This window comes from Parasteatoda tepidariorum, chromosome 5 (assembly GCF_982258835.1).
Source record: "Parasteatoda tepidariorum strain Cologne lab strain chromosome 5, Ptep-v5.0, whole genome shotgun sequence".
Taxonomy (NCBI): Eukaryota; Metazoa; Arthropoda; class Arachnida; order Araneae; family Theridiidae; genus Parasteatoda; species Parasteatoda tepidariorum.
The window spans coordinates 42881461-43169818 of NC_141759.1; the positions used below are offsets into that span (position 1 = coordinate 42881461).

At 29.8% G+C, this 288358-nt stretch overlaps 4 protein-coding genes across 9 annotated transcripts in view; 3 read left to right on the forward strand and 1 right to left on the reverse strand.

Moving 5' to 3' along the window:
- Nucleotides 1-21293: 21293 nt before the first annotated feature.
- LOC107441899 (acetylcholine receptor subunit alpha-like 1) lies at nt 21294-139602 on the forward strand. Its single transcript, XM_071184889.1, has 9 exons — nt 21294-21670; nt 66528-66572; nt 92532-92641; nt 95720-95900; nt 116042-116326; nt 117545-117641; nt 127039-127263; nt 131712-131893; nt 138438-139602. Exons 1-9 carry the CDS (start codon nt 21482-21484, stop codon nt 138630-138632), a joined length of 1509 nt encoding a protein of 502 aa, XP_071040990.1. The 5' UTR covers nt 21294-21481; the 3' UTR covers nt 138633-139602.
- A 29698-nt stretch (nt 139603-169300) lies between these two features.
- LOC107441891 (uncharacterized) lies at nt 169301-187936 on the forward strand. Its single transcript, XM_071185617.2, has 7 exons — nt 169301-169454; nt 169805-169895; nt 172636-174053; nt 178371-178440; nt 178522-178566; nt 182387-182514; nt 186657-187936. The coding sequence occupies exons 1-7, from the start codon at nt 169438-169440 to the stop codon at nt 186913-186915; spliced, it is 2028 nt and encodes a 675-aa protein (XP_071041718.2). The 5' UTR covers nt 169301-169437; the 3' UTR covers nt 186916-187936.
- Nucleotides 187937-188777: 841 nt separating this feature from the next.
- DNAlig4 (DNA ligase 4) lies at nt 188778-224268 on the reverse strand. 6 transcript variants are annotated; one of them, XM_087163785.1, is made up of 20 exons: nt 224135-224268; nt 222097-222267; nt 219801-219878; nt 218221-218322; nt 217134-217266; nt 215938-216113; nt 214270-214374; nt 212407-212513; nt 210657-210802; nt 207382-207586; nt 205175-205425; nt 203489-203691; nt 202549-202686; nt 202322-202468; nt 200482-200596; nt 197321-197453; nt 196108-196246; nt 195420-195517; nt 193846-193989; nt 188778-189010 (listed from the first exon to the last, which is right to left on the reverse strand). In XM_087163785.1, the coding sequence occupies exons 2-20, from the start codon at nt 222253-222255 to the stop codon at nt 188854-188856; spliced, it is 2736 nt and encodes a 911-aa protein (XP_087019911.1). In that variant the 5' UTR covers nt 222256-222267; nt 224135-224268; the 3' UTR covers nt 188778-188853. The 6 variants fall into 6 exon arrangements, with proteins under 6 accessions (XP_087019911.1, XP_087019908.1, XP_087019909.1 ...); XM_087163782.1 differs by having other exon boundaries at nt 223789-224192; XM_087163783.1 differs by having other exon boundaries at nt 223785-224155.
- Nucleotides 224269-229282: 5014 nt separating this feature from the next.
- The window catches only part of LOC107441357 (cubilin), a 208698-nt gene continuing 149622 nt past the window's right edge, over nt 229283-288358 (forward strand). The window contains exons 1-13 of the mRNA XM_087163788.1: nt 229283-229477; nt 233822-233951; nt 236803-236838; nt 239239-239340; nt 241178-241246; nt 242194-242232; nt 243505-243606; nt 244218-244321; nt 247316-247445; nt 272699-272867; nt 279319-279450; nt 281185-281280; nt 283541-283671. Of these exons, the coding sequence (XP_087019914.1) occupies nt 229374-229477; nt 233822-233951; nt 236803-236838; nt 239239-239340; nt 241178-241246; nt 242194-242232; nt 243505-243606; nt 244218-244321; nt 247316-247445; nt 272699-272867; nt 279319-279450; nt 281185-281280; nt 283541-283671 (1344 nt within the window). The 5' untranslated portion in view covers nt 229283-229373. The remainder of the gene's footprint in view (nt 229478-233821; nt 233952-236802; nt 236839-239238; nt 239341-241177; nt 241247-242193; nt 242233-243504; nt 243607-244217; nt 244322-247315; nt 247446-272698; nt 272868-279318; nt 279451-281184; nt 281281-283540; nt 283672-288358) is intronic.

The following is a 288358-nucleotide window of genomic DNA, read 5'->3' on the forward strand; positions in this document are numbered from 1 at the left end:
ATTTATAGTTTAATGTATATTCATAGGTTAGTAAATTGAAAGAATCAACACTAACTTTTAGACAAAATCTTAATGGTTACTGATAACTAGGTTTTCGAAAAAATTTCACTGCAAATCTTTGAAATTTTTTGAATCGAATTTGGATGTTAATTGGATTCTCGTTTTATTTTAAAGTATAATTTTTCTAAACCAGCAGTTTCGGCTTTCGAGCCCTAAATGATCGATCTACTTTTTACAGAACTCCGACTTACTACTTCAGTTTCTTTTAATATATTGATTAAGAAAAAGCCAATTTCACACTCCATCGCCACGCAGTATAGTTCAACGGGGATCTGAAATGGACTGTTCAGCAATGCAAAAACAATTTTCTTCACATCTTCAGTGAATAAACAGCCAGCTATTGTCATACAACTTTTAATCAGATTTTCTGCAATGGCGACAATTCCAAATCGCCCAACTCCAGATCGACCTATCCTGCAATTTGGCAAGAATATGGTTCCTGGCATGTTTTCTTCATAGGTTTTTCCATATCTGTGCCTAGCAAAACGCAAGCATGTCCTAACTGACGGAACAACAGCGTTCTTTCCACTCACCCTATTACACCGCGGAACATCTTTTGGGAACCACTGAACTAGAAGTTCTTTTTTCCTAATGTCCACCTGGAGAATGACCTTTCGTCATCTGATTCTGATGGGTAGATTTGCTGTCAACTCTTTCAGGGACACCATATTAAGTAAGTCAACGGTGCCTCCACAGTAAAGACAGATAGTACAGAGAACGAAGGTACATCCTTGCCATGTCCGGGATTCGAACCCAGAACCTTTCTGATGCAAGGCCAGTTCCCTGACTCCCGCACAAGCCGGTCGAATGAGCTGGAAGATAGTTTTATGAGATTCCTGGTGGAAGGGTAATGATAGAATATGGCATGACTTAAGAAGCCTAGATTTTCTTAAGCTTATTTGGCACTAATTTAATTTTTTCATCACGAAGGACGCAATAATTCGCCTTTAACGAACATTTAGTGTGCATTAGAGACGAGATAACTCGTCCTTTTCAAAAAGCTTTTTAATGTTATAGCAGCATTTCCAGCGACTTATTTACCGACATTTAGTATAGGTTATTATTTTCCTTTTGTTATTTTTATGCCTGTAAACTCTAAGTGAAAAATGCTGTTAATTTCAATTGATTACTAATTTTTAAAGTTAAATGAACAAATTTTAAAGAAATTTTCTTTTTGTTTCAATATTAGCGCAGAAGGTGAGTCAAAGGTACGCTTTTGTCGTGTTGAAAGTGTTAACCCTTTAATGGGCACTTTATTCCTCTAGTAAAGGTAAATTACAGTATTTTTGGAATTGAAATTGTTTTAGGAATAGTAACTGATACATAAAAAAAAACTCATTTAGTTTATAAAAATGCCATTTTTTTTGGTAGTAAATATATATAACATGACATATTAGGAACTTACTGACTTTTATTTTTCTTTATTTATTAAATAAATTCCTTAAATGCTACAAACTTCAAAAGGAATTACATATTTTATAACTTTTATACGTTTTTTAAAAGTGACAAATGGTTACCAATTTTATTCAAACTCACTTCAAGAAACCTGAAGTTATTGAAAAATGGAAGCCTAAATTAAAAGTGGTAAAACGTGGTGGTAAGTATACTTACCACGGCCTTAAAAAGGGTTTAGGAGAAAAAGAGGGAATATTTGGCAAGTAAATGTTGTTGATTGATAGTCTAACATTCTGATAAGTGTTCAAGCAAAGTTTCGAAATAATCAACATCAATAATCAATACTTAAATAATCAAATGTAGCAACTAATTTGGGAAAGAAGGGGTAATTTGAAATCAAATTTATAAATTGAAGAACATTAACTCATGACTGCCAGCCAACTGCTAAGCTTTTTGCAAGTGATTTTATAGAGTGGTAGACAACTAAAAACTAAAGCTTTCAGAATTTCTGGATATTTTAAATACCTCACCACGAAAGAGCTGGAACTGAACTGAAATGAATGAAATATATGGGGGGTCCCTTTACCAATTCATAGGGATCTTGATCTATGTGGTGGTTCTATGAGGTAGTGGGAATGCAAATAAATCAAAAGGAGTATTCTTGATTACAGATGAACGATAAATTATGAGTATGTAGATTAGTTCAATGTGGTTATAACAAAAGATCTGGAACAAAGTGGCGTTTCAGGTGAAATTTTGAATCATTTTTATGCAGACGTAGTGGGGAAAATAACTTTAAATCACTTTTATAAAGCAAGGAATTATACATACGAGCATTGACATAGCTACCACTAAGCGAAATTTTCTCCAAAGGCGTAAAAAGTTGTCAGCCCTCTATCTTGGCATTCAACGATAACAGTAGATGCAGGCATAGCTCTGTATATTACGACTTTTATATATTCTCTAAAACGATCATCCATTTTAGTAAAACGTACTTTACAGCTGAAGTTATTAGTAAGTGGCTGCCCAAAGTAAAAGTGGTAAAATAAATAATATCGACGTTTAAAAATGGTGGCAAACATACTAAATGCGGTTTTAGAAAGTGTTAATCCAGAAATTTATTGACAAAACTCTAAAAATAGCGATGCTTATTCATTACCGAAAGACAAATATTTCTGTACAACAATATTTCAGTACGAGACAAATATTTCAATACGAGAACAAAAAAGAAGACAAATATACATCACAGCAATTTTGGGACACTTTTTCTTTGGTATGACATCACAAAAACTTTAAAATTATGTTTTAAAATCAACCATTACTAAATTAACTAAAACATTACCTATTGGTGCTTTTCCATTTTCTAATTTTATGTAAGTTATGTCATTGACCATTTTTGGGGTTGAGGTATTAATGTGATAAGTTTGGGCAAGATTTAAAAGTATCTCAGAATGAATAAACGTTTATATTAATGTTGTTACGTCTAACCCTCGTTCGTAAACATCAGGTATGCCAAATACTGTGCTTTCTGGAAACAATTTTAATAAATTGGTTGGGAATTAAATATTCAAACTTGCAAAGAAAGGATAATTATGACTCCTCTTGAAAAGAGTTCCCACGAAATAGCTGCAATAAAGTTGCATTGCATTCGAAACATTGAATTTTCGTTATATAGTAGTGGAAAAATTATTTTAACAGAATTATACTAACTAAAAAAATCTTAAATTATAATACCACTAGAAAATATTTTTTTACCAAGCAGAGCAAGTGGGCATTTCCGGTAAACACTTGCAGATTTCAATGACGTAAGTGCAGGACCGTTGTTGACAAAAAATCATTTTGGACCTACTTAGTAAAAACCTATATAAGAATTACCTCATTACTTTTCATCAATTTTTAATTTAATTTCATTTTTCTGCACTTTCTACTTTAATTTATTATTACTTTACTTCTTTACTTTAATTTTTATTTTACTTTGCTTTATTCACTAACTTTGACAGAAAAAATCTTTTATGTGTAACTTGTATGACATTTTATCCATGACATTTTATGACATTGACATTTTATGTCTAACACCTAAAACAGGGTTCCCACGGTCCTTGAAAATTTTAAAAAGAGGTAACAAAAGTAAAACAAATTTTAATATTTTGATTTCCGTGCAGCTATCACTAAAAATTGTTTTCTAAAAAAAATATATACGTATGAAAATTCCAGCACTTATCGATAAAAAGGTATATTAGAAAAAAAATATATTGTTTTTTTTCTTTCTTTCTTTTTTAAATTACGCCCGTCATCGTCTTCTCAGACATAATGCGTCTTGCAGTCCAATACAACACTGAAGTAGCTCCAGGAGGTGAGAGGGCACAAAAGTCATCACAGGAACGAATGTCAAGAAGAGAGGGGAAATCAAATAGATGCTCCCCAATCATAGGCGAAGTGCTGCAGAGCACACAAAGAGGTGAATTGACCAGGTTATTTTCAAATAAATGGGCCTGCAAGTAGTCATGTCCAGTAATTATATAAGGCAAGCAACTCCCTCGGCTCTGGGAAGGAGGGAAAGGTGAGAGCGCCGCTGGTCATCAAGAAGAGTAGCCCAGGATTTCCCATCAGCTAAGTCCCTAAGAGCAGATATTGCTCTGTGCATGATTTTGCTCTTAAGAAGCCGCCTTGCATTTCTAAGGAGAACTGGATGAGAAGATGGATGCAATTCTGAAGCCTCTCTAGCCAACATGTCAGCTCGTTCATTTTCGTAAATGCCACAATGGCTAGGGATCCACTGGAGGACTACCTCTCTTCCAGAACAAAGAAGAGAGTCGATGCGGTGTTTACACTTAAATTCAAGTTCAGAGGGGAATAAATTATATTCAGAAATGGTCTGAATAGCAGCCTGAGAATCGACAAAGATAACAATGTTTTGTTCAGATGGGTCACCAATAGCTGTAATAGCCATAAGGATAGCAAACATTTCTCCATCAAAATTATCTGCCAAAGTGTCAAGAGGTTCTCTAAGGCTGAAATATTTGAAGTAAGCACCGGCTCCAGCTCTACCAGTTGAAAAAGAGGCGGATCCATCAGTAAAAACCTGCAGCCATTGCTGGCAAGGGTATCTCTCGTGTATAGTGGCGAGAGCGATAGGATACAACTCGGTCTGGTGGAAGTCCGATTTCCGAACAGGCAGTACCAAGTCGAATCTGGCAGTGGCATATCTCAGAAGGCCCGTAAAAACAGGCGGCCTATAAATGCAAAGTTTGGAGTTGGAGACCTCAAAGATCTCTGCAAGTCTCCGGTACTCAAAAAGAAAAGAATGTTGAGATTTAAGTCTAGTTTGAGGAAGATTGTAGTACGGTCAAAAGTGCTCCTTTCTCAACTATCTTTCACCAAGAGAAAGGGCAGCATAAGTTCGTTTGTCAGATAAATTATAAATTTCTGTCTGTAGCTGCATGGCAGAAATAGGGGTTGAGATCGCAGAACCAGTGATGAGTCTTAGTGCTTTGTTTTGAACCAAATCGAGTTTTGATAATGCACTGTCTGAGGCAGTAACAAGGATTTCTGAACCATAGTCAAATACTGGTTTAATGAAAGAAGTAAAAGTGGAAGCAAGGACACTTTGGGATGAAACCTACTTTATTCCAGCGAGACGTTTCAATAAACCAAGGCAATTTGTCACGCTATCTGCCACTTGGTTTATATATTTAGTCCAGCTCAGTCTGTTATCAAGAGTTATGCCCAAGTAGGTAGCACAATCGGTCAGACCCAGAGTACTATTTTTGTATACCAAGTTAACATTAAACTGTTTGATACTAAGGGTAAAAAGTTCATAATTTGTCTTTTCCGGGTTAACCTTGAATTCGTTGTCCAGTGTCCAGGTTGCCAGAGCCTCTAAAGCCAAATTGAGTGTTTTCTCCAGCATAGAGATATCAGAGCCAGTAGACCAAATAACAAGGTCATCAGCGTACAACAATGATTCAGTCTCTGGAACAGCATTTTTAATGAAGCTCAAGAGGTCATTTACCGTAACATTAAAGAGTACAGGAATTATAACAGAGCCCTGTGGAAGGCCCTGCCTGGTTTGCCCATACCCTGATTGAGAATTGCCGTATTTAATGCTCAAGAATCTTTGTGAAAGAAAATCACTAATCCACTTAAAAAGATTTCCATACACTTTCTTATGAAGCAACTTCCACAGAAGCAATTTTCTCCAAACTCTGTCAAACGCCGATTTAAAATCAACAAAGACAGCAAGTGCTTCATAAGTGCACTTTGCTTCCTCTGGAAGCTGTCCTTAATATGCTGTGAAAGTCTGACGATTTGTTCGGTTGTGTTGCATCCACGTCAGAAACCAGCCTGTCTCTGAGAGATATGGCCACCATAGTCCAAAAAGAACTGATGCTGATCAACGACCATTCTTTCAGTTGGCTTACTTAGGATACAGATCAAGGAAATTGGCCTAAAATTCTGGATGTCTGTCGGGTCTCTTCCATGTTTCAAAATAGGTATAACATCAGCCTTTCTCCAGAGGCTCGGGAAAGTGCCACCCCAAGTTTTGTTTATAAAATTAAGGATTGTTTGTTTAGCTTTAACGCCAATCTCCAAAATAAATTCAGGGAGGATGCCATCAGGACCAGCACTCTTTCCTCTCTTCAAGCAACGGAGTCCTCTCTGAAATTCCTTAACAGTGAAAGGTGAAGAGAAAAGGCCATTCCATTCTGGGTTATCACCAGAGGGAGTTATTTCACCCCTCTTAATCCTAGTCATCGGGTAAAAATTACTGATCTTGCGATGAAGTTTCAAAAAAGCTTTGGCAATATCTTGGTTTGAGGATAAAGTTCTATTGCCAACCTTCAAAGGTTATTTGCAAGGGTGTGCGCGCTTTCTTTTAAATCAGATAGAAATCTAAAAGCTTTTGGTCCATCCTTTCGATAGTTCATATTTTCCAGAAACTTGCTAAAAGAAGAGCGCTTTGCATTTAAAATCTCTTTCTTTAAAATGGCTTGGATTTTTCTTAAGGAGACACAATCCTCTAGGAAGCCAGTGGATTCTGCCGTAACTCTTGCATGGTCTTTTTCTTTTTCTTGTGCTCTTGAAGTTTATCATTCCAGAAAGCTTTGCATTTTTAATGTGACCCCTAGGGACACAAGCATTGGCACATTTCAAGATTGTGATCACGATTCGATCAAGGGCCGTGTCATAATTTTCATGTAAAGGACAGTTTCCCAAAAGTGAATCTGTTAATTCTGCATACTTCTTCCAGTTAGGCTTGCTCAAGTTCCATCGAGAGATTCGGGGTTCTTCAGTCAGTCTTGGCTCTGAGATAATCACAGAAAGGATCTTATGACCAGCACCACCTGGAGCTATGATAAGGTCGTGTTTTATCAAAGGTGTTAATCGTGGGTGAGAGAGCAATAAGTCAGGATGAGAAGAACTGCCCCCATATGAAAGAAAAGTAGGTGAGGCCTTTGAGTTTTCAATAAAATCAATCTGGATAGTATCAATAAAATCTTCTACGAAATTGCCAATAGGGCAGTTTTGGTCGTAACCCCATCTGGTGGAGTGAGCGTTAAAATCACCTAAAATAATTAATAGTTAATTCCAATTCACAATGAGAGAAATTAGATCAGGTTTATTTCAAAGTGGATTATAAATGAATGAAATACGAAAGCCAATGTTGTTTTTCCACGCTCTCAATTCAATTGCTCCCAAAAAGTCAGAGGATGTCATGGTATGTTTATTCAGTGGTTCTGAAATGAGAGTGTCTTTAACGAATATAACAATCCCAGATGCTATTTGGCGAGAACGTCTAAGAGAATATGATTTATAGTTCTTCATTGGGAAAAATTCAAGCTTGTCAGCAGAAGAACCGCTTTCAGCAATACCAATTGCATCAGGTTTTTCATGAGAAATAATATATTTAAGTTCAGTAAACTTGTCAATAGTAAGGCCACCGGCATTCCAGAAAAGAACCTTAAGGCCAGGGTTGTCCGTACCCTTGAAAGAACAGTTTTTTTAAACATTTTTAAAAACCTTCATATAGTCTTCAAAGTCAGTACAGGACAGCAAGAGATTGGCGAAGGCTGTAGCAGATTTAGCGTTACCCAGGGTGCACCACAAGAAGGCCTGCCACACTACCCCCCCCCAAAAAAAAAAAAATTTTGTTGCCAGTAAACTCTCTACTAACTGTAAAAAACTAACTGTAAAAAATATATTGTAGCATCAATCTAAATTTACTACCACTTCAAGGACCGTGGGAACCCTGAAAAACATTTTAATTGCAACAGTTTTAATTACAGTGTCTTCTTGAAATATTTAGAAAAAAAATTTATAGTACATTTTTTGACATTCGCATGCTTACCAACTAGTACGGTCGTTGAAAAAGAGTTTTCAAAGTAATTGTAAAACAACAATTAAATTCTGAAGAATTTTTTTAAAAATTAAACTTAATTAAATATTTAGGAACATAATAAGCCAACAAGTAGATCTTATATACATATATTTTAATTAATGATTTGTGATCGCAGTTCAAAAAGAATTTTCTTTTTAAACTGTGAAATTTAAAATTTATTACATTGTTGCAACCACTAAGAAAATAATTTTTCATCAGTCATAGAAATTGGCAGTTATCCACTCAACAAATGATGACACACTGGCACAATATATTAACTCATACAGCTAAATTTTCCACCCGGCATAATCAAACTCCTATCCTGCTATCTTTCTAATAGAACATTTCAAGTCACCATCAAAAACAAAAAATCTACAAAGAGAAACATCACAGCAGGAATACCGCAGGGTGGCATTCTGGGACCGATTTTATACATATTAATCACTTATGATTTTCCTATAAACAAAGCCGATTATAACAGCCAATTACGCAGATGACACCGGTATTATTATTAAATCCAGAAACCCAAATCACGCTCTTCAAGAACTACAGGACCATATATACGAAATAGAAGATTGGTGCTTAAAATGGAAAACTGCAGTAAACGCTGGAAAATCACAAATATTAATTATACAAAAAAGAAGAATTGAAATACTTCAACCAATACAACTTCAACCAAAAATGTTCAATATACCAATACCAATAGTTAAAAAAGCAAATTATCTCGGCCTTATAATCAATAGCAAACTCACCTGGAATGATCATATCAAAAGCACAATAGATAAAGCAAATGCAGGAATAATAGCCATGCAACCATTAATATATAATAAGAATATGTCACTTAAACTAAAGAAGCTACTGTATACAGCAATGATCCGCCCAATACTAACTTATGCCTCACCTGTCTGGACAACGGTACCTCAACATCTACTGAAGAAATTAAACCAATGCCAAAACAAGATCCATAGAAAAATAACCTGTGCAAGATGGTTCATCCGGAATGCCAATATACATACAGACCTCAAAATACCAACTCTATCACAGCATATATACAAGCTAAACGCAGATTTTTTTCGATAAAGCCATAGAATGTAAAACAGCAAATTTTAATGAAATCTTTAAATTTGAAAATTATATCAAAGATAAAAACTACAGACCAATAGCTGCACATTTCACCTCCGACCCCTCATATCATAACTATCAAAACAAATAATTTCATCAACCTTTCTGAAAATAACATTTCCTTATGCTGATACAATTCTGAACAACTTCAAAACTAAACAAACACAGTTTAGAGCAAGCTGCTCATTTCATTTTTTGATTCCTTTTTAGTTATTCAAGCAAAGTGTTTTAAAAATTCATAAAAGCAACTCCACTGCCTGCTTACCTCAATGCTCAACCATAACAGTATTGAAATTCCAGGTGAATGGGATAGAGTGCCCAATAAAATCAAAACACTAGGACTAGATCTGAGAAAAAGTATATATTGTTGATTAATTTAACCTTTTAGATCCGGATTATTTAAATTCCAAACTAAGAGGAAACAACCAAATTAAAAACGTGGTAGTGAGTGTTTGATTAATTAATTTTATTTATTTTTATTCTTCTGTTAAATAGTTACCAAATATAACCTGGCATCTTCACTAAATGCTTTGTGATTTATAAGATTTGGAAATTATCAATGCATTGTTTCTTTCTTAGATAGACTGACAGCAATATATTTTAGTCACAACTTTTATTTAATGACAATAAATTCATGGCGAATCACACTCGTCAAATGTACCCAAAGGGTGGTTCCTACCCAGGGGTGAAAGCGAGACGGAAAAGAGGAAAGGCTGGTAGTAAAACCATTTCAGTTATAGCTAGTTTTGGGAGGAGTTTACTTATTCTTTTTTAAAATTTTTCAACAATATGTACTTTATCTTGGAAAAGAAGCAGTTTTATATATCTGCCAGAATTATAAAAGAAATCTTGATAGTTACAGATATTTCATTTTTTTCGAAAAAAATGCTGGAATGAAATGTTTTACGTACCAGGTTTTTCTCTTTTCCGTCTTGCTATATAAGGGCTTTCACCCATGTTCCTACCTGCCAGTTCGAAAGGCCACCTACCTAGGCGTCACTCTTACTAGTTCTTTAAACTGGAATACCCATATTGAAAATATTATTAGCAAAGCGCAAGGAGCCTATAGATCTCTGAAACCAATATTAAACTATAATTCAAAACTATCTCTCAAAACAAAACGAACCCTATACCTCCAATGTATTCGACCGATCATCAGCTACGCGGCCCTGCATGGAGCACAACCACTGTTAGTCAAAAAAAGAAACTGGAGATCACTCAAAATAAATTCCTCAGATATATCACAGGAGCCCCCAGATCCATGAGAATGAAAGATCTAAGACGAGAGTTAAAAATCAACAAAATAGATGAGCACATAGCTGAACTATGTGCAAGTTTCTTCAGAGATGCACTCTCTTGTCATACGTGCAATTACTTCAAAAATTTTGATTTTGAGCTCATCAAAGACAACATAAAATATAGCCCGGCAACCGCCTTTTTCCTATCCGACGGAGTTTTGTCCCGTAAATTTTGTAAATACTTGTAAATAATTTTGCGCATTTATTATGTATTTCCCCTTTTCCCTGGGCTATGTGGCTACTGTGCACCTGTGAAGCTCGGGGTAATACCTCGAAGGGAGGCGAGGCAGTCTGCCACAAAACCTCTTCTCTCTCTCTCAAACTTGTTTGTTCAATCTCACTACTTCATTTTAATTTTCTCTCAGTAAAAGATACTGAACCCCAACTTTCACCTCTCAGTTGCGCTTCGGCGATTTATTATTTATTTCCACTCAGATGAATTAGTTAGAGCTCCTAGAGGGGCTGATGCTAAGATAACCAACACATATGAGTATGAGTCCTACCTGCCAACATTCACTCTTTTCGAGAATGGATTTTCCAAGTGGTAGTAAAACAATTACCGAAAAACTATCTTCCTCAAAAATATATTTATACTATAATCAGGTTGAAATTCGCTATCGTAAGTAATAATATGCTTTTATATATTTGTTGCAATTATTTATATGTAGCGGTGGTCAAACTGATTTAAAATTATTATTATAATTCAAAAAGTTTAGTGAAATAACACTTTAAATATGAAAATAAAATCTTCCGGGAAAACCGGAAGAGTTGGCAGTTATGGTGGTTTGTCAGCGAAAGTACGCACTTCATTTTACAATAATGAATATGGTCCATAGGCCACCATTAACACCACTGTCTAAGCTTCCAACAGACTCGTAGAAAGGTAGAAATCACGTAAATCTCGGTGCGCTGCCGCGAAGCGGCATTAACCGATTCTTCTGTAGTAATAAATCGATGATGAGGAGTAGTGAGGAGAAATAGAGATGAAAGATTCCAACAGATTGAACTACGTCTGCGTATAAGTCCCGATAGCTTTTATATTTTTACTGGTGAATAAACTTCCTATTATTTTCTCATTTGCCTTCCCCATCCGTACTCGGAAAAAAGAATCACATTTATGCATTAATATAACCTTTAACCCTTTAGATCAGATTTATCTAAATTCCGGAATGAGAAATTAAAAACCTGGTAGTAAGTTTTTTAATTAAAAAATTTTTTTTTGTGAAATAGTTACCAAATACAACCTGACACTTTAAATAAATGCTTTGTCATTCATAAGATGTGGTATCAATGTATTATTTCTTTCTGAAATAGACTGACAGAAAAATATTTCATTCGCCTCTTTTCTTTTTTTTTTATTGGTAATAAACGGATGATGAGTCTCAATCGACAAATGTACCCAGACAGTTAATCTGGAGACAGATTTATTTCGTAACGCGTTTGATAGTTTAACTATATAACAAAGCTAAAAATATTTCTAGAGGTTTTAAGCAAGATACAAAATTTTATAATAAAGGAAATATATAAAGGTGCAAAAAGTACCTCAGGAAAATATTTTGTAATTCTCAAATGAAATCTAAATGCTTTATTTTAAGTTTCGAAAAATCTTAGCTACCACTAATTTATTTTTCCCAGATCGTGGACACACTGTAAATCTAATAGTCCAAATTTTGCTCAACCTTAATAAGATATAGCTACCAAATATTTCAAATGGTTGCTATTCAATTTATTGAATCGACATGTCAAGATTTAGAGCACAAGAACTGCTTAAAATTTTAATATTATATAAATAAAATAAAACTGGTGCGAAAAATAGTATTTTAAAACATAAGACAATTTATTTTTTTTAATTGCTTAATTGAACATTAGTATAAACTTGAGTGCCGAAACGTTCTTGTACTATATTCAATAGGATAAATAATCGTTTTCCTTTACATTTTGAAATTAATTGCCTATAAATAAAAGATTCGTGATCCCGAAAAATAACAACGGGATTTTAATATTAAATTCATTTCAATTAAGCAAATACATTTGCGTCTACCACAATATATTTGTAATAAAAAGTTGAAATGAATCGGATCTTTTACTTTTCGCGGGGCCTCATCATCGATTTATTATTACAGATGAATTGGTTAATGCTGCTTCGCAGCAGCGCACCGAGATTTATATGATTTCTACCATTCTACTTTTCGCGGGGAATCCAGCGAAAACATAATTTTTCACCGGGCGAGCTCAATGAAAATAAGTTTTATCATCAGACCGGGTATTCGAGCATTCATACGGAACAAAATAGAATTGCGTAATTTTTTATTGAACAAATAGTTAACAAAATTTGATTTTATGCGCACGTTTCACGAGCATACATAAATTCGAACCCGTTTTTCTTTAAACATTTCAACAGATTTAACCCCTTTCTTCTCGCTCCAGTGAAAATGACGGGGTGAGGTTAAAACTATAATTTAAAAAAGTTTTTTTTAAGGATTTCGTCACCGATCACGCGATATAGCAGGTTGATATTCTTTCTGAGAGTTTGCGTAAATTAAACAAATCCATCGGTTACCAAAATGCATATTATCTTTTTTATGCAAAACTTATAGCTTTTAGGTACCGTCAAATTTTATGTATAAGGAATGCCTCAACATTATGTAAATAGGAATTTTCAATAAATTAGAGGTATTTTAAAAGAGATTTATATCGAAAATTTTCAATTAATCTGAAAAATGAGTTGAAAATAAAACTATTTTTGCAAGGAGACGTTGGAAATGTTTTGCCTTTGCGAAGTGGGCGATGACCCAATAAAGTTTGGTAAACTATGCTCTAAATGATAGTTGGGTTTTGATACCTTAACACGTTGAATGCCATGGACATCATCGGTGACCGGCGAAGGTAATAAGTTCTTTTGGACAAACGTTATTATTTACGACATGCCACGATTTTTTTATTTAAAAGAATATGTGCAAGGCTTATAGGAAATCTCAAATTTCTAGGAAGTAATGAATTACGATACAATTGGATGGATAATAATTAAGAGTTAAGAATTGTATTCTTAATTTTTTTTCATATTTATATGACAGGCCAGCTAATCATTTCTTCTTGTGGTAGCTAAAATTATGTTTCAAAATATTATTCTTTGTTTCATACATTTTATTTAAACATTCAATTAAAATTATTGATTAGATTTTCATTCTGTAAATTATTATATCAATATTACGAACAAATTTCTTAAATTGTAAATGAGAGTTAACTGTACCTATGATGAAATATGCTTGACGAAGAAAACGCTTTTACTAGAGAAAAAATTTTTTTTTTCCTCAACAAATTTAGATTTATCTCTTCAAAATAAGAGGTTTGTCGAATCTTTTAAAGACTAACTTATATTGTACTTGTATAACCGCTTTAACGGCTTTTAGTTTTCTTGCTCTAATGTTATTTCAATTTGTTATATTTCTCTTGATGTAGTTTGATTATTTCGTTTAGTTGTGATTCTTCCACGTTATAATTCTTTCTCAAAAAGTTATATTCCCTTGGCCCAGAAAAAGATTGGCAACTATATACTTTTTTTGTATGAAATAAATACTGTTCTATTAAGTACAATATTCGATCCAATGTAAATATGTTTCATAAATTCCTCATTATCATAATTGGCGTGACATCCCAGGGTGGACTCTGGTATTATAGAAGATTTTCTTCCATCTTGACATGTTATCAGCAATGGTTCTCCAATTTTTACAGTTCAGTATGACGAGCCCTTATCCAAATCCAAAATTCCTAGCTCCCTGAAATAGTTAAAGTTGTACCGAGATAACAAGTAAATTAATATTAATATGTTTAATTTTGCCAGCCCTTAATAACTTTACGCCATTATTATCTGGTCTTGAATATGAAATCTGGTCTTGAATATGAAATGAATAAACATGAAAATTACTAACAATGTAAATAACTGATAAAAATCCCCCATCAAAACCAAATTAACAAAGAATTAATGCTGAAAAAAAATTAGTTTACGTACCACATTTTAATTAAAATTAAACTTAATAAATATTTTATTAATGATTAATAAAAGTGGCTTCAAAGTTGACATCCTTTTGTATGCACAATGCCTATTTCACTTACTGGATGGTCAGGAGAAATGGGCAGATGTTATGTTGAATCGGGTACCCAGTTCCATTTGACAAACGCGTTTATTTACGGAATACGTTACTTTTTTAATTTACATACCCTCCAACTGCTACGAAATTTCCGTAGTTTCAGGAATCTTCTTTTCTGACGGTAGCAAAATTAATGTCTTAATAGTTAAAAAAAATTAATTTTAGCGTAACTTGTCCACTATTACTTATAAAAGTGCAGGCCATATGGCTAGATTCCTAAGTTCTGATAAAAGTTTTATGAGAGATCCATTTGCTTTAAAAATTTCTACTTTGGTTCGCTACCACTAGAAAGAATTATTTTCAAAATCCACATAAGTTGGAGGGTATGTAATTATAAGAATACAGTGGAACCAGGGCTGAAAGCCCTTATATATCAAGACGGAAAAAAAGTAAAGACTGGTATCAAATAATTTTTAATTTTTTTTCGGGAATAATAAAAATCTATTCCTACCAATTGTTTTTAAGGGATACAATTTTTATATCGAATTTCTTCTTCGCGAGAAAAAATTAATTACAGTGAATTGTTTATTGTTGAGAATAGATTAACTCCTCCCAAATATTATCAAACATTAAAATAGTTCTCCTACCAGTATTTTCTCTTTTCCGTCTCGCTTTCAGACCTGAGTGGAACCTGTAAAAGTGACCACCTGGGTAAAGTGAGCACCTGAGTAAGGTGAACATTTTCTACAAGTTTTATTTAAAGAGTCATTTTTAAACAGTCTTCATAAAGTGACCACCCCTATATAGTGGCCATTTGACTTGGTCCCGAGGGTGGTCAATTTAGACAGGTTCCACTCATGAATTGAAGTTAATCCCAGTTTTCTTAAAAGTAATGAATTACAATACGAATGGGAAATTAACTATTAAGAGTTAATTTCTTACTTTTATTTCATATGTATGTAACAGGCCTGCTAACTTTCTACGCACTTTGAAAAAATTCTTTTAGTGGTAGCTATGTGTATATCTTAAAGTATTATTCTTTGTTTCATATATTTTATTTAAACTTATTTTCCACACCACCACATCTAAATGATGCATAAGTGTTAACAAAGCAAACTTTTCTTCTTTCCAAGACTGTCACTAATTTACAAAAAAAAAATTTTTTTTTTTTTTTCGTTGTGTGATCCTTTACTTATGAATAGGATTTGAGCGGAGTTTAACACGTTGAATGCCACGGTAAATAACTACAAACTAAATTTGCAATTATTAGACGGATTTTGCTATTTTTTTTAAAAGGCTCATCTGACAAAAGTGGTGAATTATATAAGCCTGCGAATTATGTAGAAATAGTGGTGGATAAAAATCTACTAAATTGAATTTATGAAACCAAGAATCACAATTGATAAACTACCACTTTAAAATATATATTTGCTGTCCAGAGCAAGTTGGCATCTCTGAATATATATGGCACCCCCAATCTATAACAGAACTCTTAATCGATAAAATAACTTCTTTAAGTAAATGTTGAATAAATCTTCTGCAATTCCGTAAAAGAGTGTAAATTTTATTGTTCTATATCACGTTATACGCTGTCAGCCAGCTGTTTTTCGCGGCCTATGTGAAAGGTCAGTGTCAGCCACCGATGGCTGACGCGGTGCTCAACGTGTTAACCTTCAGATTGAACAAATAAATAAAACATAGAAGTAATCTAATAATTATATGCTTCTTTTTATAAATGATGGCAAAAATAAATAAATCGATACTGTATATCGAATTTGTTACGCAAACACAGCAGAAAAAATATGTTCCGCGAGTGTGATAAGATAGGCAGCTAAGTGCTTTCTTTGAATGAAATAAATGCTGTTGTATTAAGTACAATATTTCCTCCAATATCAATATGTTCTATTCTTTCATCATTATCATTATTGATGCAACAGCCCAGGGTAGGCCCTGATCTTCCGGAGGATTCCTCGTCCATCCTGGCCTATTCTTAAAAACGGTTCTTCAGCTTTTACAGTTCAGTATAAGGAATCCCTTATCTACAGAATCGGATTGATCTGAGTTACCCTTGATGGGCCCATTTCATCCCTTAAATTTGTATATATTTAGTAATGTCATGTTAAGGTAGATTAAATGTTGCTATGGCTTAAAAAATGCATTTCAAGTACAGTGCAAGAGGCACTTATGATAATACTTGAAAACTTTTAAAATAAATGTTTTCAGTGTCCCAAAGTACTACCTTGGGTAAGGCTACTTTATTTCACCTAATTTATCGCCTTGAAATCCACTAAAACATTATTCCAGCTCATAATAAAACCTTGTTAATGTCGAATATTTTTATTTTATTTCCAATGGCAGGGAATACAAACCATAACACAACAATAAAAATAGAAAACAATAAAAATAGGAACAATAGAAATTGAAAATAACAAAAAACCGAAGTCTTCTTCCCAAAAGCTGTCTCGCACGCCAATATCTTGCGGTCTCCGAGTCAAGTCCGTAGACCCTCCTACAGCAATGGAGTTGCTCTCTATTCATTGGTGCTCCAGAACCACACAGTTGACACTGAGGGTGCTCATAAATACCTATTCGATGCAGGTGTTCTCCTAGAGTCTAGGAGAACACCTGCATCTAGTCATGATAGTCTAGGACCTAGACTATCATGACCTGTTAGGAGTCTAAAAGTGGCTACTGCATCTCGGCGATGCTTATCTGGTAGTGCCTTAATATCTGTCTCACTTCAGTTCTTATTCCTTATGCTTTCTCGTAGGTCAGCAAAGGCATTCATTTTCATTATGTTTTTTATGTGTAGTTATTTAATGTCGAATATAGAAGGAAAGCTTTAAATAACGAATTTTGAATATCAAATATTATTAATTTTTTTTCGAGGGACATAGAAACAAGTTCAAAATAAAAATATTATTTCTTTAGTAAAGAGTAATTATAGTTATGAGTAATTATATTATTATTAATTTTACTACTGTTATTAATTATATTATTATTAATTTTACTACTGTTATTAATTATATTAATGTTAATATTTCTATCATTGTTATTGTTTATAATTTAATTCGATTACAAATCATTAGAAATTTTACTTGGAAGTAGGATATTCTTTTCTTTGATACGTCTTGTATTAGACAACACCATGTAACATTCGACGATGTTCTCTGGCCTTTACATAAACTAGTGTAAGCGTCCTCCTAAAATACAGCTTGTTTAAATACTAATCAACTATTTCATTTATCATAAATTAGTCTTGGGGTGTCAGAACAAACATTTCCCAAACCATTTTTCTCAAAACCAGAGATGCCAACTGCTCCGGACGAGTCGTAATAAATTAAAAAACGGTAAACAACTACAAACTTAAGTGTGCAAATATTTGACTAATTTTGTTTACGTTTTAGACTGTGTAGCATGAATTAGATGTTACAAAATGGCGAATTATATAAGCCTTAAAATTATTTGGAAATAATGGTTGAAGAAAATCTAATAAATTTAATTTATTAAACCAAGAATCATACATTAATGAACTACCACTCGAAAATATTTATTTTATGTCCAGAGCAAGTCGGCATCTCTGCAAAACTTGTGATTATTGCGCTCAACAATGATCAACGCATTATTAAAAATTGCTTTAATGACAATGTATTGTGTCTACCACTACAAAAATAAAATTTCAATTATAAAGTATATGAAACATGTTTATTATTATATGTTTCTTCCACCTCCCAAGACATAAACACGAAGAAACAGCCAATGAAGACGACTACAGATTTTCATCCGTGAAAATTTTACTATATCTAAAGTCATTTAGTCACAGTTACCTTAGCGCAAAAATTCAGATGAAGAAGTGAGATGACCGCTTCACGGGCAGGTACTTCATGGGTGAAAGCCCTTATATAGCAAGACGGAAAAGAGAAAAGCCTGGTACGTAAAACATTTCATTCCAGCATTTTTTTCGAAAAAAATGAAATATCTGTAACCATCAAGATTTCTTTTATAATTCTGGCATATATATAAAACTGCTTCTTTTCCAAGATAAAGTAGATATTGTTGAAAAATTTAAAAAAATAATAAGTAAACTCCTCCCCAAAACTAGCTATAACTGAAATGGTTTTACTACCAGCCTTTCCTCTTTTCCGTCTCGCTTTCACCCCTGAGGTACTTTGTTCAACATCATGTCAAGTCAAAACTGAGAAATTTTCGGGTTTCCCTTTCATAAATGCAAGTTGACATTTGCGCACAGCATTTGAATAAGTTCATTTCAGTCAGTAAGAGAAACAGATCCAAATAATAACTTTTGTTGAACAACAAATTAACACAGAAATGACAGCTGATTCATAACCTAATGCTGTCCCTGAAACTGCCAAAAATTCTTGAGCAATTATCTTTATTTTTTGTTTCGTTATTTAATTCCAGAAAATTGTAGTATTCCAAAGTCGCCTAGACTGTCATAAAGTTAACCTCCCATTTTTCGGTACAACCTCTTGTCTTGTATCATCTTTTCTTCTGCGGCTATTAAATTTCAGTTTTGAAAATGTTACAATTATCTTCTGTTTGTTATCAGTAGAAGCCGTTTCCCATCATATCATTTTAGGGTCCCTAAGTAATCTCGACTGCCACATAGTAACTCACTTTACGATATGATACGATACGATATGAAAATCTGTAATATCTGGTATAATATCTTACAATATGTTATTAGTAGCTTAGTAAAATTTTATGAAATGAAACTCGTTTCTATATAATTTTAGACTTGTACTTTATATTATGCTTAACACGCTGAATGCCATGGAGGTCACCGGTGACCGCACTGAGTTTGTTGATAGTGTCATTGGGATCACCGGTGACCGACGAAGCCAAGATTATTAGAAACGCATAATTCTAGTAATTTTTTTTTTTAATATTATTATAGTTACTAAGATGGTTTGAAGAAATTAATGCAATATAGAATGCACACAGAATACAAACAGAGATGCCAACTTGCTTCGGACAACGAATAAATATTTACCGTTGTGGCCAGACGGGTAAGCCATGTAAAATTAGCGTGCCATTCAGCGTGTTCATAATCAAAAAAGTGCTACAGGAATTATATTTTATATTTTTATACAGTCGGGTAATTAAAGAGCTTATTGAAAAGACTTGCTGATGGAAATTTTAGTAAATTAAAAAAAGTTTTGAAATGTGTAAGAAAGTTAGAATTCAGTTTACAAAACAAGTTTTGCCATTTAAAAATATCGCAGATTAAACTAATGTATAATAATTAACAGGATTACACAGAATAAAATCAGCAGTCACCCATAACAATCAAAATATGTTTTTTAAACACTATTTAACATCTTTAATAAGAAATAAATAATTTATTATGCCAAGAGGAGAAATGTACTAGGATAGACCATCTTTTTTACACATAGCGGTTGGACAAAATTATGGAAACACTTCTGTGCTAACTCTATATAAACAATCTTTCTTTTAGCATCAAATGTTTGGAAACACTTAACATAGCAAAATTGTTGACACCATTTCAAAGATCATAATTGAAACTTTTAGAAATGATGTCACTTTATCCATGCGAAATTCTAATCGTTCAAAATAATTAGAATTAAATTCTTTCTTGCTTTACTACTAGCATTTTTGAAATCATTCTATAGGATTGAACTGTTTATATATGAATGTTTTTTTTTAATTATCGCAGCATTGAAAAAGGAATGAAGACTTTGAAAATTTCTCCGAATTTTGCATGGGTAAAAGGTTCATCATTTCTAAAAGCTTCCAGCATTATTTTTCAGTTTGTGCTAGCAATTTTACCACGAAAAATTTTCCGAAATGTTTTCTGCTGAAAGAAAGATTGATTAAATAGAATTTGTATCAAAGTGCTTCCTTAATTTTGTCAAAATCCTGTATTTTTAGAGTCCTTGGCTAAAATGGAGACTAAAATTAGCGGTGAAAAGAATTAAAACGCTATCAAAATCTAACGATTTAAAACTAGAAGGAAAGCTAAACTTAAAACATCAAAACCTGGTTGATTGCTTTAGAATATTAAAAAAAAGAAAGAAAAAAAAAGTTTCAGTGACAATCAAGCCGGTTTCGATGTTTTTCGCTCCATCAAACATAATATTAATTTCGTCAAATTTAAATAACAATTTTTCTATTTCTGCCGACCGGCCTGTGTAGGGATCAGGGAACTGGCCTTGCATCAGAAAGGTTCTGGGTTCGAATCTCGGGCAAGGCATGGATGTTCTTTCCTTCTCTGTATTATCTGTCATGGTGGGAGCAACACTGGCCCACCTAATATGGTGCCCTCGAAAAAGTGACCAACAAATATCTGAAAGAAAGTGGCCTTCAGATGCCTGTATGATGTAGGTCGTTTCCCCAGGCGGGCATTAGGAAAAAATTGCTATTTCTTCACAAGGATTTGTGTCCATATTAGGATTCATAGTTTGATATTGCATGTCATTTTTTGACTTTTAATAGATTTGTTTTGTTCTTTTTTGCAAGAATTCTAAGATATACATTAACGCGGTATAATTACAGAACACCTTGCATATATATTTATTAAATAATTTATAAAGAATGCATATAGTTTATAAAAATTTGCCAAATAATGCTTGACTCCGTATTATTTGAGATTGTATGATGAAAACATCATAGCCATACAATGTAACAGGTTTTCGGTTTATTTTGACTTGTTATTCATAGTATCTTTCTAAGAGCTCATTAATGCATACTTTTGCCGCACCAGACAGTTCTCTTTTTTTTCTCCAAAATAATTCCTCACTACGTTTTTTTTCCTTCTCTAAGCTTGTTTTGATTTGCAATTTTTTTAAAGCATCCTCATCTTGGCGCCTCCCTAGTCAGCTCAGCAATCGAAAGGTTAAAAACGAAAGAAAGAGGAAGCGGGAATGCTCAAGCAGCTTCCAACCACCCACATTCCCATCATCCCCTGCTGCTGCCGGTGACGTCAAACCGTAAGGGGGCGGGGTTATCAGAGGGATTCAGAAACTGGGGATTCCAAAGGCAGTTCTTGTCAGCCGGTGTTTTCTCTAAGAAATATTCTTAGCGATGAAGCACGAGATGGAAAACAAAATCTATTTGGAGGTCTTTTTGGTGATAAAATCACGCGGCTGACGACCACTATGATGTGGTGGACTCAGGCATTTGTTGTAGTGTGTTGGTTCGTTGGCCTAGGCGCGGGAAATCCAGACGCCAAACGGCTATATGACGACCTTATGAGCAGCTATAATCGTCTAATTCGACCTGTTAGCAATAATAGTGATACTTTGACTGTCAAGATGGGCCTCAAACTATCACAGCTCATTGATGTTGTGAGTAAACAAGCTCTTTTTTTTAAAAAAAAATCTTTATCCTACTACTTTAAAGTCTGCAATTATAGAGAGTATGCTAACCTGAGATTACCACGCGCTAAGACCTAAACACATTGTGTTGCAAAGTATAAAGATATTTTGAATAATTATAATCTATAAATATTGAAACCTATAAGTTATAAAGTCTGCAATTATAGAGAGTACGCTAACCTGAGATTACCACGCGTTAAGACCTAAACACATTGTGTTGCAAAGTATAAAGATATTTTGAATAATTATAATCTATAAATATTGAAACCTATAAGTTATAAAGTCTGCAATTATAGAGCGCTAACCTGAGATTACCACGCGTTAAGACCTAAACACATTGTGTTGCAAAGTATAAAGATATTTTGAATAATTATAATCTAGAAAAATATTGAAACCTATAATTTATAAAGTCTGCAATTATAGAGAGTACGCTAACCTGAGATTACCACGCGTTAAGACCTAAACACATTGTGTTGCAAAGTATAAAGATATTTTGAATAATTATAATCTATAAATATTGAAACCTATAAGTTATAAAGTCTGCAATTATAGAGAGTACGCTAACCTGAGATTACCACGCGTTAAGACCTAAACACATTGTGTTGCAAAGTATAAAGATATTTTGAATAATTATAATCTATAAATATTGAAACCTATAAGTTTTTTCTTAATGCATTGAGTCGAACTACATAAAAAACTAAAACTTGTATTAATGCAAGATACATCTTTTAATTACCAATTCAATTCTTTTTTTCACAATCAGTCTCGAAAATAAGCTCTCATTATTATTAGTTATGAACTATCCATCACTATTTACTTTCTCCCGGGGAAAAAACTCGTCCAATATATATATATTATAACTGTTAGAAAATCTTAGTTGTCATGCATAACATTCTCTTTCTCGAAAACAGACAAGAAAAAATGATTTTCTAACCAGTTTTTGCTCTATTTTTCTTGATATGTAATCTATACCTTTAAAGTCCTTTTCATTAGACAAACTCATCCTAGATGTGAATAAAAAGTTTGAAAATTTAATATAATGGTGGAATGTTACTTGATTTTTATAAGATTGCGACAAAAAACAGATACACTGTTTTTTGAATCAGACTTCAGTTATTTTCTAGCCGGAAACAATTTTAATTTCCGAATTATCCTCTAGTAAAAAAACTGAAACATTTTAAAACTCTAAATCAAAAGCTTTTTAACTCATATCATGTATTATTTAATGTTTACATGATATGTCACCCAGGTTAATTATAGGAAGTTTAGGTGCATTGATTATGAAACATTTAATCATTTAGATCCCTTACAATGGCGTGGATATTGCTAGGAATGAAACAAACATTCTAAAATGGCTATAGTTAAATTAGTATCTATTACCTTACAATCAAAGCATGCAATTTTTTTAGACAGCTTTCACTTTATTTTTTTTTTTAATTTAAGAAGTTGTACTTAATTTCTTTTTCGGTCTGGTATCTTTTTGCCACCAATCCCTATTGATTACTATCAAAACTGAGAACGAAGACCCAAAAGTGATAGGGGGGATTAGCTTGAACAAAATTAATATTTTTGTCGTGAGAAAAAAAATTCATTCGAAAAATTCAATTTTATAAATTCTGAATTAATTGAAGATTATTTAAATAAATGAGAGTTTTTGATTTCATGTAAAAAGCATTCAATGAAATAAGTTTTCAAGTACTTTATAATTCTTTCTTATTAAAAGTCTTACAATCAACAATTGCTTGTCCTGGGTATGATTATTTCGTCTCATTCTGTTTATGAGAAAATAATTTATTCTTTACTATAATAATGAGAAACAACCAAAAGATCTATATAATTCCTTAAACCTGCCAACTTTTACGGGTATGTGAAATAAGAATTTAAAAAGTTAAATTAAAATCAAAAATATTTTTTCTGAAATTAAAGCCACTTATTTCTTCTGAACCTAAAACCATGAGGAAGCCATTCATTACTATTATAAACTTATAAACATAAATTATCCATTGGATTTATATTTAAATTTGCCCTACAAAAACATATCACCCAATTTTTGTAGGTATGCAACATGAGAATGAAATTGAACTAAAACACACCATTATACGATTATAATGTTTTTATATAAAAATTTATTTTCTCCAAAATTATTCTAAGTAGATATATTTAAAGTTAATTTTTTTAAAAATAAAGCATGAAACGGAAAAACATAAGTCATACTATCACTTAAAATCTAAAAATAAAATTTTCCTAAAAATTTGGAGAAGTTAGCAGCTATACAAAAATTTGAAAATATGAAACAATTTTTGTTTTTCATTTTCCTCATGTAATTGCAGAAGAAACTCACAAAAATTGATTTAACTGTGTGTAGATTAGCTGCGTAATCGATTAAACTCGTAAACATAGGACTTAATATAATAGTTGTTATTATAACAAGCGTCGCTGTTCATCAATACTTAAATTAAGTGGTTATTTTTTATTACATAAACTACAGCTTATGCTTTTAAAAAATTATAATTACATGAATGTAGATTAAAATATTTTATTTTATATTACAAATTCTTTATATTACTAATTCATTATATGCTACAACATACGTTTTTAATAAATGATTATTACGTGAATATAAATTGAAGTATGATGCTTTATGTTACTAAATCATTATATTGCTAATTTATTATATTACTAATATTTAATAAACTTCAACATACGTTTTTAATAAACGAAAATTACATGAATGTATATTAAAATATGACGCTTTATATTATTAATTCATTATAAACTACAGCATACGTTTTTAGTAAATGATCATTACATGAATATAGATTAAAGTACAATACTTTATATTTATATTTCATTATATTACTTAGGCATTTAAAACTACAACATACGTTTTTAATAAATGATAATTACATGAATATGATACTTACATGAATATAGATTAAAGTGCAATACTTTTTATTTCTAATTCATTATATTACTTGGTCGCTAAAAACTACAACATACGTTTTTAATAAATGAAATTACACGAATATGGATTAAAGTATGATGCTTTATATTACTAACTCATTATATTACTAATTCTTTATATGACTAATTTATTATAAATTACAACATAATTTTTATATAAATGATAATTACATGAATTTAGATTAAAATATGATACTTTATATTACTAATTCCTTATATTACTCATTATAAACTACAACTTATGTTTTTAAGAAATAATAATTTCATGAATATATTTAGATTAAAGTATGATACTTTATGTTACTAATTCGTTCTAAACTACAGTTTGCGTATTTAAAAAATGATAACTACGTGAATATAGACTAAAGTATGATGATTTATATAACTAAATACTATTTACGTCAGGTTTACGTATTTTTTTTTCCAAGATAAAAACTAAGAATGAAATATTTGTGTCACTAATTTTTATGTTTTTAGAAAAAAGAATGTTTTTCTATCAAGCGGTGAAGCGATAGAAATATTAATGTGAAAACGCATGATGATTTTATATCTTAGAAGTTTTCTGTTAAAGTATCTTTTCCTTTACAAAAGAATGTTGGCAGAGAAGTTGCACACGAAGAGAAGAGGGAAATTCCCCAAATGCGGAAGAATTCAGCTAGAACGAATGCTGTAGTAAATGTTAGGATTTTATTAATGCTTCTTTCCTGAAAGCTTTTCTCTCCAAGAAAACTGATATGTAGGGAGAATGTTATTGAATTAACATACCGATAATGAAAATCTTGCCATGTAATGAAAATGAAGCTCGATTTCTTATTTTAATACTTTTAGTGATTTTCCAAGTTTTAGTTGTTCTTTTGCTTATTTTTATATCTGTTACGTAATAGAATTCAAGAAAAAAGCATGCACTTTAATGTACAGTCGGACGTCTACATAGCGAACTTCCATTTTGCGAATTTTTCTATTTTCCGGTTCTTTTCGGGGAACTAAGGACATTTTGAAAATTTCTTCGTAAAATAACTTCCAAATAGCGAAGTGGATCTTCAATTTAACGAACTTTTCTTTAAGATCCATTTTCCCTATTTCCCAAAATATTTCGGAGCAGTTCAAACTTGTTATCGCATTTTATGGGGGAAATGACCTTGAATTGTTTTTCATAGCCGCATAACTTTTAGACAAAGCAGTAATGTCCTAAACTCAGACAAAGTAAACGGATTTTATTAGTAGCAATTAAACTTAGCTCACGTGGTAGTGTATGTTTAAAATTACTTTTATAATAAATGCAGCTATAATTTTATACATAAATTCATCTTTTTTTAGTTGAAAATGTATGTGGCATGATAGTGTAACAATGGAAAATCTTTTGCTCTATTCTTTCTTTCTATGCTGATTTCTTTTATGGTTAAGATTTATAAAATAAATAGTATATACTAGTTTACAAGATAAAGGTGTATCGATTGCTGTTTTAATTTTGTCTAGTGTTTATGAATTTAAAACCTGTTTTGTGTTGTTTAAGTTTTTCTAAAGGTGGTTTTTCATTTAACGAATTTAACAAATAACGAAATTATAATCAGGATTTAGCGAGTTCATTAAATAGAGGTCCGACTGCAATTTATTGCATAAAAATATTCTAATTTCTTTTTCATTGGGGTGAGAAGTTATATAATTTACTTTTCCGTTTCATTAGGAGTTAAAATATAATAAAAAATGGTATTAAAATTACGTTACTTTCTATCAGGATTTCGGTTTTGGTATCAGGACGTGCCAATAATTCGAGTGAATACATTCAATTCTAAAACTGCTATTGATATTGTTTTCAAAATAAAGTAAAATATAATAAAAGAAATTTAATTTTTTAACTTAAATTGGCTGCAACTTCGTAGTTTTTGTTTGTCACTGTTCAAATTATCATTTCTAGGTAACAAGGTATGAGTGATTATAGTTTAACTAAATTGTGCTTAGCAAGGCTTCCAACATTTTACGCTTTTTGTAAAAAATTGCTCTAGTGTGGTAGCTATGTTGATGTTTTTACTGTATTATTTTTTACTCATTTAAACTTATTTCCATTAAAAAATAGTAGCTTTTTCTAGAATATTTCTTTTAGTTTACTATTGAAGGTGATTGCAAAAGACTTTTACGGTTTAAACAAGAATAAATTTGATTGGTGATAGCTATGATTGAACAATTAGATAAATAAAAATGAATCAAACTTATACCACTTCTTTCATTTTAAGTCACGTGCCAACTGACGTTAGCACATTTTTTAAGTGGTGTTTTTTGAATAAATATCTTCTCTGGAAAATTTCAGGAAAATATTAGTACTTATTAAATTTTTAATAAAAGTGGTGAAGAATTTAATATTTTTTAAATTCGTTTCATTTGCAATCATAAGATCCAATCTTTTCATAGGTTCGAGACTGAAATCCTAACTCCCTGCAATATTCAATGTGGTAGTTTAATAGCAATTAAGGAAATAACTGATTAGCTTAATTTTGCGTTAGTTATACTTCGTAAAACAGAAAATTTAATTCTAAATTTTAAAAAAATCTGCCGTTAAAAACGGAAGAAATTTACATATGACTCAAAATTTCAGTGAACAGAAAAAAAATGGAAGATAGTAATTCTTTTTGAAACTAAATAAGCTTTTGTGCGTTTATTCACCTGTAAAAAATTTTCAAATTAATTGTAAGCTATTGAGTAGGATAAAAATTTCACATCTTACGAGAAACATTGCGTGCTTTTTAAATAAAATTTGAGGAGTAAAATAATTAGTAAAATTTAAGTAAATACACACAATTCTCGTATAGTTTGATTCAATTTTAAATGATACTGAAGCTAAAATTATATTTTCCTAGCATTTGTCAACTTAATTGTAACATATCTAACTCTAAATAGAACTCTTTTTGGAAAATGTATGTGTGGCAGATATGTTAGCTTATAACTTTTAGAAAATGCCTTTCATATTTTTTTTTATCATCAGATATTTAACAAAAATCATTAAAAACTTAAATTAATAGCTTCTTGATACGTACGAAAAACAAGCATTCTGGAACTGGAACTATATTAATTTTGTGGGGCACCTACACAATTGTGTTTATCCCCAGTAGAAAACTTGTTGTACCTGATAGGATTAGATTTCTTAAGGTGGAAATATTTTACATGAAGTGAATAAGAATTCTGAGTAAACTTTGGGAGAACTTTGAAACAAGCATTCATAATCACAGAATATTGCGAATTGTCCGTATTTTAGGAAAATATTTTTCCTAGTGATAGCAATGGTAATTATATTTTACTAAATTTGAATTAAAAAAGTTTTGTTCACCACTAAGCACAAATAATTGAAACACATACATAAAATAATATATAGTTAAATTTTTAACTTCTTAAGTTTTTAAAACAAATCGTGTTTGTTTCAAAGAATTTTGATTACCACTTTAAATTCAATTCCAAACAGCCTCGCATATTTCAAGTTCCTGCTAATCTCTTTCGCCCAAAATTTTTATTTAGCATATTTATCATACTTTTTATTACTTTCTTTTAATTAATTTAGGTTAAAATATTGTGCTTAACAATTTAATAATTCATGATTATAAAATACAGTATTTAACACTGGTAATTTTTTCAGTGTTTAAGGTAAAATCTTCGTAATACGACTCACTTCTAAACAACAATTTTTCATATTTGCTCTTATTTCCAGTTATGAAGATCGAAACAAAACATTTATTTGACCTTGAAATTTTTCTAATTTTCAAAATTAATTATTAATAAATTTTTGAATATGAATGAAAAAAAAACTATTTTCCAAAATATTTGTTTTCGGATTTTATATTTTAGTACAAAAGTAATTTTGATAATATAGCAATTTTTTAGTAACTTTTCGGTTTTATAATTAAAAAGTACCAAAATATATATGTACTCTAAATTAGATCATCAGAATTCAATAAAAGCGGGCCGCAGTGACCTATCTCCATCAAAAGGTTAATGCAAATTAACTAGCTCTCTAATTCAAAGAAAATTAACTTAGGAAATTCAAAGATATTTTATTAACTTTTTTTTTGGTAACGCTTCTATTTATTATTGACTAATATATTTGCATACCTGCCAACTTTTAATCCTTTCGAGGATAATTTTCCCCAGTGGTAGTAAAATGTAATTTAAATTGCAATTTTATGGAGAAACATAAGCGGTATTTCAAAGAGGCTTCAGCGGACTGCCACAACAGTATTACATATTTATAAATATATTTAATTTTTTTAAAAATAGTGGTGGTTAATTAAATTCTAAATTAAGTTTATAAATGCTAGGAATATATGGAAAACATAAATTTTAATACCACTTTAAATATAGAAATAAGATTTTACGCCAAATGCGTTAAAGTTGGCAGGTATGCATTTGAAATAAACAATTAATGCCTTTATAATTGAAAGAAAATCAACATTGCAAATTAAAGTATTTTAGCTAATATTTTTCTATACATTTCTAATTATTACCAGCAAATTTCAAATTACTTTCTCTACAAATTAAAACATTTAACCAAACCAACAACATTCAACAATAAATCAGAATGAAGGAAAACAAGTTTAATCTTAGTTTTTTAAAATTTCTTCTTTATTTATTTTTGAAGCATATTCATCTGCAACATTAGAAGCGAAATTTCTTTCAGAATAAATTTGAGGCAAGGAATCGAAATTGAACTTTTCGTATTTTTTGCTTCAAAATTTCTCAAGAGTTTCCATCACGAAGTCTTATTTATTGAAGGAGTTTTATTTTCTCCTCTCTCTGTTGCAATCGAGAGAAATAAAACTCAATTTCATTAAAAGGCAAACACCTACATGTTCGAAGTTGACTGCGCTGTTTTATTTTGCACCGTGTAATTGAGTTAAAAGTTCTAAGACAGGAGTTTCGAATTACGATTTTTCTTCGTTTTCAACGAAGGTTTAAAAAGTGTTGTTTAACTTTTATAGTTTAGGGTTACGAATTATTTGGTCCTTTGCAAGCTGTCTTATTCGATTATTCTAGAAAAAGGAAATTTTAATTTGACATTATTTGTTTAAAATGTATTTAAACTTATTTTCCACGTTTATACTAAAATATTTTATAAACTATAAACTAGAAATAATTCGAATTTTTTAACGTATATAAGAATTATTATGAGAATAATTATGGAAAAATAAAAAATTATTTCTATTTAGTTGGAGTAATGAATTAAAAATTACTACATTAATTTAATGGAAGTATTTTCAATTTTTTTTTATATAAATTAAATTTATACAGCGTGTTCAACCGGATATTTGAAATGAAGAAAATGACAAATGTAACCCTTAGACAAATAAATGAAGAAATTTTTTTATTTTTTTAAAATTTTTCTTAGCCCACTGACAGTTCTGCACGCAAAAAGTCGTATTTAAACAGTCTTCTCCGCATAGCAAAACCGGTTTTTCCATATTATTAAATAGGGAAATAATGTATTGGGGAGAAACATTCTTGCACTTTTCGCATTTACCCATTTGATAAGCAAAAATTATTATATAAAATTGATTTTGATGTTTGAAACACCTAATTAAAATGTTATATGTTTTATCAAATATATAGTTTATATATTTTAAAAACTTGATTAATAATTGATTTGGATATTTGAAATGGTAAAAAAAAATGACAAAATATAACTTTCAATATATTTACCCATTTGATTTCAATATAGTTACGCATGTTTTTTTTTTTATTTACCCATTCCATATTTTTTTATTTACTATATTTTTTTATTTTTCATTTACCCATTTATATGTTTCAAGCATCAAAATCAATATATTTACGCATTTACCCATTTTTTTTTTATTTACCCATTCCATATTTTTTTATTTTTCATTTACCCATTTATATGTTTCAAGCATCAAAATCAATATATTTACGCATTTACCCATTTGCAAAAATTATTATATAAAATTGATTTTGATGTTTGAAACACCTAATTAAAATGTTATATGGTTTATCAAATATATAGTTTATATATTTTAAAAATTTGATTAATAATTGATTTGGATATTTGAAATGGTAAAAAACAAAATTAAAAATAAAACTTTCAATATAAAAAAAACTGAAAAGATTTGTTATTTTTTCATTTCGTATGAAACAAAAACTGAATAGAAGAATTCTTGATGTATTTTTAATAATTTAAAAAAAACTAAAGTATGTGTTTGTTATATCCCTATTAAAAAATAGTTAAAACACGTTTTTAAAATTTTATTAATCCATACAAAAGTTTGGAGAGTGGTAGCAAAACTACGTCGTTCCCTCTCTGTTTGTGAAAGAAAATATCCATTCGTGGATACCATAAACATAAATGATTCAGTATACATGTAATCAGTACTACAATCAGTTGTCGTAAATTTTTTTTTCTTTTTAAATTCAAGTTGTAGCTTTAGTGACAAGTTTGCTCCAACTTTTATGAAATCTTGCCCACCACTTTTTAAAATTTTAATTTCTGACGTTTACGTTATTCTTTGAGAAAGAAGCGTGCATGTAATGTGTTACTATGAGTTTACTTACGGAAAAACCAGGCTCGTCAACTTTCTGAACGATTCGGGAAAATTTCTTCGAGTGTTACCTAAGCCAGACGTGCCAACTTTTAATCCCTTCCATTATCATTTTTCCCAGTGGTATTAAAATGGAATTAAAACTTCAATTTTTAGCAAACAAATACGTTGTATTTGAAAAAAACATAAGTTGACTACCATGATAGTAACGCATATTAATATATGTGCTTAATTTTTGTAAGAATAGTGGTGATCAAAATCATTTAAAAATTAAATTTATAAAAGAAAAAATAGTATATATTTACTACCACTTTAAATATGAAAATAAAATCTCCCGCAAAATGCGGGAGAGTTGGCAGGTATGCCTAAGCTTATGTTTTAACACTAGGTTTACGGGACGCGTCATTTTGACGCATTTCGAATTTTATAAGGAAAATTACAAATCCCGTTTTCATTTTTATTTAAACTCTTGTAATGACTTTGATCCATTGATCGAAGGAAATATATATTGAAGTCTATTTTCTTCAAAAGCGTTGAAATATAGAAATTCTCTTCGTGGTATACCTATCTCTACCGATATGCGTCAATTTAACTCGATCGTAATTTGGAGAAAATTTTGAGTAAACATGCAAACATCACATCAATAATAAATAGGAATGTTCCGGCACTACTTCGATCCGTTATCCGATATCGTTATCTGAAATGAAACAAGCAATCAACAATTGTTGCCGATAAGCAATAATAGAAAGAACAAAAGCAGAATGTCAATTGTTGTCAGATTTTGAAGGTTTCAGTTGCTTAGTTCGAGTATTCAAAAATAAAATACTAGAATATTTCATAAATATATATCTCATCTTTTCATATTTTTTCTTATAGTATATAATTACATTGCTAAGTGCAGATATGCCAACTGCTGCCCTGTTTTTATGTTTTAAAAAATCGTAGAATAAAAAAGAAAAAGCATTAAAAACTTAGAATTTCTATGTAATTATTTTTTTAATTTCTTTATTTAGTTATCGGATATTTTTTGTTAAACAAACCAATATATATATATATATATATATATATATATATATATATATATATATATATACTGCTAAATAATTAAAAAAAATGGTAACTAACTAGTAAGTAAATTTTGCAAATATAAAGTTGCGAGATATATAAGCCTACGAATTATTTAGAAATAGTGGTGGATAAAAATCTATTAAATTGAATTTATTAGACCAAGAATCACAATTGATAAACTACCACTTTAAAATATATATTTGCTGTCCGGAGCAAGTTGGAGCTTTTGTTTTTAATTGTTCTCTACTCCCTGAAATATTTTACAAAAAGCGTAGTAGTAGCAAACCCTATTAAGAAAATGTTAAACTCGATGTTAATTGTAATAATTTTTTGAAAAAAAAATTGTAATGTGAATAAAATATATCGCTGTGTAAAGTGTAAAATTGGTAAATGTTACAAAATAACAGATGATATGAAATTAATTGCAAATAGTATTAACTCTATTGTTGACAATGCAAACTAAAAAGTCTGTATTTCTTAAATGAAATTGTACATTTTCTCAATATAAAAATTTAATAACCGTTCACACGAGTCGTGGCAATATTTTTAATTTCAAGCATTCTTTGATATATTGATGTAATTCATAAACAATTTAAAAAGAAACCAAATTAACCTCAGCTTAATAATTCCTTTACGTTATCCATTCATAGAACAAAGTGAACAAAACAGAACCATTTCTAAGAAGAAATTATTAATTTTTCCTTTGGAAAGTTCATAATAAACATATGGTCATAAAAAAGTTAAATTACTCGCAACGCTTCTTCTTTTAAAGAAATACATTCTCTAATTTAATTTTTTGTACACAACCGTAACTGGGAAACCAAAACTGTTCTTCGTTCTTTCACTTTTTTCGGTGTTTCTCATTAATGGTTCGCTTTGTCCGTTTCTCTTCCAATTTTTCGTCATTTCAGGTATAAAAGAGTAAGGTGTGTTTTCATCATTTTCATGCTTCGCGTTCGAAATTCTCAAGAATAGAGAGAGAAAAGGAGCTTTTAGTTTAAAAAGTCATAAACAATGTTACTTAATGGGTACAAGATGAAATTCCGCAACGAGTCCCACACACATTTAACGTTTGAGTAATTTAATATTATTTCTTTTTTAATGGGTGTTTATGAAGTGTTTTACTGTGCTTCGTCATTAATCTATTTCATTGTTTTCTGTATGCGAGTTTATAACTTTGGTTTGATGGAAATTGCTCTTTTTTTGCCCTGTTTTTATGTTTTAAAAAATCGTAGAATAAAAAATAAAAAGCAATGAAAACTTAGAATTTCTATGTAATTATTTTTTTAATTTCTTTATTTAGTTATCGGATATTTTTTGTTAAACAAACCAATATATATATATATATATATATATATATATATATATATATATATATATATATATATATAATATATATATGCTTTTAAAAAATATTTATCCCATTCTAGGTTTCCTTTAAAAATTTTCCGGAATAGAAAATTTCATATTAAAATTTTAGTCAGACTGAAATTTAGCAAGTGCTCCCTTTCAAAGTACTCATACTCATACTCATATGATTTGGTTATCTTAGCATCAGCCCCGCTAGAGGCTCCAACTAATTCATCTGAGTGGAAATAAATAATAAATCGCCGAAGCGCAACTTTCAAAGTACATTCTATGTTAAACAGCATACATTAGCTTTTTGTTATTTAAATAATATTGGTTGATAAACGTTTAAAACAATAAGTTTAACAGGCCCTTCAGCCAGGGTCTCTCAGGGGATGAAGTGCTCACCTCCCAATGAAGTGACCCGGATTTGTTATAGCTGGTCGATACTAATTCTTCCCCCGGCTCGCACCAACCCACAGTGCTGGCGTAAAATATCCTGAGTGGTAGACGAATCATCTGTTAGAATTCACTTGCTGTCAAGCTAAACGTGGGTAATAACATTTGATTAATTAGAGTTTCAAGATAGGCTACAAGGTGCTGAAAAGGGTTAACAAAAACAACGTTAAAGTGATATAGTCTGAGAGAAAAAAATTCTATCTACATGTGGTTACCAACATTTACTTATGAAACAAAGATTAGCAAGCAACTAGCAAGGCTATACAAACACTTAGAGCAACACACATAATTATGAAATAATGTTTGCTCAGTATTAAAATAAAAGACTAAAAAAATAATAATGCGAATAGGAAAATAGACTAAACTTTCAAATACATAGGAGAAAATTGAACTAATAAGTTGACCCTGAGTAGGCCACACAGCTCGAAAAAAAAAACTGACAATCGTATCCAAGGCCGTAGACAGGATTTTTTTTCGGGGGGGGGGGGAGAATTCGGTAAGAAGCAGGGACGGTTTCAGAGATGCAAAGTAGGGGCAAAACATTGTAACAAATATTGTTTATTCTGTTGTTTGCAAAAGTTAAACTAGTAATTAAAAAATATTACATAATAATTATTTTTCAATTAATATTACATAATAATTATAATCAATTTGTAAGCAAAGTTTACAAAGGCATGCGACGGGGATTTGAAGAAAATTTTTCGATTACTGTTTTAGGACAAACCTGAATATTTCGAAATATGCTTAATAAAGTTAGTTAATAAAAGGTTTGAGTCGTCAGTTTTTGTTTTTCTTTTTACTGAGAGGCTCAAAGAAAGACTAAAGAGTTTGAATCCCAGAATTTCGGGGGGGGGGGGATTTGTCCCGACGGTCCCCCTCCCTAGCTACGGGCCTGATCGTATCATAACGATACGTTTTGTAAAACGTGTAAAAGACGAGAAGATTTACAAAAGCTACATGTTGAATACCGCCTTAGATCAAAAATATTAAAAACTTTCAAGAAATGGTTTTAAAGAGGATAACAAACGTCAGATGGTTCGTTAGAAAGGATACAATACACCATTAACCTCTTGGGGACGGGTGATTCAGATAAAGCATTCGTGCAAGATCAGAATCAAGTTGTAATTAAATAAAAAACGGTAACTTTAATGTAGTCGTTGCAAATTTGACAGACTTACTTTGCTTTTACTTTAATTATTGTTAGTTTAATCATACGTATAATCAATGTTAATTCAAAGTATAATTAAATAACTTTATTTTGAACAAAGTGATATGGGGAATTAAATAAATCAAACAATTATAACTCCGCCCACAAATAAACTGCTAAAAAAATACTTTGATTACCAGTTTTATCTTTTCACCCTGATTGATACGGTTTTATGCTGGCACGTATTCAAACAGGCCAACTTTCTCCGAACAGCAAATAAATATTTTTGAGTTGTAGTTTATTAATGCATGATTCTTGGTCAAATAAATTTCATTCATTAGTTTTTATCTACCACTATTTCTAAATAATTCGAACGTTTACATGATTTGCCACTTTAATCCAGTCAAGTCATGATACACCATTTAAAAAGTTAGCAAAATTATTACAATATTTGCAAATTTTAGTTTGTAGTTGTTTACCGTTTTTTAAATTATTACGGCGCGTCCGGAGCAGTTGGCATCTCTGCGTATTTGTGACAGTCGGCGCGAAAGGGTTAAATAACAAATTCTACGAAAATTCCACCTCTTGCTCTACAGCAAATTTCAATGAAATATTCCGATATGAAAACTTAACTGAACATCAGATCAATAGTAGCATACTATTGCAGTGATGCATCATATTCCCGACATCAATCGCATATATATAACCTCATTTTCCTCATATCAGCTTAGCTAAAGTTCATACTTTTACAATATAGTCTTATCACCTATCAGCTTAGCTAAAGTTGGTTCTTAGCTCCGTCAGAACCAACCTCAATGATCCACATAAAATTCTCCTTTACCTCATTTGCATTCCACAACCTCATCGAAGCACCACAAAGATCAAGTCTTAAATGAATAGGAAAAGGACCGCAAGCGGCTTCGGGTGCCCAGATGTTTTATACAATTTAAGTGTTACGAAATGGGGTTTATGCTTCATAAATTCAGCTAAGACGTTAACTGACTCATAGTTTGCCCTTTTTGTTTAACAAAATCAAACAAATAAGCAGCAACTATTTGCCTTTATATTAAGACTTACTTACTTTACTTTATTTACAAAAATTGGGCACCTGGGCCACTTAGCGGCCCCTATCCCATACATCTAGAAATTTACAGAAAATTTATAGTAATAACATTTTGAATTTAGCAGTCGATGTGGTAGCTAATAGAAAAACAAGCACTTTGCTTGAGTAAATATAACATTTGAATATCTGATTCATCGAATCTTAGTTGATATATATAAATATAAACATAATTTGACATATATATACATAAGTTGACATAAATAAATAATAACATAAATTGATACATATTTCACTAATTAAATTTCTATATTTTAACTAGCACATATTTAATTGTGACATATTTTGAAGTTCATTCGAATACATTGTGGTAACCATAAAAAAATTAAGCCGTTTGCTTGTGAAATAATAAAACAATGAAATTTAATATGACAAATTGACTTAACACTAGAAATATTGATTGTAGACTTAAATTAAAAATAAAGATAACACATGATTTGATATGTACAGTAATTGATTTTTGAAAAATGAAAGGCATAATTGATGATATTAAGACTTGAAGAGACGGACAATTTATTTATTTTTATTTTTAAAAACACGCACTGGTAGTAAGCGCATTTCAATTCTAGCCAGTTTTCGGGAGAAACAAAATAAAGTCTTACTATTCCTAATTATAACCTATTCGTCACTATTTACTTTTTATTCTTTATAAAAACAGTCCTATAAAAAATTTTATAGTTGTTAAAATGTTACTTATTATAGGATAAATCAAGCTGAAATGAAATGGTTATTTTACCAATTTTTGTTCTTTTCTGTCTTGATAAGTATAAAAATTTTCAATCTTTGCGTGAGCCTTGTTTAGAATGATGGTTATAACTTATCAACATTGAAGATAAACGTTAACGTTTATTGAGTACTTTCCACTTGAGAGTTACGTACCTTAGTTTTGTTATTCTTTTTTGCATCCATTTGAATTTTCTTTCAATTGAACTCGTATGTTTGGTCGATTGGAATAAATTTAAACAGCAATATCTTTCTCCTATTTTTGGAACCATTTTAAAACATTTTTTTGATCGTAGCAACCCTCATAACCAGTTCAGGTCCTATTGTATCAGTTTGTTCTATTGGTAGAGAAATGTCTGTTTGGGGCACTTATATGGTAGATCCGGGCTCTCTGAGCCCCGGGCCGTGGAACGATATTTTTTCTGTGTAACATTTGATACCGGACTGTCCAAGGAACTTTAAATTATTTCCCTTTTATTCAGTGTGGTGTATTTCTTTCGTATTTGTATAACTCTCCATGGACGAGAAGTTAGCCGATTGATACCACCTAAAGCAGCATAATTGTATTTTATTTTGAAGGCATATTTGAAAAAAATTAAATTAAAACTATTAAATCAAATCTATCTAAAATGTAGGCAATCAACGTTTCTCTCCGTAATAGGTCGCGGAAAAATCATCAAACATTGACCGTCCGCTGCTACAAGAATGTTGGGCAGCACTGTATTAAACAAAGAGATCGGAAGGTGCGTTCATTTGTTAGTTGCATTATAGCCTTCTGTTATGTACTAAATAATATTAAAATATATCGATATCTCTTGCTTAAAAAAAATTTAAATTTTAGTATGTTCTAAAAATTAAGTTTTAACGTGTTTAAATCCAATCACTTTTCAAAAATATAATATCCTATAATAATTTACTCTAAAAAAATTATACTAGTAAATTAAAATTACTACCAGTTTCTATTAAAAATTAAAGTTATTTAAAATTTTACTTCCGATATCGAGTTGAGTTTGACTGTTCTCTCTTCGGCATTAATTAAAAGGATGGCTACGCAGTCCTTGATTTTGATGAACATAAATTTATGAGGTTGTTTGAACAAATAATTATACTCGTATCAGAAATACTTTTTCTAAGACTGTGCACCAAAAAAAAGTTTTTTTTTGTTTAATGGCAGGTACTGAACATATGTTCTTCACATCGGAAGATGCCGGGAGTGTTGCTCATTTAACGTTACCCACCTGTGAACTTATGTCACGGAGGTGAGCAACGTTACCCACACCACACTGTCACAGATACCCGTATTTAGGGTGGGCTACATTCACACACAACAGAGGACAACACAAAGAGAGAAACATCCATGCCAAGAGCGAGATTCGAACCCTCAGCCATTGGCTTCGCAGTCAGGCCCGCTAACCACTTATTCACCTGGCCGGCCACCAATAAATAAATTTTCATATCTATTAATCTTATTTTTTAATTCATTTAAAAAAAGTTTTTTTAATTAGTAACTACTTATATTTTTTCATATATTAAAAAAGCATTACTTCCATATTTTGATCAAAACATTCATTCATCTAATCCGCAGTCTCTTATTTATTCATTACAATAGTTCTTCTTCAGAAAAGAAAAAAAAAAGAAATGTGTTCATTCATTCATTGATCACATTTATTTACGTAAAATTTTAAAATCTGGGAAGCACTAAACAGAAAAAATCTTGTAAAAGAGATTAAAACTTGGATAGAAACATGAACTGTAATATTGTGTGTGTAACATAAAAATAAAAGATCTTATCGGAAAACTTAAAGTAACTAAGTTTTTGAAATTAAGCACTTTAAAGGAAAAATCCTTTAAATAAATACCGAGGAAAAAATCGAAAAAAAAAACAAAAACGGAATGAAATTTTTAAAAACACTCATACAGAACCGAAAGAAATCTGAAAATTAAAAAAAAGCATTTTTTATACTGAACAGATTGAGCCCTTAATTTACCTAAATGTTATTGCTACTTTTTCTACTTAACTTCATTTCGAGACTCATTTTCCTGATAGTGATTCGCATTAGATTACGAAAAAAAAGAAATCAGGAAAAGTTTGACAAAATGGGTTTTCTTTTTGGATGAACTGATATTTAATTTTGGTAAATAATATGCATCCATAAATGAAATTAAATCATAACTTTTAAGATTTCGTTTTTCTTTTCACTTTTTATTTGTTATATCTGTTCCGATTTATACCAGTACGTTTGTTGTGGAAAAATTTTGTTTTTAGAAATCTGGATGGTTAAGGTTTCTTTAAAATGTGAGATAAATTGCATTGCCCCGCTTTGGTTTAATTGCAACCCCATTTGTGCCTATTGCCGTTTAACTAATTTGTGTGTTTTTAAAATTCTTTTTCTTTCAAAAAAGAGAAGTGTTTCATCAATAAGATATAGATATATGCAGCTCCTTTGTTTACCATAATATAATATTTATGTTGATATTTGGATTAAGTCCGTGCACGCTGTTTATACTATGACTCAATCTTAATGATTCGAAGGGGTGACCTCTTACGAATGTATTTTTCAACCGTAATACCGTTAAACGTTAACCCTAATATTGGTTTCTCGAACCGTAATATCTGCTAATCTTTGAACCCTAATATTAGTTTTTTGAACTGTAGTATCGGTTAAACATTGAACCGTAATATCGGTTTTTTAAACCGTATTATCGGTTGAACGTTTAATCCTTATATCGGTTTCTTGACCCGTAATATTGGTTAAACGTTGAACCCTGAAATCGGTTTCTCGTACTGTAATATTGGTTAAACGTTGAACCCTGAAATCGGTTTCTCGTACTGTAATATTGGTTAAACGTTGAACCCTGAAATCGGTTTAGTGAACCGTAATATCGGTTAAGCGTTGAACCCTAATATCAGTTTCATGAACTGTAATATTGGTTAAATCTTGAACCCTAATATCGATTCCTTGAACCGTAATATCGGTTGAACGTTAAACCTTAATATCGGTTTTAATACGGTGCAAATTTATGCAAAACTTAACAAGGAGAAAAATTGAGCCAGTCAAGTTGAACCATGATATAAGGTTATCAATAGTAAAAAGTTCAATTGTATGGTTAATCTTAGCACCATATTGCGGTAACAGCAAATTTATACGATAGTGTCGTACAGCACTCTCCAATGTTATAAACCAGTAAGCATAGTAGTCGTTTGAATATAAACCACAAAAATAACTTTGAATTTATGAACTAATAAATTTAATTTTAAAACTTATTTTTTATTGTATAATATAAATCTCCTCGAATCGCTCTCTTTGTAATAGTCTGATTTTGGACAAAAACGGTCTGAAGATAGACCGTTTTTAAAATATCCAATGGGAGCTATTCTGTCGAATAATTGAATACCGATAGTTATCCAGGTCAGAATTTTCATCATCATCATTTGCTGTGCCCGCTCACGACCTCGTGGAATATTGGAAAACAATTCCTCAAATGGTATCCAGAAGAAAATGTGGGAGACGTCTTCAAATTTTTTTCTATCGTCTACCAATTGTAGTAAAAGGTTTTCTGAAAATTAGTAATACTATAGTAGCACGGTAACTGCAGAGTTTAAGTCACTTTATTACCTTCTCTTACTAACTGTTTTGAAAAATACAGACTGACAAAATTATTTATTAAATGAATTAAACAACAGAAAACAAAACATAACTTATAATTTTGAATTTTTTCTCCGTCTTGTGGTTAGTCTTTAACCATTTTTTTCGAAAATACAACAAACTACAAAAAGTAAATAAATAATCTCAAGAAAATGAAGAGTTAAGATAATACCTAATTAAAATCGTCATTCGCTTAAAAAATACATAAAAAGTAAGACACAAAAACGGAAATATTTTTGAAGCAGTCGACATGTTTCAAGCGCTTCAAAAATAGGCTCCCTGTTTCAAGACTTTCCAGACGTGAATGGGAAGAAGCAAAAGTGATTTAAAATATAAAACGTTTAACTAGGTTAACGTTATTTAACGTATTGTAATATTAATTTTTGAAATATCAATATTTTATATTGTTATACGTGAATGAGAAGAAACATAAGTGACTTGAACTATTAAACGTTTAACTGACTTAACGTTAACGTTATTTAACATATTTTAACGTTTGAAATATAAAGTTTTATATTTCAAATCACTTCCCATTCACGTCTGGCAAATCTTCAAAATGAGCGTCTATTTTTGAAGCGGTTGAAATATGTCAACTGTTATTTACATTTTATGTATTTTTGAAACAAATGAAGCTTATAATCAGATTAACTACAAAAATATATTTTCTTCGTTACATCCCAACACTTTTTAGCAGTTACAATTCTTTATGGCGTTGTATATTTTTTAGTATAGTATATTCTTAGTATAGTATAGTATAGTATAGTATATTCTTAGTATAGTATAGTATAGTATAGTATATTCTTATGAGAGTATTCTTATTATTACTTTTAGTATAGTATATTTTTAATATAGTATATTTCTAGGAAGTATATTTCTTAGTTAAGATTGTGTAGACTGGGATAATACTTTCGGATGTGTTGTTTAACTAAAATCACTTCAAAACAAATGTCCAGTCCTGCCATTTACAGACAAAAGATTTACCAAAACTGGAGAAACTTTCAAACAAAGAATTATCTTTTCTTTTCCTTCGTAAAAACAAAACAAATCATATTGGTATCAGGTGACTGTTTAGAAGAGATTTGGGTCCGTTATTGGACCCTTCACAAAATATCTTTTCATAAAAACGGACCCTTCACAAAATATTTTAACTTAAAAACGAACCCTTCACAAAATAATTTATCTCTTAATCGGACCCTTCACAAATTTGTTTATCTTCATTATTGTTATGTTAATTGAATAAACCATTCCTAGAAAGGGGGGGGAGATAAATGTAAACGAACTAAATTTTGTCTTCGGCAGACGCTTCTTCCATTATTTGTCGGAAATGAATATTCTGCGTTCAGCAGTATAGGCTAAATACCAAATATTTGTATGTTGCATCTCTAATTTAGTAGCAGCAATTGCAGTTTATTTTTTTAAATTAAATTTTTTTTAATTATAATTTTACAGTGTTTAGCATAATCTTGTACGTCTTTACAATTTAAAAATTCCTCTAAAAATTTTTTTTACAATAACAGGATCCTATTTGCACAAATCCACAAAAGCAGGATCCTGGTTGAAAGAATGTGACTTAACGTTTATTTTATATTCACAAATTCAGAGGAATTTTTTCATAATTTTACAAAGACGGACCTTTCACAAGATGTCTGGACAGACCCCTGGGTATATTTTTTGTTACACTAGGAATCATTTTTTTTATGAACATAGGTTTTTTGAACGGATCTTAGATAATTTTGCGTTGCAGATTCCTTATATGTAATAGATTTCTCTCTACAAGCGACAGTTATGCACTTCCTTAATTTATCCCTAACAATCATTTTTTGACATTCACTGGGGTAATTACTTTGCGTCCCCACTTTTCTGTTACGTAAGACGTGGTGGGAAGAAGGCGATAATACCTTTAAGTTTATCATACGATACCTTAAGGTCATATGTTTTTGTTTTCTTTCTTAAGTCTTATTTTCAAAGGAGCAGACAAATGTATATCTATGTATGTATAACTATGATTTCTTTATAAGGTGTGCATTCTGACAAAAAATGAACAAAACTCTAAATACCATTTTGAAAAAAAAAACTGTAGCTTTCCAAACAAAACTAATATCAGATTTGAAATCCCCTTACAAGAATTAGGAAAGATCAATTCCTTGTATAAATGCAACAACAAATCTAAATAAATTATTCTTTTTCACATCGCTGTAAAAGCTATTTTATTTTATTTAGTTGTTTATCAATTAATCTTTTTGTTGGATTAACAATGTTTCGTGAGAAGTCTTTCGAAACATTTTTTTCCTCCTTTTTATACTTAATGGATTGCATTCATTAAACTAGTCGTTAAAAGTTTCCTTAATGCAAAGATTTAAAATTTTGAGACACCACTGGGACTCAATACAATAAATTGAATCATCTTTATTGTTTATGGTGGTTAATTGTAATGAACTAAATTACGGTTAAGTATTTCTGGTTTAAAACTAATAAAATAAAAGAAATAATTTGATTCTATTGTGATCGGAACACGCACTTCTCAATGAAAACTGCCATGGAGGAAATCTCCCCCAATCGAATTTGCATATAGATTGAAGATTTTCCAACAAAATTTATTTATTTTCTTTGCCGATGGTAGTGAATTCGGGTACCATATTTTATTTCTTTCCCGCGAGCCCAGATTTAAGATTTCTTTTTCTCCATGGCAGATATTGTGCTCTGTTTTGTATTCAACACACGTGTTACAAGATAAAAGGCCGGTATTTTCTGAGATAGTCAGGATTTATATGCAAAGCGAGCAATCCCTAGGATTGCTTTTACACATAGTATTTCTTTAAAATAGGTCTTACGGTGTGCTTTGAAATTTTTGTTCGTCAAATGACAGATGGGTTGAAATTTTGGATTACAACAAATGTAGCCTAAAGCACTGAAAATATATTTTACGACTTGCAATAATAGTTTTCTAGATGTATGCCATTTTTTTTAGATGCTTAAGACATTTTATACAGTGAAATTTTTAAAATATGCCTTAAGGTATCAAAAACTTTTAAATTGTCTCTCATGTTTTTCTCATGTCGTTATTATACGTATCTTTGTGTAAAATAAAAATAAATGCAATAAAAACGTTTAAATAGAAGGATTGCTTTAGTGCTTTTCGAGTTTTCTGTTTGTCAAAGAACAGGCGAAATTCAATTTTAAACTGTCAAAAAATGTAGCCTGCAACCCAGAAAATTTATAATAATTATTTTCTTGTAGTTTTTTTTTCTAGAAAAGCTAAAGAGATTTGATACTTTATAATTTTTTATCAGTTTCAGCTATCAGCTTCCTTTAAATTTATTATAAAGTTTCACCGTATTGTTTACCATTTGTCTTCTATAGTGTAGTAATCGCAAATTTTATGATTTATAGAATCTTCAATTACAATTTTTTGTTAACTTTTGAAAATGGCCTCATATCTGTAAACTAGATGACTTAAATATAACTTTATAACGAACATAATAATACCACGATCCTTGAAAAATTTTAGATGTGGTAGTAAATTTAAGTTAATGCTAAAAGTTATTTTTTATTTTAGTATACCACTTTGTCGTTAAGTAGTTTAGAAGCTGGAATTTTAATGCATATATACTTTCTTTGCAAAACAATTTTTACTCAGAAATTAAATTATCGACATTTGTATAAATTTGATTACCACTTTTTAAAATTTAAAAGGCCGCGGGAACGCTGTATACCGTTGCCAACTTTTTTAAGTTATTTGTGAAATTTAAACAACCAATTATATGTAAGTAATAATATATAAAAAAATTATCTTATTTAATAAAAAGTGGTGATGAAAATATTTAGCTATCTGTCCATTTAACTGATAGACAAACTGGGACTCCCGAGAAACTTGTGATATTTTACCAGTTTCCTAGCGAGGAGTCGGAGCAGAGTTCAATATTCAGCTCTTGAAGAAAACTTAGAGTTTTAACAGATATCAATTAATAAACATTATAATAAATTCATCAAGAAACGGTATTTAATTATGATGATACCCAGTTCTATTTCCATTTTTTAGGCTAAAGATATGAAAAAATTCCCGAAAGCTCTAGCTGAGATTCCAACTACTACGGATTCTCCGTAGTTTCGAATTTTTCTTTTCAGTGGTAGTGAACTAAATCAGAATGTTTTTAAACAAACAGATATTTTTTAATAATTTATTTGAAATTAAAAACATTCGTCTATACGATTTTATATTTTTCTGCTTAAACTACTTGTGTTTAGGGGTTGACAAAATTCTTTTTTAAATTCTAATTTATTAAAACATAAATAGATTACCTTCGCTATCACTAGGAAAAATTTCTCTCTGAAACTACGGAGAATCCGTAGTAGTTAGAGTCTATTCTCTTGTGCCATTTGGATGGCGAAAACGGGTTCGAAAACTAGCACTAACTGCAAGATTTAAATTTCGTTTATTCTTGAAAACTCAAAAAAATTGAAATAATTTTTAAAAAATTAAATTAGTTTAGCGTAGATATTAATTTTTTTTGTAGCTAGACCACTCGACTTCGTATTCGTAACCCAAGTTCAAACCCCCGCGATGGCTGATCAATATAAATTCCGCAACCGGCTCGCACGGACCATAGTGCTGACGTAAAATATCCTCAGTAGTAGACGGATCATGGGTTAGAATTTCCTTGCTTTCAGGCTATCCGTGGAAGGTTTTCGGGGTCAGACTAACCATGGGAGTTTTTCGTGTTTTTTTCTCCACTTCATGTAATGCAAATGTGGGTTAGTTCCGTCAAAAAGTCCTCCTTGAAGGCAAATTTCTCCCAGTACTGCGTCCAGGAGTTCTCCTTTTTTCTGGATTGGGTTCAAAATTACAAAGCTACGGAGTTGAACGTTGGTGGTTGTTAACTCAAAATTAGATGTTCAGCAACGGTTATAATATGAAACAAAAAATTTAAAGTTAAATTTTTTTTATTATTCTCATTTTTCGAATAAAGAATGAGTGGATAAAATAAAGGGTTGCAAAAAAACTTCGATTAATAACCATTCTGACCAAATGCATTAAGTAACAGTATTTAATAGTGATGATAACCCCGATTCTCCGACTATCTTAGCCAGTTTTATGTTGAAGACATGAAAGAAAGAGGTCAAAGTAATAACTGCCGATAGCTTTTGTTAGTGTCATTTGGAAAGAGAAAAACGTCTTGGAAGACTGGCGCTAACTCCAACTTCCAAATCACGTATATCTTCGAAAAGCTCATTTTCTGTGCCTTACAGACTTCATAAGTGCGCTCTCTAGGAGCGAAAAAGCAACAGCAATTCCATTCGAAATGGTTATACAGAAACGTCTTCTTTGGAGGAAAGCCAAAGCCTTCTCTTACATTCTTTGCAAACATAATGACGTAACTTCTAACTGCAGAAATTTTTCCAGCTGCCTCTTCTTTATTAGCCTCTTTTTCTTAAGTTTAGCTCGTGTTTGGAGTAATAAATATGTAAATAGTACAACGTTGCAACCAGTGTGATAATCATTTGGAAAATGAGAGTTTTTTTTTGATGCAGCAAGAAATTTTAATTTAAAAAGTAGCGTGTGAAGTTTTTATTTGGATATCGTGAATACATTTTTATAAACGAAACTACTGTTATGGCGTCTGTATTTTAAAGGAATAGACTAGGAAATTGAAATTCATGAAACACATATAAAGTAATTTTCATATAAATCTACATTAAAGACCTATAACTGTTTTATGGCATTTTTTCGTGAGCAAGATTTTAATAAAATCAATTGTAAATAATGTTTATTTTAAGTGCTAAAATAAAGATTCCCAATTTTCAAGTTGATTTGATACGCCCCTTTCCTTAAGATAAATATGGATGTTAAAAATGTGGATGAATTGTTAGCATTAAAAGAGCATTTTATCCAATGTCTGAATTTTTTAACGCTAACTCTTTCTATTTTTATATAATAAGCGTTATTTTTAAATAAGTATATTTTTAAAAGAGGCTTTCAAGCTATGTCTATTTTCATAAATATGTATTTTGATATTTCGAATGATTGATTTTTTTTATTGATTTTTCGTCTTAATGTACAAATATAAAAATCTTTTAGGTTTATATGCATACATGTATACCTCTCTGCTCCTTTAAAAACAACACTTATAACAAAAATTATTTGACCTTAACGCATCGCATCATAAACTGAAATTTATTGCCTTCTTTCTACCTCTTCTTACGTGGCAAGGAAGTGGGGACCATTAGCATTCCTTCCCTTGGCTGAATTTAAAAAAATACTGGTCATGAAAAGAGTATTAAACTGCATAACAATGTTAGGTAAAATTCTGGTCAGAAATAAATTATTTAATTATATAAAAACTGCAGCTTGCAAGGAGAAACTGATTGCAGAAAATTATTAAATTGTATAAAAACTGCAGCTTGTAAGAAGGAACAGATTGCAGAAAATTATTAAATTGTATGAAAACTAGAGCTTGTAAGAAGGAACCGATTGTAGAAAATTATTAAATTGTATAAAAGCTGCAGCTTGTAAGGAGAAACCGATAGCAGACTTATAATCAGCTACGCGAAAATATCTAGGACCCGTTCAAAAATCCCATGTAATAATAGAATATAAATAGGATATAATATAATATAGAAAATAGATAGAATATAAAATATCCTATTATATATATATAGAATACTATACATATATATAGAATATCCTATAGAATATAGGATATAGAATATCGATAGGATAGAATATAAATAGAGAAATCCCATATAATAATAGAATATAAATAATAGAAAATAAAGGAATAAAATGTTCATCAATGGTGCAAAATAAAAATGATGGATTTACTAAAGAAAGGAACTAACTGCATCATTTAAACATAAGTGAATTGCCACTTTTTTCAGAAAGGAGATTTTTTTTATTACTGCAAAATATGGATATCATTTGGCTGAATTGAACACTAAATATGATTTCAATTTTTATCAAAAGAAAGTTATGAAGTGATAATGAAGTATTTCATTTAAAAGATAATATTTAATAAGTTCAAGTTCGTGAAAGTTTAAATAAGTTATTTCCTGCCACAACGTTTCTATCGAACTGCTCAACACGTGAAAATTATTGGCGACTTTCTAAAACTGGATCATGCCGCAGGTAATATTTGGACCTAAGTTCATGCAAGAATTTGTAGTTTAAGTAAGCAAAAGGATGAGAATAAATGAGAAGTAAAATCGTGTCTAGACGAAATATTCCAGGAAAGTACGAGAGTCTTATTGATTGCCAAATATAGCCCGCCAAGTACCAAGAGGAAAGTAGGAAAATGTGCAAATTATCTTCGTAGTACGTTGCTTGTTCGTTTGGAAGTCATTTTGAGGCAAATGGAGATTAAGCTTTTCTCAAGACAGTTTAATGGATTTGTTTGCTTTGAGTTTGTGTTGTAACAAGGGAGGAATAATCGATTGCGTTAAATAATACGTGCATTTAAAATAATAGCTTTTAACAGGTTGTTCTAGAACTATGCTAGAGCGGATATTTAATACGATTTATGATTGTTTAATGAGTTTAATATGTTTATATATTGCAAAATCTTAAATGAGAGTTATTTTTGCTGGTATTTTTTTTCTGATCTCTTTACTAGTTTTGATTTTGATAGAAAAATGTTCAAATTGAACACTTGTTTTTTTTTCCTCACTTCGTTTTTAAAACATTCTAAATATGTAATGAAACACATTTAAAATAAATACACTCAACCAATTTGCATCCTATACTTTATATAGAACAGGAGTATGGAAAGTATCCCTATTTACAAAATGCTACTGCGTTTACATTTTGCATAAAAGAATATTTTCGACTGTTGGCTACTATTCTAGTTACCTAAAAATTTTATTATGTTAACAATTGTGTTATAAACTCACAACGAGATACGAGAGTCATGTTAAAAGTGAGAATTGATTGCTCATCGTATCAAGAGACGCCGGTTCAAAGTCAGCTACTCTTGGTAAGTCTCTCACCATGCCGTCATTACGTTTCGCGTCTCTGCCGCTGTTGATTGCATGGTTATACTGTTTTGTTTTTAACCATGTCAGTCTATAATCCTGCCGATCGTGAAGTAGGTTCAGTTAATCGGTTTTTAAATGCAAAAATTTAAGTTCGTCCAGAAGAAATTCACCGGCAGCTAATGGTAAAGGTGTAATGAAAGACGGAAACGTGCATAAATGATGTAGGTTTCTTAATGAAGGAAGAAAAACCGTTCGTGATAAAGAAGGATCTGAACTGCCTACTGTCATAAATGGGGAGTATTGGATCATCCACTTTACAGCTCTGACTTAGCACCATCAAACTTTCATCTGTTTCCAAAGCTTAAGGTATTTTTTGATGGAAAGCGCTTGGAAAATGATGACATGTTAACCCTTTCCTTCTTGCTCTCGTGAAAATGACGGGGTGAGGTTTCGCCCTCTATTTCTCGCTCTCGCGATATTGACCCGTGTTCAGTAGTAACGCACCAATAAGAATAAAACTAATTCATTTCTTCTGCCCGGAAAACATTTTATTTGTAATTTTACACACCAGATGGCAGTACCAGAATATTTTCAATATAATTGTAGATAGTTTATTTTAAACTAGATGTCACTAGTAATCAAATACGTAATACAAATACAAAAGCCGAGAAAAAAGGCACTTTTATGACCGTTTTCTTGAAAATTAACCAATCGTTAAAGGGTTAAAATAAACTATTACTTACTTAGGGTTAGACTTAAGGGTCAGAGGACTCTTTGATGATGGGATCCAGAAAATACCACGCAGGACGTAACAAATGTTTCAATGTTAATACTATGTTGAAAAGTGAATAAATGTTTGTTTTTGATACAATTTACTCTCATAAATATTCACCTACTCCAATAGAAAACGGCTCTTACTAAAAAGATTTATATACAAACAAATGTCACTATCTCTATCTATCTTTTTAAACAGAAGACCTGCCATCAAAAGTCATGCTCTACTTTATTTTTCCTCTACTATAATCTAAACGATAGTATGACTATATATATATATACTAAAAAAATGCAATAACATTTAAAATTAATTGAAACAGTCTGCTAGTAAAATTCAATATATAAAGGTAATTTTTTTTTGCTCAAAAGAATATTGATGCGTCTATATTGATCTACTTAAAAAACGCTGAGTTGCGAAAAATGTTTCTTAGAGTTAAATTTTTTTAGGCACTAAAGATAGAGTAAAATATATCAAAAGCAAAATTTATAACGCGAAACTATTTAAACTTTTATGTGTGTAAACGATATTTTATGCCGGAACTTAAGTGATTCTCAAACAGCGGGAAGTAAATGAATTACTTTTCCTAAATATTTTTTTCTTCATACCGAAAAAGTATTTTGTTCTAAATGAGTACCGTACTGATATCACTTTCAAAAATGATCGCTGGTCTCAAGCCGTTAAGCATTTATCTCTGAAACCACTAGAGTGAAAAATCTTACTGTAATAGAGATGATTTTGATAGATAGTTTATGTGTGTGCCTCTCACAAAGTATGTTCCTCAAAAATCGTTCTAAAGTGTTTTATTTTTACTGAACCTTTGCCACTACCCATATCCTTTAATCTATGCCTAGTGAAAGAAAAACGTCCCAATCACTCCCAGATGAACGGTTTTGGAAGATACTTTCTTTTTTAACTTGTTGCCAAACGAGAAAAAAAGGTTATCGAGTTTTACTTTATTTAATGTTAGGCCTAATTCTAAATGATATTAAGTTACTATAAAGAATGTTTCCGCGAAAAATTGGGTTGTTCGGAAAGTAATTTCGTGTTTTTTTTCTTACTGAAAATTAAGGACGATTATGTTATAGAGAACGAATATTTTTGTTCATACCGCTCCAATACATTTTGCTGTCTTTCTGTTAGTAACAAAATTCCTCTATAATATAACTTTTGTTATTTGCTGGCAAAATTCTAATTTTTGACCTCCTAATTTGAAATAAAGGCTTTAACATTCTGGAAAATTTTGTAGAAACGGGAACAAATATGGTAGACAACCCTGCCCCTAATGATGATGCACTTTCTTTTATTTCAAATCGATTATTTGCTCCATTCTCGAAAAAAATGGGTGGCACGCATGATCTGAATCACCCTGCGTATTACAACAATATTATTACTACATATGCATACCTGCCAACTTTCACTCTTTCCGAGAATGGATTTTCAGAATGGTTGTAAAACAATAAACGAATAACAATCTTACTCAAAAATATATTTATATTTTGATTCCGTTGAAGTTCGCCTGCGCAAGGATTATTATGCTTTTATATATTTATTTATATGTAGTGGTGGTCAAATTCATTTATAATTATCATTATAATTCAAAAAATTAATTGGAATATTCTGAGTATTGCTACCACTTTAAATATGAAAATAAAATCTTCCGGAAAATCCGGAAGAGTTAGCAGTAATCTATATGTCATATATAATTTATTTAACATTATTATTTGCGCAATGTTATTTGAAATTTATGCAATGCGTAAAAAACTTTTTTGCGCTGCTGGCTCGGCCCTCAGGCCAGACCGGCCCACCGAGCAATTGCCCGGTCAGACTATTGGCTAATAGTCTTTTCCGATCCAAATCTCTTTCGGAATTGAAAGAGACAGTATTGAGGCAAGTCCATCATCAGTGGCGATAAGCTCGCTCCTAAGAACGGAACAGTAGTTGGGATTCCTTTTCTGGATCTTAATTTCGTTCATCTGAGTTTTGATGAAGATGTGATTGTCTTCCTCCTTGCTCTCATCCGTATATAATTGAACGGTCTCCGTTGGGATAGTGTATCATTTTTTTCCAGAAGCATTATATTTCTGTAACTATCGAGATTTTTTTACAATTGTAGCATATATATCAAACTGCTTCATTACTGCGAAAAAGTAGATAATGTCGGAAAGTTTAAAAAAGAGAAAAGATTTACTCTTTCCTAAAGCAAGTTAAAACTGAAATTGTTTTACTACCACCTTTTCCGATTTGCATTCACCCATGATACGAACGTAAACAGGTTTACATACCTGCCAACTTTTAATCCCTTCCATTATCATTTTCCCCAGTGGTATTTAAATGAAATTAAAACTTCAATTTTAACCAAACAAATACGTTGCATTTGAAAAAACTTAAGTTGACAACCATGATAGTAACGCATGTTGATATATGTGCTTAATTTTTGTAAGAATAGTGGTGATCAAAATCATTTAAAAATTAAGTTTATAAAAGAAAAAATAGTATATATTTACTACCACTTTAAATATGAATATAAAATCTTCCGGAAAATAGGGAAGAGTTGGCAGGTATGGGTGTATGAAAGAAGCATTTAATACAAAATTTAGTGAAAATAAGATAGTAATAGCAAATATATGTCTAAAATTTTTTTAAATTTTTGAAAATGATTGGTTTGTCTTATTTACTTGTCAACCACTACAGATTCAATTCTCGAATAAATTTGATAAATTTCTTTCAATTAATTTGAAAAAAGAATTTGGATTCGCGCGCACAACTGGTTCACTTTTTGAATAGTCTGCGCAGACTACGTATAAAAAACCGTGTGGAGGCTTTCTGATGCATAAGGTAATGCCTGAAACCGCTTCAAGAGATCAATAACTCAGTCATTCATTTTCAAAGTAGTAACAAAATATATACATTATTTTTTGATATATTTTTTTCAAATTGATTTGTAAAAATTTTGACCATTCTACATAAAAATAAAAGCATATGTAATGTTCTAACAATCTTCTTTTAAAATGTGAAGTATTTTGCGTAATTAAAATATTTCATGCTTACACAGAGATGCCAACTTGCCTCCGGACAGAAAATATATATTTTAAAGTGGTAGTTTATCAATTGCGATTCTTGGTTTAATAAACTCAATTTAGTAGATTTTTATCCACCACTGATTCTAAATAATTCGTAGTGTGGCGTTCTTACTAAATTAAATAAAGAATTAATATAAGTCTTGCTTTTAAACGAGTAACAATTTATTATTTAAAAAATTTAAGAAATAACATAACTAGTTTAAGCCAATTTAGCATTACATAACTATTTTAGAATTAGAATATACAATTAATTCAACATATCATTTTAGTATTAATTCTTACGTGCTTTTAGAATAGATGGAGAGAGAGACTTACCAAGTTTTGTCATGGTTTCGGTTTCAGCCTTTTACTCACTTTGGCTGATTGCTTTTAAAACCCTTTCCTTCGGCTGCTTTTATATCGTATTTTTTTGCGTGATAAAAAGTTGCAAATCTGAGGAAAGGTCAAGTCCAAAAGTTATTATTGTTTTCGAGTTTGTCCCATGATGGGTTTAATCCCATGATGGGGGTGACATTGTAAGATTTAAACCTAATTGTTTATTTGAATTACTTGATCCGTATATAAGTTACTATTTGCCGATGGAGATTTCCTACAGTAGTTTTATTTAATCGAAGACTTTGAAACGTTCTAGAAATCTAGTTTTAGCCCTTTCTCTTGATTTTAATTTTGAGTGACGATAGGCTTATATAATTCACCACTTTATAGTACTCATGTCCTGCTGCAACTTTTTAAAAGTAAGCAAAAATAGTCAAATGTTTACAAAATTTACTTAATAGTTATTTACCGTTTTTTTTTAAATTTTGGCGTGTCCGGAGCAGTTGGCATCTCTGCTTACAAAAGGAAATCAATTGTTACATGTCTACCACAACAAATAATGCATACCAGAAAGTGTAAATGCAGCACCAGCAGAACATTTCTTGCAATTCCTAATTAAAAAAAAAATTATTGTTTCGCAGAGTAACTTTCAAATGCAAAAAGAGAATTTTTATCAAAGTAAATCGAAATATTTTTTACCACCGTGAAAAAAAATCAATTTTCACATATAAGTAGAAAATCTGTGATATTATGTCGGATAAAGTAATAATATAGCCATATTATATTGTTCTCAAGATATGTGACTTCTTAACCTATTGCAGGCAAAGACGATATTTTAGTACAATTATTTACAAGAGAACAAACGCTATAACGCCATCTAACTTCAGCCAAAAAAGTAGTTCGGTTAACACCTTGAGCACCGCTTCAGCCATCGGTGGCTGACCCTGGACTTTCTATTTAGGTCGCGTCAGTCACCAGTGGCTGACACTGAAATTACATTTAGGCCGCATCAACCACCGGTGGCTGACACTGACCTTTCACATAGGCCGCGAAAAACAGCTGGCTGACAGCGTATAACATAATATAGAACGATAAAATGTATACTCTTTTATGGAATTGCAGAAAATTTATTCAAAATTTACTTAATTATTGTGATTCTTGGTTTAATAAATTCAATTTATTGGGTTTTTATCCACCACTATTTCTAAACAATTCGTTGGCTTAGATAATTCACCACTTTTTTTTTAGATAAGTCGTGCTAAACCTTTTAAAAACTAGTAAAATCTGCCTAATATATGCAAATTTAGTTTGTAGTTATTTACCGTTGTGGCCTGACGGGCGAGACATGTTAATAAAGTATACAAATGTAATATTTTTAGTCCGCTGAAACATAAGATATTTTGCTGAAAAATCAATTCTGTAACATTCGTAGAAAAACAATAACGAACTATGAATCTTTTACTGCATTTCTGAAAAGGCGTTACATCTTTTTCAGATTTTATCTCCTCCGTATTTTCGGTTTTAGCGAGAAAGTCCTGACAAAAGTAATTGAAACAAGATATGCACTTCGAATAATCTCATTCTCTTGAACAAGAGAAACTGCTGCCCTTGTTCCATACGACACGAATAGATAGAATTCTTCAGACAAAAAGCATTCAAGAAAGTGTCTCATGTTTTCCCTCGCAGAAAATAAAAGGGAAAAATTCGTTATTTTCCCTCTTTTTCTTCCCTAACAACTACCACTTTCTGCGAAAGAGCTTGTTTTAAGACTCTTTTTACAGCCCCGTAAATGGAAGGGGGAAAAAAAGAGAGAAAAATACATAACAAAAGACTTCTATAAATAATAGGGTATTTCTGTGATGAACTGAATAAAAGAAAACGACTCATCAAGTTTGTGAAAAGTCGTTTGCTGTTAAGTGCTTTTATCCGATAATGTCGGTGAAATAACTGTTAATTGCAAAGTTGTACCAAAGTTTTTTTGCATTTACTTATATGAAGTTACGTAGAATACCAGAATCGCAAAACTAATGAGAAACATAATGTTTTAATTTTTTCCATCAAAAATGTCATTAAAAGAAAAAATATTTAGGGAATGTGATTATTTGAATGACGCGCTATCAACCATCGAATCGCATAAATGTTTTTTTTCTGCAAAACAATCATTTTAATTAGATTTCATAAATTCTGAAGTCACATTACTAAATTTATTTTTTGGTGAGCGGGTTGAATATTTAGATGGCGGATATTTGTTTACAAATGAGCAACAATTCTGATTGTTAACACAGGACACATGAATGTTAATGTATAAACTAAGGGATATTATTGTAGACTGAAAACTTATTGATTAAAATATGCAGCATCGCTTTGAATTGCAAAGCGATCGTAATTAAGCAGGGAAGAAATTTTAAAAATTGAACGAGTTCACCAGCACCTAAAAACATAACTGTCTAACTAATAAATCTTATGTAAAATGTTTGAATTATTAATTTTTCATGATACATTAAACAAATTTTTTAAAACTATAAAATAAATTCTAACTTAATTATAACTTTAAAATAAATTCCTTAATGACTGTACAAGATGGCAGCGCGAAAGGTTGGTATATACAAAAACGAAACTGAACATTCTTTGCTATCACTATCAAATAACAATTTTAATGTTTACATTAACGTAATATTACTATCTTTGTTTAAAAAAAACATATGGCCACATTTTAATTAAGGGTGTTTTTACGACACCGCAAAAGACATTAAATTGGTAAATAAAGATCGAAGTACAATATTTTTGATCTGTAGAAATATGCCGGGATTCGACAAATATTATGGAAACACTTCTTTACTAGCTCTAGTCAACGCCGCACTAGTCATTTTGGACCTTTTTGTGAAAACCTTGAAAGTTCCCTGTGGAATTCCTTCCACGAAAGCTAAGGAAATTACGGACCAACTTTTACGCATCGAAATTACGGCAGATGAGATTATTCAGTTTAAGAAGAGAGTGGTGGGGCTTTTAAGCTCCACCCTCGTTTTCTTGTTGTTCTTCCCGACAGGTAGAATAACAAAATGATCTACCGGAAGACTCATTTCAAAGACCACTAGGTTCGAGCAGAAAGATTTCGAGGAGGGAGACTCCAAACACAGTGCCTGGGCTTCGGCCATACTCAACGTGCCTGCAACAAACAGAGGAGTTGCGTAAAGCGCGTCGGTGGCCACTCATCATACGAATGCGACAAACTTAAAGATTCACTACTCAAGTGCTGTAACAACCGCTGAACAAAAGAAAATGCCCTCCTAATTTCAATGTCATCTCTTCGTCATGACACTGCAAAATGAAAACATACTTACTATATGGGTGTAGAAGAAAAAGAATGCCATAATTCTGAATAGTATTCATGTGAATGTGTTTTCAGACAATTTTTCAAATTCTGCCCACTTTTTGCCTTGTAAAATCTTCCAAAACACTTGCTTCTAAAAAAAGATTGTTTACATAGAGTTAGTATAGAAGTGCTTCCATATTTTTATGTAATCCCAGCATGTTTATTGCAAAATCAATACTGAAACATTCTTAGAAAGTTCTGAATCCATTTCTGAATTCATTTACATTTTATCCAGATTTTACATGTTCCATACTTTTGGTCTTAGAGGAAAAGTTCTTACAAAAGTAATTGAAACGAGATATGCTCTTCATATAATCTTATTCTCTTCTACAAGAGAAACAAGAGATGCCTTTGTTCTTTGAGACACGAACAGAATTCTCTTAACAAAAAGCATTCTTGAATGTTTCTCAAGTTTTTCCTCCTGAAAATAAAAGGGAAAACTAGTTACTTTCCGTCTTTTTCTTTTCTAACAACTACCACCTTCTGAGGAAAATCTTGTTTTAAGACTCGTTTTACAGCCCCTTAAATGAGAGGGAAAAAAGCGAAAAACACCTAAGAAAAGATCTTTCTATAAATAGTGGAATATTTCTGTGATAAACTAAATAAAAGCAAACCACTCATCACATTCCTGAAATGTCGTTTACTGTTAAGTGCTTTTATTTGAATACGTCAGTGTCGTATGAGCTAATTGCAAAGTCGTGCTCGAGTTATGGCAATTACTTGTCAGGAGTGATGCTAAGCTCCTGAATCACAAAACAAATGACAAACATAATGTTTAAGTGTGTTTTTTTCCATCAAGAATGCCATTAAAAGAAAACTTATAAACGTAACCTACCATCTGACAGCTTGCATGCCTTTTTATGGAAAATAATTATTTGAACAAGAGTTCATAAACTCTAAAACCACTCTGGTAAATGGATTTTTTAATGAGCTGCTTGAACATCTAGGTAATCGATATTTATTAATGAACGATACATCAATCATGGAACATTTTTCCGCTTGACTTTGACATGGAATACGCATGCAGAACACAATAAAGTCTTCTCCAAATTAGACAGACACTGAAGAGTATTGCTAAAAATAAAAACAATCTTATATTTACGTTCATTATTTTCTGTTCAATTATTATAGCTTTTCTTTTGTTCTTGCGAATCTTAAAAATGTTTAAGAAAAGGCATAACATACTTTTTGACCTTTGGGAACAACAGTGTATGATAATTTCTAAATAAAATGTATCTGTATAAAAATTCTCCTCTCTGCCCATGCATGTAATCAGTACTACAATCAGTTGTCGTACATTTTTTTAACACGTTTACGCCGGGGTGACCCACCTGTGGGTCACGCTAGATTGTCTCATCTTGGCAGCGCACCGGAGTAAAAACTGGTAACAATAAATTTCATTCTTCAGTTTTTTTCTGGGAATAATAAAAATCCATAACTACCAATTGTTCTTAACGGATGCAATTTTTATATTGAATTGCTTCTTCGCCGTGATAAATTTCCTTACAGTAAATTGTTATTGTTGAGAATAGATTAACTCCTCCCAAATATTATCTAATGTTGAAATAGTTCTTCTACCAGTATTTTCTCTTTTCCCCTACCAGTATTTTCACTTTTCCCGGCGTGAACGTGTTAATTGAAGTTGTAGTTATAGTCGACTTTTATGAAATCTTGTCTGCCACTTTTAAAAAATGTTAATCTTTAATAGCTGTGGGGTATTTTTGGAAGAGTTGCCTGCAAACGATGTGTTACGATTATCGTTACCCAAAGACACAAGATTTGTAACAAATATAAGAGCGTTCCGGCTGTTAAAAATAAATTTATCTACCCATTAATATTACCATTATATCTAAATTTTACGCATTTCGGGTTAAAGTCTATTTTTAAATTTAAAAAGGCAGTGAGAATTACACATCCTATTTATTTCTCGAAATTTTAAATTTAGTTTAAAATGATTTTGATCAAAACTACTTATAAATTTCAGATTCATAAAGTGTACGTAAAATGTAACCGGCTCTTATATGTCACACTCCAAGCATGGCCTGGAAATTGTTTTAAAGTGGTAGCTAAAAATTTGAAAGATATTTATATTTTAGGCATATTTTTGTATCGTTTATTGTGGTGGGAAAACTTCAAAATTGATTTTATAAAACTGGATTGGATGTTTACTTTTTGCAATTTTAAGCAGTCTTGAGAAAAGATCATCACCACTCTTTAATTTTTCGAAGTTTTTCGATACCCTGTATTTGCTGATGTCTTCAAATAGATGACTTAGGTCTGAAGTGGTTAGTTAAGTGATTTAGAATTTTAAGTTGCTATTTTCGAACTCTTTACAAAATAATAAAGATATTTCTGCTTGTCGTTGTAATTCACTTTTCATTTTACTACCACTGGAGAAATTTTGGGAATTCTGATTTTCTCCTGGATTTCTGGAATTCTGAAATTTTGGGAATTCTGAGGAGAAATTTTGGATTCTGAGAATTTCCTTTCGCTTACCTGAAACTTGCACGGTCATTGAAAAAGATTTTACAAAGTGGTAGTAAAACAACAATTAACTTTGACAAAATCTTCTAAAGACAAAACAGTTAAGTCATCTATAAGCAAAATTGGGTCCGGGATAGCATGGTCAGTAGGGCGCTGGGCCCATGTTCGAGAGTTCATGGGTTCGAACCCCATCGACCGAAGACTGGAAGTAGTAAATGGTGACTGATGCACGTTAAATCTGTCGAGTCTCAAAGTCCTCCATGTTGCCATAACAAATCAAAACCTCTGGGGGTACTGGTTTGGAGATTGATCGTTCTATGACTCAGGTTAGAATTACGATCTGTGGATGAATGAATAGATGTATGAATGGGTCTGCCCTATAAAACGGGCTGTTACGTGTGTGTGGCTGAAGACGAATTCTTGGCCATAGGATGGCGCCACTGAAAAAACAAGAAAAGCACAATATGCCTTAAATTTACTCGGTTTCACCAAGCAGGCTTGACCGTGTGGCAAGTGCCATCAGAAACAACAACAATAATCAAAATTAGCCGACAAATAGATCTTATCTACACATTTTTCTAAAATTATTGATTCGTCATGGTAGTTTAAAAATGTTCGGCAAATCGATTTTTTAAAGCAATATTTTAATACAAACCCTTTAAAATTTAATGCATTAACATTGGAAGTTTACAAAAACTAAATGGAATATAGTGTATGGAAAAAAACGTAAATCCCACTCCAAAAAACATTCTTCATTGCAAGAAAGCAGGTGCAGATATTCAGCCAACCAAAACCTTTCCAAGAATTCTTTCACCTCTTTCTTCGGTCCACATATCTTTTTGATCAGAAAAACCCTGATGCTTTACTTATTCTTTTCTTATTCCAGAAAAAAAAATAACAAAAACATTTTTCTTATCTTTCCATCGATCACTGTTGGGTAAACTCGCCGTGCCAAAAGAAAAGTGAAAATGTCTGGACAATAAAACTAAGTTCCTTCTTTTGTAATCCTTTGGAATTGAGAGACACTTAATTAATCGAATGTTTTATTCCGAAAAAAGATCTTAGAAAGCCATTGAGCTTTGTTTCGAGTACCGTGATTCTAATACAAGAGATAAACTTAACGTAATTAATTGCCGATTTGGAATTTTCGCAATACCGGTTTAACCTTCTTTATTTTGTTAACTATCTATGCAATGAATTTACATTTCTTTAATTTTACCTTACATTTCTTTAATTGGATTCTAAAAGCATTGAACTGCAATTCTAATTTTACAATGAATTTAAAACTTCATAGGAAAGTTTGATAATTGTCTTCTAATTTATATTTTCCTAATTTTACAATTAATTTATTATTTTCTTTCCATTACAACTCTAACTTTACATTAAATTCATAACATCATAGTAAAGTCTGTTATTTATTTTCTTCTCCTTTTCTTCTAATTTAATAGAAAGATTTTCTTTCATTTTATTTTGAATCTATTTGTAACAAATAAGTTCTTTTTCTAATTTTTGTTATTGTAAAATATCAGAAAGTCATTGAACTAAATTTTGAGAACCTTGATTCTTATACAAAAGATAAACTTAATGTAATTTACAGTCGATTTGAAATTTTTGTATTATCGATTTAACGTTCTTTATTTTCTTCCTATTTTTGCTATCAATTTACGTTTCTTTGATTTTGCATTGATTCTTAATGCATCGAATCGCAATTCTAATTTTACAATGAATTTAGAAAACCATAAGAAAATCTGATAATTGTTTTCCAATTTGATTTTTTTCCTAATTTCATATTGAATTCAATATTTGTAACATTGAGTTTAATTGCAATTATAAGTTTACATTAAATTCAAAACATCGTAGTGAGATCTGTTATTAATTTTCTAATCGATTTTTTTAAATTTAATAGAACAATTTTATTTTATTTTATTTTGAATATAATTTCACTAAATGTAATTTTTTTTTCTAATTTTACATTGCTATTCTAATTTTGCATTTTCTAATTTTAAATTACATTACATTTTACATTTACATACAAATCATCATGACTGAAAAATTTCAGGATAATAAGATCATACTTTGAAAAATAGTAGAATTATTAAAGATTTATACTGTTCTGGGGACAAAATGCTATCAGTATATTTTTACATTGATATGCACAGTTTTCAAGAAATATACGTACGCATTAATCTGTTATAACTAAAATTTTCATTCCACTGATTTGGATATGGAGCTCTTTAAAAAAAAAAGGGGGGTAGCTTATATAGCCAAGCCACCCTGCCAACTACTATGCTTTTTCCGAAATATTTTATAGAACGGTAGACATTTTAAAACCAAAGCTTTCTGAATATTTGGTAATTTTGACAACATCAGAGATGCCAACTTGCTCCGGACAGCAAATATATACTTTAAAATGGTAATTTATCAATTGTGATTCTAGGTTTAATAAATTCAATTTAGTAGATTTTTATCCACCACTATTACTAAGTAATTCACAGGCTTATATAACTCACCACTTTATTGCACATACGACATGTTATACCTTTTAAAAAGCAGGTAAAAATAGTTAAATATTTTCAAAATTTACTTTGTCGTTATTTACCGGTTTTTTTTGTTATTTTGGCGCGTCCGGAGCAGTTGGCAACTCTGCAACATTTTAAAACCCTTACCACGAGACAGATGCAGAGATGCCAACTTGCTCCGGATAACAAATATATATTTTAAAGTAGTAGTTTATCAATCATGATTCTTGGCTTACTAAATTCGATTTAGTAGATTTTTATCCACCACTATTTCTAAATAATTCGTAGGCTTATTTAATTCACCACTTTATAGATCTTACCTCATTCCATCAATTATGTCTTTCATTTTTCAAAAATCAATTATTTTACATATCAAATCATGTTTTATCTTTATTTTTAATTTAAGTCTAGAATCAACATTTCGAATGTTATGTAAAAAGGCCAATTTGTCATATTGAAAATTTCATTGTTTTATTATTACACAAGCAAACGACTTGATTTTTTTATGGCTACCACAATGTAAATATGTTCCTTTCAAATTATGTTTATATTTATATGTGTCAATTTAGATTCGATATTCAAATGTTATATCTACTATATTTATCTAGGTCAACCTATGTATATATATTTCACATTATGTTTTTATTTATATGTGTAAATTTAGTTTCGATATTCAAATGTTATATTTACTCAAGCAAAGTGCTTATAATTTTGTATTAGCTACCACATCGACTGCTAAATTCAAAACGTTATCACTTTAAACTTATGTAAATTTCTAGATGTATGGGATAGGGGCCGTTGCGCGGCCTAGGTGCCCAATTTTTTATAAATAAAGTAATCATTCTCACCTCATTCTATACCTTTACCTTTTATAAAGCAAGCAAAAATCGTCAAATATTTTCAAAATTTACTTTGCAGTTATTTACCGTTTTTTTTTTAATTATTTAGGCATGTCCGGAGCAGTTGGCATCTCTGCAGATGGTACAATGTGACGTTGCATATAAACTTTTAAATCATTTACATGTAGAAGCGTGGAAAATAAGTTAAAATGAATAAAAAAATAATACATTAAAGCATAAACTTAGCTACCACTAGAATAATTTTTTACAAATTTGAAAAAGTTGGCGGCATTGATCATAATTTGGACTAGAGTGTTGTTAACATGTAGCATGTGAGCAACTTTTTTAGAAACTGTATAACATCTATTATAGATTAAAGTTTTAAAACAAGTGGTAGGCAAGATTTCATAAAAACTGGAGCAAATTTGTCTCGATAATTACATTTTTAATTTGAAAAAAAATTACAACGAGTGATTGTTGTTCTGATTGCATATATACTAAATCATTTATGTTTGTGGTGATCAAGAATGGATAGTGTCTTTAACCCTTTCAATACGGCGAAAAATCAGCAGGGGTGAAAGCGAGACGGAAAATAGGAAAGGCTGGTAGTAAAACCATTTCAGTTATAGCTAGTTTTGGGGAGGAGTTTACTTATTCTTTTTTAAAATTCTTCAACAATATCTACTTTATCTTGGAAAAGAAGCAGTTTTAATATATATGCCAGAATTATAAAAAAAATCTTGATAGTTACAGATATTTCATTTTTTTTTTCGAAAAAAATGCTGGAATGAAATGTTTTACGTACCAGGTTTTTCTCTTTTACGTCTTGCTATATAAGGGATTTCACCCATGGACGGGGACAGCGCATGCCCCGCGCGGTTCGAAAGGGTTAAGCAGACCTGCCAACTTTTAATCCCTTCCGTTATCATTTTTCCCAGTGGTATTAAAATGGAATTTTAAAACTTCAATTTTAAGCAAACAAATACGTTGTATTTGAAAAAAGTTTAGTTGAAAACATAACGCATATTAATATATGTGCTTAATTTTTGTAAGAATAGTGGTGATCAAAATTATTTAAAAATTAAATTTATAAAAGAAAAAAATAGTATATATTTACTACCACTTTAAATATGAAAATAAAATGTCCCGCAAAATCCGGGAGAGTTGGCAGGTATGGTTAAGAAACAGAGAGGGAACGAAATAGATTAGCTACCACTATTTAAACTTTTGTATGGATTGCAAAAATTTATAAAACGTATTTTTACATGACCTGCTTGCAATATGTTAAACTCTAAATTTGCATACTGCGAATGTATTTTAGTTTTTAAATTAAATTTGGTTTTACCACAATAATGCACTTAAATGTCACGTTTAAGAAGTAATTCTGAACAAAAATACAAGTACTTCATTAAAGTAGCAATGCTTGAGACAAAAATATGGACCTTAAAAAATCATCCCTAGTAACAGTTTTACCTTAGTCCCAGTTGGGCTATAAGAACATGGACCGAGGTACTAATATTGGGATGCCTAGATATTTTAATATTTGTCCTAGAATAACCTATATAGGACCAATATATGGCTTATATTGGCTAAATAATGAATAAAAAATATTGGGTGAATCAGACATTTCCATAATGGGTTGATATTGGTTGTGATGTGTCTGTAAAATATCGGATTATTCGGACAATTTTATACAGGGTCAATATTGGTTGTAAAGTGTCTGTAAAATATCGGGTGAATCTAACAATTCTATATAGGGTTGATAATGATTGTAAAGTGTCTGTAAAATATCGAGTGAATCGCACAATTCTATGTAGGGTCGATATTGATTTTAAAGTGTCTGTAAAATATCGGGTGAATCGGACAATTCTATACAGGGTCAATATTGGTTGTAAAGTGTCTGTAAAATATCGGGTGAATCTAACAATTCTATATAAGGTTGATAATGATTGTAAAGTGTCTGTAAAATATCGAGTGAATCGCACAATTCTATGTAGGGTCGATATTGATTTTAAAGTGTCTGTAAAATATCGGGTGAATCGGACAATTCTATACAGGGTCAATATTGGTTGTAAAGTGTCTGTAAAATATCGGGTGAATCTAACAATTATATATAGGGTCGATATTGGTTGTACAGTGTTTGTAAAATATCGGGTAAATCAGAAAATTCTATATAGTACAAATATCGGAAAAATAACGACCCTTTAAACTCTTATTGAGCCAAGATCCGTGAATATTGGTCCGATGAGTTCCCAAGTAATTTTGCTAAGGATGTTTTAAAAATACAAGTAAGCGTACGACTACAAACCAGTAAATATAAATGTTTTAAGTATATACAGGTATACAAAACTAAAAATGCATTGGTATTTCATGAGAATGGTTCATATTTTCGAAATAAATATAAAATTCCTATATCGAAATAAATTCTAAAAGGAAAAAAAAATTGACCCTTCTATTGTTCAATCTTTGGAAACAATCGATCATAAAACTAAAAGATAAAAACTAAACTAAAAATAACTGATGGTTATTTTAATGGTTAAGGGTTTATATGAAGTTCTTGCTCCAAAGGATTCTTATTCGCCTGAAATAGTAAAGAAAATGAAGCAATGATTCAAAAGAATTGATAATTGCTAAGAGGAGATCCAAAAATGAAAATCCAATAGCCAGGTCTGTTATTCGTCTGGGAAATGGAATACTTTGGTATTAAAACTATTTCATTTTTACGTTTTTCTTGAAGAAAAGACAATTATCCATGAAAAGCACTTTTTTACGTTGTTATATTTTCTCATGAAGCTTTTAATAATGAATATACGTTATAACGATTCAGATTCTGTAGTTGCACGAATCTCCCTAAAATAGGAATTCAACTAATGACTAAAACTGTAAAAAGTAGTGAATATTAAATCGCAAAAATTTATTAAAATAGATACACGATAAAATGGTATAGCACGATTGGAAAAATTTAGTATCTTCATCTTGTACTTATTATATACATATTGTGCACAGGGATTCCTAGATATAGGGTTGACACTGACGACTTAACTTTCAAAAAGTGGTGACAATTAAAAAACAAAATCTTACTAATATGTATTACAATGAGTAGTTTATGCTAGCATATTTTTAAATTTGCGATTTAAAATCAAATCAAATCCTAATGTTCTGATTTAATTGGGCACCTGGGCTGTGAAGCGACCCCTATCCCATTCATCTGGAATTTTAACACTGTTTTTGTTGAGCATTGAGGTAAGCAGGCAGTGGAGTTGCTTTTATGAATGTTTCAAGCACTTTGCTTGAATAACTAAAAAGGAAATATCAAATCAATTAATAAAAGTTTTAAGATATGAATAATATAACTTGTAAGTAATAGTGGTTGTTACAATTGATTAGAAAGATTTATAAAAGAATGAAATTAAATTGAGTTCCTACCACTTTTTACATTTTTAGTCGCCCGTGGCATCCGTGCGATATCAGATGTGCCGAACTTTTCAGGAGAATTGGCTCCGAATTTTTCTTCAAATACTATTTTACTATTTAAAATGGTTAAAAACGTATGCTTTAACACGTTGAATGTCATGGGGGTCACCAGTGACCGGCGAAGCCAAAATTATTAGAAACACATAATTCTAGTAAATTTTTAATATCTTCATATTATTATTGTAACTAAAATGGCTTGAAGAATTTAATGTAATATAGAAAACTTTCTTTTCTTTCTTTATTTAAACAAAACTGGGTGCCTAGGCCGCGCAGCGGTCCAATAATATAGAACACACAAAACTAGTTTTATTTATATACACAGAGATGCCAACTTGCTCCGGACAGCGAATAAATATTTTCAAGTGGTAGTTTATTAATTGTGATTCTTGATTTAATAAACTCAATTTAGTAGTTTTTTATCCACCACTATTTCTAAACAACTTGTAGGCTTATATAATTCACCAATTTTCAAAGTTGTCAAGCTAAACGCTCCAAAAAACTAGCAAAATATGTCAAATTTGCAATTTTAGTTAATCAATTAATACATGCATGGATATTTTATACTTTAAAATAATTTAAAGAAATCACATAAAGTATTTCCTTAATAAATTTGTCTTATAATAGTTTTAACTTTCACTACATGCAAATAAACTAATATGCACATCAATGCATAATACGTGAAAAAAAGTGTGGAAATTAAGTTGAAGTGAATAAAAAATAATACATTAACATAGCTACCATTAGAATAAATTTTTACGAAACGGATTTTACGTATTATTGAAATAATTTGTGCTCGCAATGGTCAATTCAACTGCTAGTTACCTGACCTCAAGAAAACCCTAGTCAGAAAATTAAGATGTTGGCAGGTATTTCATAATTATTTTTATATGACAAGTAATACGTTCACTACTTTTTCTAGCAAAACAATTGTTTTATTTTATTTTAAAAAAAAATTATTTTATTTTTCTACAGCATGTCTTATCTCTATTTTGCAGAACTTGAAGAACCAGATTATGACTACCAATGTCTGGGTCAACCAGGTAGGATTCTTTAGTCTATATGTGTTTACTTTTTCATTCATTTTACTTTTACTTGACAATTTTTTAATTGAGCTCTTCAAGAAGAGAAAAATCCTCGTATGTGACCTGTGTGCCAGATGATCCTTTATAAGCAAAATCGCTTATTAAAAATTAGTTAATTTTTTTTTTCATTGCGAGTCATGCTTCAATTGCGAGTCGAAATGTCAAGCCATCGCTGGGATTCGGACCTGGGCATCTCATTGGAAGATGAGCGATGTATCCCTTGTGTTACCATTGCCCGTATTGTTGTATCTTACACCACTTGCCTATACCAGAAAATCTGCTATGGGAATTCAATCAAATTTAAAGTAGAAGGGAGCGTTTTCTTGTTTTTCAGTAGCGCAATCTATGGCCAAAAATATGATTTCGACCACACACTCGACACTGACCGTTTTACAGGGAGGATCCATTCATTAATTCATCCCCAGATCATAAATTTGTTTTGAACCAGACAACATTCTATCTCCAATACAGTACACCCAGAGGTAATTATTCGTTATTGGAACTTGGGGAACTTAGTGACCCCACAGATTTAACGCTCTCCAGTCACCATTTAATACACGGAGATTCTTCGACTTGCTGGTTTCGAACTCATGATGCAAGCCCTAAGCAAGAAACTGATGAATCATAAACCATTCTAAACTTGAAACAAAAGTGGCTGAATTTTTGCAGTAGTGTTTTTATACTTAGTTTTTGATGTTGATGACATGATCAATCTAAGTTAACTCATTATCCTAGTTCTAGTAATGGTTGCAATTTGGGTACCTGGGCCACAAAGCGGCCCTTATCCCATCCACCATAAACTTTTGTTAAAATTTGAGGTAACCCATTGAGGTCAGCTGACCTTTTGGTTGCTGATATTAAAAGCTTGAGCACCTTATTCGAAGAACTAATGTAAATTGAAAATTAAAAGAAGCAACTTTCTTTGAAAAAATTTACAATTAGTGACTGAAAATGAAGGTAAAATGTCAAAGTGAGAGAACACCAGGATTGTTTTAATTTTTATTGAGAAAAAAAATCCGATACATTACTTTTGTTAACTCCAAGAAAAGTATTTTCTTAAAACAAAAATTCCGTAGATGTTGGTAGGGAATAATTTAGTTTTAAGCATTTATCCTGCTGCTCAGAAACTTAAAAGCTAATTCAGAATTAACATTTTTATTTATAAATTATGTTATATAAATAAATTGTGTATTAAAATTGTTGTTTATTTTACATTTTGGACTTCAATATTTCATAATAAAATGAATTTACTCTAACAAATATTTTTTTAAAGTAACAATAGTTCAATAAACAGATTTTTTCCAAGCGTATTCTTTGATGTTTTTCAAGCATCAAAGATTTAATGGAAACAAATAGCTTCCTAAGAAATGTCCTATAAATAACAAAAAAACTAGAAATCAAAAAACAATCATGAAAACAAATATATACAAACTAATTACTTCTGCCCAAACTATTATTTCCTACATTACTAAATAAACATTTTTTTTGGCAAATGGACAATGCAATGGAAAATTGACATTCGACCAAAAATACTTTCCGCCTTCTGATATCGCAAGACACATCAGAAAAGTTCTGTGACAAAAACCAGAAGCAGCAGTAAGCAAGATTTGTTCCCTATTTTGTTACTCGCTTTTCTATGTCGACCCAGATACGTCGAGTAATAATTCTCCGAGCTGGTCCAACATTACGCTTCAGTACTGTATCAAAATACTTTCGCGCAGTATTCGATATCGGAAAATGAGGCCATAAAGCGGGCTCTCTCGCTCTTGTTAATAAAGCCATCACAAATTGACTGCCTGACTTATTTTTTTCCTGCTTTTTTTTTTCTTTCCCTAGCTATTTACCTATCGTTCTTGAAAGAGAGTGCTAAGAGTTTAAATGCAAAAGAAAAACTGCGATAAAAAAGAGAACTCTTTTTCGTAATTCAATTTTGATTTTCGTTTGCTTTTTTTTTTTCGAGTTGCCAGATCTCGTTTTTTTTTTTTTTTTTTTAATTAAAACTTTTTCTTCACGAAGCTAATGCATTAAAAAGTGGAATTATGGAGATAAAGGTGATCCGGTGTTTCTTGAAATTTCGCTAACTTTTTTAATTTGAGACTGTTATGTATCTTGTGATTTTACATTTCCGACATTATGAGGAATTTTCTTAGGGTTTTTGTTTCATGTTTTAACTAATTTAAATATTTTATGAATATTCTTAGGTTCTAACTAAGGGATCAATATAAAAAATATACAATTAAAAAATATTAATAAATAATTAAAAAATGCAAATTTACAATCGTAAGTTTATTTTTCATGATGACAGCTATAGTATCTAAAATCCACTGAAATTTAACAATTTATGTTATTTTAAGAAATTTAATTTATTTTAAGTAATTTGATTTATTTTAAGTAATACGGATCTTATTTTTTTTAAAATATATATTACCGAAACCTACTTTGCAAGTCGTTAAATAGTTGTAACAGAGGTCACAAATTCACTCTTTTTTAAAATTAAATTGAAAACTGTTTAGATTTTCAAGAATCATCCTAAATTTTCCTTTACTGGCCAATAATGCAAATCTTTTTTTTTTAAGAAATCATAAATAAAATCTATATATATATATTTTTCTTACACGGCGACAAAAAATAAGCCTCATGGCAACAAATAGGCCTCCCCGAATGGCAACGCTAGAAAATCGACCAATGATTGCCGCTAAAAATGTCACATGCCAAATCTAGCTGAGATGGCTCAACATATAGCGCTTTCAAAACGGAAACTGAAATAACCAGAGAGAGCATAAGCTAGGCAGAAGTGAGTAGTCTTTGTCGATAGATCTCTATTTTAGTATTTTGTAGAAAGCACTTTTTTTCACGAATTTATATATTACGAATTTATTTGACGATTTTTGATTTATATCACGATTTAAAAATTTTGATTTATTTATATATTTGTTTTACTAGAATTTATTTGTTTATGCAGGTTTTTCCATTGCAATTCACTTATTTCAATTTTTAATAGACTTAATTATAGCCAAAATTTTAACCTTTTTAAAGAGATATCAGTTTTAGAAATTTTATCTTAAGATTTTATACTATAGCACATTTCTAATAGGTTTAACGAATTACGTGTTATTTATTTGAATTCAAATTTATTTTAATGACTTAGTATTTACTAAAAGGATGTAATTTTTTTTAAAAAAAAGTTATTATATGGATTTGAATGATTGTTTTGAATTCTTAGAATTTTGTGCATTGTGCATTTGCAATGTACCTAAGTTAGTAGCGAGCGAAGCGAGATTGGCTTGCGAAGCAAACCATATAAGATTGCTTAGCAATTTTCGGGGGCTGGCGAGCGTTAGACGTTCAGGGGACCCTGCTCATTAGTACAAATTATTGTTCTCAAGATTGAAAAAATAAAATAACAGTAAGTAACTTATATATGAGCTGTTACATTTAGATCTCATATATGTATGAAAAAAACTTTACTATTACCAGTTGTCTATGGAATTCAGCCAAAGATTAAGTTGAAAACTGAAAATGTGCAAATTTGTTAATAGGAATTTGGTTTTTATGTACATTCTCTGAGACAAAAGCATTACACCTCATATTTAATTTCTTTACTGTTACTTTTTTGAATCAGAAACTTAATATAGTTTTATATTTATGTTTTTTAAAAATAAAATTCAAAATTTATGTTTTTGATCCCCCTAAGAAAAACTTTAGTTCTATTCTGAGAGACCTAGATGTACTTCAGTTTGACTAAAGTCGACTAATTATTCCACTTATTTCAAGATGTGTCATTATTGTAATGTAAGAAAACTTTTGAATTTTTTACGAATTTATAATGCTGAAAGTGAAGCATTTGGCATCGTTGTGATATCAATCACAAAACTGAACTAAAATATTTTTGCTCTGATCAGAAGCAATTAAAATTCTTTCAATATTAGTTCGTTTTATTTCATTAATTAAACCGGTAATATAGTAGAGAAACCATTTCAAAATGTAGGAAAATTTTTAACCACGTATCTAAATTGTAAATTTCCTTTTGTAAAAGATTGCTTTAATACCTGTCCCAAACAAAACATTTTTGATTTTAAAAAACATAACAATTGCAAGAATAAGAAATTAAAATCAAATATGCTCTCTTAAACCACCACTCTCTCTTATTAAAATATTTCATCTGGAGTTAAATAAATAAATAAATAAAAGTTTAGTTAAATAAATGAAAGTCTAATGCAATTCAATGTTGTACTGTTAAAAAATACTCCATGCACAATGTAAAAGAAAATCTTTTAAATTTACAGAAAACTATATATATATATATACTAGTGTGACAGTATAAAACCATAAATTTCACACAAATAAATACTGTTATTTAAAAACAGGTGCCTGTTTTTTATGCAAATAAGTGCTTTTCTTTTAATTAACAAGCTCTGCTATTTTTACAAGCATATTTTGTTATTTTAACAGAAACTCTGTTATTTTAACAAAAAAACTTTATTAAAAAAAACTATGCTAGCATTGTGGTCAGTGCTAGCCGAGAACAGTATTCACATTGCCAATTAACGCCGGAATCCGAAACCGAGTCATTTCTTTGGAGGCGAGTGCACTGTCCCCTGATCCACGTTAGCTCTAACGTTTGGTCATGAAGAAAAATAGTAAAAAAATAGTAGATAAAATGGAGACTTGTATAAACTGCTTTCATATTAAGTCTTAATAATGATTGAAATCATATTTAAGTGTATATATATATATATATATATTATAAATATATGTGTGTATATATATATATATATATATATATATATATATATATATATATATATATATATATATATATATATATATGCATATATATATAAAATTGGTATTCATATAAATAGAGCCTTACATACACTTTTTGTATTATTACATTGTAAAAAATAATTGTAAATTCTGCAGAAAGAAACTGTTTAAAGTCAAATACAGATTTCTTCTGTTTTTAATCGTTACCCCCTCTACGCTGCGAAAAATACCCGTTTTTTACAGACTTTCTCTGAATCACTAAATAAAAAAAAAATTGTCTGTTTAAATCTTGTTTAAAGAAAAAAACAGTTTCTCCTGTTTTTCACCTTAATCATAAGCGGATTACAACTGTCAGCTCAAATTCCAATTTTTGCCATGCAGTTTTGCTTATCTTAAGATAACCATCTTTTCTCACATCATTTTACATTTATTTTCTATATTTTCTCACACGTTTTAGAAATTGTTTTGTAGTTTTGAATATTGTGTTAATAAAATTGCAATTCAACTTCATTGTGGAAATGATACTCTGCCTGATTATTATCTATCTTTGGATATAAGCTTTGGGTAAACTGAATTGTCAGACATTGTTTATAAAGGTGGGCCAATGTAGTTTTAACCCTTTCGCGCCGACTGTCACAAATACGTGACAGCAAAAAACCGTATCAATCAGGGTAAGAAGATAAAACTGGTAATCAAAGTATTTCTTTAGCAGTTTATTTGTGGGCGGAGTTATAATTTTTTGATTTATTTAATTCACCATTACTTTGTTCAAAATAAAACTATTTAGTTATACTTTGAATTATCATTGATTGTATATATGATAAAACTAACAATAATTAAAATAAAAGCAAAGTAAGTCTGTAAAATTAGTAACGACTACATTTAAGTTACCGTTTTTTATTTAATTGCAACTTGATTCTGATTTTGTACGAATGCTTTTCTGAATCACCCGTCCCCAAGGGGTTAAATGTGTTTACACTTAAATATGATTTCAATCATTATTAAGACTTAATATAAAAGCAGTTTATACAAGTCTCCATTTTATCTACTATTTTTTTACTATTTTTCTTCATGACCAAACGTTAGAGCTAACGTGGATCAGGGGACAGAGCACTCGCCTCCAATGAAATGACTCGGTTTCGGATTCCGGCGTTAATTGGCAATGTAAATACTGCTCTCGGCTAGCACTGACCACAATGCTAGCATAGTTTTTTTTAATAAAGTTTTTTTGTTAAAATAACAGAGTTTCTGTTAAAATAACAAAATATGTTTGTAAAAATAGCAGAGTTTGTTAATTAAAAGAAAAGCACTTATTTGCATAAAAAACAGGCACCTGTTTTTAAATAACAGTATTTATTTGTGTGAAATTTATGGTTTTATACTGTCACACTAGTATATATATATATATAGTTTTCTGTAAATTTAAAAGATTTTCTTTTACATTGTGCATGGAGTATTTTTTAACAGTACAACATTGAATTGCATTAGACTTTCATTTATTTAACTAAACTTTTATTTATTTATTTATTTAACTCCAGATGAAATATTTTAATAAGAGAGAGTGGTGGTTTAAGAGAGCATATTTGATTTTAATTTCTTATTCTTGCAATTGTTATGTTTTTTAAAATCAAAAATGTTTTGTTTGGGACAGGTATTAAAGCAATCTTTTACAAAAGGAAATTTACAATTTAGATACGTGGTTAAAAATTTTCCTACATTTTGAAATGGTTTCTCTACTATATTACCGGTTTAATTAATGAAATAAAATGAACTAATATTGAAAGAATTTTAAATTTATTTCCATTGTTTCTGATCAGAGCAAAAATATTTTAGTTCAGTTTTGTGATTGATATCACAACGATGCCAAATGCTTCACTTTCAGCATTATAAATTCGTAAAAAATTCAAAAGTTTTCTTGCATTTTCCAATGCATAATGACACATCTTGAAATAACTGGAATAATTAGTCGACTTTAGTCAACTAAGTACATCTAGGACTCTCAGAATAGAACTAAAGTTTTTTTTAGGGGGATCAAAAACATAAATTTTGAATTTTATTTTTAAAAACATAAATATAAAACTATATTAAGTTTCTGATTCAAAAAAGTAACAGTAAAAAAATTAAATATGAGGTGTAATGCTTTTGTCTCAGAGAATGTACATAAAAACCAAATTCCTATTAACAAATTTGCACATTTTCAGTTTTCAACTTAATCTTTGGCTGAATTCCATAGACAACTGGTAATAAAGTTTTTTTTAATCCATATATGAGATCTAAATGTTACAGCTCAAATATAAGTTACTTACTGTTATTTTATTTTTTCAATCTTGAGAACAATAATTTGTACTAGTGGGCAGGATCCCATATATATATATATATATATATATATATATATATATATATATATATATATATATATATATATATATATATATATATATATATATATATATATATATATATATATATATATATATATATATATATACAGTTAACGTATTGATACCTAACAACTTCCACTAATTCCGAAAATGGATTTTTCAAGTGGTAGTAAAATTGTACTCAAAAATGTATTTATATTTTGACCATGTTGAAATTCGCTATTGTGAAAACTATTATGCTTTTATATATTTCTAGTAATTATTTAGTGCAGTAATGGACAAACTCATTTATAATTATTATTATAACTCGAAAAGTTTAATAGAGTAACATGAGTTTCGATACCACTTTGAATATGAAAATAAAATCTTCGAGAAAACCAGAAGAGTTGTTAGCTATGCGATTTTATAACTCATTTCATTCGCGATACGAAGTTCTTATGACTCGGATTGTATAAGCAAAACCGACTTGAATAACATGCGAAGAAAGAAAACCAATTAAAATAAGGATTTTAAAACTGTAAAATTGTGAATCCATTTCACGAATTGTACGATACAATTCCACGAAAGTTTTAATTCTTAAACGAAATATAAATGTTTCGAAAATTGTCGTTTCTAATTAAGAGCGTTTCGGATTAAACGTCCGCAATTATAAATGACCATTATTGTTAACTCGTTTTGCAGTATGAAATTAAGGCAAAGCAATTTACAAACGCAAGTTTATTGTTAACAATAAATTGAAGGAGAAGATTGTTGAAGGAAGTGTGTTCCAAAATTAAATCTAGGGAGATGATTATCTTTAAAGTCCTTAATATCTTCATATTTTGATTCATTTTAATAACATGATTGTTATTTAAACTATATCAACGAAGGTGTTGGGCGGTAAAGATAGAGTTTGCTAACAGCTAATTAATCAATTAGTTTCATAACTCAATTAATTTCTCAAATCACTAATTTTTAATTGTTGTTATGTGTCTCCTTCATCCACTTATCTCTTCACATAACACATCCACTTAACACTAAGGAACAATTTTTTTTGTTGCATGAGATTATTTAAACGGATCTTAGATTTTTTCGATCGCTGATTTAAAATAGGCAAGTGGTTTCTCTGTTTAAAATATAAACTGAACTATAATTATTATTTCAAGAAATATCTGTAAGTTCTTCGAACAAATAAATAATTTCAGATTTCAATTCCCCACAACAGAATCCGGTTCTCCTTCAAACACTTATCTCTCCACTTAACACTAAGGAACATTTTTTTTTTTTTTTGTTGCATGAGATTATTTGAACGGATCTAAGTTATTTTCGCATCGCTGATTTCAAACATGCTGGCGGTTTTTCTCTCTAAAATATAAATTGAACTATAATTATTATTTCAAAAAATATCTGTAAGTTTTCAGAACAAAACTAATTTGATTTACCCATTACAAAATTCCGTACTCCTTCAACCACTTATCTCTCCACTTAACACCAAGGAACAATTTTTTTTTTTGTTGCATGAGATTATTTGAGCGGATCTTAGATATTTTCGCATCACTGATTTCAAATAACCTAGTGGTTTCTCTCTTTTATTATTTAAAAAAATATCTTTAGTTTTTGGAGCTAAACTAACTTCAGATTTGAATTCCACACAATCGAATTCGGGAAGACCAAGTATTTTTTCCCCAGTATGAGTGCTTCTAATAATACAATTAATAATAGCATTAGAAAAAAAAATTGCATTTCGTTCGGAAAGCTGCAGATTTCTTCAAAATAATATTTTTTATTTTTTTGTCTGAGAATACAAGTTTAGAAAGTATGAATGGGTTTGTATACATACAAATACACTTGTCTGCTACTTTGAAAGTAACACTTAAAACAAGAAAGCATTTTATGACCTTTAACATACCGCTTGATAAACTGCAATGTATTATCGCCTTCTTACTACCACTCTTTACGTAGCAGAGAAGTAGAGGACACTTAGCATTTACTTAGTAACTTTTGAAAAATTCTGATTAGGAATATATTATTGAATTGCAGATATAAAATCAGAAACGCCAAAATATCTAAAATTCGTGATTAAAAAAAAAATTGTTCCCTTGTATAACTAATTAAATGACTTCACTCTTCTCAAGTTATAATATAATTCTCTATGTATTTTTTGAGAGCTATCAAAAGTTTAAAGTGTTGCTCCCGTTATTCCCGTTATTATATTAGCATATCCGTTTTAAATTTTCTGGTAAACTATCACCTCTTAGTTGTTGAAATGAATTTTTTTTAACTTAACTAAATGTTACATCTACCATTTTCAGAATCGAATGTAAATTAGGAGACAGCCCCTAATGTTAAACTTGAATTAAGTCTCATAAAGGAGATTTTCCCCTAAGGCTTCTCCTACCATTTCTCCCAAGCTCCTAACTTTCTTATCCACGTAGGATGAAAAATCGTCTTACGATTCGTTGGCCAGCATCTAAACACAAAAAAAGAAATTATGTAGAAAAAGAAATTCTAAGTGAAAAAGAAACTGGACACAAAAAAGAAGATAGTAAACGATCATAAAAAAAATGGATATATAAAAAAAGAAGGAAAAAAAAATTTTTTTTCTGTCTTTATTCCAACTTTATCATTTTCTTTTTCTAAAGTTCTATGCCGAAGACAATTTTAAAAAAATCTTAAAGGGAATTTCCGTTCGCTACTATATATTTCACTGATTTTTATAGAAACCTTTACTGAATTGATGATTTGGAGTTTGAAGATTTAAAAACCCTTAACCTCTTCTGATATATTTTAGAATTCAAGATTATCCCTCTCTTGCTTCTTAAGATTACAGTTAGTCTATTTAGCTAATCTGAGAGCTTCGGTAAGAAATATTGTTCTCAAATATAAAGGGTTATAAAATTTATGGCTGAGTTTTAGTGTGATTTAAAGTATTACATTTTTTTAAAAATTTTTCAGTGAAAGTCTATCTATGTACAGCGTGTAAAATGAAAAAGCGAACGCTATACATAACTTTTGATTTAATGCTTGGATTTTCAGATAATAGGATTCAATCTTAATGATTCCAGAGCTTAATTTTAAATATGTTAATTGTCACTGCAGGCAATGATTTAAGTAATGAAATTAGCCACAAAAACGTACTTATTCTGAATGAATAAGATAATGTTCTAATAGGCAAGAAAGTTGTCCAAAGTTTGGTCAGTTTAATGTTAATTTTACATTCTGAGTATATATCTCGAAAAGTTTTCAAGCAGCCCCCCAGAAAAACTATTTCATATAATTATAAAATTTACTTATCCAAAGATAATTCGATGTATTTTTTTTTTTTGATAAATATTTATTATTTTGTTTAATAGTGGTCGAAAAAGGTACACAAATACTATTTTATTTTAAAGTCATTAATATAAAATGAGAAATTGCAAAATTTAAATAAAATATCTGGAATAGTTTTTGTGTAACAATATTTTTAATAAAAACGTACTTTTGAATTTTTGTTTTTTGAGAACTTTTCGGCTGATTCACCTCTGAATTTTTGATTTGTCAATTAAATTTACGTAGAAGAAATTGGAGTAAAAATTAGTGTGTTTTACCGTTATCATATGAAAAACAGACATTCAGTAGTTTTATATCTAATTTGAAACAATAACAAGATGTAAATAATGATAAATAAATGATTTTTTTTTTTCTAACCATATGGAAAAAATAATTTATTTGTCTAGTAACATTTTGAAATAATAACTATAGCCGCGAAAAAAATATGATTTAAAATTTTGGTAAAACCGAAAAATGATGCTGCCAATTTTTTCTTTGAACAATTTCCTAACACTTCAAAGAAACTATTTCTTAACAGGCTATTTTATTTTATAATCGTCCTTGAAATGCCGACCCGAATTTGAGTTTACGACTACCGAAGTTAAACTCCGTAGTCCTGTAATTTTGAACCCATTCCAGAAGACAAGGGAAATCCTGGATCAGTACTCCCAGGGGAATTGATTTAATCTGGGAACTTGGAGGACTTTGTGAACCCGACAGATTTACCATTTAATACACGGGGATTCTTCACCTAGATTCGAACTCCCGTTCTCACGGACGCCATTCTAACGCCCTGCTAATCAAGCTACCCTGGCCCCTAACACGCCTATTAAAAAGAGCGATTTCTTAATATTATTGAACTGTTTCTTAACATTTTTGAACTTTAGCCGTAGTGGCTCAGGGGATAGAGCGCTCGCCGATGTCCCTGGTTCGAATCTCACGATGGCCCGTCTTAGCGAATTCCGCACTTAGCTCGCACGGACCACAGTATTGACATAAAATATGCTCTTCCGACTTGCACCGACCACAGTGCTGACGTGAAATATCCTCAGTGGTAGACGGATCATGAGTTAGAGTCCCCTTGCCGTCAGGCTAACCGTGGGAGGTTCTCGTGGTCTACCTCTCCATGCAACACAAATGCGGGTTAATTCCATTGAAAAAGTTCTCCATGAAGGCAAATTTCGCCTATAACTCGATCCAGGAGTTCCCTTGTCTTCTGGATTGGGTTCAAAATTACAAGGTACAAAACTACATTAGTAGTCATAAACCCATAAAATTGGATTGGCTGTTCAACGAAGCTAATGAAATAAAATATCCTCAATGGTGGACGGTTCATGTGTTAGAGTACCCTTGCCGTCAGTCTAACTGTGTGAGGTTTTCGTAGTTTTCCTCTTCGTGTAAAATTTGTAGGTTTGTTCCATCAAAATGTCCTCCATGAAGGCAAATTTCTCCGAATACTTGATCCAGGAGTTCCCTTGTCTTCTAGAGAGGGTTGAAAATTATAAGGCTACGAAGTTGAACATTGGCAAGGAGAAGAAGTTGAACATAAACTGTTCAAAGACAGCTATAAAATAAAAAAGAGATTATTGAACTATTTCTCGACATACAAAAAAAACTATTTATCAACATATACAAAGAACTATTTATCAACATATAAAAAGAACTATTTATCAACATATAAAAAGAACTATTTATCAACATATAAAAAGAACTATTTATCAACATATAAAAAGAACTATTTATCAACATATAAAAAGAACTATTTCTCGACACATAAAAAGAAATATTTATCAACATTTAAGAAAAACTATTTATCGACATTTATAAATATCTTTTCCTTAACAACCTGTCTATTAAAAAGAACTATTTCTTAACATTATCGAACTATTTCTTTACATTTAAAAAGTGCAATTTCTTTGAATTATTGAACTATTTCTTAACATATGAAAAGAACCATTTCTAAACATATAAAAAGAACTATTTCTTAACATTTAAAAATGTTTTTTTTAGCATGTCCATTAAAAAAAATATTTAGGAACATGTTTAGCTTTTTTTAATTTATTCCGAATTTTTGCGAAAATCCTATTTGTGCGTGTATTGAATCTTTATGCTTACCAAAACAGATTGAAATTGGGAATATCAAACCAGCATTTTTTTAATCTCTGTACTAGATTTCACTTTTTATTTAAAAAATTTAACTATCTCAAAGTCTTTAAATATATCCTTTTTTAACTGCTAACTCTAATAGCTACAGTAGATTACGTAAACAATAAAAATATTTAAGGTATATTTTTTTATTGAAATTATATATTTTAATGAACATTTTCCATCCCCAGATCAGAATAAAGATAATATGACAAAAACTTTAATCCTATTTTATATTATATATATACAGTGAAACCTCCTGTTATGGACACTCCTGCAAAACGGACGCCTCTCAATACGGACACATTTTTAATTCCCCGGAAACCTTCAATGAATAAACCATTACGTACATTCTCCGCAAAGCGGACACTCCTGTAACCGGACGCGGACAGTCATTATGGTCCTGAAACGTTGTTTTTTATCTCTACAAACCGGACACTACTTTTTCTAAATAAATTGCAAGCTAAAAAAATTCAACTTTTCACCATTTTTAAAGCATGTAAATAAAGCTTTTTGCCTTATCCTTAACTAAATATATTGTTAAGCTATTTCACCACCGATAAATCAATTCTCCTGTCACCTTGCCTTATCTTTGTAAAGAAAGGAGAGAAAATGGTACTGCACTCCTGAAATAATTCTGACATCAGCATCTTTTGATCTTTTCATCTGGACCACACAGGTTATGAGACCCCTCAAGTTAAAATGACTTCTCTCAATGCTTCTTCCCCATTGAAAATTTCTTTAATTTTCTTATCAATTTGAAGACTGGATTTAACACAACTGGGGTAAAAAAGGAGAACAGAAGTATAATCTTTGAGGTGTTTATATCAAGGAAACATTTATTCAGACACTTGATAGCTGATCAATTGCGAATAATCATCTCCATAGGTCCTCATGACTTACAGGTATGTATTACTTTTTTTTCTGGGAATCATGGGAGGTTTATTTTCCAAGAAGGTATTAACCATGTTCCCTATCAAATGATAAGTAGGTGTAAGGGGATGTGAACCTAATGATTGAAACGGACTGAGGACAGTACGCTCCTATTTGGTATTATATGTCTAACTTGAGTATCTCTGCTAATAGGAAAATTATATTTATTTATTTATCTGTAGCTACATCCAGAATTATGTATTTATATCAAACTTCTTTATATATTCATTTTTATCTTTCTTATTGTTTAAATAAATATTCATGTAGATATTTACAGTATCCTTGTAGATATTATTTAACTATTCTACAGAAGCATATCTTTGAGAATATTCTAAAAACAATTTACGGTGTTAAATTTCGTTATTAGGGTACCCTTCCCGTAAACGGACAACTCTCATAAACGGACAAATTTTTTGGTCCCATGAATGTCCGCTTAACGGAGGTTTCACTGTATATATTTGATTAAATCATTTCATACTAGTCTAAATCATGTGGAAGATTGTTTCATTAACGAAGAAAAAAAATTAAGGAAATAAAACGGCTCAGTTTTCAAGCTTTTCAAACACATAAAAAGTATTAAAAAATTCTTAAAAAGTAGAAAGATTATTTTTACGGAAATGCCTTGAACAAAAGCTTTTCTCGCCACTTTATTAGCGAATGAAATTTAAAAAAAACTTTTTTCATTCATTCATTTTTTTATTTATTTAAAAGATTAGTTTTTTTTACGAAATTTTATCACAACCCTTACTGTAATGAATCTTTCTCGATTAAAATTCAATCTCTTTTTTTTTAATGATTTTTTTTCCCTCTTAGCAACGAGCTTGATATTCTTCGAGTACGCTGAAAAAAAGTTACTTTTACTTTTAAGCTTATAATTGTTCATTAATCTTTAATATTCCATATGCTGTTTAAAATTAAAAAATGTTTTTGATTTATGAAACAAATCATAGCGGCAAGTAATTTTACTCCAATGCAAAAAGTATATTAAAGCTCCAAATGTTGAAGTGGTGCAACGTAAAGATAAAATTTAAAAAAAAAAATCTTTTTCTGTTATAACAATTATTAAGTAAATCTAAGAACCACATAGGAACCAATTAGCAACTACAAGAATCAACCTTTTTGAAAATAAAATTATTATAGAAAATCCGAATGCGTTGGCAGGGTTTTACATACTGGCCGACATATCCGAATTTCCCCGTGATTCTTAAAAGGTGGAAACAACGATAATGTTATCTTCAACTAATTTGAATACTTTTGAAAATAAAATTGTTATAAAAATTCCGAATGCGTTAGCAGGGTTTTATATACTGGCCGACATATCCGAATTTCCCATTGATTCTTAAAAGGTGGAAACAACGATAATGTTATCCTCAACTAATTTAAATACTTTTAAAAATAAAGTTATTATAGAAAATTCGAATACGTTGGCAGGGTTTTACATACTGGCCGACATATCCGAATTTCCCAGTGATTCTTAAAAGGTGGAAACAACGATAATGTTATCTTCAACTAATTTGAATACTTTTGAAAATAAAATTATAGAAAATCCAAATGCGTTAGCAGGGTTTTACATACTGGCCGACATATCCGAATTTCCCCGTGATTCTTAAAAGGTGGAAACAACGATAATGTTATCTTCAACTAATTTGAATACTTTTGAAAATAAAATTATTATAGAAATTCCGAATGCGTTAGCATGGTTTTACATACTGGACGACATATCCGAATTTCCCAGTGATTCTGAAAAGGTGGAAACAACGATAATGGTATCTTCAAATAATTTGAATACTTTTGAAAATAAAATTATTATAGAAAATCCGAATGCGTTGGCAGAGTTTTACATTCTGGCCGACATATCCGAATTTCCCAGTGATTCTTAAAAGATGGAAACAACGATAATGTTATCTTCAACTAATTTGAATACTTTTAAAAATAAAATTATACTTTTAATACTTTTAAACTTTTGCTGATTAATATAAGTATATTTCAATCAATTACTATAAAATATTAAAAAGTATTTTATGGCTTAGTTGAAATATTATGGAATAAATTATAGCAAAAAATTAAAAAAATATATATATTTTTAGACTCTGCATACTAACATAAATATAATTAAAAAAAATTTAATATTTAAAAAAAAGAAAGAAAAAATAGAATTGGAAATTACTTGAGTTTTAGTTATGAAATCGGATTACAAAAATTTTCAATCTGAGTTGCAGTTTTTTTTCTGTCTTTTCGTAGTAATTTTTTTTTAAAAAAAGCTACATTTTTTGAGTGGTGTGAAAAAAAATATTTTTGACACCCGTAAATAAAAAAAAGAACTTAATGCTCATTCTTTCGAAAGACGTAAGAGGTGAAAAAAGTTAATTACGTTCTGTGATTTTCGTTTCATCTGTGACATAACAGAACTGTTATGTCTCAGAACATGACATAAACAGAATTATTTTCATCATTTCAGCCCACTTTATAAAAATAATTTTTTTGTTTTAAATTAATATATTCTTTTTGGTTTGTTAAAGTCAGAAAGTTATCAATATTTTAATTGACAATAACATGAAGATAACTTTTGTCATAACATTTAGAAAATTAGTTTTATTTTGATCTGTGGTGGAACTCCGGTAGAAATTTGAGCACTCTGGGTAGTCAGAAAGAAGCTATAATTAAGAGTGACGATACATTCTTTTTGGGAGTAAATTCTGCTAGACGTATCTTTCAGAAACAGATCGATGAATTGATTGATGTAATTTAAGACAGAGCACAAATTGAAATTTAAGTGCCCTAGATTGTTGTAAAGTTTACGATAATTCCTATGGGGATTATGTCACTAAGAATTCTGCTACTGGAGGTGAGTAAGGATTTAAAATTGAATTAAAATCAAGAACAGCGTTCCAATTAAATTTTGACGGCATTTCCTCGGAATTTCGAATAACAATGCAGTTTTTTTGGATAAAATATGGCCATAAATTCCCCTAGTAACGATCGGACAGGTCTATAATTCGATTAAAACTTGTATATTTTTTGGGGGTCAAAGCTCTTATGGAAATTTGAATACCTTAGCTACTTAGAAAGAGATCGACACTTTGATTGCGAAAGTTAGTTTAAGTAGGTGATGAAAATCCTTTTTGGTATAAAACAAAATTTGTCCATTTACTGTGTCTATATTCTTAAACATGCATTTCAGGCTATGTCCATTCGCGCAATTTTATCTGTGTCCATTTTCTTAAACACTCATTTTGAGCTATGTCCGGAATTAAAAGCCCATCGACGGTGTGTTAATTATCCGATTAAAATGTGAAATTGATCGAAAGAATATCTTATTTTAACCTTTTATTTCAAAGAAGTAAACTATTTATGACTACCTATATTAGTTTTAGCACTATTTGTGACTACAACATCAGTATTACTTGTTAGTAGTTAGAAAGTATATTTCCTTGAATTTATGTATAGTGCTTCAAAAAACCCTGAATATCTTTTCCGGACCACCCTGAATATTTTTTGATTTTCACGTCCTAGAACTCTAGAGAGGACTTCCTAGGACTCACGAAATCAGTCCCAAAAAACGTACTTTTTCTGAATAAACATTCCTCTGTTTCTCGGGATTAGGATTTTTGATCCCTATTATATAGGGGGTAGCTGCAGCTTGGAAAATATGGTCCCTATAAATAGGTTAGGAGAGCGATCCAAAGTTGGAACCCCTTAATGCTAGTTTTACTTTTTGAATATTTCGCCAGATCTTGAGAATTTTTTAAGCAAATTTAAAAAATTTTTGCACACAATTATAAAATTCGTTAATCCAAAGATAATTCCATGTAAAAAATAAATTTTAGTAAATATTTATCATTTTTCATTAATTTATTAAATAACGGTCGAAAAAATTTTGAATTGTAAGATAGATAATTTTTACGTCATTTTAATGTATGCGGTTGAATAATTCATGAAAGTTCGAATTTCAAATATAAAACTTCTTTATAATTCAATTTCATAGGAACTATTAAACCTATTTCACTAAAATTCTGTATTTTGCCATTTAGAATTGCAAACTTTAATATAACGTAAAAAGTTACTATTATTTAATGCAGTAATAAAATATAATAAATATTTACTAAAACTTATTTTTTGTACAAAATTGTCTTTGGATAAACGATTTTATAATTATGTGATTTGGATTTTATAATCGTCTGCAAAAGTAATTAATTTATCGCTTTAACAGTTCTCGAGATATTGTGAAACACGAAAGAAGTAAAGTTTACATTAACGGGTACAAACTTTGCATCGCCCTCCTGACCAAACTATGGGGACCATATTTCCCAGATTGCATTTAGGGGGTCAGAAATCCAAATCCGTTGGAAAAAAGGTATGTTTATTTAGAGAAATTCCATTTTTGTGCATGATTTCCTAACTTAAAATATCGTCTGTCCCATTATTAGCATATTTGATATTCGAACCATTAAGATTCAGTCGTAGATTTTAGTCATAGATCCGATCATTAGATCAAAATTTATTCAGGGTGGACAGCTTTTTTTTAATTTTTTGGCTCACTGTGCATAATTAGAAATCGTATGCACCTTGAAAATATTAATCAAGCTGGCATCAATTTTGTAATCAAGAACTGAAAAGTTTTTCATATTAGTTTCCACTCTCGAAATAAATTTCATCTATGCCCCCTTCTGATCAATATTTTTTTACTTAGAGACAGTAAAATATCCTGGTAGCTTACAAGCATATTAATATAATAAAATTTAAATAAATATTACTACCCTTTTTAGTTTTTTTTAGGTGCGTATGAGCCCTATATTAGAATTTTTTCGAAAAACTTACTACGAAGATTTCTTTGAGAATAATAACACACATATAGGCTGTCTTTTTACCCAAGATAAAAAAAAAATAGTGAGGCACAATTTATAATTTAAAACAGTTGGTTTCGAGCCGCAAAACCCACAACACCCCACAATAAAACAATGTTTAGCAGTCCTTTTAGTAATGTTAAAGAAACATACCATCAAATAATATTCTTATAGAATTTTATTGGAATTTCGAGTTTTGATAATTAATGGTACTTTTCATTTTATTTTACAAGACGTGTATACGCGTCATACGTACTGCAATAGGGTTATAGTCTGAAGTGTATATACACGTCAAACGCATTTAACTTGGTAATTGTAAAATTTGGTTAAATGAAAGTCTTAATTGACATTTTAGTTCTGGTTAAGCGATAGATATTTTTAAAAACATCGGCTTTATAAATTATATCAATAACATGGCTTTTTTTTAATTAACTGGTTATCGTAACTCATTCAATAACAATCTGTATGAATCGTTTGAGACGCTTTTTATCTCAGTGGTTTTAGAAGTAAAGTTAAGCGTAAATCGCATTTTCCATATTTCATAAAAGGGAAAACAGATCCTTAGACAAAAACGAATATTTTTAATCCTTTGTTGCTGATTTTTATTAAACATATTTTTTTATTATTTTGAATCAGTTTAGATCAAAATAAGTAAAAAATATTATAATTAGCATTTTAAAAATTTATGGTAATGAAATACCGGTGTCATCTTCAGGGTTAAAGACGAAATCTTCCAGATGCGGTGCACTTCTAAACAATGATTTTTCAAACATGCATTTATTTGCAGTTCTTCAGATCTTAGCGAAACAGTTATTCATCATTGAAATTTCTTTAACACGTTCACGCCGGGGTGACCCACCGGTGGGTCACGCTAGATTGTCTCATCTTGGCAGCGCACCGGAGTAAAAACTGGTAACAATAAATTTCATTTTTTAGTTTTTTTCCGGGAATAATAAAAATCCATAACTGCCAATTGTTTTTAACGGATGCAATTTTTGTATTGAATTGCTTCTTCGCCGTGATAAATTTCCTTACTGTGAATTGTTATTGTTGAGAATAGATTAACTCCTCCCGAATGTTATCTAATATTGAAATAGTACTTCTACCAGTATTTTCTCTTTACCCGTACCAGTATTTTCTCTTTACCCGTACCAGTATTTTCACTTTTCCCGGCGTGAACGTGTTAATTTACGAAATTAATTACTGAATATGAATGAACAAAAAAAATTTCAATCTTTTTTTTATTTATTTATATTTTAGTACAAAAATAATTCTGATAATCTGACGGATTTTCTTCAGTAACTATTAGACTGCATTTTTATAGTTAAAAAAGGCCAAAGATATATTTTTTTCTTCTAATTAGAGCTTCAGAAAAAAATATACAAAAGGTACACAGGCATTTCATCGGCGTCAAAAAGTAAATCTTTCTATAAACTATTGAATTATATAATACCTAATATATTGAGGAGAAATATATCTCAGAAGATCAATCTCTTTACGTAATCACCGATGATAATTTTATTCAAGTGCATGCCCGTTTTACAAATTAAAGCTATTGATCGTTGATGGATAAAATTGCAACCTCCTAATTCGCTCTTGCCATCTTCAATTCAGCATGATGCAGATAATGACGCAGCGCATCCCATCAAAAGAAGGTATTAAAAGCAACAGTTGTTATTTTCTACCCTGCCGTCTCACCTGTTGAGCCTCCTCACCTGTTTGGCTGTTACCACAGCAACACCTCGTCCCATTTATCCTTCTTCAAAAACAGTGGCGATAACAGCGATACAAAAGCGCCTCCTCATCGCTCTTCTAACTCCTCCTGTTATTCTAAAGAATTCGGAATGATTTCTTCCCCATCCCCCTCTTCTCGGAATGCACTTTTGGTGAATGGGGCTGAAGGGTGGACGAGAATCAAAACGGCTGTGTGAGACTATATTATGAAGCGTCGCTTTAACCCGCAGTGCTGAAATGCGCCGTTCCGGATCGATTCGGAGTTGGGAAACACCCACGGCTATCTCAAAAATGATGATAATCTACTCAGAAAAATCTTTCTGTACTTCGAACTAGCGCGACATCTTCTGAAAAATACAATAGCCTTCGAGGGAAACAAATAGAAATAACTTTAAATGGCACCTCTCTGGCATTGGTGCAATGAAATATTTGGTTGCTCTCACCCACCAACGAATTCCGTGTCTGCATTAGCCTTCAATATATATATATATATATATATATATATATATATATATATATATATATATATATATATATATATATATATATATATATATATATATATATATATATATATAGATAGATAGATAGATATTTACATATGTATGAAACATTCCTGGATCTCGTCAATAAGAAGAGAAATCTGTACTTGGAATTCTAATGTTTCTAAAAACATCTACATAAATACCATTTTTAATCAAATGAATAGAATTAAAAGAATATGTAGCAATGTTTATTTATCCAAAAAAACAAAAAGACAAACTCTTTCAAAATTTGATTAAAAAAAATAATGCATACCCAACTGAAGTAGTTAAATTCTATATAAAAGTATTGGGTTAATTGTATATTATTGCAAATGAATTTACTAAAAAACTCTTTTTTAATTTATATAATTTTTACCATGTGCAAATCCATTTTGGGCAAACCCGTGGCTAAAAATGTGTGCAAAACAGGCAATTCATGTTTTTTTCTTCTCTGTCTCTCTCTTTTTCTTAAATAAAAGTTTATTTTCCAAAATCATTAAAATTGTATAATTAAATATCAACCTTATTAATTATAAGCTTCTTTAAATTATCCAGTATAATATTACCTTGCACACATACATTTTCGGGCATAGTAACTACCAAATCAAAAGCGCTTCAGTATTGCAATAAGAACACGCTATAAAACAAAATACCTCTATTTTAGCTCTTACCTCAATTTGCGCTTCTGTTTTCATATTTTGTAATCTGGCAATCACATTACGAAAATATTTTAAATCATTCTTGAAAATTTTCCCGTTCATGTAAGTTCATTTGAATTCGCTACTGGCTTTAGAGATTTCGTTTTATGTTTTATTCTGTTTTTTCTTTACACTTTAATTTCTGTTTTTTACGGGACATTTATTACTTAATACGTCCTATTCTATTTTGTTTCAAAAAAATTTAGAGTGATTCTCACACCATTTTATTGATTCATTCACTCCATTATATATATCAATGCAACCTCAGTTTTAAGTAGTGCGTTTCGTACGTTATCTTGCTTTATACGTTTTTCTAACGGATCAAAATAAATTTTTCTCTACAAAGTTCGCACAATTTTTTTTCCTTCTCGTTATTAACTCTTTGTCACTTTTCTTACATTCTTTTCTATTTTATCTTATTGTCCTTCTCTCTGAGAGAGAGAACTTCCCACTCGAGCCAAAATCAAAAGGGTCGTGTAATGGACAAAGCATTGGAAGTGTGGTAAAAGGAAGGTATGGGAGATTAAATTGTAAAATTTGGGAGTGAAATTTTTCTCAGCAAGCTTTAACCATTTTATCTTGGGGATCATTTAAAGAACGTTACAATAAATTACTGGTTTGATAATCACTTCTTTCTCTCGATTTTGGTGACCTGCGTGATACTTCTGAAACAAAAACAACCGTTCTGGAAGCTCGGAATTTGATTTCCACTGCTTCAGACAGTGTCGAGTTAAGTGCATTGCAAATAGATTTAATAAAGCGTTATTTGCTTTTCGGTATCCAACGGGAACATTGATCCTTCTTAATAAAATTGCAGGTCTGTAGATCTCCAAAAGCAGATGGCGTATCCCTTTACTTTTCAACTCCTTCATTGTCTGCTACCGATAATAGTGCTGAAAACGATGATTTGTTGTTGTTGTTGTTCATTTATGTCGCACTGGAGCAGCACAATGGGCTATTGGCGACGGTCTGGGAAACATCCCTGAGGATGATCCGAAGACATGCCATCACAATTTTGATCCTCTGCAGAGGGGATGGCACCCCCGCTTCGGTAGCCCGACGACCTGCACGCGAAGTCGAGCACTTCACGGTAGCACAGATTAACGAGGACCAATACCGCACACCCTCGGTCCCTACGCAGACTGATACAAGTGGTCACCCACCCGCACACTGACCGCAGCCAGTGATGCTTGACTTCGGTGATCTGATGGGAACCGTGTCTTAACGATCAGTCCACTGCGGGACCTGAAAACGATGAAGATGAGCAAAAATGAGCAAGAGTTTGAAAGTAAAAATTACAAAAAAATGGAAACATTTGCAAATGTAAGCCATAAGGCAAATTTGCTACATGGAGAGTAAGGAGACAACTTTTCAAAAATATACTTTTATTTTTTTTACCCCAATTTTACGTTATCAATCTTCATGCGTTTTTTAGAGCTAGTCCGGTGACGGAAAACGTAGAACTGGTCTCACCACTGTATACATATATATATATATATATATATATATATATATATATATATATATATATATATATATATATATATATATATATATATATATATATATATATATATATATATATATATATATATATATATATAATACGAAAATTATAAATACTTTTGTATTAATAAAAGCAGTAAAACTATTTTCATAAATTGTCTTTGGTAAAGAATTGGTGCAGAGATATTCTTTTTTGGGACTTCAAGCCTGAAAACATACCAATTAATAATAATTAGATTTATATTTCAAAACAGTTATTTTTAACTCTTTCACTTCCATATTAGGAAGCATTAAAAGATTTTCCTTAATTCGTAAGGATACAAGGAATGCAAAGGCTGAGCCTTTTTACCTCGTTTTGTGTTAGTATTTAATGCTGGAGCAATTGTTTTCGCATGTCTCTTGCTGTATGATGTGTTCTATGTAAGATCTGACGGAACCATCTGGAGTTTTGTCCACCCCCCTCCCTTGTGGAGAGGGGATGTGAAATGTTATAGCCACCAGTCTACCCGTAAATAAAACTTATGAAGGAATAATTGGTTCAGGACTGAATTAATTAAGCTAATTGTAACCAATGATAACAGGGATGTAGCCCTGTTATAACATATATACATACCATCCAACTGCTACGGAATTTCCGTAGTTTCAGAAATCTTCTTTTCAGACGGTAGCAAAATTAATGTTTTAATATTTAAAAAAAAATTATTTTAGCGTAACTTGTCCACTATTACTTATAAAAGTGCAGGCCATATGGCTAGATTCTTAAGTTCTGATAAAAGTTTTATGACAGATCCATTTGCTTTAAAAATTTCTACTTTGGTTCGCTACCACTAGAAAGAATTATTTTCAAAATCCTCATAAGTTGGAGGGTATGCATATATATATATATATATATATATATATATATATATATATATATATATACAATTTAAGGTACATAAAGCAACAAGAATGAAAATTGAGGAGAAAAAATGCAAATTATATACAATTCCAAGTCTCAACAGTGCCAAGCTGCTAATGTTATAACCGGAAGAATAATTAGCGAAAATAAATTATTACCTAACATGAAACCGATACGAACGTTATAACAGGAAAAATACGAAAAGCAGAAAAAAGAAATAGTAAATAATCTAAGCAGCATCTATAACTTCACAAAAGAAAATACCCACAAAAGAAATAGCGCGAAATGGAAATTGAAGTAGAGGCACTGACAGAAATGACAACGTCATCATTTCTGCCGTTAGCGGTAAAATACCGCAAACAATCATACCTCCAAATGCTCCATGAGAGATAAGATAGAAGCCAAAAGCAAGTCAGATGAAAATTACATACTGAGATCTCCAAAATCGAAGTAGAAATATATAAATTTAACAGAAGAGAAATTCGATTTTTCGGATGAGAGTCAAGAGCCGCAGGTTTGAATTTAAAATTAGTTTGTTGCAAAATAGAGAACAAAAGATCTACGAATGAAATCTAGTTTTGAATAATATATATATATATATATATATTACTTACTTTTATAACTAATAACTCATTTAATGCCCTCCAACATGAGTCGGTCAGTTGGAACAGATATATTTAATTTACAACATTTTTCGTCTATAATAATTAGTTTACTACTGTATATATAAATAATTTAAACAAATATAAATTAAAGCCAAAGCTATAGTGGTTATGTTCTCCAAATAAATACTTTAGAAAATTCTTTTGCGGTTGGGAAAATATTTCGCAGAATCATTCATAATAATGTTTGATTTAACGACTATTTTTTTAAAAAAAAATATTAAATTTAAACATCAGAAGTATCATCTTTGCCCTGTTCGCCATAGGTTTATAAATATCGGAACAAATAGGAAAAGATGCAAATTATAAAAAATGCCTGGAATGCCTTATAAAAATATATATGGCTAGAAGAAGCTCATTAATATTGGGGGAAATAACTTCTGGGAAGAATAGAAAAAATAAATAGAAATTTTTCCCATATACCTACTTATCGTAAGTTCTTTTGAAGATTCTTTTCAACTCCTAAAAAACTTCAAGTATGCAAACAAAAATGGTCTGAGAGTAAACAGGAAAGAGAAAAAATAATAAGAAGATTGCAAAAAACCAAGGGTTTTTATTTTTATTCAAACTATACTAAACTGCATTATTTGCATATTCAGAAATAGCAACTTTTTCTAGGCTTATCAGAATTTATGTTTTATTCCTAAAAAATGATCTAATTATTTGATTCCTAAAATCTGCTTGTCGCTTCGCGGCCCAGGTACCCAATAAAATCGAAACACTAGTACTAGGACTAAAATCTGTAACTTGGCAAGTGTTGGTTTTTTATTATATTACCATCTTATATGCTATTTTGCAGAAAACGGAATAATTGGTATAGTTGCATGATTTTTAATTAATTATTTCGAATTTTGACTCAATTTAATTATTTAAGTGAAGAAATCCCTCCTTTATAGACCGTTCTTTTTTATCCCCTTAAAACGATAAAAACTTTTTATTATTTTTTACTTGAAAAAAATAAATCGTGATTAATAAATATTAATTTTGCGAAATAATTTGAATTTGTATTAGTTCAATTGTATGTATTTTGAAAATTCTTGATAGCTAACATTGGTGTCCCCTCCAATATTAGATATAAGAAAGAAATATATTTATCAGTAGTAGCGAACTAGAGCTGAGTTTGTTACAACAAATAGACTTCCAATAAAACCTTTATCAATAATTATGAGCAGCGTCCCTTTTTCCAGTAAAGGCAGAACTTTCCGGTAATCCTAATAATTTTTTTCGGTAGATACTTATATTTTCATTTTTAAAATAAAGTATTTTGTCATGCCCAACTATTTAAAAGATTTCTCACTAATCTGTTATATTTCGTCGTGGAATATTAGATTCAAATAATTGAAATACTTAAATAGAATACTTAAATTTCTTAGAATACTTAAATTTCTTAGAATACTTAAATTTCCTAGAATACTTAAATACTTAAATTTCTTAGAATACTTAAATTTCTTAGAATACTTAAATACTTAAATTTCTGTTTAACAGAAAAAGATTAAGGTTTTATTTATGAACTAATAACTTTTTTTTTCAAATTTAGGAATGGTCGGATCACAAATTAAAATGGGATCCTGACGAATACGGTGGTGTAACTCATCTTTATGTTCCAGCTGAACAAATATGGCTACCAGATATAGTTCTTTATAACAAGTAAGATACAATTATGTTATTCTCTAATTAGAATATGAAATAGTTTACATAATGTATTTTCTTTAACTCATTCTTATCGAACAAGGATAATGAAAACAAATAGTAACTACAACTTAAAGAACACCGCAGTTTTTAATTTTTAATCTGCATTTACGTACTATTACATTTTTGGTCGCCGCAAAAATCCATCACCACAGTATCTAGATTAGTATATTAGGAATCTACTATACCACAATATCTATAGTACCTAATACCATAATTAATTGAGAAACAGTGGAGTCAATAATATTTTGCTAATAGTAGCTGAAAAAAGTAGCTATATTTTTAACGTATAATTTATGCGAGTCAAAAATTAAGAATATGAATGGACAAAAAAGCTTTAAAAGGAAAATTGTGATTTAAACTTGACAATAATTAAAGCTATGTCAGACTACCTAAATGGCATAAAGTGAAGTATTCAAGACTTAAATCTGCAACGTTAACACAACGCAACCACGTGATTAGACAGAACCATGTGATTAGTTGCCAGTACCCAATAACCATTGGCAGTGAAACTAAGTATACTGAAAATTATAAAAATGAAAAGTGTCCAAAAACTTAAAAAGTGATCTAATTTTATTGATAGTGAATGAGTGATAGACAATTTTATTTTACTTTTTCGATTTAAATAACATGTTCTAACTAGCGAAATGAATTTAAAATCGTCCAGAATATATATCCAGATATGCCAACATGCTCCGCTTTGCAAAAAAGTATTTTTTAGTGGTAACCAAATTTAGGTTATTTTCTCTTTAGTATTTATCCTTATAAATAATTTTTACATCACAACACACCAACACAGCTCAAATTATTGTATGAAATGCAAATTTATGGTATATCTTTTAAAGAGTAGGCGTAATTATCCCTATACTTCTACCATACCTGCCAACCTTCATTCTTTCCGAGAATGGATTTTCGGAGTAGTTGTAAAACAATAAACGAAAAACAATCTGACTCAAAAATATATTTATACTAGGAGGCTTCGCCCCCTGCTCGCTGGCGCTCACCAACCCTCGGAACTGCTTTCGCAGTTCATTTCGGATTGCTTCGCAATCCAATGCTCGCTTTGCTCGCTCATTGGATACGTTCCTAACGTCTAGTTTTTGTATACTTTTTTGAATACTGAAGTTCCGAAAACTTTTCACTGTAGAAAATTCTAAACCTGTACATTTCAATATTAATTTGAAATTGCAAACAGTTCACATATTTTTCTTAATTACACTATTCTAAATTTCAGTTGTTGAGAAAAGTAACTGTTGTAAGTTTTGTTTTAAAGTATTTCCCACCGGAGGGCTAAAGCCATGTGTTGTAAAACAATATGAAATAGTAGTCTGCCACTGAACACCGGATGTAAAGCATCGACTTTGATGAAGATAATTTTGTATTTTTAATTCTCAGAAGGGCGCTACCTTAATAATATGGAATTTGTAAAATAAATGTATATATTTTTGATGGTTGATGAAACCCATCATTTTGTGTTTTCATCAGTGTTCAGAAGCAGAACAACTATAAGTTTTTTATTTTATCACAAAAATATAAAATGTATGAAAAACAAAGAAAAGAGTAAGAAAATTAGTATAGTCATAGAAAAAGTTAAAATTATAATATAGTATTTGTCAGTTAAAATAAAACTTTTTTTTAAGTCATTGCTAACAATTAAAATTTTTCTGAGACAACTCTTAACCTCTAAATATTATTTTTTTTATGTACACATTTCTAAATGTCAGTATTCAACCACAAAACAACTTAAAGTCCTCAAATTTAGCATGAAGTTGTAAAATGTAATGAAAGAGGGTCATAGCAATAATGAAAGTAGAAGTAAAGTCAGTACTGTAAAATTAAAACAATATTTTTAATCAATGTGCCAAGTTCTTCAAGAAGCAGTTGTAGAAGTAGGTTGTCTATTTAAAACTCTTTATAGAATTTCTTTAAGAACAAAATTGTTAATTTGGGCATTTGTCGATACAACACTTTTAGAATTGAAGGATTTGTTACGTCAAGCGCTCAGGTATCATAATTTTGATCTAGTTGCGCTTCTATGTCATTTTGATTTATGTTGCTAAGTTAACTTTCAAAAAATTCTATGGCTGGCAACAGCATTTTTATTTTTTAAGTTGTTCATTTTTATTTCTTTTAGAATTCGTTATTTTTTTAGCGAAATGTTTTTTAACCTAACAGAATTCTTTGCCGACTGTTTTCTCTATGAATGAAGAAAATAAAGTAAATATTTAACTGTTGTGAAAAGAATCCTATTTAGTTGTACAAAGTACTTCAGCCAAAATTTGGGAGCCACGTAAGAGAATTATATATATTAGATCAGAAGCACAACATTAAAAGGCAGAATGCTCTGATGTTTTCAAACCAAAGCAAACGTTGCCACCGACGGAAAAGAAATACAGCTAAAATTTGGGAGCCACGTAAGAGAATTATATATAATAGATTTTGATCTTGTTGAAATTCGCTTGCGCTTAGATTATTATGCTTTTATATATTTATTATAATTATTTATATGTAGTGGTGGTCAAGCTCATTTATAATTATCATTTTAATTCAAGAAGTTAATTGGAATAACCTGTGTATTGCTACCACTTTAAATATGAAAATAAAATCTTCGGGAAAATCCGGAAGAGTTGGCAGGTATGCTTCTACTATTCAATTTAATTCTCTGCCAATTCTTTGAAACTATTGCAGAAAGCGGAGCAGTTAGCATCTCTGCATTTGAACTCTATATCCAGTCATCTAAGGAAAAGTTAACTAAAATTTTATTTTTCATCTTATTCCACCGTAAAACAATGTTCTTTTTTTTGGCCCTGCTTGCATCCTTGTAAATCCCATAAGTTTCAATGTATTTTAACAGAACTTCATGGATGAATATTTAGTGCATTTCTAGTACTACTTAATAATATTAAGTAGATATATTTATTGTCATATTATATGTATATTGCGATAGAATCGTAAATATAAAAAGTGATTTTCTATCCTAAAACTTTTCCAAAATTAAATTACGGTACAATTATTTTTGTTTTGTTTTTTCCAAAGTGCTGATGGAAATTACGAAGTCACGATCATGACGAAAGCCATCATTCACAATGACGGAAAGGTGGTTTGGAATCCTCCAGCCATCTACAAGAGCTCCTGCCAGATTGACGTCCAGTACTTCCCCTTCGATAAGCAAGACTGCTTCATGAAATTTGGCTCTTGGACCTATGACGGTTACCAAGTAAGTTTATCCAACTACCTATAAAATTTTATTCGGTAGTGAAATGCTGACTTAGTCCTTTTTCAGCCATAATAACTTTCTTCATAGTTTTGATACTAGTCGAAATTATTTTTTGTAATTCCGATGCAATATGCAGGATAAAGAAAAAAATGTATTTTTTCGAGAGATAAAAAAATTATTACTCTTAATCAAAATTTGAAAGATGTTATATGCCTCCAGGGCCTATTAACTTAAGCAATCAGTCTGGCTTATTATACGTATTGCTGTGTATCATTCTTTACTGTGTAGCTGAGAGAGTAATCGTGCTACCCCAGAGGGTTAAAGTATGCAAATATTATATTGATTTATCTTCATGCAGGACAAGGGCAAAAATTACTTATTATAAAATAAAAAAGTTTTTACACTTAAATACAATTTGAAAAATTATATATGTCTCCAGAACCTATAGACTTAAGCAATCAGTCTGCCAACTTTCTACATTTTGTGTAAAAATATATTCCAGTGGTACCTATGTCTAGGTTTCAGTGTATTATTTTTTATACATTTAAACTTATTTTCTATACCACTATAAATTCATCATACCACTATAAATTTCTATAACACATAAAAGATATAAAAGTTTACATGCAACGCCACTTTGTACTAGATCTTTCGTAGTGACACTATCAAAACATTAAAAAATTTACTGAAAATTTTGGTTTTTAAACGTTTACCACAATATAAAACATTTTACCAAACGCGTAGTAGTTGGCAGGTCTGGTGGACGTAAAACCCCAGACGGTTGAAGTATACAAATTTTTATTATGACTTAATTTTTGATTCCAATGTAATATGCTGGATAAGGAAAAAATTCTTTTTTTTAATGAACTAAATAAGTTATTACACTTAAACACAGTTTAAAAAATGTTATGCGTCTTCAAAGTCAATCAACTTTAGTAATCAGTCTTGTTCATTATTCTTATTGCTGTGTATTGTTTTTTGCTATGTACTATGTATTGTTTTATAAAGTACGCGTGCGGCACTTAACAACTTAGTATTAATAACTTAGTATCCCATATTTCTACACATTACATACACAGTATAACACAACAATTTACTCGGACCGCGGTATGCGAGTAACCACAAGGGGTCGCTGCCAAAGAACTAGTATTTCGCTAATATATAGTGAGTAGGGCAACCCAGAAACGAGCAGTATTACCGGAACGCTTGGGTCGTCTCTATAACAGAGAATTACACTTTTATTTAATCAATTTACTGATTAATTACAAGCAAATCAATTTTGTATATACATTCCTAACTATTATTTCTTATCCTCATATTTTTTCACTTTTACATATTTCATTTAACGCATACTTACTCACGTATTTTAATCTCGTTTTATTATTATTCTTGTATCTGTATATTTTATTACCTTATTGATTATTTAATAATACCGACTATTTTCGACATATGATTAGATCTTACGCTATGACCAATACGCAATCGTGACCACTAATTACTTTGGTGTAAAACCATCACCTCTTACATCAGAAAGCCTCCTCACGGTTTCTAACAAGTAGTCTGCGCAGACTATTTAAAAAGTGAACAGGTTGTGCGTATGAACCCAAATTCTATTTTTAAAGTCTGGTCTCCTGAGGCCAATAACGGCCCTCTTGCCATTCAAAAAAAGGCAAGAGACAGATTTCATAAAATGCTACAAATAATGGCACATGTTAATTTTAAAAGAGACTGAGAGAAATTTTTCATATATATTTAACCCTTTAACGGGCCCTTTATTTCTAGTAAAGGTAAATTAAAGTATTTTTGGAATTGAAATTGTTTTAAGAACAGTAATTGATATATATGAAAAAAAACTCATTTAGTTTATAAAAATGCCATTTTTTTGGTGATAAATATATTTAACATGACCTATTAGGAACTTACTGACTTATATTTTTCTTTATTTATAAAATAAACTCCTTAAGTGCTACAAACTTCAAAAGGAATTATGTATTTATAACTTTTATACGTTTTTTTAAAAGTGACAAATGGTTACCAATTTTATTCAAACTCACTTCAAGAAAGCTGAAGTTATTGAAAAATGGAAACCTAAATTAAAAGTGGTAAAACGTGGTGGTAAGTATACTTACCACGGCCTTGAAAAGGGTTAAGAATTGATTATGACTCGCCCGTCCCGAAAAGGATAAGTAACACTTTCAAATTGCATCAAGTCTTAAAACCTTAACGATTGGCTAATTTTCAAGAAAACGATCATAAAAGTGCCTATTTTTTTCAACTTTTGTATTTGTATGACGTATTTGATTAGTGGTGACATCTAGTTTAAAATAAGCTAACTATCTACAATTACCTTAAAAATATCCTGTTACTGCCATCTGGTGGGTAAAATTAGAAATAAAATGTTTTCCGGACAAAAGAAATGAATTAGTTTTATTCTTATTGGCGCGTCAGTATCACGGAAGCGAGAAATAGAGGGCGAAACCTCACCCCGTCATTTTCACGGGAGCGAGAAGATGGTAGACATTTTTTATTTATTTCCGGTATTACTGCAGAAATCAAAAATTGAATATTGTTTAATTCTTACAATTGCATACCTGCCAACTACTACGCTTTTTTTTTTGGTAAAATTTTTTACAGAGTGGTGGACATTTAAAAACCAAAGCTTTCAGAATTTTTTATAATTTCGCTAATATTTTAGAAGCCTCAGCACGAGAAATCTTGAATAAAGTGGCGTTGCATATTGACTTCAAAATTATTTATGTGCAGTGGTGTGAAAAATAAGTTTAAACTAATAAAAAGTAATACACTAAAACATTTAGTTTGCTATTACTAGTATAATTTTTTGCAAAAAGCCTGGAAAGTTGACAGGCCTGAAATTGTCACCCCTTAATTTTTTTAAAGTAATGTATGGGTGACCACCGGCTAAGTTCTCTTTATCCAAACAGTAAAAAATTTATTCCTTTATTTTTATGAATCCTTCTCTCACTTTAAAAGAATGTATGTGTTGTTCCTCCACATCTTTTATGACTCATTATTTCCTTTCTTGACCACTCATTATTAAAATCAGCATTCACCTTTATCAATAACATCTAATCATATAGCACTTGTTTTCATTTTCTTATTGTAAAAATTTATTACAATTTAGAAATTTGTTATTCAAACATATGGTGCTCATACACACAAGACGTCGGGTGGATCCCGGCTAAATAGGGCTCTAAATTAGGAACTAAACACTTCTTAGCAAAGTTCAAATTACCACAATATCAAGGTGCTTACGCGACTTAATTCTGTATGAGTATATACAACGATGCTCCACTGCATATACTTTGCTCCGCATTGTTAAAAAAAGTATTTTTTAGTGGTAGCGAAGTTTAACCCTTTTGAAGGCCGTGGTAAGTATACTTAACACAGCGTTTTACCACTTTTAATTTAGGTTTCCATTTTTCAATAACTTCCGCTTTCTTGATGTGAGTTTGAATAAAATTGGTAACCATTTGTCACTTTTAAAAAAACGTATAAAATTTATAAAATACATAATTCTTTTTGAAGTTTGTAGCATTTAAGGGATTTATTTTATAAATAAAGAAAAATAAATGTCAGTAAGTGCCTAATAGGTCATGTTAAATATATTTACCACGAAAAAAATGGCATTTTTATAAACTAAATGAGTTTTTTTTTATTATATCAATTACTGTTCTTAAAACAATTTCAATTCCAAAAATACTTTAATTTACCTTTAGTAGAAATAAAGGGCCCGTTAAAGGGTTAAGCTATTTTCCACCTCTACTCATCGAAAATTTAAAGCCTCATACATAATACAACTTTGCTGCAATTATCTTGTGGTGAGACATCTGGAAGTTTAACATTTTAATTCGATATACTTTCAAAGAAAGTGAATATATATATATATATATATATCATACCTGCCAACTCTTCCGGATTTTCCGGAAGATTTCATTTTCATATTTAAAGTGGTAGCAATACTCATGTTATTCCAATTAACTTTTTGAATTATAATGATAATTATAAATGAGTTTGACCACCACAGCATATAAATAATTACAATAAATATATAAAAGCATAATAATCCTTGCGCAAGCGAATTTTAACGGGATCAAAATATAAATATATTTTTGAGTCAGATTGTTTTTCGTTAATTGTATTACAACCACTCAGAAAATCCATTCTCGGAAAGAGTGAAAGTTGGCAGGTATGATATATACTAAAGCATGAATGCTTATTTTTGGATCTGAAATTTAGAACTCAGTGCTTTTCTAATGTTAAAGTGATATAGAATAAAGGGATATACTCTTTTGGTATAAATATGTACTACAATTTTCATTACACAACTATTCATCATGTAAAGAACATTTCTGATTGCTGTGCTTTAAAAGGCAAAATAAATAAAAATGATATCGAATTTTTAGTGAAGGAAATTTAATAACTCTTGTTAGTTAACAAAATAAAAAAACTAGTTCTTCTCAAATTATTATAATTTTCAAATAAAAAAAACATAATTTTTATTATTCAATCGTAAGACCGCAAATTTGATTATAAAATCGTAAAATTTACGGATAACTATTAATAGTCGGCACCTCTGCTATTGTACCAGGCTTTTTAATTACATTGCATTAAAAGTTTTGCTATGAGCCGACCAGACTGCTTAGTTTGAATCCCGGACAACGCATGGATGTTCTTTCATTCTCTGTACTATCTGTCTTTACTATGGAACTAACCTTGGTCCATTAAATGTGGTGCCCCAGAAGGAGTAGCCAACAAATCTGCCTGAATGACGAGTGTCAAGCGGGTTGGTATTGGCAAAAAATATACACGTTATGGATGACAAATTAATATTGAAGAGCGATGAAAAATGTTATCATAATCTATCATGTCCTTACTGAGAAAGGTTAGGTTGAAAACATGAAAATCTGCTTGGTTGTCGTAAGAAACAGCAAAAAGAGTTGAAATGTGATTGTTAGAAATACCTCCAGGGAAAAAAAAGTTTTGCTATGTTGGCAGATAATTTTAACTATTTGAGGATATTACGAATTTTTTTTCAGTGGTAACGAGCTAAAGTAGAACTTATAAAATGCTGGATGCTGGATATTGGGGTTATCTCGGCGTTTGGCGCGAAGCGCCACTAACCGATTCTGTTTTGTCGTATTCTAGGCGGTCCTAAATATCTTTGAAGTTGTAGTATGTTGTAACGACAAATCAAAATCCTTAAGGAAGTAAATCTTTAGTTTTGAAGTGAAAATCCTCCTTGGAATGGGGAGATCCCCTTGAGTAGAGTTGTATGATGACGTTAATAGTATTTTGATAGTATGCAGTCTGAGCATAAAAAGGCGGTAATTGGGCTGAAATTCGAATTATCACGGATTATATCAGTATCGAATAACTTATTGAATTCTGATGTGGTGCATGTTTTTGCGTCGCTATAAAATTTTGTGGTCAATTTAGCTATAAAGCAATTGATATCATCAATGTTTAAGTCTTTTCTGAGTAATCTATTGTTAATCGCCCTTGGGGCGCCAGTCATTGTGCGTAAAAGTTTACCTTCAGTTGTAGATAGCTTCTTTTTTAGGTTGTTGCTTATAGTAGTGAGGGCTGGGTAAGCATACGTAAGAATTGGAGAACTTATAAAAAGGAAAATAATTGAAGAAAAGAACAGATTTTTTTAAAAAAAATTGGTGCATCTTAAGATCTCAAGCATCCGTCTATATGACAGTATATGCTCCTGTTTAAATTACTTGTGTATAGTGGTGAATAAAATCTTTCAATTATCCTTGCTACCTCTAGCAAAAATATCTACTGAAACTATAGAGAATCCGTAATAGTATGATGAATGCTAACTACTACGCTTTTTGAAACTATTTTATCGAATAGAAAGCAATAAAAAACCACACATTCAGAATTTTAGGCAATTTTTCCATCCTCTTAAAAGCCTCAAAACGAGAAAGCTGAAACAATGCAGAGTTTCACATAAAATTTCAAATCATTTATATGCAATAATATAAAAAATAACTTTTAATCAAATAAACCAACAAAGAATAATACACTTAAACATAACATACACATAAACATACCTCGAGGATTATTTAATTGGAGATTGATCGTTCTTTGGCTCAGGTTAAAATTATGATCTGTGAATGAATGGATGGATGGATGAAAGGGTCAGCTCTATAAACGGATTGTGAGGCGTGAGCGGCTGAAGTCGCATTCTTGGCCATAGGTGGCGCCAGTGAAAAACAAGAAATGTATTATTTGCCTTAAACTTGCTCGGTTTCACCTAACAGGCTATCGATAAAAGAAATTGAATTGAATTGAATTGAAAAAAGAATTAACCATAATTTTATAAGAAATTATGGTTAGCTTGCCTTCCATACGTCTTAGTTCGTACCCATCTGGAAAAACTGCAAAGTATTATTAAGATTGTCTTCAGATTGCTTTTATTTAGCTGTAAATAAATGTGTAAACTATCAGAATGTTTATAATTAGCTGAAAGTATGATCCTACGACTCTGGCTTTGTATTTTTTTACTTTTTTAAGTGAATGCTAAAACTAAGAAAATTTACAGCTCTTTCAGAACAAAATCAATATCAATTTTCTGTACCACTTCTATTATTAAAGAATAGTTTTATAATATAATCATTATATCATTATTTCCCATTTGGGAAAGTTTAAAAATCCATAAGTCGAATGAAATAGCTACCGACAGCTAAAAGCGGTAGCTATGGTTTTATAAGATTGTGATTAGGGAATTGTGGCAATAGGTTTCGCGTATTAATTTCTAAAAATAAATTCATAGATACCAGTTATTGGTCAACTTCCTTTTAACTTTTACATAGTACCTCATTTAGTATCAGCAAACATTCTGTGTTGCTAATTCGTTTGCTGTGTTTTTTCTTAACAATTTATTTTATATATATTTATATATAAAATATATATATACATATATATATATATACAGAGAGAGAGAGTATACTACAGTGGTGAAAAATTTCTTTTCCTTTAAAAAAATTTATATATATATATATTATTTGCATTTAAACGTAACTGCTGTTGGATATTTTTTTATTACATCGAGATATCAAGAATCATCATCACCTATGATTTGTGAAAAGTTATAACGATATTTGTAAGCATATATTTATAAATCTATCAATTTAATAGACTTAAATTCATAAACGAGGAATTCTAAAAGAATAATATCAGATAATATCTATTACTGACTGTTCTAATTTAAAATCATACAAGCATACTCAAAATTATTTGAAATGAAGTTAAAATTAATTAAAATTATTAAAGTTAAAATTAATTTAATTTAAAATTAATTAAATTTAAAAATAATTAAAGTTATAATTAATTGAAGTCAAAATTAAATTTAAATCAAGTTTATGTTTTTTCCCAGATGAATATATACCATCGAAAATGTCATTTACCTTCATCATCCATTAATCTTTATATATATATATATATATATATATATATATATATATATATATATATATATATATATATATATATATATATATATATATATATATATATATATATATATATATATATATATATAGCTGCGAACTATTACGTTTTTTTGCATAATATTTAATTATTAAGTGTAGACAAATAAAGACCAAAGCTTTTTAAATTTTGTAAGCATTTCGAAAGTCTCACCACATGACAGCTAGAATAATGTGGCATTTGTATAAATTTTGTATCAGTTTCAAGAGACATTGTGAAGAAAATAAATTTTTATTAGTTGTCTGCGCGGACAATTTAAACAGTGAACCAGTTATGAACCCAAATTCTATTTTGAAAGTTCAAGAGAGAAATTTATTATAGATATTTGAGAATTGAATCTATAGTGGTTGACAAGTAAATAAGGCAAAAAAATCATATTCATAAATTAAAATAAATTTTAGACATATATTTACAACCACTTTCTTATTTTTACTAGATTTTGAATTAAATTGCTCCTTCGTTTACTGGGTTATCTTCATAGATTTCTAATCGGACAACCTTTAAGAAACCGTGTGGAGGCGTTGCCCAGACAAAGAATATATAATGTGTCACTTATATATTCTTCGGCCCAGACACGGCCACGCCGGGATGACACATCGGTGGGTCACGGTAGATTGTCTCATCGGGCGGCCCATCGGAGTAAAAACTGGTAACAAATAAATTTCATTTTTTAGTTTTTTTCCGAGAATAATAAAAATCCATAACTACCAATTGTTTTTAACGGATGCAATTTTTATATAGAATTGCTTCTTCGCCGTGTTAAATTATCCTTATAGTGAATTGTTATTGTTGAGAATAGCTTATCACCTCCTCCCGAATATTTTCTAATATTGAAATAGTTCTACCAGCATTTTATCCTTTCTGACCCGCTTTCAGGCGCAACACCCGGCGTGAACGTGTTAAAGTACTCGCTAAATTTAGAAAAATATGCATGCTACGTAATATTTATATTTGTTAAAAATATTTTTATTTAATTCATCGTAATGTGAAAACTGATTAAATGTGAGCTGATTTTATGAAAATAGTTTTTAAGTTAGTTTTTGTCCGGAAAATTCTGCTGGCAAAAGATTACATCCCATTATATATAATGTATGCACATGCTCTTTTGCACCAAATGTGCTGCGTCTCTTTGAGCTGAAACTTGCCATCGTGTTAAATGGTAAATATAGTAACATTTTCCTTTATGAAAGAATCTTTCTCATTTATCCTAAAAGGTGTGCACTTTCGTGGTAAATATATATATATATATATATATATATATATATATATATATATATATATATATATATATATATATATATATATAAGCTACTTAGAACGGATACATTCGTTACTAGTTTGAATCTGTATGCACATGCTCTTTTTCTCAAAATGTGTTGTATCTGTATAAGCAAAAACATTTCCATCGAGTTAAAAGGTGAATAATATTCTACTATTTACCATTTTCTTTTATAGAAGTACCTTTTTCATTGTTCTAATAAAAGTAGAAATATTCTTTTGCGGTATATATATATATATATATATATATATATATATATATATATATATATATATATATATATATATATGTATCCCATTGTTCCCACGACCTGGAAAAAATAAATGAGTGGTAGGTAAGAATTTTTAATACTTAATCTGAAAAATACTTAAATCTAGCTTTCATTTGTGAATTACGAAATTATTCCAGAGGTACGATGCTGGATATCTGTACGATCTCGGTATTTGGCACAAAGCACCACTAACCGATTCATCTTTACTGGGTAGACACATAAATATAGGTCATAGTTAAAGTCATATGCTTGGGTTCCAGATTTATTTTTTGTATATATGTATATATTTCCTTTAAAGTAAAAACATCGTGGATGCTTAAAACATCTGGGTTTATCTCACTTTTGCCACCCTTGTAAAATATTTTCCTAACCATCGGAAACTGTATATATCTAATGAACTGAAATGAGGAACTGTAGTTAATAATTTTTTTCTTGTTTTCATGAAAGCAAATTTGAAATCATTATTTACAATTGCAATATTAGAATACTTATTTTGCGAATTAGAATACTTTTTTTAATTATATTTGTAATGAAAGTGAAAAAAATATAACTTTTAGCTTCCTGTGCTCATTTTGGTGGATGCAAATTTTATATGGGACACCATTTTCAAAAGAATCAAACATGATCTTTCAAATTGCGCCAAAAGTTTTGTCTTGTAAAATATTCCATAAAAGAAATCGTGTTTACATAGAGTTAGTGTTGAAGTGTTTTCATATTTCTGTCCAATTCCTGTGTGTGCATATGCAGAGATGCCAACTTGCTCCCCTTTGTAAAAAATACTTTCTAGTGGTAGCGAGATTTAAGTTATTTTTAGTTTAGTATCTTTGATTTTTAAGTAAAATCAAAAATTCAAAGCATCTTATGAAATGCAAGCTAGTGGTGACATTTATAAAAAGTGAACGTAGTTCTCTGTAATCTACCAATTTATTAAAACTTTTTTAGAAAGCGGAGCAGTTAGCCTGAATAACTAAATATTTACTTTTCAACTTTTGAGGACGATTTTATTTTTATATATATTGTGGTAGTGAAATTTATAGATTTGCATTTTTTTCTTAGGTGAATAAATGTAGTTTGAAATTATTTTTACTGTTAATAAATTTAAATAATTTAATTATATATCTTCTGGCTCTCCGAAAATCTTCTAAAGCTCTGGCTAAATTTATGTTAAGTACCAGTTTACTGTCTCAACCAAAATGGCATTTCCCTGACGCTAGTGGAATATATATATTTTTTTTGAAAAGATAAAAAGTTATCAAGGATATATATTGTAGGCAGTTTCAGGATTTTCAATGTACCAAAAAAGAGGAATTCCAGTTTCTTTCGATTTTCAATAGAATTGAATAATACAAAAACTGGAGACGAAAAGGAAAAAAAAAGAATACATCAGAACCTAGAAAGATCTTGATACAAACTATTCGATAGGGAACTCAGGGTCTGGATAAAGCAAATAACAGCATATGATTGGATCTCGGAAAAGAATAAAAATTTGATAGCGAAGACAGAGATAAAAGGATTTATGATCTTTGTGATTGTAGGATAGGAGCTCGACTTTTATGGAAAGGGAATAAGATATCTATTGCTTTACTTGAACTGGATTGCACCGTGATTCAATAACACCCACACACACATTTTTATTTAGCTTTTTCTTGTTCCTTTTCTCATTGCTTAGCTGTGTTACACTCTAAACACTGAAAAAACTTTCACTTAGTACAGTTCAACAAACATTTGTGTCTTATACTATGAACATTGTTTCATTTTTTAAAAAAAAAATAATTCTTAGAATGCATCATATATTCTTAAGAAAGTTGTAGAAACTCTACTAAAGAAAACATTTTAACAAATTCTCTCTTATTCACGAAAAATTGAACAGCCAAATTTTTATTTGGTGCAACACAATGGTACTAATGTTCTAATCCAACGTTTAAATTTGATAAATCGAAATGCCATCTTCTTTTTCAGAAATCGTTCAACATAGACTATAAAAAGTTTGGACGTTGAAAGGAAAAATTCCCAACTATTTACCTGAACTTTTAAATACGAACTTTCATATATTTTGTAATCAAATAAGTTATTTTGAAAAAAAGTGTTCTTTTTGGGGAAGAAATGAAAATGGTCTTGTAGGATTTATTTGACTGAAAAACAGGCGATTTACGTCTAGGGAAAATAAAGATAAAAAACTGTTATTTTTTTTATCAATTTTGTCTTTTATTTGGAGTCAAATCAGGCACGAAATTTCATCACATTTATTCTTCTATTTTTTTCAACTTCATACTAATAGTAATTTCATACTAATAGTACTATGAGCAACTCATTTCCCTTAATATTGAAATCGAAACAAAACGTTTAGATTCGATATATCAAAAAGGCATCTTCTTTTTCAGAAATCGCTCAACATACACTATAAGAAGTTTGAACGTTGAAAGGAAAAATTCCTAACTATTCACCTGACCTTTGGTTTATTGGTACAACATACATTTGCAGACTTGTGTGCCCAATTAAGGCTTATAAACCTTTGTCTAGTAGAAGGACAGATAGCACAATACGGAGAATGACATCACAAAGAGTACATCCAGGGTTATGGCGGGATTCGAACCCGCCACCTCCACGCTTATCAGAGCGTTTGGCGAACGCAACCGCTCGGCCTTTTAAATACGAACTTTCATATATTTGTAATCAAATAAGTTATTTGTGGTAAAAACTGTTCTTTTGGGGAAAGAAATGAAAATTGTCGTTGATGCTTTTTTTGACTAAAAAACAGACGATTTACATCTTAGGAAAATAAAGATTAAAAAAAAATACTATGTTTTATCAATTTTGTTTTTATTTGGAGTCATATCAGGAATGAAATTTCGTATTATTTGTAATGCTATTTAATCCAACTGCATTCTAATAGTAGGACATAATATTCATAAAACCATACAGAGATGCCAACTGCTCCGGACACGCCAAAATAATTAAGAAAACGGTATAACTGCAAAGTAAATTTTGCAGATATTTGACTATTTTTGCTTGCTTTTTAAAAGGCTTAGCATGACATAAGTAGAAAAAAGGGGTGAATTATATATGCCTAAGAATTATTTAGAAATAGTGGTGGATAAAAATCTACTGAATTGAATTTAGTAAATGAAGAATCACAATTAAAAAACTACCACTTTAAAATATATATTTGCTGTCCGGAGCAAGTTGGCATCTCTGAACCAATACTGTAAGGAACTGTGATTTTACCCGCTATACTCCACACGGTCTTTTATAAGGAGTCCGCGCAGACTATTTAGAAAGTGAACCAGTTGTGCGCATGAACCTAAAACCTTTTATAAAAGTAATTGAGAGAAATTTATCATATATATTTGAGAATCGAATCTGTAGTGGTTGACAAGTGAATAAGGAAAACCAATAATATTCAGAAATAAAATAACTTTTCAGTCATATATTTGCCACCACTTTCTTAATTTAACTAAATTTTGTATTAAATGACTCGCTCGGAAAGTCGATATCCTCCACAGTGGTCTGATCGGACTACCTATAAAAAACCGTGTAGAGGCTTTCAGTTATAGGAGACGTTGGCTATACTCTAAATGTTATGACTTTCACATGTTAGTTTAGTTACCCTTTATTTAATGTTTTCCTGGTATTGCTTGCAAATCATAAGCTTCATCTTGTAAACTTCCAATGGTTACGTCGTTTTTTCTTAACCGTTTATAGAACACCGAGTGCAGAGGGTTAAAATATGTAAGTTCTATGTGCATCAACAAGTTATGCTTTACTAAAGTATATACCATATTACACTATATTAAGGAGCAATACGCCAAGATATTGCTAATACATACCTGCCAACTTTTTACGCATTTGGCGTAAAATTTTATTTTTATATTTAAAATGGTAGAAAATCTATACCATTTTTCTCTTTTATAAACTTAATTTTTACATGATTTTAATCACCACTATTCTTAAGAAAATTGAGCATATATATTAATATGTGTTACTATCATGATTGTCAGCTTAAGCTTTTTCAAATACGACGTATTTTTTTGCTTAAGATTGAAATTTTAATTCCATTTTAATACCACTGGGAAAAACTATAATGGAAGGGATTAAAAGTTGGCAGGTATGCTAATACGCCAATTTACACTAGAAAGACTGAGCCTTAATACAGGGTGTCTCAGTTAAGCGTTTCAGAACTTCTAAGAGGGGTAGGGGGCATCCTGACGACTCGAAATCATATAGCAATGTGGGGTCGGAAATGCTTTCCTGAAGCGGTGACGTACACAGAAGCACCATAGAGAAAAGAGACCGTAAGTGAAAAATCGCTATAATTGTACATTGAAAAAATTATATGGTACATGGGCCAGAGTAAGTGTTCGAAGTTTCTGCCACTGGCTACAATGTACAGTCCGCAAAAAAAAAAACGAATCACCCTGAATAACTTTCGTTCTAATGATCAGATTTTCACGAACTAAGTGTCAATCTTAATGGTTTCTGGGGGTGACCTCAAATATGTTAATTAATTAGTGCTAACTATTAATTAAGTTACGAAATCAGACACAAAAACGTACTTTCTCTGAAAAAACATGTATTTTTTTTTTACATATTTGGAATCTAGACACTTGAATTAGGGGGGGTAGACAAAATTTTTAAAAAATTGGGTGGTAAATTGGGCCGTAATAAAGGTTTATATATTTGGCGATAGTCCAGAGAACCGCCAAAAAAAGTAGCCTGCGCAAATAAATATTTTAAGATAACCCATTGACTAATTCAAAAGAGGAGTGCTTAGTTTTACTAGGTTGCTACGCAACCAAGCTTTGATAGTAAAAAAATTGAAATAATGTTCAGTGATTGCTCGGAGAGGTTTAATTTATTGTTAATAGAAAATATCTCGAAGTTTCTTGGCAATAAACAATTTTTTTAGGGGATTTCTGTCCAAAAAGGAAGAAAAAAAATTTTTTTTTTTAATCTCCTTTGAAAAGTAAATTTGAATCGATTTATAAATTATTTATGATAGTTTTTAGAATTTAAATACATGAACTTTTTATCTGATATTATTTAGATTACACTGTTTTTACTATATTTATTCGAGGATTTTATACTAAAATCAAATGAACATAACTTATTATAGCTATATACAAAATTTTAGGGATAATCATTTTTACAGCTTTAATCGAGTCTTCTAGGCAAGAAAGTTTGAAGGAAAAAAAAGTGCTTGAAAAATAAAATGTAGATTGCATAATAATTCTAATGCACATTCACAAGGTTTTCTATAATTTACGATATTTCTTTTTTCTATAACTCAAGAAATTGCTGAATGTTTAGTGGCATTTTAAAAAGATTGAAATATGTTATGTTTAAGAATAAGATATTGAAATAATATGTTGCATATTGTAGGATTCATTGTTTAAAAAATCGCTTCATTCTACTAGATATTTAGGTTACATCGTTTTCTTTGGATAAAGATGATTAGCAAATAGCATCCTCATGTTTCGATACATTCTGAAACTTATACGTTCGCAAATTCACCATAAAATGTCGCACAGCATATTCTTCATTTACGATAAGCTACATTTACCACCAAATACTGCTACTATGGTTATTTTTGTTTTCTTATATATATCTGATGCTCTCTTTTTAAACAGAGCTCGTAAGATCCTTAAGATACTGAAATGGGGGCGCAAAAACTTAAAAGATAAAATATTTAATTTCACTAACTCAAAATATCTGGTGTCAAAATGTTAATTTTTAAGTTAAATATAACTTTTACAATATTGATGTTCTTACGTTTTTAAAGACCACATGAATCCTGATAAAATATTAAAATGCATATGTTTACTTTAACGAGTGTAAAATCCTTATCAAAATAATGATCAAGATCCAAATGTAAAGCAGTATAATTGACGATAAAAACTCAAATGGCTTCAAAACATATGAAGAGGAAAATAAAAGTCGACATGTTTCGAGATTTCAAATATAATCGCAGATTCTCAAAACTTGTCAGGCTTGGATAACTTGTGACTTTTATTATTAGACGCTCAAAACATGTCTATTTTTATTATCATCTATTATTTTTTTAAATCAATGAAGTTTTTATATTTTCGATTCATTTTCTTGGGATTATCCATTTAGTTACACAACATATTAAATTATTTCACTCGATATTAAAATAAGTTTTACATATGTTATAGGCACAGGTTCTTAGATTGAAAAAATAATAATTCACTACTTTGTAAAAAAATCAATGCAGTAAAAAAAAAAAATTTTTTTTTGCTGCAAGCCTTAACATTTTAATTTAAGGTCATAAGAAAATTCCGTTTACAATTGAAATTTCAAAAGTCGAATGTGAAAATGGAATGTCCCCTAGTACCAGGAATCGAAATTAAATAGTTACAAGGACAACTTTTTTAAACAAGTTAGCGTTTCCGTCCTACTCGAAGTTGTTTGAAAAGGTATTTTTTATATATCGATTCCAAAGTATATTCTACATATATTTCAGGGTATACTTTCGGAGTATTTCGATCGAGTTTAATTTTACACCCTTATTTGCTTAAAATTATTAAATAATTTACTTAAAATAAATTATTCAAGCTACATGATTTAATGCATTTATATATTATGTTAAAATTAAAAAAAACGACTTCTAACCAGTGAAGGAACAGGCATGTTCCTTCACTGAGAATAGATTTCCCATTGAATGAATAGTATGTGTGAAATATGATTTTACATGGATAATTAGTAGTTCAGCGAAATAGAGGACTCCTAAAATTCAGTTAAATGTTGTATGAATAGTTCCTATAACAATTTCATTTAAATATGCCAATTTAATTGTTAAATTTATTTAAAGAATTATACTAATAATTAATTTATTATTTATCTTTATAAATGTAGTGATTAGTTATTACATCATACCTTAGACACCTTAATAAACTATGTTTATTAACTAAATATAACAACTAAATATAATAATAAAAGCTTGAATGGAAAATTTCCTTGCAGGATTTTGTGCCAATAATTAGCTAAATTATTATCTTATTGCCGTCTTTAATGTCCTAACGGGAACTGGTAGAAAAAATCCATTTAAAGACAATTATCTAGGTGAAAAATGGATGAAGTTTTTTTTAAGGCGACATCCACCGATAACTCAGTGCAATGTGAAGATAATTTCAAAAGGCAGAACTTCCCTTAGAGAATAATATTCGAAATATTGGTTTTAAGAACTTCAGAAGAATCTTTAGGAGGGAAGTAGATCTGGCTTCCTTTTATAAAGTGATTGTATTTACAATGCGAATGAAAAAAGAGTTGAATACTGCCCTTAAACGGGAAAAATCTTCGGCCCTAAAAATTATAAGGATTTATATTCTAAAGTACCTAGGAAAGAAAAAGTACCTCCATTGGTAGTTTTTCCTTACAGAAGAATTCATTGAGATATTACAGAATCAGTCCCTGCTACATATTTCATTGGAAAAAGCTATTCGTGAAATGAAACGATGACCGCAGCAACATTTTACAAATGTATTGCAAATGTTTCTATCCATGGCTAATTAAAAATGCAACCAAATTCCATATTTTGCTTCTTCTGGATAGGTATAAATCTCATATCAATTTGATACTGAGCAAGTTTTGTTCCTCAAAACAAATTTTCTGGTTTAGTTTTCTACCTAATTCATGGAAATCTCCCGTTAGATCTTGAAAACAAAAGAATTGTAAAACAATATGTCTAGAAAATTTTACATCCATTTTTAAATAAGATTTGAGGCATCAGCTGATGAAGTTAAAATGCTTTTATGAAATGCGATATTTTTCCATTCGATGTAGAAAACGTTGACTGTAACAAATGCATGCAAAACAGACACCAAGAGTTAATGAGCAAGACAACTTATCAACAAAACACATGCTTTGAGAGTAACGATGCGCTATTTCTTCAGAAGCTTGAGAAGGAAATCTCACAAGTTATGTTGCAAATTTTTAAAGGAACATTGACAGAAAAGTTTAATCTCCCAAATGTCCAATAGCCTGTGCTTTCTTCAATATTGAAGAATTTATTTCAAAAAGAACAATTGCATAATCAAATTTTGGCTCTGAAGCTGAGACAACTAACATTAATAATGAAAGTATCTTGAAAACTGATTTTGAGATAAGTCCTCTTGAGGCATTGTTAGTTGCAAAAACAATTGGGTTTATAAGTAACTACTAGATATAAGTCATTGAGAGATGGGTTTTACTCAAACTTCGAGACTCCTTTTTCTCATTTATTATCCAGTGAGGAATTCTGGAAATGGAACTGGAAAATCAAAAGAAATTTCGGAGATACATTTACATTGGCCCAAAATTTGGAAAAAAGAGGAAGGTTAAATCAAAAGAAAAAGAAATAAATTACTCTTGACGAAGAGAAAATACTTAAAAAGATTTTTAAAAAAAAAAAGCTTAAAAAATATGGGGAAAAGAGTAAACAAAAAATGATCGAATTATAATAATAATAAAAACATCATCGGATTACACAATGATAAACATTCATAATTTAGAACGGACTATTAAACTGTGAGAAAAAAATGAAAAACGTTTTTTTAAAATTATGTATTCAAACATATTTTACTTTCCATTCCATGACTGAAAAAAAAAGTTATATTTTCAACATTAACTATGGTTATACGTCGTAATTCCAAGAAAAATATTGTTTTTTTTATACATTTGTGTGGCCTATGGATTCCTAACGAGCATCAAACATTCTCAAAATTAAGTGTTCATTCACTGGAAAATTTAGTGTTTATTCACTGGTAAGAACTGTTCCTTCACTTGGTCATCTTACTACTTATTATTTAAACCACCAAAAGCTTAAAACAATATTATGTAAGTTATCTAACTTTTTTTTACATAATTTGCATTTAATAACAAATATGTCGACACCATCATTTAGCTAAAATTACAAATTTTGAAATTTTTATGAATTTTTTTTAAAGGCAAGCTAAGCTTAAGTGTTCCTTCATTGTTTAGTTTACCCTATAAGATGTTGAGAAATTTGCGATGTTGTGAGAGATGTTTGAAAATGTTGACTACGTATTTTTATTAATATTTATAAAATATATATTCAAGAAATTGATAAATATATTATTCCAAATCTATGCATACGTATGTATATTATTGAAATTGTATCAGTTATTGAGAAACAAAATAAGAAAAATAAAAAATAATCACATTAAATAAGCACAATCTGGTGTATTATATCAGAGGCACGCTTTTTTAAAATTAGACATTTGTTGAATAAAGTGTTTTTTATTCAAAATTCTTTACTAAATTGCAAATAAATTATTAAATGACTAAAAAAGAAACATCGTATTTTATAGTGTGAAAGAAATAAAAAGAAAAAGATTAGAGCAAACGATTATTAGCGAAAAAAATATGAATGAAATTTTACGCTACGCGCGCGAAGTCAAGTTCCTCCTAAGTTTATCACATTTTAATATTAATCGCCCCAATCAGTTATTTCTTTATTGTCGCCAAATTATTTTTTTAAAAATAATTAATTTTAATTTTTCTCAGCTTCTAATAAATAAAAACAGTTAAAACTTTAGATTTTTCAATTGAAAAATATGTAGATTAATATGGTATAAAAAAATTCATACCTTATAATTCAATATTTTTTCATCCTCACTTTAATTAAATAATAAAAAATAATAAATAATTATTAAAAATTATTTTTTGCATGAAATTAGCTTTGGGTAAATGAGTTTTATGAGTGGGTGCAATTTTTTTTTAATTGCTTCATTAGTTTTGAAAATATGACTGAAAACGCAAAAAGCGAAATTAACATTAAGGGGTACGAACTTTGAATCGCTCTCCTGACCAAACTATGGGGACCACATTTCCCAGATTGCGGCTACCCCCTATATTTTGAAGATAAGAAATCCAAATATGTAAAAAAAAATGCATGTTTATTCAGAGAAAGTACGTTTTTGTGTCTGATTTCGTAACTTAATTAATAGTTAGCACTAATTAATTAGCATATTTGAGGTCATCCCCAGGAACCATTAAGATTGACACTTAGTTCGTGAAAATCCGATCATTAGAACGAAAGTTATTCAGGGTGATTCGTTTTTTTTTTTTGCGGACTGTACACCTCACATCTCCGGCGCATGAACATTCGAACATTCTGTAATACTCCAGGCATATCTCGCAGGCTGCGATTCTTGCAATCAGCATTATCAACAGGGGTGTCATAAACCAGTGTTTTCATATGACTCCAGAAATAAAGACATGATAGGTCGGGTGACCGAGGAGGCTATATAATTTTTTCAATGTATTATTATAGCGATTTTTCACTTACGGTCTCTTTTCTTTATGGTGCTTCTGTGTACGTCACCGCTTCAGGAAAGCATTTCCGACCCCACATTGCTATATGATTTCGAGTCATCAGGATGCCCCCTACCCCTCTTAGAAGTTCTGAAACGCTTAACTGAGACACCCTGTATATACCTATATTTCCCAAAAGCAGTCAAAATGACTGGATTGTGAAGAAATTTGTTTAGCACGTTCACGCCGGGGTGACCCACCGGTGGGTCACGCTAGATTGTCTCATCGGGTGGAGCACCGGAGTAAAAACTGGTAACAAATAAATTTCATTTTTTAGTTTTTTTCCGGGAATAATAAAAATCCATAACTACCCATTGTTTTTAACGGATGCAATTTTTATATTGAATTGCTTGTTCGCCGTGATAAATTGCCTTACAGTGAATTGTTGAGATTAGATTAACTCCTCCCGAATATTATCTAATATTGAAATAGTTCATCTACCAGTATTTTCTCTTTTCCGTCCCGCTTTCAGGCTCAACACCCGGCGTGAACGTGTTAAAATTAATTTTTATATTATTTACAGTTATATAATAAGTTATTAGTAAATATTAACAATAAAAAAAATTATATGTTGTACAAAGTTCTAAGCAATTGTGTCATTATATACACCATTGTTTTTCGAATTGAAATTACAAGCTGTCAAAATGACTTCCTTAGGCAATCTAGTGTTAAGTATACCCTTGCCAGAGAAAATATACACAAGCATTTATTTGATAAATTATTTTTTTCTTCCTGTAGGTAGATCTTAAACATTTGGAAGAGATCCCAGATAATGATACCGTGCCCATTGGAATGGATCTCAGTGAATTTTACCTGAGTGTAGAATGGGATATTATGGCTGTTCCGGCCCATCGAAGGGTCCGGCATTACTCCTGCTGCGTAGAACCTTACCCGGACATCACTTTCAACATCACACTGAGGAGGAAGACCCTCTTCTACACTGTTAATCTTATTATACCGTGTGTCGGAATATCCGGCTTGTCCGTCCTGGTCTTCTATCTTCCCTCAGATTCTGGCGAAAAGGTTTGACTACTTCATTGCATTCTTATTTTTAATCATGCTGTGAACTTCTTTTTGTTACTGTAATTTTAAATTTGTGCCTAATGTCCATGAGCATTTCTCGAAAGGAGGGGGAACAACACAGATCTTGAACCCTTTGCACTTGAGAGGTGATTCTTTTTTTCGTCAAACCGTCTATATAATGTCTAACAGTTTAACTACCACAATTACATTGCTCTCTAAGTGCAGAGATGCCAACTGCTCAAGACACGCCAAAATAATTTAAAAAAACGGTAAATAACTACTAAGCGAAGTTTACATATTTAAAGTGGTAAATTATATGAGCCTACGAATTATTTAGAAATAGTGGCGGATAAAAATCTACTGAATTCAATTTATAAAACCAAGAATTACAATTGATAAACAACCACTTTAAAATATATATTTGCTGTCCGGAGCAAGTTGGTATCTCTATAAGTGCTGTTATATGTATTCGTTCATGCGTCAAACAGACGCGTGTTCGTAGAGATAGGTATATAAGAAAGGTCCGTAAACCTAGTGTTAATATTTAGTAACGACTTAAATTAGTGGCCTCGAGATGATGTATTATAAGTGTGTGAAGTAGTCCTATGAACATTAAGTGGTAACAACCATTTTTTTAAACGTTGAAAGACCCTGTAGTACAAAAGGTTATAAAATACACTCTGGCATACCCTCCAACATTTGATGTTTCTGAAAATTATTTTTTCCAGTGGCTATGTACCAAAACAGAAGTTTAAAAAAAAATATAGCATTTATAAAACTTTAATCAGAACTTAAGAACATGGACATATGGTTGTTCTAGAGACCTTTAGAATAGAAAAATAAAATAAAATGAAAAAGATAAGAATTTACCTCCAAAATCACGAAATAGATGTTTAAATTTCATGGGTTATGTGTTGCAATTGCAGCGTCACTAAATATAACTGTAGTGCCACTAAGTGCGACTGCAGAGTCAATGAATTATTAGAGTGTCGTGATTCAATTCGACGGCAAAGCCTTAATGTATCACTGAATGTTAACTACATTTTACTCAAATATATTCTGATAAAAAAGTAAATCAAAAACTAAAAAACGGAATTAAAAATACGTAGGAAAAATATGGCATTTACCAGTTTATTAAGAACCTCATTGCCAAAAAGTTGAATCAGAAAAAAGTCACTGAATGATTTGATCATTTTAATGTGCAGTCTTTATTGTCAGGTGTCTTTATCTGTGTCCATCCTACTGTCGCTGACTTTCTTCTTCTTGGTGTTATCGGAAATAATTCCGTCTACCTCTTTGGCAATGCCTCTTCTTGGTGAGTGTATTTCTTTCTCTAGATAATTTATTCTCTTTGTGATGATAAGAATATTGAACTTTGATTACAAAAGACGGCATATATTAATATAAAAGAATGTTTGTTTATTCATGAACTCATTTGTGTTTGGCGTCCTCAGAGATTTCAACTGCTCGGCTTTCGACAAAAGATCTATTAAAGTAATTGAGAATTGAAAACTAAATCTTGCATAATTTTATTTAAATAAGCCCGTGCAATTAAAGATTCTCCTCTCGAAATTGGGGAGTAAAATGCAGGGATTCCAACTGCTGTGCTTTGTGCAAAAGTTTTAATAAACTGGTAGCGAATTAAATAATGAAACTTGTAGAATAAGAATAATTACTCCCACTAAGTGTCACCACTGCAATAAAATTCCATTTAAAATTATACTTTGAATTTTCGATAAATAGTAGTGGACAAATTACTCAAAATAAAAACTACTAAACTAAAATTTCGTTACCACTAGAAAATAATTTTTTGCAAAGCGGAGCAAGATGGTATCTCTGGAAATGACATGTTATAAAAACTAATTATTTAATTTTTTGGTGAACCAAGCAGCATTTTACCAAATTTTTTAACACGAGAATCATGCATTAAAACATAAATTTTTGTACCAGTACAGAACAGTTTTTCACAAATCAGAACATGGAAGCATGTCTGCCGTCTCTTAAAAGTTAGTAGTTCTTTTTTTTAAATATAAAAACAGTGGTAACACAAGTGTTTCATTTGGATTTATTTTATGGAAACAAAACAGTTCTGTCTGCTACAATATATTAACTATATACATATATGCAAAAGACCTCGCTCAATGCATTTCGTCAAGTGATAAGTAACATAAGCCAAACACTGATAGTTTATATAAGGAAGTTGCTATAAACAGAAATATATTAGTACATTTTTCATTTAAATGAAACTTTTTATGGTTGTTTATTAATAGATTAACCGGTTAACGCCCAGCGTCATATATTTAGGACAGTTCCTTTTTTCAAAGACATTCATTGTGGTGGGAAACTTTTTTCAGTATTTTCATTTATCTGGGGGAATTAAAAGATTCCCAGATACCACAATGATTTAGTTTTCTGATTAGATGAAGAATTATAAGGAGCAAGTACTTTTTGATCTATCAAAGACTTTTTGAATGCTCTAACTATAGAAAAAACAATTAATTTCGATAATATATTTCATCACTTTTTCCATAAAACCACTTTTTGTATCATTTCAATATATATATTCGGGACAAAACGGGTTAATAGAAAACGGCATTTTCTGTAATTATTACGACAAATCACAGCTAAGCACTACTATAACCAGATAGAATAAAGTACAAACTTTTACTAACGTTTTTTTTAACGAAATAGGTAGTTGTTAATGCATAATTATGATTTACAATGCTTAATTTATTTTCAAACCCATTTATTGAACAGATGAAATTGTTGACAGTTTTGTAATTGATCATAGTTAAATTATTAAAAAATATGATCCATGCCTGGTAACTCTTTCGGATGATCAGGAAGATTTTATTTTCAGAATTTATCTGGTAGCCATATTAATGTATTCATACTTGATTCTTATTCTAATAAAATTGAAAAATTGGTTTAAAATTATTTTGATTGCCATTACATAATTGTAATTTAAACATACACATCTACCACGCATCGTTGAGTAAGATATATTTTCATCAACCTTTCTGAAAATAACGTTTACTCATGCTGATACAATTCTGAACAACTCCAAAATCAAACAAACACAGTTTAGAGCAAGCTGCTCAATTTATTTTTGATTCCTTTTTAGTTATTCAAGCAAAGAGCTTGAAACATTCATAAAAGCAACTCCATTGCCTGCTTACCTCATTGCTCAACCAAAACTGTTCAAAAATTCCTGATGAATGGGATAGGGGCTGCTTCGCGGCCCAGGTGCCCAATAAAATCTAAACACTAGGACTAGAGTAAGATATAAATGCTTCCAGAGATAAGAAATTACTATTTTGTGATCCTTAACTCGAGAGTATTCTATCCATTATTTTTATCCTTAACTTTAACCGAGTTAGAAGGAAGACTATAAATATAAACTATAGTCTGCTACCACTTTTGCTACTTCTCTCACACTGGTCTGCACTTACTGCCATTAATTCGGTCCCCCAAGAGCTCTATCTCTTGCAGAAGTGTGGATTTGTCCGCTCCTCGGACTGGTACATCGTAGTCTTCCTCAATTCAAATTTAAATCGTTAAGTAATTTGTATATATTATAAATATTGTATATAGTTATTCCTCAATCCCAGATTTGTTTTGTATATATACGTTTTGTATTTGTTTTGTATATATTTTTATTATCTTATCATATTTATGATTATCTAATCGTTAATTTACTTATGTAATCTTTTCAGCCCTTTTCACCCTCTTCTCTTATTCTTAATCAATTTCGATGAATAGTCCCCGGACTAGGTACTCCGTATCCAAAATTTAAATCGTTAAGTGCATCGTGTTGTGGATTAAATATAAATGAAAAGTAGGCTTACAATGTCATTTTAAAGTTAATTTCGCTACCACTAAGTAAAAGCTTTTTTGAAGTGTTTAAAAGTTGGCAGGTATACCGATTTGTAATGGAGTCACTCATTTAAATTAGTTCTAAAATGACGAATCGAATAACCCTAGTATTAGTTTTACACTTTAATAAACTAAAGTTCTGCTTTAACTCTGAAATGGCATTTAATATGGCAAAATTAAATTTCATTTATCAAACAAAATGCTCGCCCTAAAACATTTCGAATAAATAATGAAAACGTTTCACTGTACATTTCGTACTTTCAAACATATTTCATATCTGTTGAAAAGCACGTATTTACTTTAATAGAAACTTTGAAAGAAGGTATTTAAAACGAATTTTCGTGGCTAAAGGGTCAATGATAATTTTAAAAAGAAAAAAAAATATAGCATTTAAAATTATTAACGATGAAGCATTTAGTTCGAATTAATCTACATAAAGAGGTCATATGAATATAAAATACCAATAAACTGAAAACGTTCATCTACAAGTTAAGTTAATGGCGAATACTCGCTTGCTCAACGAAAGGAAGTCAATAATTTATTCATACTCTCCTCTAAATGATTCTAATAAACATTTTATTATTCCACAAAATCTCATTGAATGAAAATTCCAAACATTTTTGAGAAAAATAACCTCTCAACGAATTCGCCTTGAAGGAATGTTGAATGAAAAATGAAGCAATTTCAAAAACTGAATGATGCTTCACAAAAATGGATTTTGAGTATTCAGCAAATTTCCTTCAACAGTAAAAAAATGGCTTTTCAGTCGATTAAAAACGCAGTTTCGCTTAGTTTTTAATCAAATTAGCGTAGAATTTTTACTTCCTCATAATCATCTTTCTAGTATAGATGAGTATTTATCTAAAATCTTGAGGGGGAAAAAGGTACTTAACTCATTAATAACTACAATATTCCCAGTTATGCCTTAGGTTTAGATAAATTGCAACAAGTATAAAATTTAAATTACTTAAATCATAACTCCCTGTAGATTGTTTGTATTAGCTTTCATGAAAATACCTTCGATTAACATAAAAAGTTTTAAACTACTTTTCTGAGAATAATAATATTTGTTTAATGAAAAATAGTTTAATTAACGACGTTAAAAGCATTTTGCAAAGAGCGTTGATTTTAACCCTGGAATAAAAGCTGTGGTGTCTCTAAACTAAATGATGTTTTCATTACGTAGAATTTAAAAAAGCAATTTTTAATTCGATATTACGCCAACGCATTTGTTATTTTAACTTAATTCTTTATAAACGAATGTATTATAAATTTTAATTTTTTTTTATCCCATTGGAATCTTAATTTTTTTCTGAAATTTTGCTCTCTAGGTAATTTACAAGCCAGCCAGGTGCCCGAGCGGTTAGCGCGCCTGACTGCGAAGCCAATGGCTGCGGGTTCATATCCCGCTCTGGGCATGGGTGTTTCTCTTTATGTGTTGTCCTCTGTTGTGTGTGATGTGTGAATGTGGCCCACCCTATGAACGGGTTTGTGACAGTGTGGCGTGGGTAATGTTACTTGCCTCCGTGACTTTGGTTCACAGGTGCCCACTGGGTAACGTAAAATGAGTAACAATTCCGGCATCTTCTAAGGCGAAGAATAAAGCTCATTTCCTGCCATTTGATAAAATGAAAAAAGGTCCTTTTCAAAAGCTGTGTGTAGTATAATAAAACATCACTTAATATCCAGTTTCACAGAAGCAAAACTGAATAAGAGAATGGTTGAAATTTTAGTGAAATATTCATGACTGAATGTTTATCAAATATATGCATAAATGTTCAAATCATTTAAATGCCTCGTAAACAAAATCATTTTAAAACTTAAATTTCGCAACCACTTTAAGTATTTGAGGAAAACTCTCCGACAACAATATGGATAAGTTAATAGTTCTGTAGATGTATCTGCTACAGGGATGATAGCTTACATAAGCAAGGCTGCCAACTACTGCGATTTTCTCAAAACATTTCTTAGAGTGGTAGATAATTTAAAACTAATGTTTTCAGAATTTTTGGTAATTTTGCCAACATTTTAAAAGTTTCATCACTAAAAAGGAAAAAATAAATATTCAGTTTCTTTAAACATTTTGAATCGTTTACATGTAGTGGCGTGGAAAGTAACTTTAAATCAAAATTATAGAACAAAGAATCATGTATTAAAACATAAGTGTAGCTACCAGTAGAAGAAAATTTCCCTGCAGGGGCAGAAAGTTGGCTGATCAAAGCGAAAAGCAGCAAAATCTGTTAAAAAAATCATTTCCTTCAAGCCTGTTTTTGGGAGGAGTACTACTATTTCTTACAAATTACAACATGTATTACATAGGCCTGTTTTGTATTGGAGAAAATTAAATAGCGGGGCCGCCAACTACTATGCTCTTTGAAAAATATTTCATGGAGTGACTTAAGCTATAACTAAATCTAAATTTTTTATTCCTTACTAGCTATAACCAATAAGGCTATGATATCCTTATTTGCTATAACTAACAAGGAATAACTAAACCTTTCAGAACTTTTTTGTAATTTTGCCAACGTTTTAAAAGCCTCACCATAAGATAGCTGGAACAAAGTGACGTTTCATATGAACATTTGAATCAATTTGCATGTAGTGGTGTGGAAAATAACTTTTAATCAAATTTACACAACAAAGAATCACACACTAAAACATAAACTTAACTACTACTAGTAGAAGTTTTTCCAAAAAACGTTGGCAGCTCTGTAAATAGCGATGAATAGTTTATAATTATAATAGAAAGAGATTATTTTTTCGCAATAAAGAGAAATGCATTGAAAAATGCTTTAGAGAAAGTCAGTGTCTACCACGGGCTGTCGTGATAATGATGAGGAAGAAGAGTTTATTTTACTCCATTCGAAAACCAGCAATCAATATAAAATGGTTTTAAACCATTTTTTCCCTTCTCTTTTCCATCTTAAGTTTAGGCCTAATCTACTATGAGGTCAGAGTTAAACTTATCTGCATGATTGTACAACTGTAAGAGCTTGCCAGCATAATTGTGCGGTTATAAATTAACCCAATATGTGCATGGTGGTAATATATTCACTTTAAAACTGATTTAAATTTTATAAAAAATTTGTTTTTTAAAAGAAACTATTTTTGTATTAAAAATATCCATTACAAAGATTAAACTATATCTAAAATTTAGAAATGCATTCTGGTGCACAAGGATTATCTTTAATCTATTAGATTAATTTTCAAATTGTAATAACCTTTTTAACACTTTTTACGTTTTCTATTTATCTATTTATACCAGAAAAAATAAAGGGAATGCAAAATTTTTTCTAAGTGCATCAGGTTTTAAAGTGTTTAAAAACAAAATTCTAGATTTAATAAATGAAAAAAGTTTTTTTTTCATACGATTCAAGAGGTAAAAGGAATACTTCAATCTTCTGGTCAACCCACAAGGCATGTTATACATCTACTAGCTTGTCATCCTTTTTGTTATCAAATACAGGCGTTCGGAAATTTTCAATCGATTTACTCGTCAATCATATAAAGTTGCCATTCTTTTTTTTTAAATATATGTACTAGACAGTTTTTACATTAATTTTTATACAGTATGCAATTTTCTACGAATTACACGAGGGAAAAATTCTTGGTTGAGTTAGTTTCCCAACCATTTTGAACTTTAAGTGAAAGTATTTCCCTTTGAAGTAATTTTCTGATTATTTTGTTATGCAAATATAGTAAAACAACATGATTAACGGACAAATAAAGGTACAGAAATGAACATGGTATAGTCTCGATTCGATAAACAAGAACCTTCTTTAGTGTCTAAACACAGCACTATTTTGCGTCTAAACTAATCTAATCAGCAACATCAGAAAACTGAAATGGTGGTAGAAAAAATTGATAAGGAATATCCCGAAAACCAACAGCACCTATAACTGAAAGACTCCACACGGTTTTTTGTAGGTAGTCCGATCAGACCATTGTGAAGTTAACCCAATTAGTGAAAGAACCATTTAATATGAAATCTATTAAAAATTAGAAAAGTGGTAGCAAATATATGTCTAAAAATTTTTTAATTAATGAATATAATTGGTTTGTTTTATTTACTTATCAACCACTACAGATTCAATTCTCCAATATATATGATAAATTTCTCTCAAGTACTTTTAAAATAGAATTTGGGTTCATGCGCACAAGTGGTTCGCTTTTTAAATAATCTGCGCAGACTACTTATAAGAAACCGTGTGGAGGTGATGCGAAAACTCATCTCTTTATCTTGCCAATTATTTTTTTTAAAAATAAAAACTATTTCTGTTAGAGAATCTCTGCGTGAGATTTCTGTTCCCAGAATACTAAAATTGAGAAGTAATGCAGTATGCTTTCAAATATCTGTTCAGAAATTTTATTGGGTTTTTTTTTTTATTTTTTGAGGACACTGATTCAGCTTAGTTTAGACCCTAAAGAAGGTTCTTGTTTTTAGAATCGAAATTATTGAATGAAGATTTCATTACAGATTCCGTACAAATATCATAGAGGGAACTTTGGTGGCTCAGGGGATAAGGAGCTTACCGCCCTATGAGGTTATCCTGGTTCGAATCCCAGCGATGACTGGTCATGATCAATTTCATTAACCCTTTGGGGACGGGTGATTCAGAAAAGCATTCGTACAAAATCAGAATCAAGTTGCAATTAAATAAAAAACGGTAACTTAAATGTAGTCGTTACTAATTTGACAGACTTACTTTGCTTTTATTTTAATTATTGTTAGTTTAATCATATATATAATCAATGTTAATTCAAAGTATAACTAAATAGTTTTATTTTGAACAAAGTAATGGTGAATTAAATAAATCAAAAAATTATAACTCCGCCTACAAATAAAATGCTAAAGAAATACTTTGATTACCAGTTTTATCTTCTTACCCTGATTGATACGGTTTTTTGCTGTCACGTATTTGTGACAGTCGGCGCGAAAGGGTTAACAGAAAAATTCATCATAATTGAATAATTTTTAACATATAGAGATAAGCGTATACTCATTTTTGTAGCTTTAATGGAAACTGCATATAAAATAAACAGTGATGAATAGTGATTTCAAATTCAACTATTCTTAATTTTATATTTTGCAATTTTAATATTCGCGTTATGTTGAAGGGGATTGTAATAGTGTACTGGATTGATTGCAATATTCTTATGAAATTAAAACTATTTATATTTGACGACTTGGATATAAACATGGGGTACAATTTCACCTGAAGAACTGTTATTAATCATATTTTCTATCTTTAATGAGATTTTAGGTAATATTTAAACTTTCTTCGGCGCTCTTATTTGATAGACTTCGAATTACGTTCTATTATCTTATTAATAACAACTGTCTGAATTGATTGTAAAATATGTTAGTACTATTACTACATGTACTAGAAACACTGTAAGATCAGTTTTATCAAATTATATTCATTATTTTTCATAGACCTATAAAAATATGTAGTTTAATATTTAAACTGCTTGTATTTGATAGCTTATTTAGATTGAAAAATGATACATTGAATGAAAGATATATATCGAATTCATTGCAAACATTTATAGTTTTTACATGAGGAGTATTTTAATAAAAAGTTATATATATATATATATATATATATATATATATATATATATATATATATATATATATATATGAAATATTTACCCCGACCTGCCCTAATTTAGGGCATACGGGTAAATCTTTATTAAAATCAAGAAAAACAGAAAAGTACATAAAATACAAAAAGTGCAAAAGTACGAAAACATTACAGAGTCTGATGGCAACAGCAGTAAAATAATTAAAATGCTCCGAGAGTCCCGCCTTATAGTGCCGAAGCCGACGGGACCTCCCTTATAGTGAGCCAAAGACACAAATGAAAAATTTTACAACACATCGCAGGAAAGTACAGTATGGCATACAATGCATCATGTGCAGGCAGTATATAGGATTGAAACGAGTAATAATACAGAGTAAGTTGGGTCGCTAAATCAAAGCGATCATTAACATTGTGACAGGTTAATAAATGACACAAAGTATAAACTGTTGATGTATTCAAGAACAGTAAAACATAAAGTGAACCATTAAAAAAAACATGTACCAGAAGTGAACATAAGAAAACATTAAAAGGTCATAGGTAAACGGAGGTCCCAAGTTAATATAGGTCAAAGAACCAATACAGTCGATGACAAATTAACAACAGGTAAGACAGAAGAACAAAGTATATATATATATATATATATATATATATATATATATATATATATATAAGTAACAAATTTAAATTTATTCATCACCAGCAGAAGTTTTCTTCTATAAAATTACGATATGATTTAAAGTGTATCATATCAAAAATTTTGAAGAATTTTAAAAAGTTTTTTTTAATTGTTTAATAAACTTTGTTAAGGAACTTTTCTTTTCAAAGTGAACAATGAGCTAAAAAAAGGTTGGTAACCTATGATTTTCATGAAACAAAATAATCTATTGTTAAAAATTAATTTGTTCTTTAGAGTGTTTAATCCGTTCCAGGAAATCGCTGAAAAGTAACATCACCCACCCTTCATACCCTTTTTTCGACGGATTCGGATTTCGGACCCCTAAAATATAGGGGGTAACCGCAATCTGAGAAATAGGGTTGCAATAGTTTTATCAGGAGAGCAATCCAAAGTTTTTCATGGCAAAATACAAAATATGAGCAAAATCGGTCAAATAGTTCCTCAGAAATCAAATTTTAAAAATACGACTTTTTCAAAATTAGATTTCTCATAGACTATTGGAAACTAAGTTACAGCATAAGTTTTGTAGGACGATTTCTTAATGCTAACATTTAAGAATGTTTTATTTTCAGGCAAATACCTCGTGTTCACGATGATCCTTGTAACTGTATCCGTGATCGTGACGATCGCTGTTCTCAATGTCCATTTCCGGTCTCCTTCGACCCACCGAATGGCGCCCTGGGTGAGGAGAATCTTCATCCGCCTGCTGCCCCGAATTCTTCTCATGAGGCCGCCCCAGTACAAGATTGAGACCGACGACAATAAGGGAACCGCCCCGGCACCATCACTTGCAGAAGGTTGGATTTTACTCTTTGTCATAACTTTGTTAGAAGCCTGCAATCGATTTGAAGTTCATATTGTCCGTTACAAATATTAAATTGTCATTTAAAAAATATTATATACGTAATAAACAGCCGGATTTATGCTCTCCTCTCTCAAATTAAACTTTTATGTAATTTATCTACTTTACGGACACTATTATGGACATAATGAATGGACAAAGGCCATGTTTGGCTCAAGTATACATCTCCATTTGACAAGTGAAGTGAAGCTAATGGCAATTTTAAACTTTTGTAAAAAATATTACAAATTTTTTAAAAAACACTATATTATTTTGACCTCTTGCACTCTGAATACTTTAATATGCTGCTTGAACTAATCTCAACACCAAATCATTTAAACTACATAGTACAATATTTTTAAATAATTTCTAAAATTCATAAAATATTGTGGTTATTAAATCTACAACAATGTTCTTTCCGCGGAAGTACAAGCCTCGTTTTACAGTAATGCTAAAGGTTGTCTTGTAAAAGAAGGTGGTATGGTATTTACCCCTTAACTCAATGGTAATATTCTAGCTAGAGACAAAGCATATATGAAACAAAACAGAGATGCCAACTTGCTCCGGACAGCAAATTTATATTTTAAAGTGGTAGCTAATCAATTGTGATTCCTGGTTTAATAAGTTCAATTTAGTAGATTTTTAGCCACCACTATTTCTAAATAATTCCTAGGCTTATATAATTCACCACTTTGTAATACTTATGTCATGCTATACCTTTTAAAAAGAAAGCAAAAGTTGTCAGATATTGGCAAAATTTATTTTGTAGTTATTTACCGTTTTTTTAATTAATTTGGCGTGCCCGGAGCAGTTAGCATCTCTGACAAAAGAGCATGTGCTTGCATATTCCAACTTGCAACGAAAGCACTACATCTGATATCTATAGTATACATTTAACACGTTCATGCCGGGGTGACCCACCGGTGGGTCACGCTAGATTGTCTCATCTGGCGGCGCACCGGAGTAAAAACTGGTAACAAATAAATTTCATTTTTTAGTTTTTTTCCAGGAATAATGAAAATCCATAACTACCAATTGTTTTTAGCGGAGGCAATTTTTATATTGAATTGCCTCTTCTTACAGTGAATTGCTATTGTTGAGAATAGATTAACTCCTCTCGAATATTATCTAATATTGAAATAGGTCTTCTACCAGTATTTTCTCTTATCCGTCCCGCTTTCAGGCGCAACACCCGGCGTGAACGTGTTAAGGATAAATGCCCTACTACTTCTTTTTAATAAAGGAGCCTTTCTCTTTCTTGTATAAAGAAGAGGAGGAAGTCATTCTCGGACAAAACTTTCCAGTCGATATAACATGTAATTCGAAGAAATGTGGACAGTAGATTGCTCGCAGAAAACTGACGATTTTAGTGCTTTTAGAGAATAAAGATAATATCCACTCAAAAGAAGCAAACGCCAAGGTTATATATGGCTGTAATGACTATAAGTTCTTGAAATGTGTTAAACTTAGCTGTCCTGTAGTGAATGGCTTTTCTATAAAATGAGGAATTCAATTTTTTAATTAAATGACTCAGTTTGTTTAATGTAGTTAATAAAATATGAATAAGAGTATTCGTTGATTAAGTTTAAAAAAATCAAATACAATTTTAATTCATTATACTATCGTCAAAAATAAATTGAACAGTCTTCATGACATTGGCCCTAAGAGGGTTAATGATTGTCTCATAAAACTACTTAAAAAGGAAAAAATTAATTAGTTATATGCAAAAGCGTCTAAAAATAAGAAACATTAATTGTAACAAAAATATTTCTTAAACCTACTTAGAGTTTTCTCACGTTCTGTCTAACCACTACTTATTAATAAATCAAATATATATATATAGTTTCGTATGCTAATTTCTTAACAGAAGCTGGGCTGCTAACCAATAAGCTTTTTGATTTTTACGGAGTAGTTGACACGCTGTCAAAACCTGAAGCTTTCTGAATTTTGGTTGATTTTGTCAACATTTCGCTAATGGGCTGCAATAGTGGCACAATTTGAAAAACACGCATTTTGGACTAAGAACAGGTGTAAATATGAAAATACACATTCTTTTCAGCAGCAATGCTAGCACAACTCATAATTCAACTTGAAGGTAATCTTCGTTTAAGCAAACTAAAGCATTTCTTAACATGTTGAATGCCAGTCTAATTTTACATTGCTTGCTCGTCAGGCCACACGATAAATAACTGCAAATTAAATTTGCAAATATAGACAGATTTTGCTTGTTTGTAAAAGGTTTAGCATGATATGTCTGAAAAAAGTAGTGAATTATATATACCTACGAATTGTTTAAAAATAGTGGTGGATAAATATCTATTAAATTGAATTCATTAAACCAAGAATCACAATAATTAAGTAAATTTTGAATAAATTTTCTTCAATTCCATAAAAGAGTGTAAATTTTATAGTTCTGTATCTGTCAGCCAGCTATTTTTCGCGGCCTATGTGAAAGGTCAGTGTCAGCAAGCGGTGGCAGACGCTGCCTAAATGTAATTTCAGCGTCAGGCACCGATGGCTGACGCGGTGCTCAACGTGTTAAGCAAACTAAAGCATTTCTTAAGCATTTTCCTTAGCAACAAAAACTTTAAACCCACTTATCTCAAAACATGATTTTTTGAGTTGTGCCTCTATTGCAGCCCATGAGCGATTTTCGAAGTCTCACCATCAGCTAATTGGATCTCAGGGATGTTTTATCTGAACTTTTTAACAATTTACATGTGATGGTGTAAAAAATAATTTTAAAAGGAATTCACCAGAAAAAAAAGAATCTTACTTTAAAACATGAATTTTCCTACCACTAAAAAAAGTAGAAAGTTGTGGATAATTACTAGCACTCTATCTAGCTTTTTGTTGCTAAGGAAAATGCTTTAGTTTGCTTAACACGTTGAGTACTAGTTGAATGAGACTACCTATGGAGACCTCTGTGGAAACTTTCAGATTTTTTGAGAAAGTACATGAAGCACTCAAACTTGATGATTGATTTCCAAACTTATCTTCTATATACTCCCATCAAAGTCGTTAACGGCACCAGATGTTTCTTGCTTCAGGAGATTAATTATCCTTATCTTATTGTTGTCGTATTTTGTATGGTTTAGCTCCACAGAATAGGTCTGATACAGTGACTACCAAGGACGGGAATAAACTAGGACATATAAAATAGATAATTAGCCTGATGAAGCAAAGTACAAATTTATTAACCTATGCAAAAAGAAACTTATATTTGTAATATATTTACAAATGTATCTTTATTTTTCTTAAGTAAAAAATCAATAAATTTCAAAGAAAGCTTGTGAGCATTCTGTTTAGTTTCTAAAATATATTTTTCGTTATAGTATGATTGTCACAATTATTACTGTTTAGAAATAATGCAAGTCTTAAGAATTTCTTAAACAACAGTAATGTTCAATTAAGATTTGAAATCGATTGAATACATCTTCATTTATTTTATATGCATCATGAAATAAGACTAAATTTTTAAAATTGCATGGCATAAATATAAAGCAACTACATTTCCACTCGAGGGTACCTCTCTGGCACCATAAATTACCTGCTGCAATGTTAAAATCTTTACACTTTAATCTTTATTAACCACTTTATTTCGCGCGCAGGTCGTCGGGCTACCGAAGCGGGGGTGCCATCCCCTCCGCAGAGGATCAAAATTGTGATGGCATGTCTTCGGATCATCCTCCGGGATGTTTCCCAGACCGTCGCCAATAGCCCATTGTGAAGCTCTAGTGCGACGTAAATTAACAACAACAACAATAACCACTTTATTTAAATGGTCTCTATGTGTTAGATGGAAATGGTGCAGTGTGTGTGTGTGTTCTGTCTTATTAGTTGCGACCTTATTTTAATAGTTTAAACAAACTCCACTGTTAAAGAGTTGAAATACGTTTTCATATTTAATCAAAGTATAATTTTCCTGTAGTTTGCGTTCAAAGAGCGATAATTATAAAGACATTTGAATTTTTCTGTCTCGATTTGAAAACTAGTTGAAAATATTGTTAAATCAAGATGAAAACGTATTTATAATGTCTAAAACAAGCAATCCTCTGATTACAAGTTGATATAATAATGTACAAAATTATATAAGTGGTAAATAGTGTAGGAAGCATTAAACAAAGATCTGTTTGTTATAAATTTGTTAATGATATGATTCTTATCACTACGGTGCAGAGACACACGCGCACACATTTCATTGCGTACAGAGACATGAGAAGAAGATTTATATCAGTCCTGTCAACAAATCGTTAAACAGAGGAAAAGAAGTAACCTAATATTTTATTCATTTACAGAATTTTGTTTAAATATAATTATTACAATCGCCATATTACTTCCCTAATGAGTACATAGTCATAACTTCAGTGTGTTTCATTCAGAGATTGATATTATATTTCTTAGGTTACATGAAGGAACAAGTGGTAAACAGCACAGGACGAAGATTGTCGGAGGAGCTGGTAATCCATGACCTGGAATCGAGCCCGGGTATTGTGGAGAAGCGGCTACCCCGGCAGATTGAACGAGCAATCCACAATGCCATGTTCATTGCCCAACACATCGACAATAAGGACGACTTCGAGAGCGTGAGTCATATTTTCACGTTTGCAAACTCTATTACAATTACATCTGTTTCAACGATATGATTCCCTTATTACTAACCCTATTCCCTTATTACTACTAGCTATACTTATTAGACTTTCCATCTTCTGAAGTAACAAGATAACCGTATTCAGACTATATGTCAGACCTGGTCATATTTTCTTTAATATTTAATATCATAACTGGCGTTGAACAGCTTGTTAAATTTTGAGTTCAAGATTATCAAAGTTCAACTCCCTTTGAACCCAATCCAGAAGACAACCGTATACCACTGGTGATATTTTTTTGCCAGCGCTGTGGTCGATGCGATCAGAGAGTAGATTTTGTAGCGACCAGTCATCGCTGGAATTCGTACCTTAGTAGGAGACGAGCGTTTGATGCCATGAGCTTCCGCAGCTCTGGGTATACATTTATATTTTATACATTTATATTTATTTTATTTTATAACCGATATTTTGAACAGGCGACCCAATTCTGAGAATACGACTAACAATGTTCAACTCCGTGGCCTTGTGATTTTAAAACCAACCCAGAAGGCAACTACTGAATCAAGTATTGGGGCGAAATACCTTTCGTGGAGGACTTTTCAATGAACTCACCTACTGCGTTACATGGAGAGGAAAACTTTTAAAGTTAGTCTTACAGCAAGGAGATTCTATCTCAAGATCCGTCTATTACTGAGGATATTTTGTCTCTGCACTGTGATCTGTTTCGAGCCCAGAGCTGAATTCAGACCAACCACTCACCACTGTTTTCCGAACACTGATTGCGAGCACTCTATCCCCTGCCCCATCACGGCTCGGTGTATATTTATTGAGGTGTGACATGTTTGTTTCTTTCTCGAAATTACTGGAAGAAGTTGGCTCGAGCTCCAACTGATTCACTTTTTAAGTAGTTTGAATAGTCTACTTGTATAACGAGTTCTAAAGACTTTACTGTTTGAAGATTACCTTTATGGCAGTTACTTTATAAATCGTTGGGAGTTCGCGTATTTTTTTTTTTTATCCAACCTCCTGATGCCCTTTGGAAAAATTTTCGGAATCAAAAGGCTCCCTTTCATTTTATTTTCCCCGCCGATTTAATAATGTTACTCACATTTTTTTTACCTCAATCACCTACATCATGCGTCTAGTTCGCTTACATTACTTATCTATCTTAAGAGTGCTTTAAAAAGCAGATCTGAAGTGAGAAAACAAAGCAGACTCACAAAAAGAAGGAAAAGTCATATAAAAAACACGAAATCACAAGAGAGGGTTGTAAATTATGCATCATAATCAAGAATAAAATACTCAAACCATTCATCATCATTTTATTTTAAATAAATGATTGAACCTCCGGAAGAGACCACCTCTATTTACGACCACTATCTAGAACTCCTGAGAGGGGTAGAGTGCATCCTGACGACTCGAAATCATATAGCAATGCGGGGTCGGAAATGAGCTACAAATGAATTTTTTTGTTTCACTGTTTTGTATTTCAAACTTAAAAAAAGTTTCATTTACTAGTTAAAAAAAACATCTCAACTTATCAATACATTTATCAGCAAAAACTATAAAAAAAATCCTACCATCTTCTCAAAAAAATTTCCATAACAAAGCCGAAAATGTAAAAGCATTTATCAATACAAAATGAGCCGCTTTCGATTTATTCAAACTGTAAATCTTTAATTTTCTTTCTGGCAATTTGGTGAGAATGTTGCCAAAGCAAAAAGGGAAGAGATTCACTTTTAAGTGAGTGGAGAGACAAAACTCCATCATTCCTACTGAAAGAACTGCAGAAACCTTCATGCATGATTCAGTATAGACACTTCGGCAACGGCAGATGGATTTCTCATCGATCATTTCACTTCGCTTCTCATTCCTCAAACATTTTCTTTTCCATCGTCCCTCTTGTCTCTCTGCCTATATTTGCTTTTCGATTTCTTTGACCTCATCTGGTCGACACTGGGGGGGGGGGGAGGGGGAAGTCGAAATTCGATGAAAAAGCATTGGCTTTTTCTCCGGTAAAATCAATCTCAAAAGTTTGAGACGAAGACCTTTTTCTTATCGATTAGCCTCTATCATAAATTTTTATTATGTTAGAATCACTCGATATTCGCAATGGAGATAAAGCAACATAAGCTCACTTAATTAATTTTTCCTCGCAGAAGTCTCTTTGATAGCTTTTTATCAAGAAACACACGATAGTCTAGTGCGTCTTAATTTATGTTTGTTACCTAATGCTGCATTAGTAAAAGCGCTCCTAAAGGTAATCAAATAAATTTATTCTTTGCTACTTTAGCATTTTGTTACCACTTATTGATTGTTTTGAAAATCTATTTCAGCAATCACATGGTATTGTGGCCATATCTTAGTCGTTGAGGAAAGTTTTTCTTTGCGATAGCAACATTAATGTTCTTTTTTTAATGTTTCAAAAATATTTGTTTTTCTCACCACTACATATGATTTAGAAATACATCTGTTAGATAAGCAGTTGTCTTTTATAAAATTCTTCTTACTCCAATAACTACTTTATCAGCCCAAGAAGAGACTATTGTGAATAGCTCTGGGAGAGACTGTTCACGATTCAAATAATGAATTCATAAACTTTACAAATAAGGTTTTAGCTTACGCCGATGATTTTGGTATTGCTACTAGAAACGTCCTACTTTAAAGAAAAGCATTTTCCGCTTTAGAAATAGCTGTAAATCATGCAGAATTAACTGTAAATGACTCTAAAAGCATGTCTGTACTACATAAAATACCATCTAATGATCGACTCAAACTTTTGAAAATCGGCCCTTATGAATTTGATGTCGGACCTGATTTTAAGGAGCTCTTTTAAACCCAAAATCAACATTTTTTCTGAAATCCAAAATCATATTTCATTTCCCAGCAAAATGTTTTTTGGATTTCCCTTTTGGGGCTAAGGGCCCGTTTTCTCTTATAAAAACAAAGTTTCTTATAAAACTCTCATAACCGAGCCGGACCGAGAGTATGTTTCGAAAACTGGGTCTTGCAACTAAGGCTTAAGAATACGAAATTGCATTTTTTTAAAGAAATGTTTTCAGAAGAAACCTATTGAAAAATGACCTAAGTAAAATGACTAAGTAAAAAGAAATTTATAGAAAATGACCTAAAGCGAAAGAGATTTTTGTTCAAAAAATTAGAGAACAAATAAGGAGCAAATGCTAAAACTATTAAGGAATGAACTAATCCTCTCATGTTGGACGAATGAACGAAAATTCCAACAACGAATACTTTGTTTCAAAGCTCTTCACAAGGCCAAAATTTCGCTGTCTCGATTCAATTGAATTCAATTTTCGAATCTTTGGGTCATGACTCATGACCTACTAGTCGGTCATGATTGACAAAAAGTTAACCAAGATTGTGGTCGAAGAATTTTTAGACTTCTGATAATAGGTTGCCCTTTAAGAAGCTTCTCTGTAAAGCTTAAACCTGGGCTATCATGTCAAAGATGACTTAATGCATGCCGTTTAAGCTAGTAAGCATATTTTAAAATGAGAAATGTAATATACGGACAAATAGAGCATTAAATACTCTGGAAAAAAATTTATAGGAAGAATAAAGATTATTGCTCGAAGAACTTCGTATGTTATGATTATGAAAAATAAGATTTTTCTTTAAATCGTAAAATCATTAAAAAAAAATAATAAACCTGAAAACAAATATCGAGTTAAATTGTTGCGTAGTTCCCCATAAATTCTAAGATAGTAAAAAACTACCAGAGCATAAAAATGTTTGAAAATTATGAATAATGAGATAATTACATTGAAATCGCTAAATTTACGAAACTCTTAAACCGATAAATCAGAAAATTCTAAAATACAGGAGAGTATTGAGCCACAAACAATGTTTTAAGTGGAATATCTTTATTCACATAACAAGATTTATTGTGAAAACGACAATTAATAGTACAAAATTTTTTTTTCGATGAAAGAGTTGTTAAGACTTGTTCTGTCATTAAGTTTACGCTATCCATTTTTATAGTAATTTTTATGCAGCTATATTCAATCTTTATTACTCTTATGGGATTTTTCAATACCCCTGTAAACTGAAAGTTTTATCTATTTCATGCATCTAAGCATTGTTTCAAAAAGTGGTAGGAATATGATGCCATACTCAAAAGAGAAAAATCGCATCAATCACAGACTATCGTGTCGTTGATTTGACAGTAATCGTCTCTCACGGACTCAATCAATTTGAAACCTGACACCTTTCACTGAATATGTCAAGCATAATTTTCTGTTTTGATAAGCAAAAGTTCAAAGCATGTCTTAATTGACAAAAATAAAATTTTGTCAAACAATAAAATTTTGCCATTAAAATGAAATTAAAAGCCGTTTGCGTAGTACCAAATAAATTGTTTATAGCTATTACTCAAACTTATATATTGTCTATCTATATATATATATAAATAAATGTTTGTCTGTGTATCCTTTATAGACTCAAAAACCACCCAACCGAAATCGATGAAATTCGGTATACAGATAATTTGTAGCACGAGGAAGATCATTGTCGACATTAAAATATTCTACGACGAAGCATTCGAGCGGGATGACCAAAACACGAAAAGGAATTTTCTGATTGGTTAAGCGTTAGCCATCGTTTTAAATTTAACGATAAGTGATTCAATTTATTAGGTATTATAACGTTAATATCAGTGATCAGAGCTTATAGATCTATTTTATCAAAAAATAGTTTATTGCTCTTATTTAAATATTTGATTATTTTATGTTCAAATTCAATGAACAACATTACGTGGTAGAACGCATGGTCTGTCACTAAATTTATACTTTCAAAGTTGCCTGATACCACGCTCTTTTTATTTATATTAATTATTTTAAAATGTGTTTCTAACAAAATAATTATTTAAAATCATCGGCAATTGAAATGAAAAAAAAAGTATATATGTATTCAAAAACAAAATTAATAGAAAAGTTATACAAATTTGTTTGGGAGACGCGTAAAAAATCGTCATATTATTATTAACTCCAATGATGCTTAATTAATTTGGGTTATGTATGCATATTGAAATAAAAGAAATATGCTATGTACTAAAAAAGAAAAAGTAATGGAGTAAAGATATTTATTTGTCTAGAAGAACTTTAAGTAATCGACATACTATCATTAAAGACAATGATGCTTAGTTAATGGTTGGTAATATATATATTAGCTGAAATAAAAAAAACTTATACAAAAGAGCAAAATTAATGGAGAAAAGATACTAATTTGCTTTGAAGAACCGTAAAAATTGCCATATTGTTGATGCGAATGCCTAATTAATATTGTAAATATGTATTAATTAAAATAGAATAAGATAACTTGCGGTCAAAGTTAGTAGAGAAAAGGTTAATGGGCAATACTTTTAAGAAAACCGTGAAAAATTGCCATTCGCAAATGACGCTTTATTAATATGTATCTACTACTGACAGCAATATGTACCACTGGTGTTATGGAAATTGGTGCAATTTTGATAAGAATTTTACCACAGGTTTTCCGTAGATTCATAAAATATTTTTTTCAGTGGTAGCAAAGATAGTGTATTAATATTTTAATGAATTATATTTAAAAGAACTTTTTCCCATTACTTCTTATAGTAAAGTAAAGGTCAGATAGAGAAATTATCGTGTTCCAAACTCCTTATCAAATTCTAATAAGAATACTATTTTATTTTCAAAAAAAATTTCAGCTTTAGTTGGCTGTAACTGACAAACGTATTTTGCACAAAACTAAAATGTTGAAGGGTAATGTAATAAGTATCAATTATACTAATATAGGTATATAATATTATATTGTCTTAATATATGATTATATGCCGATTTCTAGGCTAACTCTATTTTTTAATAAATGAGTTGTTTTACTGTAACCTTTACATAAAAAACCTTCGTATATTTTACCTCTATTAGATTCTAATTAACGACCAACTTTTTTTTGTGAGACAACGGACCTCGTAGATAAGTTAATTGCATACAGCACAAAAATTGATAGATATAAATTAGACTAGTATGGTTATGAGCTGGGCCGGGATAGCCTGGTTGGTAGGGCGCTGGGCCGATGTCCGAGAGTTTGTGGGTTCGAAACCCGCCGGCTGGTGCGGTAAAGTGACCTGATACACGTTAAATCTGTCGAGTCGCAAAAGTCTTCCATGTTCCCATAACAAATCAATATCTCTGGGGGTAATGGATTGGAGATAGATCATTCTTTGATTCGGGTCAAAATTACGATCTGTGGATGAATGAATGGTTGTATGAATGGGTCCGCCCTATAAACGGGTGTGACGTATGGTGTGGCAGAAGTCGAATTCTTGGCCATAGATGGCGCAACTGGAAAGCAAGAACAATCGCACCCCCTCTGCCTGAACAGGCATACGTCAACAACAACATGGTTATGAGTTGTAGCAAAACTTTTCGTTGCCTTAAAACTGACCTATTTAACGAACAAAAGGATATTAAATAATTGAATTTTTTTTTTCTTTTGTATAATATTTCATATTTTAAGAAATTAAGATTTTTTTTTCAAATTTCAGATCAAGGAGGACTGGAAGTATGTAGCTATGGTCATCGACCGCTTATTTCTCTACGTTTTCACATTTGCCTGCATTGCTGGCACTTGTGGTATCTTTTTACAAGCTCCGTCACTTTATGATCCCAACAAACCTATAGACATCGCCTTATCAAAAGTTGCTTTAGGACAAGATATTCCAGATGTTCTATTTGAATAATTTTTGCCATACCTATATTTTTTTTTCTTCTTCTCTAAGTATATGTTCTGAAGTGCTTTTTAGAAAATTTATTTGTTCCCTGTCCCTCAAAGTATCATTGAATTTTTAGTTGTACTCTACTTAATATTTAATACTAAAAGCATTAACTTTGATAAAATATCTATTTTATAGATTTTTCAAAATATCATAGTATTTTAAAGCATTTTTAAAATTCTTTTGGTACTTCGCAAAGGAAATTATATTATTTCGAACTTGTAAACATCAAGTCATGAAATTTTGAGAAAAAATTCTTCCAAAAATTATCTATTTATCGTTAGGAAAATGAATTATATAATAAATCAATTCTTTTTTACATTTCATATTAGGAGCCCTAGTTATTTTTCTAAAAGCTGATTATAAAAAGACTCTTAATTATATAAATTGCTATTAACTAACTCAATGATACTTTGCAGCCTTTTGTATACTTGATGCTTTTCTTGCTAAGTCAGTTAGAGATAATAAAGAAAACTTTATACTGATGATAGAACAAAAATGCTTTCTATCAATTATTCTAAGATACAACTAATCTCATTAAGTAATTTGTTAGGAGTTAATGTTTCTAGAAAAGCTTTAGAATCTTTATAAATAAAACTTTTTGTATCAGCTAGACTTTTTGCACATGACTAGAATGCATGCAATATTTTGAAATAGAATTGATACATTCTGAGTTAATAGAATGCGTATGTTCTTAATGCAACAGCAATGCTTAAAAAAATTTAGATAAGGGAAACGTTATCAATACCAAAAGATTCACATTATGCGATGTAAACATGCAATAGTGATGACCTGTTGTTTCCTTCAACTCTCCAACCATCTTATGGATTAGCAGAATCTTTCGTCCTCTCTATGCCCCTGAGTGGCCCTAACAACTTCCTCCGTTCTGGAAAACTGCGCAATGACTTCCTGGAAGCAACTCGAACTTCGAGAAAAAGAACAATACCAACAATTAGTTGGCATGATTTGATAAGTACATACACGCTGCTTTTAATACTTATTCCTCCTGAGCCTCGCCTGACTAATAACATCCTTTGTTCTAAAAGAACAATGGACCTAACAACAAAGATTTACACTATATTACGCTTTTGCATTGTTACATCTAATGTTCAATGATTCTTCTACATCTAGAGAATTTGAAATAAAAACATTAGGTAAAAGAGCGAGCTTTTATGACACTACGTCTTTTGGAATGGCACAATTGCAAGTTTTTTTTCTTCTCTTATTTGTTAATAATTATTGCTCTTAACACAAGAATTCCAAAATTAAACATTTTGCTTAAATTCAGAGTGGTTGCTGTCAATTCAGGTTAATACCCGTTTCTGCAGAAGCTTTTACAGTAAAACTGTAAACAGTAAAGTCTCGATTTATGAATAAAATTAATTATTTTTGATGGGAAATTTCTCATAAATTTGGTTCAAAATTGAGACATAATATCGCTCATGTACTTTGATGTTATGCCAATTTGTTTTAATCCTAATAAAGTGTTAAATTGAATCATATTGTCGTTTAGTAAATTTCAAGATTATTTAATTAGTACGATAATATGGCTTAATTCGGCATCGCTTTAAGGTTGACGCAAATGGGAATAATGTTATAATTAAGCGCGTTTCAAAAATTCTGAGAGGTAACATTTTTAAATGCTAAAAGTGAAACGATAAATATTTTGCCAATTCTGTAAAATAGACTTAGAAACTTAAAATGCTATATGATACTTAAGGAGCAGAAAGCATACATTTATGATTAAATATATTTGCCATTTTCAAAACTCTTTTAAAACAGAGTAGTATGTTTCAATTAAATTAAAGTACAGATCGCAACTAAACAACTAAATTCCTAGCTCTATTAAAAAAATACATATAGCAATGATTCTTGATCTAGATATAGATTCATCAATTTACTTTTTTTTATTAATGATACGAAAAATGTTTTTAAAACAGTTGGATTAATTCTAACATTATAAAACAAAAAGTAATTATATATAAGTTTCCTAACTCAGCGATCTAGTTTTTTCTTTCGAAGCAATCTAATAGTTTCAGAAGATTGATATGTTCCAAATGAAAGTGCATTTTAATACATTAGCAATGCGTGCCGTTCCAAAGGGCTAACAAAACAAAATTAAAACACAAAACAAGGTAGCCTAGGATTAGAAGAGAATGGTCCATCGTTTTATCACTCGTTACGGTGCACTGGTTGAAGTAATCAAAGTCAACATCATTGTTCACCATCTGACAGTTAACATTATTGATATTGTATTCTACACAAATAACTATATATAACCGATAATCAATGATCTTGAGCTGAATGGAATTCCTTAAACAGCATTGTTATTATTATATGGATTTCACATTACCGTTTTTGCAATTAAAAATAACTTCAACAATTGATACTTTAAAAATCGATACTAGAATTGATACTGTAGGATTTGATATTAGTTGAACTAAACTGATATTAAATTTATTTTATATATTGACAAATTACATTAAGTATTCGGAAAACTATTTTTTTTAAAACAAATTACTCCCTCTGTCCTAAATTTATTGCAAAATTTAATTAATTTTGTACTGATGATTTTATGATATTTTTAAATATTTTTCTGACAATTTAGGGTGCTATACTATCAATCAGCAACATTTATTTACTATGCATCCCTTTATTAAATGAGTACTAAATTAGTTTCAATAATCCAGGGTTCGCACACTCTTATACCACGCCCCATTTCGCATGGCCATCCATCAACAATCGTATAAAACTATCTTCTAGCTCAGTGGTTACCAACTGGCGGTCCACGGGCCTCTTCCGGCCCGCGAAGCCTTTTTTTTGTGACCCACGAGCTAAAATATATTAGTTGTCATTTTTTTGCGGACAATTTTCGTAAAGAATCTGTATGGGTTTAAAATACTTTTCTTTCGTTAAAAAAACAACATAATTTCTTCGTTTCTGTGAAATTTAACATACCAACGGTGCTAAAAAAAATTTTTCTCGAGTAAAAATCTACATCTTATTTTAATTTGTAATTCAATACTTTTGTTTTGTACAACTTGATAAAAGTCTGACAGTAATATTTAATGTTCCTTCAAACATAAAAGAGTCCTATGTAAAATTTTGATAAAGTTGCGGCCCGCCATTTGACTGGTGTTTTTAATTGTTGCTTGTAATTGTCAGTAGTATAATATTACTGGTGTCCATCTACTAAATTACGTCGAAGTTATTTATGACACTGCTTATTTCAAATGTAGCAACAAATTAGGGAAAAAAATTTCAACCTAAATGTAGCAATTAATTTGGGACGGAGAAAGTAGTAAATTTGAATAGTTTATCAAAGCAGTTTATTAGGATTTTGCATTAGTGAAAATTACACTCATTCTTTTGTTTGAGGAATGTTTATATGGCTAATCAACCCCATTAACACCCAAAATCATATTTGAAATTACATTTATATCAGTTTTCTAAAAAAGGTGTATTCCTCAATGTCATAATTATAACAGATATAAATGATTATTTGTATCGGTTAAACAAATTTTCAGAAATTTGCATAGAATCGCATTAATGTCAGTTTTAAACAAATTTCTTCAAAATTGCATTAATATCAGTTTTTTTAAAAAAAAATTAAAAAATTTCTATATTCTTTGGCTTATGCCATTTACATATTAAATTAATTATTGAAAAAGATAAAGAAAGTTTAAAAGCATGAAGATAAAATTATTTCCGGAATTAAGTTTATATTTTTTTTGGAATTTGTATACAAACGTAAAATGATCCAGGAAGATACATAAATATTTCGCCTGATTAGCTTAATATCTTTTCATATTATGCCTGTGTTTTTTAAACGTTCCAAAAAAATAATAACTTTAAAAGTTCTTATTTTTTAATATAGTTCTTAAGACTTGGTTGTCATAATTTCTTTAAGGCTAATTATTAATCAAAGCAAGGAAATATATGCTTTAAATAATGCAATATTCTTGAAACAAAAAATATTTTTATACTATAACTTTAACTCTGTGTTCTAATTTCTATTTGTTATTATGTATTTAAAATATTTAATTGAGCTCAATTCTTCATATCTCTTAGAAATATTTAGCAGTGTGTAAAATGTTTAAAACTGTGAGAAATATTTGTAGTTGTAGAATATATATTTTAAATCTTATCAGATAAATCTTAAATATTCAACTTATTTCTGAATAATAATGGTGCTATATGATGTATTCATAACTAAAATTCTGAAATAATGCTTTTAGAACATACATGTTTCGATACATGAATAAGATTTTCAAAAAAATTATGATGCTATGGAATATTAATTACGTATGAAAATTCTTTTAATTTTTTTAAAAAAAAACATTCTTATATAATTAGAAATGAACTTTTCAAATTTAACACTATATAACGTTATAAGATGAACATTTATTAAGAGGATATACTCGTGATAAATAAATATTCTTAAGATGAATTTTCATTAAAACTATAAAATGTAATTATTGTGACATAAGTTGTTGCACAAAATAGGGCGTTATAAAATGAACATTTATTAAGAGGATAATTGTGATAAATAAATATTCTTAAGATGAATTTTCATTAAAACTATTAAAATTATATATTTATTCTTAAATACTTTATAAAAAGTAGCGTTATAAGATGAATATTCATTAAAAAGATATTCGTGATAAATAAATGTTCTTCAGGTGAATTTTCATTAAAACTATTATTCTTATTTATTTATACTTAAGTTCTAAACAAAATAATATTATAGCGTTATGAGATGAACATTTATTGAAAGGATATACTCGTGATAAATAAATATTCTTAAGATGAATTTTCATTAAAACTATGAATTTTAGTTATTTTCATATAAGTTGCGAGAAAAATATGGCGTTATAAATTGAACATTTATTAAGAGGATAATCGTGATAAATAAATATTCTTAAGATGAATTTTTATTAAAAATATTAAAATTATATATTTATCCCTAAATACTTCATAAAATGTAGGGTTATAAGATGAAAATTCAATGAAAAGATATTCGTGATAAATAAATATTCTAAAGATGAATTTTCATTAAAACTGTGAATTTTAATTATTTTCATATAAGTTGTGAACAAAAATATGGTGTTATAAATTGAACATTTATTAAGAGGATAATCGTGATAAATAAATATTCTTGAGATGAATTTTCATTAAAGGTATTAAAATTATATATTTATCCTTAAATACCTCATAAAATGTAGCGTTATATGATGAAAATTCAATAAAAAGATATTCGTGATAAATAAATATTCTAAAGATCAGTTTTCATTAAAACTATGAATTTTAATTATTTTGACATAAGCTGTGAGCAAAATATGGTGTTATAAGATGAATATTTATTAAGAGGATAATCGTGATGAATAGATATTCTTAAGATGAATTATCATTAAAACTGCTTAAATTTTATGCATCGGAATATTTGCACTTTGTTTTGGAATCTCATTCAGTTCAAGAAACACTGACTGATGAAAATCAGTGAAAATGGCAGCTTTTGACTCGTTTGTAAATGTTATAATATATATTATATATGTGTAATGTGTACGTCTGTGTGTGTGTTTTCTTAATAATGGTGTCTGTCTCGATCTTTGGACTCTCTTAGTGTTTCCCATTTTGATGCTCTACTTAATAGCTGTTTATCATCTCTTTTAATGGAATGAATGTAACTGCGATTGTAACTGAATTTTAAAGATTTTTACATTAGTGAAATGAAGAATGATCCTTGACGTAAATCATTTTCAAATTTCTGACTGATCTTAAAATTTAAATAGATTGCACATTTAAGTGAATTAACCGCATATTTTAAAAAAAAAAGCCCTGAAATTAGTGTAAATTATTCTAAAAATTTAGATTACGAAATTAAGATTTTAAGACGGAAAACATTAAATACAAGAGTAAGCTAAAATAAAAAATATATATACATATAGGAATTGTTTTAAGAAATATTTTTGAATTAAACAATAATGACATCTTTTGGCATTTTCTGCAAAATTAAATTCCTAGTGCACTTTAGCATCCAAATAGAGTCTCGGCGCTGCCATCTAGTGTGGTAGAAACTAGACGTCCAAATTAACATGACCAACGGTATCTCACCCATTGTAATGGTCCTGAAAGAGTGGATACCACCTCTGCAGAACGCACTAGGTCTGCTCATCGGCAAGACCGATTATGCAGCTCATTGGAAATAATGACATTCGAGTTACTTAATTTACATTTAAATTTACATTTCATTTACATTACAATCAACATAATACATATAAATTTACATTTCATTTACATTGCAATCAACATAATACATTTAAATGTACATTTCTGATATTTTTTGTTAAAAACTATTTGTGTTAGTAACTGTATGCAATTGAAAATTTTCAATTCACTAAAAGTTTCAGAAGTATCATTTATTCTTTATTTTGAGTAATTATTTTAAAAACATTTTACAGACAAGTAAATACTTTGCTAGGTTAAGGGGAGATAAAAGATTTTGTCAAATAACCTCATGCTCAGAGGAAATTTTATTAAATTCTTCAACGTTGCTAAGCAACCAAGAAGAACAAAAAATCTCGTTGATTTCTCCCTATTTATGATAAATTGCTTTAATGTTGAAAAGTAACGACGTTGACAGGGAAAAACTTTCCCTTACCAGCCTAGAGTATTCTCTTGTAAGTGTGACTTTGTGTTATAAAATATTTTTTATGATCTAGTTCCATATTGTTAATAATAGAACTTAATTTAAATTTTAGATGCTTTTCTTCAATTTTTTCTTTTATTTCTAAGAGTTAAAAGTGCACGTAGCATATTGAAATTTATATTATTCGCAAAAGTCAAAATAATAATATTAAAAATTTTTATCATTCCCAAAATATAAAATAAATAGTTTAAAACTTATCAACACTCAAAATCAATTGGAAAAAATCTTTTATCATTCACAAAACTCAAAATAAATTGGTTATAACTTTTTATCATTTATAAAACTCAAAATCAATTGGTTAAAACTTTTTTTATCATTTACAAAACTCAAAATCAATTGGTTAAAACTTTTTATCATTTATAAAACTCAAAATCAAATGGTTATAACTTTTTTATCATTTATAAAACTCAAAGTCAATTGGTTAAAACTTTTTTTATCATTCGCAAAACTCAAAATCAAATGGTTAAAACTCTTTTATCATTCGCAAAACTCAACATAAATAAGCTAAGACCTTTTTTTATCATTCACAAAACCCAAATTACATATATGTTCAAACTTTTATATAATATTTAATATCATTAACAATACTCAAAATAAATAGGTTAACACTTTCATATAATTCACAAAATTTAAACTACATAAGTAGACCTTTATATCATTCGCAAAACTTAAAATAAATAAATTAAGACCTTTATTTCTAACGAGGTAAAAATTTTGACACTATCATCTCTGTCAAAATATTTTTGGTGAAATTCTGAACATTTGTACCTTGTATTTTTAAAACAATTAATGAGCTTTATATCAAGTTTTTAATAAATGTGCCATCCTATCAAAGTTTCACTAAGCATATAAAACAGACCAAATCGTACTAAAATTAAAAGAAAATAAAGCATTTCTAGCTAAAGAATCATTGTTAACTTTATATTAAATTGACTATAAAAGCAAAAACAAAAATTAATACTTTAGTATAAGTAGTGTATCAGGGCTTTTTTTCACTCTCTTATCAAACACAGCAATCACTATATCAAAAAAGATCAGCACTATTAATTGCGAAAGTCAATCATAAAAGATGCGTGACAGTCGAATCTTTAAAAGGTTGTAAGAAAATTTTGACACAAAATTTAATTTGTAGTCTCGCTCTCTATCTTAAGCTTTGTCTTCCATCGATAAGCATTAAACAAGCATGAATGCTTTAGAAATTGTTAGTCGTTCGTTAGACAAAATATACGATGTATCAATCTCTGATTAATAATGCTTAGATAAAATTAGTTTTTATTATAGATAGTGAAAATGAAAACTTATATAATAACATATTTTTATTTCTGATAGTTATTAACCGTTTTAGCTTCACTTTAAATGATAAGGAATAATTTTTTTAATTGTTTTTTTTATTAAAAACAGTTATGCAATTCTATATTCTGCTTATTTGTAATTTTAAACTACTATTTTAGAGATTATTCGAAGTATCGGGGACGTTGGATTTTTATTTTACTTCGTATTTTTTAATTTATTTTGTATTTCATTTCATTCATTTTTATATTATATGTGATACATTGTCTTTACGTTTTTACGTTTATGATACATTTTTCACGCTGATTACAATCATTAACGTTTTATCTTTTCTCATTGCATTGATTTAGATCTTAAAATTCTATCGTATTTATTTTAATTTTTAATTGATTTTAAAGTCTAGAAATGTCAATGATTTTATAATACATTTTCAGTACTTTATTTCTTTAACATAAATTATTCTGATACACAAAAAAACGTTTTAAATTCCTTCATTACATATCATAGTATTATTCAGTAATGTTTTACATCTAATTGATTTTAATTTTAATAATCATTATGTATTTAAAAATTGATTCTCTGAAATCCTCTTAAATTAGCTATTAAATATGTGTTTGCCTACTTTGTTAAAATAGGAGCATTTAAAAAAGATGCACGTTCAATAAATAGATTGTAAAATTCAATCAATAAGCAATTATGATAATATTAAAATATGATAATATATGATAATTATGATAATACAGTTTGCAAAACAGAAAAGATTTTTATTTTTGACCACTGTTCCTCAAGTCTGCAGCAATTCATTGAAAAGACTTTAACCAACTTACAAATCAAAGTATTAAATCGTAGAAGTAAATAAACGATTCAGAACTGTTGTTGCTCACCTGAGGCCACAATTGGACAAATTATTCCGAGTTTTGTGTGATTTGCGTTCGCAAAGTATGGTGTGAAATACCTCATTTGTGATCTGTTCCTCCATTACAGTTTCTTTTTCAAAAAATTTGTCTTGAAAGTTATAATTGTAACTTTGTAAAGAAACATAATGGTCATGAAAATATTTGAAACAGTTTTAATTCAAACAATTTTATCCAGTAGATGATTAAACCTAACCTGATGAGTTAGTGCATAAGTTAAGCAAAAGTTAGGGGGGGGGGAATTCGACAAAAAATAAAGATCGACTTTTCATCAAGCACCACTTTGAAATCTAATAACCAAAAATTTAGGGAAGAAAACTAAAATCTGGTTTCTTAATGACAGAAATAAAAATGCTTTAATATTTATATAATTATTTATATTATGTAACAATTTAAACACTTACAACTAAACGTAAACAATTACAAAAGCTTATGAAACAGCTTCTTGCAAGCTATTTAAACCAGTGTTGAAAATGAATATTTAAATGCAGAGGACTATTTCCATGTAATAATGTTAATATCCATATAGAATATTATTTTTTTTTCTAAATATTAATGGACACCTTATGCTAGATTTAATTTTAGTATTTTTAAAACTTTAAAGACAATTAAATGCTGCCGTAAAGTCTGTATTCAAAACATTCCAGAAACAAATTTTAAATTTTAATATTCTTAAGAAATATGCCACACTTTATATCATCACAAAAGTTACAAAATGTTTTATATTATTCGGTTGACTGGTTGAGCTTTTTTTAAAAAGGTTTCGAAACATTTCAAACATCAAACTTACATGCGCACTACATATTCCTTTCAAAAAAGTTTCGAAACATTTCATGTATTTAGTATACAAGTTCACTTAAAACAACTTTCAAAAAGTTTCGAAACATTTCAAATATAAAACTTGCGTACTTGCTAAAAAAGTTTCAAAATGTACTTCGTAGCATTTTAAATTTATGTGTTCACTACAAATTGCCTTAAAAAAAGTTTCGAAGTATTTCAAATATTAAATTTACATGTTTAACAAATTATTTCCATAAAGAATTTCGAAATGTTTCAAATATTGCATACAAGTGTTCACTACTAATTCCCTTAAAGTTACGAAGTATTTCAAATATAAAACTTTCGTGTTTTCTATAAATTCCAGTTAAAAAAAGTTTAAAATATTTCAAATATTAAGTTTAAGTGACTTATTTTCTATAAATTCCCTTACAAAAATGTCGAAACATTTCAAATATTAAATTTACTTGTCAACTTCAAATTTCATTTGAAAAGAGTTTAAGAAACATTTCCAATATTACACATATGTTTTCATGACAAATTCGATTAAAAAATGTTTTCCAACTATTACGAACTAGGATAATTATTACTGTTCATCACTTATCACAATAATTGTTGATATTTATCAGAGATTGATGCATCTAATCTGACGAATGATGTTTGATTCACATTAAACTAAATGTTCTAGGATTGATGTTGCTTATTAGAAAATTTAAATAAATGATATAGATTTAAACTTTTCAACCAATCGCGGATGGTCGCGGAATGAAAATCGCGAATAAAAATTATAAAATCGCGGGATCAAAGTTTTTTACAAATTGTTGGATAGAAATTGCTTAGAATTAAATGCTCGATGTACTTCAAACATTTTAACTCAATATCTCCAAAAGTATAGAAACAAATTGTTTAAATATTTAAAATTTCTTTGAACATGTTTCAATAAAAACGCTAAGTACTGCAAGTTCCAGGTAACTTTTAGATTTTATCTTACTTATATATTCATGTTCCCGATAACTTATATGTTTTCTTCATACCTGCATTCATATTCCTAATACACTAATATATTTTTTATTACTTGTATACCTGTTCCAGATAACTTATATGTTTTATCTTGCTTATATTCATGTTCCCGATAACTTATATGTTTTACCTTACTTATATTCATGTTTTCGATAACTTATATATTTTCTTCATACCTGCATTTATATTCTCGACAAATGATATATATTTTTTCTTATTTATATTTATGATCCAGTTAACTTAAATGTTTTGGTCTTTTCATTCTTGTCCCAGACAATTTATATGTTTTCCAACATGTATTCATGTTCCAGAAAATTTATATGTTTCGCTATTACTTCCATGTTATTCAATATCCAAAGAAAGCTATCGAAATAATAGAAAGACTGTGTTGTAGTTTTACAGCCGATGTGGAAGCTGTTTCTTTTATCGATGTTGAAATATTTATTTATTTTTAATTTTGAATTTGGAAACTTCTTTCATTATTGTGTTAAAGAAAATATTGTTTTCATTGAAATCCAATATCGTTTAGACTCTGGAAAATTCCATTTATTGATTTTCCAATTTAAAATATTCAAGATGGAGCAGTTTAGATATTTTATTTTACTTTAAATTGTTTACTTCGACACTCCATGTTATATTTCAATTTAAAAAATAAATTATTTGTTACTTTATTTTTGTTTTATTGTATTTAGAGAAAATTTCTTCTGAAAAGTAATTCAATTGGAACTTATATTAATAATAAAATAATTAAATAGGAATATTCCAGTGATTTTTTAAAAAAAAAATTCGCTAAAAATTTTTTATACACATATACATTAAACTATTATTTATACTTACAGAAAAATTTTGCAACTCTTACTTAGGAAAACTTTATGTTATTTGTATTTGTAAACCTGAGTGTTAATAAATTATATATTCTTAGTTATTATTATGAATATTATTACCTAAAAAGTTATAATATTATATTAATTGACATTACAACTTAACTCAATAACTGATAATTTGTATTATTATATTTAATATTCTTTTTCTTTGCTTTTATTCCATTATTCCTGCAATATTCGAACCACTTTTTAATGCTATAAAATATGAATATTGAAATTCAATATTTAAGTCTAAAGTTGACACACTAAAACAAAATTTGTAACAAATTATGGAATCTTAATTCATTTAAACTTCTGTGGGATTAAATGTTTACCACGTCTGTAAATGATATTATTTTTTAATATTTATATTGATAATTTTCTATTTTAAGTTAGGATATATTTTTTCTTTGTTTCTTTTGTTTTGTGGCAAACCTTCATTGTATTTATCACATGATTAGAAATCTAATCAATGTATGTATTGCATATTATAATAATGTTTTTTTCTATAATATTTGTTTCATTACTATTAATATTTTGATTTATATAAATTTTTTTAACCAAATTGTTTTTTAAATATCTGTTGTTTTATTAAATGTAGAGCTTTCATTCGTTGTTTTTCATTCATTGTCAATGCACATACCTTTGTGATACAATTTAAAATTTAAGCTTGAGAGTATAAAATAAGGTGCAACTAGTATTTCTCATTTTACTAATATTTTTTGAGCGCAATAAATATTGAGTGCAATATTTATTGAGTGTAATAAAATATTTATTGAGTGCAATAAATCAAAATTCAAAAGATTTTTGAAAAGGATTCAAACTCGTATGCAAATTTTTAATAATGCTTTAGTTTTGAATTTCTAATAGATTTATGTAAATTTCTCGAAAATATTTTTCGTTTCATTTTACCAGGACTATGAGGGAAAACATATCTTACAACTTGGAGAATAAAAAAAAGTAATTTGTATTTTTCATAAATTTCAGTTATATTTTTATTTTGTTCTAATTATGCCTTTTTAATATCATAATTTTTCGTAATACTTTTTAAAGTTTTGTTGAATGTCAGGTTTTCTATCTAAAACCGCACATCAATTATTAAAAAGTAGATTTAATAAAAATATTACACTTTAGTTTCCATTACTACTCAATTTCCTTTACAATTTGTTATTTAACAAACATTCATCATGTAATAAGTTGGTTTTTATTAAAGGACTAAACAATAATTATTCAAATTTTAAATATGCATAATCTTTGCAATACATCTTGCTCCATTGTGAGATGTATTTTTTTAAGGAATATAGCAGTTTCAAATTACATGAATATGATTTTACAAAATATATATATATATATATATATATATATATATATATATATATATATATATATATATATATATATATATATATATATATATATATATATATATATATATATATATTAAAACTAAACTCAGTGGCGCTACAGCCCATAGAGGGCCAAGGACTACTGTGCCCGTCTCAGTTTTCTCGTCCTTGGGCTCTGGGGTGCAGGAGAAGATGTTCCGGTTAGGTGATCAGCCAAACGCGAAACGAAAGTCAGCCGAACTCGTGTTTAGTTCCCAAGCATGCTTGGTACTAATTTATCGACCTACTGAAAGGAGGAAAGGCTGAATCAACCTTGCCCGTCCCGAGGATCGAACCCAGGACCTGTGTCACGGGAGCGCGAAGCGCTACACTCTGCCACCGGGCGTCATACATTTATATTACCTTTACTATTTCCCTTGCATAAAAAGCAAAGTTACTAAACAGAAAAGCTGAAAAAATGTCTAACTCAAAAAATAGACATTTTTCAGGGCGCTATCTTTATTTGTTCCAAAAATCTAGTACAAAAAGTAAATAAATTATACAAGAAAGGAAGATGCACAATGTATAAGCTGACAGTAGGCGCCTTTGTAGTTAAAAAGAACACGTGCCACAATAATAGACTGCATTAAATAGCAAGCATATGCTTTCCGCAACTCTTTTACAAAAAGCAACGGCCAATTGAATATTTCTCTTGAAAAAAGCCAAATTTCAAAAGTTTTCAAACAGAAAAGGCGGATGAATTTTTATTGCTAAAAATATCACCTTATTTTATTTTGAAAGAAAAAATGTAAAATAGGCAGGAAAAAGTTTTATGAGGTTCCTTTTGAATTTTCTAGTACGTGCATGAATGGTTTGCTATGTATACAACTGCCCGTCACACTTTCGTCCGTAAATAAAGCTGCATACAAATAGTATTCTTTTGAATATTAAAATAGAATATGTCAACTGAAAAGCAGACAATACGCTTGAAGTCTATTTTATGTTATTTTCGTTTTCATGGAGCGAGTAATATGAGATATAGATATTTATTTTCAAGTAATAACTTTTTAAGGCATTCCTTTTGACTTGATTTGGAAAGAGATTTTCAATTTTAGTATGAGGAGTAGTAGCTCAAAACACGCGTTTATAAAATGGAAATAGATTGCAATGTGCATTAAAAAAGATTGTGATTGCTGTAGACGCTTTTTAAAGAAAATGGACAATCTAGATATGAGCCTTAGAATTGCGGTGGTGAAGGGATAGAACACTCGCTTCTGAATGGCGTGACCTAGGCTCAAAATCCAGCATTGAAAAGTCAATACAAATTTTTCTACCGCCTCGCACCGTAAATGTTTACATTTGTCGAGATGAACATGGCTCAAATTGTGTGTTTAATAAACATGACAATAACTGAGTCAGAAAAAATCACAACATTTATTCCCCTTTTTTTGAACTACTGTTTAATAGTAAGTAAAAATCGATTAGTGTATTCAAATAAATTCGGATCGCATAAATATATTCGCATATATTTTTAAGTCTCTATTAAGTAGGTTTTACGAACCTTGTAGTTCTTATTTTAGATATTAGATTTCTGTTGGAAAAATGGAACAAACGGAGAGCAGTTGTGTCCAATTTCTTTTGCACCCATTTTCAGCTGTGTTCATTTTTTCAAAGACGCATTTAAATTAAGATCCAAACGGACATTTTGAGTTATATTCTGAATAGAAAGTTCACCAGCAAGCAATATTATTTAGTTTTCAAGGTAACGTTTTAACATGTTTTCAAACTAAGAAAAGTATATTTGATTGTATATATTATATGTAGGTGGAAGAATATGTAGGAGGGAAAATAGAACAATCGAAAAGCATTCGTGTCTAATTTCTTTTGCACGTATGTTCAGCTGTGTTAACTTTTTCAAAGACGCATTTGAATTAAGATCCAAACGGACATTTTGAGTTATATTCCAAATAGAAAGTTAACCGGCAAGTCATAATATTTCACTTTCAAGGTAACGTTTTAACGTGTTTTCAAACCGAGAAAAGTATATTCAATTATAAAGTTTCATATGTAGGAGGAAGACCGGGTACAGTGAAGCATATACTGAAATCCTATTGAACGCCAAGAAAAATGTTAAAAAATGTATTTTTATCTAATATTGTTAGTTTTCTTTTTAATATTTACAACGCAGTAAGCAAAAAGGAAAGGAGATTGAAATATAGTTCTAGGTGAAAAGTAGGAATTATTGTTGAACGACGAATTGTTCAGTTTTTAAATAATACTTTTAAATTCAGATGCATAAATATATTTAAACTAAATTGTTGATTTTCAAAATAATCGTAATAGAATTCTCGGGTTATAAACAAAGGAAAAATTCAACAATTGCTGATATAAAAATAAATAAATAAACCTCCGTAGCAGTCAAAACATTTTTGTATATTAGCGCAGTAATACTTAAAATCTCAATTTAAATTTATTTTCATTAAAATTTCTAACTACTATTCAAATCATGGTAGACTCATCCGCTCTTCAATGTAAGTATTACTTATCAATTGTGAATATTTGTATACACTAATGTATTCAATAGAATTAAAATATGTTTGGTATAGGATCGTATTTCGAGCGTATATACACATGTGCATATGCATGCAAATATTAAATAATTTCCAAAAAAAGTTACTTTTTGAAGATCTTGGAACAATGGGATGATAAGCGTTTTTTCAAAATATTGGGGAGAGCTTTTAAGAGCAGATTTAGTAAAATGTACTACAATTTCCATGTAAACAATAAGATATTTCCATATTTCCTACTGTTATCTAGTGTAAATAGTAGCTGACGTTTACGAAATGCACATTTGTAGAAAATACTCAGGAACAGTTTTGTCAAAAAATGTCTCTCATAAAAAAGTTTTCAGCGCATCCCTAAGTCCTGCAACGGTAAAAATATACTTGAGGGTGCCCCTTGGCGAAATTGGCGAGGTAAAAATATACTTGAGTGTACCCCTTGGCGAAATTGGCGACCTATGTTTGGCGCCGTTCCTGTTTACGCGGAAAACCGTGGTAACAGGAATGAAGGCCAAAACATAATGATATTTCAATAAAACATTAGAAAATTTCAAAAAAACATCGGCCAAAACTTTATGAAATTGAAATGAACCCAATATAAGCAAAATTAGTAAACCCAATAAAGTGCATTTTGAATCAAAACAAAAATAAATGGAGTAAGCCCCGCAAGAAAAAGAAAAATATAACTCACTTCTTCATTAAGATTGAATATCCTCAGATTTTGGAGCACGGAATTCTCTAATAGCAGTTAGATACTGTATAAATTTATCATTAATAGCAACTGCGTACCTCCGTCACCACATAAATTCGGTGAAATACGAATCGAAAATGGAGTCTGTGGTACCAGACTGGCGGTGACATTTTTTTTCTAAAGTCCCTCTTTATGACTGCCCGCATACCTTCGATCTTACTGACCAGAAGCAAAAGTAACCTTACCAACGTGGAACTAACGGACCTCTGAAATTACATATACCGTTGAACATTAAAAAATAACGCTAAAATCTAAACCAATCAGAATCACGATTGGGTTTCATCATTGCCCAACTTGGCGATCACAACTTGGCGAGAATGAAGGGGCACCCTCAAATATGGTCTACCCCCTGCAATTATAACAAATCGAACTGGAAAAAATATGTTTGCGTTTTGTATAAAAATAACTATAATTTTCTGGCTTCTTCTAATTCTGTTTTATTTGAATTATTATACCTGACTTCATATGTTGCAAGAATAATGAAGCGTGCCCTTATAAAAATATTGGTAATATATATTAACCCCTTCGGGTCGGATGATTCTTAAAAGCATTCGTACAAAATCAATATCGGAATTGAAATAAATAAAAGTGATAGACTCGTCATTACGGAAAAGCAATAATATAAAATTATTTTTGTGAAATGCATAAATTTTGCACTTTGCAGCAAATGACGGCTCAAGCCATCATTTGTGGCAATTCAAACAATCAATTTGCGCGTCTCTTGTCCTACATATCGTCATTGGTGATATGTAGGCTCTTTAGATATGGTAAAATGTAGGATTTTTGCCGATATCTAGGCAAATAATGACTAGTTCTCAGAGTGCCTATCGTCTTAACCTAAAATCCCTTTTAGTGGATTTGTTAATTAACTTTTCTTTTAAAAAATTCCCATTCCTCAGTACCGAATTCGTTAAAGAAATTGTATCTTATTAGTTAGTAAGCTCAACATTTCTTAAAAATTATCGAATTTGGAAAAAAAGATCGCAAAATTTTCATTCCAGAGAGATGTAACATTTTAGTATTAACATATCATTTGCTTTTTTGTTAGTTTGAGATAAGAAAAAATTTCGTGGTGAGCAAATAGCGGGAACAACCGTCCAAAGTTTTCATGGAAAAGCCGTGACAAAATGTGATAGTTTTCAACATACGCTTACACTCAATTTTGTATCGTAATCATAAAAACAGGAAAGATTACTGGGACATCTTTTGGTTGGGAGACCTATTTATGCTTACATAAGGAAGACAAATTAATATGAAAAAAAAAGATCACTGGGACATCTTTTAGTTGAGAGACCTATTTATGTATACATAAAGAAGACAAATCAATGTAAAAAAAAAGGAAAGATTACTGGGACATCTCTTGGTTGGGAGACCTATTTATGTATATATAAAGAAGACTAATAAATGTTAAAAAAGGAAAGATTACTGGGACATCTCTTGGTTGGGAGACCTATTTATGTATACACAAAGAAGACAAATCAATGTAAAAAAGGGAAAGATTACTGGGACATCTTTTGGTTGGGAGACCTATTTATGTATACACAAAGAAGACAAATCAATGTAAAAAAGGGAAAGAGGAAAGATTACTGGGACATCTCTTGGTTGGGAGACCTATTTATGTATACACAAAGAAGACAAATCAATGTAAAAAAGGGAAAGATTACTGGGACATCTTTTAGTTGAGAGACCTATTTATGCATACATAAAGAAGACAAATCAATGTAAAAAAAAGGAAAGATTACTGGGACATCTCTTGGTTGGGAGACCTATTTATGTATATATAAAGAAGACTAATAAATGTTAAAAAAGGAAAGATTACTGGGACATCTCTTGGTTGGGAGACCTATTTATGTATACACAAAGAAGACAAATCAATGTAAAAAAGGGAAAGATTACTGGGACATCTTTTGGTTGGGAGATCTTTTTATGTTTACATAAATAAGGCAAAAAGGAAAGATTACTGTTACATCTCTTGGTTGGGAGACCTATTTATGTTTACATAAAGAAAACAGATTAATATTTAAAAAAAAGGATTTCTAGGACATCCTTTGGTTGGAAGACCTAGTTATGTTTACATAAAGAAGACAAATCAATTGAGGAGTTGTTTTACCAACATTAATGCAATAATGGTGCAATGTGTAAGTAAGCTAACAGTTTTAAGCATGTTGAAAAACAAATCTAACCCTAAAAATGATCGTGAAGCACTGCATTTAATTCGTACAAATAATTGTATTTCATGTAAATATTGTAAATATTTCATATAATGTCACATAAATAATGCTAATTCAGACAAATGTGTCGTTTTTTGAACTCTTAGTTAAAGATTTTTCAAGGGAAGTAAAATTATTCCTTTGTTTGGTTTTTAGTTTGTGTGTATTTAATTTAAATTGGAACTGATCTCCACAATTTATTATTAATTCACATGAGTAAGGAAAAAAGTCTGTAAATTACGAAATGAAGTGTTGGTAAACTTTGAACAAGTTTTACTTAAATTAATGCTTCTATTCATCTTTTTCACTACCATTCAAAAACTCTACCACAAAAAAAGTAATACATACCTGCCAACTTTTAATCCCTTCCATTATAATTTTTTCCAGTGGAATAAAATGGAATTAAAATTTCAATTTTAAGCAAAAAAATAAGTTGTATTTGAAAAAAATTAAGCTGACAGCCATGATAGTAACGCATATTAATATATGTGCTTAATTTTTTTAAGAATAGCGGCGTATCAAAATCATTTAAAAATTAAGTTTATAAAAGAAAAAATAGTATATATTTACTACCACTTTAAATATGAAAATAAAATTTCACGCCAAATGCGTAAAAGTTGGCAGGTATGTTAATAATATTCAATCATGCATAATCATCAATTGCTACGTAATTTCCTTAGTAACCACACAGCTGCCGTTTTTATGCTTTCTATTTAAGAATCTTTGTAGAAGTAGTAATATCACAATTGCTGTTAGCAGGGATTATTTCACCTTTGTAAACATTAAAAAAAATATTGTTAGGACTTTTACACAGTTATTGAAATTAATAATATGAAGTGGAGATCGAAATACTTACAATTTAACTGTGTTTAACAAAGATGAAAAATATTAGCGCTTATACTTTGCAACCACTTTAAAAATAAAAATAAAATCTCCCTCGAAAATCAGCATATTTCGCAGATATATCATATATACGATTTTTCACAATGACAAAGTTGATTTTGGCATTTTTGTTTAAAATATTAGAAGAAAAAAGAAATGAAATCACCACTACCTGTTAATAACTTAAAAATATTTAAAAAGACATACAATCGGATACCAACAACAGATTTTTGACAAAGCCGTCACCTTCGATGCCGCTAACTTTAATGTTATTTTGGATTGTATTAACCCGTTTTGTACCGAATTTATAAATTGAAATGATTCAAAAGGTGGTTTTATGGAAAAAGTGGTATAATATATTATCGAAATTAATTCGTTTTTCTACTGTTAAGGCATTTAAAAAGTCTTTGATAGATCAAAAAGTACTTGTTACTTAGAATTCTAGATCTAATCAGAAATAACTAAATCATTGTGGTATCTGAGAATCCTTTAATTCGCCCAGATAAATGATATTACTGAAAAAAGTTTCCCACTACAATTAATCTTTTTGAAAAAAGGAACTGTCCTAAATATATGACGCTGGGCGTTAACCGGTTAATCTTAAAGAAGATGCAAATTTCAGACCATTAGCGCACTTTTACACATCAGACGTCAACAACGCAAACACACACTGAGCAAATACACTCAGATTCAGCTGATCCCCGTGAAAGAGCAACCCCTAGGAGTCTGATCCGGGGTAAACTAATCCCTATAACTTAGTGTAGGGAGCAACCCGGAACGAGGGATTACCAGGATGGCCGGGTCTCTTCTTTAACAGAGCCACATTTTTTTTTTTTTTTTTACACACACACATGCAATCCTCACTCACTTCTAAATATTTTTTCTCGTCAATTTTTATTGCTTATTGTACATATTTTTAAACTGTACATATTTGTTAGTGTATTTTATCCATAGTGTATTTACTCTAAATAACTTTTATTCACTTATATTTCATTTACCTTTACTAAATCCCAATTTTGGAAGAGTATAGCTAGAGCCTTTGGTAGAGTATTCGTGAGAGTATAGCTAGGCGAAATATTATCACGAACTCCATTTTGCCCCCAGTTACGATATCTGTTTTAATATACGTTTTCTTTTATTTTTAACCCGTTTCGTCCCGAAGTTATAAATTGAAATGATACAAAAAGTGGTTTTATGGAAAAAGTGGTATAATATATTATCGAAATTAATTGTTTTTTCTACTGTTAGGGCATTCAAAAAGTCTTTGATAGATCAAAAAGTACCTGTTCCTTATAATTCTAGATCTAATCAGAAATAACTAAATCATTGTGGTATCTGAGAATCTTTTAATTCACCCAGATAAATGAAAATGCTAAAAAAAGTTTCCCACCACAATGAATGTCTTTGAAAAAAGGAACTGTCCTAAATATATGACGCTGGGCGTTAACCGGTTAATCTTAAAGAAGATGCAAATTTCAGACCATTAGCGCACTTTTACACATCAGACGTCAACAACGCAAACACACACTGAGCAAATACACTCAGATTCAGCTGATCCCCGTGAAAGAGCAACCCCTAGGAGTCTGATCCGGGGTAAACTAATCCCTATAACTTAGTGTAGGGAGCAACCCGGAACGAGGGATTACCAGGATGGCCGGGTCTCTTCTTTAACAGAGCCACATTTTTTTTTTTTTTTTACACACACACATGCAATCCTCACTCACTTCTAAATATTTTTTCTCGTCAATTTTTATTGCTTATTGTACATATTTTTAAACTGTACATATTTGTTAGTGTATTTTATCCATAGTGTATTTACTCTAAATAACTTTTATTCACTTATATTTCATTTACCTTTACTAAATCCCAATTTTGGAAGAGTATAGCTAGAGCCTTTGGTAGAGTATTCGTGAGAGTATAGCTAGGCGAAATATTATCACGAACTCCATTTTGCCCCCAGTTACGATATCTGTTTTAATATACGTTTTCTTTTATTTTTAACCCGTTTCGTCCCGAAGTTATAAATTGAAATGATACAAAAAGTGGTTTTATGGAAAAAGTGGTATAATATATTATCGAAATTAATTGTTTTTTCTACTGTTAGGGCATTCAAAAAGTCTTTGATAGATCAAAAAGTACCTGTTCCTTATAATTCTAGATCTAATCAGAAATAACTAAATCATTGTGGTATCTGAGAATCTTTTAATTCACCCAGATAAATGAAAATGCTAAAAAAAGTTTCCCACCACAATGAATGTCTTTGAAAAAAGGAACTGTCCTAAATATATGACGCTGGGCGTTAACCGGTTAAGATGACTGGAAAAAGGGTCGCAAGGCCTCGGATGCCCAGTTCTCATGCAAATGATGATGATGATGATACCAACAAGCCTATAAACTTTTCCAAATTTTTAAAAAATTTCATTTTGATATTTTAATGTGGTAGCAAAATTTTTGCATCCATACTTGATTCTTGTTTAACGAATTTGATCAACTGCAATTTCAACTACCATTTTTATTTAAATGATTTACATATATATAGGGAAGACTTGGTATCTTAACGCAATTTAAGTGATAGCTAAAAAAGGGAATTATGCATTTGCCTACATTATCACTCAATTCAAAATTTTTTAACAACTATTGGGAAAAAACTAACTACAAGACCGTAAAAATTAGCAAGTACGGTTGTTAATATCATTAAGTCCCATTAATGTTTTCAAAAAATTATATTAATTTTTTTAAATAGCTGTTATAGTTCACCACCCTTAGGAAAAGTATTTTGATAGAAACGTTGACTTTGAAAAACAGTTATGGAGGTTAGAAATGAATTTTCAAATTGAGGTTTTAAAGAAGTTAATACATTTACACCGTTCATTAAGTTAATTTTTTACTTCTCAACCCTTATAATAAATTTGCATTTAAGTTTGACAGTTATTTTATAGAATAGAGCAACGAAATTTATGACGCCATTATCTTTTAGCCACAAGCAAACACATCATTATAGAAGAATCTTTGTATTTGCACCTACTTTCCCAACAAAGAAAAGAATCTAAAGATGCAGCTACTGATACGAGTGATTTGCATACTGTAATACCTTTTAATTCTAAACAACAAGTGATTCAAGCCATACCTTTTAAAAAACTACTCGATAAAACAAACTCCCTGGAAAAATTAGAATTTCCAAACATGTTACTAACCAAATCCAACGAAGAACTTCTGTTTGCCACCTTACCAGAGCATCTGAAAACATCGACAGGTCTTGCATCCATTTTCACGCAGGATTTTTTTTTTAATTCTGCCCACAATGCGCAAAACAATGGCCAAATCCATAGCTTGAATTTCATCACTGATGCCATTGATGCTTTTTCAGAAAATGAAGTATCAGAAATCGATCCGGAAATAGGTGATTCATTGTCAGTTCATGGGAGTGAAGAAAACTTGGTTACGATAGAACGAAACGCGGATGATTATGAAGTACCACTGCAAGCTGTAGATGAAGACGAACTCTGGAATTCACTTTTAGGAATGAACCACCTTGAATGATTGAGAAATGATAACTTTGAATAGAATGTTTATATCCTGAAAATAAAATAATTATCGCATACTTTTTTTGATATTGCTTCGTAAATTTCTTTACGTAAATTTCTTTAGTTCTTTCCGATGCAATGTAGCCAGTCTAGTAACACTAATTTAAGGTATGTTACAAACCACTAAAAATATAGAACTAAATTGCTTTTAAACATTTAGCAACCACTATGCTTTAAACAACAAAGAGCTAAAGTATGTCACTTCACTTTGAATGGTTTAAATAGCTTGTTGATGTTCTGTCTGACTAAATTTATTAAACGAAATCTGACTGTCTCAGAAAGGGCAAATAGAACAAAAAATATCGTTCGAAAATTTTTTTTGTTTTTTTGCCTCCTTAATTTTCTTTTCACTGATATTTTCTGTACTTCATACTAATTACATACTACTTTATTAATAACTATAACCACTATGATTCAGATTACCATTACAGTCAACTTACTATTAAACTTTTGTTTACCAATTTCCTCTTCTTTACTGGCACTACATCCTAGAGTGGGCCTTAGCCTGCCGCACAATATATCTCTAGACAGCCTGACCATGATCTTCCAATTGAAGATCTTAAACGTTTTTAAATCATTCAAGACGTCATCCATCCATCTTTTCTTTGGTCTGCCTCTTGGCCTATTACGCATCGGCTTCCATTGCAAGACCTTTAAAACTCGGTTGTCTAGTGATCTCACAATGTGACCCAGCCACGAAAGTTTCTGTACTTTGATAAATTTTACAATTTTTTTTATGTGTGGTAAGAACTTCCAGTTCATCCTTAGTTCATATTCTCTACTAATTATAAGATAGCTGCATTGGGCCATAAATTTTTCTGGGTATTTTTAGTTCAAAAATTAGTAAATTATTTATGTAGTTTTGTGACAAAGTTCAAGTCTCGCAGCCCTGTGTCACCACGGGACAGATGATTGTTGTGTATTTTTTTAGCTTAATTGTTTTCGGAATCATTTTCTTTTTTAACAGATACTGATCTGAAAAGTAGCTTTGGTTCCTTTCTAAACTCTGTAATTAATTTCCTCTGAATTTGTATTTGAAGTGTTTCTAAATTCAGCCTAGGTATTTAAAGCTATCCACGGTTTCAAATTTAAAGTTATCAACTATCAAATAATCACTGTGGTCGATGTTTGTCAATTTACTCCAGTAATTTTTTAGAGTTTAGGTTCGAGGTGTTACCACCAGATGTAAGCAAGGACTTTTTTTTCATATATTAATTTTAACTTTACTTGTCTATCCTAAGAAAAGTATTCAGGAGTGTAGAGTTTTTAAGAAAAATTTAGCTTACTATAATATTATATTTGCCTATTAATTTAAAAAATTTAAATTTTATGATTTTGATCATTTTAGCTCTGTTCAAATTTTCCGATATCAGCTTTTCCCAATAAAGCATTTGCTAATATTTATATATACTAAGCGAATGCTAAGAAGTTTACATACATTTTAGATTGTCTAAGGACAAATTAGCTATAACCTTAATAATTTACGTACTTTTTGAAAAAAATTGTGATACATACATATATGTATTTAATCCTAGGTAAAATGGCATTAAAAAAATTTCCCACCTTTTCTTTTTTTTTTTTTTTCTTTACTGATGAAAATTTGATAGGTGCAAGCAGTCAGCAGCTAAGAGTTTCAAATTAATACAATTTGAGAAGAAGATTAGTTTTCGGTGACCCTCAGTAAAAATAGTATTATGAAATAGCATTGAAATTTTACAAAACCTCCGAATATCATATGATAAGGTCACTAGACTTTGTGAGGCCTTTTAAATCTTTTCTTCTTGACACCAGATTTATCCAACAATATTGAAATAAGCATGATTGCTCTGATAAATATGATTTAATTTCTAAATTCGATCAACTATTATAATTTTATCTTTTACAAATTTATTCTAAGACTTGAATTTAATACACACAGCATTAATTGCCCTTAGAAGCGTAAAGTTATACGTTTTAAAGTCTCACTTAAATAATCATAAAAGTAATTAAATAAGTCTGATTTTCTAATTCAATAGTTTTGATTTATAAAAAGCTGTCTAGTGCGAAAGCCCTCAAAATTTGGAGGTTTCTGCCTTCTTTTCGAAAAAAAATTTAACAAAATAAAAAAAAAAGAAACATTTGCAAAACTAAAACTTTATAACTCATCTGGCTTAGGGTATACAGTCAGCTGGAGAAAAAAAACTGCATCACTTTTACAGCTTTGAAACTGTTGGTCAAATTTTCATTCTGTAAAGTGCTTTTAGCGACTTCTCAAAGAAATCTCTTAATAATGTATTATAGTTAACTGCATCCGTGGCGGAATATGCTTATTTTCACAAATAAACGCAATTTTTCTGAAGAAACATGTGAATTTTTTATTGCATTCGGCTTAGCATGCAAAATTATTCCCTAAAACCAAATTTAATAAAATTCTGATGATTAAGGAGGATCTACAAAGACGCAGTGGCTAATCGCGGTTAAAAATATAAATGTTGAACAATGATAATCTTAAACTCAGAATTCGGTCTCCCGAATATTACATTGAAAATCTCAAGATAAAAAAAAAAGGAAAAATAACATGAATTGACGACCCAAATGAGTACAAATAAGGCACGATAGCATATATTCTTTTCAATATTGAAAAGTCACTTGTATTATGTATATGGACACAAATAAAAAGCTTCAAAAGTGATTATTAAATTTCGAAATTTACACATCTTAATTTTAATACTAAAAATATTGGGACTCTTTAAACTATGGAAATTGGTAGTGCTAATGATAACCATCGAAAAAAGCGGTCGAAAAACTGCAGTGATTTAGATTTGGGGCATCAAAAACTTAAATGCCTACCCAAGTAGCACAGGGATATTGTAATAGCTTTAGTCTACATCGACCGACATTGTCAATATTGGCGAAAATCGACATTGTCTGCACGATATTGTACGATTCCCGTCGATTTCACATTAAAAGTCTGTTTGTAAAACTTTTCATTTTAAACTTTATTGTGTTCTTGAATCAAAATTAATCATTTAAAAAACAAAAAATGACGTCAAATTGTTATAATTCCAAAAAATAAATTTAAAACATAAATTTAGAGATATCCGTACAACATTTGGACAGTATTTGATATCAATATTGTAATCGTGTTTTTGTCACGACATCGATCGTTTTCTCTAAATACTGAAATCTACGATCTATAACTCGAAACCGCAACCGTAACCCGTTAAGATGCTGCTTATTATTGTCCGCTACGCCAGCTGTCTATTTATCTTTTGTCTTCTTATATTTAAATCTAATTTCGTCTCATAAGATTTATATCTTAGCTCATAATGTAATTGGAATGATAGTAGTTTCGATTAAGCGAGCCCGAAAACTCAAACCAGCTGTAGATGAAGGTGAAGTGAGCGAATTCTCTGAACTTGGCAGGTATGTGCTGTTTTTAATATAATTATATATTGTAGGAATTACATCGATTTTCTCTTTTTTCATGTCCAAGCTGCTTAACTATTTAATTATATCACATTATTCAATTCTCATATTCATAAACAGTGGCGTAATATTATAGTATGTTTGGAGGTGTTAAGCCTTCTGACATGCTTATGTTTATATTTTTTCATACCTGCAACTTGTACGTTCGATGAAAAATACTTTTTAATACTTAAACTAATTCAAAATTTAAGAGTCCCGCAGTGGACTGATCGTTAAGACACGGTTCCCACCAGATCACCGAAGTCAAGCACCACTGGCTACGGTCAGTGTGCGGGTGGGTGACCACTTGGATCAGTCTGTGTAGGGACCGAGGGTGTGCGGTATTGGTCCTCGTTAAACTGTGCTACCGTAAAGTGCTCGACTTCGCGCGCAGGTCGTCGGGCTACCGAAGCGGGGGTGCCATCCCTTCCGCAGAGGATCAAAATTGTGATGGCATGTCTTCGGATCATCCTCCGGGATGTTTCCCAGACCGTCGCCAATAGCCCATTGTGCAGCTCTAGTGCGACGTAAAGTAACAACAACATCAAAATTTAAGAGCTAAGCGAGCTAACAAATAGATCATATTTGCATATTGTTTAATTTGTCATGGTAGATTGAAATGTTTTTTTTTTCGAAATTTTAAATTAGAGATTTAGTTATGTCTACTAGATTGATTTAATATGTCTACTGAAAATTTAATAAGACCTCTAATGTTGCTGCTAGTAAGAAGTTTTTTTCTCAACCGTACAAGTTTGAAGCTATATATATATATATATATATATATATATATATATATATATATATATATATATATATATATATATATATATATATATATATATATATATATATATATATATATATATATATATATATATATTCTACCTTTTGATTGAAAAAGCATGGAATTAAAATCTACATTATATTTTATTAGTGGAATTAGTACTACATTTATAAACATAATCTGTTGCATTTATTTTGTCATATTAAAAATCAAGAGAAAAAAATCTCACTTTTTAAGTAAAATTATGGTTTGCTAATTGAAACTTTGTTTCAATAATTAAAGAACAGGGGTCTGTGTCCAAGCCAAATTTATTACCACTTAGCGGTACCTTTGCAAAATACTTCAGTATATCTGAATCAGCACTGTGGTAAGCACATGTTAGATGTGGAATTTGTATTGACTACCCGGGTTCCAATTCCAGCCGATACTGGGATTAGAACCCGGATCACCTTATCGAAAGGTGGCCAAATAATTTTTGAAATTATTCTAAGAAAAACTTTTTTCCATCTATTATATTATAAAATATAATATTTTCCTTATGTTATAAACTTACTCGTAAAGGGCCCCCATATAAAAACAGGCCCAGTGCTCCTGAAAACATAAAAACTGCTCTGATTCTATACAAAAGAATTGTCAACCTAGGGATTAGCATTAACGCTGCTAGTAGTACTTGCGTTATGCTTATGTCTACTTTAGTTCATGTAATGTTTTCAATATTATTGTTAACTATTTGTCTTTTAATTTAAAAATTTTAAAATTAACGACAGTTCATGTCTTATTTTTTTTGCAGCTGCTACCTTCAGACTGTTTAAAGAAACTAGCTGATTAGAAAAAGCTGGCTGATTAGAAAAATTTGGTGAAGTTCTTGCCACCGCCAACGACTGGGAAGGCAGGAAGACTAAGTTTGCCTCAACTGACACAGTTTTGTTTTAGAAACAATTGATTGTATTAAAGAATACAATAAATTATAGAAATTAGTATATTATTCTTTACTGTTTAATAAAAATTATATTTCATTCACACATTTGACAACCGTTCAAGCCCTAATAGATATTGTGGCAACACTTTAATGGATAAAGGCTATAAGTAAATTAAATCGCAGCTTATTCTACCATGCTTACCTCTCATCAGAAATCTGAGGAAGTGACTCCTGTTATTTAATTATGACAATATCAGTGTAAATATTGCTTTTTTCTTTTTAATCAGTTTTCTTAAAATCGAACCTGATGCTGTGAAGATAAGGAATTTGGTTTTCCATACATACTATTTTAGTAAAATACAGGTTATATAATACTGAAACGTTACAGCAGAAAAGTTTATAGTTTTAAATTAAACATATTGTAATTTTAATCTACTTAGTAAAGTATAGATGCTGTAAAAATTATTGCACAAATCACTTAAAATATGAAAATTATTTCACAGTATAAATGGCTGCTTGTACCCTGAAAAAGCGAAATATCTTAACAAAACTATTTACTTTCTAGCTTATTTTCTAGAATAATAGTAAAATATACCTGCCTACCCAAACTTATTAAATATTAATAATTAAAAAAATTCTACAAGTTTTGGTAATGACAAATAATTTAATTTTAAACAAGCTGGAACGGTTTTGTTATCAGCTTTTTCCAGGTTACAAACAGGCATGAATATTTTCAAAAACTAATTTTTATCAAATAACGTAATTTTGGCGATTGTCTGCATTCCACAGCATTCGTTTTTTGAATATCGTGTCGACGATGTCGGTCGACATAGTACAACGTTTGTAAACGCAGAGAGATGTCGATCGACGTTCCCCAACGTTATTATAATATCGAACAATACTGTGTTGCAATATTGAATATACGTTGTAAAAGGGGTCCATTTTTATATAGTACAATATTTCGCTACGATATTGTACAATGTTCAAAGCTAAGTTTTTACGATATCGTTTTTGTGAATTGTGCTACATGGGAAATTCAAAATTTCTGATTTTTTATTTTATTTTGCAAAATAAATTATAATTGTTAATTATTATTATTATTATGTTCAGTTGAGCCCGCGGGCCACACATCAAGAGCAGGTGAGCTGTAGATTGCGTACCCGTAACGCTAGTGTACTGTTTCTGGATAGTGCGCCCTCAAACCTCGTGCGATCCTTCCCTCCGTACTGCGGGAATCGTGGGGAAGGGATTATTTATGCCACTGGGTTGGACTAACCCTGACTATACGGTTTTCTTTTTCTCGCGACAGTGATCCCCAGATAGCAAAATAAGGTTTATTTTCACTCAGCAAAAACCTTTTAATGTGAACCTAAAAAAGGTTAGTCATGCGGTTTACGTACAAACCTTAAAACGAGATCTGTGACAATCTGCTCTATTCTACTAACATTACCCATAATCCAAAACCTTGGAAAACAACCTTCGATATGAAAACCTTAAATCGAGGTTGACTTAGGGTTTTCCAAGCCTGAAAAAAAATCCTGGAATAAAGCTAGTCTTAAGATAAGAATAATCTTAAATCTAAATAATTATAAGGTTTCTTTTCGTAACGTCTTGCATGTTCAGCTAAAGTAGACTTTGTCATGAAGTTTTAATGGACATTGCAATTTGATCCTATTGCTATAATGTGACGTTATCTAAAACATTCTTACGGACCTAAGTGCCCATTTTACCTAAGTGACAAAACTTGTTAAAAAAAAGCTTTAAAAAATAATTTTTAATCTTTTAGGATGAAAGGTTTGAAACTGCAATATTATTGCTTCATTGAAAAAAGGTTTTTAGCTCAAACATTTTAGTGACAATAAAAATGAAAATTCCGACATAAGGTTGCCGTAAGGTTATATGCTTTCTGGGATCAGATGTGCGGTTTATGCATTCGGTAATAATGCTTCTTTACTTGCAAAAAACTAGTCACTCAAGTTCTCGTTTACATATGGATGGTGTTTTCAAATAGAAATGTAAACAATAACAATCTCGAGCTCGGGACCTACTCTAGTTCCAGTTAAAAAGTTTGCAGCTGCTTACTACATGTTATTCTGATAGGCGATGTTTTCAAACGCATAATTTTGTTTTTAATAAAGAAATAAATTAGATAATTTCTGAGCTCAAATCTGCCGTCTTTCATAAGATATTAATGTTATTATGTAATTCTGGGGAGTTTGGAGTGAAAATGTGTTTTAGGTATTTTGTTATTTATTATTAAAAAAGGTGACATGGTTGCTAGATTTTGAATAACTCGCTTTTTTGGCAGTCTTGATTTGGCTTCTTTCTATTTGTTTATTACTGTTTGTTCGTGTTGCAAGCTGTGCACCATCTTACGTTAGTGTTAACACTTTTAGTATTGTAAACACAAGTATTGTTAGCATTGTAAACATAAGTAATAAGTAATCAAATACATTGTTTGCAAGAATCTCAAAACACAATGATGCCAAATGGCTTTAAAATACAACTGAAACAGTAACCCGGAAATTTAGGCAGTCCCGAGCTTTAGTGAAAATAATCCTTATTAGAGACGCTCGGCTATGGAATGGAACAGGGATGAGCAGAAATAAACAGATGAAAATGTACAGTTAATTTAATTAACTGCAACTTCTAAAAAGATACCGCGGGTGTAATCAAAGTCAAAATAAACATGATTTATATTTTTTCGTCGTTCTGAAAAACAATTTGAAAAGAATTATGGAATTGTATGATAAGTATGTTAAATCGAATATATATTGGATTATATGGCATCTATGTTTTATTTTTAAATATGACATTCATGTTATTTGTTCGAAATGTTCATCGTAACGAATTCTGATCTGTTTTCTGTTACTAAATTGAATCTTTTAGTTTATTAATATTATTTTTTTGGTGTTATATGCAAATTTAATGTATTAATAATAACGTAAATTTTACAGTTTATTATTGTATATCATATTTCGAACTTTCATATTTTTAACATTTAAATTTTTTATCTTACAGTTAGGATTTGTATTTGGTTACTTACAAGTCAATTTGTACGTTTTTGATATTCTTAAAAGTTGTTCCTCTTTGTTAATTTCAGTGAAAAGTCGTTTGATGCTGTTCATCTAACTTCGCATTTTGAGGATTCTACTTTACTGGAACCACCAGCAGCAACTAAACCTTCTGACCTGGTGAAACAATTTTTAAAATTTTTTACATTTGTATTGTTGCCAAAAAATCTTTATTTTAAACCTTCCTGCAATTATTTGTTTCTGTATCTGTTTAGTTTATTGTATTGCTATAATTTAGAAGTGATAAATTTTTTTACCTTTTTTATTTCTTCAAATTCAATTTTATTAAGTTTACAATTTTATTTGTTCCATTATTAAAATAAAAATCTGTGCAGTTAGTTTTATTTCTCTATTTAGTTTTACATGTTCTACTCTTAGAAAAGAATGTTTATTTCTACTGATAAGTGTAGTAATACAAGGATTATATAATAATGAGTTAGATAAGGAGGATTGAAAATGTGACACTAAGAGACCCCCTAATTGCAGAGACATACCCTCCAACTGCTACGGAATTTCCGTAGTTTCAGAAATCTTCTTTTCAGACGGTAGCAAAATTAATGTCTTAATATTTAAAAAAAAATTAATTTTAGCGTAACTTGTCCACTATTACTTATAAAAGTGCAGGCCATATGGCTAGATTCTTAAGTTCTGATAAAAGTTTTATGAGAGATCCATTTGCTTTAAAAATTTCTACTTTGGTTCGCTACCACTAGAAAGAATTATTTTCAAAATCTTCATAAGTTGGAGGGTATGCAGAGACATTGTCGCAGAACGTTACAAAGTTCTTGCAGAAAGATTTTTCTATTAAAAAGCAGAAAATTTTACTTTTCTTTAATACAGAAATTGACAGGTAATATTTAAATCTGTATTTCCGGCAGTTATTGTTATGAAACACACATTTGAAGTATCCGATTCACATGATTTCTTCATCGATCCCTCTTTCGGCACTTACGAATTTCAAATATTTAATTATTTTTTTATAGTGATGATTATTTACAAAATGCAAAGAAGGAAATAATTTGTGTGTTCCCTCCAAAAAAAATGCAAGAATATCAGCCATAAAATTAGAATAAAAAATTGTTACATGTTCAATTAAAAAAATATTTTATAATTTTTTTTTTAACACAGTTTCTTTGTTATTTTAATTTAGTAACATATATGTTTGTTATTATTAAAAGTATAATGCAGCATGATATTAGTGCTAGAGAGTTTTGACGCAGATAGCTCGAAAAAATTCTGCCACAAGGCTAAGAGATATTTGTATTTACAAAAATTATTACTGTACAATGAACAAATACAATTCTCTACATTCATTCATACATACTACTACAGTTAATGTGAGAGTATCTATTCCTGAAGGTTTTGATTTCAATTAGCAACTGATTCCTCTGACTGATCATCTACTTTGCTTTAAAAATGAAATAGTATTTTCGCAGTTTTATTATTGCCAAAAAATTACAGTAGGATTAAATAAAGTAAATTTGCATTGATTTATGAAGTTTCATTGTCAATGAGAATGAATAATGGTATTAATATTAAAGAAAAAATTTAATGTAAGTAAGGTTAAAGATCATACAAATTAAAGTCAGTTCTTTTTATTGATTCCTTATTTCTATCAACGATTGGCATCACTTGAAATTTCTTGATTTAAATCACGATTTAAGTCATAATTTAAATTACTTTTTTTTTTTTTTTAAAGCCATTGATTTAAATTAACTGTGATTTTTTTTTAAAAGAAATAATTTATTTAAACCAACTGATATTTTCTTACACGAGTCATGAAATTGGAAATATTCTTTTAAATATATTATTTTTAAAGTCTGATTTCACTGATGACTGTTTTATTCAAAGAAGTAATGAGGGTAAATTATTATTTTTCAAAATGGACTAATAAATATATGAAGTTAGAGAAAGTCGAAAAGAGTATCAATAAACTGTATATATTTTTCTATTAGCTGTATATAAGACTTCCGTCAGTAAACTTCCTTTCTTTAAGAATTAAAAAACTTCAATTTTAAATGCTGTTTAATTTCCAAAAATCCATGGTCTTCTTTCTATTGACATTTTGTTCCGTTTTCATAATTAGCGCAGATGATGCTAGTTAAAAAGTGACAAAACCTAACATTAAAGTCATGACTGTTAGTTCAATAAAAGTTATGAAATAGTGTATTATTTTTTACAGAGCATAATGACAACAGAACCTTCAAAGAACGGCTTTAAAATTTATATTAAACTGCAGCCAGACAATTTATATCGTAAAAAATATGATATTTTCATTTCTTTTTCTAAGAGCAAAAAAGAAAATATCACTGATTTTTATTTTTAAAATGTCAATTTGATAAAATCATGATTTTGATCATTTGATTTAAATCATCGACGCAATCAAAATTAAAATATTTTGCTAAAAATTGCTCCTAATATCCCTTTTTAAACATGTATCTTTTTTATCGATAAAATTTCAAGGCTTAAATATTGATAAGATGATTTTCCGTTTTTTAAATCACCATATTGTCTACATCTTCATAATTTAATGGTCACCTGTCATCAAGGATACTCCATTTGTATTACCTCATCGAATCACCACATTGATGAAGATAAATGGTACCTGATAAAAAATACCTGTTAATAAGTACCATGATAAAAAGTACCTGAGGCCATAGGTGGCTTCAGGTACTCAGATGTTCAGTTCCGTTTTTTAAAATTAAAACATTTGATTTTACTATTTATGCATTATAGAATTCTGGTGAAAAATATCATTGGTAATATTTCATTTTGAAAAATGTATCTTTATTTTTAATTTTTTTCGGTAAGTTTAATTAAGTTTATTTTTATTTTGTTATAATAAGTCTTTTTATTTTAGGTTCCTAAACCTGAATCAAGAATAGGGACTATTCTTGATTCAATTAATTTCTCTGTAGCATCTGATGCTAGTGAATTTGATAATACTGTTTTCCCTAACGTCCAACATCCTATTACTAGAAATTATCCACCACCTTTTGGCTGTATTGAATTGTCCCCAGGTCGTACAATTTCAAATTTAAACATGGACCCAACTACTAGTGTTCGTCCAAAAGTCAAAAATCATGTTGAAGATGTTCGTGAACCAGGTTTGAGTACGTTCCAACAATATACTGAAACGGGTTTTAACTCTAACATAAATAGCAAACCACTTCAAACAAGTCGGCAAAACTTTGTCTCTCCGCATCTACATCAATTCACTAATAATTCATCAAAAAATCATATATTAGACAAGAAGGGTGAATTTAGACCAGAATTTAATAGGCAACATGCAATAAACACTCCTTTCTTATCTGGCCACCATGATTTTCCCTGTGAGACACAGAATGTTACAAATACGCTAAATAAATCAGACTCAGTTATTGTTCTGTCTAAACAACTTCAACATCAAGAAAGTAATGATATGAATGATTACTTTAATAGTGGTAAATATGTGGTTGACAATGCATCAAATCCAATAAAAATGGATAAAAAATTCAGGAAACACCGTAGTTTGGGTGGAAGAGATGAAGGATCAGTTTGTTCTAAATTTCAGCAAGAATCACATTACGTAGACTCTGGCATTTCCTCAGCTGATAGTTTAAGCAACATTTCCAAGGAGAGTGTTCTCAATGAAATTTTGACTTTATTGCATCGGCAAAATGAAGAAATTAAGGAATTGCAAACTCAACAATCTGAAAGACAATTGTCAGTGGACAAAAAGTTCAATATGATTAATAACAGTTTAAAAAATATAATGCAGTACGTAGTAGATAATAATAACTCAATACCCACATTAAGGGATGAAGTTAGGAGTAGAAATGACAAAGCTGAACCTTTTGATGTTTCAAGTTCTGGTACATCTTCAAATAGTGAAGTTCATGCTGCTTCTACTAAAGATAAATCTAAAGATGGCGTAATGTGCCACAATGAGACACATGTAAAAAAAACCTCAAGTAGTACAATGACAAGTATAACTTATGATGGTAATGACAAGTTGCTGTTTCACAAAACTACGGTTGTCACGGAAAACTGCCAACAAGGCTTATTACTTCAATGTTCACAAAATAAGGCTCCTCCTGTTAATAGTACTCAAGCAAATAATTCTAAAAACCATTCTAGCGAAGTTGTTACAAATTATTATTCTAAGTGTAGTGCTCCAAAGTCCTTAGATCCGAAGAAGTTAAAGTCAAAGGAACTGGTAAAAAGCGACCAAGGCTGTGAAAATGTTACTCCCAGTAGTGATCGTCATTCCCCTGCATCTTCAGCTTTAAAAATTAGGTAAAGAAATTTTTATGTCTTAAGTTAAACTTTTAAAAAAATTTTTAAAAAAGCCTTAAAAAATTATTTTTTGTTAGTATGTAACAATCAGAGTATGTATCAATCTGATTTTTTCGATTTAAATCGGATTTTTTTTATTATTTTTATTCAAATGCACTGTAAGAACTCTGATTTATGACTAAAAAACTTTATAAATGTTTAATCAAGATTAAATTAATATTAGAACTATATTATAAGAATATTTTAGAAGCTCTAACTACCTAAAACAATTTTTCATTATAATACATAGCTTTGAATGCATAGCAATCATTTTGAAACAAATGCATGATTGAAGTTTAAAGACTAGAAATAGAGAATTTAAAGAATACTTTAACTATTAAAACAAAGTTTCAATTTCAAAACCATAATTTTAATTTAAATTTGTGATTTCTTTTTTTTCCTCTTGATTTTTGAAGTGGCAAAATAATTGTTACAGATTGTGTTTATAAATGTCATCATTCATCAAAAAATAAATAAATATTTAATCTATATATTTTTAAATTAAAATATTCATTTTTAATTCTATATCAAAATAGATAAGTTAAGCTAAAAAAAATTTTACAAAAATCCATGCATTCGTTGAAATTTTTTCACAAAATTTCTTTATCGAAAATCTGATAATATCAAAGATACTGTAAACATAATATGAGAAAAAAAAATACTTAAGTGTTTACTTTAATCTGTACTTTCAATCTCAAGAATCAAAAGATTTTTAAAAATGTAATTTCAAATTTGTTGGAATTTAACACATGCCAAGAAAGAAATTTCATTAGCTAAAATTATTAACGCAGCAATAATAAATTTTAAAACGAATGCGGCAATTTAGTTGAAATAAATTTTAAAACTGAGAAATGAAATAATAAAAGTATCAATAATTTATAACACTGTTTTTTAACTTTTTAAATCAATATATATATCTAAAAAATCAGTTGATTTAAATCAACAAACCCTGGTAACAATCCTGACACTTTTTCCGGCAGATGACTGTAATTAGTAACTAATACGTTTTAAATATTATGAAAGGTAATACTCATCTAAAAAGTGAAAAATATATATTTCATCGAAGAAAAGAGCTTTTGTAAAAGAAAATATTTATTTGAATAAACCTCAGTTGTATAGAAATTTTAACGCTCTATTTGTTTTCTCGCTACTGTACTAGGAATTTTTTATTAAATTTGTATAAATACAATTTGAAATTATGTTCATTTTTTAAAAGATACAAAATGTTTTTTGTTTAATTTGTAGATAGATGCGATTTCTTGGCATCATTTTTTTTTTTAATAATGATATCGCAATCTTTTTTTCTGAACTTATTTATTTTGAACTTTTAAAATTCTATATGTACATTCTTTCTTGCAATATATATCTGAAAATTTAGAATTGCTATTAATATCAGCCATGCTCAAATGGACTAGAAATCTCCATTGAAAAAAGCTACGTTTTAACTGAGACAAAATGCCAATCTGTAATGACATTTTCTGTTTACGGTATATCATCATTAGAGATGCAACTGAAATCCGGCAGTCAGTATCTATCCGGCTAGTGGGCCGCATATTATGATTATCCGGTTATGGCTGTATATTATGATTATCGGTAATAACATTTGGCTCGAAATAAAATATTGAGTAGAAGGGTAAACATGAAATATATATATATATAATTCATCACAATGATGGTAGAAAATGTAATTTTAACATAAAAATCAATATTCTTTTCAAATATAATTTTTTTAATACTTATAGTGTTTATAAATATAAAGAAATTATACTTAAAATATGTATTAGGTTTTAGTTTTTATCTTGGTCACGCCTACAACAGCTATGTTATACTAACCATTGATATAAATATTCTTAAAGTATGTTAGTATTTTGAAAGTTATATAATATAACATAGTATGTAGTATATAAAAATATAGTATACAATTAAAACAGAATATATTTACTATACGGCTATACATATTTATTATATTATAATTATATAATAGCCAACTTCTTTGATTTTTAAAATAAAATGAAATTGGCAATCTTATCAAATAAAAACATATAAATATTAACTAATGAATAACTAATTTCATTAAATTTTTTTCAATTTTATACAATTTTCAATTTAAGTCCACTGATATGATGAAAAGTTCTGAATTTCATTGTTTCTATTCGCATAGATGGATATAGCATTTTGTAATTCTTGTAAGCGGTTCAACATGTAAAATGTACTGTTCCATCTTGTTGAAACATCCTGCACTAATTTTTTGTATTGTATATGTAACTGTCTTTCTTGTATTTCTTTAAATTTTGAACAAGCTAAAGAAGAATGGTTGAAATGGCCAACAATTCTTTTTCCTAGAGCAATGTTATCCTTTAATGCTCTTTGGGAATTTAATCCATCACTATGCAAATTATGTAAAAAACAAGATTCACTTTCTAAATTGAGATCATTTACAGCTTTTACAATATTTGAACCACCATCACGAATGACCAGATATATTTTATTTGTCACATTCCATTCCTCGCTCAAGCTGCTTAACATCTTGCCTACATTTTCTCCAGTATAACTTCCGGGAAAGTGTCTTGAGTTTAATACAAAATGTTTGTAATTAAAATCATTATCTATCCAGTGAGCAGTAAAGCTAATAAAACTGTATTTACTGAATTAGACCGTATATCAGTAGTTAAAGCAGCTACTGAAGAAACTACTGATAGGTAGCTGAAGAAAGCAATGACTCAATTTCTTTTTTACATTTTGAATGCATTTTTGGTATAATTACTTGTTTGAAATATTATCTTGATGGAACTTTATACTGTGGTTGTGCTTTTGCTATGAGATTTCAAAAACCTTCATCTTCCACAAATAAGTATGGCTGATTATCTACTGCTATCATTTGGCCAATAGCATAATGTAATTCTACAGCTTTTGGATTGTTTATATCCCAGATTTTTTTCTTTTCCAGAACTGCCTCTAAAGTTGGTTGCTTCAATCTTCTTTTTTTAGAACTTGTACTGGGATCATCTGAATTTACAGTATCATCAGTGGATTCAAAACCTAAATCCTGACCTTTTTCATTGCAGCAATTAATTTTGGCATATTCTGCTAAATGTTTTCTCCTTAGATGACTTAATAGTGGAGAAGTTGATGCTTTTTTGTCTGTTCCACCTTTGAGATAAAGCAGGAACAAAGATTGCATTTCACTTTAATTGCATCCTCCTCACACTTGAAATCTGTTCGTGAAAGGGAAATGAAATTTTTGTTGTTGTAGTATTATTAAAATAAGCGTCCTTAATTTTTTTCAAAATGGTCCATAAAAAAATTCCGCAAGCACTCCTTAATTTTTAACATGGAAAATTTATATGAACTCTTTTTCTAGAATCTTATAAACATAAATCTCATTTTGAAATAAGTACCCTCAGGGATCTGTCCAGACATTTTGTGAAAGGTCCGATATTCGTGAAAAAATTACTCACATTCCAGGGATTCAAAAATTACTCCATTCAAAATTACCAGGGTCCTGCTTTTATGAATTTTTGCTAATTGGGTCCGGTTATTGCAAAAAACTTTTTCAAGGAGTTTTTAAATTGTAAATACTAGATACAAGATTATGCTCAGCACTGTGAAATTATAATTAAAAAAAATTAAATTTTCAAAAATAAACAGCAATTGCTGCTTCTAAATTAGAGATGCATATTTGATATTTAGCCTATACTGCTGAACACAGAATATTCATTTCGGACGAATAATGGAAGGAGCGTCTGCCGAAGACAAAACTTAATTCGTTTACATCTATCTTTCCTGTTTTCTGTCCTGGGAAGGATTTATTCAATTAACAAAACAATGATGAAGATAAACAAATTTGTGAAGTGTCCAATTAAAAGAAAAAAATTTATTTTGTGAAGGGTCCGTTTTTATGAAAAGATATTTTGTGAGGGGTCTGTTTTTATGAAAAGATATTTTGTAAAGGGTGCGTTAACAGACCCAAATTTCTTCTAAGCAGACCCCTGACCCTAAACCCTAAAAGAACCTCTACAACCTTAAAAGAAGTGTCAAGCTGTTTAACTATTTGATATTTCAAAATTAAGTTTTACCAACCTAAATTAACTTCTAGTGTTTATTACTTTTAGGTGATATGTTTTGTTTTAAAGACAAAATGTCTGCAATCAGGAATGACAAAATAAAGAATTTATTTATTGAACTATTTATATTTTTAATTGCATCAATACAATGTTTTTTTTATTTTTTTATTTTTTTTGTTTTAATAATTTTTGCATTTATGTTATATTTTAATAGAACCAGCAATGGCAAAAACTCGAGTCCACTGTCTGACTCTAGTAGAGAAAATCAAAAAAGGGAAATCAGAGTAAGTGTGTTTTTCTTATTCAACCAATGTAATGTTATAAATATATTAAAGTGTAAATCTAATTTGATTTCTTCCTCCTAGCAATCACCTAAGAAAAGAAATATTCATAATTGTGACCTTATTGTGGTAAGTAATTTATTTCTTTTTTGTAACTCTATTCAGTATTAAGATTTATTTTAGAAGCCAACAAAGTTTGTTGTAAACACACATTACTATGTAATCTTAACCTTTTAATGTAATGTCTAATTGTCCCATCCATTTTTTAAGCTATTGAGATAGAATTTTATTTACTGTAATTTTATATTGATAATATGATGCCAATTGAAGTAAATATTAAACTAAAAAAATATTCTTGACCTTCACTGGTTATTTCTAGCAATCTTCTTTTTAATTTAATACGTCACAAAACAAAAATTTTCACTTGTAGTTGCATTGACCTTGACTAAATTTTCTTTTTTTAAATGTTTTTTGAGCTTACATATCCTTGAGAGAGATTGCATACATTTAGAAGTCATTATTTCAGTAAAATTGCAATAGATTTTTCTCTTGAAAGACAAAGTTTTGAAGTGAGAAACTACAAAAAAAGTGAGTTTTCAGAAACAGAACAATTTTACTTATTTGAAGCTTTGAACAGTTTTTCTGGTAAATCTTATTTTCATTTTTGTTGCATGCTTAAAATATATCAAGAATCATATAAAAACTCTATAATACTTTTCTCTTGTTTAGAGCTATGGTTTAAATTTGAAAAAATATTTTTCTTTTTCTTAAATTTGTTTAGCTTGTTAGCAAATTTAGCGTAACTGTAATGTAGTGCAAATACATTATTTATTATTTTATTAACTATTTTTATATTTTGTAAAGTGAATTTGAAATTGACTAACATTAGTTTGCTTCCAGTCTTCGGCAATGCATCACAATTCTACTATTATAGTTATTATTATTCAAATAAAAAACCTCCAACAAAGTATGATAATGCAAATCAATAACTCCACATATGTGTTTGATTTGCTGTGGTTTTACTGTGCATAAGCCCTCATCATTATAATCAATGATCCATCCAATCTCTCTCAAAAATAATACCCTAATTAGCATTTACAAAAAAATTTTGCTAGTTTATAAAGATTGTAATTAATTGTTGTCCTTAATTGCTTTTTAAATAGGGTTTTAGTGTCAGGCTAATTCCCCCCCCTTTATCCATCATGCCTAAACAACAGGCAGAGAGAAAATAATTAACCATCAAATGTATAGTTCTTGGGCAGAATCCTACTTACATTTTCCTGCTATAAACTACTTTCCCATTGAGAGACTGGCTTTATGATGCTAAACAATCTGCAGCTTACTTACTTACCGTCTTCGTGCTGAACTGACACAATTGGCCTCGAGTCTTTTTTTTCCCCCACACACTCCTGTCTTTGGCCAGGCAACATGCTTTTCCCCATCCAGTTAATCCTGCTCTACCAAGATCTTCCTTAATGCATCTTTGCCATGTTAATCTTGGTCTCCCTCTTTTTCTCTTTCCATCAGGCATCCATGAGCTTGCAACATTTGCTGGATTGCTTCTATCTGTTCTTAGTATATATCCAAGCCATCTCCATCTTCGCTTTAAAATTTCTTCATTAACAGATGGGATATTAGCTTTTGTTTAAAGGTCTTTATTTGTTATACTATTGGGCCAGAAGATTTTTAGTACTTTTATTTTGAAGAGTTTCGGGTTTTTCTGATTTCCAGGGACTCCAGCATTCGGCACCATACAGAAGAAAGGAACGCACGGTAGCCTTGTAGATATTTATTTTTGTTTTTTATTTTGTATTTGAGGCTCTCCAAAAATTGTACAGACCTCTAAAACATGATCTTGCTTTTCTGATTTTCTGGGAAATATCATCGTTACTTCCGCCCTGTTTATTAACAATAGCTCCGAGATAAACAAAAGAATCAACTTCCGAGATCTTTTCCGAGTTAATTTCTATGTTTCTGTTAGATTTCGCATTTATTCTCATTATTTTTGTTTTACTTTTTATTAATTTGAAGGCCAATTTTGTTAGCATATTTGTTAAAAGTGTGTGTTTTCATATTCAGATCGCTAAAATTAGATGATATGAGGACAATTTCGTCAACAAAGTAGTGATCTTCTAAAGTGTGTGTTAAATTTCCGTCATATTTTTCTTTTTTGATTGTGAATTGTGTTCCTCATGATCCAATTGATGTCAATTATAAACAGGAATCCCAACAAGACACAGGGTTGTCTTACTTCTGTTTGAACATTAAGTAATCCAGTCAGTGTGCCATCAACTTAGTCTACAGCTTAAGTACTGTAATCCGTAGAAGAAAAAAAAACTTAAAATACAGTAAAAACTTTAATCCGTAATAGGAATAATAGCATTCTAAGTGTTAATCTCAGATTTTTCTAAACTTTAAGTCTCCAGCTTAAAGTTCAGAAAAAGCTGAGACTAACACTTGGAATGCTATTATTATTCTTATTACAGATTACAGTTTTTACATTGCTTGTATCCATGTGAAATTCAGATAATATTTATTGAATATTAATGAATATTAGTTCTACTAGAAATCGATGTTTTTACATTTCTCCCATTGCTTAGATATGCATGGTTGCTGCATAAAATCCCCAGTATAATTAAATGTTTGTATTCTGCCTTATGTCAACCATAAGAAACTAAATTCACCTTCTTTAGGATGGAAACATGCTTTTTTATAATTATTATGGTTGTTAACTGTAGTTATTTATACAATTGGGTATAATATAAAAAAAAACACAACTACTTCCACTTAGTAGGAATAACATTTACCATGATGCAATGCTAAATTCTATGCCACTATCCACATAAATCAATTATTAATCAAAAATCGAATATCAATTACTTTTCTTTATAATGCAATAAAATCTGGCGAGCAGCTATTTAAACGATCAAACACTTCGTTTGTTTATTTGTGGCTTGAAGTTAGGCTCGCAGAAAATGCCGTTCATGGGTTAAATTTAGTAGGAATAACACAACCTGTGACGTAGGCTATAGTATACCCAATTGGCACTTCATATAATTTTACACTCACCATAGAAATAAAACCGAAAATCCCCATAAGAAAATAATTTTATTTCTTCATTGCTATAGCAAGTATAAATGCTAGGGTAAAATCTTCATAATTGTGTTGTCTCTAGCCACTGTTTATTATGACCATAATAATTTTTTTTTTTAAATTATCATGGCAAAATTGATTCTATGTATATCATACAAAGAATATGGTAAAGAAAGGAAGAAGAAAAAAGCTTAACTAATAGAAATTTCATTATAATTTTTTATTAATTTATTATAATAATACATCTTCATAACTAGAAATAATTGCATTGCTGTTCGAAAAACATGAAATTTCTAAATTCCATGTTTTAGTTATCTTACTTCAGTTTTAATTTCCATAATTAAGAAACTAATATTTGCTAATTTCCGAAGTTTCATTTACCCCTTCGTGTACCCAAAGCTTTTCATTTATTGATTTGTTTTAATTAATTTCTTTGATTCTTAAAATATGGATCACAATGTTGAAAATATGGTCCCAATAGTTTAATTATGATCAGATGCCAAAAGTTTGTGCCCATTAATATTATTTTTGTTTTCATGCATTTTATCTCAAAAACTATTTACTTTACATGTATTTTTAAAACTTTAGTCAATGATGACTTCATGAAGAAATAATTATTTTTGGTAATTTAATTTTTTTTCTTCATTCTAATGTTTTCTTCAAGACTACATCTGTAAATAAAGACATAAAAGTGGGAGAAAAAATACTTAAGACATTTGCTCATATCTACTATTGAAGTTTTTCATTGTTTTATCTTTAGCTACTTTCTTTTTTGCTTCATAATTTCAGTTTGTTTACCCCTCTATTACAAAACATTGACAGTTTTTTTTTTTTTTTTTGTAACTTTAAAATTTAGAGAAATATAAATAACTTAGTTTTGGGAGAAGATGAACCATCGGAAAAACACTGCAGCAGCCACTGCTGCTGTAAAACGGCCAAAAACTGTTCAGGCACTGGTACATCTGCAGCAAAAAGAAAAACTAGGTAAGAGTAATTTTCAAATTTTATATGTTTCTTAAAAATAGAGTATTTTTTTCTTCTTCAATGGGGAATTTTCTTTTGAACACTTGAATTAATACTAAGTGAAGTCATGTTATGATGATATTACATAGTTGCTAATTTATTTAACTGACTAAACTCATACTATTTTTTATATATAAACAAGCTGCATACCGGTTCTTTGCATAAGGTGTAAAAATAAATAATCAATGAATTAATCAGTGTTAATCAGCACTTGCAAAATCACGCACAAAACTGGAAGACATTTATCGACATTAATTAAGTTAGCTAAAACAATTCCAATATTTTTTTAAAAATTTATCAGATTTAAGAGAAACATGTTTTTAAAGTTCATCCCATCAAAATAAAGATTAATTATATTCTGTATTATTTGGCATGTTACTGTTGCAAGAGGTCTGTTCATGATAGTTCAAAATTACAATAATCAACTATTTTCTCTGGCCTTGGTCTGCTGTATAAACTAATTCCTACAGTACCTATATTAAGTTTCTTGATACCAATATTAGTATTTAGTGCCTATTAAAAATATCAATTATCATAAAAGCAGTAAAATAAATTAATAATAATTTTTAAAATTATGAAGCATCACTGACACCAATAAAGCAGTTTTTTATGGGTTTTTTCTTGATCAATAAGTACCTTTTCTCCATTACTTTAGCTTTTTATTACAAACTTACATTTTTATTTTATTTCTCCCCATTTCCAAAACTAGTTAGTGTCGATAATAATTTGGCAATTTTTACGGTTCTCGTATACAAATAAACACCTTTTCTACATCAATATAGCTTCATAATTCGAAACGTTTTTTTTTTTTTAATTTCCATTTATAGCTATTGCTAAAATAAATTGTAATTCACATAATTAATTATTCACGACACTAATATTTATATGATCAACTTGGCAAATAAACTGATATCAGTACTTAGTTTGTACTCTGTAAAAAAACGCTAAACTATTATTGACGTCATTGATGCCTAATTAAATTTGGTTTTAAATACTACTGGTATTGCCTTATAAATACTGTGGTAATGAGAATCTATTGTACCAACATAGGTGCCTAATATAGGTACAGTGGTAATACTAAGGTATTTTACCATCCTTTGAAATGGATAAGTGTCCTAATATCACCATGCTACACTTTCATGGCTCCTAATATAATGCCTCTTTTTTCTTATTTGTTGTATATTTCAGTGCACCTTCATACTATTAGATTTACCGTAATATGAGTTAAAAATTCAATTCACCAAAATCAACTCATAAATAATATTTAAAATGTGACATTTAGAATTAACCACAATTTTTCCATCGCTTAATAGATAACTTCAAATATATGTCATTAGTTTTTGCTGTATATGCAGTTTCATATACTTTTTAAGATATGAATATGACAACATCTTCAACATGCGTTGGGAAATTAACATTGATTTTACTTATGGTAACCTTTTATTGGAAACCAGAGACAAATAATTCATCAAAATGTGCCATGAAACTAGATTTTGATCTCTTAGAGGTGCAAGTTGGCAAATACCTCATATTACAAAATATTTATTAAATCTTATGAAAAACTCTCCCTTTAGCATATAGCGCGCGAACGGAGAGTCAGAGATAGTTTTAAAGTAGACAGTTAGGTTGGCTGTGTGTTCAAACATATTTTCATCAAATTTGGTGCAGTTCAGAATTATGGATTTGAATGAAGAACATACATATAATCATTCTGATTTATATATATATATATAACAAAATTAATAAATACAAGAAAACATGAAGAAAGTTAAAAAAAACAATAAGTTTCCTTTATTGCGCATAAGCTGCAAGTAAACAGAACTCATTAGATATGTTCAAAATGAAGATAAAACAAAGGAAAATTATAGACATAAGAAAAAGGGGAGGGGAAAATAATAATTAAAAAAAATAACAAATAACTGATTAAAAAAAAAGTATGAAATTTTATTTTAAAAAAACCGGGGGGGGGGGGGGAGATGTAATCTTTTCATCAGCCCACACGATTATATCCGCAAAAAAGAGTGCTTTCTGATATTTTATCAATATAGCCAAAGCAAAATATATTAATACAATAGTGTGAGGATTAATACACTCAAAGATATATTAATAGATATATTAATACAGATTCGATATATTAGTGAGATAGATATATTAATACACTCAAAAAAAATTTTTACCAAAATTACAACAAATGAAATAGAACACAATAAGTTAAAATAGCACGTAAAAACATAAAATAAAATAAAAAGAAAAAACAGTATAAAACATAAACTATAAAGCGAGTAGCGAAATCAGATGTACTTACATGAACGGAAATTTTTCAAGAATTATTTTAAAATGTTTTCGCAACAAAATTGCCAGATTACAAAATATGAAAACAGAAGTGCAAATTGAGTGTAACTAGATGGTTTTAAAGTGCCGTTCTTACTGCATTGCTGAAGTGATTTGTTATGCTGTGCATTGATTTGTTAGTGACCAAGGATGGGCCCGAAATGGATGTGCGCAAGGTAATATTATACTGGATAATTTAAAAAAGTTGACCATAAATAATTTTAGAAAATAGATATTTATTTAAGAAAAAATAGAAACATAAATTGCCTGTTTTGCAAATAATTTTAGCCACGGATTTGCCCGAAATGTTTTTGCACATGGAAAAATTATATAAATTATCAAAGAAAAAAAAATTTAATAGATAATTTTAACACGAATTTGCCCGAAATGGATTTGCATATGGAAAAATTATAAAAATAAACAAAGAAAATTATTTAGTAAAGGAATTTTGGCAACGGATTTACCTGAAATGGATTTGCACATGGGAAAATTTTATAAATTAACAAAAAAAAATGTTTAGTAAATATATCTACAAAAATATACAATTAATTCAATGATTTTATATAAAATTTTATTACTTTATTTGGGTATCCATTGTTTTTTATCAAATTTTGAAAGAGTTTATCGATTTGTTTTTTGGATAAATAAATATTCTTTTAATTCTGTTCATTTCATTAAAAGTGGTATTTAAGTAGATGCTCCTAGAAACATTAGGATTCTAAGTAATTAGTTTATTAATGCTAAAATCATTTCTTTTATCGTATAAATCAAAAAAGCAGATATTTTCAACTTTTATAATACCCAAATCCAAAAAATTTAAATTAATATTATCATGATTACGAAGTAAGATTAATTCCTCAGGGTAAATATCATTTAATAAAATAGTAAAATCTTGGAAATCAAAGATAATTAAGTCATCAATATATTTAAAAACAAATTTAATGCTAAGAGTATAATTTTTTTCATAATAATGCAAAAATAAGTTAACTAATGAATAATTAGATCCTTGTGGTATTCCATCAATTTGAAGAAAAATATCCTTTCCATTGTAAAGATAATTATTAAAAAGACAAAAATTAATCAGAATTTCCCAATAATCAAAATCGCAACAAAGGATATTTTTAAAATCATAGTAATAATTCAAAAAAACATCTTTTAGTTTAGAAAGGGGAATGCTATTGAAAAGATCCTGGAAATCAAAAGTCGTAATAGAATTAATTTTATTATGTTTAATGAAATCTAATATTGGTTGATTATTAGTGATGATCCAAGAGAAACCTTCTTTAGTAATATTGTTAATAATTTTATTTAAGTAGTTAGAGAAAATGGTGCCAGGTTTAGTTAAATAAGTACTAGATCCACATGCGATAGTTCTAAATTTTACAGGAATTTTATGAACTTTAGGACTGATAATTAAGTAATTTTTTTTTATCAGTTTGTTATTTTTTTTAATTATTATTTCCCTTTTTTCATATGCCTATAATTTTTCTTTGTTTTATCATTTTTTTCTTATATATATATATATTATATATATTTCATTATTTAAAGATAATTTGGTTACTTTTTGTTTATATATAAAAGAAGAGAGTGTGAAAGAATTCTGTTAGTTATATAGCAAATTTATAATTTTCGTCTATGAGGCAGCATTTAAATAAAGATAAAGTCTGCTTTTAAAATTGTTTGAACAAAAAAAATCTCTTTTTCTTTTCTATTACATATCTGAAACATATTAGTTTCGAGAAATTTCTGATATATTTGACTCTTTCTTTCAGATCACAAAGACATTCAGAGACGTCTACATCTGCCAGTACGAGTGAGGACTCTGATTATGTATGTCCTAAATCTGGATGTACCGATATTGGTCCCCCACGTACAAATGATTGGTATAACTGTACTGAACCGAAATATGGTATGTCTCCTGCTCTTATGTCTATCGATACTCAACAGTATCTGGAAAAATATCGTGCCAACTTGGAGAAATGGTCCTCAAAGAAGTCTAAAGCCCCGCATTCTAAACGACAACTTAGATAAAAGAGTGAATTTGCGATTTTTTTTTTTTTGGTACTTATTGACTGTAAGCAGTGAGAATTTCTGGTCAAGTTGACACTAAAAAGCAAGATAAAGACTTGTATATAGTTGTAACTTTCATGATTTTCTCTAGAATCAACTATTTAATGCTTGAAACTATACTAAAATATAGTTGTTTCTTGCAAGTCAGTTTTTAGTATGTAGACAAAAGTTCACTTAGTTTTTATCACTTTTAGTGTTAATTTTTTCAAGTTTCATAAAGGCTAAATTATAATTAGATGACACAAAGTGTTTTTTTTCTTCTTTCTGGTGCCTTTAAAATGTTAATGAAATGTAGTCATGGGTATTGTATGGGATTTGTATATTTTTTATTTTAGTATCAAATTATATCTCTGGCTTGAGCAAGTTTGTGAATATAATTTTAATATTAAGTTGATGTTTCTGATATTTTATATTGTTAATACTACATAATTTGATATCAATATGATCCATTACTTCTAAGTATCCTGAAAACCACTGACCATTTGAAAAATCAATTGAAGAAAGATAAGTAAATTTTTAATTAAATTTCAAAATTAGTTACTAATTTTATCAACAGATGGGGCTGCTATAAAAAAACTGTACGTTTTCAGCTGAATAACCTTTATAACTAATTTTTTGAACCTAAGAGAAACAGAACAAATCACAGCTATTCTATTTCCTTTTTTTTCTTTCTTTGATTTTTCAAATCCTCAGTAATTTTGGGGGCAATTTTTTTGTTAAAACTAGATACAGAGAGTTCTTGTCTTCCCTGTACATATTAGTATCTGTATCACATGTTGTGATTATTATTTTTTTTTTAATTATTAATTTGACACAACTCATATAATTTTTTAAAAAAAGTTTCTGACAATGATGAACTGTCAGTTTAAAGTATGTGTAAAACATTACATTTGTTATGACCTATTGACCTTTTTTTTTAGGTGTCTTTATACAAGGACAAATTAAAATGAATGTATTTTGAATAAAATTATAAGTTATTTGATTTTGTATTAATTTATAAGTACAAGTTTTAAGCAGGTAATCCAATGAATTTTTTGATTTGGTTTTTGGTTTGTTCAACAATTTCATTAGTATAAAACAGATATTAATATTCTTTTTCATTATAAATTTTTTTTTTTGTAGTTCATTTAAAAAAGGTCAAATGACTACAATGCAAATCATTAAAAAGACTTTCATATTTAAATGCAGAGCATCATATATAAAATAAAAATTGTAGCAACATTCTACATACAGTTAAACACACTTATAATGAGCAAATTGAAAATACTTCATTGGTACAATGTTAAGTCCATTGGAGCAGAACTCGCTGTTAGAGAGTAATTTCTGTGATTTGCGCTATATCTATATATTTCCACCTCACCAATTTTTTCTTTAAAAGTTTGTTTAATATTTCCAAAGACATTAGAAAGTTAGTGCGAGTCATAAATGTGAAATTTTTACAAAAGCAGGGTTGGCGATGCTTTTGAGCCACGAGTCTTATCCGAAGAACAATAAGACAATTCGTAGCAAAATTACTAACTTTTTTTTTGTACTGTATCGAAATAACAAGCAATGTAAATATTTTATTTATAATTTAATAAGTATGCATGAACATTTGCAATTTTTCACAAACCTGTTTTTTAACGAGCACTCTATAATGACGAGGAAATATTGCAGTCCATTTGTTTGACTGTATATATATATGTATCCTAAATTGATAAGATTGCATCACAATGTGTCAACAGATAAATAATTTTCTATTAAAATTACTTTATTTAAACAAATTTTATGAACATGTTTAAATAACATATATGTAACAAAATATAAGAAATAAATTAAACAGAACACATCCAATAAAATTTATATTAAAATATTTTTATCATAATCACAGATATGCTTTTTTAAAATAAGAATCATTATTTAATATGTTTGTGTAGAGTCATCACTACTATCCATTCTGAAAGGATTATAATCTTCTTCACATATAAGTTGATTACTTCTTATGCAATCTTCTACCCATTTATCTGTCACGACATGAATACGTTTTTGCGTAGGATTGTTGTCCATACTGGTAAAACTAAAACACAATAATTACATAAATATGGCTGTGAACAAGTTAAGGATTAAACAGTAATTTAAAATTAAGACACTCATAGCACTCGATTTAAAGAAAAAATCTTGATTTATAAATTTGAAAACTTCATGGATTTTATTAAATGTCGTATTTAAGTAAGACACAGGGATGAGATTAGCCAAAAGGCAAAAAAGCTGAATTTCCACGATAGTAAATTGTACGCAAGCGCAGCCCTTTAATAATAAATTCCAGACAGTTTAAGGTAATAAATAATGTGTTGACATACAATTGCTTACTAATCTATTATTATAAAAACGACTACATTGATACTTAACATTTAGTGAAAATAAAAATTACCAATTGAAAAAATAAAGCTGGAAATTATATTTTTCCTCAGTTCACATATTACTTGAAAAACTACTTGGTTTAGCAAATTAAAACTACTGAGAATATACATTAATATTTCATTTCTTTTAATAAATACTGTTATGTGATTTATAGCAAATATATCAGTAATATTACTTTTTAAATTATATTGGGAAAAAAAAACTTTAACAATGAACCAAATCATTATGTTCATGTTATAGTCTAATCTAACTACAGCCCTTTGAAACATATCAATAACAGTGAAGTAGAAATATATAGTAACTCCTTAACATACAAAAATTGGTATTTTAGTTTGAAAAATTACATGACAATCAGCAACTGTTTAGATAATTGTTTTTTATTTGATAAGAATTTTGCATTTTATAGCATAAATAACAGCAATTACAAATAAAAATTTGATGATGAGTTAACTCTTTTAACTATTAACTCTTTTTCCAACAAAAAAAATTTAAATTGAATCCCTTTTTAAGTTATTGCTTTTGTTTCCTATATCTTTTATGTTTGCTATATTTAGTCGTTAGTCCATTTTCAAACATTTTGTGACAAATCCTATTTTTTCTTCTTTGCTAGCACAGAATGTAAGTTTTGAATATATTCCCTTCCAGTTTCTCTGATGTTGTAACACTTACATATACATACTAATAATCGTCGTTAGAAAAACAGTCACTTTTATAGTAACTAATTTTTAAAAAAAATTTACTTCTTACAAGAATCGCGAGAGTTGATCTTAAAATTGTGTGAATATGAATAACAATTATGGATTTTGAAATCACATGAATATGAAACTAGATATACGATTTTGAAAATGAGAAAATACAAACTGGGATATAGAATTTTTAAAACGCGTAAATACAAATCCCGATTCATAATTTTTAGATCGCGTAAATACGAATCATGATGCGTAATTTTTAGATTGCATAAATAAGAATTATGATGCATAATTTTTAGAATGCGTGAATGCGAATCCCAATGCCATATTTTAAAATCACGTATAAATGAAAATCAATGTTTGATATTATAAACAGCATGAGCAAATCAAGACATTGAATTTTAAACTTGCGGGAATACGAATCGCTTCATAGATTTTTAAAAAGGCGTAAATACGAAGCACGACGTACAATATTCAAATCGCGTGAATAAGAATCTCAACACGCAAATATGAAAAGCTATGTTTGATATTAAAATCGTGTGAATAAGAATCGAGATATTGGCAGACTCCAGGCTTGGGACCTCTAAATGGCTTGTCAGAAACAGCGTCGTTTGAACTACAAAAATCGGATCTATCTGGAGGGCGGGTAAAAAATTCGGAAAATCTTATCTGCTGCGAGTAAAAGGGGAGAAAATAGCTAAAATAAGTAAAAATGAGAAAGGATTGGTAGCTATGTAGTTTGAATTTTGTGTTTCTCTTTGAAAATGGGTCAGTTTTCTGAAAAAGCGGAATACTTATAAAAAAAAAGTGAAATTTTAAAAAAATCTGAAATTCAAGAGATAAAAGTGAAAAAAGCGGAAATCAGCTAAAAAGCGGAAAAATCTCATCCCTGAAGACAAGAGTCTAAATCAGTATATTATCAATTAAAAGTTGGCAAGCATGATTTTAAAGAGTTATAATTTTGTTAATGTAAGTCAAAACTCTCAATTGCAGCAGAAAACACTAAGCTTTCCTCTTTTACACTGCAAAAATCTTTTTCAAAAATATTATTCATTGCCATTTACAAATGAAAAAATTTTGAGGTTAAAAAATTATGAACTTAGATAGCTGAGAAACTTGATAAGTTTTTATGTGTAAACAATACTACAAAGCACTTTTATGTAAAAATGCCACCTTTTCAACACTATATTATATGAAGACCTTTCGTAAAGCCTGATTTATGATAGCGTCTAATTGAAGTATGAAAAATATGGCATAAATAGTGTTAAGGCAATAACTCACTTCAAAGAAAGAAAGTGCTAGCCAAAAGCAGAGCTGTAAAATAACTGTTGCCGCTGTCCAATGAAAAAGAACCTCCTGCATGTATAGAGAGTGCGGGGTTTAACACGTTCGCTGCCACCGACCCACTAGCGCATCAGAGCGGCACATCCTGGTATGCCGACGACACGCTAGTGTGTCTCTCGACTATGATAAGTTATAAACTCTGTGTTTAGTGTGGCTTTGGGAGTTGAACGGAGAGGTTGTTTCGGCACGTTAGTGAAGCATTATTTTTTTGTGGTTTGTTTTCAAAATTTTTGTTTGAATTTTTTTATGTGCGTGACTGCGAATATCTGTATATTGTGCTTATTATTTGTAAATATTTTCAGTATTGTTTCATAAATGGTATTCTTGAATGGTATTCCGTTTTATTCCTTTTAAGCTGCTATTTTATGCAATATGTCAGTAATTTCTGAGAATATTGATTAGATGCGCTAGAGCGTCAGTGGCACTCACGAAGACAGGTTGAGTCTGTGTGCCACTGACGCTCCAGAGCGTCGGAAAGAAAAACGCTCTCTAAACAGGAAAATAATATGTTTCTTCGTTTTTCTGGTTTTCCTAGTAAAATATAAGGAACATTAAAACCGTGTTTTGTAATCCGGCTTCTGAGGATGGAAATATCATTTTTAGTGGCAGCGAATGTGTTAAGCAAAAGAACGCAGCTGGATTTAGGAGAGGCGAGGGGCATTCATTTAGAATATTTAATATTTTACAATAGAATTTATTTGATCTCCTTTATGAATTTGGAAATTAAAAATTACCAAGAATAAAAATATGTAATATTTGATAAATGCTTTAAGATAATTATTAATTTATTGTTAAGTTAATGGGTAGCACTGGATGCAATGTTGTAAGAGATGTTAAGAATATTAATATTAATTTTAATCAATGCATATTGTACTAATAGCTCCGTAACAATAGGAAAGAGGTCTTTGTAATTTTTTCTATATTTATTACCATAACTTTGAAAATATTAGCAATAATCTGAAACTTATCTGCTTTTTAGAATTTAGCTATGTTCTTACCAACATAATTTCATGCATATAAATATATAATAAAAATAATTAAGTTACTGAGAAGAGCAAATGCTAACCCCTGTGGCAGAATTCTAACGCTTATATCTTTCTGCCAGATACTTTTAATAATAACAAACATATATGTTACTAATTTAAAATAACAAAAGCGCTGTGTTTACAAAAAAAAAACATATAATTTATTTTAATTGAACATGTAATAATTTTTTATTCTAATATTATGGGTGATATTCTCGCATATTGTTGGGGGGATGCACAAACTATTTTCGTCGCAATTTGTAAATAATCACCACAGTAAAAAAATAATTAGAAATCAAAGTAGTAATTGCCGAAAAATCGATTGACGACGAAATTATGCAAATCGGGCTCCTCAAATGTGTGTGTCGTTTCGAGATTAGGTTGTTGTAATAAAAAATATCAGATTTAAAAACTTAAGAGCAATCAATAGCAATAGTTGCCAAAAATTCGATAGAATTATTGCCTTATAAAGTAAATACTCAAATGCATGATTCAAACAATTTTCCATATTGTTTGAAATAATCGGGATATTTAAAATTCACGTGAAAATCAATCGAAACATTGCATCGATTTGCAATACTCTGCGTAAATTGAGCTCATCAAAAGGTGATTATCTAAATGCATGATTAAAATATTATAAGTAAATTTCTGTAGAAAATAAAAGTTTTTTTTTTTCTTTTCAAAAGAAAAGTCTTTCTGCAAGAGCTCTGTAACGTTCTGCGACGATGTCGCTGCGATTCTGCCACGGGGATGCTAACTAGTCCATTTTCTCCTCCTTCTAAATTGTACAAACATTTTAGGTACATGAAAATAAGATTACTTTGTTTATTAAGGGACTTTAGGTGGTTTTTTTTTTATTTAGAGTTTGTGATAGTAAAAAATATTTTCACTTTACTAATAACTTTACATTAATAGTCTCTCTATTTTTTTTAATCAATATTTTAAGTAAATTTTTTAATTTTTCTTTAATTAATTTTTAGATAAGTGTTATTGTGTTGATACAGTAAATAATGTTTTTGTACTACATAATATTAGTTTTTTAATGACAATACTCAGTTATGTCACTTGGTCGATATTTGTGTGTGTAGGAAGTCTTTGGTTTTATAAAATTCTGCTAAAGAGTTCTGCAGGGTACATAATTTCAACAAAATTTATCTTAAATGTGAGCAATAAAATGAGAAAAAATCTCTAAGTTGTGTTTTAATTTGAAGTGTAGAAAAATTTCTTCATAAAAATTGCAATAAGAGTAGTGTTATGTTGATAGATAAAGAATCTAAATTCAAATTTTTCTAATTTAGAAAAGCCAACCTACGCTCTCTATTTTTGATATAGAAAGATCATATAAAAATGACATTATATACAATTTTAGATAAAATACAATTTACAAATAATTAGTATTATTTGTATAGGCAATATTAAATAGTAATTTATACCGAGGTAGCACTATGTGTGTAGTTCTATTTTCAACTTTTGAACAAATATTTGCACCAAACATCTTTAGCTTTAAACTTAGCAATTTCATCTCAGCTTCTATAGATTCTCTGAACGCTTCATTGTGTTTTCCTTTAATAAATATCCTAAAATAAAAACATATTAAAATATCTATAACTTATGCCCAAAATTCATTTGAAACAAATATTTAACGGTTTAAATATAATTAATTAATAATATAATATAATTAATTTAAATATAACAAATATTAAAACGGTTTATCAAAAAATATGTTTTAATCTACTATAACTGCTTCTGTTTCTAATGTTTTATCTGTATCTTCAATACAGATATATTGTAAGAATACATAATTTACTAATGTACAATGCACAAAATAAAAAAAAGCTAGAACCCTTAAGATTGTGTCCTAGAACGTGAAAATCTGATGATTTGATTAAAAGTTATTCTAAGAGGTCCGTTTTTTATTTATTGCACTGTACAACCATACACTATATTCATAAAAAATATTCACAGATTAACATCAAATGACACAATTCAACTTCAGTATTACATTTAATCCAATTTTCATTTACCTTTTATTCATCAGCTATCCATTAACAATATATATTAATCATAATTGCACAATGCGCAAAAACAAACATAATTACACTGAATAACTTTTATTTTAATAATCGGATCTTCTCATTTTAGAACTCAATATTAATGGTGCATGAGGGTAACTCCAAATATGCTCAGTAGTGCAGACGATATTTTAAGTTATGAAATCAGACACAAAATGTACTTCCACTAAATAAACATAATTTTTTTCGTCGGATTCGGATTTCAACTTAAAATATTGTCTGAGTCATGGTGGCTCAGTGATTAAGGCACTGTACTGCCATTGTTAAGAACTGTGGTCCAATCCCCAGTGGTGGCCTGAAGCCCACTCAGCTTCAGATCAATGGGTACCAACTTGTATATGAGATAAACGTGGCCTGTGGGCAGTGATGACCACATTCATGTCGTTGGTTACGAAATTGTGGAACCTTTAACTTCGATGACCCCCTCGCCCACAACAGGCTGCTGCTGGAATGCTTACTTTTTAAAATATTCTCTGCACTAATTTATTAACATATTTGAAGTTCTTATTTTCATATTTTGATTTAAAACTCCATTTAAAATTTTAAGCAGAGTAGAAGAGTTAAAATAAGTAATCTCAAATAATAAATCTTATATCAAGGCCAACTCTAGCCTTTTTCAGTGTTGACCTTTATCTGACACACTAAACTCTGGTTTAAGCTAAAACACGTTGATAGATCTTGAGCTTAACGGCTTGAATTGATAGTCCCAGACACTGTACTTACAAAAAAGTGCCCAAACTCCCTAGTGCAAAGTCTATTGATTTATTTATATACTTTGCAATGCAATACTTCTTTTAAAATATAGGAAAATTCATTTATTTTATTACACACACATATATATATATTTGCATTAACTACTTTTTAATAATCATTTTGAAATATGAACAGAAAATATGTCTAATCCTCACAACATAATATATGAAAAATAAAATTACCAACAGCCTCTGAATAAACCACAAGGCAATGAATCTGGAAAGTAATTTTTCTCTAGTTCAGCAATTTTTTGATTTGTCATATCCTGTGCTAACCATTCCTGTAAAAGATTTGGTATAAAAAATTACTTGGGATAAATAAAAATTTCCATATAATAAACAAACAAATTCCATCCACATAAATAATTAAGTTTTGAGAAGTAAAATATTATTATAATAAGTAAATATAATTTTATATGTACTGGTTATAACAATATTTTACTCTTTCAAAATAACTATATTGGTTACATAATTACAACATATTAACTTTGTATATTATCATAACAATACTCCCTTAAAATACAGGTGCTATTATATGGTAAGAATCATTATGCTGTTAACCTTTTATTTAATAGGATTAATTTTTTAAGAAATTATTTAAAAAAAATTTAGACGTATGAAAATGTGGTGTAAAGGGGATATTCTGACCAATTTTTATACAAAAATTATCTATTCTGACATTAATAAAAATTTTATTGAAATAAGGTGTATATAAATGATTAAAATGAATACAAATCATTCGAAAATACTATTAGCAAATAGTTCAATCTTGAAGAAAGGAAAAACAGCTATAACAACAATTATATAAAAACGAATTCAAATTAAAATACAAAAAATTTTTCTTTTTAAAAAATGATGGATATAAAATTACTTCTTCTGAAATACTTGAAAAAATCCTTTTCAAAGAATTTTCGGAAACATCTTCAGTAAAGTTATCACCATACTTGTCATAAAATTGTCCTAATTTTTCACAAGTTTCTTGTTTAGCATGATAGAGATCATCAGGCTTCCTAATTAACAAAAAAAAAAAAAAAAAAAAAAAAAAATTAGCAAATTTAGAAATAACAGACAGGAATTAAATGTGAAAAATCAACTGAAAAAGAATTACTTAATAACAAACATTAAACTGTGATAACCTTAAATAATATACAGTCTAAACTCTATCCCCTTTCGTTTTTCCGAGTGAATTGATTTTGGAAGTTAGCAGATTCCCCCATTTATTGGTCTGCAATTGTACCCACTTTTAAAAAATGAGCTTCAAATAGCAAGTTTAATATTTTTGAATCAGTTTATGAAAATATCAAAACTTGTAATGTTGTGGGTTCAAGAAGTTCACTTTTCTGCGTTTATTGCCTTGTTTTACCAGTCTCATCACAAATGTTATTCTTATAATGTTATAATAATTCCCATTTAAATTGATTTTAGAAGTTAGCAGATTCCCCCATGTATCGGTCTGATATTCTACCAAATTTTAAAGACATTGTTCTATCAAAAAGACACTGTTCAAATTGTTCTATTCAACAATTTCACAAATTCAACTCCAATCTATTTCAACGTACCGTCGGTCCGTGGCATATCAAAGCGCCATTCATTTTACATGATTCACAATTTCGTGATTTTTGACAATTGTCAGAAACTTGCCAACTCTGCCTAGTTATGATATTTTTTTAAAGTGCTTAAAAATATTTTTGAGCGCTTAAAGGGTGCTTATTTTTCATTTAAAAATTTGGCTATGCACCCTGGAAATGAATGTGTCCAATCTAGAATTTCTAAATATTTTAAATAAATGAATTTATTCATCTTTTGTATGTACCGTAAAGTATTTTTGCGGCAAATACATAATGGTTTCCATAAAACACTTTTATACTTATGAAAATTTCGAGTTTATTATTTTTGTTGTTACTTTCCATACTTTTTCAAGTCATTTATGATATTTTATGCACACTTGGGTTTGTTTTTTCCCGTATTTTTCATTTGCAATAAATGGTTCCATGAAAAACGAAAATTTTACTGTATTAGGTATTACTGTAGTATTGTACTCTAAAAACACAAAATAAAAAAGCTTTATAACAAAAAATAATCACCACTGCAAAAGTAATCCTTCCATATAACAATTTTCAATCCATTCTTCTTTAACAACATCATATATTCCTTTATTAATCAGATTTTTTACTTTAGCTGTGATTTTATCACAAATGATGCAAAATGTACCATTTCCTAAAATATCAAATAAATATTAATTTTCTTGAATGCATATAAAATGTAAGAGAGAGAAAATTCAGTGTTGGTATTGTCATTGGATAGCTGGTGTATGGAACATTTCGAAGCAGAAATATTTAAATTTAAAGTGCAAATGGGAGAAATAGCCTAATTTGTAAGAGTTTAGAACTTGATTTAAAATTGTGCTTAATATTTTAGCATTTATGTAAACTTTACACTACTTCAAGCATTTTGACTCTGGGTAAAATGGTAATGAATGCAAAAAATACAGATGTGACAAGATGTAGACTCAGGAAATTTTTAACATTCTTAGGACATTATGCTTTGCCGAAAAACAGTGAAACCAACCACAAAGGAAAAATAAAGAAATTCATACACTTTTTAGTCATCACCCAATTTACAAACAAAGTCATGGTATCCGCGCACCTGGAAAGTCATGAGTTTCAGAATTAAACAAAATTTGTCATGAAATGTCATAATTTTAACTATTTATTAAAAAAAAAAATCATAAAAAGTCACGGAATTAGGTCGCCGAAAAATCTTATTTTAAAAATGGAATGTACCCCCTCCCCCAATTTCATGGTGTTGCGAATATCTGAATTTGTAACAAAATCCCCACTCACAGTCATATTTGATTAAAATGTAAAATGTTTTTATCATGCTCTTTAAAAATTATGGTGTTCTTACAAGAAATGAAAAAAAAAAAAAACATTTCTAGAGCATATTATCTTTTAAACTTCTGTAATTTCAGAATTTATGGTATTTATTTTTTATTTTATCAATTTAAAATTTAGCAAGTCATTAGCAAATTTTTTTATTCCGAAATGAGAACAAAAAAATCAGGAGTATTTCTTTCCTTTCTGATGAGCAAAAAAAGTATCTTTAGAATGTAATTCTACAGATGAAAAGAAAAAAAAAAATATTTGCTTTTGTATTTTTTTCAGCTACTTTATTGCTTCAACTCTTTCTTTACTCTGTTTTTCAAATTATTTTGTAGGAAAACCACCAGCATGCCATATTAAAAATGAGTAAAGGAAGACCTAAAATACTAAGAAGTTTTATACTAAGAATTGGAAGGGAAAAAAATTAAATACACATCAAAGGGCAAATAAATAATTTTTAATTGAATGAATCTAAATTAAGAAATCCTACAAATTAAATAATTTAATTTAGAAAAAACAATAATCAGGAATGAGATTAGCCAAAAGGCAAAAAAGCTGAATTTCCAGGATAGTAAATTTTACGCAAGCGCAACCCTTTAATAATAAATTCCAGACAGTTTAAGTTAATAAATAATGTGTTGACATACAATTGTGTACTAATCTATTATTATATAAATGATTAGATTGATACTTAACATTTAGAGAAAATAAAAATTGCCAATTGGAAAAAAAAAAGCTGAAAATTATATTTTTCCTCAGTTCATATAAGAGACAATTATTACTTGAAAAACTACCTGGTTTAGCAAATTAAAACTACTGAGAATATACATTAATATTTCATTTCTTTTAATAAATACTGTTATGTGATTTATAGCAAATATATCAGCAATATTACTTTTTAAATTATATTGGGAAAAAAAACTTTAACAATGCACCGAATCATTATGTTCATATTATAGTCTAATCTAACTAGAGCCCTTTGAAACATATCAAGAACAGTGAAGTAGAAATATATAGTAACTCCTTAACATACAAAAATTGCTATTTTAGTTTGAAAAATTACATGACAATCAGCAACTGTTTAGATAATTGTTTTTTATTTAAGAATTTAGCATTTTATAGCATAAATAACAGCAATTATAATTAAAATTTTGATGATGAGTTAACTCTTTTTCCAAAAAAAAAAAAATTTATTAAATCCCTTTTTAAGTGATTGCTTTTGTTTGCTATATCTTTTATGTTTGCTATATTTAGTCGTTAGTCCATCTTCAAACATCTTGTGACAAATCCTATTATTTCTTCTTTGCAAGCACAGAATGTAAGTTTTGAATATATTTCCTTCCGGTTTCTCTGATGATGTAACACTTATATATATTAATAATCGTTGTTAGAAAAACAGTCACCTTTATAGTAACTAATTTAAAAAATTTTTTACTTCTTACAAGAATCGCGATAGTTGATCTTAAAATTGCGTGAATATGAATAACAATGACAATGATTGATTTTGAAATCACATGAATATCAAACTAGATATACGATTTTGAAAATGAGAAAATACAAACTGGGATATAGAATTTTTAAAACGCATAAATACAAATCATGATTCATAATTTTTAGATCGCGTAAATACGAATCATGATGCATAATTTTTAGATTGCATAAATAAGAATTATGATGCATAATTTTTAGAACGTGTGAATGTGAATCCCAATGCCCGATTTTAAAATCACGTATAAATACAAAAATCAATGTTTGATATTATAAACCGAATTTTAAACTTGCGTGAATATGAATCGCTACATAGGTTTTTAAAAAGGCGCAAACACGAATCACAATATTGGATTTCTAAGTCTCGTAAATAAGAATCGCAAAGTACAATATTCAAATTGCGTGAATAAGAATTGTAACACGTAAATATGAAAAACTATGTTTGATAATAAAATCGTGTGAATAAGAATCGAGTTATTAGCAGATTCCAGGCTTGGGACCTCTAAAAGGCTTGTCAGAAGCAGCGCCGTTTGAACTACAAAAATCGGATCTATCTGGAGGGCAGGAAAAAAATTCGGAAAATCTTATCTGCTGCGAGTAAAAAGGGAGAAAATAGCTAAAATAAGTAAAAATGAGAAAGGATTGGTAGCTCTGTAGTTTGAATTTTCTGTTTTTTCTGAAAAAGCGGAATACTTATTTTAAAGAAGTGAAATTTTTAGAAAAATCTGAATTTTTGATAAAAAAGCTGAAATTCAAGAGATAAAAAAAAAAGCGGAAAAAATCTTATCCCTGAATAATGTATAAAAACATTCCGAAAATATATTTTTTATTTGAAAAAAAAATTATATTTGTTAAATTTCTTAAAGCAATCTTACCAGGATTTTGCACCAGCTTTCCCCCACTTTGAGCTATTTTCTTTTCAACTTCTTGTTTCTTTTCAAGAGAGGAGAAAATAACGCACATTTCTTTGTTCTTAAAAATATCTGTAACCTGCATAATACAACAGTAAATACACAAGTAAAAATCAGTGCAAAACGTCAATCTAAAAAAGTTTATAAACATTATATACAGTAGGGAACCGATTATCCGGAACGATCGGAACCATCGCTATTCCGGATAACTGATTATTCCGGTTTTCTGAATCGCTACAAAAAGCCGTTTTTTTATTGTTAAACCCAACTAAAAAAAACATTTTTTTTGGAAATAATCTTAAAACGATGGAGTAATACACTAATGATTATTTCCAAAATGATGGTAAGGTAAACATCTTTCAAAAAAGAACGAAAAATTCTAAAATCTAATGAGGAAAAAAAAAAATTTTTTAAAAATGGCGGGAAAATTTATCGAATTTCGTTCCGGTTTTTTGGTTTTCCGGTTTTCTGATTTCCGGATAACGGGTTCTGTACTGTACTATTCTAAGCCAATTAACTTGCTTAATATATATCTTTAAATTATCTTCCTTTTTGAATCATTGAATTTTTAGAAAATGCTATAAAAAAACATAACCCCTAAAAAATAAATACATTTTATGGCATTTTTGTTTTCATTTTGATTTCTATTTTGTGTTTGCCTTTTATCATTTTAGTAATAGTTATTATTCAAAAAGGCAATGAAACAAATAATCATCTTAAATGATTAACTTGTTACTAATTACATAAATTAAAATTTAACTCCAAATTAACTTATGCTTCCTCATTAAATTTTATTTATTTTAAATAAATATTTTTATTTAAATACATAATTAATAACTATCTTATATAAAAATAGAATTAACAATATAAAAATAATGTTCAACCACCTTCACTGCTCCATCTTGAGCTTTGTATCTTAATTACACACATGATGAATTAAAATTAAAGGCATTGCATATTTAAAGAGCAAAATAATGTCTTGCCACCTTCACTGCTTCATCTTGAGTTTTGCACCTTAATTACACACATGATGAATTAAAATTAACAGCATTGCATATTTAAAGTGCAAAATAATAATGTCTAGCCACCTTCACTGCTTCATCTTGAGTTTTGCATCTTAATTGCACACATGATGAATTAAAATTGCATATTTAAAGTGCAAATTAGAGGTACTTATAATATACATTACACTAACCTAAAAACACGCTCACCGAGTAAATTTTGCTGCTTGAATAAACTATTATATTTTGTTGCTAATAAATAAACTATTAATATTTTCATTGAAAAGAATATTCTTTAAACTAATTGGGCATTAATGTTTTTTCAAAACATATATAATCAACATCCAGGAAATTTAGAGAATTTAATTTAGTGGGACAGATAAATATGAACCAAAATTTTAGTTAAAAAACAGCCATAAGAATTGGAGTCATCCTATACATGTCCAAAGGAAGTGATCTTAATATATAAACCAAACTTTAAAGAAGTTGGTTAAAACACTATGTCCAACTATGTTGGTTAAAACACTAAGAGGCAAAATCCATTAGAAATTTATTGACTTATTTTACAGTAAGAAATGTGAGACAGATTTTATCACACTGCCCCTAAAAAGGTTAATATGGATACCTTATTTAAAGTGTCAGCAAACAAGCTAATTAACAGAATTGTGAGATTATATCATGCATGCTTTTCAGAAATTAATAAAATATTTTAAAAATTTTGTCACTAGAATGGTAATTATATTAAACATACAAAATAATAATTTACAACAATTTTTAAGTTTACTGCAAAAAAATGTATTTACCTGTTGCACATTACTGATATCAGTAGGCCTAAAATGTGGTGCAATACTAACAATACGCTCTTTTTGCATTTTTTGCTTCTTAGGAGAAGGTTCTTCTTCTGCTTCTGTCACAGTGCTTCGTCTAGTTGCTAACCGACCTTGTGCAAGCTAAAAAAAGTGTAAAAAATTATTCAACTCGAAAAAAGACAATGTTTAGTAAAAAAATATAGAACCAGAACTATTGTTACATTTCTAAGATCTTCCAATTCCCTCATTGTCATGCAATCACGCCATGACTTATCATAACGAATCTTTTCTACTCTGGGAAAGCGCAAAGTACAGTTTGTTGCAAAGCTTTTGCTGCCATTTATTTCTGAAGCTTTTACCTGAAATGTCAATTTTAGAAAAACGTCTTAAAATAATGATATTAACATGAAGTTTTAATTAAACAATATTAAATACTAAGTAAATTTAAAACTATTAATATAAATATAAAAAACTGACTTAGATGAAAAAGAAAAAAAAACTGATCAATCTATTACTTAAAGCATTTTATAACTTTGCAAAAATTAATAAGTGAATGATCTTCTGATCAACCACATTAAAAAATCAAAATTGTCAGTACTGGAATTTAATCTATGAATCAGTCTATAGTATTAATTCAAACTAGTTTTAGTTAAGAGGATCTACACTTAATACAATATCCTCAGAAAAATATCAAATAATTTAAAAATGATAATTAATTCAGAAAAAAAAAATGAGAAAAGAATGTGTCCTCTGATCAACCACATTAAAAAATCAAAATTGTCAGTACTGGAATTTAATCTATGGATTAGTCTATAGTATTGATTCGGACTAGTTTTACTTAAGAGGATCTACACTTAATACAATATCTTCAGAAAAATATCAAATAATTTAAAAATGATAATTTATAAAAAAAGATGGAAAAAAAATGAGAAAAATCACAAATCTGGATATCTTATATTAGATTACAAAGTACTCAGCAAATATAAGTTTTAATTTAAATCAAAGCATTGCAAGTAAAAATTAAGGTAATTGAAAATTAAATAAAGCATTATTCATTTTTTATAATTAAAATTGTCAAAAAAATAAGAGACAGTAAGTAAAATAAAAAAAAAATATGAACATAGAAATATTATCAAACTAAATATTCCTGATAAAATTCACCTGCACTATTAGTGATTTGGAAGGTTCAATCCATAAATCTGGTTGTTCTTTCCTGCCCCCTCCAATAATGAGGTTCTTTGGAGGTTTTTTTGGATCATATTTCTGCCAATGTTGTTCAATCTTTGCTGACAGTTCAAGGAGCTCCTTAAAGGTGTAGCCAGAACCAACTTTTGCAAATGAATAATAGCATTTAGGTTCACTATCTGAAAAATAAGCAACAGATGCAAATAATATATATTTATTGCAGATAAAAAAATTAAAAGGAACTTTGAATTGGAGCATTTAAATATCTTTTATTTCAGTGCATATTTTATATTATAACAGGTTGCGTTTCATATACATGCATAAAGGGTGTCTTAAAATTCAGGCAAGATTTAATTTTAAGATACCACCCTTTAAATCTTTTACAACATTTGAGACAATAAAAAAACCCCATCATAAAAGACGGTGTTTTATTACAAAACTTTATCTGAATTTCAAGACAACATGTATACATTGAAAACTTTCTAAGAATTGAATATGCTAAATTAGATCTATTTCAACTTTGATATTTCAAACAAAATTTTTATTTTAAAAATATTAATTTGCTATTAATATTTTCTATTTTCCTTTTTTTAAGCAAACCCTTTAAGTGAATTATACAAAATTAAACTGACTTATAGTTAAACTAAAAGTTATTAGATAATGTGAAAAAGAATCATTTCACATTTAAAGAACACAATTGGAAAGCCATAAATCAATATTTATTTTAAATTATGGCTATTTATTTTCATTGATTAGTTGTATGATACCTGATTGTTCATAAATTATTTGAAGCGATTCAAATGATTAAAAAATAGAGTTGAACCTGAATAAATCATTCCTGCATTTTTGGTTTTCCGAATGCATCATGTTGTTTGAATAGTCTTGTAAGAAATGCTATTTTTATTAGTATTGATGATACTTATTTTGAGCATTTTTGAAACTAGTAGGTTTTCAGATCGGTCATTCAAAAAGTTCTACCGACAATTAAAAAGAATATTGCAGTTATTTGGTCATGAGTCTAAAAAACATAAACTCCAAATGTTAGCTAAACAGCATGTTCAATGTTTATGCATCTGTTGAAAAAAAAGTTTACATTTTGTATTGTTGGTTCAAGAAATCTTTGCAGAAACTAAAAGGCAGAGTGATTCTGACGCAGCCGACGAAACTGAACCAGATCCAATATATGTGAAAGGGCTTGAAGCGTTTAAAAAAATGAAGAACTTTCTGTATTCAAGTGAATTAAATTCCATCATTCTTTGCATTTATTTTTCCATTAGGCACATAATGATTTTTTTTGTTTTTGTTTATCATAAATGTATCAATTTCTAAGTCCTTTACATCTTTATTACTATTCATACATTTTCACTCCATTATTTAATATTTTACTTTGACTCGCATTTGTAATTTTCTCGTATTTATTGTTCACAATAAACGGCCCCAATTGAACAAAAACAGTTGATTGAGTTTTTACAGTACTATAAATACCACTGAATATGTCATATTGAAAAAAAAAACACATACGAAATCCAGTTCATTAATTGTAGTTATAAAGAAACCATGCAAAAATTATTGGGCGATTTGTCTGCACAAACATTACAATTTGCATCACCATCACTAATGTCAACTAATTAGAGAAGAAATTTTCCAATATCCTTTCTATACCTTTTTGCTCATTCGACGCTACAGCAAGTAAGAAATGAGATATTATATTTGATCTGCGGCCTTCACCGTAGTATCCTCCAATAATAAGAAGATCTAGTTCATTCATCAGGTTTTCAATATATTCTGGTTTCACTTTCAGCCAACCACCTCCTTTTCTTATATTTGGCTTGTATACCGATTCAGGATTTTTTACAACAATTCCCTCAAGTCTACCATCAATAGCTTTGTTCAGTTCATCGTTTACTTCAGTACTATAAACATTAAAAAATTATCATTAAACAATGTGAAAATGATAAATCAAATGGAAATAAATATTTGTAACTTTTTTTTATCGTTTGCTTACATTCTTTTTTTCCCTTTTAAACTAAAAACTAAACTCAGTGGCGCGACAGCCCATAGAGGTCCAAGGCCTACTGTGCCCATCTCAGTTTTCTTGACCTTGGGCTCTGGGGTGCAGGAGCAGATGTTCCGGTCAGGCGAACGCGGAACCCCCAGTGTTTAGTTCCCAAGCATGCTTGGTACTCATTTATCGACCCACTGAAGGGATGAAAGGCTGATTCAACCTTGCCCGGCCCAAGGATCGAACCCAGGACCTGTGGCACGGGAACGCGAAGCGCTACCACTCAGCCACTGGGCGTCTTTTTTAGACTTTAAAAATTATCTAAAGCAAAACAAAGATTTAATTTTTTTAAAGTATTTTTAAAAATTTTCTTTTCACTTATTTTAGAACAAAAATAAATGTCACATAAACTACTTATATTACTGCAACTGATAAAACAAATGTTTAACAAGACCTAGCATGTAAAACTTACAGGCATAGCATTAAACTTAACACAATAAAGCTTTTAAAATCTTAATTAAGTTATATTTAATTAAGATTATAGTTACATTAAGTTTATATTTAAAATATTTTTAAAAACAATTCAGCAATGAAAATGTAACAGTTTTATCGAATGTTAAGGATCCAAATATATTTCAAAAGTTTTTACTAATTGTTACTTCTAAATAAGTTATATGTAGACTGAAAATTTATTTTCCAAGGAAAACATATTTATATTAAATCACTAATATTTAGAAAGTCAACTTTAATAAACAAGGCATGATCCTAAACATTATCTAAGGTCAAAAAGATGGTGAAATATTAATTACTTTTAATTATTCAGAATTAGAAATGCCTATTGCTTTCTTGTGAGGAAATCAGAGTGTCTCCTATGCATTCATATTCTTTGTAAATTGCCAAATAAAGGGTACAATAAATTCATCCATCATATTTTCTTCATTTGAAAACTGTGAAAGTGCTATACACAACACTTCACACTCTTTCTGCAAAGTATTATAACAAGTGGGTTTTTTTGGAGATCAAATATCTGGTAGTCACACTCATCTTAACTTTTAATTTTTTGCAGAGACTTAGCAGCTCTTGGGATATATGTTATTTAACAGGGTATGTAGCCAAATTTTTTAACAAAAAATAAGCACTTTACAAGCATTCAAAATTATCTCTAAGCACTTTACAAGTATTCAAAAATATTTCTAAACATTTTACAAGTATTCAAAAATATTTTTAAGCACTTTACAAGCATTCAAAAATATTTCTAAGCACTTAAAAAAATATATTATGACTAGGCAGGGTCGGCAAGTTTTTGACAATTGATGGTTTTAACCGTTATGCCAACAAAACAAAAAAACTTTTGGCATATGTGAAAACGTTGAATAGAACAATGTACACAATGTCTTCTTGCATAAGTCGTAGTGAAAATCAATAAAGGAAAAATCTCAGTTTGAAAAAGGGAAAAGCCCTTTTTAAAAACATTTAATGAAAAAAGCACCTTTAAGGACTTTTAAAATACGAATATAAGCACCTTTAAGTACTTTTTAAAAACGCGACGAACGCTGTTTAACAAATATGGAAACTCAGTGTTATGCCATATATGTTGAAAGTAACAAGCATTAGGGAAGTAGTTAAAAAAAATCTTTTGTCCAAGTCTCAATAGGTTCTAAGTAAACATTTTCTTCACTTTTGTGTTCTTACGATATAGAGACCTCCCATTATAATATCCATATTTGTTTAGACCACAGGAGTTGTTATAACAAGCTACACATCATTTTTTGTAACAGAAAATGCATTTAATATAAGGGATTACTAATATTCAACAAAATATTATAAAACATTAAAAGAGAATAATGGTTCATAAATGTTCACTTACTTAGTTGTTGCTATGATTTGATCAGTGTAACGAATTTTGTTTTCTATTTGGGAGAATGTGTCCTTAATGAAAGATACTCTTTCAGTTACAGGATAGTTTGTCAATACTTTATCGTTAAGCATGAGAATGTCAAAAACGCAAAAACATGGAGCGAAATCCCCATCTGGCTCTAAAGCTTGTATATCTGCATTTTCCCCTTTTGAAACTATTAAAAAAAGGGAAAATAATTTGCTAGTAATTAAAATACATAAAAATTTAGTATTTTTTTCTAAACCTCTTCATGAAATAAAAGATACACTTATTAATACTATTTTATATCAAAAGATAAATAACAAGCTGAATAGTTTAAATATTGTTAGTTCCAAAATTGTTTTGATTGTTCCAAAATTGTTGTCCAAAAATATTACCCCTATATTTTTAAAGCAGATAAAAATAAAAATAAATTCCTTATAAGTAAGAATCAGATTTTAAAAATCAATTCTATGATCAAATCCTATTTTTATTTTATTTACAACTACTTAAAAATTCATTTTTTAAATTAACTGATATTGGAGAATTTTGAATAAGAATATTAAAGGTCACAACGCATATCAGTTATAAATAGATTATTCTTGATTATTTAAGTTAATATTTATGGATATACATGATAGCAAAATTTTATTAAGGCATGTAAAAATAATACTTGTTAAGATAAAATTTGGAATAAAAAATTGCATGCATGTATTTTAATTTTGCTTGTATATATCCTATATGTATACAGTAGAACCCGTTTAAGAAGTTTTTCAAGGGAGTGGAAAGAAACGACTTATTAAACGGGAAAACTTATTAAACGGTGAAACTTAAAAACACATTAATAAAAAACTAAAAAATTCGAAATTGTGTAACTTATATTAAATTCTCAGCCTAATGAAATAAATATTGAATTTTAATATTCATTTAGAAAAAAAATTGCTAATAAATAAAAACAAAGTAACCTACTTTATTTTTTGTTTCATACAATGTAATATACGTTGTTACAATAATTGACTAGATTTCTGTGAGAAAAAATCGTGTAAAGTGGTTTGTTTTTGTCTTTTCTCACCTACCTTTAAGTGAAAATTGTCCAACTGCTGTAAAAATTTAAACATTTCCGGGGGTACATTTTCAACAGTGTAAATAAATTTCCTAAAAGTATCCAGCCCTTTCCTGGCATCAGAAAAGCTAGGTGGTTTAGCAATATCTTCTTCAGTTTCACTGAATTCTTCTGTATCATTTGTAACATCACAAATATCCTCTAATGTCAGCATATCACAAGGTAAAATTTCGCCGTCAACGGATACATATTCTTCAAACGATGCTGTGAAATTAAGTTTAATTTTTAATTAATTCCAATCATTAACAAAATTTACGTTTGTTTCTTCGTCTTCATCTGATATTTCATATTCAGCTTCTAAGAGATATTCTTCAGTTGTATCTCCGTCAGAGAATCCAGCTTTCCGAAAACAGTTAGCAATGGCAGATGGTGTTATTAATTCCCATGCTGATACAATTAACTCAATCGCTTCTAACATATTGACTTTTTTTAGCTCTCCAGTATTTTCAATTCCTTCCAGCATCCGTTTCACAAGTCGCATTTTATAATGCTGCTTAAATACCTTAATAACTCCCTGATCCATTGGTTGTAGAACAGAAGTAGAATTTGGTGGTAAGAACTGCAACTTGATGTTAGTGTACTTATTCTCCTTGGAATGAGCAGCGCAGTTGTCTACGAAGATTATGATGTTTCGTTTTTCTTTTCGCATCTTACTGTCTAATTTTTTCAAATACGTTTCAAAAATTTTAATTGTCATCCAGGATTTTTGATTACTGTCATAATCACAAGGCAGTGACTTAACATTTCGAAAGCATCTTGGTTTTTTCGATTTACCGATAACTAAAATCGGTAATTTTTCTATACCATTCATACTGGCCCCAACTAAAATTGTCAAACGTTCTTTATTGTTTTTTCCGCCATGACAGGGTTCACCGTTAAAGGCAAAAGTTTTATCTGGTAAAAGATTGAAAAACAGTCCACATTCATCCATGTTAAAAATGTTCTTTGGTTGATACCCTGAAATAATTTCAGGTAATTTAGCTTTCCATTCTTCAGCTTCTTGTAAATCAACGCTGTTACAATCTCCTTTAATTGTTTTATAAACTAGACCAGCTCTTTTTTTCATCCGATCAATCCATCCATTGGAAGGCGTAAAATCAACATTCAATTTCTCCACAATCTCTAATGCTTTTCCTCTAAGAAGAGTTCCGTTGACAGGTATGTTGGCGGATCTTGCTTGTTTAAACCATATCATCAGTTTCTCTTCAATATTTTCGTATTTTCCTTTCTTCACTTTTTTTACTTTCTGGGATGCACCGGAACAAGAAGAGTTTAAGATGATGTCTTTCTTAGCAATAATGCCATTTAACGTAGTAACAGGAAGATCTAAATTTTTTGCTATTTGAACTCGTGTTAATTGAGGATAGCTGTCAACAGCTTTTAAAATTTTTACTTTGTCATCAATAGATAGAGCTTTACGCTTAATGCCTTTACAGGACATTTTCCACAAAAATCAAACTTTTTACGATGATTTTTAAGATAACATAAGCGCCTACACTAAGAAAATTTTCAACGAAATGCTGCTAAATGTTTAGATGTATCTTTCTCTTCAGTTATTGAATGGGTGTGGACAGCAGTGAAGTTCGTGAGTCACCAGACTATTCATTTAAGGTGGACACAATGACAAAGCTATTCCCTACATTCTTATCAGTTTCATAGTTCATCTAAAGGTTCACATTCCTTTGCTCACACCTGTTCCTGATAAGTCACCTTTTTTTGTAACAAAGGAGTGATGAAGGTCAGTGGTCAGTACCCATACATGTGTCTGTAAGGGCAAGTTAAAACTAAATAAGACATTTTAAGTAAAATTTTAAAAAATTGAAATTAGGAGTGGAAACTTCTTAAACGGGAAAAAAACTTCTTATAAAAGTAAATTTAACATTATGGTAATTGGTTTTTTTAAAAAATAACTTCTTACGCGGGAAAACTTCTTAAAAGGGAACTTTTTAAGCGGGTTCCACTGTATATCCAAATTTTTTTATGTAATCCTATTTAATAGAGTTTATACAAATTTTATTCTATTATTCTTAATGGTATGATTAAGAGAGGTTAAATATAGGAAAAACTATTTAACGATCACCTTTCATTTGTTTCTTAGCATACAAATTATAAGTAAATTAATATAATTAAGAAACTATCTTACCAATACAATTCAGCTTATTGCTATATATAACAATTTCACCATCCAAAATACAGCTTTTAGTACTAGTCTTAAAACTATTGTGTATATGTGGAGTTAATTTTCCTTGTAAGGGAGAGCTTCCGTAAGTGTCAGTACAATCAAACCCACTAAAATAAACAGTAAAAAATTTTACATCAAAATGAAAATACATTTTAAAGCAAAGTATTAAAATAATTTATATAAAACATAAATATGGTATATAGTAATAGAGTTCACAAATAAATATTTTACATAACTATTTCAGATATTGAGAAATTTTCTTATTTAATCAAGTCTTTCTTTAATGAAAAAAAAATCTGTGACAAATAGAGATCAAAAAGAAATTTAAGACTTTTAATTTTACAAACTGTATTAACTTAAGCATAATGACTGCAGTCTTTTCCAAGCTCAAAGCCATTTAGACCAGAACATAACATTTTTACTTCATGACTGACTTAAGAAACCAATTTCTGTCATAGACTTTGTCAGTACTCAATATAAAAAGGACATAAAATATAATTTTTTTTTCAAGATATAGCATATTCTGTTGTTTTACAAGTGATATTTTAAAATTATTTTGATAATAATCCTTTAAGAAATTCAAAAATAGAACAGAATTGTTCATTTGTGTGATACTTTTAACCATTATCAGCTTTATATCCTCTCAATTAATAAAGTTAAAAAAGTCGAACATGAGTAAAACACGTGAGAACTATTTCTTAGCTCTATTCTGGCAAAACAAAAGAATAAGAATCTCTTTTAGAAGTGTGTCAAAATAGTAATTTTCTCTGACTCAATAAGAATTAGTCTGTCCCACTCAAATAAAAAAATAAACCATTTTATCTGTAATCTAAATGATCTTCTGATATTTTTTATTTTATCTAAAAAGAAATAAGATCAGTAGATACTACAGAAGTGATCATGAATTACTCCCATTCAGGAGAAATTTACACAAACACTGTAAACAAGTCATCAGACTCTCAATAAAATTTAAAATTCTATCTACAACAGACATTTTTTTCGCTCCATCAAAAGCATATGTGTATTTTTTTAATCAAGAATTTGTGGCCATCCTTAATCATGTGCTTAAACATATAGAATAGAAGTTCCCAAATTATTTTAAATTGTGACCCCTTTTCAAGATTAGAAATTGTCTCATAGATCCCCATTTATGCAAGATTTTTCTGCTATACAACATTAATTCTTTACATACAATGTATGTTTCAGATGTGTAAGAATATTAAACAGAAATGACAAAATAAGGTGTTGAGAAAATAAGCATTTATAATATAATATATACTTAAGTCCTTTAAAGTATTTTAATTGAAATTTATAAGATAATAAGTAAAGCATTCCTGTAACAGCCTAGTGTTGATCAGAGGGATCATCAAGGTTAAAACTCCTCAATTTTATGACCAATGGTATGATTATGCCATTAGTCATAAAATTGTTTATGGTATTAGATCAAAGGTATTGTGAATTAATTTAGTGAGAATGGTGAGCTTGCTGCTCATTACACAGCTTTTCAAAAGTGGAATATAGATGGTTACAGCTACTAGTATTTCTTTTACAAGTATCAATAGAACTTAGTATAAATAGATAATTTTGTAAATTCCCTAAAACAAACTATATAAATGGCATAACAATCAGAAAAAGCATGATTAAGAGTTCCAACAGTTTTTACACCTTACTTTTCTTCCAATTTAATAAAATAAGAGAAAATAATACAAACCCTCTTGAGAAATACATATAAGATGTCCCATCTTTGTGTAATTGAAGTCTCTCACCATCATATTTTGTTTCTATGATAAAAGGTTTATTTTTCATCAATTGTTCAACCTAAATATAAATCTTTGTCATAAATACATTGCTTTTTGATATTAAATGTTATAAAGTTAAATTATTAAAGTATAGTATGCAATACTTAGATAATTGGTAACACTTAAATTAAAGTACAAAGAAAGTTTATTAATTAAAACTTACATCCACTAAAGATTTCCTTTTTAGGACTAACAACTGTTATTTTTCTCTTCTGGTAATAATAAGGTGTTAAAATAGAAGTGTATGGGCAGTGAACATAATATTTTGAATTATAAAATTAAATTTTTATAAATAAGTTACATATTTTATTTTTTCTTGAGAAAAATTCTTCCTTAAAATCAGTAAAATAAGGCTTTTTAAATTTCAGTAACAATAAAGCATAACAATATTTAAAAAAATTTTTTTTCTTTTTCATAAAACAAAATTGCTGAGAGCTACAAAAATTATGCTCTTATATAGCATATAAGCACAATTGAATTTGTAAATAAGAATAAGTGAGAAAAATTAAAACAAATCTAATGCAATAATTAATGTTAGAAAAAAGTTTTACTGCAGAGTAAAATTTTTTATATGGGGATGAACTCTACATACGAATTTTTGAAAATATAATTTATTAAATGGCAATTACATCTTAATTAAGGCAGAAGGACAATTGCAAGTATTATAGTAAGCATGTAATATGTATAGTAAGCATGTATTTCAATAACTTTACTTTTCTCATGACTTTTATGTTCAGAAAAAAAGTATAGGGAAATTTAAATATAATGGTTATTTTCTCTAATATAATAGGAATGTAGCAATATTTATAACAAAATTAATCTAAAACTGTGTTTGAGTTATTTGAGAATTTTATTTTTATAACAAAATTTTATTTTATTGAGCAACTGACCAAATTTTGAGTTTATGACTACCAATGTTCAACTCTGCAGCCTTGTAGTTAGAACCCAATCCAGAAGACAAGAGAATTCTGGATCAAGTACTGGTAGAAATTTGCCCTCTTGGAAGACTTTTTGATGGAACTAAACCACATTTGTGTTACATAGAGAAACCACAAAAACCACCCACAGTTAGCTTGATGGCAAGGAGAAGCTAATCCATAATCATCTATCACTGAGGATATTTAACATCAGCACTGTACAGGCCAACCATCGTTGGGATTCGAACCTGAGGCACCTTATTTTAGCACTCTATCCCCTGAGTCACCACGGCAGTTTATTTTATAGCATGTAACAGAGAATAATTTAAACATGCATTTACATCTAAGAGCCGAGTCCCCATTAAAATGTGGTGGAAGAAGTTCAAGCCCAATTTTGAGGGTGCTAATTTAACTGATATAAGTCAGACAGCTTAATTCAAATAAGTAAAAACAAAAGCATGCACTTTTCTCAGCATGATCACAGCATGAACTTTTTGATAAAACATCCAAAACAATAACATTTTCATAACACTTATCTAAAAATTATTTTAATTAGTGTATAAAAAAACCTGTAAAAATAGTTTTGCTCTTTTTAAATTTTCTGTAATAAAACAAAAACTTTAAATAGTAACTTTAAAAATAAAAAAATTTAAATGGCAACTTTAAAAATAAAAACTTTAAATGGCAAATTTCAAAGATTTTTTTAAAGTAATCCTTTTTAAATATAAATATTAAGTATGCAAAAATACATATTTTCTGAGCAAAAACTTTTATAAATCTGTAAAATTGAAAAAGAATTACAATGGAATAAACAATAAGACCAGTGAATAATTTTTAAACTATAAAAACCTTTACTACCTGATTAGGAAGAGCCATTTCTGATAACATTGGACGAAATGGAGCAAATAGGCTTACTTCAATTTCATGAAGATGAGTTTCAGGGTTTTTCAGACTAAGACAAACCTAAAAACAATTTGTTGATATTTTTTATTTATTTTATTTTAAAAAAGGAAGAGTGTTTCAAAACTACAACAAATATTAAGAAATCTACAAAAGCAAGCAATAAGTGTGCAATTTACTTTAAGAAATTTCAATTAAACGGACTAAAAATAAGTATAAAATAATTTAAGCTGGTATGTAAACTTTTTCCAAGAGTACTTTTGTAATAATGTAAAATAAAATTACATTTTAATATTTTCATTTTCCTCACTTATAGAAATATCAATACTTCCAGCTAACTGTAGTTGAATAAGCTGGTTATTCTATTAAAAGGAAGTACATAAATGAAATTCAAGTAATATGATTTCAATAATTTTTGATTTAAAATGTTCATTGTAACATTTTCAATAAAAAACTAACTACACATGACTTGAATGTTCTTTAATAATTTTATTAATAACATTAGAACTATAAGTGTCATATCATCAAAAATATAACTATTAAAAATTGAAATAAAGAATTAATACGAAAAAGTGTACACAAGATTAATATTCTATTTTCTCTTAAAAAACCTCAATTATTGAAGATAGTTTTGACACATAATAGCTCAACCTCTTTTAGTGAATTATATTGAATTTTGTAATCGTTATCTGAAGATAGAGTATAGCTAATGAATAAAAGACTTGGTCACAGCCAATTACATAATATCTATTTGGGACAATAAATAGTGATCCCTATTCTATTGATTATTTTTATATTTTTATCTCCATTGATTGAAAACAAAAATTCCATTAGGTAAATGATAAAAAAAAAAATTTACTAAGAAATTTTTTAATTTAGTACTTTCTTTATTAATGGATGAAGTGCAACAAAACAAAATTGATTAAATAAGAAAATTTAATACCGATCTTATACAGTATAAATGTGAAATTTAAGTAATCTATGAAAAAAGGTCATTAAAATCAAACATGTTGAAGAGCAATTACTTAAATGCACATGTTATAATTATTTTCTATTAAAACTATTATAATTTTAAAAAATGAGTAGAAATGAGTAATATAAGTATCAACAAAAAAAACTCTAAAAATAAGTGAAATTATGTTTCAATTATCTCAAACTAAGCGCTTAAAAAAAAAGTTAATCCAAAAGCGAGATTCGAAATTCATATGTCTTATCATATCAAAATATCTAGTTTTATAATAAGCAAATTCTTAAAGTGATTTCCAAAAAACGACTGGAGAATCACATAGATTAACACTAAAGCCAAATACTATTTTTAAAAAAAATATTGGGCCTGCAACTTTCGCTTTCTATCGGCCTTAGTAAAATATCTAAAGCCCATATCTTCCCAAAGGCATCCGAATTTTTGATGATATACCATATAAAAAATTTGGTTCCACTATATTTTGTTTCTATAAGGGAAATTTTTCATTATCTTTATCTTTCACATTATATTTTTGCATAAAGCATGCCATTAAATAGGGTTCTCTGTAGCATAAAAGAGTAATATTTAATAAAACATCAAAACATAAGTCTTAAGTTATAATTATATTAAATTTGAAGGAAAAAATAGCAAGTAATTCATACTTTTTCCAAACTGTTGGTAACATTGAACAAGTCTTTTGCATCTGCATGATAGGCTTTAAGTATGGAATTCTCACTTATCCCCAATTTCATTTCTTTCAGAATCATTCGAATCAACCACTTTTGTTCCAAGGCAGATGTGTTACGCAAAAGATAAAGCAAGTCATTCTTTAATTCATCTTTGGAAGAGAAAAAAGTAACATAAGAAATCAATAGATTAAGTAATCACATGAATATTCATAAGAATTATGATTTAAATAAATTCTTAGTAATTTTTTTTCTCAAAATTTAAGTAATATTTTTTTTTCTTCTTTTGTTTACTTTTTTCTTATTTGATTTGAAACTTTTTTCCTTTAAATGAGAACCACAGGTTGAAAATGTGAAATTTATAATTTTTTTTTTTTTTTGAGAAACTTAATAGAAAGAAAAAGTAATATGATAATATAGGTAAAGCAACCATATAGAAATTTCTAAGACTTGAACCTATTCTCTGTTTCAATGCTATTTGCTTTTCCATGTCTCTTTGCCAGTATGTAGGCTATCTCAGCTATTTATTAGCATGCAGGCTATCTCTGCTATTTATTAGCAGGCAGGCTATCTCTGCTATTCATTAGCATGTAGGTTATCTCTGCTATTTATCAGCATGCAGGCAAGATGGAGAATATTATGATGCATCAAAAACAGGGTCACAAATTGCATTATATTTACTTTTTTCAAAATTAAAATAATTTTTCCACCTTTTTCTAACATTAAATTATTTTACAATATTCTTTTATTTTAAATAAGCTTTCAAAATTTGCAGTTCAACAATGTTTTCACAATCTGACAATAGTCAGATTGTGAATAATTGTCAGATTGTGATTGTTAATTTGATAAAAATGTCAAATTAATTTCATTTAAATGAAATTAATTTGACATTTTTATAATATGTATTAAGATAAAGGTAAGAAACTAGGCTATAAAGTAACTAATAAAACATTTAACTAATTATACTTTGCTTTATTTATAAATTTGAATGTAAAAACAGTTTAAAGATTGAATAAATAAATAAAAATATATAATTAGAGAATTGCATTACGAGAATTTTAAAAACTTAAGACATGTAAGACTAAGACACATTCATTTAAAATAAATAGCCAAAGAAAAGATTCAAATGCAAATAAAAATAAACAAAAAATTAACTAAATTTGATACTTAACCTTTATGTTTTGAAGCATTGTTACTAGCAATATTATCCAAATATTGGTTGATATCAGATACTTTAAGAGAACCAACTTCAGGACTACGATTTTTTAAAACAAAAAAAGCAACACTAGCAAAATCCCCAGCTTCCTGTTCAAATGATAAAAAGATATAATTTTAATACAAAATCAACTAAAATAATTATGATAAAAAATATTTAATCCTGTTTAATCAGCTAATCATATCAACTTAACAAAAAGGTAAGCATCTTTACTGAATCGATTGGTTGCTATTAGTAACTGATTGATGGATTTCTAATAGGCAAGGACAGGAAATAAAAGTCTGATTAGACATCTCTATAAAAAATATTTTTAATATAAAGTAGAAAAAAATTATTTATTTTCAGTTCAATTGGATTAATTTTCATAGTAAAACATTTAAGATACTTTAAAATATATGCACCTCTGATCAAATATAAAATATATTTATAAGAACTATAAAGATAAAAATTAGTTAAAAAAATATAATTTGAAAAATAACGAATGCATATTTGTAAATAAAAGAAATCAGGAGATAATCAGGAAAGATAATTTTAAAATATATGTAACTATGATTAAGTATAACATATATCTCTCAAAAAAATTATTATAATAAGAAATAATTAAAATAGATAAAAGTGTAAAATTGGGTTTTCATGATTGGGTATCTTGGAGCTTTTATAGTAAATAAAATTTTGCATTATCCTATTATCTCAACCTTGATTTCTAATTATTAGATGTTGCAGTTTCAGTAATTATTTTCTGTTTTCTGCAAGAACATAAAAATCTACAAAATAACAAGAGCTCCCGATTGTAAATTTTTACCATAAAAAAATAAATGAACATTCTTTCTAAATGCAATCTATATATTATATAGAAAAGAAATAAAAGTTACCTAGTTTCTTTTATTTAAAATGCAATACAATTTAAAAACTTTAAGTTTAAACAAATGAAAACAAATAAATAAATTATAAATATTATTTTTCAACAAATTAAGTTTTTTTTTAAATTACTTAACATTTTCGGAAAATATAAATTATTTTCATAATAATTATAGAATACTTACAGCTTTTGCAGTTTTAGGAGAGCGATAGTTGATTAATTTCTGAGCATCTACACTATTTTTGTCCAGACAAAATATCTCTATCAATAGTTTTGCAAAAGTAAACTAAAAGAGAAATTTTATTTTTTGATACCATTTGTAAAATGATGTAATTATCAATTTCATTTAGAATAATTTTATTTTGAATTTCAATCTAAATCAAGAATACTGAGTCATTAGTTAATGCTTTTAGTTCTTTGTACGTAGAATAGGGAATAAAGTAAAGTAATAACAGATTTTCAGTGTACCAAGATTCACTTTGTTTAGTCAAAATCTTCCCTTTTGGAAATTAAATTAACCACCAAATATCAATTATTTCAAACTGTGACGCAAAATTTAAAACCGAAAACTACAACTAATCATGGTGTAATATGAGCCATATAGATTCCAGTAGGATGGAAATAAAGACACCATTCAAGCAGCATAAATATGAAATGTAACATCATATAAAAATTATTTAGTCAACGTGTCATAATGTAGTCCCAAAAAATAGATCAACAGAACCAAACAGGATAATGCAACTGAACTACCTCAATGAAATATTTAGTTAAAATGGTGCGTTTAACATTACAAAATTAAATAATGATAGCAGAAAAGTATCAATAATTTGAACATTTTATCAGTATTATGACATCATAAATAAAAGAAATAAAAACAATATAGAAATGTGTAGCAATAAAAAACCTAAAATGCAATAAGCATAAGCTTGCAAACTTATAGTTAGGTATAATTGCAACACAGAAAAGCAAGGATTAGTATTATAACATCACAATAAAATATGATAATTTTTATGTGAAATTATATGGCCATGTAGTTATGTATCATAATATCATATTACAATACAAATTGTTTACTTTTTTGTGAATTTAAACTAAAACAAGACTTTAAAAATTCTATTAACAAATAACAATAATAAACACAGAAAAATCATAGCAGGACAATAGAAACAAAAAAAATATTTTTATCTATATTTTTTTTTAAATTTTTATTATGACAAACCAGAAAAACTTCAATTCAAATTTTTTAAAAAAACATACTGATTTTAAAGAGCACTTTGGTTCCAGGAGCCCTTATTAAATTATATAGTTAGCTCTCTTTTGAAACTATTCATTACAAATTTTGACCAAGTCTTACTTTTAATTTGAGCTTTCAGTATAGAATTTAATTGTAAAAACATTAACATCACAATTCTAAAAATAAATTACATTGCTGCAGTGTAAAAGAGAAGAAAAAAAATTTTTTTTTTAGCTGTCTGGTGGAAATTTAGTAGCCTTAGTAAATAGATTTTTAACACCGAAAGTTATCAATTATGATGAATTACATTAAGATATGTTTCCAATATTGTTTTATTTATTATTAAGCATCATAAATGTTATATTTAAAATGCGTAACAAAGAAACAAACATTGAGATAAGAGCTAGTAAATTACTTTTAAGGGAACATTAGCAAATTAAAACACGAATTTGAGGAAACTATAATTAATGTCTAGCATTTCTCAAATTCACAATTGAAGTTAAATAAATATATTAGTAAATAAAATGTACCTCTTTTATTCCATAGGCAGCTCTTTGTCTTTCACATTGAGGAAGTAAAAGACGCATTGCAGGATAAAATGAATCTGTCTGCAGATTTAAAATATAACAAATTATTATAATGACTGATAAACTAATATGAATACGAAAAAAGTAGTTTCATCAGTTTTTAGAAATAAATTGGACATCAAAAGAATAATTTTGATTTGTTCCTAAAATTTTTATTATTTTAAATTTTTAAAATATATTTACGGTTCATTCAAAAGGGAAATCTATGTATTCTATTGGATCTGTTTAATCCAATGTCCCTTCACGTTTTTTCATAAATAATAAGGGGGCAGAAGCAGAAATAGATTCTGCTTGATAAGCCATCTAAGTCAGACTTTTTTTAAAAAAATTTTCATGTTATTCACATTCAAACTGTACAATTCAACAACCAGGGCATAATAATATATTTTTTTTTTTAATCAGTGGTAAAGGTTGCTAGTGCAGAAAATACTAGTAGCAAAACCAGGGCTCATACTAGAATTTTTAAAGTGACATTGAAGCATTATTTTATGAAGCAGAAAATGCAAATCAATACTGTGTGACAAATTGCAATAAAAAATAGTTACTGAATGTGTAATTTAAATATTTATATTCATTACGAAGTTCAAATAACACTGTTTTATACTATTATTTTATAGTTATTATATAAATTATTTTAACATTTGACACATAACAGATTTGGCCCATTTTACAAATTGGAAGATTTTTACAACAAAAAGTGATTACTTAGAAAAAGTGATAAATAACGACCAAAAAAATTATAGGAAAAAACTATAACAGTGTGAATTTATGATGGAAACATTGCGAATTGTCCATGCGTCCGCAAGTGGTAACTCTAATTTGATATGCACAAGTCATAATAACACATTAAAAATATCCGAATTTCAAAGATCATTCGAGAAAGCATTAAAAACAAATTAGTAATTGTCAAAAAAATTATTGAAAATAAAGAGGGCTTACTGTGGGATCATCACAAACTGAGAAAGTTAAAAAAATGAATACTACACAAATATGAAACCATAATTCGAAAAGCCAAGTAGAAATGGCTGGGAAAATTATAAATAGCTGCCAAAAATGATTGTCGCAAAAAGACAATTCAGTCTCTAATGCAAGACCACAAAAGGTAACTGGCAATTTTTACAAATGCGCTTTTCTGTATCTAGTATATGAATTTTTATTAACTTGTAATTTGTTTCTTGTTAGTTGACAAAATTACCCCTTGTCCACAACATAAGTCTTTTTTCTCCAAATAAGTATTTTTTTTTTTTTTAATCAAAATCATGTAAATAAAAACCTTGATATTTCAAACAAAATAATTTTTCATTTATTTTGATCCAAACGCTTACTGAAAAGATTTATTGTCTTAATCTCTTTAATTATTACTAGCAAAAGTGCTTGCTTAATAAGAATCAGTAGTGATTCTATATTTAAGAAATATTTTGGGATAGTTTTAGGTGTTCAGATACACTGCTTACTTTTCTGTAGCACATGAAATGAGATCAATGTTGAAAAGTCAATGGGAGAGATGGATGTTTTTTAATGAAAACTAATCTTTAAAAAAAAAAAAAAAAAAAAAAAGATGTCAAGGTTAGTATGCGTAATTCTACTTGTCTATAGATGAATGACTAAGACTTTTTTAATAGAAAGACTAATATAATTCCTTCCTTTTTTCTGATAAAGGTAGAAATAGATTAATATTATTATATTAATTACTTATAACAGTAATTTGCATAAGACAGAGTTCTCCGTAAGAATAAAAAGGAAAAGGCGCCTTCTCGGAGAAAAAGGCACTCATGTGTTCTGTGAAACAAATTTTTTTACCCTCGGGAAACAGTTTTAAACACTTTTCTTTATCTTGTTTACATGAAACATCTTTGTATTAAATTTTCACATTATCACCAAAAATTTAGTAAGTTTAAATTGTACTGTAAAAACTATAGTTGTTATTGCCGTAAATTGTTTGATTTTCACATATCATTACCTAAATAGAATCAATGAATCTTGTTAAGATGGTAAACTTAAAAAATAATGTAAATGTTTTGATTAACAAACAGGAATTTAACACCTTACATTTGCAAAAAAAATACATTAAAAACAAATTGAGATTAGATTAATTGAAACTACATTCTTCATAAAGGAGAATAGTTTTATGATAGATAATAAGGTAGTTTTTAGAATAATAGGATTTCTTAGTATTATTTAGAATGAAAAAATATGAAATTAATATTTACTTTATAAGCAGTATGAAATTAATAATTACTTCATTAGGATTGTTCTGATGTAATTTGTTATGAAATTTCCTCCAATAATCAATAAAGTCCTTCAACAATTGTACTTTATCCTTTCCTTTCTTCTCTGATATTTTATTACACAATTTACATAAGCTCAGAAAAGGAACTTCCTCAGCAACAGTAGGCATTTTTGATTAATTCTGTAATAAAAAATACATAAATTAACTCACACAAAAACGGTTTAATGAATGTATTATTTAACAATGGCTTGTAGAAAAGAAGAGCAACAGCCAATCCAGTCAACGACTTAAAAAAAGATTCATTTTGAAAAATTAGATCATTTTGCCAAAGAAAAAATTTTTTTAATTTAACTTATTTTCTACAAATAGCAAATATTAAAATAAAATAATTCAAAGCATATTAACTGAAATGGGAATATAAATTGGTAATTTTTTCAGTCCTATAAAGTAAAAGAATTGTTTAGTAATGAATAAAATCAGTTCTAAAATCATTTTTTAGTTTTAATAATTATGGTCATTAGATACCTTTACCTAGCATAATTGAAAAATAAAATTTACATAACAATAAAAAGTTATCTCAAATAGCAAACAGGTAACAACCAACTACGAAGTGATAATTCATAGATCAAAATTTAAAACAGTTATTTTCAACTTGAAATTGAACTTTTTGATCAAGAAATATTTAGTTCAAACAAATTAATTTATGAAGAATATTCTAAGACTTTTGAACAAATTTAATTACAGAGTTTAATAGATTAAAAATATTGAAGAACAAAATCATGATAGGAAATAATTTTTTACCATAAAAAAATTTCGATATAAATTTGAATATAACATAAATTTAAAATATCTATTTAGATTTCCGTGAATATTTCTCATGTAAGTGAGTGTTTCGTTTTTTCTTATATTTATTTATATAGGATTTTATTTACACCTTCTAGTCATTATAACCCTCTTTTCATAGACATATAACAAAGGAGTTTGATTCAAACAACCACACACATCTATAATTTGAAAACAAAGAAAATTTTAATTAACCATTATGTTGCTTAATTTACAATACTATTCACAGGGATATTTCCGTATCATGATCTGTCACGGCAACTACAATTGCCAAGGTGCCAAATGGATTTTAAACTTGTAAATTTAAACAAGGTAAAAAAAAATTTAAACAAGGTAAAAAAAAACACGTAGATGTGTGCCCTGGGGTTGGTACGAGTTATACCTTTCGAGTTGGTCCCTTTCTGTGATGTTTTTTTTTTAGTTTCTCTCAGGCCACTGCCCGAAAGTTTCCAAGACTTGGCGATTATTCAGCCACAGATCACGATACGGAAATCTCTCCTAAATTTTTATCATAATAAATGTTAATACACATTATTTTGATATATATATATATATATATTAATAAAACTTTCAACATACAAATATTATTTATTTACAATAAATTAAATAATTATGTACAATAAAAACTAATAAATATACAAAAATTTAATTTTTAAGATGGAAACTAATGCACCATCAGTTATGAATTTTGCTTTACATTTTCACTGTTTTTAATTTGTGAGATTTCCATAACAGAGCTTTACGAGATTTAATTTTATAGTTGAAGCTAAGTGTTTCCCCAAACTAAAATTTAAAGGATAACAAAGAAAATTATTCTTCTGAGCATAGGCTTTGATGATTATAAAAAATGGTACTTGCAAAATTACTTGCTACTTCAGTACTTGGGGAGAAAATCCAACAATGAGTTTGAGCCAATAAGTAATAAAATATAGTTATTTAAGCTTCGAATTTCTAAGCAAATTATAATTATTTAAGCTTTGAAATAAAGAATAAAACCATCCCATGTAGTGTATGCTTTGAAGAAGATTAACAATTTTAGATTATTCAATTTTTTCTTGTTATGGTTTCATGTTTATTTTTGAGTCTCGTTTTGAGTGTAAATTCTCAAACGGTACAATCGGTTTCATGAGTTTAGAATCTTCCGTATATCTTTAGCAAAATGCAAAATAAACATAGATTCATTCTTCAACATTTACGAACGTACAGTATTTATTCGGAGCTGTTTTCAGACAGTTGCGAGTAAAACACAGTTAGCATTCTGCGACAGTTTGCATTATGCGCGACATCTACTGTTGGTTACATTCATTATGGATGGTGTTTAAAACACTAGGGAACGCCAGGGCTAAGGGAACGCTGCAAGCTCGGTACCGCCGGGTACTGTTCCGGGTGCGAATTGACAAAACATACCGTAGATTATAAACTAGGCGATTGCAAGTGAAATTGGCGATGGATTACGCGTAAATGTGGAGGGAGAACGAAATTACATTAACCTAAACAGTGAAATTCGATAGTTTTTTTCTCCTTCTCGACTAGCCATGATGAATAAAAATAACTCATTAATTCATTTTAGTAGAGAATTAAAAGAGAAAATAAACTTTTTATTCTTAGGATCACGTTACAAATAAACTGTATTTATATTTTATTAAGCGCAATAATTTGTATTTTATAAAACGATCTAGTTTTTTGATATAACAGATTTAATTTTTTAATTTTTTTTTACAAGAATTGTGTTTGTGAAGAAATAAAAATAATTTATTAATGAACCAATCACGAAAAATAACGTAACATTTTAATACCATGTTTTATTGGAACGCTATTTTGTTGTAGTTGTAGTTCGTTTACGTCGCACTAGAGCTGCACAATGAGCTATTTTCGACGGTCTGGGAAACATCCCTGAGGAAGATCCGAAGACATGCCATCACAATTTTGATCCTCTGCAGAGGGGATGGCACCCCCGCTTCGGTAGCCCGACGACCTGCACGCGAAGTCAAGCACTTTACGGTAGAACAGTTTAACGAGGACCAATACCGCACACCCTCGGTCCATACGCAGACTGATCCAAGTGGTCACCCACCCGCACACTGACCGTAGCCAGTGATGCTTGACTTCGGTGATCTGCTGGGAACCGTGTCTTAACGATCAGTCCACTGCGGGACGAACGCTATTTTGAAGAATTAATTCTATTTAACTTTTATTGTAAGAAAACATAACCTGTTTGATTTTCTCTGTTAAATCAATCTTGATAAAAGAATAATGTAAACTTTTTTTATGAACATTTTTTTCTAGAAATTAACAAAGACATATTATTTATTAGAAAAAAAATTGGAGCATTCAAAAATGTTATCACGCTTTAAAGTAAAAATTTCTTGCAAATGAAAAAATCGATATTTTTAAAATTTTAAGGTAATTGGAAATTCGCTAGTGAAAAAAAAAATTTGTGAAATAATTACAAGAAGGGAAAAATGTACAAATGAAGGAATTTTTTTTCAATGACCTATATCGCGTTTGTTTTATTACTAGAAGCATTTATTGTAAAAAAATATTTATTAAATAACTTTTTTTTCAATGGGATGAGATCTTAAACTTCGTGAAAAATTGACTCAATTCCTTAATATACATAAAAGTCCGTAAATACTTCATTTATTATGGAGGTGGAGGTCATAGATACCTTGATACTCTTTCAGTATAAGAATAATAAATGCAATTAATAGAAAATGCACAATTTTAAAAATATATTTTATTTACATATAATGTGTACAAGTTATTCTGCAACGATCATACATAGCATAAATTTATAGATTCCTAAATACTGTTATATGAATTAGGTAATTAAAAAAATGACAGAATTAAAAAATAACATAATTAAAAAAATGTTCAACCTTTAATTAAAAACTTCCTGTTGTCAAGTATTAATAATAATTATAATTTTTAACAACTTTTTTAAACAAAAATTTTTAATTCTCAAAAGTATTTATAATTTTTGTATTACATCCCCCCAAAAAAAATTTTGGTAAGTCAAAATAAAAATTTTTAGAATACTTCAAATTTAAAAAAATTTGGTTGGTACGACTGTTCCTTTTCCCTATTACAAATAACATCTTTTCAATTATGAGAAGAAAAAAAATTATTTACAATGACAAAAATATAAAAAACATGATGATGCAATTTATCTGTTTAGTCAATTAAACATAAAGAAAAATTAAACATATTTATCTAACTAATCTACTAAAATTTTCAAACATTTTTCACACAAAAATATACAAAATTTTTATGCAAATGAACTGGACAACATGTGTCATTTATTCAGAATTTAATTTCAACATTTGTGGGTTGTGATATTTCCTAAGCTTTGATACATGTACTTTTTCAAAATTTTGCTTACTTAAATTATTCTTTTTATTTATTTTGTAATCAGTTTCTGGGTCATTCTTTCTTTTTCCTATTTTTCCTTTTTTTTCTTTTTTTTTATTACCCTTTACATATTTTTTCGTCGATATTAACCTGATAATGTACGCATCCATTACCTAGATCTATCTTCGAATCATTTGAACTTTTTGGACATTCTTTCTTTTTATTTTTTCAATGTTTACTTTTACTGAAACATCTTTAACTTTTATTTTTCCGATGTTTACTTTTTCTGAAACATCTTTAACTTTTATTTTTTCGACGTTTACTCTTACTGAAACATCTTTTTCATTATTTTTGACCTTAACATTTTGATAATTCTGCTGTCTAATGTGCAAAGATAAGTTGTCACTTTTAGAATTAGCAGTCAATAAACAAACAAAAATCTTTGCAAGTCTGCAACCCTACTAAAGCATATGGTAAATCAGTATCAAGTATAAAAAACTTAGCTGAGTTAACAATTTCGCCTATCGTAATAAGGGAAACTCACATATTTTGTTAAGTGTTAACTGTCCTTTTGTTTGGGTAACATATAAGTTTTCACATTTTTTAAATAGGAATATTTAGTTTTGACCAAGTCCGAAAAAGTAAAAGAATTTCAAATTTCTTTAATTTTATTTTAAAACTTTTCATCGTTAGGTTCAAAAGAAAGTTCCGAAAAATTTAATTTCTTATAACGATTTAACCGCGATAAACCATTAGGAAACAAAAGTTGAAAAAAAAACTTTATTTTGTTCGCCGTCACTAGTTAAATTGACGTTTGAACCATATTTTTTTTTCCTCAGAAGCATTTTAAATACACTATAAAAATAATATTATATCATAATTTAAAAAAGAAAACAATATAAACACTAGAAATGCAATCTAATCATTAATAATATACTATTGAATTATTCATAATAAAAAGTTTAGAGCAAAGCTCATCTCTAATGTCAATAAAATATGAACAACCCACTCTCCAACGTCGACCTTCATCAATTTCGTTGAAGAGAAAAAAATAACATTTTAATGGCACTTTAATCTTCACCCTAAACACTATAGTAAAACAAAAATATACATTCAACTAATCAATAAATCATAGAAACTGTAACACATAAAACAATAAATATGAAAATAATTTAATCAAATATATTTGCAAGTATATAAAATCAAAGTATATAAAATCTTGCATCAAATATATTTGCAAGTATGTGAATAAAGGCAGTGATATGGTAGTATTTCGAGTTGAAAATACCAACGTGACTGCTCTTCCAATGAATAACAACGATGAAGTAACGCTGTACCAAATTGCCCGGTACATCACCTCCAATGAAGCTACTATGGTTCTATGGCCCCAGTGTTGAAACACTGTAAAATTATCATCTGGGAAAAATGCACTATGGCACTCAAACATTCGCTTGAGGCGTTGAACAGGACATTGAAAGATATAATAAACAATGACAAATTATTTGGCGGCAGTTCAGGTGATTTCAGACAAATACTTCCCGTCATTCCGCGCTCAACGTACGCTGATGAGATCAATGCTTGCTTGAAATCATCTCCACTGTGGAGTAATGTTGAAAATGTTCAACTAAAAGTAAATATGCGCGTCCAAATGCTTCAAGATCCATCTGCTGAAACATTCTCAAAATAATTGTTAGATATCGGTGATTAAAAAGTAACTAAGGAAGAGACTGGATGCATAAAATTACCGGACGATTTCTGCACAATCATTGATTTACAAGATGCTCTCTTTAACCTAATATTTCCCGATGTACACACACACCGATGCTCACTGGCAGAAAGGGCGATTTTATCAGCAAAAAATGTGGACGTAAGCGAATTGAATCTGAAGATACAACAGTTATTGCCAGGTAACTTGGTGACATACAAATCCGTTGATACAGTTTGCGATCCTATTAAAGATGCAAATTTTCCAACTGAGTTCTTAAACTCATTGGATTTACCAGGCATACCACTGCATAATTTAGAACTCCAATTTGGATATCCCGTTATTTTGCTTCGTAATTTGAACCCACCACGGCTGTGCAACTGCACGCGATTAGTCGTTAAAGAATTAATCAACAACGTTATCAAAGTCATTATTTTAAATGACAAATTCCGGGGTGAAAGTATATTACTTCCACGAATCCCTGTTATACCCACACATGTGCAAATTCCATTAAAACGCATCAGATCCCCCATTAGATTGGCATTTGCATTGACAAGGCCAAACAATGTCTGTGTGTGTTTTAGTTTTGAGCACACCATGTTTTTCACACAGACAATTATACGTGGCATGCTCTCGAGTAGGCAAACCATCCAGTTTATTTGTGTTAGCTAAAGATGGAATGACAAAAAATATTGTACACTCCATTGCACTAAGACATTAAGATTGTTGACTAATATTTTCAGAATTCGTTGTATATATAATTTATAAAAAAAGTTTCAATAAATTTTAAAAAATCTATTATTTGGTGTGTTGTTTCACATTCCATCATCGTTCACAGCGCTCCATGCCTCTTCCACTCATATACCACAATTACAATAAATGAAATATATTTTCATACTCTAGAAATAATTCATATGGCGAAACAACGTTTGCCGGGTCAGCTAGTATATATATATATATATATATATATATATATATATATATATATATATATATATATATATATATATATATATATATATATATATATATATATATATATATATAATTTATTAATAAGTTCTTAGGAATATTCACTTCCGATCGGACAATTAGATATTTTTCTTTCCGATCTCCGATTCCTGATTATTATGAATACCGAAATAATTAGTGTAAATTAATATTTGCCTGAGTTAAACACCACCTAGTGCCACTTTACACGGTGAAATATTTAAACAAAAATAATATGGGGAGAGAGTAATATGCTGTCGGTGGTGGGGGGCGTATCTTCAATAAAAACAGCTGCAGGTGGTGTTTTCTTTCACTTCGATTTCAGTGATTTCAGAAACTCTGCGGTAGTTTTTGGATGGGGTTGTGTTTTAATTCAATCTGAAGAGTCTGAAGTGTAATGATGACTGATTCATGGAATTTGAAACTACTCATTTTCTGCTATATATTTCTTGAATTTTGCATGATTAGTACTTCTGAGCAAAGTGATCCATTTTTAGACAGGTAAACAATTGATATAAATATGTATATATCTTTATATTGTCATAAAAAATCTCCTTTACTTAGTTGAGATTGTTAGTTACAAAATATATTGGTTTTAAAAGTGCAACTATTAGCATTGAACATGCACGTTCAAGGTTTAATACAGGATTACGGACCCCACAACTGTGCCCCTTTTTTTTCACTTTAAAAAATGCATGAATACCTAAAAATGACTATGGTTTTTATTTTTAAAAAACTGTATGAAGCAAAAAGGAAATAAACAAACAAAAGCTAGTTTGTTTAAATAAGTCCGATTTTCCACTCGTTGAATTTTATTTTTATAATTTTTACATTAGAAATGCTAAAATAATTGGTAAAAAATAGAAATCTCTGAGAAAAACTTAAAGAAAAAGGAATTCAAAAATACTTGCAAAAAAAAATTACTTGCAAAATAACTTTGTTCTAAAAGTACAACTATTCGCATGGAACGTGTTCAGGGTTTAATACAGGATTACAGACCCCTATATGCGCCCCCCACAACTATGCCCCTTTTTTTCTTTCTCATTTTAAAAAATGCATGAATATCTAAAAAGGACTATATGATTGTTATTATTAAAAAATTGTATGACGCAAAAAGTAAATAAATAAATAAAAGCTAGTTTGTTTAAACAAGTACGATTTTCCATTCGTTGAATTTTATGTTTAAAATTTTCCATGTTTATAATTTTTACTTTAGAAATACTTAAATAATTGGTAAAAAATAGAAATTCCCAATGAAAACTTAAAAAAATAGGAATTCAAAAATAATTCTGCAGAAAAAATAAATATATTTTTATGAATATTATGATAACATGTAAGTAACAACCGACAATTTTTTTTCTTATCAGGAAGGATAAAATGTTTCTGAAGATGAAAATAGAGAGGAATGCCAACGTATTAAGTTACAACTCAATATAAAAACTTTTCATGTCATAAACTATAAGAAAAAATAGAGTTTCATGAAAAAAATTTAAAGAAATTTTATTTTGAAAATAATTCCTTAGGAAAAAAAATATATTTATCAATGCATATAAATAAAATAATAAATTTTACATCAGGAAGGATAAAATGTTTGTGAAGATGATAATAAAGATGAAAGCCAATATACAAACTTACTAGTCAATATTAAAACTTTTTTGCGCCATACGTGATAAGAAAAAATTGTTTAAAAAACAGAACTTCATGAGAAAAATTAAAGAAATGCGAATTTAAAGTACATTTATATAAATGTACAATAGCATGTACAAATAACAACAGACATTTTGTATTGAAAAGGATAAAATCTTTGTGAAGATGGACGAAATGTAGATAAAAGCCAATGTTAAAAATTACAAATCAATATAATAACTTTATTTTGTTGATTTGTGTGTTTCAACGTATACTTTATCTTTTCTTATAAAGGCGATTATAAGTGCGATTATTGACTGTGATTTTTGTTGATTTTTTTAATCAATTACCACGCAGAACAATTCGAACCAAATTTACCAAGTGGGACCACAGTCTAGAAAAATCTTAAAAAGTATTGAACAATGTTACACTAGCTAATCGTAAAATTAATTGGCCTTAATTTCACGTTAATTTTAAAAATTCAGTTGTAACACAGTAATTTAATTTAGAAATTTTAATTTAGAAATATTTTTAGTCGATTATAATTTTACTTTAAAAATTTTATTCCCACTAGTCTTAACTTTTCCTGCATAAAGTAGCAACCTTTCATACGAATTGTGGTAATCTTATGTAATACGCAGAAATTCCAACTGTTTGAAGCTCCAGCAAATTTTTATTTCAGTATATATATATATATATATATATATATATATATATATATATATATATATATATATATATATATATATATATATATATATATATATATATATATATATATATATATATATATATATATATGTAAGTGAGGCCACCATAAGCTCTGATATTTTTCTATCGATTGGCAACAGTAAATTTAACTGAATCAATGGTTTTATGCCATGCTCTAAGGTATCATGACAAAATTTCCAAATTTTAAGATATTTACCGAATTTTAGCACACAATTTAAAAATAATACTTTATTACCTGATTAAAAACTTTATTAGCTACAAAAATATATAAATAGCAGAAAAAAATCTACCTGTCTCAAGCGCTCAAAAATAGGCGCCCATTTTCAAGATATGCCAGACGTGAATGAGAAGAAACGAAAGTGATTTGTAATATAAAAATCATAGTTGCCGACGAAAAATGTAAAAATAAAGGTGAGAAACAAAACTAGACAAGCCACAGTAGCCGAGAGAGAGAAAAAGATGACAAACAGAGGCCGATAAATCACAGTGGCCGAGAGGGACAAATCAGGCGAAAATGTAATTCCGCGTGCTCTGGAGGGGTGTTGAGGAACGTATGTCAGTAGCAAGGGAATCAGTATTTATTTGACTAAAACAAAATTCCAGGGCTTCAAGATATTAAGGTGATGTGACTGAGATGGAAATAATTTTGTCATTATCAAAATTGAATTTTTGCCCAAGATTCCAACAAAGTTCAGCCTTTGATGACTTTTCGTTCTTGTATTCTTGATAACGGACATATTTTTCATGTTCCTCAGGTGAACATTTTAAAGCGCGTCTAGTATGTCCGATGTAGTCTAAGTCGTATTAACAAGGAATGTGGTAAATGTTCCAGAGATTATCAAAAGCTAATAGGGTTTTCAAAATACTTAAAGTTGATTTTGTTAACAGGCCTCGAAATAACATTAAATTTAATTTTGTAATAGACATAAAGAGAGCGGTAAAGATTCTGGAAAAACATTATTACGGATATACTTTTTTATTACAATTAAAATGACAGTTTAACCCATAACTGTCTAGCAATAAAAAAAGTTGGAGTTCGAATTGATCTGGTTACTCTGTACAAGCTCTAGTGGGTTCGCCCAAGATTTAGTCTTTAAATCAAAAACACTTATGTAAAAAAATTAATAAATGGTAGCACATATTTTGTCTTTTTCTTTAGATATATCTATCTGTAAGCTATTTTTCTATCTTTAAAAATGCCATTTATATCTATATTTCTAAAGCATATGTCAATATTATTATACTAAACAAAGTTGTGGTAGATTATACTCAATAAAGTTGTGGTATCGGTTATTGGTATATATAAACTACCTGGTTTCTTCATAATAAATCATAACCAAAAAACATTTGCGCATCCACTTTTTTCTTTTTTGTGAAAAAAAAAAAAAAAAAAAAATCTGATATTTAATTTTTTTAACTAGTCATTTTTACAAGTATGCTTACTAATTTTATCTTGATAAAAAAACAGGGCATAAATAATAATAATAATTGCAGAAATAATAACCCTGCAGATGTTAGGGAAAAAATTAAGTCCTCTCCTTTTAATATAATAAATATTTTGTTTATATTAAACTCTTTAAAAGTTAAATCTTCTATGAGAAAAACTCATTACCATGTAATCATTGATTCTTAAGGTATAAATAAAAGGGTGTACCATGAATATTCATAATTCAATTTAAACTGTCACTAATATAGCCAAATGTTTGAATTAAAATAAGGAACAGAATGAAAAATATCTTTTGTGTTCCTCCAATTTTGACGCTTTTTTTTTAATTTTTATTAATTATTGAATAAGGTTCTGTTTACTCGAATTTTTTTTTCCCTTTGGTTGCTTATTTTTCGTCTTTTAAAGTTTATATTTATTTATATAGTGCACACCTTAAATATGAAAACGTAAGTTTAAAACTGTATTTGGAAAATACTGTTTTGAGTACGGCTCGAAAATAAAATTTCCTGACGTGCCCATGACATGCATTTTTTACCCTTATATGCACTGCCAGGCATGTAAATATTTGGCTTTATTACATCGTAAAATGCCGATTAATCTCCCCTCAAATTTCGATGAAATCCTTGGAAAGGGCGAATAAAGGGCACCGAAGGAAGTTAAATAATAAAATCGATTACATTTCATAAAACCTAAATATTATTGAATTTAATTATCTAAAAAAAGAATTTATTAAACAAAATTTCATATTTTTTTTATTTCTCTAGTAATGTTATTTTTATTTTTTTTTAAAATTATAGATACATAATTTAAACCCACACATGCAGACGATGTCTGAATAGGTGCAGTTTTGTATAGTTACTAAGAATTAAATAAATTAATTAAAAAAATTATGATTTGAGATTTAGAACTTTAATTTGCAGCGTCATATACATTGTTAGTGCTTTGTATTTAGCATAATTTAATACCAAAACTTAAATTTAAACTTTTTGAAATTACAATTATGGTTATTATTTTGAAAAAAAAGGATAATTTTTTTCCAGGCCTCGGATCGTCGTACAAGATGGAAATCTCATCTTCAAAAGTGCACTTAATAAAAATGTTAGTTTTTCACCATCCGGTCAAGGTATTGTTCAGATTAATAACGTAGATTTGTCAAGATTGGCGTCAGCAGTAAGTTTAATTTATTTACAATATTTATTGCATTTACATTTTCAGTGTTTAGGAACATATGTAAACAGATATCTCCGGCATCGAGCGTCCTACAAAAAAAAAAAAAAAAAAAAAAAAAACTCTGATTTACTTCTCCCTCCCTCCAAAAAAAAAAAAAACTTCATCACACAGTGAGACAGCATGGAGTTGAAGTTTTACTACACTGGTGGACAAAATTAAGAGATGGAAGACATTTTCCCAAATATCTGAATATAAATTAATGAAATTTGGTATGGATATAGCTTATTCCATGATAATAAAGTATGCAAAACAAAAATGAAAGTGCCATTCACTGGCAAGACCTATTGCTAATAAATCGAATGTAGTCTGAACTTAAGGATAAAAGATGACAATAAAAGTGAGGCTTGTACAGTGTGTGTTGCCTCTAGTATGGTGTATGGTCACCTCTGACACACAGACAGCATGCACAACGAGTATGCATGCTGTTAACAAGGGAGTTAAGGAGGACTTGTCCGCCATTTTTCCACCAGAGCAATTTTTAACTCCAGTATGGAAAAAAAATACGTTGAAAACTTTTTTGGATCATTTACTTCTTGTGCAAAGTAAGATTCGTAAATAAGTTGAAGCACATAATTGTTCGAATTGTAAATAAAAAGCGTATAATTTCTAAATTTAGTCCTAACAATTTAGTGTAAAAAATTACTTCGGAAAATAAACCTTACACGTTTAGATGCTCATGGGTAACGATTTAATATGTGTGCATGAATTGTCTAACGAAGTTCTTTTTTATACATAAAAACTCTCACATCTTTTGAAATATTCGTTCGATTGGTTTGTATGTATAGCCTTCTTTGATTCAGTTTGAAAAAATTCGTAGGAACCAATGCATCACTTTGACAGCTGTGCCAGATGCGTGAACAGATACAAGTTCAAATGTGTACTTTTTGTTTATGAAATTCTTATAAGCTCTAAATTATTGGCCTGATTCAACTTAGCTTGAAATAAAACATTGGAAACAATGCCTCACTTTGCCAGTTTAAAAGAAATTCAATTCATCCCCTTTTATATCACCCCCCATATCCCTCAAAAAAGGAGGAAACATACACTGTAAATAAACTCGGTAAATTTTTAACTGTATTTGGTGCAAAGTTTCTCATAATCCCAAAGTTTAGTTAAATGTAAGATGATTTTATTTTAGTTACACCATAAATTGTGAAATATGATAGAAAAATACTTCCATGGTGCAACTGGTTGAATGTCCATGGGAGTGACCGGTGATCTGCACTGAGTTTGTTCGTAGCGCCACGGGGGTCAATCGGTGACTGGAAAAGCCAAGATTATTAGAAACAAATAATTCGAGTAAATTTTGAATATTTTTATATCATTATAGCTACTAAAATGTTTTGAAGAAACTAATGCAATATAGAACACACAAAAATAGTTTTATTTATATACACAGAGATGTCAACTTGCTCCGGACAGCGGATAAATACTTTCGAGTGATAGTCTTTTAATGTATGATTTTTGATTTAATAAATTCGATTTATAGTGTTTTTACATATCACCACTTCTGAATAATTGAAAGGTTTAAGTTATACTAGCTTTTTTACCGCAGTTAAATGCATCGTACCATCACTATCAACACAAATAGTAGTGCATCGCCGTGGAGTAGTGGTTAACACACTCGCCTGCTGTCCCCCTGATCCCTAGTTCGATCTCAACTGTGAACTCACTTTTTCCAAATGCCATCCTAATCATCCTTTGCAGAATCTCAGAGAATCCACAGTGAATCATCGATCAGAGTATCATCCATCAGTGTATCATCGTTCTTAGTGAATCTTAGAAATTTCTCAGTGAATCATCATACAGTGTATCAACCATAGTCTAGAGCAGATGGAAACAGCATAAACAAAATTTTAAAATCTGAGCTTTCATATGAACTCTAAAAAACTCATAATATTTATTTTATTAATTATAGAAACATTTTTCAATAGATTTGTTAATTGATTTAAAATACTCTTATTAGTTTTGCAACTTTTAATTTATGAAGCAAAGTATTTAAATTCTTGTATAGCTACCATAATGAAGCTAAACCCAATATGTTTATAACTCAATGTATTTTGAAAGTATTTCATGTATCCAGTTTTAATAAACAAAGGAAAGGACCACAGTTAAATTGTATAGAGCCTTTTAAAAAGTCGGCATAATCTTAATTTTTAGTTCTCTACCGCATTTTAAGTATTCTGTCTTGTCCGGAACAGTTGGCAACTCTGGTAATGAGTAAAAACGCATTAAATTACATTTTAATTCTCTTAATTTTGCGACCACTTTTTAAATTTATTGAAGATTGTATATGAATCCTAGTATCGTTAGGCAGTTGTCAGTACTGGTACAGTAACTCGCAATATTAACAATTAAACCAGAGAATTACAGTGCAAAAAAGATAACGGACTTGAATATTTTTTGATCTAATGATTGGATCTTCACGTTCTAGGATTCTATCTCAACAGTTCGAGGAGTTAATCAATCAATATTCTAATAAAAATCAAGTCAAATATGCTAATTAATAACTGCAGTAAATAATAAAATTAAAGTTACTAATACATAACTATACGCCAAGAAGTCAGTAATTAGCTTTCGTAGCTACTGTTTCACTCGATTAGAATACGCTAGAAGCATTTATATTGGGATACAAATTCTAGTGGGCTTTTAGCCCACTATTTGCATGTATTTTTAAAAAATCATTCGAAAAACTTTCAAATACTTTTCTAGCTTTAATCTGATTTTTTAAAAATCATTTTACTTACATTTTTTTAATAAAACTAATCATTTTTTTTTAAATATTTTTCAGGCGAAAACAGTTGGTTCGTCACAAGAATCAAGTTATGTAAGTGAAAATATTTTTGTTCCTTTTGCCATATTCATTTACCTATAAAATAAAATATCGATTGTTATGACTCGATGCATGATTTTGCTGTTTCCGAAAGAATTATGAGCTCAAATAAATTTTTTTTTTTTGATTTGTTCTTATATTATTATAACATTTGAATGACCGCAAACTATTACGCGTTTTGCAAAATATTTTAAAGAGTAATAGACAATCAAAACCTGAATCTTTCGGAAATTAAATTAATTTTGCCAACATTTAAAAAATCCTTCCCTCGAAAGAAATGAATTTTCGAAACATCCCGGTAAAAGCTTTAGAAAAGGAGTTATTTGTGCAAATGCATATTTTCTGTCCTTTTTGGCATACATGTAAATAGTTAAAAAAGTTTAAAATTTTTTTGACTCAGTTTAAATAACTCCTTTAAAAAATAAATGAATAACAATTAAATGTAAGAAATGGCTTTTAACTGATTGCAATTTGATAAGTTTTCCTGCAATATTCCAAAAAATTAATTCGTCAGTTATACATTACAATTTAAAGAAGCAGCAGGCAAAATTTTATAAAAACTAGCAGGAATTTGTCGCTAGTGTTAAAACTTCCATTTTTATTCGATAATTTTATCAAAAATACTGGTCTGCCAACTGCTACCATTTTGGCTAAATATTTTATAGAGTGGTAGGCATTTAAAGAGCAAAGATGAACTTCTGGTAATTTAGCCAACTTTTTAAAAGCCTCACCACTTTAAAGCTGGAACTAAGACCTAGCATATTGACTTCATTGGGCACCTATCAACGCCTCCTATAACTGAAAGCCTCTACACGGTTTTCTGCAGTTAGTTTGATCAGACCATTATGAAGGTGAACCAATTAGTGAAAGAACCATTTAATATGAAATCTATTAAAAATTAGAAAGTGGTAGCAAATATATGTCAAAAAATTTGTTTCATTTATGAATATAATTGGTTTGTTTTATTCACTTGTCAACCACTACAGATTCAATACTCAAATATATCAGAGATGCCAAATTGCTCCGGACAGCAAATATTTTAAAGTGGTAGTTTATCAATTGTGATTCTTGGTTTAATAAATTCAATTTAGTAGATTTTTATCCACCACTATCTCTAAATAATTCATAGGCTTATATGATTCACCACTTTTTAGAACTCATGCAGAGATGCCAACTGCTCCGGACACGCCAAAATAATTAAAAAAAAAAGGTAAATTACTACAAAGTAAATTATGCAAATATTTGACTATTTTTGCTTTCTTTTTAAAATGTATAACATTACATACGAACTATAAAGTGGTGATTTTTATAAGCCTACGAATTATTTAGAAATAGTGGTGGATAAAAATCTACTAAATTGAATTTATTAAACCAAGAATCACAATTGATAAACTAGCACTTTAAAATATATATTTGCTGTCCGGAGCAAGTTGGCATCTCTGCTCATGTCATGCTAATTCCTTTCAAAAAACAAGCAAAAATAGTCAAATATTTGCAAAATTTACTTTGTATTTATTTACCGTTTTTTTAATTATTCTGGCTTGTTCAGAGCAGTTGGTATCTCTGATATATATGATAAATTTCTCTCAAGTACTTTTAAAATAGAATTTGGGTTCATGCGCACAAGTGATTCGGTTTTCAAATAATCTGCGCAGACTACCAAATCGTGTGGTGGCTTTATCCTATTCATAGCTGAACCAAAGTTGCGTTGCATATGCACTTTTAAATAATTTGAATACAGTGGTGTGAAAAATTAGTTTTAATGAATAAATAATACATGAAAACATCAACATAGCTACAACTAGAATAAATTTTAACAAAAAGAGTAGAAAGTTGGCAACCAAGATAATATGACAATCTGTTTATGGTTAAGAAACAAGTAATGATTGCGCTACAATCTATAGAACTGGTGAGCAAAGCGTGGCGTCAGAACTTCCGACAATTAACTCTTTACTTAAAAGCAATTTCGAATTTCTGGTTAGCAGAGCAAAAGTAAGCGCTACCTCAGACAGTACATTGTAAATAAAGCGACATACTTAAGCTCTTTGTTGTTTAATGGATAATGGTTGCAAAACGCTTAAAAAAATTAGTTTTACATTTCTAGTAGTTTGTAACATTTGTAGAAGTAGTGATCATAGACTGGCTACATTGCACAGGAAAATGTAAAAATAATATTTAAGCATATCTGAAAGAAATAAATGCAATAAATATGTATATTTTTAATGGATAGAAATACATGAAATAAATACATATATATTTTGTAGATGGAAATGCATGTAATATATATATATATATATATATATATATATATATATATATATATATATATATATATATATATATATGTTATAAATATATATTCGTAGAAATAATTGTTTCTTTCTCGGTTTTTAGGCTTCGTTGATCAGGAAGTATGCAGAGCAAAGTGAGACATTAGAGAGTTTGACAGAGCAAGTAAATCAAATGGAAGAAAATATTACTTTAATTTATAATAGAGTAAGTAAATTACACGAAAAATTTTTCAGATTTAATTACGGTCAAAAGGTTTCTCCTGACTGCAGAACTCGCGAAATAATCCCTTTTTCAGAAAAATTTTATATCTTAATTTTTGCAACAATATTTATTTAATTACAATGATTTTACTGTAAAAACACCTCAATGTTCACTTAAAATAATTGTCTGCAAATATTTATTGTGTCTAAATACAAATGCATGACTTGACACCCATTTGTAAAAAAATATATTTTAAAGAAATGAAAACGATAGATTAAAAGGGGAAGTTTGTAACGATATTTAATAATTACCATTATATTTTCTAGTCTCCTCAATTCGCAATGATTAACAGGACATGTTTTTTGATTCCCTATTTCGGATAAGTCTTAGGGTATATGTGTTTAACCTAGACGAATCAAGTTTAGTTCAACTAGAAAAGCAACTAAAAATTGTCGTAGTAAAGATGGCTTGATAAATAAATGTTTAAATGAAAAATAGTTAAAAATAAGTAATAAGCTCCAAGAAAAAAAACGGACCACACACTGAATAACTTATAATTTAACTATTGGAACTTCCCATTATAGGGGGAAGACCTCAAATATGTTAATTACTTAGTGCAGACACTATTTAAAGTTATGTAATCGACACAAAAACGTATTTTCTCAAAATAGATATTCTTTTCCAACAGATTCGGATTTCGGACCCTCAAAATATTAAGTGTAACTTTGTAAATGCAGTTTCTACCACTTTATACACTTTTAGGCAAATGTGGCATCTATACATGAGTATTAAGCCGGTCAGGTGACCGAGCGGTCAGCGCGCCTGACTATGAAGCCAATGGTTGCGGGTTCGAATCCCGCTCAGGGAATGAATATTTATCTCTGTGTGTGATCGCTATTGTGTGATGCGTAAATGTGGCCCACCCTATAAACGGGTATGTGGCAGTGTGGCGTGGGTAATGTTGCTCGCCTACGTGACTTAGGTTCACAGGTGCCCACTGGGTAACGTTAAATGAGTAACACCTCCGGCATCTTCCTAGGCGAAGAACGAAAGTTCAGTGCCAGCCGTCAAAAAATAAAAAATAATAATATGAGTATTAAACAAGACATTGGCAATCTTTGAAATAATTTTAATTTATATTTAAAGTGGTAGTAAAATTTATGCCTTCCAAGTTATTTCGTGGATTTATTAGTAAAATTTAGAATAATTTTAAAACCTGTGCTCGTAAATAGACTAAACATATATTAACCCCTTAACGATCGGTTAATTTTTAAGAAAACGGTCATAAAAGTGCCTATTTTTTTGGCTTTTGTATTTGCATTACATATTTGATTAGTGCTGACATCTAGTTTAAAATAAACTAACTATCTACAATTACCTTAAAAGTATCCTGGTACTGCCATCTGGTGTGTGAAATGAGAAATAAAATGTTTTCCTGCCCAAAGAAATTAATTAGTTTTATTCCTATTGGCGCGTTGCTACTGAACACTCCAGCCCGTCAATATGACGGGAGCGAGAAATAGAGGGCGAAACCTCACCCCGTCATTTTCACGGGAGCGAGAAGGAAGGGGTTAAAGCAAGATATTGTTGCGATGTAATTCAAATTTCAATACACTACTACTTCGTAAAATTATCCTCAGAAAGACTAATATTCGGGAGGTATGAAACAATGTTTTTTTACAAATAATATAAAAAAAATTCATGAAAATTTTAACATTTTAAATCTTATAAGTCTTGTTTACAGCTTTTTAACTTGATCTATGTCAACCGTATAATATTTTGACAGTCAATTATTATCAATAAAATAAATAACTAATTAAAAAAGTTTTGCTTTTAATAGGTTAATAAGTTCTTGGGTTCCGGTTCTGACAGAATATCGAACAGAGCTTTGCGTAGAGCCATGGCGAAGGTATTTACTTAATGTATTATTATATTATAAAACTACTATTTCAATTTATTTCTTCATTTATTTATTTATTGATTTATTTTTACTAGAAGTAATTTGTGTTAGACGAGAAAATTCTTTTTAAATATTTAGTCAAGTTTATTCGATTATATAAAAGTTGTGGTAAATTTAATATAATGTGATAAATTTAATGACTGTAAAATGAAATTCGCGATATACATTTTTTAATGAAATAGACTTTCGTGAATGTAAATTAATAGCTAATGTGTGTTTAACTCTTCTTTACTGTAAATAAAAGTAAGAGATAAACAAACAACTTTTGTGCATTGTAAGTAAGTGTATGTAAACTCAATTAAACATTTTTATTTTTGAATAAAAGAAATAATTACTTCCCAGATTAATTTTTTTTAAAGATTTATTAGATAGCATTCAGATGAAGTTTCATGCGATGAACTTCAGATGAAGTTTCATGCAAATTTATGCGTCTATAAAAACTTATAGTTGAAAGAATTATAAATAATTATTTGCTCTTAACCCTTTTGAAGGCCGTGGTAAGTATAATTACCACCACGTTTTACCACTTTTAATTTAGGTTTCCATTTTTCAATAAATTCAGCTTTCTTGAAGTGAGTTTGAATAAAATTGGTAATCATTTGTCACTTCTAAAAAACGTATAAAAGTTATAAAATACATAATTCCTTTTGAAGTTTGTAGCATTTAAGGAATTTATTTTATCAATAAAGAAAAATAAAGGACAGTAAGTTCCTAATAGGTCATGTTAAATATATTTACCACCAAAAAAATGGCATTTTTATAAGCTAAATGAGTTTTTTTTTCTTATTATCAATTACTGTTCTTAAAACAATTTCAATTCCAAAAATACTTTAATTTACCTTTACTAGAAATAAAGGGTCCGTTAAAGGGTTAATGTTTCTTTTTCTTAATTCTAGGTTGGAGTATTAACTGAAAAAGTAAACACACTAACTCAGGTAAGAGAGCAATTTTGTCAAAAAAATTATATTTTATTTGTGAATTTATATAGTGCTAAGAATCTAAAAAATAATTTTTAATTTAGTTATAAATGCAACTTCTTAAAAAATATTATATTAAACATTTGAAAATATTTAAAATACGATTTAATTACATTTTTTGTTAAAAATAATTTGGATGTATAGGAATAATAGGGGAAGAATAGAAAAAAAGTTAGAAATAATAAGAGGATACCAATAACTTTAATTTTAAACTAATGAAAGTTTTTAGAATTAAATGTCTATTATGCTTGTTAACTTCAACTTCTAGTGCTATTTTTGTAAATTTTTTGCAAGTGTTTGCCATTTTTAGTTAAAAATTGTACAAACAACAAAACCCATTTATGTATAATAAATATAATGGATGAAAGATGGGTCTTGGACACAACAAAGAAAATAATAGATTATTTTGATTAAATATATATATAACTCTAATTAAAATAAAATAAATAAATCATGAGAAACTAAAAATATAGCAAAATGTAATTCCGTACATGAAAATCACCTGCCAAATGTTATAATAAAATATTTGGCAGGTCATAAAGCACCTGCCAAATAGTAAGAGAACAAAAGGGGAGACGGTTATGATTATTTATTTTAAATAATGATTTGATTCTAAATTCATTAATTAGTTCATTTCTATAATTGAATCAATCATTTAACTGAAAATAACATAATAGAACCCCTAGTTCAAACTAGTGTCAAACTAAATAAGCGAACCTATTTCGCATCACCTGATTCATGATACTGGTTTGAATTAACTCAATAATTAACAGATTTAACACTAAATATTCGAACAGCTGAAGTAAATAAGCACCAGAATGGATAAAGGATTTTTTTTTGAACTAGCTAATCGAAATTAAATAATTGATCAACAGATTTGAATGAAACCACTTGAAAAATTAACCAAGCCACTCGCTTGATTTTAATCATTCGAATAAACGTATTAGATTTAAGAATTCAAATTATCACTAAAATACTGATGAGATGCAATGATTGCAATGAATTACTAATTAGGGTTTAAGCCCTCATTTGAATTGTTTTTTATTTTATTTTGAAAAGGTCAACACTTATGCGTTATAAAAAATCAATCCTTATAAAAATAGAACGTTATAAAAAAATCTATCTATTATTGCTCCTATTAAATGATTTTAATGATTTACTAAACAAATTATTAAAATGCATCATAATTGATATGTAGTATATTCGCTTCTTATAATCTTCTTTATTTAGTTACTGACTCAAAATGAATGCACCAGCAATCCATGCCGTAACGGAGGAACTTGTGTGGACGCTTACAATGGCTTCATCTGTAATTGCCCGTCTAACTGGGAAGTAAGTACAAATACTGACTGGGGAACTAATTCTTTATTGCATTTATTCAAGTGCTTGATCTTACATAATTCGGGTGTGTTGATTTCAAATCAGAAATCAATCTTATTTCGAAAGTTACAAATTTTTCCCAAAATGGCCTTTTTAATTTAGTTTGATTTTGGTTTAAATGCACAAGCTTATAACAATCGTATAGTCTTATATACATGTATATACATTTGACTTCTTCTTTGAATAAAAAAATACTTGAAAAAGGAATATAGCTTTAACTTATTGTATCATAAACTGAAATGTATTATCATTTTTTTCCTACCACTTCCTACGTAGCAGAGAAGTGGGAATACTAAACAGTCTTTTGAGTGAATTTTAAAAATAAAAAAATTCTGGCCGAAATCAGTGATGAAAAATATTTATGATCTTTTAAAAGGTCGTACTTAAACCGGGGGAGAAAATGTCCTTTCAGAGCACAAGGAGTGTTTCTATGGTACTTTCCCAGAGAAAAAAATAACAATAATTTTAATTTTATAAGGCTCAAGATTTAAAATTCAATGAAAATACATATTTGCAATAATAAATACAAATATTATATTTAAAGTGTATTGTATTTTTTTCAGGGTGTAACTTGCGAAACTGACGTCAACGAATGTGCTGTTTTTGCTGGGACAAGTTTTGGTTGTCAAAACGGTGCCACCTGCATCAATTCACACGGTGGTTATAGGTATTCATAAGCAATATTAATACTAACTGTAAATGTGCCGCTGATCTAGAAAAAAACTGGTAGTAAGAATACTCGATTTCTATTTTTTATTCGGTAGTAATGACGTGTCTACTATGTAAATTGACAAATACATACGTAATATTTATTGACATATATAACGTATACATGCCTAAAAAAAAACTTCACAAGTAAATATGTTTGTAATATTCAAAGAAAAAGTCGTAATCGTTGTCTTCTTTTTCCCTCATAAAATAGTAATGGTACTTTAATATCACCCGGTTTTTTTGTAATTAACTTTTATATAAATATAGCTTGACTTGACTTGATAGGAGTTTTGCTGAAGTACCTGTCCGCGGCAGCGGGCACCCGACAACTTCATCTGAGATGTGCAAACTGGCAACTTAAGACTATTGGCGTAGAATTAAAGGGAAAAACAAGGAAAATTGATGACTGGGTAGTCTTCTGCTTAGGCAGTTCATATCTGAATATAGGGTGGGATAGAATTTTAGGAGCTTGATCTAACTAAAAATTTGAGCAAAATGAGTTTAGATGATTAACAATATTGTAAACTAAGTTGGGGGGACAATAAGGAGAATATCTAGGGGTGGTATAGTCCCGAGCTGAGAATCACCGTTGTTCATTTCCTCTCCTCGGGAGTATCCATATATGAGATAGGGGGAGGGGGTATCTAATATTTATAATTTGTAGTAATCTGATAGTATCCCGCCAGAGAGCAGAAAGTGTATAATAGGATTATGCATTCTTGCGTCCTGTAGTAGTTCTTTATTTAATATAAGATTGAAATCTGCAGTAATGCTAATAAAGCTAGCACTTAGTTTAGCAATGAATTCATTTATTGTATCAATATTTAAGTCTCTTCTAATATATTTATTTGGCAGATGCCAAGGGGCACCAGCTATTCTGCGAAGAAACTTGATTCATTTGAACTCTAAACTTCTAAGAAACGGAATTCTTGTATTCTATCTAAAATCTTTTTAAGTGGTAGTAAATTGATAATAGTAAAACTCAAGACCCGGTATTTATTCTTAATGTTTGAATTATTTATTTGTAACGATGGTAAATTTGTTCTGAAATAAATTTATAAATCTAAGAATGAAATAGAACAGTTTGAACTTTCCGATCACTTCAAATATCAAATTTGGAAGAATTAGCAGATCAAACCAGTGATCAAACTGTGATAATACTGAGATCAAACCAGTGAAACACGTTAAATACCTCGGCGTCACGATCTCATATAATTTGAGCTGGAGTACTCACATAAACGACATATTCAAAAGAGGAGGAGCGTTTTTTGCGCTCAAAGTCCTCCTGCATAAGAATTCAAAGCTTGATCCAGCAAATAAAAGAACTATCTATATACAAGCGATTCGACCAATTCTTACGTATGCTTGCCCAGCCCTCACTACTATAAGCAACAACCTAAAAAGGAAGCTATTTACAACCGAAGGTAAATTTTTACGCACAATGACTGGCGCCCCAAGGGCGATTAGCAATAGATTACTCAGAAAAGACTTAAACATTGATGATATCAATTGCTTTATAGCTAAATTGACCACAACATTTTACAGCGACGCAAAAACATGCACCACATCAGATTTCAATAAATTGTTCGATATTGATATAATCCGTGATAATTCGAATTTCAGCCCAATTACCGCCTTTTTATGCTCAGACTGCATACTATCAAAATACTATTAACTTTATCATACAACTCTACTCAAGGGGATCTCCCCATTCCAAAGATGATTTTCCCTTCAAAACTAAAGATTTACTTCTTTAAGGATTTAGATTTGTTGGTACAACATACTACAACTTCAAAGATATATAGGACCTCCCAGAATACAACAAAACAGAATCGATGAATCGGTTAGTGGCGCTTCGCGCCAAACGCCGAGATATCCCCAATATTCAGCATCCAGCATCCAAGTACTTATTACATGCTCATACCCTCCAACTTATGAGGATTTTGAAAATAATTCTTTCTAGTGGTAGCGAACCAAAGTAGAAATTTTTAAAGCAAATGGATCTCTCATAAAACTTTTATCAGAACTTAAGAATCTAGCCATATGGCCTGCACTTTTATAAGTAATAGTGGAAAAGTTACGCTAAAATTAATTTTTTTAAAATATTAAGACATTAAGTTTGCTACCGTCTGAAAAGAAGATTTCTGAAACTACGGAAATTCCGTAGCAGTTGGAGGGTATGCATGTTTTAACGCAAGCAAATATTGTCAACTCAGAGATGCCAACTTGCTCCGGACGGCAAATATACATTTTAAAGTGGTAGTTAAACAATTGAGATTCTTGGTTTAATAAATTCAATTTAGTAGACTTTTATCCACCACTATTTCTAACTAATTCGCAGGCTTATATAATTAACCACTTTATAGAACTTAAGTCATGCAATGCCTTAAGTTCTATTTTTTCTTGATTTTTCTTGATTTTTAAAAAATCAAGAAAAAATAGTCAAATATTTGCAGAATTTACTTTAAAGTTATTTACTGTTTTTTCAATTATTTTGGCGCGTCTGGAGCAGTTGGCATCTCTGTCAACTATTTGCAAAATTTGCTTCGTAGTTATTTACTGTGTTTTAAATTAATTTGGCGTGTCCAGAGCAGTTAGCATCTCTTTAATAACATAACTAATACTAACATAACGTGAATTTGTTTGCTCCAATATTGCTTGATAGGTCAGCTCTGATAGTATAGGAGCCTTAGGCCCACCCTATGAGCGAGTATGTGTGGCAGTGTTGCGTGGGTAATATTGCTTGCTTTCGTGACTTTGGTTACATGGTGCTCACCAGACAACGTAGAATGAGCAACACTTCCGTCACCTTTCATGGCTAAGAACGATAAGTCCAGTGTCTGACGTTAAAAAAATAGCGAAATAAGTGAACCAGTTTTTGCATCAGTCTCGTACTAATCGTTTTTTTTAAAATTTATTTATTTATTTATTATAATTTTTTTTTGTTTAGTTGCGTGTGCCCACCCAACTTCCATGGTATCGATTGTACTGAAAAGCATGATGATTGCGGAAGCGCTTCCCATTACGAACTCTGTGGTCATGGAACGTGCGTCGACGAAAAACGTATTCAACCTGGACAGGTAAAAATATAAGGTTTATATTATTTAGCTTTAGGTTCGTATTCACTATTAGGTGTTTACCTTTAATGGACAGATTCTTCTTCTTTCTGATAATTTAGGAAAAGCTGCCAACTTGCACGGTCGGTAGAAAAGAGTTTACTAAGTAGTGGTAAACTAATAAATAAAGTAGTTTTATAGAGACGTTTAAATTTTTAAATTTGCATGTTGGGTATAACACATTTAGTAAACTTAAAAAACCAGGGTTGATATTTTATTTCCTATTATACTAGCTATAAACCCGTTCAACGATTGGGGTAATAGAAAAAGCAACACTGCGTAATCTGGCTCAAAACTGACAGACATAAACCGATATAATCAATAAAGTTAAAATAATGCCGTTTTTATGATTTCATTTGTTTCTAGTCCTGTTGACTTCACGTTATTAGGTAAAACAAAATACGCTTTAAGAAAATCATTTTATCAAGATGAAAATTAACTGTTCTCATTATCTTTCGGTGGTAATAATCACAGAAATGTCAACTGCTCCGTTTTCTGCAAAAGTTCGATTACTTTGGTAAAATTTAATAATTTTGTAACAAATTGGATTTAATAAATTGGTAATTGATTAAACATCAAATCTTGTAGAATAATAATAACTATGCCTAATTTTTAAACTTGTCACCTTGTGATCACTGCAGTAAATTTGCCTTTGACTTGAAGTATGATTGCCACTAATTTCTTTTTTTCTTTATTGATGTACCCCCGGCATGTTTGCTCCCTGATATGGAGAGAAAGCTGATAAAACTACTTCATATCTTGCTTTGTTTTTGGATGAAATTAAGAATCCAAGGTTACCAAAACTTATTAAAAGTTATAACAATATTGTTTCCTTAAGTAAAAAATGACTGTTAACTCAGTGACGCAGATGGGACCAGTGTCCCTTCAATTTTTTTTCAGGCGCTCCAATTACAAGCAAAAATATATTCTAATATTTTAAATTATAAAGAACAGTTTAATAGTTAATAAAATATTAGTTAGATTATCGGATTTATATTTATACTAAAATATAAAATTCAAAAAAAATGCAATCTGAATTTTTTTCATTCATATTCAAAATTTTATCAATGCTTGTTTTTATAAATTAAAGAAACTTCAATGACGATTGACTGTTTTTCTTCGATCTAAATAAGTGCAAATTTAAAAAAATAATTGCATGCTAATGAACCATCTATGTAAGATTTTACCTTTAACACAAAAAAAGTCATTGATGATACATGAGTGTTAGATCAAAAATAGTGTTAGATCAAAACACTACACAAAGAAAATCAAAACATAACCAAAAATTCTTAACAATTCGAAATATAAAACATTATACTTATTTTGGCGTAAGTAAATACTATAAAATAAAATCAAAAAGCAAATGAAATCTGTTTAATAAAAATTCTGGTACTTATTTTGGTATTAAAGTCACGGTAATCAGGGGCATTTATTTCTGTTGAATAAGCATGTAATGAACTGGTTTTGCTACCAGGTTTTTCTCTATGTGGGGATAAAAATAGCTCAGAGATGCCAACTTGCACCGGACAGCAAATATATATTTTAAGTGGTAGTTTATCAATTGTGATTCTTGGCTTAATACATTCAATTTAGTAGATTATTTTCCACCGCTATTTCTAAATAATTCGTAGGCTTATATCATTCATCACTTTATAGAGCATTATCATGCTATATCTTTTAAAAGGCAAGCAAGTATAGTAAAATATTTGCAAAATTTACGTTGCAGTTAATTACCGTTTTTTAATTATTTTGGCTTGCCTGTTGGCATCTCTGATAGCATAATTCATAATTTTTATATAAACGTTTACGAGCTTGTTTAACCCCTTAGGGACGGGTGATTCATAAAAGCATTCGTACAAATTCAGAATGTAAATAAATAAAAAACGGTAACTTAAATGTAGCCGTTGATAATTTGACAAACTTATTTTGCTTTTACTTTAATAATTGTTGGTTTAAGCTTATATATAATCATTAATTTTTTTTGAACTTAAGTAATGGTGAATTAAATAAATCAAACAATTATAACTCCGCCCACAAATAAACTGCTAAAGAGCTACTTTGATTACCAGTTTTATCTTTTTACCCTGATTGATACGGTTTTATGCTGGCACGTATTTGTGACAGTCGGCGCGAAAGGGTTAAGCAAATTTTTATATTCGTCTACATTTTTATAAAAAAGCATACAGTGATGAATACAAATGTGTTAAATTCTTCAAGTTCGCTTTGTTATGACCATTGTATGTTTTAAGCGAAATAGGAATTCTGTGACTAGTTTCTAATTATGAATATTTCTCAAACTAAATCTATGAATGTAACTATGAAAATGAAGTAAAAGCATATATTTTGAAAAATTATTTTTAAAAAAAATAGATACTTTATCAAGAGGCATAAACATTCTGCACAACTGAGCTTGAACACCTTTTTATTTTATTAATAAATAGAAAAATTAAAAAAAAAACGCTTAACCTTAACCTCTTAACTTGTACGCTCGAGTGGTTGCTATTTATATTTCTGGCCTTGGCAACAGTAAGTGTTGCTAGGCGACAGCAGACGATTTTAATCGAAAGATTGATATTTTTAAACATAAATTCAGACGATTTACCATTATAACTTCATTTGTGTTGTTGACAGTAAATTGAAAAGTTCTTCTCTTTCAAAAAATGGAATAGAATCATAAACATTTTCGTGCCATTATTTTTCATAACTTTCGACGTGGATTGTCAAGACAAGAGTGCTTCGATGAACTTAATTTTTTATTCAGCGATAAAGCGCCATCCTACAGCACTGTAAAAAATTGGTATAACGAATTTAATCGTGGTCGATGTTCGGTCCAGGACGAATCCCTTGCAGGTCGTCCAAAATCCGTTGTTGTGCCAGAAAAGATCGATGCTGTGCTTGAACTGATAAAGCAAGATCGTCATGTGACATACCATGAGATAGAGGCGTCTTTGGACATTAGTATGACTAGCATCAATAAAATATTGTATGAACACTTGAGCGTAAAAAAAATTTGTTCGCGTTGGATCCCGCATAATCTGACAAACGCTCAAAAAAAGGCTCGTGTCGATTGGTGCAAGGAAATGTTGGAAAAATACGTTCAAGGTACATCAAAGGCTGTGTATAACATCTACACGGGTGACGAATCATGGATCTATGCATATGAGCCGGAAACAAAACAGCAATCAACTGTATGGGTCTTCCAAGACGAGGCAAAACCAACAAAAGTTGTTCGACGAAGAAGCACATCGAAACAAATGATTGCCTGTTTCTTCGGCATTAACGGTCATGTGGCAACAGTGGCGTTAGAGCAACGCAGGACGGTCAATTGTGAATGGTACACGACCATTTGTTTGCCAGAAGTCATCGGAGAAATTCGAAAAAAGCAGAAGAACAGGTGAATCATTCTTCATCATGACAATGCGAGCTCTCACACATCGACTCAAACAAAGGCATTTCTGACGGAGCGAAAGATCGAACAGATGTGTCGTCCACCGTGCAGCCCTGATTTGGCACCAATGACTTCTTCTTATTCCCACACATCAAAAATAAATAACGTGGACAACGATTTTCGACCCCCGAAGAAGCGGTTGATGCATTCAAAACGCATGTTTTGGAGTTACCTCAATCGGACTGGAAAAAGTGCTTTGAAAATTGGTTCAAACGCATGCAAAAGTGTATTGATCATGATGGAGAATATTTTGAAAAACAATAAAACCAATTTCGATCCTACATGATTGTTTTTTCATTATTAGGCCTGAAATATGAATAGCAACCCTCGTATAGCATAACATACGTACTATAGAGTGGTGAATTATATGAACCTACGAATTACTTAGAAATAGTGGTGCATAAAAATCTACTAAATTGAATTTATTAAACCAAGAATCTCAATTGATAAACTACCATTTAAAAAATATATATTTGCTGTCTGGAGCAAGTCGGACTTTGGCGTGTCTGAATAAAGACTTTTTCCATGGAACAAAAGCGCAGTATATCAAAATTGTCCACCAAAAAAAAAAAGACAAAAGTGTGTTTTGTTACATTAAAAAAATTTAATTTTTTTTAAAAAAATCTGTGCGTTAACCCCTTGGGGACGGGTGATTCAGAAAAGCATTCGTACAAAATCAGAATCAAGTTGTAATTAAATAAAAAACGGTAACTTAAATGCAGTCGTTGCTAATTTGACAGACTTACGTTGCTTTTACTTTAATTATTGTTAGTTTAATCATACACTGGTTATCATAAATTAAGGAAAAATCACAAAAATAGCGATAACTCTTTCAAAAGTAAGCCAAACCGTGCAAAATTTGCATATGTTGTCCACTAAGAGTAGCTGAGTAAAATTGCAATATGCAAATTAGTGGCGCTGCACTCGGCTTACGTCATCTGCCTGGAGCATAAAAGTCCAAGTTTGAGAGAAAGCACACAAATTTTACTGTGATTGCGACATTGAAAATCTGAGATAGCCAATTCGTAATAATGACCTCTAGGCATCATTTGCCTGAAGAACTACGATGGAGAGCCATCGGGAGACTAGAGGCAGGGCAGAGTCAATCAGAAGTGGCCAGATGGCTAAATGTGAGTCCATCTGTGGTTCATAGACTTTGGAGGCAATTTCAAACCACAGATTCGGCATCTAGGAGGTTCAGTCAAGGACGGCCAACTGTTACGACCAGTGCCGATGACCGATATTTGACATTAAGTGCACGCAGGAATAGAACCGCTACTCCGACACATCTTAGATCCTCTCTTGCTGCAGCCACCGGAAGGTTGGTGTCAACGTCAACTGTGCGCAGAAGGCTCCACGAAGGTGGTCTGTATGCGAGACGACCAGCCATTTGCGTGCCGCTCACATCACGCCATAGGAGAGACCGTTTGCAGTGGGCCCGACAACATGTCCACTGGACGTCAGATCAATGGAGGCCTGTTCTCTTTACGGATGAGTCCAGGTTTAGTCTAGAAAGTGACAGTAGACGTTATTTGATATGGAGAGAACCTGGGACCCGTTATCATCCATCAAACATCCGTGAAAGAGATGCATACGGAAGAGGCAGTGTCTGTGTTTGGGGAGGCATATCCTTAGGAGGGCGCACATACCTCCATGTCTTTCCAAGGGGAACCGTGAATGCTCAGGTTTATCGAGACAACATCCTTGATGCTTATGTGCGCCCATATGCCGGGGCAATTGGTGATTGCTTCCTGTTACAGGACGATAATGCAAGACCACACAGAGCTCGCATTGTTGATGATTATCTTCAACAGGAAACAATTACTCGCATGGAGTGGCCAGCTCGATCCCCGGACTTTAATCCTATCGAGCACGTTTGGGATGCTCTAGGGAGGCGTGTATCTGCCATCAATCCGCTCCCTCAGACCCTTGCCACGCTTGCAACTGCTTTACAAGAGCAATGGCTCTCACTTCCTATTGAACTGATAGACCGCATAATTGAAAGCATCACACATCGCTGTTTGTGCTGTATTGCTTCTAGAGGCAATCATATTCCATATTAAAGGTACTTTTTCTATTGCAAACCGATACTTCCAATTTGTTTATTTTATACATGTGCTAATTTCTATACTACTATTAATGTCTGATAATTTCTTTTTATGTTGTTTAATACCTTACTATGTGTTGTATATTGTGGGTAAGTTTCATAAAATTCCATGTGTAATTTCTTGAGTTATCGCGATTTTTGTGAATTTTCCTTAATTTATGATAACCAGTGTATATATAATCAATGTTAATTCAAAGTATAACTAGTTTTATTTTGAACAAAGTAATGGTGAATTAAATAAATCAAACAATTATAACTCCGCCCACAAATAAACTGCTAAAGAACTACTTTGATTACCAGTTTTATCTTTTTACCCTGATTGATACGGTTTTATGCTGTCACGTATTTGTGACAGTCGGCGCGAAAGGGTTCAGGCATCTTTCAACAAAGTTCATTCTTCGTAATTTTTTGCACATATTCTTAGCATTTGTATCAGCAACCCACTTGCGATTCGGTTGCTATTTGAAAGCATGAATAGAAAAAGAAAAGGATTTAAAAGTTACATTTTTATTCAATATTATTTGTCACAGTTTATAAATAAAAGTGATGGCTTTTAACCGGTTAACGCCCAGCGTCATATATTTAGGACAGTTCCTTTTTTCAAAGACATTCATTGTGGTGGGAAACTTTTTTCAGCATTTTCATTTATCGGGGTGAATTAAAAGATCCTCAGATACCACAATGATTTAGTTATTTCTGATTAGATTTAGAATTATAAGGAGCAAGTACTTTTTGATCTATCAAAGACCTATTGAATGCCCTAACAGTAGAAAAAACAATTAATTTCGATAATATATTATACCACTTTTTCCATAAAACCACTTTTTGTATCATTTCAATTTATTAATTTGGGCGGAAACGGGTTAATGTATCTTAATTTGTTGTGTGCATAGTTTACCCAAAACCGCATCAGTTTGTAATAACAGTGGTTCAACTTCTTTAGAGGAACGCTTCATTTTATTAGTGTTTATATCATTGGTCTAGAATTGTTCGCTACTCCAAAAGGATACATAGTTATGATTTAAATTTTCATTTAAAACCGGCGTTGAACAGCCGACCCAATTTGAATTTACAACTGTCAACGTTCAACTCCGCAGCCTTGTAATTTTGAACCCAATCTAGAAGACAAGGGAACTTCTGGATTCAGCATTGGGACAAACTAGTGTTCTTATAGAACTTTTTGATGGAACTAACACTCATTTGAGTTACACAGAGAGGAAAACTACCGAACATACTGATTGAAATTTCGAACGGTCATTAGGATTATAAAATTAACTGATTAATTCTATGTGATAACATTAAATTTCATTACAAACAGTGTTTAAAAATTCCGTTTCAAAAATAAATATTTATTCAACCCTCCTATATTCGTTTCGGAATTATGGTGTTACACCTTCATCAGTAGAATGCATGGCATGAATAGTATAATAGAGATGCTTTAATACCAAATAGGTAACCTCATAATAAAGATATACATTTTTAATGAGTATCAGAAATTTAAAAAAAAATATGATTTTGATATACTTGAAAAATATGGTATAACAACGAGATCAATAACCTGTTTGACATACATACAAATCCGACTAAATCTCGATTGCTGCTTCTTACGTAGTTCGATGTAAAATTAAGAAATTGGTAGCAAATATATTTCTTGAAACTTGTTCAATTTATGAATATGATTGGTTTGTCTCATTTACTTATCAACCACCACAGATTCAATTCTCAAATATATATGATAACTTTCGCTCAGTTACTTTTGAAACTGAATTTGGGTTCATGCGAACAACTGGTTCACTTTTTAAATAGTCTGAGCAGACTACTTATAAAAGACAGCGTGGAAGCTTTCTGATGTAGGAGAGGAGGTGATGGTATATGACGAGTACACTAGCCAACGCCTCCACCCGTTTTTTTATAGGTAGTCCGATCAGACCACTGTGAATGATATCCACTTTCCGAACGAGTTACTTAATATAAAATCTAGTTAAAATAAGAAACTGGTAGCAAATATGTGATTAAAAATTTGTTTTATTTATGAATATTATTGGTTTGCCTTATTCACTTGTCAACCACTACAGATTCAATTCTCAAATATATATGATGAATTTCTCTTAATTACTTTTATAAAAGGTTTTGGGTTCATGCGCACAACTGGTTCACTTTTTAAACAGTCTGCGCGGACTTCTTATAAAAGACCGTGTGGAGGCTTTTTGATGTAGGAGGTGATGCATTAGCCATGTAAAATAAAGATAAAATTTAATAAGCTAATCTGAAAATTAAATTTACTTGGGAAAATTTACGTGACCAGTATACATGGTTGCCACAGGCGACTAAAAATGCAAAAGTGGTGCCTAATAAAAATTCAAAATTTTATTAAAAGATATTGAAATGAGTAACTTTTCCCAGCATATTTTTTTTCAGTTTACTGTTGAAAGTAAATGTAAAGAATGTTTTTGCGTTAAATAAGATTAATTTGAAATGTAAGTAGTTATGACTGAATAATTAAAGGAATAATAAATAAGCAAAAATGGATTTAGTTTCCACCACTTTTTACATAAATAGTTGATTGTAGAATCCGTGAGTATGCTATGCAATTATCTCGTGATGAGGCTTTTTAAGAGTTGGCAAAATTTTTCATTTTTTCTAGAAATTAAATTGTTTGATTCACTACCAATTCATTAAAATTTTCACAGAAAGTGGAACTTTTGGCATCCTTGGCCTAACATTAATAACATGAATTAACTATTAACACATTTGTGCCATCCCTGCGTATGCCTAACATTAATAACACGAATTAACTATTAACAGATTTGTGCCAGCCCTGTGTATGCCTAACATTACTTACATGAATTAACTATTAACACATTTGTGCCATCCCTGCATATGCCTAACATTAATTACCTGAATTAACTATTAACACATGTGTGCCATCCCTGCATATGCCTAACATTAATTACATGAACTAACTATTAACACATTTGTGCCACCCCTGCATATGCCTAACATTAATAACATGAATTAACTCTTAACACATTTGTGCCAGCCCTGCGTATGCCTAACATTAATTACATGAATTAACTATAAACACATTTGTGCCATCCCTGCATAAGCCTAACATTAATTACATGAATTAACTATTAACACATTTGTGCCATTAATAACATGATAACATGATTACATTAATAACACAACATTAATAGAATGAATGAACTATTAACACATTTGTGCCATCCCTGCGTATGCCTAACATTAATAACATGAATGAACTATTAACGCATTTGTGCCATCCCTGTGTATGCCTAACATTAACATGAATGAACTATTAACACATTTGTGCCATCCCTGCGTATGCGTAACATTAATTACATGAATTAACTATTAACACATTTGTGCCATCCCTGCGTATGCCTAACATTAATTACATGAATTAACTATTAACACATTTGTGCCATCCCTGCATATGCCTAACATTAATTACATGAATTTACTATTGACACATTTGTGCCATCCCTGCATATGCCTAACATTAATAACATGAATTAACTATTAACACATTTGTGCCATCCCTGCGTATGCCTAACATTAATAACATGAATGAACTATTAACACATTTGTGCCAGCCCTGCGTATGCCTAACATTAATAACATGAATAAACTATTAACACATTTGTGCCATCCCTGCGTATGCCTAACATTAATAACATGAATGAACAATGAGCACATTTGTGCCAGCCCTGCGTATGCCTAACATTAATAACATGAATGAACTATTAACACATTTGTGCCAGCCCTGCGTATGCCTAACATTAATAACATGAATGAACTATTAACACATTTGTGCCAGCCCTGCGTATGCCTAACATTAATAACATGAATTAACTATTAACGCATTTGTGCCATCCCTGCGTATGCCTAACATTAATTACATGAATTAACTATTAACACATTTGTGCCATCCCTGCGTATGCCTAACATTAATAACATGAATGAACTATCAACACATTTGTGCCAGCCCTGCGTATGCCTAACATTAATAACATGAATGAACTATTAACACATTTGTGCCAACCCTGCGTATGCCTAACATTAATAACATGAATGAACTATTAACACATTTGTGCCATCACTGCGTATGCCTAACATTAATAACATGAATGAACTATTAACACATTTGTACCATTCCTGCGTATGCCTAACATTAATAACATGAATGAACTATTAACACATTTGTGCCAGCCCTGCGTATGCCTAACATTAATAACATGAATAAACTATTAACACATTTGTGCCATCCCTGCGTATGCCTAACATTAATAACATGAATGAACAATGAGCACATTTGTGCCAGCCCTGCGTATGCCTAACATTAATAACATGAATGAACTATTAACACATTTGTGCCAGCCCTGCGTATGCCTAACATTAATAACATGAATGAACTATTAACACATTTGTGCCAGCCCTGCGTATGTCTAACATTAATAACATGAATTAACTATTAACGCATTTGTGCCATCCCTGCGTATGCCTAACATTAATTACATGAATTAACTATTAACACATTTGTGCCATCCCTGCGTATGCCTAACATTAATAACATGAATGAACTATCAACACATTTGTGCCAGCCCTGCGTATGCCTAACATTAATAACATGAATGAACTATTAACACATTTGTGCCAACCCTGCGTATGCCTAACATTAATAACATGAATGAACTATTAACACATTTGTGCCAACCCTGCGTATGCCTAACATTAATAACATGAATGAACTATTAACACATTTGTGCCATCACTGCGTATGCCTAACATTAATAACATGAATGAACTATTAACACATTTGTACCATTCCTGCGTATGCCTAACATTAATAACATGAATTAACTATTAACACATTTGTGCCATCCCTGCGTATGCCTAACATTAATTACATGAATTAACTATTAACACATTTGTGCCATCCCTGCGTATGCCTAACATTAATTACATGAATTAACTATTAACACATTTGTGCCATCCCTGCGTATCCCTAACATTAATAACATGAATGAACTATTAACACATTTGTGCCATCCCTGCGTATCCCTAACATTAATAACATGAATGAACTATTAACACATTTGTGCCAGCCCTGCGTATGCCTAACATTAATAACATGAATGAACTATTAACACATTTGTGCCATCCCTGCGTATGCCTAACATTAATAACAAGAATTAACTGTTAATTAACTATTAACTATGAATTAACTATTAACACATTTGTGGCATCCCTGCATATGCCTAACATTAATAACATGAATTAACTATTAACACATTTGTGCCATCCCTGCGTATGCCTAACATTAATAACATGAATGAACTATTAACACATTTGTGCCAGAATTGCGTATGACTAACATTAATAACATGAATGAACTATTAACACATTTGTGCCAGCCCTGCGTATGCCTAACATTAATAACATGAATGAACTATTAACACATTTGTGCCATCCCTGCGTATGCCTAACATTAATTACATGAATTAACTCTTAACACATCTGTGCCAGCCCTGCGTATGCCTAACATTATTTACATGAATTAACTCTTAACACATTTGTGCCATCGCTGCGTATGCCTAACATTAATAACATGAATTAACTATTAACACATTTGTGCCAGCCCTGCGTATGCCTAACATTAATAACATGAATGAACTATTAACACATTTGTGCCATCCCTGCATATGCCTAACATTAATTACATGAATGAACTATTAACACATTTGTGCCATCCCTGCATATGCCTAACATTAATTACATTAATTAACTATTAACACATTTGTGCCATCTCTGCGTATGCCTAACATTAATTACATTACTTAACTATTAACACATTTGTGCCATATGCCTAACATTAATTGCATGAATTAACTATTAACACATTTGTGCCATATGCCTAACATTAATTAAATGAATTAATTATTAACACATTTGTGCCATCCCTGCGTATGCCTAACATTAATAACATGAATGAACTATTAACACATTTGTGCCATCCCTGCGTATGCCTAACATTAATAACATGAATGAACTATTAACACATTTGTGCCATCCCTGCGTATGCCTAACATTAATTACATGAATTAACTCTTAACACATTTGTGCCAGCCCTGCGTATGCCTAACATTAATTACATGAATGAACTATTAACACATTTGTGCCATCCCTGCATATGCCTAACATTAATTACATGAATGAACTATTAACACATTTGTGCCATCCCTGCATATGCCTAACATTAATTACATTAATTAACTATTAACACATTTGTGCCATCTCTGCGTATGCCTAACATTAATTACAATACTTAACTATTAACACATTTGTGCCATATGCCTAACATTAATTGCATGAATTAACTATTAACACATTTGTGCCATATGCCTAACATTAATTAAATGAATTAATTATTAACACATTTGTGCCATCCCTGCGTATGCCTAACATTAATAACACGAATTAACTATTAACAGATTTGTGCCAGCCCTGTGTATGCCTAACATTACTTACATGAATTAACTATTAACACATTTGTGCCATCCCTGCATATGCCTAACATTAATTACCTGAATTAACTATTAACACATGTGTGCCATCCCTGCATATGCCTAACATTAATTACATGAACTAACTATTAACACATTTGTGCCACCCCTGCATATGCCTAACATTAATAACATGAATTAACTCTTAACACATTTGTGCCAGCCCTGCGTATGCCTAACATTAATTACATGAATTAACTATAAACACATTTGTGCCATCCCTGCATAAGCCTAACATTAATTACATGAATTAACTATTAACACATTTGTGCCATTAATAACATGATAACATGATTACATTAATAACACAACATTAATAGAATGAATGAACTATTAACACATTTGTGCCATCCCTGCGTATGCCTAACATTAATAACATGAATGAACTATTAACGCATTTGTGCCATCCCTGTGTATGCCTAACATTAACATGAATGAACTATTAACACATTTGTGCCATCCCTGCGTATGCGTAACATTAATTACATGAATTAACTATTAACACATTTGTGCCATCCCTGCGTATGCCTAACATTAATTACATGAATTAACTATTAACACATTTGTGCCATCCCTGCATATGCCTAACATTAATTACATGAATTTACTATTGACACATTTGTGCCATCCCTGCATATGCCTAACATTAATAACATGAATTAACTATTAACACATTTGTGCCATCCCTGCGTATGCCTAACATTAATAACATGAATGAACTATTAACACATTTGTGCCAGCCCTGCGTATGCCTAACATTAATAACATGAATAAACTATTAACACATTTGTGCCATCCCTGCGTATGCCTAACATTAATAACATGAATGAACAATGAGCACATTTGTGCCAGCCCTGCGTATGCCTAACATTAATAACATGAATGAACTATTAACACATTTGTGCCAGCCCTGCGTATGCCTAACATTAATAACATGAATGAACTATTAACACATTTGTGCCAGCCCTGCGTATGCCTAACATTAATAACATGAATTAACTATTAACGCATTTGTGCCATCCCTGCGTATGCCTAACATTAATTACATGAATTAACTATTAACACATTTGTGCCATCCCTGCGTATGCCTAACATTAATAACATGAATGAACTATCAACACATTTGTGCCAGCCCTGCGTATGCCTAACATTAATAACATGAATGAACTATTAACACATTTGTGCCAACCCTGCGTATGCCTAACATTAATAACATGAATGAACTATTAACACATTTGTGCCATCACTGCGTATGCCTAACATTAATAACATGAATGAACTATTAACACATTTGTGCCATTCCTGCGTATGCCTAACATTAATAACATGAATTAACTATTAACACATTTGTGCCATCCCTGCGTATGCCTAACATTAATTACATGAATTAACTATTAACACATTTGTGCCATCCCTGCGTATGCCTAACATTAATTACATGAATTAACTATTAACACATTTGTGCCAGCCCTGCGTATGCCTAACATTAATAACATGAATGAACTATTAACACATTTGTGCCATCCCTGCGTATGCCTAACATTAATAACATGAATTAACTGTTAATTAACTATTAACTATGAATTAACTATTAACACATTTGTGGCATCCCTGCATATGCCTAACATTAATAACATGAATTAACTATTAACACATTTGTGCCAGCCCTGCGTATGCCTAACATTAATAACATGAATGAACTATTAACACATTTGTGCCATCCCTGCATATGCCTAACATTAATTACATGAATGAACTATTAACACATTTGTGCCATCCCTGCATATGCCTAACATTAATTACATTAATTAACTATTAACACATTTGTGCCATCTCTGCGTATGCCTAACATTAATTACATTACTTAACTATTAACACATTTGTGCCATATGCCTAACATTAATTGCATGAATTAACTATTAACACATTTGTGCCATATGCCTAACATTAATTAAATGAATTAATTATTAACACATTTGTGCCATCCCTGCGTATGCCTAACATTAATAACATGAATGAACTATTAACACATTTGTGCCATCCCTGCGTATGCCTAACATTAATAACATGAATGAACTATTAACACATTTGTGCCATCCCTGCGTATGCCTAACATTAATTACATGAATTAACTCTTAACACATTTGTGCCAGCCCTGCGTATGCCTAACATTAATTACATGAATGAACTATTAACACATTTGTGCCATCCCTGCATATGCCTAACATTAATTACATGAATGAACTATTAACACATTTGTGCCATCCCTGCATATGCCTAACATTAATTACATTAATTAACTATTAACACATTTGTGCCATCTCTGCGTATGCCTAACATTAATTACAATACTTAACTATTAACACATTTGTGCCATATGCCTAACATTAATTGCATGAATTAACTATTAACACATTTGTGCCATATGCCTAACATTAATTAAATGAATTAATTATTAACACATTTGTGCCATCCCTGCGTATGCCTAACATTAATAACACGAATTAACTATTAACAGATTTGTGCCAGCCCTGTGTATGCCTAACATTACTTACATGAATTAACTATTAACACATTTGTGCCATCCCTGCATATGCCTAACATTAATTACCTGAATTAACTATTAACACATGTGTGCCATCCCTGCATATGCCTAACATTAATTACATGAACTAACTATTAACACATTTGTGCCACCCCTGCATATGCCTAACATTAATAACATGAATTAACTCTTAACACATTTGTGCCAGCCCTGCGTATGCCTAACATTAATTACATGAATTAACTATAAACACATTTGTGCCATCCCTGCATAAGCCTAACATTAATTACATGAATTAACTATTAACACATTTGTGCCATTAATAACATGATAACATGATTACATTAATAACACAACATTAATAGAATGAATGAACTATTAACACATTTGTGCCATCCCTGCGTATGCCTAACATTAATAACATGAATGAACTATTAACGCATTTGTGCCATCCCTGTGTATGCCTAACATTAACATGAATGAACTATTAACACATTTGTGACATCCCTGCGTATGCGTAACATTAATTACATGAATTAACTATTAACACATTTGTGCCATCCCTGCGTATGCCTAACATTAATTACATGAATTAACTATTAACACATTTGTGCCATCCCTGCATATGCCTAACATTAATTACATGAATTTACTATTGACACATTTGTGCCATCCCTGCATATGCCTAACATTAATAACATGAATTAACTATTAACACATTTGTGCCATCCCTGCGTATGCCTAACATTAATAACATGAATGAACTATTAACACATTTGTGCCAGCCCTGCGTATGCCTAACATTAATAACATGAATAAACTATTAACACATTTGTGCCATCCCTGCGTATGCCTAACATTAATAACATGAATGAACAATGAGCACATTTGTGCCAGCCCTGCGTATGCCTAACATTAATAACATGAATGAACTATTAACACATTTGTGCCAGCCCTGCGTATGCCTAACATTAATAACATGAATGAACTATTAACACATTTGTGCCAGCCCTGCGTATGCCTAACATTAATAACATGAATTAACTATTAACGCATTTGTGCCATCCCTGCGTATGCCTAACATTAATTACATGAATTAACTATTAACACATTTGTGCCATCCCTGCGTATGCCTAACATTAATAACATGAATGAACTATCAACACATTTGTGCCAGCCCTGCGTATGCCTAACATTAATAACATGAATGAACTATTAACACATTTGTGCCAACCCTGCGTATGCCTAACATTAATAACATGAATGAACTATTAACACATTTGTGCCATCACTGCGTATGCCTAACATTAATAACATGAATGAACTATTAACACATTTGTGCCATTCCTGCGTATGCCTAACATTAATAACATGAATTAACTATTAACACATTTGTGCCATCCCTGCGTATGCCTAACATTAATTACATGAATTAACTATTAACACATTTGTGCCATCCCTGCGTATGCCTAACATTAATTACATGAATTAACTATTAACACATTTGTGCCAGCCCTGCGTATGCCTAACATTAATAACATGAATGAACTATTAACACATTTGTGCCATCCCTGCGTATGCCTAACATTAATAACATGAATTAACTGTTAATTAACTATTAACTATGAATTAACTATTAACACATTTGTGGCATCCCTGCATATGCCTAACATTAATAACATGAATTAACTATTAACACATTTGTGCCATCCCTGCGTATGCCTAACATTAATAACATGAATGAACTATTAACACATTTGTGCCAGCCCAGCGTATGCCTAACATTAATAACATGAATGAACTATTAACACATTTGTGCCATCCCTGCGTATGCCTAACATTAATAACAAGAATTAACTGTTAATTAACTATTAACTATGAATTAACTATTAACACATTTGTGGCATCCCTGCATATGCCTAACATTAATAACATGAATTAACTATTAACACATTTGTGCCATCCCTGCGTATGCCTAACATTAATAACATGAATGAACTATTAACACATTTGTGCCAGAATTGCGTATGACTAACATTAATAACATGAATGAACTATTAACACATTTGTGCCAGCCCTGCGTATGCCTAACATTAATAACATGAATGAACTATTAACACATTTGTGCCATCCCTGCGTATGCCTAACATTAATTACATGAATTAACTCTTAACACATCTGTGCCAGCCCTGCGTATGCCTAACATTATTTACATGAATTAACTCTTAACACATTTGTGCCATCGCTGCGTATGCCTAACATTAATAACATGAATTAACTATTAACACATTTGTGCCAGCCCTGCGTATGCCTAACATTAATAACATGAATGAACTATTAACACATTTGTGCCATCCCTGCATATGCCTAACATTAATTACATGAATGAACTATTAACACATTTGTGCCATCCCTGCATATGCCTAACATTAATTACATTAATTAACTATTAACACATTTGTGCCATCTCTGCGTATGCCTAACATTAATTACATTACTTAACTATTAACACATTTGTGCCATATGCCTAACATTAATTGCATGAATTAACTATTAACACATTTGTGCCATATGCCTAACATTAATTAAATGAATTAATTATTAACACATTTGTGCCATCCCTGCGTATGCCTAACATTAATAACATGAATGAACTATTAACACATTTGTGCCATCCCTGCGTATGCCTAACATTAATAACATGAATGAACTATTAACACATTTGTGCCATCCCTGCGTATGCCTAACATTAATTACATGAATTAACTCTTAACACATTTGTGCCAGCCCTGCGTATGCCTAACATTAATTACATGAATGAACTATTAACACATTTGTGCCATCCCTGCATATGCCTAACATTAATTACATGAATGAACTATTAACACATTTGTGCCATCCCTGCATATGCCTAACATTAATTACATTAATTAACTATTAACACATTTGTGCCATCTCTGCGTATGCCTAACATTAATTACAATACTTAACTATTAACACATTTGTGCCATATGCCTAACATTAATTGCATGAATTAACTATTAACACATTTGTGCCATATGCCTAACATTAATTAAATGAATTAATTATTAACACATTTGTGCCATCCCTGCGTATGCCTAACATTAATAACACGAATTAACTATTAACAGATTTGTGCCAGCCCTGTGTATGCCTAACATTACTTACATGAATTAACTATTAACACATTTGTGCCATCCCTGCATATGCCTAACATTAATTACCTGAATTAACTATTAACACATGTGTGCCATCCCTGCATATGCCTAACATTAATTACATGAACTAACTATTAACACATTTGTGCCACCCCTGCATATGCCTAACATTAATAACATGAATTAACTCTTAACACATTTGTGCCAGCCCTGCGTATGCCTAACATTAATTACATGAATTAACTATAAACACATTTGTGCCATCCCTGCATAAGCCTAACATTAATTACATGAATTAACTATTAACACATTTGTGCCATTAATAACATGATAACATGATTACATTAATAACACAACATTAATAGAATGAATGAACTATTAACACATTTGTGCCATCCCTGCGTATGCCTAACATTAATAACATGAATGAACTATTAACGCATTTGTGCCATCCCTGTGTATGCCTAACATTAACATGAATGAACTATTAACACATTTGTGCCATCCCTGCGTATGCGTAACATTAATTACATGAATTAACTATTAACACATTTGTGCCATCCCTGCGTATGCCTAACATTAATTACATGAATTAACTATTAACACATTTGTGCCATCCCTGCATATGCCTAACATTAATTACATGAATTTACTATTGACACATTTGTGCCATCCCTGCATATGCCTAACATTAATAACATGAATTAACTATTAACACATTTGTGCCATCCCTGCGTATGCCTAACATTAATAACATGAATGAACTATTAACACATTTGTGCCAGCCCTGCGTATGCCTAACATTAATAACATGAATAAACTATTAACACATTTGTGCCATCCCTGCGTATGCCTAACATTAATAACATGAATGAACAATGAGCACATTTGTGCCAGCCCTGCGTATGCCTAACATTAATAACATGAATGAACTATTAACACATTTGTGCCAGCCCTGCGTATGCCTAACATTAATAACATGAATGAACTATTAACACATTTGTGCCAGCCCTGCGTATGCCTAACATTAATAACATGAATTAACTATTAACGCATTTGTGCCATCCCTGCGTATGCCTAACATTAATTACATGAATTAACTATTAACACATTTGTGCCATCCCTGCGTATGCCTAACATTAATAACATGAATGAACTATCAACACATTTGTGCCAGCCCTGCGTATGCCTAACATTAATAACATGAATGAACTATTAACACATTTGTGCCAACCCTGCGTATGCCTAACATTAATAACATGAATGAACTATTAACACATTTGTGCCATCACTGCGTATGCCTAACATTAATAACATGAATGAACTATTAACACATTTGTGCCATTCCTGCGTATGCCTAACATTAATAACATGAATTAACTATTAACACATTTGTGCCATCCCTGCGTATGCCTAACATTAATTACATGAATTAACTATTAACACATTTGTGCCATCCCTGCGTATGCCTAACATTAATTACATGAATTAACTATTAACACATTTGTGCCAGCCCTGCGTATGCCTAACATTAATAACATGAATGAACTATTAACACATTTGTGCCATCCCTGCATATGCCTAACATTAATAACATGAATTAACTGTTAATTAACTATTAACTATGAATTAACTATTAACACATTTGTGGCATCCCTGCATATGCCTAACATTAATAACATGAATTAACTATTAACACATTTGTGCCATCCCTGCGTATGCCTAACATTAATAACATGAATGAACTATTAACACATTTGTGCCAGAATTGCGTATGACTAACATTAATAACATGAATGAACTATTAACACATTTGTGCCAGCCCTGCGTATGCCTAACATTAATAACATGAATGAACTATTAACACATTTGTGCCATCCCTGCGTATGCCTAACATTAATTACATGAATTAACTCTTAACACATCTGTGCCAGCCCTGCGTATGCCTAACATTAATTACATGAATTAACTCTTAACACATTTGTGCCATCGCTGCGTATGCCTAACATTAATAACATGAATTAACTATTAACACATTTGTGCCAGCCCTGCGTATGCCTAACATTAATAACATGAATGAACTATTAACACATTTGTGCCATCCCTGCATATGCCTAACATTAATTACATGAATGAACTATTAACACATTTGTGCCATCCCTGCATATGCCTAACATTAATTACATTAATTAACTATTAACACATTTGTGCCATCTCTGCGTATGCCTAACATTAATTACATTACTTAACTATTAACACATTTGTGCCATATGCCTAACATTAATTGCATGAATTAACTATTAACACATTTGTGCCATATGCCTAACATTAATTAAATGAATTAATTATTAACACATTTGTGCCATCCCTGCGTATGCCTAACATTAATAACATGAATGAACTATTAACACATTTGTGCCATCCCTGCGTATGCCTAACATTAATTACATGAATTAACTCTTAACACATTTGTGCCAGCCCTGCGTATGCCTAACATTAATTACATGAATGAACTATTAACACATTTGTGCCATCCCTGCATATGCCTAACATTAATTACATGAATGAACTATTAACACATTTGTGCCATCCCTGCATATGCCTAACATTAATTACATTAATTAACTATTAACACATTTGTGCCATCTCTGCGTATGCCTAACATTAATTACAATACTTAACTATTAACACATTTGTGCCATATGCCTAACATTAATTGCATGAATTAACTATTAACACATTTGTGCCATATGCCTAACATTAATTAAATGAATTAATTATTAACACATTTGTGCCATCCCTGCGTATGCCTAACATTAATAACATGAATGAACTATTAACACATTTGTGCCAGCCCTGCGTATGCCTAACATTAATAACATGAATGAACTATTAACACATTTGTGCCAGCCCTGCGTATGCCTAACATTAATAACATGAATGAACTATTAACACATTTGTGCCAGCCCTGCGTATGCCTAACATTAATAACATGAATGAACTATTAACAATTTTGCGCCAGCCCTGTGTATGCCTGATATTAATAACATGAATTAACTATTAACACGTGTTAATGTACATCGTCCTTTTAAATGGAAATTTCCTTTTGTAAGAAAAGAAGAAATAAAAACAAGTGTTTCATTATCATGATTTCTTTAGTAAAAACAATGTAGTACTATATACACTATAATATATAATTAAAATAATCATTAAATGTTGACTCTAGAAATTTGGAGTTTTTAAAGCAAAGCTCTTTTAAAGCTAAAGTGATAGATAAGAAAGAGATAAATTCTATTGGTATAAAATATAAATAAATATGACCTGCCACTTTCTTCATGTAAAGAAAACTTTTTATAGCTTGACATTGATGGGTTAAATGAAAAAATTTTTTATCGAATATCAGAGAATAAAATTCATAACCATTGATGGTTAACAAAGTAAAAAAACTTGTTCTTAACAATTATTGCGACAGTTCTAAAAAAACCGCAATTTTTGTCATTCAATCATAAAACCGTAAACTTAACTCTAAAATTGTAAAAATTCCGTATAAATCACAAAATTTCATAACTCTTGGTGGTTAACGAAATAAAAAACTTGTTGTAAACAATTATCGCAAAAGTTCTCAAAAACCGTAATTCTTATTATTCAATCGTAAAACCTTAAACTTGACTATAAAATCGTAAAAATTCCAAATAAATCGCAAAATTTTGTAACTCTTGACAAAATAAAAAACTTGTTCATAGCAAATTATTGCGAAAGTTTCCCAGAAACCGTAATTTGTATTATTCAATCGTAAAATCGTAATCCTGAGTATGAAATCATAAAAATTACATATAAATCGCAATAGTTGCCCCCTCTGACTATCACACCAAGCCTTTTAATTAGATTGCATTAAAATATTTTCTATTTTACAGGGATGCCACGGGCGACTAAAAATATAAGAAGTGCTGTCTAATAAAAAGCAAAAATCTATTAAAAGATAAAAAATATAATTACATTAAATCTATCAAAACTAATAACTTTTTCAAGCATATTTCTCTCTGCATACAATTAAATTAAAAGCAAAGAATAATTTCGCTTTGAATATGAATAATTTTTCAACGTCAGTTGTGGTGTTAGTTACGATGCAATAAAAAAAAGTGATCAGATAATTTAAAAAAAAGAATTGAGTTTCTACTACTTCTTACAGTTTTAGCCGCCTGTGGCATAATTCTCTTGTATTATTACATGATATATTATTACATGAACGTATTATTACAGATGATTTCAACTATTTGAGACTTGCGAATTGTTTTTCTAGTGTCAGTGTGAAATAAAGCAGAATTTTTTAAAGAAGGAAAAAAAAATTTCAATAAAAATTTGTAGATCATAAGATCTTAAGTATTTGTCTGAAAGACCTGATATGCATCGGTTTAAATTACTTGTGTATAGTGGTGGGAAAAAATCCTTTAATTTATTAAAATATAAATACATTACTCTTGCTCTTTTTGCAAAATATTTTATCGAGTAATAAGCGATTAAAAGCTAAAGTATTCAGAATTTTTGTAAATTTACCCATCATATTAAAAAACTCACCACGAGAAAGCTGAAACAAAGCGACGTTTCATATTAACTTTTGAATCATTTTACACAAAGTTATGAAAATAACTTTTAATAAAACTCACAAACAAATAATAATACACTGAAATATAAGCTTATAACTATCGATAGAAAAAACGTTTCCAATGACGCTGACAGACTTGTATAGCTTCGTAGAAGAAAAATTTGGAACGTGGTATTAAGAACTTAGTTTTATTTCTTTTCTATTTTTAGTTATTTGCAGGTTGTCTATGATTATGGATTTGAATTCTTTTATTATTTAAAGTGAATTTTTAGATGAAGAAATTTGTGATTCTTTAAAAATAAAATATCAGTTTTCAAACTTTTGGTGGTGTATAAGAATTCTACACTTTATTAATAATAAATTTTGAAACTTAAAAATGCACCACTTTTATTATTAAAGAATTGTTGACTTATATAATGTTTAAGTAAACTGTATAACATATTAGTGAAAATATTATTGTTTGCAGAAATAGCAACCGATAACATAAAACGGTGGCTGTGTTAGTAGTGATAGAGATAAGAATAAATGATTGAATTTAATTCTTAACAAGTTTGGAGAAAAAGATGTTTAACGATTTTATTTTTAAATCAAAATTAGCCTAAAAAAATTCATCAGTTTAAAATCATGCCGATTTTTTTTTCTCCAGAGGAAAAAACACATTTTAGTGTATGCTAGCTTTTAACCTCTTGGGGACGGCTTATTCAGAAAAGCATTTGTACAAAATCAGAACCAAGTTGTAACTAAATAAAAAACGGTAACTTAAATGTAGTCGTTGCTAATTTGACAGACTTACTTTGCTTTTACTTTAATTATTGTTAGCTTAATCATATATATAATCAATGTTAGTTCAAAGTATTACTAAATAGTTTTATTTTGAACAAAGTAATGGTGAATTAAATAAATCAAACAATTATAACTCCGCCCGCAAATAAACTGCTAGCTAATTACTTTAATTACCAGTTTTATCTTTCTACCCTGATTGATACGGTTTTATGCCGGCACGTATTTGTGACAGTCGGCGCGAAAGAATTGGATTAAAGGATGATGTATTAAATTTTATTGTACTGGTATATACAGTGTTCGATGCATAAACATATGAGCGAAAAAACAGCGGTCACTTTTCTTTTCAATTTTAAACAGTAACACATTTTGTGTTATCAAGAAATAAATTTTTAAAGATTTTTTTAGCTAAACTCTTATTATCATATATTTTTTTAAAGCCGGAGTGTGATAATTAAATTTTTAAAAACGACAATAAGAAAGCGTTAAGTTTACTACAAATAATAAAAAGCTTAGTAGTTGTTTTTTTTTTATTTATTTCATAACCGTCGTTGAACAGCAGATCCAATTTTGGGTTTACGATTAACTCCGTAGCCTCGTAATTTTGAACCCAATCCAGAAGGCAAGGGAACTCCTGGATAAAGTATTGGGAGACATTTGATTTGCGTGGAGGAATTTTTGATGGAACTAAACCGCTTTTGCGTTACACGGAGATGAAAACCTCTTACAGTTAGCCTGACGGTAATGGGACTCTAACAAATGATCCGTCTACTACTGAGGATATTTTAGATCAGCAATGTTTTCGGTGCGAGCCGGGTGCGGAATTCGAAGCCATCGCTTTGATTCGAACCCGGTTCATCTCATTGGACTTAGTAGTTAGTATGAGGATGGTTTTATTTAAATATTATGCAAAAGTTTGAACTAATTAAGTTGTTGCATTATTTAATAAAACTGCGAGACCTCGTTCAAAAAGCCCCATTATTTTTTTTGTTTACCCCTATATATATATATATGTGTGTGTGTGTGTGTGTGTGTGTGTGTGTGTGTGTGTGTGTGTGTGTGTGTGTGTGTGTGTGTGTGTGTGTGTGTGTGTGTGTGTGTGTGTGTGTGTGCATAATATAGATATTTTTTAATTTTATGGAACAATATTTTGTTAATGATCGTAAAAAATGAGCGATTTAAAGAAATATTCTTCTCTACTTGGAAACAAAATAAACTTAGAATGTGTAACCTAATGATAAAAATTGTAAGGAAGCAATTTTGCTCATTAAAAAGACTTTTTATCGTTTATAACTGTTCAAGTAGGAAATGGTTTTTATATCTTTTCAGTTAAGATGTTTATGATTTTCAAAATAAATTTAAACATTTATTTCTGGCAACATCTCTTTCTCTCTCTCTGTCTGTGGTGAATGTTATTTCTTACAGAAAATTAAGCGTGAACTTATGAAATAAAGATCTCTACTGAGTAAATAATAATTTTTTGAATTAAAAAAAATTATATATTCTTTAGAACAAGTTAGAATTTTGAAGAAAAAAAATGGTGATAAGTTTGATAAATAAAAATGGCTCATCAGGCGCATCAAATCTCGACACTGTAGCTGCATTTCTGTAGGCTGCATGGAGGCACCCATAGTGCTTTCATCCCATAGGTTTAACAGTAAACAATTCCCAAGCTAATTATCGAATGTTATTTTTTTTTTTATATTATCATTCTTTCTGTACATTTTTCTACACACTTTCGTAATTTCAAGTCTCTAAACCTTAAAGTTTTTGCTCTGTAATACAAAATATAGCGTACAGTTGAACACCCATTATAGCGGAAGCTACTATTTTTAATGCTATTTTTTAATATGGCCAGACTAATTTGAACCATTAGAATAAATCTGCCGTATTCAATATTCTGCAGTTTTGCAAGTAAATATATTGTGGCTTATGACATACATTTTTCTTTCTTATATTTGCTTATAGCCAAAATATCGTTGTATCTGTGATGCTGGTTGGAAGATTCCAAATGGTGGCCTGGCTTGCACCGAAGACATTGATGAATGCAGTGGTGCAGATAGGAAATGTTCACAAAATCCATTAGTCACTTGTATTAATACACAAGGAAGTTTCCATTGCGGTCCTTGTCCTGCAGGTAAATATTCTCATTTATGTTCTTAGTTCTAAGAATTTAAAAGTTGAACAGACCATGTAACTTTGTTTTTCAGCTATACAATTGTAAATATCAGACCAAATTCTTTATATCAACAAATTCAGCATTTTAATTATTCTTGTTTAGACGTTTGAAACTGAATAAAGGAAACAAACATTAATTGTACATTGTTGTTTTTATGTAAATTAAGTTAATGTAAATTAACATCTTTTACAAATGGTACTATGGTTTTTCTTTTGCAGGTATGAGAAGATTATTCTAATTTATGTTCTTTTTCTAAGATTTTAAAAGTTGAACAGACCAAAAAATTTTGTTTTTCAGCTATACAATTGTAAATATCATATCAAATTCTTTATACCAACAAATTCAGCACATTAATTATTCTTGTTTAGGTCTTTGAAAGCGAATAAAGAAAACAAACATGATTTAATCACTTGTAGGCTATTGTTTCTACGCAAATTAAGTTAATGTAAATAACCATCTTATACAAATAGAACTATGGTTCTTCTTTTGCAGGTATAAGAACAATATCTAATTTATGTTCTTTTTCTAAGATTTTAATAGTTGAACAGACTATATAACTTTGTTTTTTACTTATACAACTGTAAATATCAGACCGAAATCTTTATATCAACGAAACCGGCACATTAATAACTTTTGTTTAGAAGTTTGAAACAAAATAAAAAACAAACAAACATGGTTTAATCAATTTTAGTTTAATTTTAAATGTAAATTAAGTAATGTAAATTAAAATCTTTTTCCTATAAAACTAGGATCCTTTTCCTGTAGGTAAAAATACAATATTTTCATTTATGTTCTTATTTCTAAGATTTCAAAAGTTGATTATACTATATAACTTTGTTTTCAAGCTACACAATCGTAAATATTAGACCAGAATCATAATATCAACACACCATTTTTTCTTGCTTAGACGTTTGAAACTAAATTTAAAAAACATATTTAAAAACATATGTTTGGTTGAAGCATATGTTTCAGAAGTAGGGATCTGGTGAAACTAAACTCTATTGCCGGCCCATAGGTTCCTTCTGGTTTAATTAGTAGCAAAGACCGGTGATGCCAATTATCTCATCGAAATCTGTAATCTTTCAAACAGCGAAATGTTTACTTCAGGCTAAAGTGCAACGGACTTGTTGATCACTCTCAACTCATTTTCAGTTTTTCCTTCACCTAATTTCATCTTCAAGATAGCAAAGCGCCATTTTTTCCTTACTTCATGACTCCTCTCCCCTCAGTGTATCTAGTCTTCATGCATGTTTCCATCACTTCATGATGAATGGGAAAAGGGCCTATTATGGCCTCAGATGCCCAGTTCTCAAACAACGAACGAATGAATGTGTAGTCCATTCCACCATAAGTTGGCACTGGAGAGAAAGGTAGGAAATGTAATACTCCGCCTTTGAAAAGTAGTTCTTCGCTATTTTGGAATTAATTGCAGTTTAAATGCGCGTACAAATATAAATAAATGTTGCATAGTAAGAAAAGTATATCTTGAAACATTCATTAGAAGTTTTTCATGTTTAAATGTATTTAACTTATAAATACCTTCTCAGTAAAGCGAATGTACAAAGAAGAAGGAGGTGTTTTAGTTTGGCGCTGAATTAGTTTTCAAGGACAAGGAATTGGCTCATTGGCTTGTGCAGTTCTTATTTCATTTTTTTTTTTTATTATTATTATTTAATTTTCTAAATATTAACCTCATCTGTACAATATTTAATGAAAAGTTTTTTCCCCTCAGAATAAATGAAAAAAAAAACAAAAAAAAAAACACTCCAATAGACAGGTGAATATTATTAAACTGAAGACAGTAGAGCATATTTGCTGTGTAGCTAATTCAACATGTGATTTTATTATTATTTTTTACGACAAAAGAAAAAATTGTTTTCGCTTTGATCGATCTCTGTAAAGATTCAAATTTTGCGTCTTTTGCACCATGTTTAGTTCTGAAGTACAATTCGCTTTTTATAGGAACTTAAATAATGTAAAAATTTAAGATTTTTAGTTTGTTCAATTAAAGGGACTTTTAAATATTATCTAAAATACAATTTCCATAATAGAAGTGTTAATCCGTTACTTATAAACTAATAAAATGAATAGGAATTGAAATAATTTAAAAAAAGACGCAAAATTTGAATCATTAATTTTTTTTAAACATCGAAAGGTTAATTTAAACCAATCAATATTTTAATAATTATTTTTGAAATACAAAGCCCAAAAAGCTGAGAAATCCTTTCCCTTATGTAGAAAATATTAAGATATTTCAGTATCTGACAAAATATTTCGAGGCTAACTAATTCTACTGTACTTAAATAACAAATTATACGGATTTTTCTTTTAAGCCTCCTTTCACCTGCGAAGGTCCTGAAAAGTAAAGGAAAGTTCTGATATTTCAAAATATGTATTTTCTTTTGAAGAAATGCACCCACCCATCCAAGTAGAATTTCGCCTGATGAGAAATTGTGGATTGAATTCAATTCAGGGCTACCCCACATAGAGTTTGCAGAAGGAACTGTCAACTGTTAAAATATTAAATGAATAACATGATAACCACCAGGATAGGTGGTTATCATGTTATTCAAAGAGTTCCTGTTGAGTCTAAGAGGGTGGGATATGGCAGCTGAAAACATGGGGGGGCGAACAAACAGTACGCCCCCACATATGGATAATACTAATTATTTTTTTCAGGTAAGTTCTTTTGTCTCTTAGAAGCAAATACATTTCAGAAAAAAAAAATTTTATAGTAAAAAAAAAAAAACTTTTCTGAAAATTTTTTTAAAATTTTTTATTTATGAAAAAAAAAAGAACAGTAAATATTAAAAAAACATAGGTATGATATTTTTCATGATCAATGATTTCCTGCCTATGTTGACTTTTTCTTCCCCAACAAAACACCAATGAGGGATAAATTAATGTACATTAATCTACAAAAAATAAGCATATAAAAATAAATATTTAAAACAAAGTATTTATGCGCGTCTATGCATTTCGTTTTCTTTTTACTTAGATTTCAGCAAAAAAGAATCTTTTTAAATATATTTTTTTTGTTTAAACTAGTTTCGTTTAATTAAAAAATTATAATAAGAAAAAAAACAGTAAGTATTATAAAACATAAGTATGATCTTTTTCATGATCAATAATTTCCAGCCTATGTTGACTTTTCCTTCCCCAACAAATCACCAATATGGGATAAATTAATGTACATTAATCTACAAAAAATAAGAATACAAAAATAAATATTTAAAACAAAGTATTTTTGCGCATCTATGCATTTCTTTTTTTTTTTTTTTTTTTTTTGCTTAGATTTCAACAAAAAAGAATATTTTTAAATATATATTTTTTTTTCTGTTTAAAATTAGTTTCGTTTAGTTAAAAAATCATAATAAGAAAATCTGCTTTTTAAATACTAATTAAGAAATCAGCTTACAACTAGTATCTTAAAATAATAATTATGAGAAATGCTCTAAAAAATCGTGCTCTTTTCTGTACAAAATTTTAGTACGATTCTTGGTTTTTAAAAAAAAAAATCGGCGTTTTGCTTTCTTAAACGCCAATACTGGCCACTTTCTCTCCCTTTGTTGCTACCTCATCCCCGTACTGACTTAAAGAGTAACCCAGTTTCCATGTAATCCGGTCTACCTACCTTTCTCTCCAGTGCCAACTTAAGGTGGAACCAAAGGTGTCATCAGAAACCTTCTCAAAATACAACCAGGGGGTGAAAGCGAAACGGAAAAGAAAAAAGGCTGGTAGTAAACCATGTCAGTAATTGCTAATTTTCGGGAGGAGTTTACTTATTCTTTTTTTAAACTATTTAACAATATTTATTTTATCTAGGATAAGAAGCAGATTTATATATATGTTAAAATCTTAAAGAAATCTTGGTAGTTACAGATATTTTATTTTTCTCGGAAAAAATGCTATAATAAAATGTCTTTTGTACCAGTTTTTCATCTTTTCCGTCTTGTTATATAAGGGCCTTCAGCCATGAATACAGCGTATATCAGCCCGATAACCGCTCTTTTCTTAAACGTCTGTGTTCTCTCTAAGCATTTCGGATAATCATGACTATCCCATACCTGCCAACTTTTACGCATTTGGCGTAAAATGTTATTTTTATAATTAAAGTAGTAGTAGATATATACAATTTTTTTCTTTTATAAGATTAATTTTAAAATGATTCTAATGACCACTATTCTTTAAAAAATTAAGCATACATATTAATATGCATTACTATATTGGTTATCAGCTTAAGCATTTTCAAATACCACGTATACTTTTGCTTACTATTAAAATTTTAATTCCATTTTACTACCACTGGGAAATATTATAATGGAAGGGTTGAAAAGTTGACAGGTGTGCTATCCCCACTTGCCCTAGACAAACTGTGCACTTTGCACCAATGAAGCCCGGTTACCGGGGGGAGTGCACAGGGAGTCTTCCCCTTTTTGTAAACAGCGTAAATATTTATCTTTATCTTCAATTTGTTCCCTTTATTATGTATCAACTTGCGATTTATCTTTATGTATAACCCAGACTTGATTTTCAATTATTGTTCATTCTGAGATTTAACTTAATGTTAACGCAGCACCTCCCTTCCCTTCCACCACATATTCATCAATTTAGATGAAAGAGCAGATATCCATGCATGGATAGGTACTCTGAAAAACTTGATTAGTTAGTAATACAACGTATATTTCTGCTTAAAATTGTAATTTACATTCCATTTTACTACCACTGGGGAAAATCATCCTCGAAAGGATTAAAAGTTGGCAGGTATGCAAATAGGTACTTAATCACATTCAGATGAATTAGTAAGAGCCTCTCACTGGGCTGATGCTAAGATAATTACCACATATGAGTAAATAGGTACTAAAAAATGTTTCGTCAACATCGTGCTGATATAACATTGAAACAGTTTTAGAAGGATAATCTGCATTATTTTCATAACTGGCTAATGATTCTTTGCTGACGGTATAATGACGTTTTTTATAGTAATTTTACCTAATTTTGTGGTAAAGTATTTTACACTAACGAAGTAAAATATCACCTTAATTCTATCACCTGTCCCATATTTTTAGAAAATTTATTGGATAGATATACGAAAAATGGGTACTTATGTTAAATTCCGTTGACCCTTTGCGCTAAAACCAAAGAAATTGAAGCCACTTTATGAATGAAGAATTTCTTTTATCGTTCTATATTCTAAATCATCAGTTAATTTTTTAAAAAAAATTCTTTTTGTTATATATTCCAGAATTTTCGGTCCATCCTAAATTTTCTAAAATATGCTGTATGATTTGGTGTTAATTTGGCGGAATTTGCACCAACTTTAATGGTTGACGAGATATTACACATGTACCCAAAAATGTATTAAGACAGGTATTTTTGGCTTCTAATTTATCATAATTTGGTTTCTATTAATTTGGCTATTGATTTATCTCATATTTCTAATGTAGCCATATCATGCAAAAACTGTAATAATTTTAAATTAACTAAATTTTGTAAAAATATTATTAGACAGTTTTTTGGCTACCATGATGACACTTCCTTAACCCCTTGGGGACGGGTGATTCAGAAAAGCATTCGTACAAAATCAGAATCAAGTTGCAATTAAATAAAAAACGGTAACTTAAATTTAGTCGTTACTAATTTGACAGACTTACTTTGCTTTTATTTTAATTATTGTTAGTTTAATCATATATATAATCAATGTTAATTCAAAGTATAACTAAATAGTTTTATTTTGAACAAAGTAATGGTGAATTAAATAAATCAAAAAATTATAACTCCGCCCACAAATAAACTGCTAAAGAAATACTTTGATTACCAGTTTTATCTTCTTACCCTGATTGATACGGTTTTTTGCTGTCACGTATTTGTGACAGTCGGCGCGAAAGGGTTAATAGCCAAATTTTACGCTTTTAAGGAAGATTTTTCCCTTGGCAATAAATTAACAACTCAGTAATTTGAATCAATGTGCTATTAGTTAAGAGCACCAACGAATAATTATAAGGTGTTTCATGAACATTTGAAATAGTTATCCGTCATATTGGTTGCGTAATTTTAAAGTTAATTTATTGTTCCAAAAACAAAATTTAAAAGTCAACTTAGTTAACACTAAAAAAAATTCCTTACAAAGCATGAAATTTGGTAGATCATATTTCCTTGTAATGAAATGTACTGAAAGCGAAATAATTATTTTAACTCTAAGAATTTCATTGTGATATTATAAACTTTTCTAAATTATGGTGTAGCATTTGGTAGTAAATTAGTATGTTAATTATTAAATTTTAAATTCTTAGATTTTAACTTCGTTTAGGGTAAACCAACTACGGTCTACAATTTTTTATTCTATTTTATTTAATTATATTAATTTATTTTTGTTAATTAATTTCTTTTACAATTGTGTTTCATTTAGGATTTACTGGAAACGGATATCATTGTAATGATATTAATGAGTGTGATATGTACAATGGTGGGTGTTCCATGCATCCCTTTGTTCAATGTATTAATACACATGGATCTTCGCAATGTGGTTCGTGTCCAACAGGTACTGCTATATACCTATTTATTTCATAATTCAATTTTTTAATTTATTAACACGTTGAATGCCACGCTAATTTTACATAGCTTGCTCGTTTAACCACACGGTAAATAACTGCAAACTAAATTTGCAAATATAGACAGGTTTTGCTAGTTTATAAAAGATTTAGCTTGAAAGAAATGGTGAATTATATATGCTTACGAATTGTTTAAAAATAGTGGTGGATAAAAATCTACTAAATTGAATTTATTAAACCAAGAATCACAATAATTAAGTAAATTTTGAATACATTTTCTGCAATTCCATAAAAGAGTGTAAATTTTATAGTTCTATATCATGTTATACACTGTCAGCCAGCTGTTTTTCGCGGCCTATGCGAAAGGTTAGTGTCAGCAAGCTGTGATTGACATGGTCTAAATGTAATTTCAGTGTTAGCCGCCGTTGGTTGACGCCGCCTAAATGGAAAGTCCAGTGTCAGTCACCGATGACTGACGCGGCGCTCAACATGTTAATTCAATTTGTGTGGTAAAATCAACAACTTCAATTCAATTTTTGTGGCAAATTTTACTGTTGGACCTTTATTCAGTATTGATTTCGTCGCAGATTTATTTGCAATGAGTTTTATGAGTTTTCAACAGGAGTCCAAAATCAAAAAATGTAAGACAATCTGTGAAAATAAATCTTTTAAAGATAGGACATTCTGTGTGAAGAATTGACTCGCATTTGGGCATTTTCATTTAATTCACGGATCATTTTAACCCGTTTTATCCCGACGTTTTGTATTGAAGTCGTGCAAAAAGTGGTTTTATGAAAAAAGTGGTATAATATGTTATTCAACTAAATGGCTAATATCAACTATTTGTTACCATTTCAGTTCGAAATGTCCCTACATCTTACAGTTCTAGATATAGTGATAGAAACTTAAATCACCAATAAATTATGGTGGAAGGGAAACTTTTAATTCTCCTAGATAAAAGACAGTATTGAAACAATTGTCCTACCACAATATATGTTTTTAAAAAAGGAAACTGTCCTATAAATATGACGCTGTGCGCTAACAGGTTAAGGGGTGCAGTTTCGAAATTCAGGCGCGTGGTATTTGACTCTTTTGCCCTACACGAGATTAATGAACTAGTATGGAATATTTAGTTTTCAGTTACCGGACTATGAAAAAATTTGGAACATACATTCTCCTTGCACCAGCTACTTTTAATGATAAAATGATTTTGAAGTAAGTTATAAAATCGACACCTACGTATTATCCGGTCGACTATTTTCTATAAATCAGAAAATAAATTTGGAAATAGTTCAAATTTAAATATTATGTTTTTTTTGTCAAATTTGAATTCGTTCAATTTTTTTTTATAATCAACTACATTATTAAAATAATTTTGAAAGATACCAAAATGACTCTGATCCAATGTTGGTCATAATGGGAAACGTGATATTTACTACGTAAATACTATAAGATCTATGACGTTTAGAGAAAATCACCTTTCCTCATGGTAGGTTTTAACATAACTATAATACATTGAAATATACAGACAAAATGATTTTGCATGATCTATTAAAGTTATAATTTTAACTTCTTATGATTTTTTTAAATTAACTATAAGAAAACTTTTGTATTTTAAAAAGAATTCTATTAATTCTGTAAAACAAACATGTCTACTAAATTGTAATGCGTTTCTTTCTTTCAATTTATCAATCATTTCTAATTGATATTTATATTATTTTAAGGGTATGTTGGAAATGGAAGACAATGTACATTTAGTGGCGTTTGTAGTATTAACAGAGGAGGATGTCATCCAAATGCGACATGCATAGAAAACACAGGTACAAAAAATTTATGTACTTTAACAAGATGTCAAGATTTTTAATCAATTAATAAAGTTCTTTAACCGGGATAGCCTGGTTGGCAGGGCGCTGGACTCACGTTTGGGAGAACATGAGTTTGAATCCAGCTGGTCGAAGACTCCCCGTGAACTAAATGGTGACTGGTGCAGGTTAAATCTGTCGAGTCACAAAGTCTTCCATGTTCCCATAACAAATCAATACCTCTGGGGGTACTGAATTGGAGATTAATCGTTCTCTGGTTCATATCAAAATTACGATCTGTGGATGAATGAATACATGTATGAATGGGCCCGCCCTAAAAAAGGTTATGACGTATGGTTGTGGCAGAAGTTGAAGTAATTCTTGGTTATAGATGGCGCCACTGGAAAACAAGAACAATCCCCTCCCTCAGCTTTGATGGCCGATTGGATTGGATTGATGATTCACAATGTTGGCAAAAACAAGGAAACACTTCTATATTAGCTCCATATGTACATTCTTTATTTCAGCAGCAAATGTCTTGGAAGATTTTACATGGCAAAACTGCTGGTACGATTTAAAAAATCAGATTTTAAGCTTTTAGAATTTATGTAAATTAAAATCTTTTTTCTTTTTCCAATACTTTTATAACTAAGAAAGCATTCGAATATCCTGCAGATTGATTTCAAAGCACACTGCTGTGGTACTAAAACTTAAAATAAGTAATTAAATTCCTCTTCTCATTTTGGTTCATCCGAACAATGGATGGGCAGAAATTACATCATTTCTAAAAGCTAGAAGCATGATCTTCTAAATTGTGCCAACAGTATTGCCATGTAAAACGTCCTAACACGTTTGCTGCTTAAAGATAGATTGTTTACTTTGACTAAGTAATAGAGGTGTTTATATATTTTTGGCCGCCGACCCCTGTACTTGTAATATGGCTATTACAAGTGCATACCTGCCAACTTGTACAGTCGTTGAATAAAACTTTACAAAGTGGTTGTCAAACAACAATTTACTCTGGAAGAATTTTGTATAAACACAATTATATGACCTAGAACGAAATTCCCAGAAACAAATTTTTAAAAAGAAAAACTGGTAGCAAAACTATTTCATTTACAGCTAGGTTTTGGAAAAAGTAAAAGATGCTTTTGCTATCATGATTCAGAATTGTCAACTTACACGTATTTGGGGAAAACATCTTCGAATGGTAGCTAGGTTTATGTTTTAATCTATTATTCTTTATTTTGAAAATTTAGTTATTTTCCACTCCACTACATGCATATAATTTAGGGGTTTAGGTAAAAAAATTCTCTCTGTTCCTGCTCCCTTGTACTGAAGCTTTTAAAATTTTGGCAAAACTCCCAAAAACTCCGGAAGCTTTAGTTTTAAATTGTCTACTACTCAATAAAATATTTAGCAAAAAACGTAGTAATTGGATGCCTTGTTAATTATTAAGTATTCATAACTATTAACTCTATATTGCGGGGGAAAAAGTCCTATTCATATATTAAAGTTGTTAAAAAGTTTCTTGGTTGTAAGTGTTTCGGAAAATTTATAATGCCTTTTGCCTTGCGCTCCATGTACACTGCTCAAAAAAATTAGGGGAGCCATGTGCTCCCCTAATTTTTTTGAGCAGTGTATATAGATATAAATATGCATAGATATACACTGCTCAAAAAAATTAGGGGAGCATATGGCTCCCCTAATTTTTTTGAGCAGTGTATATGATATATATGCATAGGTTGATTTTAATTCCCAGCCCTGTGGGGATATCTAAATTCAGCGCTTAACTAGTTAAGATTTAGTTTCTGATTTAAAATGGACATTTGAACGAAAGGAATTTTTTTTTTTCAGTTAACCTTTGCTTCGCACATATCCACCTACTACTTACCTTTTAAAAAATAACTTTTTTTAAAAGGAATAAAGATTCAAATAGAAAAAATGCCTTGTGTTTGTTGCTATATAGGCAAAGGAACTATACATACCGCAAAATTATTTAAACGTCTCCAAAATGTAAAAATGTTGTGGGAAATGATTTCAGAAAACTACTATTTTGTTTCTCTTAAATAGTTTTCTTCTACTTAAATTCAGGATGCATGAGAAATTCACATCCGATTTAATATTTACTTTTATTTCAATTATACAATATTTAAATATAAAGGCACTTGTAAACTTAGCACCGCATTTGGTGAACTAAAATTTTACATTGCTTTTTTTTTATTTCTGAATTTTACAAACTTAGATGCAGAATTAACAACTTGGTTATTTTTTACAGCTATAACCGGAACATACAGAGAATGTAGGTGTCCTCCAGGGTATGGAGGAGACGGTGTTGGGTTGCATGGCTGTTATCCATTATCTGGAATGAGTTGTGCTAACAATCCGTGTCAGCAAGGTACTTGTCAGGTAAATATATTAAGACAAATATTCTACACACACAAACTTATATATGTATGATACAGAGATGCCAACTGCTGCGGACGTGCCATAAAAATTTAGAAAACGGTAAACACCACTAAACTAAACTAAACAAAAAAAGTAAACTTTGCATATATTTGACTAATATTGCTTGCTTTTTAAACGGTGTAGCATAACTTAACGATAAAAGTGGCGAATCATATAATACTTCAAATTATTTAGGAATAGTGGTGTATATAAACCTAATAAGTTGAATTTATTAAACCAAGAATCACACATTAATAAACTACCACTCGAAAGTATTTATTTACTGTCCGGAGCAAGTTGGTATATATATATAAATACAAGAAAACACGAAGAAAGTAAAGAAAAACAATACTTATTTGACTAAACCTGGCACCATTTTCTCTAACTACTTAAATAAGATTATTAACTATATTACTAAAGAAGGTTTCTCTTGGATTATCACTAATAATCAACCGATTTTAGATTTCACTAAACATAATAAAATTAATTCTATTGCGACTTTTGATTTCCAGGATCTTTTCAATAGCATTCCCTTTTCTAAACTAAAAGATGTCCTTTTGAATTATTACTATGATTTTAACAATATCCTTTGTTGCGATTTTGATTATTGGGAAATTCTGATTAATTTTTGTCTTTTTAGTAATTATCTTTACAATGGAAGGGATATTTTTCTTCAAATTAATGGAATACCACAAGGATCTAATTATTCATCTCTCTTAGCTAACTTATTTCTGCATTATTATGTAAAAAATTATACTCTTAGTATTAAATCTGTTTTTAGATATATTGATGACTTAATTATCTTTAATTTCCAAGATTTTACTATTTTATTGAGTGATATATACCCTGAGGAATTAATTTTACTTCGTAATCATGATGATAATATTAATATATATATATATATATATATATATATTAATATATATATATATATATATATATATATATATATATATATATATTAATATATATATATATTATATATATATATATATATATATATATATATTAATATATATATATATTATATATATATATATATATATATATATATATATATATATATATATATATATATATATATATATATATATATATATATATATATATATATATATATATATATATATATATATATATATATATATATATATATATATATATATATATATATATATATATATATATATATATATATATATATATATATATTAGAGAGAGAGTATTTGCATATATATATGCCAAATCAGTTTGCTTGCTGGGATGAAATTTGAAAGTATTTCGAATAATCACTTTTATCCTCCTCACAGTTTCTTCCAGTAATTAAAAATCAAATATGTTTTGATTTTTACAATCTTTTCTTTCTTAATAACAAGGATATTCTAAAAACATGTTTTTTTTCAAGGCTTAAACATTCATCAGCTTTTCCCAGTACACTTGTATTTCTCACAGCATTCTAAAAGTATGGGTTAAAAGCAGTAACTAGAGAACACTCTGTCTCTCTTACCTTCTCCTTCTGATGTTAATCCGTAGATTAACATCAGTAAGAGATGGAAAAATAAGGTTGGATGAAATCTTCTCCAAAAACATCCGAAACATTCGATCAGCAACTCTTGCCTTCCAATTTACGTCAGTTTTGCTTTTGTTTTTATTTTTTCGGACCACACTGTTTGTTGTCATTTTCTCGGTCGTATGAAGTCACACCGATACCACTTCAAGAAGTTATAAGTCTATCAATTGTTTTTTGTTCCAGCCATACAGCCTAACCTTTCAGGAGTTTAATTCTTTTTATGATATAGAATATCATATTTGATATATCCGATAGATGGATAAAATGATAGATTCTGTAGAAATTATTCTCTATTGGACACTCTATTAAACGAGCTGAGACGATGGAACGCATTTCATTCATTTTTTTTCACCTTAAATGCATAAAATTTTCAACAATAATTAACTTAAATAAAACTGAGTAAATAGAGTTTTCAGTAAAAATTTTGTTGGCTTGGGGAAAATTGAAATCGGTTCTTTATGCTTCTTTCAAGAGAGAATTTGTAGCTAATAGCGTGAACAACACCTGATTCTAATTGAAAAATTATTATCACTTTTTTATTGATCTTTCTCAACTTAATCAAACTGTATAGACTAACCGTCACGAGAAAAACCAACGCCTTCTATAACTGAAAGCCTCCTCACGGTTTTTCATAGGTAGTACTATTTTGCCTTATTCACTTGTCAACCACCACACATTCAATTCTCAAATATATAAGATAAATTTTTCTCAATTACTTTTATAAAAGGTTTTGGGTTCATTCGCACAACTGGTTTACTTTTTAATCAGTCTGCGCAGACTACTTATAAAAGACCGTGTGGAGGCTTCTTGATGTAGGAGGTGATGGAAAAACTCCCTAACACGGAAATGAGACAAAATTGTAAATAAAAACTAATTCATGTGTGGTTTATTTCCGGAAGGACAACATTACAGATATCAACTTGTTTCGCTTTGTAGAAAAAGATTTTCGTGTGGTTAAGAAAATTAAGTTATTTTTAGTTAAGCATTTTTCATTTTAAGTAATTTTTCCACCACTGTAAATAAAAAGTACAAAGTATCATACAAAATCCAACTCAATTACATTATATCATTTATTTTTCTCTTTTAAGAAGTAAGCTTAACTATTTTTTCTCTACCAGTTTTACTAAATAATTTGCCACCAATTTACTAATAATTTTGCAAAAAGCGCACCAGTTGGCATTCCATGTATAATTTTTGGGCTTTTTATGACTTATTCCTCACCACAGTAGTTACATACGGTTGCTAAGTTCCGTAAAACGTTTGAAAAATTAGCAATCCATGTTCAAAGTTCTTATCTATGAGAAAAAATTTCAGTTTAAAATGTACGAAAAGAAATCGGAAATAAATGATTTTACAATGCTCTAAGGAGAAAAAAAACAAATACTTATCAAAAAAGAACTGATAACTTTTTAGGATTTTTGGAAGAATTTCCTTTAGTGGTAGCTAAATTTAAGTTTTAATGTATGATTTGTCGTTTTATAAAAGTGATTTACAGCTATTTCCCACACCACTTCATTAAAATAATTCAAAACATTCTTTGAAATGCACAAAAACTTTATAGTAATGGCGCTTTTAAAATATTGGCAGAACTACCGAAAATTCTGAAAGCTTTAATTTTTATCTGTCTACCAAATTATAAAATATTTTTCAAAAGGCATAGCGGTTAAGTCCCCGTAATAGGATATATCCGTCAATCACATCTGACAGTGTTGTAAAATGAGATGAACAAACAACACCTGCAAACTTCAACTGTTTTTTCCCTCCTGTTTTCTATCGTTTTTTTTATTTATTTGTTTATTTATTTTTCATTTAGAATATTGAGTAACTTAAATGTCATCTCGCATTTTGCTTAAGGTAGGAAAACTCCTGTAAATAAGAGCAATAATTATTATTTATTTATAAATAAATTTATAGAGGCAGGATCTTTTATAAAAAAATTATATTTGATTTTAAGTATTTGAAGAATATTAATTTTTACCAAATTTGCAAAACAATACCTATCTAAAAAATAATTAAATACTTTTTTTAGTATTTTATCAAAATTACAATGTCTAACGTATATAGTAAAATTTAAACACATAAATTTAAATGCATAAAGATTTGAAAGCGATAAAAAATATAAGAAATGGTGGTACAGTTTTAGAACAAATGAAGGAGTACAGTTAAATTTTGTATAAAGTTTTGAAATGTCACGTTATGTAAGACCATAATTATATAGATTTCATTAAAAATAATTTATCGAATTCAGCGTGGGTTTAACCATCACCTCCTACATCCAAAAGCCTCCACACGGTCTCTTATAAGTAGTCCGCGCAGACTATTTAAAAAGTGAACCAATTGTGCGCATGAACCCAAAACCTTTTATAAAAGTAATTGAGAGAAATTCATCATGCATATTTGAGAATTGAATCTGTAGTGGTTGACAAGTGAATAAGGCAAACCAATAATATTCATTAATAAAACAAATTTCTAGTCATATATTTGCTACCACTTTCTTATTTTAACTAGATTTTGTATTAAGTGACTCGTTCGGAAAGTGGATATCCTCCATAGTGGTCTGATCGGACTTCCTATAAAAAACCGTGTGGAGGCTTTCAGTTATAGCAGGCGTTGGTTTAACCCTTTCGCACCGACTTTCACAAATATGTGCCAGCACAAAACCGTATCAACCAGGGTAAAAAGATAAAACTGGTAATCAAAGTAATTCTTTAACAGTTTATTTGTTGGCGGAGTTATAATTTCTTGATTTATTTAATTCACCATCACTTTGTTCAAAATAAAACTATTTAGTTATACTTTGAATTAACATTGATTAATATATGATTAAACTAACAATAATTAAAGTAAAAGCAAAGTAAGTCTGTCAAATTAGAAACGACTACTTTTAAGTTACCGTTTTTTTTTTCATTACATCCTGATTCTGATTTTGTACGAATGCTTTTCTGAATCACCCGTTTCCATTTTTCTTCTCAAACCTGTTTAAAAAAATTTTAATTGGCATATTTTTTTGAAAAAAATTATGCACTTATCATAAAAGCTTTGGGAATGTATATAGTCGTTTTACTGGATATGTAATAG

Bases quoted from the DNA above. Each gene is read 5' to 3' on its own strand.
- LOC107441891 (XM_071185617.2), top strand. The intron at 174,054-178,370 runs GTAAAGAAATTT...ATATTTTAATAG, and splicing joins TCTTCAGCTTTAAAAATTAG to AACCAGCAATGGCAAAAACT. The intron at 182,515-186,656 runs GTAAGAGTAATT...TCTTTCTTTCAG, and splicing joins GCAGCAAAAAGAAAAACTAG to ATCACAAAGACATTCAGAGA.
- DNAlig4 (XM_087163785.1), bottom strand. From the start codon at position 222,255: ATGCCTACTGTTGCTGAGGAAGTTCCTTTTCTGAGCTTATGTAAATTG. The intron at 203,692-205,174 runs GTATAGAAAGGA...CTTATTTTTCAG, and splicing joins AGCGTCGAATGAGCAAAAAG to ATAGTGAACCTAAATGCTAT. The intron at 196,247-197,320 runs GTGATTATTTTT...TTTGTTAATTAG, and splicing joins GAAGGATTACTTTTGCAGTG to GAAGCCTGATGATCTCTATC.
- LOC107441899 (XM_071184889.1), top strand. From the start codon at position 21,482: ATGATGTGGTGGACTCAGGCATTTGTTGTAGTGTGTTGGTTCGTTGGC. The intron at 66,573-92,531 runs GTAGGATTCTTT...TTTCAAATTTAG, and splicing joins CCAATGTCTGGGTCAACCAG to GAATGGTCGGATCACAAATT. The intron at 95,901-116,041 runs GTAAGTTTATCC...TTCTTCCTGTAG, and splicing joins GGACCTATGACGGTTACCAA to GTAGATCTTAAACATTTGGA.